The sequence below is a fragment of the Anolis sagrei genome, chromosome 5 (assembly GCF_037176765.1).
Source record: "Anolis sagrei isolate rAnoSag1 chromosome 5, rAnoSag1.mat, whole genome shotgun sequence".
In the NCBI taxonomy this organism is placed as follows: domain Eukaryota; kingdom Metazoa; phylum Chordata; class Lepidosauria; order Squamata; family Dactyloidae; genus Anolis; species Anolis sagrei.
The window spans coordinates 47959782-48248139 of NC_090025.1; the positions used below are offsets into that span (position 1 = coordinate 47959782).

General features: G+C 38.5%; 1 protein-coding gene and 1 long non-coding RNA gene across 2 annotated transcripts in view; one reads left to right on the forward strand and one right to left on the reverse strand.

Annotated features, from left to right (window-relative positions):
- LOC132776815 (uncharacterized) overlaps window positions 1-8822 on the forward strand; it is a 19272-nt gene extending 10450 nt beyond the window's left edge. Inside the window, exon 3 of the long non-coding RNA XR_010909951.1 lies at window positions 7905-8822. This is a non-coding gene — a long non-coding RNA (uncharacterized lncRNA). The remainder of the gene's footprint in view (window positions 1-7904) is intronic.
- Window positions 8823-15358: 6536 nt separating this feature from the next.
- Window positions 15359-143593, reverse strand: TTC29 (tetratricopeptide repeat domain 29). Its single transcript, XM_060776201.2, has 13 exons — window positions 143330-143593; window positions 139392-139437; window positions 136458-136552; window positions 130732-130815; window positions 116529-116752; window positions 106947-107132; window positions 92059-92271; window positions 88282-88367; window positions 65327-65418; window positions 59390-59513; window positions 55594-55825; window positions 16309-16375; window positions 15359-16068 (listed from the first exon to the last, which is right to left on the reverse strand). Coding segments are annotated over exons 3-13 (1398 nt in total). The 5' UTR covers window positions 136547-136552; window positions 139392-139437; window positions 143330-143593; the 3' UTR covers window positions 15359-16067.
- Between the last annotated feature and the right edge of the window lie 144765 nt (window positions 143594-288358).

The window sequence follows — 288358 nt, forward strand, 5'->3', positions numbered from 1 at the left end:
CCTTGAAACCCCCTCATAACCTCCTCAGGGGTCCTGACCCTCAGGTTGAGAAATGCTGCTGAAGAATGAATGCAGTGCCATGGCTCAGTGCTATGGATTCTTGGAAACTGTAATTTTATAAGCTCTTTGGGTTTCTCTTGCCAAATAACCAATTCTCTTGCCAAATAACCAATTCTGGGACTCCACAGCATTGAGCCATGGTAGTTCAAAGGGGTATCAAACGGCATTAATTCTACCATCTAGATGCCCCCTTGATTGTCAGGAGTCAAATGCTACACAACAGCCCACAGAATCCAAGAAAGAGATGCCTATACAAGTAGATGGCTTTTATTGATTTAACTGGGGGAGGGGGAACCTGAGCTCTTTCAGCCCATGGTCTATATTCCAATGGCCTTCTCCAAGGGCAATATGCAATCTAAGCGCAGGAATTTCTGGAGCTGAAAATCTCCTTCCATTTACTTTCTTTCCTTTGTTGGTGCAGTAAATGGAAGGAGATTTTCAGCTCCAGAGATTTCTGCTGTTAGATTTCAAATTGCACCTGAAGGAGGCCATTGGAATATATACCATAGGCTGAAAGGTACTGTTCTTGCCCCCCCCCCTCCCAAAATAAAAGTCACCTACTGAACACTTGGAGATATATCTCCCAACATTTGTTCTTTTTTTGTGGTTGCTTCGCATGTTACAGGACAAAGCTGGGAAAGCTTTAACTCACAGAGGCCATGCCCTGACAAAGAAGCAGGTTTTCCAAGATCTGTGGCAAGCAGATCCTCTCTGTTAGTGATGCCTTTCACTGCTAATAAACTCCTCTAAAGTGAATCTAGTAATACTACTATAAATCCCCTGAAAGGCTAAGGGCAACCCTACCCAAGCTGATATTAGCATCAGATATCCCTCCAATCTTGTTACCACCCTTACTCCATGCTACTCCCAAAGCAATTAATACTTTGGCAAAGGTTTAAATAACCTAGAAGCAAAGCTTTCCAAGCATTTCTTGGTGGTGACACATTTTTTTTAGACATGAATCATTTCACAACACAGTAATTCAGATTTACTAGCAAATGAGAGATTAAACCAACATGGGCAAACTTTGACCCTCCAGGTGTTTTGGACTTCAACTCCCACAATTCCTAACAGCCTACCGGAATTGTGGGAGTTGAAGTCCAAAACACCTGGAGGGCTGAAGTTGGTCCATGCCTGGGTTCAACCAAGCTCTTATAAGAAATACAACACACAGTGTAGAAAACTCTGACTTAGAGATCCCAAAATCCAGTCTGACCTTGGAAGTTATAGGATCAGGCCTGGTTAGCACTTGGACAGAAGACCTCCAACAAATGTCGGGTGATCAAGGCTTTATTTCAGAGGCAAAACCATTTCTAAGTATTCCTCTCCTAAGAAAAACCTAGGAAATCCATGGGGTCTTCATAAGTGACTTGGAATCACCTACACAAGTGGCTATAGATCTCTGTCACAGGAGCTTCCAATCTAAGGATACATTCACACCTGGATTTAATGTGGCTTGACACTACTGGAACTGCAATGCTTCATTGCTATGGAATTCCGGGGGTGCTATGAACTCTTCAGCCACCTCTGCCAAAGAGGATTGGTGCCTCACCAAAGTACAACTCCCAGAATTCAATAACATTGTGCCATTTATTTATTTATTTATTTACAGTATTTATATTCCACCCTTCTCACCTGAAGGGGATTCAGGGTGGATTACAATGTATATATACATGGCAAACATTCAATGCCATAGACACACAACATATTTAGACAGACACACAGAGGCTATTCAACATTCCAGCTTTTTCATGAGGGTACTCTGGCCACCAGGGGAGCTGTCATTTTATTGTCCATTTGTGACACTGATGAAGTACTTCCTCATTCTTTGTATGCTTGCAGGATATTTTTATGGCATCATAAATTAGCCTTCCCGCATAAATAGTACCTAAATTTCGTAGTTCACAGACGCAACTGTCTTTCGGGCTGCAAAGGTTGACAGCAAGTTACACAAATTGGTCAGAAGCTCACTCTGACCCGATCTGGCTTCCAGATCATGACCTTTTGGTCAGTAGTGATCTTAATGCAGCTGACTCCCAGCCAGCGGTGCCACAGTCCCTACAATGTGGATCAACCCTGGAATGCTATAAAGGTAAACAGAGGAAGTACCAAGCCAAGAGAGCTATAGCACAGGTCTAAGAATTCTATTTTCTCCCATCCCAGTGAAAAGTCTAGTTGATAGAGGCCTTAAGACCCCCTCCCCCTTTTTTTTCTCTGGTTGCCAAATCTCTTTTTGGGAAACTTCACCCTTCCATTAGTGGAAGGGGAAGTAGGGATGTATTTTTGTGGAGGGGAGTCAAGCACTCTTAGCACAGTTTGACTAAGGTACAGTAATCCCACTTAATTATGTACATATCATTACATTACCTATCAACCATGCCATCAGAAGAGCATCAAGGGCAATAAATTATCCTTGTTATTTATCTTAAGAAAACATCGATCCTGCCATCTTTTCTCCCCGCCTTCTGCTGGAGGATATTATGTCAGTGAAAGGTAATAATAAAAGAAACCTCATTAGGCCGTGTATGAAGTTGGAGTGGAGGGCAACAAGGCTTTTCCAGTGGCTCAGAGAGAAATTGGGAGGAGGCGGGGGAGAGAAAGGAAGAGATAGTGGAACCTCTTCCTCTCGCTATTGTCAGGGAAAACTACCCCAAAATATAGCAGAGCATCCAAAATACATACAGGATACTTATTGTTGCACATTCAGCTCACAGCCAGCATAATGTGAAGTGCCTATGATGTGGCTGTAAATAATTTAGAGCTTAGGCAGGCAAAGATGCAAAGTCCAATTTTAAAAAGTCACAAAAGGTTTATTTACAATAATGATAACTATCTACATTAGTTCATTAAAAAAACTGGGTCTGAGCTACTCTAACACCCATCTCTTCTAAGGTTTCTATCATGATGCCAGGGCTCTGCCTTATTCAGGTAGAGATGAACCAAACTCCCAGTTTGTGTTAAACAATTTAATTAAAGCAGCACTTACTTTCTGGCTGTTTTAATAGTCCAAACATTTTATCTTGCAAGCCTCTCAAAACAAACACAAACAGAACTTCTGTGGGTGAGAAAAGTATTCAGGTAGAGATGAACCAAACAAACTCCCACTTCGAATGAAACAGTTAAATTAAAGCAGCACTTACTTTATGGCTGTTTTAATGGTCCAAAATATAAAACATAAAGATAGCACTTAGCCACAGAATATAAAACAAAAACTGAGTGCAAACACTGTTGCAGGTTCAAGATAACACCGTAGTCAAACGTTCCAGTCCAGTGGTCAAATGCTGAGAGTTTATTGAGCACGTCCAGGGATCAAGAATCTATACTGTAATCAGAAGCCAGTCCAGAGATTCTAGGGTTTCAAGAATACAGGAGACAGGTCAGGATACTGAAAATCCACAAACCTGGGGATAAACCAGCAGCATCTACCACCAAAAAAAGCTAAATTAAAGCCTCACAGTAGAAAAGTATCCATTCTACACAACCACTCAGAATGAGAGTAGAAACACTGAAGAGAGAAGAAATTAGATACATTCCAACTGTCATACAGGAGACATGAGGGAAGGGAAACCCCCAGCCTATTCTAAGCTAACTAAACTGTTCCTCATTGAGGTCTGGAGACTTGGGCAGTGTGGGGTTGAACCCCAACAGCAATAAGGAATCATGGGTGTATTGGAGGAAGGGATTACATCCTAGATCTCCCAAGAGGTAGCTTTAAGGGCAGACCAAAATAGGACAAGATCCCACCTCAAATTAGGTTTGGCCTTTGCCTGAGGTGTATCAGCTCTCTTAAGGAGGCAGCCATACTTTGTAAGGAAAACATCATGTTCTCCACTCAGTGGCTGAAGCTCTTTCTCAAATTAACTCAAATCAATGCAAAGCCACTTCCCCTTCCACCCAATGGGAAATTGCATGGGAATTGAGCAATAGGCGTGGATAAATAAGTTCATTGTGACCTACCTGACTGCAGGAAGGGAAAATGCCATTTCTTTTGCCCATGACAAGGGAATCAGTGACACTTTTCGACCTGCAATTGCACTCCCTTTTCCTGTGGAAACGCGACTAAAACTTGATTTTGTCATTTGGGAGTTGTAGTTGCTGGGATTTATAGTTCACCTACAATCAAAGAGCATTCGGAACTTCACCAATGATGGAATTGAACCAAACTTGGCACATAGAACTCCCATGACCAACAGAAAATACTGGAAGGGTTTGGTGGGCATTGACCTTGAGTTTTGGAGTTGTAGTTCACCTGCATGCAGAGAGCACTGTGGACTCAAACAATGATAGATCTGGACCAAACTTGGCATGAATCCTCAATATGCCCAAATGTGAACACTGGTAGAGTTTGGAGAAAATAGACCTTGACATTTGGGAGTTGTATGCAGGATGTATTTTCATTCACTAGACGGATTTGGGCACAGTATGCCCATATTTGAATACTGGTGGGGTTGGAGGAGGGGGGGGGGGTGGAGAGAGATGATTGATTTTGTCATTTGGGAGTTGTAGTTGCTGAGATTTATAGTTCACCTACAATCAAAGAACATTCTGAACCCTACCAATGATATAATTGGGCCAAACTTCCCCATGACACACAGAAAATACTGTTTTCTGGTGATCTTTGGCGACACCTCTGACACCCCCTCGTGAATCCCCCCAGGAGTTCTGACCCCCAGATTGAGAGAAACGCTGATACAGAGTGATGCAGTCAAAAGGTGTCCTGAGTATATAAAAAGTCAAGATCAAAGTTCGCTTTTGTCGGGGAGGGGGGAATATTTCCAAGCCGCGGATAGTTGAATCAGTGGATGGAGGACCCGTGGATACGGAGGTCCGACTCAACCAGAAGGCAGAGAAGCAGGTGGCGACCCTGAGACCTTGGGGAGACCCTGAGAAGTGGGAGAGACCCCGAGAAGTGGGAGACCCCCCCTCAAAAAATGTTTGGTTTTCCCCTGACATTAAGTCCAGAATTAGGCTTGTAGTCAGGATTTTGATTGGGGGGGGGGGGGGGTCAGGATTTACCCTAGCAAACCATTTGCATCATTATCCCAATACCCCCATGCATATGGGATATGCACCAGTATTCTCTGGGTTGTGTAAACATCACCCTGCCCTCCAAGGGGGTTCCAGGATTCTTTCATCTTCAATACCGCTTAGAGAAAGTGCATGAAATGGCCTGTGCCTGAAATGGTCTGTGGCCACCTGGCTTCCCAGGAGTCCTGGGGAGACCCTTTCCCTCCTCCTTGCTGCTGCCTCCTGCTCCCTGCCGCCTGAGGCTCTGTTTCCAACCCACCCCCTGTTTCTCCTCGCCAGCCCTTGGGCTCCTGCCTTTGCTTGACCCCGGCGCTCATCTGTCAGCCAGGCGCTGCTGGGCCGGAGATTGCCATCCTCTTTAGCATCCTAATCACCCGCGTGATTGCTTTCGCCCGGAGGAATCTCGCCAAAGGGAGCCACCGCTTGAGAGGAGACGGAGGAGGGAGGGAGGGAAGGGCCCTTCACATGATGGAGAGGATGGAAGCGAAGAGGGATTATTTCGCCCTCTTTTTCCTTTGCTGCATCCACGCGCTGCCTGAGCCCGCTTTGCAGGACTGAGAAAGAAAGTCGGGGAAAGAGGAAACAAAATAAGACCACGGGATTTTTTGGGGGGAGGAGTCCCCGGTGGCACAGTGGGTTAAAGCGCAGAGCTGCTGAACTTCTTGACTGAAAGGTCGCAGGTTCGAATCCGCTGTTCGGCCCAGCTTCTGCCAACCTAGCAGTTCGAAAACATGGAAATATGAGTAGATCACTAGGTAACACTTCTGTGGGAAGATATGGGCACTCCATGCAGTCATGCCGGCCACATGACCTTAGAAGTGTCAACAGACAGCGCCAGCTCTTCGGCTTAGAAATGGAGATGAGCACCAACCCCCAAATGTAAGTAGATCACTAGGTACCGCTCTGGTGGGAAGCTAAGGGCATTCCATGCAGTCATTTTGGCAACATGACCTTAGAGATGTCAACGGACAACACCGGCTCTTCAGCTTAGAAATTCAGATAAGCACCAACCCCCAAACATGAGTAGATCACTAGGTACAGCTCTGGCGGGAAGCTAAGGGCACTCCATGCAGTCATGCTGGCCACATGACCTTGGAGGTGTCTATGGACAACACTGGCTCTTCCACTTAAAAATGGAGATGAGCACCAACCCCCAGAGTTGGAGATGACTGGACTTAATGTCAGGGGACAACCTTTACCTTTAATGTCACAAACACATGGTTCATGTTGCTGTCATTTAATAATAGGGGACCCAACAGAAAATACTTAAGGCCATCCAGTCTAACTCTCTTCACCATGGAATGAAAATGTAATCTGAGCCCTCCTGACAAAGACCCATCCAGCCATAGATATAGATATGATTCACACACAGAGAGATATAGTATCATAGATTTGAAAGGGACCCCTAAAGAAGGACTATGATATGTTGCATATTCCAGAGTAAGCAAACCAGACAATCTCCACATCAGCACTGACAAAGAAACAGCAAGAAATACTGTTTACCCACAGGCATAAAGAAATTACATATATTAGAAACCAACATTTCTCATTACTTTATTTTCCAGATCACCAGACTGGGCCACAGCAACGCGTGGCAGGGGACACGTAGTATAATCTTAGAATCCTAGAGTTGGAAGAGTCCTCGTGGGCCATCCAGTCCAACTCCTGCCAAGAAGCACAAAAATTGCATTCAAAGCACACCTGACAGATGGCCATCCAGCCTCTGTTTAAAATCCTCCAAAGAAGGAGCCTCCATCACACTCCAGAGCAGAGGGTTCCACTGCTGAACAGCTCTCACAGTTAGGAAGTTCTTCCCAACATTCAGGTGGAATCTCATTTCCTGTAGTTTGAAACCATTGTTCTATATCCTAGTCTCCAGGGCAGTAGAAAACAAGCTTGCTCCCTTCTCCCTATGACTTTCCCTCACATATTTATACATGGCTATCATGTCTCCTCTCAGCCTTCTTTTCTTCAGGCTAAACATGCCCAGCTCTTTTAGTTGCTCCTCACAGGCCTTGTTCTCCAGGCCTTGATCATTTTTGTTGCCCTCCTCTGGATACATTCCAGCTTGTCTATTCGGGTACTACACAAATCCTGTTAGGCTATTGGACTTCTCCAGTGTGTAGGAGCCATATCAGGCCTTCTTGGATGGTTGAATTATGTATATTTCAGAACTATCTATTAGGATGAAAATGCTATCAAAAGATCAGAATATTGTTACAAATTTATTTATTCATTCAGTTTACAGTATCCTGAGTACTCAGCAGATTGCAATCAGGTTTTAATGAATTAGTAGTGCCTCTTTACTATAAATAAGTTTGTTCTACAGTATTCCAAGAGTTTTACCTCCAGGTTAGGTGCACAGACTTGCAACTTCAGCTCCTTAATGATATGACTGAGTTTTAACCTGGGGCCGTCTGCACTGAAGATATGTACTCAGTCACTGAACTTTTCCGCCCTCAATAATGTTACATCTCCAGACATTTCCCTTTCAAAGGGCTTGAAGTAAGAGCTAATGATCTCCACCAAAGGTCTAGGACAACCACGGTCAGTTGGCAGATAAATGTCACCAAGGCAGTTTGTTTTAAGATGGCATGTTTTATGACTGTTTTGTGGAAGTTCCATATTTCAACCGAATGAAGCATCGTTGGGAAGATCATAATGTTCTTTGCACTCCTTGCACTTAAGGTTTTCTTAAATATTATGTGTAACCCTTGCAGTCTAAAATTTTTAAAAAGAAGCTTCAGTTTTGTGTCTTGATGTTTCAGGTGCTAGTTCTACTACTGATTTTCTTTTGTTTTTATTTTTATATCTAGGTATTTCACTGAAGGAAAAAGAATATCACATGCGACCAGCCATGGCTTTTATATCTGGGTGTTCAATGGTGATACAACCGGGTTTAAGGTGCAGTGAACCATTCCAAGTGTCATTTTATACTACAGCCCAAATGGGAGTAATTGCTACTTGCTCTTCAGATTTTTTTTTTCAGTGTCAGGAGTGACTTGAGAAACTGCAAGTCACTTCTAGTGTTAGAGAATTGGCCATCGGCAAGGATGTTACCCAGGGGATGCCCAGATGTTTTGCCATTCTGTGGTAGGCTTTTCTCATGTCCCCGCATGAGAAGCTGGAGCTAACAGATAGGAGCTCACCCTGCTCCCTGGATTCGAACCACCGACCTTTTGATCAGCAGTCCTGCTGGCACAAGGGTTTAACCCGTTGCGCCACCGAGTGCTCCACTTTTCAGATGGCATATGTATAGATTAGGCAACTGATCTCTGAGTAGTGACAATACATAACCATTACTTGCTCAGAATGCGAAGGAACCAATAGGCTAAGCTGTCCCTCATAATTAATATAATTCACATGATGCCAGAATTTTGTATAATGCCAGGGAATATTCCAAATGGAGAGCTTGTGGTGCATCAAGGCAAACTTAGAGGAAGTTGCAGATATTTAATTTTTGTAACTGTGGGTTTCTTCTCCCATGAAGGCAGGAAGCGAAAGGATTGTACCAGTTTTCAGATTCTGTGGCATTTTCATTTGTCATTGTGCAGACAACCAATAGCACAATGTAAATCATTGGGGGCTGTTGATCATCTGTATTCAGCTGACGCTGCACCAACTATCAGTAAAGGTTGACTAGATGCTTGGTGATGCAAGAAGGACAAAGTGGTATCAAATTCTTACTTTATATAACCAAGTAATGTAACCAATAAATGTACATTGGTCATCTACTTCAGAGTATATTGATTGCTTACAACTATATATACCACATTTCACCTTTTCCTGTTTTAGGGGATCCAAAAATGGGGTGGACCTTAAAGTCTATGTCGTTTTTTGGTGTGTGTGTGTTTTAAAAAACTACCTTATTTTGAGAGAGGAAGAGGAAGAAGGGAAGAAGGAAGGACCTGAGCTCCAAATGGCTCTGACTTTTGGGGTTTTTTTTCTGGTACAAACCCTGCTTTGTGCTGAAATAATGTGATACTGGAAAGACCTGGGTCTTCCTAAAAGACCTGGGTCTAATCCAGTATGGCCGTTGTGTGGACTGTCCCCTCAGAAGTTCTGGAATTTCTCAGGAGGCTGTCCGTACAGCCCTCTTGTGTTTTCTGGGCTGAATCAGCCCAGAATACCGGAGAGGGCTCTAGCCCCTCCACCAAACCCCTTAAAATGGGGGGGGGGGGGGAGTAAAATAATTTACCCAGCCACCATTAAACTGGTGCTGAGCTCTCTTGGCATGTAGAAATGATGCACCAGGAAAAGGGGGGAGGAGGAAAATAGTTCCTGCCCCCCTTCTCCTGGCATGTCATTGCTATGCACCAGGAGAGCTCTGGCACCAGTTTAATGGTGGCTGGGTGTTATTCCCCCCCCCCCCCCATTTTAAGGGGTTTTGGGGAGGGGGGTATGAGTGTCTCCCTGTCCTCCCCGAGGGTTCCGGGAGGGCATGTGGACAACCCCTCCCCAGAAAAGAATGTACTTTCTGAGGTGTGGGTGGACTTGAGCCCGGGCACAATCGCATTTTTAAAAGGGCTGTGTGGAACTTCCCCTAGAGACGTGTTCCCTATAGGAATCTCAAGGTCTTCCAGTGTGATTCGGTGGTTAAATTTTGTCAGAAATTTATAATCAAATATGTGAATAATGAAATCTGCAAAAGTCAAACATACAATGTGGAGGGCCAACTGTACATATAATTATGACTATATTGCACATCTTAAGTTTATAAAACATAGAATTATAAAAACCAATGTTCTATAAAACAATGTGAAGGCAGACCTCTCCTATCTCAAAGAGATTAAGTCTTTTTCTGTTAATTTACGATAGAAATGCTATATGACATTAAATCATGCTTAACAACCCAAATCTTAGTTAGTCCTGACTCGGCCTGGAGAGACATGATTTTATGCTTTGTGAATGAAGTATACATGGTGTTGGCTTTGCTTTGATGGGCTAAGTTGAGATGGATGTTGAAGCTGCCCTTTACTTTTGGATTTTTGTTCCACGACTATTCTCTTTCAACTTCCTTTTGCACCAACATATTGTAAGAAGAAACAGAGTGAAGAAGACCTTTTGCTTTGATGCTCATCTTGTACATTCAGTTTGTAAAAATAATGCACTTTTTGAAGTTGTAAGTAGCAGCTGGCGTATGATAACATTTGGATGTTATGCTACCACTATGGAAAAATAATTGAAGACCATCATCCTGTGATGTCCAAGTGTTCAATAGTCTGTTGTATGCGCTGTTTGACATGTAACTACTTGTTCACTGAGGTATACACAACTATTTAGAGAAAGTCATGGCTGGATGGCCGAAGGAAGGAGGCACCAGAATTTGTTAAGTAATCGGATCAAATTTTGCCATAGTCACTGCTGAATGTTTTTATGTTGAATGTCTTTATATTGAATGTTTTATATTGTGTATAAACTATTTTAAATTGTAAGTCGCTTGGAGCACTTTGGTGGAGAGCGACTAATTAAGAAATAAAGTGATGATGATGATGATGAAGTCCAGAGACCTCCTTCAACTACAACTCCCCTGATTCCATAGTACTGAGCCATGGCAGTTAAAGTGGTGTCAAAATGCATTAATTCTAGAGTAGCTGCACATTTGAAAGCCCCTGGAAATTAGTATCTGGAAAAGTAAGCTTTCTGAGAATTGGAGAGCAGGAATGCTTCCTGAGCCTTGTGAGTTTGTGGTAACTACCATATTTAATTGCATAAGAGCTGCACTCCCCCATTTTAATTAAATAAAGGAGGTGTGACTATTATGTGGTGAATTTTTTTTTCACCGACGGTAATTTTGTAGCTGCAATGGGCACAGGCATGTGTACAAGTGAGGCCTCACCCATCCACATGCTTGCCTCTTGGAGCTATAGTGCTTTCCTTGGGTGTGACTAGTATGCAAGAAACACGAATTTTTGTGCTCAAAAATGGGGTGTGATATGTGCAGTGGTGTTTATTATGTCAGCAAATACAGTATATATAATGTCAGAAACATTACAATGCCAGAGTATAAAGAGGAGTTTGTGGACTTGTGTAAGATGGGGAATCCTGTCAGCCCTCATCTACATGGCCAGTTGTCAGGGAAGTTGGAGATCAGGGAAGCATCTGGAGGGCCATAACTTCTCTCCTGTATTTGGATCCTGTTTGGAGTTCACTTCTCTCGTTCTTCTGGAAGTCCTTGGATATGACTATGAGTAACACAATGTCTTCCTAACTTATATTTTTTACACGGTTTACACCTAGCTTTTCTCACTTTCATGCCTTCCAGATGTGCTGGATTACAGTTTCGTTCACCACAGCCAGTATGGCCATGGATAGGATGGGCGTTGCTCATCTGGAGGGCATCAAGTTGACAGAACAGACATCTGTATTGCTGTGAAATACACCTGGGTTACTGTGATCCAGAGTATTTTATTCTGAAGAAAGAAAGAGAACACAAAAAGAGAGACAGCTAACAGCTCACTGATCTTTTGTTCATAAAACAATTATAGATCTACTTGAACAGTGGAGAGTGCTCAGGCAAAGATATATGTTCCTCTAGAGATTCTTTCATACCGCTTTCCTGTAAAGCATCTTTGACTCACATCAGTTTTTGCTACAGCTGTTCTAATTCTGTCTGCTTAAATGCAACTAGTAGCTATTTGATGCCCTTTTTATGAAATGGAATCTCCGGGTGAAGACAGGCACTAAACACAAGTCGTCAGAGCCGTTGATGTCTCATTTTGGTAATAAAGATTGCCATGGTTCCCAGCATTGTTTTATATTCATAAGGAGCCGCCTTGTCAAAACAATAAATAAAAATAAATCTTTTGACTTGGTAATATTATCGTCGTGTGCTTGTTCATTTACATCATAACGTCAATAAAGTTCACATAAGTAAAAAGTTAGTCACATTATATGCTCAACAAGAAAAAGCTAATAAATGCTTGCAATAGACTTGCTTTTCACATGTCAGACTATCTTGAGGCAAAGCAGTTGTGATGATATGCAGTTTTTGGTAGCAGTTATTTAATCCTCATTTTACACCATAATGGTCAGTTGCCACAGAGGTTAAAAGGAAACCATGACACTTTGTTGGATGGGGTTGCACTCTCCCTTAAGACACAGGTTTGCAGCTTGGGAGTTCTCCTGGACTCAAAGCTGAGCCTGGAACCCCAGGTTTTGGCAGTGGTTAGAGGAGCTTTCACACAATTAATGCTTGTGCACCAGTTGCATCCATACCTTGGGAAGTCAGACTTGGCCACAATAGTCCATGCTCTGGTTACATCCCGAATAGACAACTGCAACACATTCTATGTGGGGTTGCCTTTGAAGACTGTTTGGAAGCAGCCAGATTGCTCACTGGACCAGCATACAGGGAGAATACAACCCCTCTGATATGTCAGCTCTACCAGCTGCCAGTCTGCTATTGAGCACAATTCGAAGTGCTGGCTTTAGCCTATAAAGCCTTATATGGTTCTGGTCCAGGTTACCTGTCTGAATGCATCTCCTGCTATGAACCTGCTCTCAGTCCCGCCTCCTTTGCAGGCATGATTGCTGGGGACAAGAGGCAGGGCCTTCTCAGTAGTGGCCCCCTGACTATGGAACTCGTAACCTGGTGATATTGGATCAACCCCCTCTCTCCTGGCCTTCAGAAAGAGAGTGAAAATGTGGCTTTGGGATCAAGCCTTCAGAGAAGTAAAATAGAAGGATATGGAATATGTACAATGACTACTGGAATGGCCCCAGATTATGATTGTGGATGGCATGGTTTTGATAATGGTTGTAAATTTTAAAACTGTTTTAATATGTATTAATTTTAATCTTAATTTAAATGTTTATTTTAATTGTATGTTTTTAAGGCATTATTGAATAGTTGCCTATGTCTAAAGCCACCTTGAGTCCCTTTCAGGATTGAGAAGGACAGGGTATAAATATGGCAAATAAATACATAACTTTAGAAGTAGAACATTGTGTGATAACATGATGGTTTTCCTTTTTAGAGGAGAGATAAGTCTCTTAAAAAAAACATCATTTTAGAAGAGTGGTGATTATTGTGCCAGAATGATTTCCCATACCAAGACATTCCTACCAGTTGTTAACTGGTACTCCAGGCTGGTATAGAATGTAGCTACCCATTTGTGGGGATGAAGTCCCTACATAAGTGGGCCCATTGCAAATTTCATGTTGCTATGGATCTATTCTCTTATGTATTTTATTTAAAACATGCAACTAGCTAATCTGAAGATCAGTATAGCCCTTGGCTAGATCTTCAACTCATGCTCCACTTTGTATTTTGCAAAGGGGACCTTTGCAGAACTTGTAGCTGTCCTCATGGCATACAGTTGCCTCTGACATTTTTTCCTAAAGATCCAGAGGGCATAATATTACTTTCAGGAACTTAGCTTATCCATAAAAGTTTAATTAGATCCTGCTTATCCAAAGGAGGCTGTAATTTATTGGTATGGATATGATTTACAATGAATACAAAGGGAAGGTGAATGAGATAATGAAGCTATCACCAATTCTCATTAGAAAAAATGAAATGTCAAGCATAAATATTAGGCATACGTCACTGTAGCAACTTGAAACAAGTTATTCAAAATGCAACCCTTATTCAAAGTATGTTTTGGTGCTCAATAATATGGGCTTAGCTTATGTACATTATATTGTAAAATACCTTGCACAAATAGAAACAAAACCTTACACATGGGTTGTTGTGAGTTTTCCGGGCTGTATGGCCATGTTCCAGAAGCATTGTTTCCTGATGTTTCACCTGAATTTATGGCAGGCATCCCTAGAGGTTCTGAGGTTTGTTGGAAACTGGGAAAATTGGATTTATATATCTGTGGAATTAAAATAGACAAGTTCTTTTACCCACCCTGGACATTCCACAGATATATAAACCCCATTTTCCTAGTTTCCAACAAACCTTACGGATGCCTGCCATAGATGCAGTGAAACGTTAGAAAATAATGGTTCTGGATCATGGCCATACAGCCTAGAAAACTCACAACAACTCAGTGATTCCAGCCATGAAAGCCTTCGATAATACACCTTACACATGGTTTGAAACATTAAATCAGTGGTGGGCAACATGACCAGTATTCTGCATCCTGGGCTGCTGACACAATACCTGACCATGTTAGACAATTGCGATGGTTTCCAGTGGGATATTATGCAAGTTGTTCTTTTGAGCAATGCTCCCAATGCACAATGGGGAACCATACAAGATGTCCCACTGCACAACAATACGGCACCATGAAAAGCATTGGCATTTTTTCAGCCAGGCACAGGACAACTGACTTTCCATGATCTTCCACCTACTATTAATAGTGCTCCATGACTTTGCTGTTGTCAATTTGAACCTCCCTGATACTGCTGTTATATTTGGGCAGCCTGTGCTTCACTGTTTCACTTAATGATTGTTGCACAACTGCCATGTTGCTTCTTCCACTTGTGCAATAGTCATGATAGCACAATTATGAAAATATTCTGGGAATATTATTGTTGCACAAAACTGCAGTTATAAGCTGCAAGCATAAATTGGCTTAGTAAAGTTAAAGGTTTCCCCCTGACATTAAGTCCAGTCATGTCTGACTCTGGAGGTTGGTGCTCATCTCCATTTCTAAGCCAAAGAGCTGGTGTTGTCCGTAGACACCTCCAAGGTCATGTGGGCAGCATGACTGCATGGAGCGCTGTTACCTTCCAGCCGGAGCAGTATTTACTCTTTTCGAACTGCTAGGTTGGCAGAAACTGGGGCTAACAGTGGGAGCTCACGCCATTCCCCGGATTCGAACCTGTGATCTTTTGGTTAGCTAGTTCAGCAGCTCAGTGGTTTGCTGATAGATACATAAGTATAAGACATTTGTTTGTTTCTAACCTTCTGAGCTGCCCTAGCACACTTTCCAACAAAGTGGGACACCATAATAATTTCTGTAAAGCATCTGTCTTGGTTAGAGTCCAATTTACTGTTATTATAGAAATCTGTGCAGTTCATGTATAAAAGCTTAACTTTTAAATGGAATCAGAAAGGTGCTTATTTTGCCTCTATAAGTGTGTGCTTTATATTAATATTACTGAAAAATATGCAAGAGCAAGTGTGCTTAATATTTACATCCCTCTCAAAGCATTTAGTATGTGTTGGCTCAGAGTTCCCCAAGAACTGCAACCTGCCATGAGATGTATTTGAAGCTGTAAATCTTGGCAGTATTCTGCTTAGATGTTACCACCTCAGGTGTTTTTTCAGCCATCTCTGCCAAATGTATTGTAAGATTTTAATAAATATCTTGGCAGTACCCCTTTTTTACAAAGAATCTTGGGAGAAGGTTAAACAAAAAGAACAATTCCATCAAAATTTGCAAATTTCACAAAATCTTTGAAAGAATATTCAACTCTTTATACATTTGTTGCTCCCCAGTAGTTCAATCATGCCACACTTGTGACGTTGAACCATTTGGATTATTTGGAGTGGAAGAACACCAATAAAGTAATTACAAGCATAACTCAGCAAATGAAGTAGATGTGTTCTTGGTCATCACTTCTTTAACAGAAAATCAGAGCAAGAGGCAAAAAAACAGGGAAATAGTGATTGGTTCCAACACCACAAGAAATAAAGAGCAATTTAGCATGTTTCAGCGCACTTTCTATTCAAAATTGACAATATCCGTGCATGAAATAAAACAGCAAACTCAGATAAGTCCTGTACAAGCAAGCAAAAAGATTCTGAACCTTCTAGAGACCACCTCAAGTTTTCTTCTAAAATGCAGCCACAAAGACATTTTATTTGAATTGTGTGAAAGGAATCTGATGCAGGGAATGGATCTGTCTGGAATCTGATTGATAATTTGGGCTGTGAAAAATACCACATGCTAAAGACATACTTAATCATCTCTGATATGCTTATTTTATTCCATTATTAATATTCCAAGGTTTTCAGTTCAAGGGTCATTCTAACAAGCATCTTCTCAGTTATTTATCAGCTGCAGAAGGCCTCCAAAAGCTCTGTAGAATGGGAAATGAATCAAAGTGAACTGGTTAACTGGGGGAAATCGAATTTTAAATGTAATGTCAGTATATATTTAGAAGTTTCATCACAAATAAAATCTGTCAGAAGTGAATAAAGCTGAAATGTACATTAAAAACATGCTGAGTTGAGCTGAAGGTTAAATTATTTTCATTATCAATACTTTGAACTGGAGCAAGTATGTCCAACATATAGTTTAAAAATACAACATTATTTACCAGGTAGTGTCTTTAGGAATGGGAGGAGATGCATGTGTATCTTCAGTGCTTCCATCATTCTTGGCATCTGGGAAAATACACAAAGAAATCTCTGAGATGCTTCACTGGCTACATAGATTATAGGCTATATGTCTACTTCTCCTGAACACAGATATCTGAGTGAACTTGCTAAAAGCTACCATAGCCTTTCCCACAGTTTCCAACCATAATTATTCTGCATGTGCCACATTAGAACCACAATATATCCACTTCAAAGCATGTCCTTTGGAATCTGATGCTGCAGCACCCAAGAATTTGCTCTTTCTTAGGACCCCAATTTGTATTCCTGATAGACATGTAACTGAAAAGAAAATTGATTCCACTGAATCAACAAAACACTAATCCACTATTACAATAGTAGAAAAATCCCAAGCATATACTTGTTTCCACAGCTTGTACAAGACACAATAAGCATTAATATACAATGAAACATAAGTATGTTGTATTCACAGTGCTAATTATTATTTCTTTTTATAGGAAAGAATCTTCCACAATATATAACAAACAGTAATATATAATGAAACATAAGTTTGTTACATCCACAGTACTAATTGTTATTTCTTCCTTATAGGAGGGAGTTTCCAACCAAAGATTATGTATCTGTGGAATGTCCAGGGTGGGAACCCCGCTTGCCCAGTTTCCAACAGACCTCACAACATCTGAGGATGCCTGCCATAAATGTGGGCAAAACGTCAGGAGAGAATACTTCTAGAACATGGCCATAGAGCCCAGAAAATGCACAGCAACCTGATAGGTTTATTGTTTAGATAGGATTTCCGGATCTGTAAAACAGATATGGACTATAACTGAGTTCCTTTGGGGAGAAAGGGCAGGTTATAAATAAAGGATTACTACTACTACTACTACTACTACTACTACTACTATTACTACTATCCAATGAGACACAAGGCTGCCACCAGTTTCCTGCCTTTATCTTTCAGTTCTTATATACTTACTTCCAAGATACAATGAAAATACAAAAATACCATCTATGGAATTTTATTTATTAGGCATTTGAGATGCTTCATAGTTTAGACCAGGAATGGGCAGACTTGGGCCCTCCAGGTGTTTTGGGCTTCAACTCTCACATCCCAGGATAATGTTCAATATAATGGGTATATATGCTCAATATAATTTGTACATATCTACTAACCAATATTAACAAAATGTTTTAAAACCTTACTAACTGCTGCTTAACTATTATCTGGAGTAACAAATGCAATTATATGAACATGTTCTATAGTAGTTTTATGAATATAAAGATGAATGAATTTGTAACATCTGACTACGCATACCATTCATATCCCTTGAGTTCTATTTTAAAAAAACTATACAGTAAACCTCATATAAGGGCTGTGTCAAAGTTTACAGAATAGGACCCTTGGTAGCTTGAATAACATTTCCTCGACAAATCAAGAGTATTGTTCCTGGCTTACATGAATATACAGAAGCCATTATCTTAAATTTAAACTTCAAAGGAACAGTAAATCCACTGTGGAGATATGAAGGCCATACTGTATCAGTGGAGTCTGCAGAATTTTTCCCCCACATAGCCTTACTGTGCTGAAATATATGTTGCACTTGAAAGCTAAAGGGATTACTTTTGAATAGTCATCACAAAGGTTGATTATATTTGTATATCACTTAGCTAAACCCTGCAGGCTATTATTCCATTAGCTGTGCTTGTCCATTCCTGCACTGTCAAAAAATTGATCATTGATACAAAGGCCAGATAGTGTGTTAAACAACGAAAAGGACTTAAAAAACCACAACAATATTACATTTACAATTCATTATAAACCCGTTTAGGTAGAAACCCTATGTATACTTATTTAGAATAACTAGACTGAAGAAAATCTTGCAAAGCTGAGGCTTATTCTTACTCAGGGAACATTATATCATTAAAAAGTTATAGTCAATCCAGATATTAGCTGAATAGGCCATAATCACAGAAGCATATCAAGTACAGAAGCACAGTCTTAAGGTACAGAAGCATGGGTGTCAAAAGTCTACAGGATTGTTGTAAATCTTATTTTTCTGGTTGCGTTCTAGAACAGAACGATTCAAAGCCAAACATTAACTTGCTAAGAATAATATCATATGAAAGCTGACTGGCACAATCTGGGGATTACAACCAGACACAGTGAAGACATCTGTCCTTCCCCTTTGCTACTCTGCCTCTGAATATACATTCCCGGTGTGGAATACATCTCACTACCTTAAAGCAGTAGATGTGGCTCTTAATGAGGCATGCTGCATTAACACAGGATGTCTACACCCAACACTGCTGGAGAAATTATACTGTTTAGCCAGTAATGTGCCACCTGATATCCGCCAGCAACAAAAAGACCAAGGCATTGACATCTCTGGCCCATCCTCTATTTGGATATCAGCAAGCATGTCAATGGCTAAAATCAATAAGCAGCTTCCAAAGATTTACAGAGATATTCACAGGAACACCTCAGGAAGCGAGAGTCCAAAAGTGGCAGGCTAAAACCCGGAACTTCAATCAGTGGCTAATACCGGATAAGAAACTTCCCCCTGGGCACACAGAAGACTGGGTGACTTGGAAGGTGCTGAACAGACTGCACTTTGGTATCAAGAGATGCAGAGCCAATCTTGGTGATCGAGCGTGGTCTACTCCAAGAGATGCAGAGCCAATCTTAAGAAATGGGGCTTCAAAGTGGAATCCACGACATGCAAGTGTGGAAAAGAGAAAACTTACTACAATGCAACCTAAGCCCTGCCACATGCACAGTGGAGGACCTTCTCACAGCGACACCAGAGGCACTCAAGTGGTCAGCTTCTGGTAAAAGGAAATTTAGTATAATGCAAAGTTTTTACATTTGTTTGTGATTTTTTAAATACATTTTAACTGTATTCTCAATTTGTTTTTGACATGATAAATAAAATACTTGCTAGGAGGTAGAGTGAGCAGCAGGACAGATGTATAGACTTCCAATGACTGTTGGCTTCGTGTGCACAGTCTAGCACTGTATAGTATGTTCTGTCATTGAACACTGTTGCTAAGGGTTCTTTTCCAAGTGCCTTCAAGAGACTGGGTGGTACATGGTTCTGCATGACTACTGCTGACTGGACTGGAACTTCTTGTGGGTACCTTTGCTATGATGGATCTAATTACAAAACATCCACCACTGCTATCCATATCCTGTCTTTAAATAGCGCCCCGTTCTTCCCTTTGTTATATACCCCAAAAGGCACCCGATTCTGTCTGATCTTGTCTAGTAAGCTGGTTCAGGATGGGCTAGCACTTGGACAGGAGATCACTAAAACTATCAGATACTATAGGCTATATTTTAGAGGAGCTAGCAAAATCACCTCTGAATATTCTTTGCCTAAGCAAAGCCTACAAAATTCATGGGGTTGCCTTAAGATGACAGAACATTTAAGAATTCTAAAGTTCTACAGTTAAGCAGCCCATTTGGTGACTCAAGAGGAAAGATGGATTTCTTTTTTCAGGATTGAATTTAATTTTACAGAAGCTCTTAGGATGTACAATTCAGTTGTGGATGGGACCAAAAGTGAGAGACTTGGAGCAATTCTTGGCTTAAAACTCTCACTACAGTAAATAAACTTTAGGAGAGACATTTCAGCTGGGGAATCATCAATAAATGGCATCAGGAGAAAGAGGGCATGGCTATCCGGAGAAGCCCAGTCACCTGGAATGAGACCTCAAAGCTGAAGTTTTCTGCTACTGGGATATGGAATAAGCAAGGAAACAAAAGAGATGAAATAGAACAACAACAACAACACCAACAACAACAATTTGCTACTATCTGCAATTCCAGAAGGAAAAGAGTTGAAGGAACTGATATAGCCTGGGATTCTGTTAGTGAATTATGACAAAAGTGAAGTTTATATCATCACCACTCATTTATTGGTTACTGTAGAGATTACAATCCACTACCAAACTACCAAAATTTCCTTCTTCCAAACCCACCTTTTCTCAGCTGCAATAATCTGGACCTGGTCATTTGCTGGTTGGTAAGCAGCAGCCTCTAGTTGTGCAATAGGTTAAACTCTTGTGCCAACAGAATGAGCTCCCACTGTCAGCTCCAGCTCCCCATGCACGGACATGAGAGAAGCCTCCCACAAGGATGGTAAAACATCAAAATATCCGGGCACCCCCTGGGCAACGTTCTTGCAGAGAGCCAATTCTCTTACACCAGAAGTGACTTCCAGTTTCTCAAGTTGCTTCTGACACGCAATTTTTTTTTATTCCTGTTAGCATCTTAGCCTATTTTCATTATCTTTCAGGGGCACCATGACCATTGTATTCATTTTAGAGTTAAATGATGGTAGTAAAGCACACAACCTAAAATACTGGTGTATAGTTGCTAAAGATATTTAGTATTTTAATTTGTGACAATATTACAACTCATTGTGCTTTTTGGGTTATCTGTTTTTAAATCATGTTGTAAGTCACTTTGGTTGCCAGGATTGGAGAAAGGCAGGATAAAAAAAAGGAAAGAGACATTTTAGCTACCTTTCAGAAAATAAATTAAAATAATTTTAAATAAAGTACTAAGTAGGAGACTAACTGTTTCAGAAGATTTAAAATGGAGAATACTCTGGTTTTACTATACAGTTGTTTAATGCAGGTTGTAAACAAGTTTTATTTGGGTTTCTTTTGAGACAATGTATTATACAGAGCCATGAATAGGTCTTTAGGAGCACATGAGGGAATCCTAAATGAACAACATGGAATATTTGACTGTGACTAGCTTTATATGAAGATTAGGGCTGACTATTGGTTTATTAAGATGTATTTTACACACCTTGAAATCTTTATGGATTTGAAAGGGATAATCTTTTAGTTGAGGTAAGAGATATAATGGAACTTCTTTTTTGCCATGCTTAATATTTGTTTTAGTTTGATTAATTATGCTCACATGATAGATTATTGCTGTTATTATATCTGTACTTATTGTGTTGTCAGAGGCTTTCATGGCCGGAATCACTGGGTTGTTGTGAGTTTTCCAGGCTGTATGGCCATGTTCCAGAATCATTCTCTCCTGACGTTTCACCCACATCTATGGCAGGCATCCTCACACCTCATGACCTCTGAGGATGCCTGCCATAGATGTCAGGGAAACGACAGGAGAGAATGCTTTTGGAACATGGCCATACAGCCCAGAAAACTCACAACAACCCAATGCCATCCTTGTATGGCCCTATAGATACCATGCAACAACCCTCTGTACTTCTTGTTTGTAAGCCACTTTGCACAAAATTCCTTTTTGTTTGGGGGAAAGGTTTTATACATTGTGGATTTTAGGACGAATTGGGATGGCCATATTATTGCTCTGAAGTCTAAAATTGCCTAAAGATGAAGTGGTCTCTATGAGTTATTCTGGAGTAGATGCAGCCCTAGATGGATCCCCTGCCCATTTAAACCAGTGGTTCCCAAACCTGTGGTCCGCAAGAACTAAAATATGGTCCATGGCCCCATGGCCTACACTGTTGCAATGATAGCAACTGGTCTCGCAAAACCCTCTTATTGTGCCGAGGCTTATTAAATATGGTTTTCTGTGGACGAGAAGATAGTGACTACTGGATGACATATGTTCTGTATCAGAAACTAGAGCTGATGTGGTCTATCCAATGCAATTTTCTGAATCAGCACCCCAAATAACCAAATAGAATCTAAAGTTGACCAAAAACCTATTCGTAATCCTTTTGGTAATAATGTTGGAGCATGGTTGATGACGAGCTGGACAAGACGGAATGGATTTACGGAACTCCGAACGTTGAGCTCAGGATTAGCCTACTACTGTGTTTATGGTGTTGTTGTGTATTGATGATTTAATTTTAAATTGTAATTGCTTAATTGTTTTTATATATGTATGTATATGTATCAAGGCATCGAATTGTGCCTTTCTCTGTAAGCCGCCCTGAGTCCCCCCTTGGGGGTGAGAAGGGCGGGGTAAAAGTGACGGAAATAAATAAATAAATAAATGGTCCCTGGTCAAGCGGTCCCTGGTCAAAAAAAGGTTGGGAACAACTGATTAAAACTTATAGCTGAACAATCTCAAGACCTGTTGTGGGTAAACTCAATGCATTCAGATTGTTTGTCCCTTTAATAGAGATCGCTAGGGCAAATCTTGCTTGAGCTGGAGTAGGGAAATACTACAGATAGGTTTGTGAGCAATAAACCTGAAGTAGGGAGGTGAATGCAACTTGTCTAAGAGTTGGCCTCTTTCACATGAGAAGAATGGAAATGATGTGTCAGATTTCTAGTTCATTACTAACCAAGGAGATCATCCAGAACAGCAATGGAAGCCAATGTACCTCCGAGAGGAACAAATACTTCCTAGGCTAGCTTCCTCCACGACTGTAATATTTCCTGGAGAAATCTAGTGCCGTGAACATAATTATTTCCAAAGGATTGGTGAAAGTATACATTGAGGACTGAATGGCCACTGCAAATCTGAGTGGCCACTCAGTGACCACATTAAAGCTATATACATCATACACATTGTGGTGTGATCGCCTGGATTTGAGGAAAGCCACTGAATAAATCAAGAAGACAGACTTCTCTGAAAGAGAGGGCACAGAACCTGTATTATTGCCTTTTAAGACACGTGTATGTGCTTGTAGACTGATCTAAATTCCACTCTGCAATCTAGCTGCCCCTTGAGCTCTAGGTGTTCCTATAGTTCATTAATATACATTATCAAAATAATAATGTTCAATGCTATTTTGATAGGGTTTTTTTGTTTGTTTTAGCAACCTCAGTAAGACTTTGTTTAGTGGCTTATGAAGTGTGCACCATTCCCAGTATTTAGAGATCACACTGCATTAACTCATGGCCTTTCAAGATGCTAGCTCAGTATCTTCTGGGCACAGAAACTGAAGCTAGCAAAATAACAGTACAGCATCTGCAATAAAACAGAATGCCAGGGAGATTTTCTGTAAAGCTAGAATTTTGCTTTAAAGCTTTTAAGCAGCATTAGCCTTGAGTGCCTCCCTTCAGGGCAAGGAAGTGTGGGAAAAGCAGGTTGAAGGCTCTGATGCTTTCAGAGCAGAGCCAAAGTTCCTGTCACTGAACCTTATAGAAGAGTCAGTTTTCTGCAGGCAAGCTCTTCAGAGAGGAAAAAGTCACCCTTCAAAGTCATCTGATCATTCCATTGGTATCAGTTCATTTTTGTGGAGGATGGGATAATTTCCCCATCAGTATCGATTAGCTCTTTCTTAATATGGGCCCAGAATATAAACAGATATGCAAGTCTCCATTTATAGAGGTAGAAAAAAAACACATTACTATCAAACCCATTTTTAAATGGATGGGGGTTTCCCCTAGGAAATAATGTTTGAGACTCAATGTAGCAGCTAGTATAGAATCTGAGGACACATAACTATGTAAGCGCTATATAGAATAAGTCAAGAAGTCATTATTTAACAGATGGTGTGTCACATCAAGAACTGAATGAAGCTAAAATTCTTCTGGTGTGTCCCAACTAGAGAAAACCACTCTATCAATTCTAGAATAATGAGTCAATAGATGGGTAAATCCAATTGATTCAATGCTTTTACTATAGTTCTGACTAACAACAGGCTGTATGTATCTATTTATAACATTAATTTAATTTTCCAAGTCTATCATCCTGATGAAATTTCTGTTCAGTAACCAAACACATATGAAATGTAGATAGTAGCTCAGGTATTATTTCCTGGCTATTGTCAGAAAGAGGGAGTTCTGCTATGTGTAAGATTTCCCAAAGAAGTTTGTAAGTGAAAGATTCTCAAAATTATTGTTAAACATGTTGGGATTCAATTCCACACTGCCCAAGTCTCAAGTCCTCAACAAGGAACAGATTAGTTATCTAAGTATACTTATTTATTTATTTACAATATTTATATCCTGCCTTTCTCTACCCCAAGGGGACTCCAGGCAGCTTACAGATAGGCAAAAATTCAATGCCTTAACCACAGTATATAATTAAAATACATTTAAATTAAAAATAAAAATCAACATTAAATACATTAAAACATTATAAACATTATACTAAGGGTTTCCTTTCCCCCATGTCTCCTGAATTACAGTTGGGAATGTATCTTTTCCTTCTCTCTTTCTGCTCTCGTTCTGAGTTGCTGTTTAAAATGAATATTTTTCTACTGCAAGCCTTTTTGAATTTGACTTCTGCTTTCTTACACTTTTTTTTAGTATGGAGAGTATGTGCTGTGTGCTTTAAGATCTCTCTCTGCTTGTGTGTCAGGAGAGATGTAGTGACTGAGTTTTTCCTTCTCTTGAAACCTTAGAAGAGATGGGTGTTAGAGTAGCTCAGACCCAGTTCTTGATTATTAAGAAATGCAGTTATTTCTTATTATTTTAAATAAACCTTTTGTTATTTTTAAAGATTGAACTCTGCATGCTTGCCTTCTAAGCTCTGAATTCTTCACAGTCACATCACTTGGCACTTCATGCTCTGCTCGCTAATGAGCTGATGCTCAACTTTTGTATCCTGATTGTTTTTGGATTCTCTGCTATATTTTAGGGTAGTTTTCTCTAACAAAACAAACCATCTTTTTCTTTTATTCTCATTCAGGGAACTGTTAATAGTGATACCAGCTAATAAACCATTCGACATTAACACATGTAAAAGTGTCTTTTCCTGCTCAGTGATGTACCTTTTTGCTCATTTTTGGTAACTGTTTTAGTTTACAATCAGACTAGCACACCCTCCATTCTGTATCCTCTTCTTCTACATAAGCCTATGTTCAGCAAGCATGAGGGAATGTGATAGATCTCATGCAAAATGGTAGTGGATTATAGCAACCTGACAGGCCAGGAAAGGATTGTGGGATCAAATCAAGTCCTCTCTTGTGAACTGCTTCCTGCAGTTCTGTTTAATTCTTAATCTTTGCTTCTCTATTTAATTTCTATCTGCTTTGGAGACCTGCTGTAATGCAGCAGTTAAAAATATATCCACATGTACTCATGGCTCTCCCCAAAGACCACTAACTTGACATGTAGGCCATGACAGCTAAGCTTCGACTACCAGGAAACCTAATCCAGGGTTTCCATCATGTCAGTTGTTGCCTTTATTTCATTACACTTTGACTTGGCCCCTAATGGATTCAGCTTCATAAAGTCTGTAAAAGAGGAAAAGAAAGCAATTTATTCATGTTTCACCAGAGCTCACTGAAGACCTGAATTTCTCTAAAAATGCAAATTATTTTGTGCCATGCAACAGAGACTGGGCAGCTAAAGCTCTTGGAGAAACACTCTTTCCCAGGGCTAATGTTTTTATACCCAGTGATGGAATAAATCGATTCCTTGATTATACCATCACTTTCTCCCTCTTTATTCTTAAAAGAATGTAATCCAAGACACCAAAAATGCTTCTCCACTTGTAAACTTTGCTATTAATTTCTACTATCTTAAAAATAAACATCATAGATACCAATACAAATTATTTCAAAATTACATCAGCAGAAGCAAATTTACAAAACATCCAGATTGTAAACTACTGATGAACAAAGACCCTTATTTGTGCTGGAATTTATGCAAGTGCAACGTACACCAGAAGGAAAATGTTATAGGTCAAAGAGACATACTTGCATTGCTTGAAAAGTGAGGACGTATTTACTGAAAAAGTTGGAAGTATTTAATGCTAACATATGCTTGCCAAAGACTACAGGCATTATGTCCAATGAGACTTGCTAATTCATGAAAAAATACATGAAAGTGTGTTTTTTTTAACATCTTGTTAAGTATAAATTGCACATATTAAAACGTTTTTGCACAAATATTTCTTTATGTGAGAAAGCCTAAATATATATATATATACAAAAAAGCATCCAAAGAGATAGAAGCTTGCCAAGTGAGGAGGAAATATTCTTACAAACAATTAATTCTTTTACTGCAATTGCAAGAGCACTCAAGTATCTCATATACATCCATTCAACTCCGATCAGTGGAAAGACCTAACTCCTCCCGCTCTAGTTCTCTACTTCCAAAGTCTAGTTAGACATGAAACACTCATCATCTTATTATTTAATAATGGATGTGTTTTCTACTAAATTTATTGTAAGGAGAATATATTTTGGAGTGGAATTTGGATGGGACATCTGTTGCATTCAAACCTTTTTGCGGGGGAGGGTTCTGGGGTGAATGCAACTGGATTTAATTTTTTGGGGAAAATAAATTGGCTTGTCTTTAATGAAAAATAAATAGTTTCAAAATTGGTTCTGATACACACAAATCACTGTATTTGCATCCTACTTTGCTCTCTTTTATGATGTGCCTACTGCCACATGTATTATTGTATTGTATTATGTATTATTGTAGCTGTATATATTATTCTGTGTGCATCACATTTTCTGGACCGTTCTGATCCAGAGCAAACAGAGCTCTGCCTTGAAACCTAATTATAGGGCAAGAGTTATAAGGCATGGCACATACAAAACACTAGATCCTTCCTCAAACAGGAAATATCATTTGCTATTTGGCAAAGAAATTGTTTGCTTCAACCAAAATTTTGGCAAATGCAAGTGAGTCAGCTCTTTTTTTCTATTATATTCTTTGTCTTAAGATATCACAAGGCCAAGTCTGGAGTGCCACACTCGGCAAAAGTATGATAGCTGGGACCCAATGCTGGTTGTGCAACGCGGTTCAGAATTAGAGAAGCGAAGACATGTGTGAGACAGCGTAGCGAAAGACGCAGGTGCGACAGAGTTGTGGCAAGATAGTTCACCAGAAAGGGGGAGGGGGGACAGCAAACAGCCAAGCATAATGCTTTAGGCTATCGGGATATCGCTTCTCTAATTCAGACCCGTGTTAGGCAACTAACATTGGGTCCCAGCTATCATATTTTCCCCCACACTTTTCAAATGCTTAGCAAGTTTCAAATATGTGGTATTCAAAATAGAGATGTTCAAATAAACAAGATTATGGGGACTGACTATGAAAAAAAAAGGTTCAGGAAAGAATAATTTGGGATTTGGATGAGATGACCTTTTGATATGATAGTATTGTACTATATTTAGTATCACCTATGCACATGGTGCTTAATAAAGAAGAAATCTGACAGGTCCCTGCCGAAAATGGACCTCAAAAGAGACAGAGGGAAACCACAGGCCAAATAAAGAAACAACCTGGAGTCATCTGGGGAGGAATAAGTTTTGTAAGAACTGCACTGGCTTCCAATTTGATTCTGATTTCAATTCAAGGTGCTGGTTGTAACCAGAATATCCTCCTACCTTATGAGTCTGCCATAAAATTCGAGATCTTCAGAGGAGGCCACGTTGTGTATCCCAACATCTCATGAGGTTGCTTTCATGCTTATACATATATCTATCCCTCAGTAATGGGCTCCCCCCGCCGCAAGCCACAGTTTTTTACTCGTATATATCATCTATCCAAAATTTCAATTCTTCTTGTGGAGATAACTTTCTTTTTTAATCCTTTTCCAATAAATTTTCTCCATACATCATCAAAATCACTTTGTTTCCATATACCTCTTTTACCTCTTATTATACATGTCAGCTTATCATTAATTGCCAATTTCCATACTTCCTTATACCACTCCTCTATTGGTATATTTATTTCTTTTCCAATTCCTTGCTATAAGCGGTCTTGCTATTGTTAATAAGTTTGTTATCACATCTTTTCCTCTTTTTTCAGTTGTTTTAAAATTGATTTTATTTGGGAGTGCTTGTGGGCTGAGAGGCAATACAGAAATGCTTTAAATAAAAATAAAAATTCTGGTGGCCCTACTTCCACCAGAATAAAGGGACTGGGGATGATCCAAGCACTTCCTGGAAAATATGAGTTTTGAGGAAGTACTTAAAGGATTTTTTTTTGTTGTGTCAGGAGCATCCTGTTGTGAGAGAATTGGCCGTCTGCAAGGACGTTGCCCAGGGGACGCCCGGATGATTTTGATGTTTTATCATCCTTGTGGGAGGTTTCTCTCATGTCCCCGCATGAGGAGCTGGAGCTGATAGAGGGACCTCATCCGCCTCTCCCCTTAAAGGAAATAAAGTGATGATTAAGCATCAAAGCAGAAATATCAAAGGAACATGGGAGCATGAGAAATCTAGGATGGAAAAATAGAGTTGGCTGTCATTCATGTACAAGTGGTGCTGAGGTCAATGTGAGATTGAATTTTTTTATTTCTCTCCCTCCTTTAGTTATTGACTATTTTATAGTGATCCAGAGTGTCCAATACTTTTCTTTAGTACTCAGGTAACATTTCATAATTTGACAGTTGAATTAGAGATTTTAATTTTATTTCAGTTTTCTACATTTGTTTCACCTTTCTTTAGCATGTGTGATTTATATTCCAGTATTACCATATTGCATTGGAATTAAGGTCAGAATAATGTTCTTGGGAATCTAAATGAAAAGAATTCCTCCAGTATACTCTATTGACCTTATATTTCAAAGACCCATGACATCATTTAAAAAACTAGTTACTACTATTAATAACCCTCTTCTTCTCCAGTACAAATATATACAAGTTAGCTTCCAATGCAGACTCTGTTCACTGTATGATGTTGAAATAAAAGCTGCACAGCGCTGTTAATGGATTATATTATTTGAGCATGGGGGTCAAAGCTGCCTTGTATTCCTTTGGGTTGGATCTGGGAATTTCAAGAGACTTTTACCCCTAAACAGATTTTTTTTACATATTCATGGCTGTTGTTCCCTTTCTCTTACTTTATCTTTGGTGTAGTGTAGTATACATAATTTAAATAACTAGGGAATGTCTCTGGGCTTTAAACCACCTGCTGGCTTATATTAGCTAATTAATGGTGATTTATCTGAGTTACTAATTTGAGTAGAGCTGATTGCCTTCAGGAATTTTGTGAACGTTCTAAGAATTTTGATTATAATTATGCTTATTTGATGGACGCTCTACTTTAAACACTTTAAAAATATTTGTCTGCCACAGTAGAAAAGGATTTCTCCTCTGCCATTAACAAATAAATCACCATGTATGGTTTTGAAGTGGAGATATTTTGTTTCTGGTGGTATTTAATGTTATTGCCTTGTGATTCCATCTCATCTTTTGTCGTATAATAAGATGATTCGTCTAGCCTCCAAACAATGAGTGCTAAAAAACAGTACTGATCAGAAACCTTAATCATTTTCACAAAAACTAATAAAGTAGATTCATTTTATCCAAAGTTCTCTGTCACGCTGGTCTGACTCCCATGAACTAAAAGTGTGAATTTAATGGGACAATATCTGAGGCAGAAATATAATAGAACCCTCCTTGTCTATCAGATCTATGTAATTTCGTCCCTCCCCTCCCCAGCCTTTGTGGACTCAGTATCTCTTAAAGCAATCTTCGCTGAGAATAGCAAAAAATGATAGCCAATTCTTTTACTCTGATCCCATTAGTACTTGTATTTATACTAAACAAAGAATCAGCTCCCCAGATACAGTAGCCACCAGTAGAAATCTGTTAAACACACAATCCTAGAGGGGAGTTTACTCCATTAATAGGATTATTCTTTTGATTTTGAAGTTAAGATAAACAATCACTATGTTGTTATTATCTTAACAAATTACACATTTTTGGTATTATTTTTTTACTGTTAATTTTATAATATACTGTTGGGTGCATAATATTATGGCATATTTAAAACCAATGCCTATTGTGTTACCCACCATAATAACAGCATCCCATATATATTCACAGTGCTGTGTGCAGGACAGTTTCTCAAACTTAACCTAATTCTCAAGAACAAAGATGAAGACCATCTTGAGCTATGTAAGTATAACTGCATGTGATGTAAGATTTTTTTTTTTTGCTTAACTACATCTGGTTACATCTTGAATAGACTACTTCTATGCACTCTACATGGGGTTGTCTTTGAAGACTGCTCAGAAGCTTCAAGTAGTCCAATGGGCGACAGCCGGGCTGCTCACTAGAGTGTTGTACAGAGAGAGGACATCCCTCATGTTGCGTCAGCTCCACTGGCTAACTAACTAACCAAAATAACCGGGTAGAAGAAATTACAATTATGAAGTTCATATAGTCAGCAGGTGATCCATTCAAAATAGGCACAGGAACTGAGCTGAAGCAAGATAGGAGTTCCTGACTGCTCTAGCCCCTGTTCACAGTTTCTTAAGTAAATGTGCCTTACTCTTTTAAAATGTTTTCATGTTTACTGCTTCCTGAAGGACTTGCTGGGAATAAATATTAAACTGTGAAACTGCCACTTTATCAGTATAGCAAATGAGAAAACTGAGAAATTGATAGGTGCAAAGTTCTAGCACAAGGCCAAGTGATAGAGATGAGAATACTGAAACCTATTCTAGCTATAAAGCAGAACTTGGTCTGTTATTGTTAAACAGTAATCTATTGTGTTGCTCATTACAAGCTCCCTGAAGCAACTCAACTGGGTTGCCAATATATGGAGGATAGAAATAAACTTTTTCTATTGCTTGTTACAATGGCATCCCAATGTGTGCGTATGCGTGCATGTGATATTCATAGTAAGAATATGACATAGCCAATGGGGGAACCTCTTCGGGGTATTTCATATTCTTAAAATGAACACCACATACACACAACTGAATGCCACTGCAACAAGCAATCGAACATTTTTTTCCTGCTTTCCACATATGGGGAATGCAGTCAAGTTGTTTCAGTGGGGTTTAATAAGCAACAGAATAGATTGATGTTTGAGATATATTATTACATTCCATTATTATATTATTAAGGTAAGTGCTCGCTATCTCCCATCCCAAATTAATAATGCTAAAATGGCTGCTCATTTGCACCAGGAAAGGAAAACTGTTGAATGATACTGCAAACACAAAGAATAGCATTTCTCCATTAATCCTGAAAAGTAACTTGTAGTAACTGTACTACTACCAAGCTCCGCCATAGAGGTCTCTGAATTATACTGTTTTGGATTGTATGTTTTCAATATACCCTGTGCCATATCTTCTCATTCTCGTTTGTAAACTCTCATGAGAATGTAGTTCTCCCTCAGGAATCTGGTTTTCTACACCTTCCAATATCCTTTGATGTGGTGCCCTCTGATCTGTTCATTACGCTACAGATCTCCATCTGACCTCTCATCTATCAAAGTTCTAAATTCACCCTCCTTTTCTAAAGGTTGAAGAAATTATGTCAGAAATGAGATTTATTCCTTCTAGATTGGTTCATTAGCAATCTCAGATTTTAAAAATCATAACTAAGTAACTTCAGTGCTCACTTCCTATATCCAGATCGTAGCTTTGTTCACCTCTACTGGCAAAATTCTCTAAGTGGAAAAACATTGTGCAGTTTTTTAAAGTCTGAAACAGTCGATATATCATCAATATATGAAACACCATTAATAAAAAATCTGGGCCAAAACCTTTTATAACTAACTCTACCCTGATTATCAAAAGTAAGCAAAACTGAAAGAGGTTACAGAAACCCATGCAAAAATGTAATATTTTGGGGACTATATTGAGAACAGCAAGTTCCCAATATTAGAGACAGAATATTCTAAGGGTTGCATGTATATGCTTAATTTACATCCCATTTTTTCCCTCTTAAATGAAACCCATGGCACAGTAGGAGTTTTGTGGAGATTCCTGGAGTTGGGTTGGATGTCTCTTGTGGACCCTTCAACTCTATGATTCTATTATCAGTGACTTGGAGATGGCCTGGTAATTATCTAGTAGGATAGGTTGTTGTTTTCACAAAAGATATAATCATGGCCTCTTTTTGGTAGGATGTCTTGTTGCTGTCTATTCTTATAGACACTATCCTTATCTATTCAGTCAGTCCTCCTCTGGCTGTTTCTATAGACTAGGAAAGACATGTGTCCAACACAGCGATATAGCTCTTACCTCTCCAAGGATCCTGTCAACATTATCAGTTTGCACAAACTGAAACATGTCAATTGATATGGGGACAGATAGGAGACAAAACCATGTTGATTGTATCAGTTACAGCATTCCGAGCAGATCTGAGCCATTTTATCTGCAAAGTGTCACACAAATTATTAACAGCAGGCTGTTGAGTAGTGCGCATTTTTTTCTTCTGGGTTGAAGAATAGAAGGCAATTGACTACGCAAAACAGCTTCTTTGGATGTCCAGATGAATGGTTGAAGAAAAGTAAAATTTCTTGACTGCCAACATTGACATGGCTTTAGAATGAGCTCTTACATGTGTTTAGTTTGACATATTTCATGTTTTCTACCATCAACATTTTATACCCAGATCACCATCATCCCACCCATCAAATAAAATAGCAACATGGGTGGTACCATACACTATTTTGAGGCAGACCAATGGACATGCAGTTTTGAGTAATTTGTGTCACAGCAGTCTCAGCATGGAAATCATCTAACAAAAGGACGCAAGAGAACTCTACCATCACCACAAGACCAGTTCAGGAAAGGAGACTGTTAAGCAGTGGGGAGGGTGGCACACCAAGAGAAACACTTTTCTGTTTCAGCCACCCATCTTCAAATACACATTCAGATCTAGCAAACTGTGGAGCACCTGATGAAAAAAAGGGTGTCATGATGGAGAGTGGTCCCTGGTCAAAGTGGTTCCACTGCAACTTTACCTTTCTATCCCCCACCCCAAGTAACAGATAGCCAGGTACCATATATAGTAAGATTCTGGATTGTTGTTGTTTGACCAACTGGCCAATGAGCACAAATATTTTCAGTCCAAGGTTGCCAATACTGTCCAGACTATTTGAAATGGGAGACAGTTTCGTGACAAGAAGCCCTCTGTGGCGCTCCCACCTCTTATTGTAATATAACTGTCTACCCACTCCTGATCTTTCTGCCTCTTACTGTACCAATGGTTGTTCGCAAGTTGACTTTCTCTTATCTCCTCTCTGTACAACTGTGGTTCCCAACCTTTTTTTTTTTTTTTTTACCAGGGACCACTTTGACCAGGGACTACTCTCCAACATTAGTACCAAAAGGGTTAGGAATCAGTTTTGGTCAACTTTAGATTCGGTTTGGGGTGCTGATTCAGAGAATAGCATTGGATAGACCACATCAGCTCTAGTTTCTGATACAGAACATTTGCCATGGTCAGCAACGGGAAAGAAGTGTCAGGCAGTGCGAAAGGAGTGGAAATTAAATAAATAAATAAATAAATAAAGAGGAAGGGTGCTTGCAAACCAGATTTTCATCCTTGCAACCCTGGTGGTCCGCAGCCCACAGGTTAAGAACCACTGCTGTACAACATACAGTTGTTGTAGGCCAAGTTGTTCAACTACCAAAAGCAATACAGATATAAAAAAATGCCTCAATTGTAATTGGGCCTGCAACCTCAAGCAACTACCTTATATTTCTTAACAAAAGGACATAGATGCCACTCTGAACAATTTTCATGCAAGTGGATCAGAATTTGAGGGTCAAAGGAAGAGGCAGGAAGACAGGCCAGTAGGCTCCCTCTCTTTCATGCATATATCCATCCCTTAATTTATACCCTGTCTTTTCCTCACACTGGGATTCAAGGCTGCCTACAAAAGACAAAAACATTAAGCAAAATAGGGGATATATTCCTCTGTAGCTGAAAGGCAGTTCAGAAGGAGAATGTTTCTGAGCATATGCAGTATATTTTCCTCTAACCATGGAGAAAACATTACTGATAATGTGGCTTCCTGCAGTTTGAGCACCATTGTGTTTAATTGTAGAAATGAATCATTGGCTCTAACCTCCAAGGCTGAAAACCTATGTGAACATATAGGTAAATTAAAGGGCAAGGCTGTGACATTTCCTAATATGTGTTTATGATTAAACACTTCAGCAAGAAAAGAAGAAATGTGAAAAGCAAATTTTGAACAAGCCACATAGCTATATGTTTGCATGTGTAGCTCTGGGAGACAGTGCATCAGGGGTCACTTGGGCCAGCTTTGGAGCAGCCTTTTTAGGTATTCTGAGCAAGATCATAACCTCTGTTGCAGCACCACGCTACCGATCAGAGAAATAGGGGTTTCGTGTTACATCCTCTACTCAAGAAACCCAGTGCTTCACAGAGTTGTCATCTGAAAGGAAAGCTCACTGAACTTAGCTGACTACTCCCTGAAGACCAGTTTGCATTTTATTTTACGTAAAGAGTGCTATAAAAATAAACTGCAGAGATGTTGTTGTTTCGGGTGGGGATGGGATCTAGCAAAGTTGGGTGTTTTTAACTGCAGCATTATTTCCTCCTAAACATCCCCACCAGACACACTAGCAAAATTCTGCAAGGAATTATAATAGTGAAATAGTGCTATTATAATAGTGCTAGTCTAGAAGGGCCCTATTACCCTTTCCCTGCATTTACTTTACCCTAACCCAAAAACTACCTGCCACCGGAAAAGACCTTTTGAAATAATAATTTTCACAGTTCATTTGAATTCAGGAAATAATTGTTAGCAGAAGAGTTATAGCTCATTACCAAACTAGAAGGTTGGCCTGTAAGAGGACTATATTTAGTTCCTGGTATCTTCAGAAAAGCTTGAGAAAGATACCTTTCTAAAAATGGCTTTGAATTATTGCAGACATTAGTGAGATAGATGAACCAAAGATCTATCTTGGTGGTATTATTATTATTATTATTATTATTATAAATATTTATTATTTGACTACATTTTAATATTTGCTTAATTGTTTTTGTGAGGCACTTTGGGTTTCAATCCTAATAATAATAATAATAATAATAATAATAATAATAATTCTAAAATAGATTTTGAATCAAGTTGAGTGTGAGGAATATGAGACAAAATATGCAAGCAAAACTAATCCGCTTATAATTTGAAACAACAATTGCAAGCAGAAGGTAATCATCGGATTCTACAAATATTTTTCACTGAATGCTGTATAAGCAAAAATCTGCCTGTTTTTAAAATACTGACTCAGTTTCATAAAATAACAGTAGCAAAACAAATGAAAGGATGACATTGGCGGCTTTTCCTCTACGATATCTGTGGAAACTAACCTATGAAACTGTGATGGAAATATTAGAGTTGTTATGCCTGGAAAAAATGCAATGATCATTTCATTCTTCCTGTCTCTTAATGCTCCAGGGTTTTGGAGACGAATAGGAGCAATAAGTTCACTTTGCAGAATTAATGCTGTAATTCTTTATCATAAGAGCAACGCATTACCTCAATCTGATTTTTCTACAAAATGGTTCCAAGTATTTTTAATGATGGCCCTAATTTGTTAACACCTCCTAAATTATTAATCCCCCTTTATATTCAAGTAGTTATTGCATGTCATAACAATGTATCTATGCAAGGAAATTTAATAGTATTTTCTGCATATCAAGAAAAGGCTTGTTTTGCAAAATGCTATTAAAATTGATAATGAGCTAAATATTTGCTGTAGCAAAGGCAGAAATTACTGTATCAATCAACCTGGGTACTCTTATTCAATAAACAAAAATTATCACATTAACCATCTCTAGTTTCAAGTTGTAAAGTATATGTTTTCTTGCACACCTAAGGCTTTGTATTGGTTTTTCCAGTTAACTATCTATTGCTTTATTCAATAGGAAATAACAATATAATCTTTGCTGCAATGATGTGGAAAATGTGAAACTGACATATCAATTAAGTCGTAATAAGTATCTGAACAAAACAAAAACAAAAAACACCCCACAACCAATACAAACTTTTCACCCTTTCCCAATTAAGCTGCACTAATTTGGCGAATTAAAACAGTAGGATATAATTTGCACACAGCAGCTTTTCCAGGCTTTAAAAAAAACTGCACTGAGTTATGACATTGTTATAAAGGAGCCCCTATGAAAAGGGAGACTCTTAAAGATAATCCCTTTGCTTGCACAAATAAAACAAAGCCAAAATGAAAAGCATATACTTGAAAGTGCCACACTATATGTCTTTTCTTCAACTCACCTCCCCCACTCCCATAAAATGCACTTTTAGGACCAGAACACAAGATACTGAACTATACACTACAGAACAGGCACTAAGGTGAATCAATATGTTACTTCAGCTTCTAAAAGCAAAACAACTTCTGGCTCTTAGAAAAATACAAAGAGGCTGAAAAGGATTGTTGCAGGAAAAAGTGTGTTTGGTATGGCAGAAATCTGATTTTGCATCCAACAACTGCTCCCAAGGTTGTTGCCACCCTTGCGACAAACTGGCCATGCCAGATTGAGATAAAAGTGAATAGGGGCTTATTCTACCAAGACATTGTTTATTGTGTTTTGCCTTAAAAAATAGTTTACATGAAACCTATCATGGACCTAACTTTACAATTCTAGAAAGCTTTACTTGAAAACTAGACTAGAGCTGCATTAATTCAAAACGATTAATGCTGTCGGGGCGAACTCTAGAAATAAAGGGCTGTAGAACTGCGTATCTGAGGGCTAGCAAAATTGCTCTGTTGTCAAAGCAAGAGAGGAGAGATCAAGTTCTATGTACAATGGGTCCGCCCAGGCATGTAGCCGGGGGCGGGGGGGGGGGGGGGGGGGCTTGAGGGGCTTCAGCCCCCCCCCCCGAAATTCTCATGGTGGTTCGCGAAAAGGCCTTACTGGTGCATTATTTAAACTGTTATGTTTATTCATATCATGATCTGATCACCATACTCAATATATCTCATATGCATGGGGGTATTGGGGTAATGATACAAAAGGTTTGCTAGGGTAGACCCTCTTTCACTCAGACTCAGCCCCCCCCCCCGAAACAAACTCGGCCCCCCCGAATTGAAATCCTGGCTACGGGCCTGGGTCCGCCACACCCAGAGGAGGAGCTTTGATTCCAGAACCCCATGTAGATATCAAAAAATACAGATTATCACATCCCATTTTAATAAATGGTGGTGACACACATGCTTCAGCATTTCCACAGTCACATGATCTCTATTTAATAAAGGTGCAACAATCCATAGTTGGTAGAAAGTGTGGATCCACAGCCTGCAGAACCAAAGGTCCCATTGTACTCATTGTACTGAATGGAGACTGTTTTTGTCACTTTGGAGGACATAATTGAGACTTCTTGACATCTTTCCAGATCATTAACCAGTATATTTTTGGTTGCTGGAATGCTGGAGAGATTGGGTCTCTATGGTACAGTATCACACCTTCTTGATAGATCATGTGTAGAAAGTGGCAATGAGGAGCAATTACATTTTGATATCAGTGACCTATGGGTTCCCAGAGAGTTCCGACTGATTGTTTGTGTTATTTAAAATCTACATGCACCTTCCCAGAGATATAAACAATAGAACAACACTGGCAATTATATGTTTTTAATGGTTTTATATGGTTTTTATAATATTAGGTTTAATTTTTAACAGTTTTTAACTGTATTTTTATGAAATGTATGGCATCAAATTCTGCCAATTCTGTAAGCCGCCTTGAGTCGCCGTAAGGCTATGAAAGGCGGGCTACAAATGCAGTAAATAAATAAATAAATAATCTAGTGCTTTGGAGAAAGATGCAATCATCTTGACTGGTTTTAATTACTTCATTTCAAGGACACATTAGAAATATGTGGAAAACTGTCTTAAACCAACAATGAGTTGGATGATTGTGAACAAGCTGAGATTAAATACTGATAAGAAGGTGCTCTTGATCAGAAGAAATGCTAGCACAGGGATCAGGATTCATCTCTTCTGAGAGTGCTTCCCCTGAAAGATCAGGTTTATATCTTGGGAGTAATCTTTTTCTCTACAGTGTCCCTGTGGAGAATCTGGTGAGTGCATCTGCATCAACTACATTTAATATGAACAGCTATTAAACATCTGGGCATCCCCAGGGCAGCGTCCTTGCAGATGACCAATTCTCTCACACCAGAAGCAACTTGCAGTTTCTCAAGTCACTCCTGATACGGAAAAAGCTATTATAATTTAATCTGATCTGACAGCCATTAGCCATATCTTTGTTACATCATGTTTAGACTACTGCAATTCATTGCATATGGTATTCCCCTTTAAAATATTCAGAAACACCATGATAACGGTGATCTAATCTGGAAAGGTCTGCACAGGTTGCTAGTTGTTTCCAGGGACCAATTTGAGGTATCAGTTTAACATACAAATCTGTCAGTGTTCTAGGGCCTGGCTATCTGATACTTTTTATGAACCTGTATAGTCATTAAGGTCAACAGAAGAGATACTTTTCGCAGACCCTAGTTCGTGACTTTTTCTCATGGCACACAGATGGATTCAGAAATGCAGTCCCTCAGGAGTGAGTACTGGACATTTCTTTTTAATATTGCTTACTGAATCTTAAAAAAAAACAATTTTAAATTGTTCTCAAAATGTTTCATGGATTGTTCAGGTCCAGAATGACAAAGACAAGGACAAACAGACTGAGAGATATTTTTTATCCTAGAACTGTAACTATATTGAATTGTATGGTTTCGCATTGACATGGCATTAGCAGATGTGTGGTGGTGGTTGGAGTGTTGAGAGATGGGTGTGTTGTTTCTCTGATGTGTGCTGGGGAAAGCATTTAATTTCGTTGTTCAATGTACAATGACAATAACGTTATTCTATTATATTAATTTTTGATTTGATTTATTTTACACATCATCTTGTTTGCTTTCGGAAATAACTGTACAACACAAGAAAACAAGAAGTTATGATTACCAAGCAAAATAAATAAAATGCATTATGTGCAGTTCTATTAATTTGGTGGGAGTTATGTTTGTGGCTAGAATCAGATGACATTGGCTTGGGTGCTGACTTTCCATAAATGGAAGTCTGCTTGGGGGAAACTCTTATTGGCAGAAGAAAGAGGCACAATTTTCGCAGATTCCAGTTCACCCATTTAGCTATGTGATGTTCTCCTAAGTAGACTCTAGCTGGATTCTTATTGTTGCTTTTAAAAAGCCCAGCATTATTTTATATCAGCATAGCTAAGGGGCAGAAGGAGGTCTGGAGGAGTTATCCTCCGAGTATTAGAGCAAAGGAAGAGGTAGATCATTAGGTTTGGAAGGTATATGAGATATACGAGGGTTGAATGAAAAGTAATGCCTCCACCTTCGTAACTCCTCAACAGAAGGCAGTGCTGGTATGCAGCAGGTACTGGCTTGTTCAGTAGACTCTCCTCTACAGTTCCATTTTGGCGGGAAGCCTTAGCATTGAATAGTTGTGTTGTTAAAGTTTTTTTTGTTGTGTCAGGAGCAACTGCTCCTGTTGTGAGAGAATTGGCCGTCTGCAAGGACGTTGCCCAGGGGACGCCCGGATGATTTTTGATGTTTTATCATCCTTGTGGGAGGCTTCTCTCATGTCCCCGCATGAGGAGCTGGAGCTGATAGAGGGAGCTCATCCGCCTCTCCCTGGATTTGAACCTGCGACCTGTCGGTCTTCAGTCCTGCCGGCACAGTGCTTTAACCCACTGCGCCACCAGGTGTAAAGTATGGAACCCTGCGCAGATGGTTGTTCAATGCGACTTAAGCAACATGCAGCCATTGAATTCTTGACAGCAGAAGGTCAAAGGAGATTCATCAGAGAATGCAAGCTGTTTATGGTGATTGTGTTGATGTGAGTACTGTGTGTCATTAGGTGAGTAAGTTTAAAGATGTTGAGGTGGGAACATCTGACTTGCGTGACAAACAAAGTGTTGGACGTCCTGTGACAGCAATCACTGAGTTTCACAAGCAAAAGGTTGACAAATTGATTCAGGAAGATCGTTGTATCTTTCAGAGATAAATTTCAAGCATAATTGGCATTTCACAAGAATGTGTGGGTCACATTATTGCTTTGCTTGGCTATCGGAAGATCTGTGCACGATGGGTTGCGGAAACAGAGTGTCGACTTCTTCTGTGACGGCTTCAGAAAACTTGTTAATCATTGAAAGAAATGTATCCAATTGTCTGGTGATTATGTGGAAAAGTGAATAGTGGTAGTTAAAAACCACATTCTAAGGATTATTTTTGCGTTCGATTTATTAAAATATTCCCATCCAAACCCAAGTAACAAAGGTGGAGGCATTACTTTTTATTCAACCCTTATACTGTACTTCCTATGAAAGCTACACCCTATAAGAAGGCTTCCTTTCAAAGCTGGGCAAATTGACATGACAGTGATACTTTGCATTCCCTTTCCCACTTTCACCATTTGTAACCTCTGACCGATTCCCCCCCCCCCCCATAATCCAGAATCTAAATTAATATTGTTTTTACTATGATTGTCGTTGTTCATTCGTTCAGTTGTTTCCGACTCTTCGTGACTTCATGGACCAGTCCACGCCAGAGCTCCCTGTCGGCTGTCACCACCCCCAGCTCCTTCAAGGTCAATCCAGTCACTTCAAGGATACCATCCATCCATCTTGCCCTTGGTCGGCCCCTCTTCCTTTTTTCCTTCCATTTTCCCCAGCATCATTGTCTTCTCTAAGCTTTCCTTTCTTCTCATGATGTGGCCAAAGTACTTCATCTTGGCCTCTACTATTCTTCCCTCCAATGAGCAGTCAGGCTTTATTTCTTGAAGTATGGACTGGTTGGATCTTCCCATTGTCCAAAGCATTCTCAGAACTTTCCTCCAACACCACAGTTCAAAAACATCTATCTTCCTTCGCTCAGCCTTCCCTATGGTCCAGCTCTCACATCCGTAGGTGACTACGGGGAATACCACTGCTTTAACTATGCAGATCTTTTTTGCCAGGGTGATGTCTCTACTCTTCACTATTTTAACAAGATTGGTTACTATGATTACATTCGTGTATTTCCTTGGGGCTTTTCTCACATTGGCTTCACAATATTCACTGATGAGAAAAAAAGTTCTCAACATGAGTTTTTCACTGCATGAATAACAGGTAACGTTTTTCAACTTTGAATCACTCACACATAAGAGATTAAACTAAACATTCAATAAATGATTGTTTGAAATAGGATGCCTACTTATGTAAACCAATATTAAAATATTTCTGTCAAACAGAAACAAGCAGGAAACATTGGAATTACTGTACTCTACTATTGTTTTAAATTGAAAACACATATTACTCATTGCTCCTTTTTTTGCCAGTGTTGACAGCTGCCAATAGGAAGGCCTGATTTCTTTATCCAACTTTCAGAAATGGAAGATTAGTCTCTTCAGAGAAAGATCTGGTCTGCAAGAGCTGCATTGCCCCCAACTGTATTACTGCATTCTTGAGCTGCAGAGTATTCATTTGCGGGCACAGAGGCAGCCAGTGGGAGGGTATTGATTGGAGTATAATGTCATGTGAAGCAGCGAGAGTAAGATGAAAAAGTGTTTTCTGCTTAATGGGTTGGTATTAAGTAGGTGGGAATGGCTTCTAATTAGCCAACAATTGCTGTGTTTCCCAGTTTCCCTCCTTTCTCTCCTCCTGTCGGCCACCAGCTGCCAATCTCCCTCTCCCCTTTTTTTGTATGTGGAGTTCATTGCTCACTGCAGTGAAAGCCTTTGTTTAAAAAAGAGGGCTCCCAGGGTCTCAGCTGCCGGGGTACAGCTTGCTGCCTGCGATGAGTAGCAACTGTCAGTTTATTTTATCTCAGCCTTTTCATCATTCTGCTGAAACTGGTCGAGTGAAACCACCTGAGAGACCTGAGGATTCAGTACCTACAAGTCATTAGCCAGGACTGCTCAGACTCTCCCCACACAGCAAGTCAACTGAATGCAGCCTGAAATACAGTCCACTTTAACCCCATGTTTTCCTATGGGCGTTTGAGATTACTACTTGCATCATTTTGTGAAGGAAAACATTTCGTTAACTCACTTTTAATAAAACGAGCATGAAAAATATTTTCGAATACATCATAGTATCAGTGCTAGTGTAAGCGCTTGAGGGCTTAAAATATATAGAAACTCTATGTGCATACACGCACAATCCCTTATCCAAATCTCTTTCATCTGAAATGCTTTCTTGCATGTAGATTATATACCAGAACACAAATCTTTCAGTCAATAATACTTCCATTATTCCCTTTTCCATTTCTCTAATTATATTTTGATTCTATAATTTTTAGGAAATGTGTGATGAAATATGTGTAGGCTATAATGTAATTATAAGGTGTTTTGATGTATTATAGAACACATTTTATTTTGTGAGGATACCATATTTAGCCTCATTTATGTCAGATGTGCATTTTATAATTTCTTGATAGCTGCCTTGGATTTTTCATCAAATTAGGCATCTCATTTTTACAGAATGAGTATCACAAGAGCAATAAAATCACAATTTATTATAAATCATTTCTGTTTTCCTTTAAACATGAATGATTGTGTAAAACATACCTGTTTCAAGGAAAGTACATATGATTCACAACCAACTGTGGTTTTACTACTCTTGTGGTATGTTTAAAATTATCATCAGGAAAAATCTTTTACAGTACATAATGAATAACCTGTTGCTTTCCATATAAATATTAGAAAACAAATCCCTATTACTTGGTAAAGAATCTGGGTGAATCCCATAAGATGACAACATGACAATAACTTTCTAACTTCTGTGATTTAACTTAATACATGGAAATAAAAGTGCCCTATCTATTGCTTATCAATCGTTTTGAGAGAAATTGCATCATATCTGCTTGAGTGCCATCCAATACATACAGATAATTTACTATAACAATGAAGAAATTAGGAGACTAGGCAATTTCAAAGAATAATAGAAATAATAATAATAATAATTATTATTGTTGTTGTTGTTGTTGTTGTTATTGTTATTATTTACATATACTTAGTAAGACCTTTTGGGGATCATATTTTAGACGACTGGCTCAGTTGGTCTGGTTCATCCAACATAATTTATATATAGTAAAATGTCATTAATAAAATATATGTGTACACTATGCATTCATTCCATCACACAGTTGTTAAATATTAAATAGCACCCAATATGCTCTGGGGTTGAAATGCCAGGATGAAACTGACAGAGGGTTAGAAGTCCCTACTGGGAAACTGTACAATCTTTATTATTTTAAACTTGTAAGGTGGTAAGTCTGCTTCTGGGAAAGTACTATCAAAATGTTGTGCTTTTCTTAGAACTGAGTCAGAATACTGCTGGTCCAGCATCTTCACCTCATAGTTATGGCTCATCTATGTATCTAAGACATTCAAATCTTGAATGTTCTCTTGGTTAAAGGGATAGAAATGGGAGAGCTAAGAAACTGGCAATGGCTGGTGTCACTGAAATACAAGTTGCTGAATACAATAAATCAATGTAAAATTAAGGGCAAAGGCAGACAATCATTTGCAAAGCTTGCAAAGTCTATAATCAGCAAGACAATGGGATTTTACCTGTTCTGCCCACTGTACCATTTCTAGGTACTGCCAGACATTCATTGCTACATCTAATATTTGCAAATGATCAACAAGAATACAGAATAGTCTGTAGAGACCTGAAATATGGATGTTAATTCACACTTGACAGGAAATTAATATTTCTACAATCATAGATAAAGAAAAGTTATATCCAACATATGAAAATGCAACATGCCCAGGTGAGGGACAGACTGCCAGACTTCTAGTTTTACACTGCAATATAATCCAGTTCTATGCCATAAAATTGCATTCCAAATCTGCATTATTGTTGGGTTTCATCCCTGGACTGCACAAGTCTCTTGTGTCATCAAGTTTCCAGACCTAAATGAGTAGCTAAACTAGAGATAGGATTGGGGTGAGGGATTCCTCTCCCACATTCCTATGCAGGTTTACCAAAAGGGCTTTGTCTTTCCTCCTCCTGCTACCCATTGCCTCCTCCCCCCTTTAATGATACAGGAATGGAATTCTGTGAGGGAGCTTCCTCTTTAAGTTTTATTGCCCTGGTTGAACATGTGATCTCTGCCATTGTTCTCTTCTGCCTTTTCTTCCCTTCAGCCTCTGTCTTTGGGCAAAATGTACCTGCATGGATTTTTTTTTTTACTTTTTACTCCTTTACTTCTTTAGAAGGTGAGATTTAGTAAGCTACTTAGCTCCAATATCTTTTCTATCTAGAATATATAGATGTTCAATTCTGTTATCATTTTTTTGTGTTTATTTAATTGCATTATTTTGTTATTGTTGCACTTTATTTGATGTTACTGGATGTTATCATTTGCTTGTATGTATTTTATTTTGGTTTATTGTAATTCCTGGGCTTGGCCTCATGTTAGCTGCCCGAGTCCCCTTGGGGAGATGGTGGTGGGGTATAAATAAAGATTATTATTATTGACACAAAAGCACAGTATGTCACAGCAAACAAGATCTATATGCTGGATTTCGTATCACAAAATCACAAGTTGAACACTTCCCAAGCATCTAGGACTGTGTGATGTATTTTCGAATGATGCTTGCAGATCCAAGTAAGGTGGCCTTTTGCAGTTGACAGATAGTGATTTTCAATTGAAAGATTATTATTATTATTATTATTATTATACGTCAATATTTTTGAACCTATACTTTAATCATGTTCAGCACAACCATAATACTCAACAGGAAAGGTCAGAAAAACAGAGATGCTATAATGACAAGAGATACACAGAATCTTGAAAGGTATATAAGTACAAAGGAGGATCTCTGAATCTCCCACAGTGCTGGATGAGGTGTTCAAAGAAGAGAGAAAAGATGCTAAATAGCAGAAGGTTCTTCTCTTCAAATGAGTTGGTGGTGGGAAAAAGAATGCTGACAGTGAATCATGAGATAAATGTTCTCCTTCTGATTTCATATTCCTAATATGCTTTCATTTAAATAGCCATTAAATCAATTATAAAGGTTTTGGGTTTCTATAACTTATAAAAGCCCAGACCAGTAGTGGGAGACTTGGGATTACAGAACCTCTTGTCCCAAAAAAGAAAGAATGCTCACTGTATGGATGAGGTGGAAACATAGGTTCAAAGCTAATTCTTGTGAGATCCAAAGATAGCAAGGAGATAATTCTCTCCTCTCTCACAAAGAGCATGGATGCAATTCTATGTGGATGTGTTCTCTCAAAGAACATCCCTTTCCACATCAGGAACAAGCTACATGGACAACAAAGGTACTCCTGCTTTGACAGGTTGAAGGAGAGGTGGGAAATAAGTTTTTTTTCTTCACTGGTTCATATTGAGAGGTGGCTAAACCCAATGCATATTTTGGGCTCTAGCTGCACTCACAGCCAGGGGCAGCCCACAACTAACTTTTCTCAAGTGTTACTGGATTTTCAAAAAAGAGTCACCATTCCTGGCACAGATTATAAATGAAACAATCAGTATCAGGGAGATACTTCAACAAAATTAATGGATTTTTTAATTTTAAAAATCCCTCCTTTAAGTATGCAGTTCATGGTGCACCCTACTATTAAAAAATGCACTAATGAACCACCGTGTAAAGACAAAGTTATAAATGAAGTATTAAAAAGATGAAAGGAGCTTTAAAAATGTATGCAGAACCAAAGGGATAAAGCATTTAATTGAAAAGTATAAAATAGGTATAGGTGATGTTTTAATGTTAATATGGAAAATAGCAAAGGTGGCATAATTTGCGATTAACACAAAAACGAGAATAACTGTTTGTACCTTTTACTATAAAGGGATAATAAAAATGCCAGAACTGATAGGCACACTTAACTATATAACTACTTATTAATTAAACACATGCTGGAGTGACAGAATGAAAGAAACGCCTTTGAATTAAAATCATTCTTTATCTCCATAACACTATGAGATACCAGGAATTTCTCCCCCATAAAAGTATATCTATTCCATATCCTTTTCTGAGTAAGTGGGAGAAATTTGAGCATAAAGGTGGAGATATTCTTAATTTTTTTCTTTCCAGTGTCTCTCAATTTCCATAGAGATATGACACTTAATGTAGATTAAGAAAAATAGAACAAATACACCAGTATATAAATGGATAAAAGAATAACATAGATTACTGCAACACACTCTATGTAGGGTTGCCTTTGAAGACTGCTTGGAAGCTCCAACTAGTCCAATGGACGACAGCCAGATTGCTCACCAGAGCGGCATCCTGAGAGCAAACAACTCCTCTACTACACCAGCTCCACTGGTTGCCAATCTGCTACCAAGCACAATTCAAAGTGCTGGCTTTAGCCTATAAAGCCCTGAATGGTTCTGGCTCAACTTATTTGTCTGAATGTATCTCCTGCTATGAACCATTGCAAAGTCTAAGATCAACGGGAGAGGCCCTGCTCTCAGTCCCACCTTCCTCGCAAACGAAACTGGAGAAGACGAGAGTCAGGGCCTTCTCAGTGGTGGCCCCTCGCCTATGGAACTCCCTACTCAGTGACATTAGATTGGTCCCCTCCCTCTTGTCCATTAGAATGAAACTCAAAACCTGGTTATAGGACCAAGCATTCGAACAGTAGAGGCAGCAATTTAGAATGAGACCCAATTTGTGTGAATGACAATGGACTGACCTGGACTATGATTTCAAATCTGTGTGATTTAATCAATGTTTTAGTAATTTTAAATCATTTTAACAAATTGTTTTAATTACTTTTATCATTTATTACTGTTGTTACCACTGAATGAATGCCTCTTGTGAAGCCACCCTGCGTCCCCCTCCGGGGGTGAGAAGGACGGGATATAAATATATGAAATAAATAAATAAATAAATGACAATTTAATTTAAAAACAGGACAATAAGTGAAAATCTAACACTCATCCAGTTAAAAGCTTGTTCTGTAATATGAGAGATCTGTCCCTAAAGTCCTGCTTGAACGAAAAGCTGCTTGCCTGCTCTCACTGAGACTCCATCTATACGGACCATATAATTCTGTTTCAAACTGGTTTATTTGGCAGTGTAGATGGGGCCAAAGACAACAGAGCAATAGGAAAAGGCTACTACTTAGGAAGAAACAGTGGGTTGCAATGTTCACTACTTTTTCCTGTTAAAGTTTCTGACTCATGTTTTACTTGACAGTCTATCAAAGTCAGGTTTATCTAGACGGATGCATCTATAAGATCGTTCTCCTGAAAGATTGTTATGTATTTATCTAGGAGTAATGTTTATTTTCAGCCACATTAGCCTCAATTCAAGATTAACCGCATTTAAAAAACCATTAAGTGGTGTCATGCAAGCTATCTGACATTAGAAATAATAGAAGTTTTAAAGAGCTTTCTACATTGTTTTCTTATGTGGATATTGTAGAGAAGACAAGCATTCTGTTACACAAAACTATAGTGAGAATACTCTATCCTGTCGGCAATATGAGAACAGTAATGTTAGTGAACTTTAAAGGCCTACGCTACAGATATATCTGATTAATCTTTCTCTCTCTCCAAAATAAAGACAACAGGAAGTGTTTATTTTGCCTAGAACTTTACTTTTCACTGATCATCCAATGGTATTTATCAAGCACTTAAGGAAAGCTGAATCTGTCCTAACTGACCTAAAAGTAACACTTCTGTTTAATGAAATGTCTACGGTATACATTAACTAGCATGGGTTAGTGGTTGAGCACTGGGCTATGACTATTTCTTAGGCCTGGGTAACAATGGAAAAATTTGTTTCTAAAATCAATTCGTTTTTTGGGGGTTTTTGCGTTTCGATATTTAAAAGAATTCCGAAATTTTTCTTTTAAAAAGTTCGATATTTACGAAATTTCGTAAATGTTAAAAAAATTACAAAACATTAACGAAACAAATACGAAACAATAACGAATCGATTAGTTAATGGTGGACGCGACCGCGCAATACGCTAAAAAACCTCCAAATGGGACAGGGGGAACTTCTGAAGCTTCCCTCTCCCTCTGTTGTTGACTGTTGGTGTGATATTATAATTTTTTTCACTAATTAAACAAAAAACAACTATAAAACTTGCCCCAGACATGCGGAAATAATAATGAAAGGACCTCAAACCGATAACGAAACGAATACATAACGAATCCGAAGCATTTACGAAACGAATTTAAAAATTTGTTTCGTTTTTAAGTTGCTCCAGAATGGTTCGTTATCGCTTCGTTATTAAAAAAAACAAAACGAATTTTTAACGAATTACGAATTAACGAAACGAAACCGCCCAGCCCTACTATTTCTACTCCGTGTGGAAACCTACAGCACAACCTTTGGCAAGTCACACTCTCCCAGTGTCTGAAAAAGGCAAAGGCAAACGTATTCTGAACAAATCTTGTCTGAACAAAACCCTTCCTTGATAGGTTTTTTTAGGGCTGCAATAAACTGTAAACGACTTGAAGGCACACAACAGCAGCAATATACATGGAGAAAACCCCAATTATTAAAAAAATTAATGGGCCTACATTGCCAGTGAAGGAAGGAGTCATGGATTATCTGTATCATCATAAAGCAGGCCTCTCTAGGCAGTATCTTGAATCTTCCAGACTGTCTGGACAACCCCTTTTTCTGGCAAAGCAACAACAACAGTGGATTGCCTTTACTGGAAGATTCCAGGAGTAGAGGTTTCCATAAGTGTTAATTTGTATTTTAAATATGTTGCAGCCTAGCCTCATGCACTCTTTAAGTTTTTAAAATAGAAATAAATCAACTTATCGTCACTTCTAATAATCTGTTTATTTAGGGCAGTGTTTCTCAACCTTCCTAATGCCGCGACCCCTTAATACAGTTCCTCATGTTGTGGTGACCCCCCAACCATAACATTATTTTAATTACTACTTCATAACTTTAATTTTGCTACTGTTATGAATCGTAACATAAATCTCTGATATGCAGGATTTATTTTCATTCACTGAACCAAATTTAGCACAAATACCCAATATGCACAAACTTGAGTACTGGTGGGGTTTGTGGCGGAGCATTGACTTTTTCATTTGGGAATTGTAGTTGCTGGGATTTATAGTCCACCTACAATCAATGAGCATTCTGGACTCCACCAACAATGGAACCGAACCAAATTTAGCACACAGAACTCCCATGATCAACAGAAATACTGGAAGGGGTTGGTGGGCATTGACCTTGAGTTTTGGAGTTGTAGTTCACCTAAATCCAGAGAGCATTGTGGATTCAAACAATGATGGATCCGAACCAAACTTGGCACAAATACTCAATATGTCCAGATGTGAACACTGGTGGAGTTTGTTTTGGCGACCCTTCTGACACCCCCTTGTGACCCCCCCCCCCCGGGGTCCTTACCCCCAGGTTGAGAAATGCTGGTTTAGGTGTATTTTGCCGCTTGCTGTCTTTCTCTCCTAAAGGCAGAAAACTTGGCTTCAGTCCTGCTCCATTTCCCCACCCCTAATATGTTTTATTTTTGGTTAATTTGAAGTTGTACCTGAAGTATTATATTATGCATGACAGCATAATCTTCACTGATTCAGCTAAATGCATAAAATGAACTGGGAGTACTAAATTGCAATTGATCTTTCTAAATTAACATCCGAGTCAAATTTATGACTATTTACACAAGAGAAAATACAAAACAGGAAAAGATATCATACGATTCATTGCTCTCCTTCATACTCCCACTGTCTAAAACAGATCTTTGCTCATTTATTCTATTGTACTTCTACTAAATAATCAAATTTCATACATGGCTTGTGCTGAGTATGTATAACCCTCCTCTATACACTATTATACTAGTCTGCTCATTCCCAACCATGTAATTAAGATCTTTCCTTTTCTCCCAACAGATTACATGTTTAACATCTTCTGAATTATTTTAAGAACATTCACCAGTCAGAGCTGATATTTTTTATGGTTGTTTATGAAAAGTCCCTTATTTGTTTGTTTATTTATTTACCATATTTACATACCGTCTTTCTCAGCCCGAAGGTGACTCATGGCGATTTACAGTCGGCAATCAATGCCCCAACACCAAAAAATATAATTAAGAACATTAACATATAATATAAGCCATATAAAAACTGTAGAAACAATTAAAAACAATAAAAACACAGCCCTCAGCGTCTCATTACTAAAATCATTTTTCAGTCGTATCATCCAATCGTTCCATGGGTCTAAATTATCTTGTTACACTGCATTTCACAATTCAAAGAGCTGGTTTTGACCTACAAAACCCTATACGGTTCTGGCCCAGTGTATCTGTCCAAACGCATCTCCTTCTACGTCCCGCCTCGGAGTTTAAGATCTTCTGGGGAGGCCCTGCTCTCAGCCCCACCTCTATCACAAGTGAGATTGGTGGGGACGAGGAGCAGGGCCTTCTCAGTGGTGGCCCTCGCCTGTGGAATTCACTTCCCGGGGAAATTAGGTCATCGACATCCCTCCTCTCTTTTAGAAGGAAACTGAAAACATGGATATGGGACCAGGCCTTTGGGTAATCTGGCAGATAGACAAAGGACAAGACTTGAATTGATAGGATTAGACAATGTGGAATGAATTTACAGACTCTGAGCTGGTAAACGTTGAGTATTAGACTGGTTTTATGGATTGTGATGTATAATTGATTGTTTTAATTGTTTTATAATTGCTGTTGATATATGTTTTTATCTTACTGTTTGTGTTGGCATCGAATTGTGCCTTTTGTAAGCCGCCCTGAGTCCCCCCTCGAGGGTTGAGAAGAGCAGGGTAGAAATACGTGAGATAAATAAATAAATAAATTTGCAAGTGCTCACTCAAAAAGCCAGGCTTTAACTCTTGTTCAAAATGTTAGGGGGGAGGGGGCCGATCTGATATCCCTAGGGAGAGCGTTCCATAGCTGAGGGACCATTACTGAGAAGGCCCTGTCTATCGTTCCTGACAATCGCATCCGCGAAGGAGGCGAGACCGAGAGCAGGGTCTCCCCAGATAATCTTAAGCTCCTAGCTGGTTCATATGTTCGGACAGGTAAGCTGGGCCGGAACCATTTAGGGCTTATTGGTACTTTTTTTACCAGGATTACAAAACATTTCATGCTTATCGTGGTGATGTGTTTTTGAAAGTCTTTCTTCATAAACCTATTCCTGAATTAGTAACTAATTAATATCTATCTATAAATAAAAAGAGAAGCCCCTGTATCTTTTGTATCTAAATTTACAACTATAACAATATTTTAATTGTATTTGATAATTTATACCTTGAAATATGAAAATGGCTAGCCACTGAACTGCATTGGTTTTAAAAGTCTTAAATAATTTGGGTCCAGGTTACTTGACATTTCTCCTGCATTAGGATGGTTAACCACCTGAAGTCTGACATCTGCCTAGGGTCCCAATGAATCTCACAGGGCTGCATCTCCTCCACCTTCCTCCAATTTTTAATGTTTATCCTATTACTTTATTTAAACTTGAAATATCCCGTGTACCCTTTAATGGGCATGGGGACAAACTCCTAATGGGTTCTTTTAGGCCAAGGAGAAGCCTTTTTCTGAAGCAGGAAGTGAATCTGATTTAACTTTCAGTTCTAGCAGAAAAAAGAAAACTCTACCAGGAACTAACACAGCCCCACCACATTCCCTTAAGGGCATGGTCAGCATGTTGAGTACTTTTTTGCCTTCCAGAAATGAGGGGGGGGGGGGTGTGCTTTAGGAGTTGCATGTAGATGGAAAATAAAAAGCAGGGGTGAGCAAGATACAAAAGAAGGAAAACCGATGAAGAAGAAGAAGAAGAGGAAGAGGAAGAGGAAGAAGAAGAGAAGGAAGAGGAAAGAACCTCCTAGAGGATACCAGGAAGTCAACTCCACATCCACAATAAATCAACCCCCCCCCCTCACTGTGTACTCTTATTTCTATTTCTTCACTATACACTCAATATGAACCCAATAGCCCAACAAGGTGGATATGGGTACTTGGTAAAAAGGAACACCTTGATGGAAAGAAACCAGACACTTTTTTTTTACTTTAACTATTTTGCTACCCCCCATTTTTCTTTCTACTCTTTATCCTGATACTTTACCCGCTCAGTAAATTCTTTTTTTTTTTTGGTCTTTTTTTCTTTTACATTATATGTATTTTATGGAAAACCAATAAAGATTATCTTTTAAAAAAAAGTTGCATGTATGCGCGGACAGCATTTTCCCCACAGCTAATCTTTATCAACCTGCCTGTGTTCTTCAGTTCAGCACTAGAAGCCCTGTTTATGTAACCTTCTGTAACAACAAATAGGTTGGCTTTCTTGATTTTGTTCTTCCCCCACTTATAGAACTCTATTCCAGGTAATACCAGAGATCTTCAGTAGGTATAAGAAAGAATCCTACCCAGAGCATAAGGCAGTTGTTGTTAAATGGTTTTTTACAGTACGGAGGTAGAAGAACCAAAAATCTGATTTAGGCCCCTTCTACACTGCCATATAAAATCCAGATTATCTGCTTTGAACTGTTTACTTGGCAGCATAGACTCATATAATCCAATACAAAGCACATAATGTTGATGACCTACTTTGATAATATAGATTATATGGCAGGACAAGAAGCCTTTGTTTAAGGCACTTTCCTATGTTACTAGGGGTGCTTCAAAAGCACCAAAAAGCGGGATTTAAAACTGGGGGTGGTAAATCCCAGGACCTGACAGCAGATCCACACACAATCCCAGGAAATGCTCTCCCACTGTAATCACATCTTCTTTTGAAGTGGATCAAGATGGAGGGTGGACAGGGACATCCAGAGAATTGTTTTTTAATTCTCTCTGAGATACACTCAAGCTCATATGCACACATGCAAATATCTTAATGTACATGCAAGCAGATTTTTTTATTCTTTTTCCTCACCCACCTCTAAATTCAATCCTTCTTTAACATTATAAAGATCAAAATAAAGGAATGGTTTCAGAGAGTTCTAATTGCTTTCCACTTGTGCTTCCCTTGAGTCATTTGTGTGTCCGTGGCTCCATTTTTTGACAGTTCGATCAGCTGGTTCAGGCTTTTAAAATGTTCACATGCACTGGAGCAGTCCACACAGGGGGAAGGGAAGGAAAGCAGGTGTTTGGCATGACTGCTAGCATATGCAGTCATGCGAAGGGACACATTTTTGAGTGGAATTGAGTTTTAAGCGCACCTTTTTATCATGTACTTTTCAGTTGTTAACCTGATTCCACCTTCATTTTGGCTAAACCTTTTAAGCCCCCCCCCCCCTTTTATCCCGTTTACTCTGGGTTTTTAGCCATGTCTAAAAGGGCTTTAAGATTGCAGATTGTGCCAAGTGGGATAGAGGAAAGAAGTAAGCTCATATTGGCTGGCATCCTGTGAGTGATGTACACAAGCATGATTTCACATTATACTTGCATAAGTCTTTCTTTTGTCATTCCAGAGATTTGTATTTTCTTCCATCCTCCACAATGACCAATGCTGTGAAAGACCATCTGAATGGCCATTTTGTGGCCAGTGGAAAGTGTAGGGTATTGGAAAAGCATTTGGCTATGCCCTATAGTTTAATGCAAATCAATGCTATCATATGCCAAGACACTTGCCATAACCAGATACTTCTACAAGCCTTTCCCTGCTACCCTCCAGCCATGGAAGGCCCATTTGGGGGGTTATCACAACAAAATCACAAGTCTTAACGGTGGAGAGTGGGAAGTTATAAAGGTGTTCCTGTGGATCTTTCAAACTATTTTGAGATTTTCAGGATTTGGGCCATAATATATAACAGTTATAACTTTGTTGTTAACAGGCACTTAGCTCAATTGTTAACAAGCTGTGCTTTTTGCATTTCATTATTATTCGGTGCCACTGTTTACACTGCATATTACTCTAACTCATAAAATTAAAGCTTCATGCATCTGAGTAAGTGGACTCCAGTTTGAAAATGTTTATGATAACATTTATCATGGCACTATCCTAGGTCTATTCAGAAGTCCTATCAACTAATTAAACATTTTCCTAGGTTTGTAGTTACAAGCCTTCTACAAGGTTGTTTTACCTGGGTTGTTTCAGAACCCTGATAAAGTATTGAATACTGATTCCCCAAATAGGATTACTTTGTTCAATTTCGTCTTTATCATCTGTTTGTTTACTAAATACTGACTGCTATAAAATAGTTGTTTTAAATGCAAAATCAGATTGTTTCCTTTTTGTCACCTTTTCATTCTACAGCACAATGAGGGAAAGGTCTGAGGAAAGCATGAAGAAAAAAACCTAACCAATTGTCATTTCCCCCTTTTCTCCTTCCTAAACCATGTCCTTTTCACACAGAGCAGATGCCCCAGAGAAGATGTCACTGCATTAGTTATTATCATATGTGATAAATGAAATTTTTTCCAATGTATTGATCTCACAGCTATGCATATCTAAGTTTAAGCATAATTCAATAGTTACCTTTTATTAAGAAATCCCACCTACCATGACATGGATATTTACATTGATTCAATATATATTCCAATTCTTATTTCTTATTTAAAAACATATGAGGCTGAAACTTTCTGATTATGGTCATAAGAAACATTTTCTCTAAACACAATGTGTTGAGAACTTCTTCTTTAGTGTATTTTAAAAAGAAGACAAAAATAGATTTTGAAATAGCAGAACACGGGATTTATTAGTGTACTGATAAGAACAGATTTTTGTTAGATATTAGTTCCTATGGTGTGGTGTTGGAAGTCATGGGTGGTGGTGATTCACAGGTGGGAATGAGGAAGTGGCGGGACAGGGGAAATAATACGTGTACTTTGATTGCTAAATTTCAAAGATTGTATGTTGTTGCCAGCCACAGATGCAGGCGAAACGTCAGGAGAGAATGCTACTGGAACATGGCCATACAGCCTGAAAGACTCACAACAACCCAGTGATTCTGGCCATGAAAGCCTTTGACAACACATTGTATGTTGTTTCCCTCCTCATATATCACAATAACAATTTATACAAAAAAGAACTGTCAGATAATTACTTTGTTAATAGAAATGCCTCAGTTTAGCTGAGATGCAAAGGTAAAATAATACAATGCTGTTGCACATCTGTGAGCATGTGGTCTTCTATAGATATCAAGAAAAAGATCACAGCTCACAATGCAAAATCTGTTGCATTAACTTCTAGCATACTGATGAACAACCTGGACCCTCTGGCTTTCCACAGAATTAATGAGATAAAGCTCTTTTCAATTTTCTCTTCTGATGTGATGCTATATAAGCATGGATACAAAATACTCTCGATTAATAGGATTACATCTACCAAGCTAAGGATGCAAAGGAAAGCATTACAGAATCAAAACAAATGAAATATTACATTTATGTTTTCTTGCAACAATAGTGTTATAATCATTTTTCATTTTTAACTGATGAGTGCTCCATTTAACCAGATATTTTCCAAGCTTGACATTGCAATGATTTTTTGAAGTGAAAGGGAGTAAGCTTCCAGTCAGATATATATTATATATTCATCTCTATTTTTACATAGCCCATTTAATACATTAACAAACATTCACAAAGTATCAAATCTGACTTCCATACTGGACAAGGTTAATCCAATAGGATTAAACTCAGCAAATAATTTAATAAAAGTATACAAGAAAAATGACTTAACCATAAGGACAATGCAACACTAATGTGTTTCATAACTAGTGTCTTACCAACTGTAAAAGGGTCACTGCACATGTCACTCCTGTTTTCCTTCCAAGCTAGCAGGTACTCGATGTTGACGTGATCTGCAGCTTCTGTGCGACTGTTAACTTTCAGCATCAGGTTATGAGCTCTTCCAATGCCACAATATACCTTTGTTTCATTCAGCAGAGCGAAATTGTTAAGAGCATTTGCTCCTGCAAATGCCTGATCAAAATATTCACAAGCCTTGGAGTAGTTCCCCTAATAAAATAAATTTACAGATATACTCTAGTATTTAAATATTTCAGATTTTTAGATTGCACTCTACATTTACAGATTTTAAGATGTTGCAAATAAATTGTTGATCACATTTAAAGGAGTGACAAAGTATAACATTTACTGTGACACCCAACTTTACCTCACTAGGTCCATTTTCTAATATGTAAAATGGAAAGAACCTTAAAAAGAAGAAAAGGGGTTACACAATATCCCAGCTTATTACCTTTAAGGTGACCTATAAGAGATACTATTGATGTGGAATTACCTCTTTTTCACAAGAAAGATGGGAGACTTTGTCAGACTAGAGGCTCTCTCAACCTCTTGCAAAAACAGGACTGTGCTCCCAAAACAGCTACGCACCTCAAGGAAGAGATGAATTTATGGAATGAGTAATCCTTACTGAACTGCCATATCCCTATTCTTTACAGTAAAATATTCTACCATGATCTTTATGTTGAAAGGAGTAAATTTCAAGGAAACACTTTCTTAAATATACAAAATATATATGAAACATACATCAAATTAGGATTGGTAGTCTGATTTATCTTGAGACTTGCTGAAGTTTAAGCCTGATTGTGTTTTGAAAGAAAAATTCAGTAGAATGAGTATACTGTTGCCATTTTCAAAACTGTAGAAAGGTATTTACATGAAACTATTAGCCACATGCAGTGTGTACAAGGGCTTTCCCGAAAATAAGGAACTGCCTTATATTTATTTTTCCTCAAGGAGACACACTATGGTTTATTTTCAGGGGATGTCTTATTTTTTATTAAGTATGGTATAACAATCTACACTTGTTCAAATGTAGTTAAGACGTCTTCTTTCCCCTGAGGAGACACAATATCTAAAGCAGAGCATCCTGCTCCTCACTTCACTGAGGAGACTTTTACTTCCACTTTCTATGTCTCCCTCTATGCCTCAGCTTGCAGCACACACAAAATGACCAGGACCTGACGGGGGAGCTGACCTTGTTGATGTGACTGCCCACACCTCTTTGAGATAGCAGCTGTCACAATGGGCTGCTTGTTTTCTTTACCACTCCATGCGGGTATGCTGCATAGCCACACCTATCATTATATCTTATTTTCGGGGTATGGCTTATATTGCACAAATGCTTAGAAATCCTGCTACGGTGTATTTTATGTGCATGTCTTATTTTTGGGGAAACACAGTAATAACAATAGCAATAACTGTTTGTTACCCGCCTCTCCTCACAGCTCAAAATGGACTCTGCAGCAAATGCTTCAGTTGTACTTCATAAAAGCCCACATTACTTAGCAAGCCTTGCAAAATGCTGGTTTTTCTTGATGGCTATCCTTTCAATTTCTGAAATGCCCTTCAAATTTTGATTCTAAAAAACTATACTGGCTGCAAAACCCACTGTTTTAAAATATATTAATTATTTCAGCTATGGCTACCATATTTGACTGCATAATAGTCAGCACTACATAATCAGTGCACCCCCCTCTTTTTCAGGTACCAAAATTGTTTTTCCCCTCTTTCCTACAGTACTCACTGCAGGTAGTTTTAAACAAAGCAACCACCAAGCTCTCCATACTTCCTTCCCCTCTCAAAGTTTAAGCAAGTTCTAAGCTCTTCTTCCTTCCTCCTCTTAGTCTCATAGTAAGACAGTTTTATCCACACAAAAAAGGGAGGGGGATAAACAGTGTGACTATTATGTGATGGATTCTGATTTATGACATGCTTATAATAGGGATTTCTTGGTGAGATTCATTCACAAGAAATTTGCCATTGCTCTTAGGCTTAAGAGAGTATAACTTGATCTAGGGCACCCAGTTGGTCTTCATGTCTGAATGAGAATCTGAACTCTAATTTCCTAGAGTCATTGTCCAACACTCAGGCTATTATACTGTACTGCCTTGATAAATGCAAGTACAATAAGCATTCCCAATCTAGGTAGAAGAAGTGAAGATCATTCTTAAAATGTGTCTACAAAAGAGTTGCTTCTTACATTGTGTTGAATTCAGAGGGATGCTTCCTCAATTGATTATATCTTCCCTCAACTGCTCCAACCCACAAATTAGTAAGTTGCTTCTGATGACAGAGGGAACTTCTTGAATTATATGGGCAACAGTACAGAAAGAACAAAATGGGTGAAAATTAAGAAAGGGGAACAGATTTTATATATATATATATATATATATATATATATATATATATATATATATAATTCATACAAGGGGCCTTCTACATATAGGCAGTAGATTCACAAAGGATGTAGATATGGAACATATGGCTACTAATATTCTTGAAAAAATGCTATGGAGGCTTCGAGGGCCACCCAGAAAGTCACAAGAAGTAGTTCTGGGGGCTATCAGACAAAGGAGGAATTTTTAAAAAAGTAACATTCCTTTCAATAAGAGGGAGGGGCCCCTTCCAAATCCTACAAATGCAAGCTAAACTTATTGTGCATTTAAGTATATCATCCTATTATGCCTAGCACTGGAGTTAGGTTAGATTTGCAAATACATTAAAAGAATCTAAAAGTCTACTCAGAGCATTTAATTGACCCAAAGTTGAAGAAAAACCTAGACCAAATTGAAACATAACATGAGGTGTTATTTGAAAGTCTCTGTTGAACAGGTATTGGAAAAAATGTTTAAAATATTTTAACTATTATATCATAATAAAACAATTGACTAATTGACTAAAACAAAGGAAGAAACTCATAAACTCACACTGTCTAGGCGTCTATATTTCAGTCTCTTCAAAGAATAAGCACAATAGAAAACTGCATTTCTAAGGTTACCTACTTTAACTTCACTACACTGCAGTATGAACTCACACTGGACAAGCTTTCAGTCATATCTGAAACTGTATCATAATATTTAATAGTTCCAAATAGATCAAATAAATTGGCACTAGGGAATAAGTCCTTGATGGTCACAGATTTCTGCCATTATACTAAGATAATGCCATCCTGTGGATACATTAGGCCAATGTAATTGCCAGTATCCCATTCCTATCCATTAATTTGCTGGCACAAATGCAGCTACTTAAGTGAAACTCAGCTGCTCACGTTAATAAAAAATGTATATTTAACCAAATATGTTTAGCTATGCTGGAATCAACATCACATCCTCAAGAATGCTAAAATCACTACTTTTACCACTGTACTCCTAAGGTTGCTACCACCATAACAAGGAATAAAAAAATAGGAGGTATAATCTCCAACAGTTGTAGTAGAACAGCAGATAATGGGATGGAAAATAATGACATAGTATCATGCATGGAATTGTTTCCATTAGCAGAATCAAGGAGAAGTGGTTTTATTTTTTTGCCCCTGCTCTGTGCAAGTCCCCAAGCACTCTGAAGGTTTAGGAATCTCCTGGGACAGATTTTAGGGCAGCATAGGTGTTGGAGAGGGAGAAAATAGAAAGTCTCTTTAATGCCTGTGGACATTTTCTCGTGCAATGCTATAATTTAGCTATATTTACTTACAAACAACTAGGTTTTGCATATGTGAATACAGATTACGAAAAACTTAATTCTAGCCCAGATATAACTTCTCAAACTAATACTTACTCGTGCGTTGTAAATACTTCCAAGGAATGTACACGCATCCACTAAACTTTGGCTCAATGGTAGTCTTTTGGCAATAGCCATGAACTTTTCCAAGTATGTAATAGCTGTTGACACTTCTCCCAGACTAAAAATAAATGGGAAAAAAAACACCATTACATTTAATAAGAAAATTCATTATAACATAACTTAGTTGATAGTCTATTGATCAGTCTGTGCATCAAAGTTTGTAGAATAAAGTTCTGTAACTGTATTATTGTGAATTAGAGAATAATTGCAGGCCACAGCAACTACCAAAAATAATGACACTCATAAACATGATGGCCTTCTTCAAGACATAATTATGCTCTTTATCTGGGTATGGCAAGGGTTGGTAGAGTCACACTACCTACCATATCTGCACTGGATTGCAGGTGTCACCTCCAATTCCCAATTCAATATACACAACCTGAGGTCATTCCCAAAACTAAGCTGAATATTGGCCATTGCACATTGATAAGACATTTGCACATTTTTTTAATAAAGCAAGCGATATTAACAACAAAGCATCTCTGTACACAGTATCTGAACCATTACAGCACATGGCCAGATGCTCAAGTTTCTTTGTGAGCGAAACATCATACACTTTCTCTTTCTGAGTTTGTGTCATGGCAGGTGACCTTAATATTAGCTGTGAGCTTGAGTGTCTAATGTGGTAGTGCAGAAAACTAAATGTCAAGCCACAAGTGAGACACAACCTGCAAGCCTAATATAGTAATGTATAGGAGCAAAAGTTTATTCAGAATAACACAAGGAACGGTTTTCTTTTTGTGTTAAATAATAAGCTTTGTGTTAATTTTATGCAGAAAAGGACTGACTTATATATGCAAAAAGACAAAAATTATATACAGTATATGAAATATGTCTCCCAAAACAAGGCATGCAGGTGTTGTTTAATTACATATGTGATCAACAACAAAAAAATGAGGCAATTGGTGGACACTACAATATTATTATGATCTATTTCCTTGATTAAGTCTATTTAACTAATGCAACAAGTTGATAAACCATCTTAAGAGCACAATATCATGTCTACTCAGAAGAAAACCCTTCTGATTGAAGTGTTAATTCTGTAGCTTGTAATTATCCTAAGAATAAAAAATTGACTATAACATACGAAAACAAAATGTATAAGCACAACAGATTATTTACTTACAATTTGGAAAAGGCAGAAATCCAACATTATTAGAATGCAAGGTACATTGCAAACATTTACCACATGTCAAAGGGTTTCTAAGGTTTAAAATAAGAGTCACATTTTGAGGCCTATTTTTCTTTGAAAAAGGAGAAAATCAAACATTTCCACAAAGAAGAGCTGAAATGATTTATATAAGTTAAAGGACAAGGTTAAAATGTTAGACAAATATTAATTCCAGTTTTTCTAGTTTTCTATATGCAGTGCACAGGTGCAACTTGAACAGCATATTATATGGTATAATCATTAAATTCATTCAACCAGACCTTAGAGAGTTAAAAACATATATTCTGAGGAAAAGTACTCTTCGGTCCAAAGAATGAGAATGAAACTGTGCAGAATATTTGTGTATCAAGGTGATTCCAGTTTCCAACTGGGAAAACAGGACTGTTAACACCCATATCCCTTGACAACTGTCCAATTATGTATATCACACTTGGCCTACTGTTTGCAGTAGAAGTAATCAATAAAGGATGTGGTTGAGTGAACATAGATTTTGGTTGAACCAATGCATGAAATCTTAATCATTTACTCAGAGTGGAGAAATCAAATAGAGGAGAGATGAAACAGCCACTGAGGGGTTTGTTGATTGTGCCACCAAGTTTGTGGGCTAGAGGCTGAAAGTAATAAGTCAAATGGAATCAGTGACAAGAGAAAATGTAAAAAGGTTTTCTTAATGTAATGAATTAATAGAAATGTTTTTGATGTATTTTTCCTCATTTTTTAAATATTGCAGAGCAAGATCCTATATTTCACTCATGAAAAATAGGAAAGTTACTAGGTCATAGCAATTCTCTAAAGAAAAGAAGGGAAAAAAGGAATTAATTTGATCTATAATCAAAAGGCAAAATATGGATGCAGAGCATTATTTCTACCATGAGAATAAAACTTTGCTACCGAGATTTAAAGAGGACTACAAAATGATTACACAAAGAACAAACCCTAAACAAACAGTACAATCAAACTATCATCTGCTTTGTATAACCAAACTTTCTTCCTTTTAAAGTAGCAATTTGTTTCACTTTATATTTCATTTATACAGCTAAACAGACCCTGCATCCTGGCTAACAGCAGAATATAAATCATCATCTTCAAAACACAGATTTTGTCATTTACAATTCTCATTTTACAAAGTTTAATTGAATTTAATCAGATTGGTGCCTTGTACACTATCAGACTTTTATTTAAAAAGTTCAACCTGGATCCCATATTTACTGGACAGTTTCAAATATTCATTTTGGGTCCTTATACATTATTATCCTTTACAATTAGTTTTTTATATTGGTACAATTTAGTTCTCACATTTAAAAGGAAATTGGTGAAAGGCAAGACTAAGCTCTTGCCTTTCCTTACTCAGAGATGGAGATGGTTTCCCCCTCCCCACTTTTTTAAAATAAGAATTAAAATACAGTACTCATATAGACCCATACATAAACCCATTTCTAGACTGACACAGTAATATTTTAATATGTTTTTCAATATCTACATGAAATTGCTGGGTAAAGTCATCCAGAGTTTTGGGTTGGGTGCCATCTCTATGCAGATGACACGCAACTCTCCTAGTCTTTTCCACCTAAATCCAAGGAAGCTTCCCGAAACCTGGACCAGTGTCCGACAGCTGTGATGGACTGGATGAGGATTAATATGTTGAGGCTTAATCCTGACAAGACAGAGGCCCTCCTGGTCAGTCACAGGGCCAATCAGGGTATAGGGTGGGAACCTGTGTTCGACAAGGTTACACTCCCCCTGAGAGCACAGGTCCGCAATCTGGGGGTCCTCCTGGATTCAGCATTGACGCTTGATGCTCAGGTGTCAGTGGTAGCTGAGAGGGCCTTCGCACAGTTAAAACTTGTGTGCCAGCTGCGACCATACCACAATAAGCCTGACTTTGCCACAATGGTTCATGCCTTAGTTGCATCTAGAATGGATTACTGCAATGCACTCAATGTGGGGCTGCCTTCGAAGACGCCTCGGAAATTGCAATTGGTGCCAAGATCAACAGCCAGGTTAATAACTGGGGTTAACTATAAGGAGCACACCACCCCTATTGAAGCAGTTCCACTGGCTGTTGATAAGTTTATGAGCCCAATTCAAAGTGCAGCTTATCACCTATAAAGCCCTACATGGTTCGGGTCCAGCCTATCTTCATGATCACATCTCCCCCTATGAACCAGAGTGGGCTCTAAAATCTGGCAGGGAGGCTCTTCTCTCAGTCCTGCCTCTATCTTAAGTGTGGTTGGTGGGGATGAGGGACAGGGACTATAGAACTTTCGGAAAGAGCTAAAAACCTGATTCTTTCTGCAGATCTTTGATAATGTTTAAGATAGCAGCCAGACTACTATCTTTAGTCAGGGAAGGCTAAATTGATTGTATGGATCTTTTAATCAACAGCTATAACAAAGATCAAGGACACACCAGGCAGGGGGGACAAGCAATCCCACTGCTGCCACCAATATAACAAAGATCAAGGACAATCTTGGGCAGGGGGGACAAGCAATCCCACCCTCTGGTCACCAGTGTGAAGGAGGTCAACGAACACTTGGGCAGGGGGTACAACAAAATCCACCTCTACCACCAGTGTACAGGTGTTAAACGTTCAGCTGGACACTACTTTAACCAAGATAAACGTTGTTAATGACCGATGTAATAGGTAGATACGCCGCCACCACCTCAATTAATGTCTGAGGAAAACATAAGTGTGAATGTGAAATTAGGTAAAGTTTGACCAAGCCCTAGGTGCTTCTTTAAAGGATGCTTCTTTCGCTGACTGGACTGAAATCACTTGTCTTTAGGCTAGCTGAAATCTAATGTGTAGGACAGACCGAGGCAGACACCAGTTTAAAGATGAAAATGTAAACAGGTTTATTTAAACTTAGTGAACAAAACAACTCTTCATAAGAGTGGTACAAAAGCGTAATGCGTTTCAGAGGCTTAGCTGGTTTAGACAGTCTTCTCTCAAGACTTTAACTTTTGTTCCCTATGAGTTCCTTGCTTCACACTGCTCACTACTTTGACACAGTGTGTCCCTGAGAACAGCCCACTGTCTGTCTCACAGAGCAAAATAGGCTTTCCTACACTGACCCTACTATGTACAGTGTTTCAGGAACCTTTGCCTAACCTATGCTCTAACTACAAGGCTCACTTCAAAAGCTTTCTCTCCCTGTCTAAATTCTTCACAGCTCCCTCTTCCTAAAATACTTCTTCACTCTACGATGTTTAAAGCTCTTCTCTCCTGCTTGTCAAAAGACACAGCCTTTTTTCCCTCTAAAAGCTAGCTCCTCCCCTGATTGCTCTAGCCAATCAGGAGTCGGCTGACTCCTCCCTCTTGCCTCTTAGCTCCCTGCCTATCTCTGAACATGTCAGCTACTGACTTCAGGCTTCGGCCTTCCTGGCAAAAGGTTAGATTCATCACAACAGCTATTACCATATTTTATTGATTTCATTGCTCTTGTTAACTTTATATGTCTGGTTTTATTGGCTTTATTAATGATATATTGTATTTTATGTTGTATGGCACCATTGTGTACTTTGTGAGCTGCCTCGAGTCCCTATGGGAGATGGTGGCAAGATATAAATAAAGATTTATTATTATTATTATTATTATATTGAAGTGATATTAAAGTCACATTTGACTTCTGCAATTATAACAGGTGCTCAAAAGGGTTACCATCAGTGTCCAGACACTTCTGATTATGTTGAACTACTGCTTGAGAAACGCTGACCAAAGTGTCCATTTGCATCGCTGAGCATACATTTCCGCCATTTTCTTCAACTGTTCTACCTGTCATATGGTGATGCTATCATTCATTTGATTAACGCTACCTTTTGAGGAAACATCATACTGCACATTGCTACTGTAATTCAATTGAACTTTGAAAAGTAATACATAGATAACATGCCTTAAAATGTCTATACAGTTTGGCAATCCCTGTATATAACCTCTGCATACTATCCAGAATATGATGAACTCTGGGATCAATGACCGCACATGATTTAACACGGAAAGCCAGTATAAATTAATCACATTTCTATCCCGACAGAACATTTGACTATATGAATGATATTCCACCAAGCTTGAATAGACTTTATCCAGATTTTGTACTATTTGAGCAAAATCCTTGCCAACTAGAGGTTTTGGTTATTCTGACAAATAAGCCCCAGTGCTATTTAGTGGCTTCTCTGAAATCCAGCAAACTCTGCATTCAATCAAAAGTGCATTCAGATTTTTGTTCTCAAATTCCTATTTTCAGGTTATCATTTTGATGACAATATATCTATACTAAATGTGTCTTGCTGGAGAAGTGGGTAGAATAATAAAATAAAGGAAAATAAAACATTCTTCTACAGAAGAATTCTAGAAAGGTTACACTGTGGCACGCTTATTGAAGCATGTTGTAATTTTCTGTGCTTTCTGTTTTTAACTTGAAAGATGCAGCAGGCTGGTAGTTTTTCAGCCATGACTCAAGCTTTCTGAAAGGCAGAAAAACACAATGCACCTTTCAATACCGTTTTATACCCCAAGGGGAGATGATCATTTACACAGAAATGTTCTGACAGCAGAACTGAGAAGATATCCTAATGTATATAGTTTACAATTAAAAGGTCAAATAAAGGCATTATTTGAACTTTAAGCAGTAAGTAATAGGAAGCAACAAGCACTTACAAATTTAAATCTTTCACAGCAAGACAAGGATACAATAACTTACCTTACCAGAACTTCAGCTAAAGCTTGATATGCTCTCCCTATACCAATATAATCTCCCAATACTCTGGATATTTCCAGATAATTATTTAGATGCTGTAAAAGAAGAAGAAGATATAATTGTACTAACACTTCTCCACATTGTGAGATAAACAAAGACTTTGTTGATACCAAAATTAGTTCAAAATCATTTAATGTGTTTTTGTATAATTGCTTCACATAACAGTGAAGACTACACTTATACTGCCCAATTTAATATAATGCATCATGATTTTAACATGGCAGAAAGCAAAATAAATGAATTCCGTTTAACAAAGCTGTATATAATTTAGCTATCTATACCTGCACAGCAATTATAACCTAATATCTTAAAGCTACCTTAATTATACTCATAGATGTCATTAAACATTCAAATTCCTATCCACAGTTATAGTATAAATATTTTGGTTTAAGAATAGTCAAAAGGAACAAGTTTAAAATTATGACAGTCTTGAGAAAGAGAGAGCTTGTTGTATACAGATTTATTGCATGTACTTCTAATTATCTTTGCACAAAAGCAATTTGTTAGTATTCATTTAGAATAAACTCTATTAATGTGAACTCTTCAGTAATCAAAGGATTACAGCTGCCACAGTGAAACATACGATTTTAATTTAAACACTGATATAATCTGTATTACATAATTTTTCCCCTATCTATTCTTTTTTAAAGAGCAGGCGAAAACATGTATATATAATGAAATCTCATTCCATCTCCTACAGCCAGGTCTTAGTTCCTTGACTGGACCTATTACACACATGGAGACACAAGAAGTCTCCAAAGACTACTCATGGAAATCCTTTGTGCGCATTTTCAAAAAAGGATTAGTGAATGTCATTTACTAGGTTTGATGGGCAATGGGAAGTGAAATAAATGATGCCAGAAGATTCAAACTTAAGAAGCTGCCTTGGTGTTCAGGTGTATCTAGTCACTAGTGAAAGACATACAACCCACAGATCAAACAATTGTTGCCAACAGATGGTAATTTATCACCAATCCGAGATAGTGAGAAAGGCTAAGGTTAAGTGGCTGAAATGGATCTTAGAATACTGTGTTATTGTAGCAACTTGGAATTCACTTGGAAAGATGGCAATAATATGAAGATATGACAAAATCGCTTTTATATTTTATATTTTGTACACTATGTATTATTATGTATAGGCATCGAATTCTGCCTTTTTTGTAAGCCGCACTGAGTCCCCCTCCGGGGGTTGAGAAGGGCGGGGTAAAAGCACCAGTAATAATAAATAAATAAATAAATAAATAAAATAAATCTGAACCATTCAACTGAAAGGCATTGAAATGCATAAAGGTAGTGAAATACCAGGATGCTCAAAAGATTTCTTGGTCTGCATTTGGAAGTGAATCAATGTGATTCATTCCTCCTAAATTAACAAGGAGATAGAAAAGCTTTTGTCTTTAAAATTCTGTCCTTTTAGAGGTGTGTTTTGTGATAAAGTACATATAATATGTTTATTCTAACAAAAAAGAGTATAAATGCACACTATTTTAGGAAAAATGCACATGAAATGCAAATGTATATTGAATTTTATGTGAGTGACCTGCCCAAGAGCACATAGTAGGCTTGCATGGCCAAGTGGTCTAGTCCCACACTAAAGCGACCACTCTGGACATAATTTCAAAATGTGCATTCCTGTACTGGGATAAAATGAAGATGAAGAATGTACTAAAAAGATTAAAAATATGGATTAGTGTAAAAATGGAGTAGGATAGTCACATGAATGAACACACATGAAACTTCAGGTATCCAGAAATTGTGAAATATATCACCAATAAAGACAGCATGATACTCTCCAGCCAGTGTGATGTAGTGGTTTGAGCATTAGGTTACAATTCTGGTTTGGAGACTTGCACTACAAACTAGGAGACCAAGGTTCAAATTCCCTCTTAGCTATAGAAACCCATTGGATGACCTTGGGCAAGTCACATTCTTTCAGTACCAAAAGAAGACAAATCTTGCCCAGAAAACCCAGTGATAAGGTAGAAGTAAGTTACGAGCAATTTGATGGAGTACAACAGTTAAGTCTTCAAACACTTTTTTTGTGTCTGCAGCTAGTGATATCTCTTTTCTGCTACTTTCATATTCTCCACATCATAATCACCTTTTTTGTTCTCTATAATTTTGTAAGGGTGTAGCCCAATTAGGCTCATATTCCCATTTAAGGCAATAGCCAGATTAGACGCATATTCCCATTTTTGTAACATTTCTATCATAAACTTTGAAAACTTTTTTCAGTATAAACAATTCTGTATGCACATCTTCTGGATTGCCTTCCTTGTTATTTACATATACTAGATATAAACCCATTGTCCTAATTCCAACAGACCTCTACCTCTGAGGATGCTTGCCATAGATGCAGGCGAAATATTTAAGGTCTAAAATAACTTTTTTCTGCTTCACTAGTCATTAAAAACATTAGTTAGGTTTCAGAACATTTGTTAACATCATATATGATCTAACAGTCTATCTAATCCTAACTTGGACATTCCATCTTCTTGTGTCATATATACTTGTATAAACATATCCTATTTTAATATGACCTTTGCAAGACAATAACAGTACAGTCATTTTCCAAAATATTTGCACAAAGGGATAGGTTCCTATATATGTGTGTGTGAATGGTAAATATGTGTACATTCTGTTGGTAAAAAAGTTTTAAAGGTGGTCTGGAAAAGTGTAAAATGAGTGAGTGAGTCAAATATGCCAAGGCTATTATCTGTGTATTAAAATGGATCTAACTACTTACTTAATTCTCCAAACATATACATAAGACAAATATCACCAATCTCTATTTTGAGTATAGAGCAATGGTTCCCAACCATTTTTGAGCAGGGACCACTTGAGTAGGGACTACTTGACAAGGGATCACTTTGTCTTGGGACCACTCTCCAACATTAGCACGAAAAGGGTTACAAATCAGTTTTTGTCAACTTAAGATTCAGTTTGGGATGCTGATTTAGAAAATTGCATTAGACAGACCACATATCAACTCTACTTTTTGATTCAGAACATATGCCATAGTCAGCGACAGGGAAGGTGAGGCAGGTGGTGCGAAAGGAGCAGAAATAAAATAAAATATATAAAATAAAATAAATAAAGGGGAAGGAGACTCATAGACCAGATTTTCGTATTCGCAGCCCACTGGTGGTCCACGGCCCATAGGTTAAGAACCACTGGTATAGAGCATATCTCTGGATAAGCAAAAAGCATCTATTTGATAATAAAGAAATGTGCTCATATTCAGTTTTCAATTATCCACATATGCCACCATGATTTTCTTTCTGTTGTGGAAAAGGGAAGCTGTGATTTTTTTTTTACACAACTTAATAAGCATGTTGTCCACTAAAAATATACATTCTAGTACATATACATAATTGTAGATCACTCTGTTTGATTCCTATAGTAGAAGCAATTTTGCTAAGGAAAAATATTAGGAGTGGAAAGAAATCATAGCAAATGTTGAAAGAGACCATTTTAGTGGAATGAAATGGGCAAACACAGAAACAGCTGAAAAAATAAGGACTGAAAAAAATTCTGTCTTAGAAGAAATGTTTGAAATACTGCCATGCATTTGACGTAGACCTAAGTCTACGAAAGTTTCTGCTGCCAATTCTCTCTCAGTCTCAAAGGTGCTACAACATCTCTTTGCATTTAAAGTCAACAGAGTTGTAAATTGTATTTATGTTATCTTAGCATTAAATATGTATTTCCAAAGGTCAGACCTCAAGATGGAGGTCAGTTTAAACCCTACATTGGAGCTAAGGGTATTGTTTTACAGCTGATAGCGCTCTCTTTCTTACTGTTGTACATAAATCAGTCTTCATCATTCATAATCCTGAATCTTTTTTCTGCTATATTTGATGTGCACCGATGTACCAAGTTATACTACATTTTTTTCTAGTATTATATTAATCATTCTTACTACACCATATCCTTCTGCTTTAAACTTTCTTCTTGGTCATCACAAATATCTATTGCTGGTCTTCCTTGAAACATATTTTTCATCTTGTATCATTTATGGAAAACTAATTCATGCTCTCATTCCTCAACACAGCATTACTAGAAATTCATCATACCCAGCTGACTTTTGTTATTAACTGCATAAGGACACGCCTCTTATGAATGTTACCTGCCAAGTGTCTATGAATATATAAAATGATATGACTCTTAAAACCTAGCACGTTCATGCCTCCTTTAGCAAAGATATCTCTTGCAATAGGGATATAGCCATACATAATAATAATTCAGTTCAATTTTCTAATCTTACTAATACATTTCACATAAAACGTTGGCTTGCTTTTTATACCCATTTCTCCTTAAATCAACTGAATTCATCTTCAACTATGAGTCTAGCATTGTTATAATCAAACTGTATTGTTTGAGTACACATTTCTTTGGGTTGTCCCAAAGCCCTAAATTGCATAGAAAATAGATAGTAAGACACACATTACATTTTCAGATGTGAGATATGCCATGCATACAAGACCAAGCAACCAGCAAGACACCATAAATTGGAAAACCTCTTTATTTGGTTACAGCTGTAGATAAGGGTTGGCTCACATACGGGTCTAGATCCAAGCATCAACTAACCGACTTATTGATCCATGAGCTGCAGATCTGGCCCAGTGCTGGATTCCCTAGGGATGGCATATCTATTGGGCTGCTACAGCCATGGTCTCTAAGCCACCAGGGGTGAGTCTTCTGCAGAGACTGAAATGATGATACAATATTGAAACAAGAGATATTAACAGCCCCATTTGCTTATTTTTGAGATAGACCTTGGGAGAACTTGTAGACACTGGTGATGTTTGGACATCACTCATGACCTCTTTGATGAATAAGAGGAGTGGTAATGAAGTTGTTTGAAGGAGCAACAATGTTCATTTGAAGACTCTGTACTGACTGGTTAGATGTTTATTATGGAGATTTACAGTGTAGGTATGTTGTGCTCTCTTGTCACAACTGATGACCAAGCTTTAACATTATTCAGGCCATCCTCCTCAAAATGAAAGTCTTCCACTCTTTTAATCATGTCCTCTGCTATACCTGCTAAGCAGAGCCAAATGTGACATGCTAAAGTTATAGTTCCTATCATAACCTTACAGGTACAATCTGTGAAGAGTGCTACCTTAATTTTTTCTTCAGCCAGATAATGGGGACACTGATGAAATAAAAGAGGCACGTTCTTCTGGTCTTCTGATAAATAGGGGACTGCTGTTAACTGCAGTCAAGTCGACTTCTATTTATGACCGAATATCCATCTGTAATGTGGTCTGTTCCAGTGAGTCATGTCTTCTCGTGATTACATCATGATTCTGTTAGGTTTAATTAATTTCATCTGTGAGCTGCCTTGAGTCTCACTTTGGGGGAAAGGTGTCATATAAACAAACAAACAAACAAACAAATAAATAACTCAAATGTTTGGTCATCTCAGCTTTTATGGAGAATTCAGGATTGGCTTGCTTTAATTCTAATTAATCTGTCTCTTTAGCTGTCCATGGCTTATAGGAAGAAACTCAATGAGTTGAGTTTCTTCCTATAAGCTTTCTTCACTGTTCGCAGCCTTGTATAGAAATTTGAAATTCAATAGCATGGACAATCCTAATTTTAATATTCTATATATGGACACTCTGGGATCTTGTCTAGTTTCTTCACAGCTATCCTTCTGAGTCTTAGCTGCCTTTTGATATGTTGACTATGTTCTCCATTCTGATTAATGACTGAAGCAAGATATGGAAAATCTTTACATATTCTCCACCTGTATGCCATATTACAACAGAAGAATTACAATAACAGCCAAAGGTATCCAACCTAAGCCCTCCATATCAAATGGATGAAAATGGATTTTAAGACTCTGCTTAGACTGAGTGGTTTCCACTACAATGGAGTTGAATATGACAACTTTCTATGATAGTCTAAATCTTTCATTTAGACTATCATAGAAAAAAAGAAAGGAAAATATAAAGTAGTCTTTCTGATATCAAGAACTTCTCAATTAAAAATGAAAAAAAAACACAAGAAAGTTCCTATCAATATCAAGCTTAATCTTGAAGCAAAAAAATGGGTATTTGTGTGAAATTGTGATGTGCTGGCATCAAATATCTCCAAAGAATTGATAACCACCTCAGTTTTGTACCAAGCAGAAGGTTGAGGCATTGATAGAGAGATCACAGGTTGTAAGTCATACTAAGCAAGTGCTTATCCAACTCAGTTCAAAATCCTGTATTTATTTATTTATTCATTCATTAATTTCAGTCAATTATCATTAGAACTTGGTTCAAAATCAAGAGTTTGAATTCAAATTGAAAGTGGGACCAATTTTAACCCTTCTCTAGTATAGAAATAAATAGAACTAATCTTGGTATCGATAGTTTATGCAGATGGTATTGTGGAAGCTTAATAAATTATTGGTAATAATGAGCACCAAAGCTACAGTACTGATGCCAAAGATGTTAAGAAGGTTTTTTTTTAACCAACACTGATATTGAAGTCCCAAGGAACTTCTTAATAGATTTGAATGAACTCCATCTCCCCCTGTTCACATTCTCTCTGTGTTCAAATGTGAGTCTAAAATATCAAAGGCCAGCTCATTTGGTAGGAAAATTCTATGTTGGGAATCCCCTTCTTGTTGGTAACTTGAATCCCTCACTTTCCCATCAGGAGTTTTGCGGACAGTTTCCAAGCTGCCCATATTTTCCTTATAATCTTGAAAACCCACTCCTTTGTATATCAATCCTTCAGCTCCCCCTCGATCAAATCATTTGTCTCCTCCTCCTTTCCTTGTGCTGTGCAATGTGGAAGTCTGGCGGGAAGGAATGGTGCCCTGCTGCTTCTCCTAGAAAAGTTACATAGCAGGGCCAATGGAGATACCTTTTTGGGATTTTTTTAAAGGAGATTTTATTTCTAGAAAGAAAAGACATTCCTAAAAATCAGGGGATGACCCAAAGGTTATGAAACTTGGTCGGCTAGCAGTGGTAGATGTGTCCTCCAGCTGTGGTTATTTTATCCTGGTAGCCATAAAAAGGACGGGAAGGGGAGCACGGGGAGCCCTCTAATGGGTTGGATCTTACTGCATTTTTCAGCTGCGGTCCAAAAACAGTTTTTTGTATGGCGACCGTTATCGAGAGGTTCACGAAAAATTGATCTGTGGGTCCGCCGAAATTTGGATAACAGAAATGGACTACGGTTCAGCCATATTTCACAAGCCTATTATACAGTATTATATGGTATTATATGATGTGCAATAATGTAAAATCCTGACTCCTAAGATGTGAATCACCATCAGTGCTAAATTTGTAAGCAGAAAAAAATAAGTAAAACCAAAGAAGCAAATGATTGTATAAGTTTTAAAAAAGTCATTCAAGATAACTGAATAATATTACATCCACTTTATGAAAAACGTCCTTTAAAAAAAGAATAATGGCATCAAATGCATATATGTTCTATGTATCACCCTTTCTTGTTAAACTCTTCTCTTGTAAATCATTCTCAAACACATTAAGGAATGTATTTATTTTGATTTCTAACAATTTAATACTGCTTAGACCTTTCATAAAGAGCAGTAAATCCTTTTGCTTCATTTAGAGTTCTTTAAACATGGCTCAGACAATCAACTGTAACATTATTTCAAAACCATTACACATAAATACAAGGTGACAAGCACTGTTGTAACAGAATCAAGATCATACTAGGCAGCAGCGTCCAAAGATATTTTTCTGGAATCAGAGGAGGTGTTGGTGGACACAATGATGGGAGGGGGAGGAAACAAAATGGCTAGCTTTGCAAAACCCCACAGACTTCTAAGTTGAAATGAAAAAAAAAAACGACTTCTTTTTCCTATACACTTAGCATAGATGTATAAACTATACAGGTTGAGTATCACTTATCTGAAATGCCTAGGACTAGAAGTGTTCCATAGTTTGGATTTTTTTTTCAGATTTGAGAATACTAGCATACACAGTAAATATCTTGGAGATGGAACTTAAGTCTAAGCACAAAATTAACTTATGTTTTGTGTCTATCTTATACAAATATCCTGAATATACTTTTATATAGAATTATTAATATCTCTCTATATATAGTTAAAAAGAGCGGTGTTATGAATATCTGTATTTCAAAGGCTCCTATATCCACCCCTTTCAGGGCCAGAGCCCCAATCACAAAAACTGAGCCAGGCAGAAAGCAAAGCTGAGTTAATAGAAATCACAGAGGATATTAAAAAGGACCTGATTTTGAGTCATTAAGACTATCATAGTTTATATTGGTTTGAGTGTTGGTTTATGATTCTGGAAAGAGTTTGAACCCTCACTTGGCAATGAAACCCTTTGAGTGATATTTGGCAAGTCATACTCTCACCGCCTCAGAGGAAGACAAATACTATTGGAATTCCCTGGCACACCACTGAAAAAGGTGAAAAAACGTGACATAGTGGATTTCTACCTGATGCTTCCATCCCCTACCCACTGTGACAATTTTGCCTTGAATTCACACAATTTGCCCATGGATTTCCAGTGGATCTACTTTCCCTACATTCTATAATGCTAGACAATTAAACACAAGAAAATCTATATGTAGGAAGATTGACAGATAAATATTTTGCACAATGGTATGACTGAGGGAAGAGAACAAGGATGAGCGAGATGAAAGGAAGATATAGATTATAACTTATTGTATATACACATACATACCAGTCCCTCTCCCCTCTCTATATATACATTAAAGTCATAAAATACTGTTATATTGTATACACACTTATACATACACATATAAACCAAGAAATTCCAAATGGATGCCCCCCCCCACGAAGGTCTGCTGCCAGGGGCAAAACAAGAATGGGCAACTTGGATGTCCCTGAACAGATTCAGAAGTAGAGTGGGCAGATCAAGGGATAACATGACAAAATGGCATTATCTAAAATAATCCTCCACCTTGTGCACAGTGGAAGAATTGTTTAAAGCTACAGACAATGTGGTCACTGTTGCCCTTTTGAGGACAAAAATTATTTACCTGTTTGTGCTCCCTCTATTTTATCACTTTTATGCTTATTTATGCAATGCTTTTGACACGAAATATAAAAATTGTATACACATAAAATGTAGGTCAAAATAAAAAATAAACAAGTTCATTTCTACAATAGCTGTGTATACATTTTTGTGCATAAGACTTGTAAAAATAACTATCAAACTGCTAAAATGGCAGTCAACCCAAAATGGGATTAATTTATGTAAAATAATAATAAAAGCATTTACAGAAACTTTCTAAGTGAAAAATTGAAAAATATATTTTTCAACAAGCACAACTGGAGGATATTTCTTTGAAATATAAATGTGCAACTGTCAGAAGAAGCTATGTCTGTTCTCCAAAAGAGGTGATATAAGAGGCAAAAAACAATTTATGTATCCCTTCTATCCTGACAGCTGTGACAATGACTCAAAACGCTATGCCTGCCAAGAGCTTTTATCAAGTATGTTATAACAACCAGTAATAAGTGTAAATAATAAATGCCTAAAATCTTATGGGAAGCAGCAGCAATAGTAAACAATTTTTGGTGCTTGCTGATGGGGTCTGCTGGTCTTGGAATTCCCTGGCTTCCTTGTAGAGGTTTGGCCTGACAATAAACAACAGTTTAATACTTTATCTAATCCAAGCCAGGAGGTGAATTCAACAGCAAGCTTTTGCAGATGTTCACATCCAATAATCTATCCATAATTGATGAAACAGGGAGGTCAGATGTAATGGTTGCTACTATTCCAGCAACAAATAAATGGTTATTGACAAAACAAGTCAGTGTGGTGCTGAGTGCTGAGCAGCGACAAGTCTGAAAACTGTGCAGAGACAGAAGCGGGGACAAGGATACAGTCCTTCATCTCAAGGATTTTTCACTACGATGTGTATCATAAAGACCACTAGGAAGCACACAAACAGAGGAAAGGGAGATTCTTCAGAGACGGTAAAGAAACAATGAACTAAAAGTGAATAAGATGACTGAAGATTGGGTAAGTAGAAATGCAAGTTCTCGTACAGTCACACTGTGACTCACATGTTTGAACTGGTTTTGATCATATCAATATGATACCCTGATATAACTGACTGGCAGCATGACGTTACTTTTTATTGTCTTGATATCACTGTGTGTCTATGTATGCATGTATATGTGTAAGTCTTCCAGTCACTGATTTCAGTATATCTACCTTTTATTTTTACCAATTAATATTTACAGGACACTAATGATAGACATGCTACTATCTTCTCCGAGAAGCTAAAAACAAGTTTATTTTATATACATAAACTTACTATCTAAACAAATAGTTCATGTAATCACAGTTTCTTTTTGAAAAACATTAGTAAAAGTACTATTCAAAATATATTTCTGAATCTATGCAATTTATAGAAATCTTGTTCACGTGGATTTGAAAAAAATAGAAATAAACATTGGAATCATGAGCACATTTAAACACTAACTGATATAATAATATGTAACATGGTGGTGTGAAATAGTAGCATCATTACCATGTAAAACAGTGTAACAACATTTCAGACTGTAATAGTTTAAATACTGATATAGCTATATTCATAGCAGGGAACATTCAGTTGATTTATTTCATAGTTTACTACAGAGCTTTTTGATCAGAACCGAAAAAAGGAAATATACATAGGATAAAATTTAAGTGGTAGAATGAATTGGAGCAGTCAATATTTGAGATCTTATTATGCAAAGAATATTAATCTGGGTACTAAAGTAAAAATTCTCCAGAGAAGACATCAGATATTTACCTTTCTGAATTTTTCCTATGAAACTTCAGCATCATGGAGAAATACATCAATTTCTGGATGCAAAATAATATTTTAAAGGCATGGCTTAAACACAAAGTTCTGAAATAAAACTTTTAAGAACTGTGCTAGATTTAGGTCTTAATAAACTTTTCCTTTTTATTAAATGTCTTGTATTTATTTATCCAACTATAAAAGGCATGAGTTAAAATAACTGGATGTAATATGTGCACTGTCAGAAAATGAACATACTAATATTTTATTTTGTATGTTTTACAAAGTATGTGTTAATTTCTTTCTAATTGGAGGATTACTATGCTTCTAAAAAGTGTATACAATGAAGTAGAACACTGAGGAAAATGACCATGGGCCACTGTTAAGAACTAAAAATATTGATCACTTCGACACATGTCTACTCAGCCAAGGGATTTGGCTATAAAATGCAAATACAGGATTTTCATTTTACATTCATAATTTACATTTTTTTTCAATTAAACACTATCAAACTGAACAGAATAATGTCTTAGTAGCTAAGTATTGCTGTTGTGTGCCTTCAAGCCATCTCTGATTTATGGTGATCCTTAAGAGAACTTTTCATGTGATTTCTTGAAAAGTTTAGTCAGAGAAGTTTGCCATTGCCCTCCTCTGAGGCAGAGAGAGTGTGTGACATCCCAAAGTCACCCACAAGTGTATCTCTACAGCTGAGCAGGAATTTCAACCCTGGACTCCTGCAGTCCTCATCCAGCATTTAGACCACTACACACCACACTGTCTCTTTTGGCATTGTGCTTAGTTTTCATGCTTTCAATTTTAGTTCAGGAGTGCATTTGTAATATGAAATTTGCTTTGTTTTCTTTAGCTAACCGATTTACTGTATATACTGGAGTATAAGCCAACCCGAATATAAGCCGAGGCAGTTAATTTTACCACAAAACCCCCCCTGGGAAAACGTATTGACTCAAGTATAAGCCGAGAGTGAGAAATGCAGCAGCTACTGGTAAATTTCAAAATAAAATTAGATACCAATAAAATTACATTAATTGAGGCATCAGTAGGTTAAATGTTTTCGAATATTTACATAAAATTGTAATTTAAGATAAGACTGCCCAACTCTGATTAAACCATCATTCTAACCTTCTTCAGTGTAAATGTGCTTAAGTATCCTTCCAATAATAATAGAGTAAAATAATAATAATAATAATAATAGAGTAAAATAATATAAATATAATAACAATAATAGAGTAAAATAATAAATGCAATAAAAATAATAATAACCCATTAAAATAATAAATACCATTGACTCGAGTATAAGTCGAGGAGTGTTTATCCAGTCTTAAAAGGGGCCTTAAAACCTCGGCTTATACTTGAATATATATGGTACTATATATATATATATATATGAACTACATTAATCCTAGGTTGTGGGAAGGATGGTATAATCTAATATGAAATTTGCTTTGCAATGTAGAACACTACACATATAGTGTTAATTCAGTATCTATGTGTCTACTCTGTCAAGAATGCAATTATTACTTCAGTCATCTGTATAGCCTGCCTAATGGTAAAAATGTGCTGGATATACAAGTTTCCAGGGCAGTCCATTAGTATAATGTTCATATTGCTCTCTCTCTTTATATCTCTGCTATTGCCTCTCTCTATGTAGCTCATGGAAAAAATCCACAGTATACTTCTATGACATTATCCCCAGGGCAAAAATTGAGGCAGTGTAAGTTGGTATTATTGCAGTCCAAGAACTTGCATGCAAATACTTGTCATCTTATTATTCAAAAACAGTGATTGATAAACCATTCCAAACTTTATCCAGAATTAGAAGTTGATGGATACTTCAAAAAACAATGCTCTTTCTCCATCTCAATAGGCTGGCTTGATTTCAAGACAGATGTTTGAGACAGGCATAACTCAAGACAGGGTCACATCTATGGGTACAGTAGTGAATCTGGGTGTGCAAGTAAATATAGGTTGCTTACCTGTTACCATGTTTCTTCAAGTGGTCATCAGTGAAATCCACACATATGGTAGCAATTCTCGTGCATGCTTAGCAGCTCGGACCCTATAACAAGCTCTCGATACCTTTAAGGCTATAGCCTCACCCGTCCCCCCCATAGTACATATAGGACACAGGTGGGGCTGTAGCACCAGTTCCTCTGTCGTGCAGCGGCAGATTCACTGGGGCATGACACTCAGTGGGAAGGCAGGGTGGGAATGTGCGGATTTCACAGATGACCACATGGTTACAGGTAAGCAACCTATATTTCTACCTTGTGGTCTCTGTGAAATCGCACATATGGTAGACTGACAAGCTACATAGGGCAGTCCATTAGTATAATGAACCAGGCCAAAAGGTGCTGGGACGAAACAGGAAGGTCTGCAGTGTCTGCCCGGTACTGAAGAAAAAGTCTCAGAGACTTCTGAATGGATTCTGTCCTATGCAAATAGAAAGCAAGAGCCCTCCTGACATCAAGGAGGTGAAGGGATCGTTCCAGATCCGTAGAAGGGTTAGGAAAAAAAGCAGGCAAAATGATGTCTTGAGACGTATGAAAAAGCGTAGGCACTATTGGCAGAAAAAGAATGTCCATATGCAGAACGACTTTGTGTGGAACCTAATATAAGGCTTGTCTGCACAGAGCACACACAGTTCATCAACTGCGAGCTGACGTGATAGCGACAAGAAAAGCAGTCTTCCACGAAAGGTAAACTAAATCAGTTGAGGACATAGGCTCAAAAGGTGGTCTTTGCAGAACCAAGAGGACCAGGTTGAGCTGCCAAGCCGGAGGCGGAGGTCTGACCTATGGGCGAATGCACTTATAGCCTTGCAAAAAAAGTTGAATGAGTGGATCTCGAAAACAAGATGGAAGGTTCACCCTCTTCCGATATGCCGAAATGGCTGCTAGGTAACACTTGATAGAAGAGTAAGCTAGCCCAGCCACTGCCAGGAATGCCAGGAATTCCAGCAGCAGTGGGGTAGAGGTGGACAAGGGATCCACATTATGCTGTTTGAGAAAATCTGAAAAACGCTTCCACTTGGCGGCATAGGAAGTCTTGGTGGAATCCCGATGGGCTGCATTAAAAATTGTCACCACTACAGAGAGTTGGGGGCCCTGATGTGTCATGCAGTCAGGCGGAGGTGATGGAGATCCGGGTGGAGCATCTGTCCGAAGTGGGAGGACAAAAGGTCCGGCCTGTTGCTCAGCTGTATGAACTCCCTTGCAGACATGGCAGGGAGAGAGGCAAACTATGGTTGGCAAGGCCACCATGGCATGACCAGAATGCAGTTCGCGTTGTCCTTGTCTATCTTCGCCAGGACCCTCATTAGGAGGGGAAGCAGAGGATACATGTAAAGGAGAGGACTGTGCCAACTGTACTGGAAGGCGTCCCCGAGACAGCCTTGGCAAGAGTCTCGGGGCAGTCTGGATGTCCTACAAGCCTCCTACAAGACAGCAAGTAGGTCCAAAAAGCTTATATGGTTCGTGGCTTCTTGCCGGGACCATCGGCCTTGAGCCAGAAGGTCTCCCAAATGGGCACCCCAGCCCTGCATAGAGGCATCTGTTGTAAGCTGCACAGTTGGCTGCCAGGGACGGAATGGCACACCACCGCAGACATTGGCATGGCTCAGCCACCATCGGAGGGAGCTCCGGACGCTTGCAGGGACTGTGAGGATTCTGTGAGGGCTGTGACAAAGAGGATGAAAGATGTGAAGAAACCAAAACTGCAGTGGTCGCAGTCAAAGAAGTGCCAGTGGGGTCACTGCTGTTGTGGAGGCCATGTGGCCGAGGAGCGACTGGATATGGCTGGCTAGTACCTTGCGTTTGTGCAAGGTGTGAAGAATCAGTGACTGAAGAACTTGGTAACGACCTTCTGGCAGGAATGTTCGTGAGACCGTGGAGACCAAAATGGTGCCCAAGTAACAGATGCGCTGAGTCGGCTCCAGATGCAACTTGGCTTGATTGACGACAAGGCCCAGGTCCTGCAACGTAGTATCTATGTCCTGGAGAAGATTTTCTCAGGTTTGGGCAACCAAAAGCCAGTCGTCAATATAGAGGAACACCATGATGCTCTGGAGGCGTCATACACTTAGTAAACACCGCGGTGCAGTTGATATGCCGAAGGGAAGAACCCAGAAGCAAAAAGCATCCTGGCCTATCATGAAGGCCAGGTAACGATGTTGTCTGGATGCAATGGCGATGTGAAAATAGTCATCTTTGAGGTCTATTGTAGCGAACCAGGCTTCTCGAGAGAGAAGAGGGAGAAGTGTGAAAAGTGTGACCATGCAAAAGCGGCGTGTACAGATGTGTCTGTTGAGGCTTCTCAGGTCCAAAATAGGGTGCTGGCCACCATCCTTCTTGGAGACAAGAAAGTACCTTGAAAAATATGCCTGAGGAAAAAAAGATGGATGGAGGGGCAGTATGCCCCCCCTTTCCAACAAGGTATGTACTTCCTTCAACAAGGACTCAGATATAGGAGTGGCGTGGACATGGCCCACCTTTGGTGCGGACTTAAACTCAATGGCGTAGCCCCTGTGGACTACATCCAGGACCCATGCGTCCGTCATGATGGAGCGCCACTTTGGAAGGAACGGTGCCAGTCGTTCCCCAAAATAAACCACAGGGGGTGGTTGTGTGGGAGGAGTGCAAACCAGACAATCTCCACATCAACACTGACAAAGAAACAGCAAGAAATACTGTTTCCCCATAAGCATAAAGACATTACATATATTAGAAACCAACACTTTCTAATTACTTTATTTTCCAGATCAGCAGAATGGGCCACAGCAACGCGTGGCAGGGGATGGCTAGTCTTTTAATAAATAAAAAAAATGAAGTAATAGTACACCATCTCCATAACAGTATGTGTACTAACCATCCATTTAGAAAGTAAACTGATATAATTTTCTATATGTCTTCCTACCTACAAACACAAAAAAGTGTTAATTTTAGTCACTACATGTGCTTGCACATGCCTCATTGCAAGCAGACCTGTCTTTGTGATGTCAAGCAACCACAAATCAGCTTAACACAATTGCAACTGTGTGAAAAGTACAAGATTAAGTGCATGCAAAACAAATGATTCAGACAAAACTAGGTTAGGACTACACATCAAACAGTAAGGGTGTTGAATTCTATACTTATGTCATAAGTTGACGACCCATCCTTCTAATTTCTTTCTTTCTGGGTGCATCAGAACTGATGCAGTTTGACATCACTTTAACTGCCATAGCTCAGTGTGATGGCATCCTAGAATTTGTAGTTCTGTCAAGCACCAGCACTCTTTGACAGAGAAGGCTAAAGACTGTAAAACTACAAGCTGCATTTATTCTACAGTGTAGATGCAGGCTCTGTCTCTTTCTCTCTCCTCTCATATTCACACAGATCCTCCTAACTGGCTGCTCTTGCTGACACTCTGCTCCCAGTACAAGACTGCTTGTCTTCTTCACTATCTATCTCATACTCATCAGGAAACACCATAAAGCAATTTTAATGCTCGACAGAAGCAAGGCAATTGTCTTTTGTGTTTCTCTAGATGCATATAACACAACTCTTGCTATTATGTAAAACATTAATGTAAAATTACCAAATTTAAAAACTACTTTTCAGCACACATAAGAAATGGCAGAACACTTGATGAGGGACATTTCAAGCTCTGGGACACTATATCTTTTTTTCTAGAAGAGACTGAATAGGAAGACAGGTATTTATTGTATTTTTCTATTTAAGTATGCTTAAATATGCTTACTTTCTTGCCTTTCTTCCATCAAGGAACTGAAGGTGACATACAAAGATTTCAAAGATAACCACCAACCAAACCATGACCAGTTTAACTTCAGTGAGATAGCTGTATCATCTGATCTCAAAACATATTCTGGACTCATGTGGATTTGCATAACATCAGATGAAAACTGAGCTCTTAGGGAACAAGGGAGCAAGACTACAGCTCAATCACCTGTAGTTAGGGCACCAAGATGGATGATATCAAAACAATGTTTATTTTCCCCCCGAAGATGACCACAAGACCATTAGAAACCAGGACCAGGATTGCTTTATAGGGAGATATAAGCTCTTTCTTGTGACTCCACCCGTACCCATTTTCCATCACAGTTATTCTCAGAGTTTGTGTTGAATAATAGTTACTAATTCTGTTTTTAAAGATAATTTTGACCCCAAACCCATCTACAAATATTAAAAGCAGACTGCACTTCCATCTCAATTGGTAGATACAAACAGTGGTTATTTTAAATACTTTTATTTGCTTATTTATTATCCATGGGGAATTTAACAGCTCTAACCACATTTCCCCTAAGTCAACCAGAATCAGAAGTTTTTCAGATCTTTGGTTCTGTTAAAAACAATGCCAGCTAATGTTTGAAGCTAAGAAATGGCAGCACCTGACACTTCAGAGGCAGATGAAGACAACAGAAAAGAGAAAGTAATAATAATGGCCTTTTTGTAAGTAATTTTTCTCCCATTAAATTATAAAATGTAATTTTTAGTTGCAGGTTCTAGCTACTGTAATCTTTTGTTCTGTTCACAAATAAGTTGCAATTTAATGGATTGTCTACTTCTAAGGTGGTATAATTATGTTATATTTGTGTCAATTGTACAAAATTTTGAAAACTATAGAGTTAAAAAAATCCAAATTCATAATTTTTGTTGCTGCAGGCACTTCTCATTACTGTTTCAGAAGATGTTGTTCCAGTGAAAAAGAAAGTTTGCAAGGTTCCCAGAAATGTTTTACTTGCAGGTAGGGTCATGTTTAAGACTACCTCTCTCCTCTAGTCTTCTTTATTAATTTTATTTTTGAGGCCTTTTTGGAATACACTTCATTCTTCCTAACAGATTGATACACTGCATTCTTCTACCAACTCAGAGTTAAACTTAGTTTTGCTGAAATGGTTGTACATATAATTCAAATTTACTGGTAACGATGAAACACTTCCCATAAGAATCCCATCAGGAATTGTTTAGTCTTTAGACAAGGCAGCTACATCTTTATTCAGAAGTCTGTAGCATAATGAAGCCAAGTTTCAAAATCATGTATTATGAGATTATCCTGAACAAGTGCTCTCTATACTGTTTGCATTAAGAGATGAGAGAAATAAACAAAATAAACAAGAGGAGACAGTCATAAGCAATGGTATCTTAAAGAAAAAAACTGTTCCCTTTAGAGTCCCCCAGAAGGAGGCTGCCTGAGGTGGGCTTAGAGAACAAAGGGATAAAGAAAACTCCAAATGAACAGAAGAAAATAACTGCCAAGACCCCCAAGTGTATATTCATATAGTCTCATACTGTGTGGCAAGACCCTTTTAGCATGCTACAGAAGCTGGAGATGAACTACACATTACCATGTGGCAAACTGGCTCCTAGCTGTATTCCTTGCATGTTACAAGTAATGATAACCAGCAGTCCTCTGGGAAGAGACTGCAATGATTTCATCTCTGTAAGCATCTGAGCTCCCCTTGAATAAAGAGACAATTAAACTGAGAACAGAGCGGTAAATTTTAGCCAATATTTCTAATTGGACAGTAAAGCTCACTTGTGCTCAGTTCAACTGAAGACTGCTGATACTTTACCACTGTATATATTGATCACTGCTAAGGATTAAAGGAATCTATAAAGTATTTTAAAACTAATGTTCAGGCTGCACTGTGTGCTTGTGCTTAATACAAAAAAGTCAACCTGCTTTTTTTAATGATTCTGAAAGTTTTATAGTTATTTTGTCCAAAAGATGCACTATCTATATTATTGAATTTGTTTTGAAATATATTATATCTATTAATGACTGCAGTTGAGCAAAACTATTTTAATATCAATATCCTGTCAATCTGATTTTATTTATATTTACAGTAAAAAAATATCACCAAAAGCTGTTTTAATAAGATTTGAATGCAATTTTCCTGCTTTCTGGCAGGGAGTTGGATTGGATGGCCCATGAGGTCTCTTCCAACTCTATGATTCTATGATTCTCTGTATAATCTTCCCTTACTTTCCTGAGATGAGGGTAACACTACTTTTCTGATCTTATAAAATAAAAAACGACTATTTAATAAATCATATTTAGTAACATTTAAGGTGTAGGAATAGCCTTCACAGAGACTTTTCTCAGTATCCCACATAATTCCTTGAAAAAAGGTTTTCTAGAACTTAAATATCCACAGAGATGTATATATTTCCGTAAATTGAGAATGGGACTAATTCAAAACTCTTCACATTCTTAATAATGTGGGTAAAGCAGACAGGACTTAAAATTCACCAACATTTGGAGGGACACATGAAAGATTCCCATGCCTGCTGTAGTACCTGTTGCTTATTTACAAATTTACCTTTATAATTTCAGGAAAACTGTATTAAAACTACTATGAAGCAAAAGATGGAAGCCACAGATAGGAGCTAGTTTACAAATAGTCATAATGCAATCCTGAGAAACCAAGATCTGCTTTAGTGAATGCCTTACAAAACTATTCTGACACAAAGAAAAACTGACAACTTAGCCTTGTTTTAACAAGCAATTCCTTATCTTTAATTATTTAATTACTTGTTTGTCTCTTACTACCTTGTGTGTCTGCATATAGAATAAGATGCCTGAAATCAAGGGTTAAATGGCTCGACTGTTGCTAACTGCTGTAGACTCCTTTTTTCTTTATAGTTTTTCCAAAAGGCAAGCAATTAAAAGAACAATTTATAACAAGAAATCCACCATATTTTAAACAGTAGAAATAGAATTGGACCAAGTCTTGGGGACTTTTGACATTACACCAATAGTTACTCCATTGTGATTCCACTTTAACTGTCTTAGGACACTTTCTGACAGTGCCAAAACACAGGCTTTAGAAGAGGGACAAAAAAACCTGACGTTGTCTAGACACCCCCTATTTTGAAATGGGAATTCCCATTTCTTAGACACTGTGTGAATGTGGTCTCAGGCCTCTTCTACACTGCCATATAAAATCCAGATTATCTGTTTTGAACTAGATTCATATAATCCAGTTCAAAGCAGATAATGTAGATTATCTGCTTTGATAATCTAGATCATATGGTAGTACAGAAGAGGCCTCAGTGACATTCTACAGTATCCTGGAGTTGGTACTTTGGTAAGGCATTAGAACATTCCAGCAGGGAATTCTTTATGTCCCTCCTTAAATTACAAATCCCTGGGTTCTATAGAATGAAAACATTATAATTAAGTACAATTAAAACACTATTAGGTGAGAAAGGGCCTCAAATTTGGGGTTAAACTGAATGTGATTTTTTATGTGAATGTCATATTCATGTATGATCCTTTTCTTTTTCCCAAACAGTTTCATAGAGGAAGCAAATTCATGATCACAACAACTTTAAAAACAAGTAAAGGAAGTGACCATTTAACAGCACGTAGAGCTTTGTTTCCTGAATTGCTTGGCCTTTTCATATGTGCTCCTCTTCTTTGGCTTCTGAGGCCCCTTCTACACTGCCATGTAATTCAGATTATCAAAGCAGATAATCCACATTATCTGCTTTGAACTAAGTTGTATGAATTTGCACTGCCATATAATCCAGTTTAAATTAGATAATCTGGATTTTTATGGCAGTGTAGAAGGGGCCTGAGAAAACATCAACTATGAGAAGGAATTTGAATGGGGCAAAAGCAAAACTATAGAGAGAACAAAATATTAAGTCCTCTTTTTTCACATGCTGCAATCTATATAGAGATGCCATTATCACCAACCACAACTTCTAGGTAGTACACCTCCCACTCTTGATTTGGGTGCGAGCCAATAACCGGTATAACATAATATCTACATCCCCATTGGAATAAATGATAGGACCCTCAAATAAAACAATGAGGGTTAGCTATACCTAACCAAAAGGTTCAGATTCAACAACCAGTTATGAACTTGCTAGCTCAAAAAACAAATAAACATCTAGAATTAATTATTATATTCTAATATTATACAATATCCAAAATATAGTATATAATATAGCTATAATATTAGAATATTTAGCAAACAGAATGCAAAATGTAAGATGATCAAGGATATGACAACTTTTAGGAAACCATACATGCCAGCAATGCAAAGCAGTGTAACCAGTGCCTCCTTTTTTAAACAGGCAAGGATGCAATACAAATGTCTATATGATTAAAAAGCAAATATGCAGGCTTATGAAGACATGTTTATCATTCAGGTTCATTATATTAGCACTTTATCTATATATATAAATTTGTTAGGGGCATCCAACGAGGAAACAAAACTCAAAAAAACCCCAACGAAACTTAACCAAAATTCCCATGCCCATAACACAACCCACAAGGTACAAACATATCTACTCAAAATGAAAAACAACACAACAACACACTCACAAAACGGCAAAACAACAAAACTCAAAAAAACCCCAACGAAACTTAACCAAAATCCCCGTGCCCATAACACAACCCACAAGGTACAAACATATCTACTCAAAATGAAAAACAACACAACAACACACTCACAAAACGGCAAAACAACAAAACTCAAAAAAACCCCAACGAAACTTAACCAAAATCCCCGTGCCCATAACACAACCCACAAGGTACAAACATATCTACTCAAAATGAAAAACAACACAACAACACACTCACAAAACGGCAAAACAACAAAACTCAAAAATCCCCCAACGAAACTTAACTAAAATCCCCGTGCCCATAACACAACCCACAAGGTACAAACATATCTACTCAAAATGAAAAACAACACAACAACACACTCACAAAACGGCAAAACAACTGAGCATGCGCATTGGCGCCCAGCCGCAAGTTCCCTGGCGCGCGCACATGGCCTTCCGGCCAACGTTCCCTCTGCGGAAACCATGCCCACTCCAAGCCCCGCCGCGCCGCTTCCCGCACACACACCCCCCCCGCCGCACACACACGCAACCCCACGCTCCATCACTCCCCCCACCGCCGCACACACACGCAACCCCACTCCCCCCGCCGCCGCACACACACACGCAACCCCACGCTCCATCACTCCCCCCGCTGCCGCACACACATACGCAACCCCACGCTCCATCACTCCCCTGCCCCAATCTTACCTCCTTTTACTTCATGCCACCTCCAAACCCCGCCCCGCCCCTTCCCGCCCTGTCAAAATCTAGGAAAGACAGGAAGGAAGGAAAGAAGGAAGAAAGAGAAAGGGAGGTAAAGAAAAAGGGGGAAGGAAGGAAAGTTAGAGGAAGAAGAAAAGGAAAGAAAAGGAAAGATGGAAGGAAAGAAAAGAGAGACAGCAGAAGAGAAAGAAAAAGGGGGAAGGAAGGAAAGAGAGAAAGAAGAGAAGAAAAGATGGGAAGGAAGGAAGGAAGGAGGGAGGGAGGGAAAGAAGGAGAGAAAGAGGGAAGATTGGCCACAGCAACACGTGGCGGGTAAAGGTTGTTATTTCTATTATTATTATTATGCTATTGTTCCTATGAGACCCTTTTAGGGGGAATGGGAGAGGTGTCAGGTCCCGGAGGCAATGCATTGCATTATTGTTATTGTTATGATGGTGGTGAAATAAAAGGAAATAAAAAGTGAAAGAAGGAAGCAAACAGGGAGGGAAGAAAGGCAAAGGAAGAAAGGGGGAGGGGAGGAAGGAAAGAGAGAAGGATGAAACCAAGTAGTGAAAGAAGGAAAGAAAGAAAGAGGTAGAGAAGGAAGAAAGGAGAGAAAGGGGGAGGAAAAGGGGGAAGGAATAGGTAGGGACCTCTCTTTCATAATAGTCCAGATATCTACCTCAACTTTGATAAGTTTTACTATAGGCCACAGCAACGCGTGGCAGGGCACAGCTAGTTTATTTATAAAACCATTTTTCAACCAATTTGTGGAGAACAAAAATTAACTTTTTACTTTATTTTAAGGGGGGGGGGGGAATCCTAAAATAGAGAAATTTGTCCCGAAACAGTCAAATACATAGTGACTATGCTCCAGAGATATGGAATATTAACTGACATTTAGGACCGAAATCTAATGAAGAAGTTGGAAAAGTGCCCTGGAAAATCATGGCTGGTTTGCTGGAACTCAGCAGGAACATTTGACACTGCTCAAAGCTCCCATTCATCATTTCTACAGGTAAGTTAATGTTACAGTCAGAAAAATGCGATAAAACATTAATCACTTAAACTTACAAGTATCGCCATACTTTCTTCTCCAGCTGAATGATATACTAAAGCTAAACAGTAGGCAGCTTCTCCTTCCATCTTCTTACTCCCCACTAAATAAATAAATAAAGACTACAGTTATAACTTACCCTGTTGATGAATTAAGACTACAGTTCTTTTTTCATTATCTTGATTTCAGGGCCTTAAATTTTGCAAATGCACAAATACAGTCAACAAAGAATGAATGTGTTAACAGTAAGTTCAGATCTCTTGCTTTCACCTTCCACACAATGCTACAAGTACCTCTGATCCAAGACATGCAAGTGTAATAGAACTGAAGTGTCAATTCAGAAGTAGTAATCAGGAAAGGATCTTAACTTTGTTTCTATATTTACTGCAGCAAAATCATAATTATTTTATAACTACTAAGTCTTTACCTCTAAAGGATAGCCAATTTTATTAGCATAGCCTCTAAAATGTAAAGTTACACATTATCACACAATTGCAAAGGTATGCCCCCCTCCAGTTGCGTGTGCACGGGCGATACACCTCCTTCCGCAGGCTCAATAAAACCACTCACACAAGGGTGTTGGGATAAACAATGGCCACAACTCATTTATTGACAACAGGAACAAGGGTTGGCAGCCATGCATGGGCCCTGGATCAGGATCGGCCAGACCACTGCTGTCCGATACCACAAGACACGCCAGGGTGCCGTCGGCACAATACCGGGCCCAATGTAAACTCGGTACCCCTGAGACCACCAGGCGTTCCCCCCTACCGCTAGGGGGGGATACCAAGCCAAATCCAGGGCCCATGCCCTATGCCAACCAGGAGTTGTGACGAGTAGCACCAAAAACAAGCAATAGAGAATAGGTAACTGGGATAACTTAACAAAACAAGCTAACTGTAGACAATTACTTGAACCGCATGCAGGGTGGGTGGGGTGGATCAGCTGTTGCAGGCACAGCGCCTGCTGGGGAGCATGGGGCAGCCTTAAGTAGGCTGCCCATGAGGGAGGAGAGGCCAGCTCCAGCCTCCCCCAGCTGGAGGCATGGCTGGCTAGCCGATTGGGCCACCCGGCTGGATGACGGGAAACCTTCCCGCTGAGCGAGGGGGCTTCTGGGAGGAAGAAGCCCCCCCTCTGGCAAAATGTCAACGGAGGACGCCCTGCACCGCAACTTCCCTGGCCCGGTAAGCCAGGCCATGCCTTTTATTGGGTTAAAGGATATTTGGCATTTAAAGTGCAAAGAAACACATTCTTCTTGTGTTTGACTGAACATACAGACATTTTGAGGGGATTCTGACAGAACAAACTTTAGGAACAAAGCCATCTTTATTTTCTAAGGAATAATCCCTCCAGAAAAAAAATGTCTGTCTCACATTCACATCAATGATCTCCAGAAAAAATCTTCAAAAACAGAATCATGAAGATTAATTTTCAACTACACATAGAAATAAAGGAATATACAGTGCTTGCATTCAAATTATCTGGTAATTGCAAACACCAAGGTAATTATCTGGTAATCGCAAACACATAGCATAAACATTACCATATATACTGGAGTATAAGCTGAGTTTTCAGCTCTTTTTTAGGCTAAAAAAGCTCCCTTCAACTTATACTCAAGTCAAGGTTATTTATTATTATTTTACTCTGTTGCTATTATTAATATTATTATTACATTTATTATTTTACTCTATTATTACTTTTACATTTATTATTTTTCTCTATTTATTATTATTATTACATTTATTATTTCACTCTATCATTACTGTTATTATCACATTTCCATTATTATGCTCTGTTATTATTATTATTATTATTATTATTATTATTATTATTATTGGAAGGATATGTAAGCACATTTACATTGAAGAAGGTTAGAATAATCATTTAATCAGAGTTGGAAGTCTTATCTTAAATTACAGTTTTATGTAAATATTCAAAAACATTTAACTTATTGATGCCTCAATTAATTAAATTTTATTGGTATCTATTTTTATATTCAAATTTACCAGTAGATGCTGCATTTCCCACCCTCGGCTTATACTCGAGTCAAAACGTTTTCCCAGTTTTTGGTGGTAAAATTAGGTACCTTGGCTTATATTCGGGTCAGCTTATACTCGAGTATATACGGTAAGTTGCCTCCCTGCAAAGACTACATAGTTTAGGTGCCAAGTGTTGCTAGATGTGAAATACAGTCAATCATTGTTAAGTCAGGATCTTACTGGCTGTTCTGTCGCCACTGGGTCCGAACAAAATGTCTTTATTCTATAGAACGCACACTTTAAACCCAGTGGGAAGCCGGGGTGCCCGAAGAGAGATTGTTAGAGACTTCCAGAAGTAATGGGCTTTAGAGTCTTTAAAAGTACAACAAAGTCTTTATTAAGGAACAAATCTTCAAACAAAACTTCACGGCTTTACTATTCAAGTCTTTAAGAGACTGGCACTAACTTGGTTTGACTGTACTATCTCATAAGGAAGACCTCTTTATAATCCCTCCCAAGCCATCCATCACCTAGGCCTCGCTGGTCTGGGTAATACTGCCGATCCCCAAATGCGTCTGGAAACCGAGTAACCTACCAGACGAAGCTAGAAGATGTTTAGCTGGAATTCTGTGGTTCTGCAGTGATGTCCTGTGGAAACTTCAGGGCTGTTTTCCCCTCTGCTGCTGTGAGGCTGAGAGGCTGTGAGCTCTCAGCCAGAGCCTTTGGGACCTTTTCCTTCTGTTTCCCAGGAACTGGATGGTCACTGGATGACCCCTGGATGGTCGCTGGATGGACCCCGGATCACCTTTGGATGATCCCCGGATGGCTATTTCTATTTCCCCAGAAGGTTTTGAGGAATGAAGCCTTTCCTACAGGACTAGCTGATCTGTGTCCTATAGACTGGCTTCCTTGTGTGACTGAAAATAGGCCCCTTCCCTCCAAAAGGCAAAAAGGGGGCGGGACCAGGGATCCTAACTATAACTGACATGTGGCTTACCCTATAAATGCAAATTATAACAGGAAACCCCCTGCTGCAAAATCCCAAGCATGGGTTTGTACACAAACATATAAGCACAGCAAATAAATCTGGAGCTCCTGGAACAGCTGTTCCAGAACACTGGCTGTATTCACCCAAAAGTTATTTTGCATTGCACTGTTGTTCCTTATTTTTAAGTCTTTTGCATTTAAAAATATTTATATTTGCCATTTAACTATTTTAGACCAATGTGTGACTTTCTCCATACTGTACTTTTTATTTCACTTACTTGCTTTGCATATTAATGGCCTCTGTAATTTAATACATATAAGTATTTTAATCTTTCCATGTATTTGAAACTGTCAGCACTGAGACCATTTCAAAAACCTTTTCCTAATAATTAACCTTTTAAATTAATAATGGTTAAGAAATTTAATTGAATGATAAAGCTAATCAGCTCTAAGTTAAAAACGTATGATCTTATCTTCATAATTATTCAAGTCTATCAAACAAGCTACATCAATAAAGCAATGGTGAATAATCATTTAGAACTTTGGCAGTGACCTTACTTGCGATTATGCTTGCATTGTTTTACAGCAGCACTCCCAGAAGGGTGCATTTTTGGAGTTAAAAGCTTTCAAGAAATAAATGGACTCCTACTTGTCAGCAAGTAGGTACTTTTGTTTCACAACAAGATTTAGAAATATATTGATAGCATTTGTCTTGAATTTCATCGAAAATAATCACCAAACACTTGACGATGTTTTTTACTTTCCTCCTGGGAAAGCCCAGGCCTGCACATTAAAGAAAGAAATGCAGGCGTGTTATTTTCTACCCACCTTCTTTTGCCATTTCCAAAGCTTTTATTAGAATTTTGATGGCCTGTTGGTGTTCTTTATTTCCTAGCATTTTGTCTGCTAGTAATGTGTAAATCCTCCAGAGATGCTCACAAGCTAGTGAATTGAAAGTCCGGCCCGTATCATCTTTCCACATACGGCCCACTGTCAATTGATGGAATGCTTCATAATGTTCTATAGCTTTCAGGAATTGACCTGAGGAAGACAAGTCAGTCATAATGATAAGAAAATGTATTTTATAACGTATTGTGAAGTCATCATCAGATAGCCCATATTACAAAATGATACTTGTTGATCAAAGAAATCCTATGTGATAATAAACTTATGGAAAACCTTTTGACAATGCAATGCCATGGATGAAAGAAGAAAGGTGACTATAGCTACATTGGAGGAGGACTGTAATACATGTTTTACTTCATAGATAATTCTTCATTAATGAATAGGGTTAGCACGCTAAATTTAAAGAAATTAGATGTGCATTCCGGTTCACAGCATAATAAAATTTATTTCTAAAAAGTTCAGTTTCAGAAGTTTCCACTGATAAACTTCAATATGCATACTTCAGTTAATTTGCCACTTCATCACACTAAAGAATGAATATACTTTAAATCTGGTTGCTGCCTCCTGCAATATTCTAGGGTTTGTAGTTTATGGAGGAGCCTTTAACAGCATCACTAAACTACAAACCCCAGAATTCTGTAGGAGGCAAAAACCGGATTTAAAGTGGATTCATTCTCTAGTGTGATGAACACTCATGTCAACTCTGCAAAGAGCAGAATCAAATGTGGATCCTCATTTATCATGACTGAGTTAAAAATTTTGATTAAAGGTGCACTACTGTTTTATATAAGCAACTAACTGGGCTGCTATGCACAGTCTTTTCACTTATCACTGGAGCTCCTCTCCTTATTACCCTGTCCAGAACGCTATTGTGGAAAAACTTGATCTAGGCTGTTAACAGCTCTTACTCCTTGCTAAAACATCCTCTCTTGATGAAGATACCACATCCAAGTACGTTGCGCTGCCACATGAATCCATATACATTGCAGTGTGTTGAAACACATAGCTTAACCCCTCCCTGTAGAATTGCAATTAGAAATCAGGAAGAAAACCCACTATTATTAAGGAAAAATAAGAATACTGTAAGTTTCTCCTCATCAAACAGAAACAGTTTGTTGAAATTCATCTTTATAATCTGATGTGCTTGATAGTTATTTGGCTATTGATTCCTTTGCTAACTTTTAAAAGATAATATTTTGCAGCCAATATTGTAAAGGGAGCTGAAAGTCTTCAAAGAGACAGAGAAAATAATTTCCACAAATAATACTGCTCTGAAAAAGATGCACTTCCAATGTATGCATCAACAGAAGACAAAAGAAGCTGATTTGGACAATGATATCATACAGAAGTTGTAAGCAAGTAGCACCTTATAAAGAAAATAAAAATGGAAATTTATTTTTCTGACAGGAAATTACAGTATACTCATGTTTCCCTGAAAATAAGACACTTATACTTATTTTTCCTCAAGAAGACACCCTATGGCTTATTTTCAGGGGATGTCTTATTTTTATTAAGTATGGCACAACAATCTACAGCAGTTTTATTGGTGTTTGTGAATGGTGAGAGAGACTCACAGACTGTTGCTGGTTGGTGCTGAGTGAGAGAGACCCATAGTGCTGGGTAAAACGCCAGCCACAGCTTTACTTCTTCCCCCCGAGGACACACAATACCTAAAGCAGAGTGTCCTGCTCCTCACTTCACTGAGGAGACTTTTACTTTTACTTTCTATGTCTCCTCTATGCCTCAGCTTGCACCAAATACAGAACGACTGGGACCTGACAAGGGGGAGCTAGTCTTGTTGATGAGATTGCCCACACTTCTCTGGTCACATTTACTGCTCCGTGCCAGTATGCTGCAAAGCCATGCCTATCACTATGTCTTATTTTCAGGGGATGGCTTATATTGTGCAAGTGTTTAGAAATCCTGCTATGGCTTATTTTATGGGTATGTCTTATTTTATGGGAAACACAGTAGCTTCAGGATGATATAAGAATGTATTATGTGGTGTCAAACAATTTGGGGACACATTGATATTCTTACAGAAAAAAGGATGGCTAGAGGATAGAGTGGGTAGATGATAAGTTATTATTTCATGTTAAGTTTTAGTTACTTTCTTATTGTTTTTATAAAAATGATCCCTCAAACCAATATTTTAAAGTAACTCCCTAAAAACTAATATTACCAGTCAGACTACATTACAAGCAAGCACACACACATTTTTATGAACCCATTACCCATAAAAGTATTATATGGTATACTATATTGTGACTTGTAAGATGCTAGTTTCAAGCTTTGGAGATGGACAACACCAAATGTTGTTGGATTGCAACTACCAGTCCTAAGCAGCATAGCCAATAGTAGTGAAGCTGCTGGTTTTAGTCTAATAACATCGGGAGGGTGACATCTTTCACCAATATACTACAGAATGAAGTTATGTTGAAAAACCTAGCAACTCAGTTGGACTCGATGGTCATGGCAAAGAACTGCATTACATAAAAACATACAGATATATACCATCTGCATTTACTTTTTCTCATAATTTATTAGGGTAAGCAATACACTTGGTCAGAGGCATCCAAAAATTGGCAGTGCTTTGCATGTCTATTATGTACAAAAATGAAGATGCTAAATATGTTGATTTCATACCCTCGCAAGCTGCTATTCCATTTTAAGAACTGAAAGAAATGGTCAAATATAAAGATTTAATATTAAAAAGATCACAAAGAATGTGGAAATTAGCTCCTGTGGGGAATGTTGGGGAACTGGTTGTGTGTAGTTTGGAGCAGAGAAAATTGGAGGACAACATGATATATTTCAATATCTGAAGGGATGACATGCAATAGATTGAGCAAGATTTTATTGTGCTGCTCCAGGGATTAGAATACAAACTAGGGAGTTCCAATTATACAAAAAATGGAATAAACCTAAACAAGAAAGCAAGAACATTCTGATCACAAGGGCTGTTTGACAATGGTATTGATTGCTTTGGAGAGCACTGTCCCCCATTTTTTCAAGCAAAAGGATAAATAAAAAGACTAAAATCATATTAAAGAACAAGTCAAAATAGAATAAATAGGTTAAAATGGCATGCTTGGATGTTTGGGAATAAATCAGTTAGGTTCCACACCCTTGAATAATATTTTTACTTGGAGCAAAATGAAGCCACTGCCAACCAGCTCCCAAGAGAAGGACATTCCACGTTTGGCATGCTGTAGCTGAAAATTCCCTCTTCCACAGAGGATTGACCCCACCAGTGGGACAGAGGAGGGAAATTTCTGTCACCAAGCATAAGCAGATGTGCTACTTTAGATCAAGGTCACAAAATGTTTAATGTCATCTTAAGAACCTTGAAATTTAGAGTAGATTTGCAACTGTCATCTGGTTCACATATTACACATGCTTATTTTGGAAGAGTTGTCACAAAAGTATAAGAAAATATGCCCATAAAGACAGAAGTTACTTCTGGTCAGTAAACCTAGTTCAACCATGACATATTATACTCATCCAAATAAGCATTCAGGGATGCATGCAATAGTCCATGAAAACAAGAGACAGAAATAAGATGGACCAAGGAAATAATATCTTATTAATTTGAATGTCATTAATTTGCTTATGAAAGACTGGAAAAATTACAAGAGTTTATTCACAAATCTAATGGCAACATAATTTTACTGTTTTTAGATCATGTATTTAGACCAAGGATGGCCAAGTCTGTATTTGTGGTGACAGCCCCCTATGAAAACATTGTTAATCTTCAATGGAAATGTGTTAAAAGTAATTAAAGCACAAACTTTCTACAAAGGGATGTTTTGTGGTTTGCTGTTAAAACTCCAAAACAAATTTGAAAGCTCTTTGAAGCATGCGTTTTTGTTTTGATTTTTTTCTAGTTAGTTACCAAATTTTGGTGGTACAGTGGCCAAGAGGATGGTTGTAATCCATAGAAGGGGCGACGGTTGCCAGAATTGTCAAAGTTGCCCACCTTTAACATAAGGAGTTGAGGGAAATCACAACATTCATACTTAAGGGAATAAACCACCACCACCGGTTAACAGTTAAACATTCAGAATTATTTAAGCTTTTTTAACTGCTTCTCTAGATGACATTTTTAACGCTTGCAATTGTAGTGCAAATATCTATTGCTATTGAAGGCATGTTTAAACAATAACACAATGAAACAAGTATTACAAAAATAATAAACAATATGGGGAATGCATATACAAAACATGCTTAAATCACGAGTGTATAAATCTGTGATCCTGTGGCTACACGTGGTCCCAGGCTTTTCTGAAGTTGGAGGAACCATACAACACTCAAAGCTATCTGCAGGCTTTTGAAATCCGTGTCTTCCCACTGCTAATAGCTGTAGATGGCCAGTAATCCCCGTGGAAACAACTGAGGGATGAAGGAGATGTTCATTTCCCCTCCACTTCAGCAATCCCTAGATCTCAGCAAGTATGCTAGGCTAGAAAATTAAAAATCTGACTTGTATGTGTTGGGAAGCACATATAAGTCTGTATATGTATGCACGTGGATGAGTGTGAGCTGGACAATTTAATGTAGACAATTTGCAGTTGTAATTAGGTATTGACAGTCTTTCCCAGGTATGGCGGTGTCGAGTTTAATTTTCCAAGGGGTCTGTGTACTTCAGCACAGTCTTTAAGGGAAGTTGGAACTGTCAGCCAATGAATTTAAAGCTAAAGTTGAGTTTGTTTACTGGTAGGCCTGGCTGGAATGACCCAGATAGGTTTCACTCTAATTAGGGAAAGGGGCATGTTGGTGCTCATCTGATCTTCTGAGTGCTATCCTACCCACCCACTTTCTATCACATTGGTTTTATTTTGTGTTTATATAACACATGACGTTTTTCAAATAACATTTATGTGAATTCTATTTGTTACAACCTTGGGGAAGGATTGGCATGAATCCTGCATCCAGGACATGTATGACCAGTGTCACTCGGTAATGCATAGGTGCTCCCTAATGGGGCTCGGGGGTGCATGGGGAAGAATCAGTCTTGCCTGACCCCTGATGGTAGGAAGACTATGCTTAGGGCATCTGTCCATGGGGATCCTTTGCTGTCATTCCAAGGGTTCTCGTACTAGGGCAGAGAATTCAGATCATTGATCAACAGGTGGGTTGGTTCATGTGTGAACCAACTCTACCTGCAGCTATAACCAATAAAGTTGTGACCTTCCTTTCCCCACTTATATTGTGTATTGGTGTGTTGTTTCACATATAGCAGAGCTTGCCCCTGAACACACAATTACAATTTCTGTTCTCTAACATAAGAAGATGCTTTTGGGGTTGAAATTGTTTTTTGCTTTGGCCCTGGATTGCTAACTGGAATGTTTTCATATCTACTGAATTATTAGAAAGGTAACATTTAAAATATTAGTTTATCTTCTATGAAGAAAAAAATGATGGGAGAAATTGATAGATGGAATATTGCCTCAGCAGATGTAGGATTTGTCCAACAATTCTGGCCATGGAAAAACACAGCTTGATATGATGAAGCATAACACTTTACTGGGCCCAAGCCTTTCCTATATGTCGCCTTCCCCTTAAATAAGAATTATGTATATTTTAAATATCATGGAATGCTTCCAGGCAGTGCTTAAACATATGACGATGGAAACCTGCTTCGTTGTGGGTTTAAATCCTCACAGGAGCCCAAAAGACCTGGGCTTCCCTGGGGTGTTGTCCCCATTCCAGCGCGGTAACTTCCATTCTGGAATGGGGCCACCCAACCCTCCCCCCCAAAAAAGCCTTAAAAGAAAATAAAAACTTACTGGGGGTTTGGATTGGGGGTGAGTGCCCTCCTCAGTTCTCTGGGCTTTTGGAAGCCCAAAAAACTGAGGCAAGCTATGGTTCCCAGGACTGTGGAACCAGTCCCATGGGTCAGTCCTCACTGGCCCTATACTCCATTAGACCCGGGCTTTTCAAGAAGGCTTAGACCTTATGGCATATCACAGTAATTTAGGACAAAGCAGAGTTAACCTACATTGTCTCAAATTACTTCGCTTTTACTTAAGGCATCGTTTGGCCACCTCAGGTAAAAGTCCGTCAGGGCATGCATTTTGAGCCCTCTCTGGAAGGACCCTTAAACAATCCTCCACCATTTTTGAAGGAAGAAGAGTTGTGTAATGTCCTTGAGTAACACTATGCAAAACTGCATTAGTTCATGATTAATTTGAAATTCCAAAAGCAGCACTTCTCATAGAATCATAAGTCAGTAACAAAAAAGCATTGCTATGGGGTTTTTTTTTAAAAAAAAAATTAAATGGAACCCCAGGATATAACATCAAATAGATGATACCTATTTTTTTCCAAACAACTGAAATGCTTTTGTGTATCTGCAGGCTTTTTTTTCAATGGGGACAGGATCCCATTTTAAGCAATTATATTAATCCAAAATATAACTCATGTATTCAAATGAATTAAATTAAATTAAATCATTCATTTTTCATAGAAATGAGGGATATGAATACAAAGGATTTATGTTATTTTTTAAACAAAGTTTATATTTCAACAACATTTTAATACAGGCTTTATGATACCTAGAGATACCCTTCTTCATTTTCAAAAGAGAGAATGTAATTAGAATTATAAAATAACCTCTATAATATAGCAGAAAATGGATAGCCCAAATATCTTCCTTGTTTTCTAAATACTATTCTTCTTTATACTTATTCCTCTTTAAACCACCTACAAAGGTGTGTCTTTTTATTAAGGAAAAACTATCTTAAGCAAATATGAATGAAAAGGGGATTTGAAAGGCTTGTATCATTCTACACTATTTCTGAGTGGAAAGACTGACTAGATATTAACACAAATGGGTTTAAATGTGAAGCTGCCATAAAAGCAGGCACATAAATGTAATTCTCCTAGACGCTATTTTGATGCACATTTTTGATTCCATGAATATTTTATGAAATGGCCCAAACTAAAGCCATATAACATTCCTGCATTACTGATGCTTGCGCCCGTAAGCTACAAACATTAGAGGCATGATTGAATGCATTAAAATGAACTCATTCAGCAGCACATTGATTACTTGAAGGCGGGGGAAGGCAAAAGAAGAGTGACTCCACTTAAGAAAACAGTACACAAATTTGAAGTTTACAAGACTGAAAAATAAAAAGGAGAATGTTATATTACGTAAGTAAATAAATATACATGTCTTTCAGATCTTTGTGTAACAAACTGGCATTAATTAGGTAGGCTGTTGATTAGACTGCTTCAAATATTTCAATAAAATGATGTGATCTGCAAAACTGAGTGACCCCTTCTAGCTTTATGCCTCAGCAATATTTGAAGCAACTAATTATTTTATTTTCTGTTGGACTTGGCATTTATAATAACAAATATGCCAGCACAAAAACAAGGTATACAAAAACCCTGTCAATCAATAAGGGACATTTCTTCAGCAGCACATTTAAGTATATATTGTTCACCTTGCATTGAAAACTGTAAAGAAGCTAAACCAAGAGTATCTATATCTATTTTAATAACTGAGAACCCCTGGCTATCATGCACAAACTGCTATTATATTGTATAAATACTGGTGCCAAGTCTATTCAGATGATATATTTAGAATAACCAAAAAAGAACACAACCATCCTGATATGAATTCACTTTAAGGGCATGAACTTATTTTAAGTACTTAAGATATTTATATTTGAGACAAGTGCTTACATTTATTTATTTATTTAAAACATTTATATTCCACCCTTCTCACCCCAAAGGGAATTCAGGGCGGAGCGTAACATACAAATGGCAAACATTCAATGCCGGGACATGAATAAATTATATGCATACATAAACATTAAAAACATTTGCCTCAACATTAAAATACACTGTTTAAAAACATCTCAATCATACATATCTAGTTGGCATGGTAAGGTTTCCTATCGCTGCTTTATTGCACTGTCCCGAAAGATTGGTCTCACAGACAAGTTTGTACCATCATGAATACAAGTTCCTTAACTGTACATAGACCCACAGTCATGTCTATCATTAACTAATATCCATATGAAGTCAAAAGGCTATATGCTCACAAAACAGAAGCACACTACAATATTTTTAGAGAGAAGGTTTACCATTATGTACTCAAGATCACTAATTTTGCACAGTTTATTTAAAAAGGTAAGATCGTTTGGTACCTATTTCATTATTTTTAAGCAAAGACATTTTTATTTTTTTCAAGTCTTTCAATAAATGAGATTTAATCTATCTTGGTTTGTTTTCCTGGATTTAAACTTCTACTGAGTTCACAATGTTAATGCATATTTTTAAATCTTCTACACTGAATTTTGAAACTTTTAAAGTTCATCTGGAAATTTTATTGATCAGCAGTGTAAAAATCCTGATAATATTTGCAAACACCAAGCAAATTCCTCCAAGTTATGCAAGACTGTGAGAATAGGGAGAGCAGGCAATAAAGACGTAGTTAGGATTGTGTAGATCAATGAGATTTATGGTGATATCCTAGCCCTTTTTGTCAGGATGTTGCTCAGACTGTATTGGACCAGAGAATCAGACATTTTATAGGACCAGATGAAATGCTATTGGCCCTTTGCATCACCTGACAACTGTGGCTCAGCAGGAAGCAGCTGTCAGTTACATTGGAGATATTCAAATAGAGCAGACAGTAGGACAGAGTCTCCATCTTCTGGTGATCTGTCATAATTTCAAAGACAGTAAGGCATTTAGTTCTGGTCACCAGAGGAACTTTTAAAGGCACTATATTAATTACTATTTTAATTCGGAAATGTTGTCTAATTCAGCCATGGTAATATCTAATAATTTGGGGACAAAATACAGACAAAGCAAGCAATTTTAAACATATTTGTGTAACTCAGAAGAGATTTATGGCTTAACTCGCCCACAGAAATTGGGATTTCAAAAACCTTTGGTTGTATGTTTACTTTAGAATTTTTTATAATATTAAAATTATATTTCTAGCAGCACAGACAATTCACAATAAAATATTGTTATTGTATGGACAACCATTTCATCTATATTGTTATTAGTATCAGGAAAGAGAGCAGGTCTTAAACCAGGATCTCTTTCTGCTAAGTAATGGGTGTTACTTTACTTCTCCAAAGATTCATTCAGCAGCTAATTCAGTGTTTCAAGACCATTTAAATCTCTGAAGGAAAAAAGAAAACTTTTCTGGTGAAGGCAGCTTTGGATAAAACTTCAACTCAGTACTACTCATTAAGCAGTAAATAATTAAAGTACCATGGAAATAGACAGGTGAAATACAAGCAGCAGTGTCAGTAACAGACTTAAAAGAGAAGAGTGAGAAAATGAATTTTAAAACTGCAATGAAATAATTCATTTGAAGTTTTAATAAATTTCATGTGCAGCCTTGTTTAAAGATATATTAGACTTAAGGGATGGGCCCTAATTATGATCCAAATGGGCACATGAATTTTTTTAAAAAACAGTATTCTTTTTAGGTGGTGTTCTCATGGACTCCCAAACGGCTTTTTAAAATTTGCTTAAGTTCAATAAAGATGTTTTGGGATTTAGGATGAGAGCAATTCAAAGGGAAACAAGGAATTTTCCCCCACTCCACCAGTTCTTCCTTTAAATTGTTTTTGTGCTAAACAAAAATACTGGTTCTTGAATTAACCACAATTATAAAAGATAGTGAAGGTTCAACAGAGGCATCTTCAGGAGAGAAAACTTGGCATACAAACACAGAAATAAGACACACTCAGGCAACTGATCTCAGACAAATTTTTGTATGGAATGTGACTATAACTACATTGTGTTGTCGAAGGCTTTCATGGCCAGAATCACTAGGTTGCTGTGAGTTTTCCGGGCTGTATGGTCATGTTCCAGAAGATTCTCTCCTAACGTTTCACCCACATCTATGTCAGGCATGCTCAGACCTCACAGCAACCCTATAACGACATTAATATCAATCATAAATTTGAGTTCCATTTTTGAAACCCAATCAATCTATTTTTGCAGGTTGAGCATCCCCTGCCCTAAAATCTAGTATCTGAAAAGTATTTCAGACAAAGGATACTCAATCTATGCTTACAAATTATGGAATATTTTAATTTGTCATACATTGCACATAATGATATGTAAACACAGTACATCTAATGTCATTTTAACCAATAATGAATCAATCATGATAACAAGCAATAAGTATTGAGTTATAACTGAGATGGTGAAAAATCTCTCTAACAAAATATGTCAGGAAGGAAGAGACATGTGTAGGAACAGTTAAGAGGGTGTGACTATTTAGAGTAGTAAATGAATATTTCGTAAGAAATCCTTTCAATGTATTCAATTGTCATTAAAATTCAGTACCTATGCACACATATGAATTTTTATGTTGGTAAGAATCCTATGATGATCGTTGCTTATAGCATTTTGCCATGCCATATTCATAAAACTGTTTCTACATATCAAAATATGATTAATTTAAATTAAAGTTATAAATATAATCAATGTTGAATCAATTCCAAGTCAATAACAGCCAGTTCAATATCTATAGCAATATATTATTTTACTTTAATAAAATTACATCTTTTGTATAAGAAGCAAAATCCTGTGGTCATACTTTGGTGGACTGCATTATCTAATAAGTCTTTCAATTTGATTCTTTAGACTTGTCATTCTGGATTTATGGGAACTTCCCTCTGGCCACAGAATGGGATGGAAATGCACCAAAGTCAATGACATTCTACATTAACATATGGGAGGAACTCTCATATTAATTTCAAATCAAACTTCAGTACTTAAAATGGTTTCACATTTTAAGGCAATGGGAATAATGAAACAATCACTGCACAATAAAGTAGTAATATGCTTGGTAGCAACTCTCAATAGGCAAATATTTTAGATTCCTAAATGTTACATGAAACAGATAATAAGCACAATGAAAAAAAACCCCTGATGTTGATTCTATACAGGAAACAGTTTATTCCATACTCACAGAATGGATGGCCTACAAACAGGAATTAGATCTGTATGGCCGTGTTCTAGCAGCCTTTTCTCTTGACATTTCACCTGCCTCTGTGGCTGGCATCTTCAGAGGATCCTCTGAAGATGCCAGTCACAGATGCAGGTGAAACATCAGGAGAAAATGCTGCTAAAACACAGCCTGGAAACCACACAACACCACAGTGATTCCGGCTCTGCTATCAGCTGTGACTAGCTTTTAAGTGCATCCATTCATAGAGATGTCAGATATTACCACATGTTTCCCCAACAAATAATGAGTTACTTCTTGTTAATTATTTTCCCTAATAATAAAATTGATGACTTTTCACTGTTGTGTGAAAATCTTCCAGTTCAGATGTGGACTTTGACCCTCACAATAATGCATGCTATGCTATGCTCTCACTGCTATTTATATTGTAAGAATTTTATCTGCTCTCATCGTGACTTAATCCTACTTGAGTTTTACATTCATTTTTTAATATACCAATATTTACAATAAATATTCAAATATTTATAATAAATAAATGGAAGGCATTTCTCTTTTGTTATATTGAGTTTGGGGTTCTTCTAAAAACTTCTAAAATGTACAAGACACATTGGAACTTTTTTTCGGATGGAGGGTGCATGGGTCAAGTCTATATACCCAATATTTACAACTTGTAAAATTCAGTTGTTTTATAAAAGGACACTACTTACTCAAGAATGTACTCCTTGCCAAAATACATGGATTTCATTGTTTTATATATCATATTGGCCAGACAATAAAAACAGTAACCTGTACAGAATACAATAATCCACATTTCATTAATCCTTTCCAACAGTTAAGCCTTAGTTGTTAAGCCCTTTATAATGAAGGAATCCTGTGGATTCTCTAGCCACAAATTACTCCCTTGGAGTAAATCAGTATTTTTCTATCCTCGTTAACTATGCTTCACTCTCCTGTGAAAATAAAATGCTAATTACAATCCCCACCCTTACATTTACTTTAGACAGATCAGACTGAAGAGCAATGCTCGCTTTCAGTTTTTGGCAAGTGCCTAGTGACCTATGCAGTCTTACGTCAAGCTTGGTTGAAATTTTATGAGTTTATTATGCAATGTTTTTGTCCCAGTGTCATAGATTTTAATCCACTGAAATGCTGGAAATTTTTTTGGTCTTCTGCTGCATTAAATAGGCAGTGAGTTGCTATGGATAATGATTCATATTCAGCACGAGCCTTTGAACATATTAATGTGTATATTATTTTCTAAAAGCAGCTTCACTTTTAATGTCTGAAAGGCAAGTTGAAACCCAAAAATGCAGCAAAGTCTGTTAAGCATTAGATCTTCCACTAACATTCTCTAGCCATAACAGAGAAAAACATAAAATTTTCAAAAGCTAATCAACACAGTACAGCAGTGGCCCTGACTTCATCTAAGGTACATATGGGGAACTAGAGGTTGTTATGTAGACAAGTCACCTGCCGTCCCAATCATTGTGTTACATGAGTGAAGTGATAATGAAATAAGTGCAAGGTTCAGAGAACCTTCGGGTTTTTCTACAGTGTGTCTCTATGCTCCAATAGAATCATGAAACTATAGTGCTGGAAGGAGCTCCACATATCTTTGGGTCCAAGCCCCTCACCCCCATTCAAGGTAACAGTATCGCCAGCAGGAAGTTGTCCAGGCTCTTTTTGAGAACATCCAGAAAAAGTGACCTCCCCTCTTCCACTAGTGCAATTATATATATATATATATACAACATATATTCCTGTAGTCATATGTTTTCCTGATTTTAGGATGCTAAATCCCATTACAACAGGGGAATCCCAAATAAGAGGGAACCAAGAGACTGGGAATGAACTATTTGAGGTTTCTACCTAAACAAATCTAAAATGTTTTTATTGATACTACGTATGTTTGGCACATTTCACCTATACAGTACCTAAAAATCTTTCAAGATAGAATAGTACAAAGGCTTCTTGAAGAATTCCATGTTCTCTGTCTAAGAAGGAAGTGGGTAGTTTCACACAGAACAGAAACAGCCTAGACGTCAAGAGAAGTTACTTTTCCTGTTGCTAATGGAGTTGAAATTTTATTGCCTGAATGTCATGGCTTTGTTCCCCAGTTCCCGTAAGGCCAATGAGAGGACTCTCCTCTGCCTGCATTGATATCTCTCCAAAATCTTAACTGACAACAGAAGCAACATCTTATAGACTATATAGTATGTAGGCCCATACTTCTAATGTTGTCATAACACTGAAGTCCCAGCCTATCACTTCCACGCTACAGAGGCTTGGTAGCTTGGATGGGAGAGGTGGGAAGGGGGGTAAACTTTGAGAGCGCAGCTATGGGCTCTCAAAGGGGACCTTTTTTCACAACATAATAGTCGCCACTGCGTAATAGTCAAACCCCAAAAGCGGGGAGAGTGTGTGTGTGCCACTATTATGCGATGAAATACAGTATACACCTTTGTCATGGATTCTCACCTAAGTTCTAATAGGAATTAACTGAGACATATTAATCTTCTATAATATCTTGCATTGAGCTTCCAAAACATAACTGGACTATAATTGTAGGAATTACTGTAGGCAAGCTATTCAATTTCTACATCAGACAAATTCCTAATCTTAAAGGCACAAAATATATTTTTATGACAACAGCATGCAAATTAACAGAAGTAATGTTAATCTGTATTACTGCACAGATGAATTTGGAAAACAGATTTTAAAACATTTGAATACGATTTACCCATTACCTCCAGTACAATGACAAACTGAAATAACAAACAAAAGGGTCTTGTGCTGGAATTGTCCAGTTCTTTTTGTTAGGCTGCCTCATCTTCAGTTTTAGAGTAGTCCCTTTTATGTTAGTTTTATGAGGGTGGAGTTTAAGAAAACCTATCCTGGTTTCATAGAATCATAGAATCATAGAATCAAAGAGTTGGAAGAGACCTCATGGGCCATCCAGTCCAACCCCCTGCCAAGAAGCAGGAATATTGCATTCAAATCACCCCTGACAAATGGCCATCCAGCTGTTTGTATCAGTAAGTTGTCCTGCCCCTTTGTCTGAAGAAAGGGAGCCATTTTAGGTCAGACTTATTACCACAAGGGGATCTTGGATGCAAGACATGTCTGCAGTTGGTCCCAACGAGATCCAGGCTTGGACAAGCCACGTCAATTCACCTAATAATAAGTTATCCAATAACTAATTAACATGTTGGGCACCCTAGAGGCCCCTATACCAGAGACAGTGTGCAAGAAAAACTATTCTTCTCAGAAATCATCCATGACTGGCAGCTTCAGGGACAATCAGATATCCTTCCAATTTTAAGTACGGACTTGGTTGTGAGGAAATCAAGTTAGTGGCTGGGTGGAGATAGACCCAAGACCAGTTAATAAATCGTTATCATTTCATGAAAGCAATAGCTTCGACTTTGATTCTGTGAGGTTTCTTACTCAAACAGGAAGGCAAGACAGCATCCCTCAAGCTTACAGAAAGTTAGAACACATTAATGCTAAAGAGACATTTAAATCACTTTGGGTGAGATTGCACAGGTCTCCTGAAAGAATGCTGAGTGTGGGAAGGAATGAATTACGAACTGTTAAAAACTGTCCAAACTCCTGCTCAATGCCATTCCATATCTTAGCACATGCAAAAATATTTGTTCCTTGTAAAACTGTTAAAGTTCTTAAGTTCATTTATCATGTGAAAACCAAGATTCTCCTAAACTGCACAATGTTACTAGATTCTGCAGGGTAAAACATTCATTGCTGTCTTACAGATTTCTCAGCCTTGTTTTTTTTTTTAAGTAATGTAAGTGATTTAAGTTACCTGCAAATAAGCCACCTGAAAGCAACCTACCTTGCTCCTCATAAAGAAGACCCATATTTGAATGTGCTTCTGCTTCTTTCTTCCCACCATCAATCTTAATCAGCTGAGCAGTTTTGTAGCACTGTTCATAGAAGTAATTCCTTAACCATCTGTCTTCAGGCTTATTGAAGCAATGGGCCAAACTGAGTTGGTTAGAATACATCTCTTCATAATATTCTTTAATGAAAAGGAAAGAATTATATGTTAGGAGTAATAAAATATACTTTATTTTTAATTGAAGCTATATAAAATGAGTTGTTATGCAATCTTTATATTGTAGGTTAACTACATAAGCATTCATACACACATATATACATAAGCACAGACACTTATGCAACTTTATATACAACATGGAAATGCAGAAACATCGGCATTATCACAGTTGGCCATTTCCTTTCTCCACTGACTATTACACACAACTTCATTCCATGTGGAAGCAAGACCCTACTCCCTTGAAGCATTTGCATACGCAGTTGTAACAGTTAGTCACCATCATGAAGGTGAGAACTTTTTTTTCTGCATATTGGCAACAGAAACATCAGATCTTCTTATTTAGCAAGAACTAATAAGTACCATTTATTGTACAGCAATAAATGCTTTTGAACTGTGGTGCTGAAGGAAAATTCTGAGAGTGCTTTGGACTGCGAGAAGATCCAACAAGTTCATACTTCAGGAAATAAAGCCTGACTGCTCATTGGAGGGAAGGATAGTAGAGGCAAAGATGAAGTACTTTGGCCACATCATGAGAAGAAAGGAAAGCTTAGAAAAGACAATTATGCTGGGGAAAATGGAAGGAAAAAGGAAGAGGGGCCGACCAAGGGCAAGATGGATGGATGGCATCCTTGAAGTGACTGGATTGATCTTGAAGGAGCTGGGGGTGATGATGGCCGACAGGGAGCTCTGGCATGGGCTGGTCCAAGAGTCAGAAATGACTGAATGAATGAACAACAATTGTACAGCACTCAGAATACATCTAACACTGCCATAGCCATACATATGGCATATGATACAGCCATAACCATATGTTACGGCCGGATCAGATGAATCATATTCTGCCACTTAAATAAGAAATGAAAACTGCTCAGCAGTATGACCTGAAACTTGACAGATTAGGAGAGGTTGTTTTTTGTAGGTTCCATGACAATTTTGAGGTTAAAAGGTTAAGAAAGAGTTTCTATCTTCCTGGCCACATGATGAAATTGAATGTCTGTTGAATGAAAACTACAAACATGCTGTAATATGTACACAAAGTATGTATTATGCATTATCTCAGATCATGGATACAATCAATTGTTTCTTGAAAGACGCTGACCAAATGTAGAAATTGGGCAATAAATCAAGCAAAGTCTATGAAGATGAAAACTCCCAGGTAGTACCAGTTGTCAGTAATCTATTGGATGAGGACAAACAAATTGAAGCTTAATCTAGACAAGACAGAGGTACTTCTGGTCAGTTGGAAAGCAAATCAGGGATCAGAGATCCAGTTTGTGGAGGACAGGATTGCACTCTCCCTGAAATTTCAGGTTCATGCTCTTGGACAAATATATGAATCTGATTGCCCAGGTTTCAGTGGTAGCCAGAAGTTGTATTTGCATTATTATAACTAGTGCACAATCCATGTATGTTTCTTGATATGGATATGGTAACACTTGCCTTCATTGTATCCAGGTTGGATTACTATAATGGACTCTAGATAGGACTGTCTTTGGAATCTTCAATATCTTCAGAATGCTGTGGCTAGATTGCTGTAAGGGGCTAGTTATAAAGAACATATAACTCTCTTGCAAAGATAGCTTCAGTGACTGCTGGTCCACTTCCAGGCACAAGTCATAATACTGATTTTGAGATACACAGCTTACATACAGACTTTGGTTGGAAGAGAGTTCTGTGACTTTGGAAAGCTCTTCCAAGGAAGATTTGATCTACTCCTTCTCTGGTGTCATTTTGCCAGTAGGTAAAAACCTTGTTTAAAGAGTCCTTCATTCTTGGCTGACCAGGGTGAGGAGGAGATGGCTTCCATTTCAAGAAATGAAAGGGAAGAGAACTTGAATTCCCCGTTCCACCCAGGCACCACTCTTGATGACACAAAATGGCTCCCCTACTCCTTTAGTGCAGGATACATTATATTGAACATAATGTGAAGGACTGCTCAAGAAGACACATTTTTGTGCAGAGTGTCTTTGTCCCATTACTACAATCATTAAAACATTCACTGTTACTGGTTATTAAAATAAATTCAGATTTGCATTGTTTCTGCAACTTCTACTTCCCCAAACCCTATCTAAATACATGGGATCAATCTTCTGGATCAGGAAACAATTCTAAATAAGTTTTGAGCAATATATCTCCTATATTTGAAATTAAGCTCCAGAACTACACGTTCTATTTATTTTTATATTGACTTTTTATGTTCACAGGCCAGTCAATTAACTGCAAAAGAAGGAAGAAGGCTAGCTGATTTCTATAAGAATAAAAGGGAGCCAATTCTTTCGTTAAATTTACAGGCCACAGAAGATACGATACAGCGCATAAATTAATTTACATTTGTATCAGAGATCATACCTGTGGAATTTTGTGATCAACATTCTTTCAGAATTCAAGATCTTTTAAGGGTTACATGATGTTACATTAAAATGAGCTACAGCCCAAAATAGGTAAGAAGTGGTTTGGGAACACTTAAATGAATTCAAGTCTCTAGGGCCAAATATACTGCTTCCATAGTAATAAAGAATATTGAAAATGTATCTCAGAGGCTCTGTGTATTAATTTTGAGACTCCTCGGTGAAAAAAGTGAGGTCCTTGCACACATGGGTGGGCACATATTAACACCTTGTTCAAAAAGAGGAAAAATAGAGAAGCAGACAACTATTGACTGATCAGATTGATATATATACCAAGACTCTCACCCTCCCCTTTTAATAAAAGTTACAAATGTGGTATATGAAGGGACTGCTAGAAATGTAGTGTATCTTAACTATATTGCAGCTTTTGACATGTTTCCCCAAATACTGCTGCAAACAAGCTGGTAAAATGTGAGCCTGCTTGTTATTATTATGTTGATTTGTGGGTGGTTGATGAAAATAATCTAAGATTGGGTTGTTGTGAGTTTTCCAGACTGTATGGCCATGTTCCAGAAGCATGCTCTCCTGATGATTCGACCACATCTATGCCTGCCATAGATGTGGGCAAAATGTCAGGAGATAATGCTTCTGGAACATGGCCATGCAGCCCAAAAAACTCACAGCAACCCAGTGATTCTGGTCATGAAAGTCTTCGACAATACAAATCTAAGATTACTTACTAATTGTTTCCCAACAGTCTGGAGAGAATGATTCCATCCTAGACTCAGTGTTATTCTACATGAGAATAGGTAACTACATAAAATAATATGTATAAATATAGGATGCCTAACACGTGTCTCGATAGCAACATGTATTGAAAGCATCTAGGCTCCTTGGTATACTATAAGTCAATTGTGAGTCAACCGTGTGAGACAGCAATGTAAAAGCTAATGCAATTGGAAGGTGCATCAACAGAACTATAGGGTTCAAATCAAGGGAAGTAACAGTGTCACTCTACTCTGCTTTTGCAAGGTCTTCCTAGTGTCCTGTGCCCTATTAACTGGGCATCACAATTTAAGGTTATTGAGAAGCTGGAGCATGTTCAGAAGAGTGCAACCAAGATGGTAAAGGGTTTGGAAATGAAAGTTTGAGGTACAGTTACTATGTTGATCATGCCTTCTAACCCTTCATTAATGACTTAGATGAATAGTTAGAAGGCATGATCATCAAGTTTGCAGTTCCCACCAAACTGGGAGGGATAGCTAATACTCCAGAAGAAAGGAGCAGAATTCAAAACGATCTTAACAGATTAGAGAGATGCACCAAAACTAACAAATGAAGTTCAACACGGACAGATGAAAGATATCCGACTTAGGCAGAAAAAATGAAATGCAAAGATACAGAATGGGGGACGCCTGGCTCGACAGCAGTACGTGTGAAAAAGATCTTGGGAATCCTCATGGACAAGTTAAGCATGAGCCAACAATGTGATGTGGCAGCAAAAAAAAAAAAAAAAAAAAAAGGGCAATGGGATTTTGGCCTGCATAAATAGGAGTATAGTGCCTAATCAGGCATAAGAAAACTTTCAGATATAAGCAAACTTTCTAACTAGAGCTGGAAGAGAATTCTCTACCCCTGAGTGTGGTAGAGATTCTTACTTTGGAGACTTTTAAACAGAGGCTGGATGGCCATCTGTCAGGGATGCTTTGAATGCAATTTCCCTGCTTCTTGACAGGGGGTTGTACTGGATGACCCACGAGGTCTCTTCCAACTCTATGATTCTATACCATTTTAAAAAGTTCTGAACAAGGTGACTTTATTTTGGGGCAGAGAACTGAACAACTTGTTTTTCAAAGAAATTATTGTAATATATTCTAATTGTTCAATACAGTAGACAAAAACATTTAACTAAGATTAAACAAAACATACACCAATTTCAGTATGTAGAAAAAAAACCCTTGGTTTTCTGAGAGCGATTTTCAAGGCTTTTGTATTCTAAAAATGCTAAAAGAGTCTGCCTTATTTCTACTTTCTCCGTATGACTCCAGCCTATTTGGCTAGTTTGTGTTCAAGACAATTATGCTGAAATGGTTGTCTTTGCGCACTACTTATTCTTATTCACTGGAAGGATAGACACTTGAGGGTCACATTAAAGTTCATTCAATCAAGACTGAGACAGTAACAGTAGTCAGCCTCAGGTCACTTCCATCTCTTGAGAATTGTAGGGTACTTACCTAAGTTATTTGCATAATTTTACAGAACACTATGGCTTTGATATTCAGTGGCAAAGAGAGGTTAAAGCTACCCTCTCTGTAGGTACTGCTTTCTCCCAATTAGGAATGCTTTGCTTTTTTCACCCCCCCCCTTTCTTATCTGTATTTGTGTTATGTATATTACAGTATCATTTAATAAGTGTATTACTATTTATTGGCACATTCCTAGTTGTAGTTGATGACTACAGTATTTGATGACTCTGAGATTGCGTCTACACAGATAAAGTGTTCAGCTGGATATGCAGAACAGCTGTATCCAGCTGTTGATCCATGTCAACAGAACACAGGAATTACTTGCCAGGAAGCTCTGAGGTGATGCCATTAGTCATGGGCAATCCATGGTTCTAAATAGTTCTAAAGCACTTACAAAACAAGGCGGTGCTGGTGCTTTGCTTCTACAGTGTTGCTAAATTGGCGAAAATTCCAGAACTCTAACAAAACTTACAAAATTTCATTATTATTTCGTTATTGGCAATTTTTATGACAGACCCAATTAGGAACTGCCATTTATAATGAAATTTTGAAAGTTTTAGAGTTCTAAAATTTTTACCACCAGAATTTTAGCAACACTGTAGAAGCAAAGAACCAGTGCCTCCTAATTTTGTAAGTACTTTAGAACCATTTAGAACCATGAATTGCCCATGCCTAGCCCACATTTTCAGAGTTGTGGGTGGTTGGATCGGTTTGGATCTGGTCTAATCTACTGTCTCCATCATCAATGAAATTGAATTGTCACCAGTAAAAACCTCCCTCTCAGAGGTTTGCTGGTGATGTTATACCAGGGTGCCAAGCTATATGACCAGAAATGTTATATTACCAGCAAGTCTTTGGGTGAAGCTGCTTGCTGGCAATGACTCGGGATGATGACATTTGGGAAGGATAAAATATCCACTCCATTCATAAAACTAAAGAAGATTTTAGTATGTACATCTGGTGTATTGGTATGTTTTATTTTTATTTCCTATGTTCATTAGTAAATTTTTGTCATATTAGTTAGAAAGTAGAAAAGTAAGTTTCTCTTGCTTTTTAAAAATGTGTAATTTTATAATGTGTTTCCCAATTTTAGTATAGTTTAGTATAAATGTCTTTTCTGTCAATAATTTTTTTAAAAAAAAGAATACTAAAATTGCTTGTCAGGAAATAGAAGTAAGAACTAGGAACTGTGATGAAAATGATGTATCTGCATGGATAATGGGTGCTCCCAGAAAATATTGTATACAATAATCTTCTACCACAGCCACTGTTCTTTTGTGATACTGCAGAATTTTCCAGCACAAAATATAAATTTGTCAATATAATTAACAAAAATATTTTCCAGTTGAACATGCATTATTTTCTATATCCATTCAAGCACCAAAATTCTGGAAAGCTGCAGCTGCTATGAGCTATACCAGTAAGTTTTCTAGTTTGGACAGATAAGGAACAAGTATGTTTTCTAGTTTGGATAGATAATAGTATTTTCGATTATATTTATTGAATGTTTTTAAATAGCATGTCTACTCTTTCAAACATTAAATACCCTATTTACTCAAATCTAATGATTACATTTTTTTGGCTAAAGGACCTCATCAAAAATAGGGTGAACATTAGATTTGTGTCAAATGGTAATCTTAATACTGAGCCAACACCAAAGGGGAAGCTACACCTGGAGCTTCTATTTGAGGGATCTCAAGTCTAATTTAATTGTCATGGCTCAATGCTATGCGATCTTAGGATTCATAGTTTGATGAGGCATCAGCACTCTTTGGCAGAGAAGGCTCAAAGCCCTGGAAAACTACAGCCCATGATTCCATATCACTGAACCAAGGAAATTAAAGTGGATTCATTCCACATCAGGAATGGACAGCCACATGTCATACCCTCCTCTCAGCAGGAGGATGCGGCGACCCGCAGCGTCCTCCTGCCAAGAGGAGGGCCCTCCAAGTCATATGCGGCCTTTCAGAGTAGAGCCAAAAACCCTTTAGAATAGAATCTTCTCTTGTGGTATACAAACAGGTATAATTATGCAAGGCAATGTTTTCAGTTGTGACTGAATAACCTCTTATCTCTGATCTGTTAGGAAAACAGAGATTTTGCCAGTGCATAAAAAACAGCAGTACTTCAGAAGTGTTTTTCAGTGCTCAAAAATATAAACTCTCCCATAAAACAACTTGTTTTATCTCATTCACTAAAGAGACAAAATGAAGTATACTTTGATTTAAAAAAATAATGTATTTGGTTTACTAACAACCTTCATGTGTTCCGCATACACAGGTACAAAACTTATCAGTCCAGTTTCAGATATGTTTAAGATAATTATTTGTGCCATCCAACTAGGACATCTCTTACAGCAAAACAACAAGCAAGTATGTGATCTGAGGTCTGAAATAGTCTGTAGTCAGCTATCTGCAGTCTGTCTATAGTGATCATGTGGCCTGCAGCCTCATTTATAACTTCTCAGGAACCATAGAATAAAGGAAGCTGCATACCAGAACATACATACAGCAAACAGTAAACAACAGGATAATAGATAAGCATATTGAAGGAGTTTTGAAAAAGATTGTATACCACAAGAGAAGATTCTACTCTAAACGGTTTTTGGCTCTTCTCTGAAACGTCATGCTTTTCTAACAGTTATGATTTCCAAAAGGTGTTCTCCAAAAGGTTATGAATGCCATTTTTCCAAAATGAAGTGCACATTAGATTCGATGGTGAATTAGACTTGAATAAATACGGTATGTCGGAACTCAAGATAGCAAAAATCCTACTGAACTAAAATAACTACACCACTAAACTTATCTCCAATGTGGAGTATAGCCTAATTTCAGTTGTACAGACTTTTTGATGCAAACCCCATTATTAATCCTCACTAAAATACATTAATGAAAGGTAAAAGTTTCTCCTTGGCATTACGTTTAGTCAAATCCGACTCTGGGAGAGGGGGGGTGCTCATCTCCATTTCTAAGCCAAAGAGCCACCTTTGTCCATACACACCTCCTAGGTCATGTGGCCAGAATGATTGCATGGAGCACCATTACCTTCCCACCAAAGCAGTACGTATTGATTTACTTACATTTGCATGTTTTTAAACTGCTAGTTTGGCAGAAGCTGAGGCTAATAATGGGAGCTCACCCCGTCCACAGATTTGAATCAATGACCTTCCAGTGAGCAATTTCTTTAACTTAGTGGTTTAACTTGCTGTGCCAACTGCCCTTACATAATTGTTGACTTACCAAGTTTCCATTGATACTGTGTCTAAAGCTAGGGATAACAATCTGGCCTTCTATAAAGTTGACCCAGGACAGGATTTAGAAACTTGGGAGAGGAGAGTGGCCAAGATAAGAGATCCTGGAAGTTGAAATCCATCAACATCTGAAAATCTTTTTGGAAACATTGACCAAGAACCTTAAACCACTAGTTTATGGGGCTTCAACAGCGCTCATTTTGAGTATCCTGGACTTCATTACACCAGTTCAGAAAGAATTACACTATGTATTTCCCTTCAAATAATTTCTATTTATTTTCAAAGAGCAAATCATGTACTGGCAGTCCCCAAGTTATGACCAAGATAGATTCTGTAGGTTTGTTCTTAAGCTGAATTTGTATGCAAGTCGGAATAGGTTCATTTTTAAGTGTATAGATTAGCTTTGGATAGTAAAAGGAAGGAATAACAACACCCTGTGGTGTTTGTTTTGCTATGCCCCTGTTCAAAAGATTTCACCTCACTTTCTGTTCTTGTGATCACTGGATTTTGAAAAAAATGGCTTGTTGTAGAAACAAGGGTTGGTGAGAAAACTTCAGTGGAGACACCTTTTTCCCTATGGTAACTCTTCCAGGAGTGAATTTCCCTTCCTAGGATAGATTTGTCAGGAGTGACATTTGTCAGGGGTGATTTGAATGCAATATTCCTGCTTCTTTGCAGGGGGTTGGACTGGATGGCCCATGAGGTCTCTTCCAACTCTTTGATTCTATGATTCTATGATTTCTCTCACTTCCTCTTATCTCACCCCATTCTCAACTGTGAGTCATTTGTAAGTCAGGTGTTTGTAACTTTGGGATTGCTTGTATCAGCTTTTTCCCAAACTAACCAGGTACAATTGTTACCATTGGTGTATTTCCTCCCAGAAATATAAGATGTCTATTAATCAACCTGTCTTACGTATGTAACTTCTCATCATTTACAAATGAATTTAACATGTTTTAACATGTGTGAATGGACACAGAACCACAAACAACAGTAAATCTTTTGCAATTAGAGGAGAATTACACTGGTCCATTATTTAATGCACAATAAGAGAGTCACACCTTTAAGTACCTTCAGAAACAAGTATTGTATTAACCATCTGCATGGCCCTGGATTTATAGGGATTTGTATGGAGATATAACCTTATTTTCAACAAATAATGAGAAAAAAACAAAAAGTTTCTTTACAAATTAAGCAAAGTTAATATCTCAAAGGAAATAAACACCAGAAAAACTTGCAAAGGTGGTAACTGAAACATTAGATATCATAAATGTAAATATTTCAAGTGGGTTCCAGTGCCATAATAAATATACGGCAAATTCTCATTTTGTTACCTTAATGTCTGTTTTTTAAGTCTCATAATTTAAAACTATCCACTACCTCTGTGAGTACAGTTCAGTTGAATAAAGGTGAAATATCCTAAGTTCCGGTAATGTTTCAGATTCATATATGAAACAATTCAGAATCTTCCCTGAGGCACGCATTGCTGCTCCATTACCCAGAATTCCCCATTTACCTGATCGTTGGGCTGCCTCTGCCCTGGTCAGGAAGAAGTGAAGCTGATCCAACTTATCAGGCTGCTCCCCGAGAGACTTCTCCAGCCATATGGCTGACCCAGGCCCTGAAGCCTCCCTCAAGGCATTCCAGTTCTCTATCAGAGTAAAGAGCTCCGCGAAAGACTTGTGATAGCCCTGTCGCAGCATGTCTATGCAGGTGTTCTTCATGTAGGAATTCCGGTAACTAGAAATTTTAAAAGGACAGTTTTACTCCTTTAAATATTCTTTCACTAAAGAGATCAAGGAACGCAACAGAAATAGCAATATACAGCATTAATTAAGAGGTTACAAGCATTCTGTTTGCCACTGCCTTTTTTCTTTTTAAAATGCCAGCGTATCTTCATGAAAGAACAGAAGAAATGAACAGAAGCACTTTAGTATGTACAATTTCTATCAGAGCTGCTTTATAAATATAACAGTGTTCTACAATTGAAATCAGTCAGGAAGGTCAATTCAGTTAACCTAGACAGAAAAAGAAAAAGGGAGAAAATCCAAATGTTGTTGGCATTTATTCACTGGAATACAACTCATAGCTTGTTAAAAGCAGTGAGCAGCGGGAAAAGTGAGGCATGTACAGCATGTCAAAACAATGTATATGTTAAATAATTTTGCTGGAGGTTACGATGGCTTGGTTTAAAATGTCTGTCATAGTATTTATTAAACCTATTCTCCTCTTCCATCTTATTTTTCTGTGTTTGTAATACAAGTCATAATTCTTTTTTTAGCCATTTGTAGTAATACATTTTAGCTTAAAAATTAAAATATGTTGTTAAGATACCTTGGGTCTCTTAGCAGGAGAAAGGTGAGGCATCATTTGAACAACGAATGAATGAATGCCTTCAGCTATGTCCAGGTTAGTAACACATACAATTCACAATTACTACCAAGCAATACACTCAATAAGAGATAATGCAGAAATGTATTGCACTAACAACAACAACAACAACTTTATTTTTGTATCCTACCACCATCTCCGAAGGGACTCAGGGTGGCTTACATGGGGACCAAGCCACTAAGGGCCCTTCCACACAGCCCTATATCCCAGAATATTAAGGCAGAAAATCCCACATTATCTGAGTATGGACAGAAAACCCAGTTCAAAGCAGATATTGTAGGATTTTCTGCCTCAATATTCTGGGATATAGGCCTGTGTGGAAGGACCCTAAGAAGAATGTATCAGATATACACATTAAAGACCAGATTATTGTGAGTTTTGGGGGCTGTATGGCCATGTTCCAGTAGCATTATCTCCTGATGTTTTACCTGCATCTGTAGCTGGTATCTTCAGAGGTTCTGAAGACCATTCACAAGCAATACACCTTTGAAAGCATGGAAATAATCACAATGTGGTTTCAAATGACACATAGCATTTCTAGAGCTCCACAGAGATAGTCCATAAACCCAGTAGATGCTGCATAGTATAAAGAATAAGATATGGCCCATTTCTCTTGGTCTATCCCCAACAAGAAAGTAAATGTACATGACCAAGTTTTAACCATCAAATTAAATATATTCTCAAAGATGTATAAGAATATACCTTATAAGAAATGATAAAACAAATGCACCCCAAGCAATTCATTTTAGAATGCCATAATATTGCAATAGATCTCACATTCTGGGCTATAGAAAAAGTAAACAATAATAAGAAAATTATACTTTAAAAAGCAGAGTAGATTTTTAAAATAAATGTTTCTTTCCTGGAAGTCTAAGTGAAGACTTTCTTTTCACATTTGTAAACTCATTCTAGCATGTTGTATGACATGTCCTTCAAGGCTATCTCATTCCTCTTTCTCTCATCCCATTTTTCCATCACCATCTATGAAGTTAAAAAAAACCTGTTGGAATATATTGTAAGTCTCTTCAAGAATATGAATTAGCAGAAAGGGCATAAATAAGTTTTAAAATGTAAGCTATATGCAAAAGCAATGTTTTAACTGAATTATGCATAGTTCAAGCATTTCCTTTCTGTCAAGCAAATGGATTGGGATTCTCAAGTTCAGAGATTTCTGCAGTGTGATTGTAAAAGCTGATATGTATCATCCTTCTATAACCATGGCTTCTGCATTATGAATTCAAGCAACCATGGCTCAAAACCATTCAGAGGTGTGGAGGGGGATTCCAAAAGCAAACTTTTATTTTGCTGTTCATCAAGCACTATGCTGATGTGTAGGAATATCTCCTGTCCTCTCCAGTACTCATCTGAGCCGTTCACCACTTTATATAGGGGAAACCACTTTATTATGCCAGTCCAATATAATAGGACTTGAGCATATTTTGGTATTCACAGGGGGTCCTCGAATCAAACCTTAGATGCTGAGGGCCAACTGTATTCTTCGCCTAAGAAACTAAGATCAGAATTAGATGTATTATAATGTATCACAAATGTATAATTATATCACATATATTTTATTTGTGCCGGCTATCAGTGATGTGTGTGTGAGGGGGGGATGTGTCAGTCTCTTTCTAAAATAAAAACAGTAATTTCTTGAGCAATTGGTCCCATGTCTCCCTCTTTGGGCAATTTCAGTTTCTATTTTTATCCATTTATAAATCAGCAACAACAAAAACAAGTTTAAATTGAATTTTACAGGGAAATGGTAGCCAAATAAGAGTAGAAACAAAGCCACAACAAATTCATATATCTGGGTTTATTTCATGTTATCAGATTTCCTGTTTGATATGGATACATGCAAAATACATAAAGTCTAATGGTTTATAGGGAAAAATTATGGAGTACCTGCAGTCTCAACCAGATGAGGGTTGTATAACTTGCATGAATGGTAGGCAATAGTGTGGATTAGACAGTTTTAACACTTCAGGATTGAAGACACCATGTTCTGGAGAAAATGGGGCTACCACAGAGCACTGCTAACCAGACGTTTTGGTGCAAGACTGATCTGCAGCCTCCCGAGGACTGAAGTATTTTTCATGAAGTATATGCTAGATGAGTACTCAAATGCTAGAAGTCTATCCTCTTTTCCCCAGAATTGGCCAGCAATTAAGGTGATGCCTTCAATAACCCTTGGGGAAGTTCCAGGGGAAAAGTAATCTGTAATGTGTGAATATGGCAATAATGAAATGTTACTGGAAAAAGAAGAACGAGAAGGCATGGAAGTATCTCTCTTTTTCACCAATGAAAATTTTGTGGTGCAACATGATCTAGGCAGAGAACATGCACATACTTGTAGTCTTTGATGTCCCACAATTACTCTTTGGATGCAGGAAAATCTAGGTCTGAATTTTGCAGTGTATAATAAATTACAAGAAACAAGTAAGCTAAACACAAGGACTTTTTCAAGCCAGTAGAGAAAGCAGCAAAACAAAGCAAAAAATGTGAAAACTATTTTATATAACATTTATGATTCTGCAAACCAACAAAATTCAAAGGTATCAATTTTCAAAATACACAGCTACTCTATAGGTAGAATGGCCTCTGGGGGCATCTACTGGAAACACAGCAATATTACAGTTAAATCTTGTTATTCCATTAGTGCTACCTATATCTATATAAGATTTGTGATTAAAAATATACACAATTACAATTGAAAGCACTCTGTATGATCCTTAATGACAGCATCAATGGTTTTTTTCTTGCTGATCTCAAATCAGATGCAGACAATGAACATAGAAAACAAGTAACCTCATTATTTTATTGCTGCTGGAATTAAGGAATAGTGAATTGACTTAGGATATCCCAAATAACACAGTAATTGTTGAAAGAATTTAAGTTCAAGTAATCCTTTATGGTAAATAAAACTTACACAATTTTAAGAGGTCATGTCCAATTTAAGTTGAAAACTCAAATGCACCCAACCAAGAGGAACTGGATAGCAAATGTAACATCTATACACACAAACAGATCTTTTATTGTGCTGTCCAGTATGTATTCTGGACATGTATGTATTCTTTTTAGTAAACTTCAAAGTCTGTGGTTTGAAACAATTCTTTGCTCTGTCCTCCTCACATTTACCTGACTGCACGTTTTGCACAAATGTTATGATGCAGAAAGGATGGTTTGCAAATAAAGAGGTCAGGAAAATACATTTTTCAAAACAGAAACTATTTTGTTTTGAAACAGGATTTATTAAGACTGAAGACTTATGAAATGTCACTTAACTGTGACTGGCCATTGTTTCCAACTCAGGGCCATTCCACACAGCCATATAACCCAGAATATCAATGCAGAAAAACCTACAATATCTGCTTTGATCTGGGTTACCTAAGTCCACACTGCCATATATTCCAGTTCAAAGCATGTGGGATTTTATTCAGCTGTGTGGAGGGGGCCTCAATGTGAGAAAGAGGAGTCCAGACCCAACAAGCTCATATAGTCCTTGGAACTCTATAGCAGAGAATCACACCAAGGCAAAGGGTTAGCAAGTTTCAAAAGAATCTGTCTCTGCCTCAACTATCTACTTTGGGATCAAGAGGCAGAGTTTTTTTACCATAAAAATGGTAAAATCCTAGCAAGAATAAGGTTAGGGCTGACAGAGGAGCTGAACTATGCAACTTGTCTCACTAAAGATAACTGCCCTACAAACCATTTCATGATGCTCTACCTTGCACAGCAGTCTTTCAATACAGCATTAACTGTTAACAGTCCCTGTCTGAGCAAGATACCAAAGATTCCCTTTTGTGTTGATTATTTTGAGCGACAAGTAAAAATTTACCAAGACAGTTGCTGACAGTAGTGGTTTAAATTTAAATAAACATCTACCTTTTTAAAGGAGCAAACTTTCTTCTTTCTAAATGCAAGGCATTGTTGTTACTGAAATCAAGATGACTTTGACTTATAGCAATCTTATGCAAGAGTGACCTATAAGTCACCCTGCTACCAACAGCCTTTCTCAGGTCTTATAAATTCAAGGCTGTGACACATTGTCCATCCATAATGAAGTCTTCCTCATTTCCTGTTGCCTTCTACTTTACTTTATTGTATTTTCTAATGAGTTATGTTTTATGACATGTCCAAAAATAGAAAAGATTCGTTTTAGTCTAAGGAGAGTAAAATAAGGAGAGGAGATCCAGTTTCTGAATCTGGACTGGATTATATGGCAGTGTAGATTTATATAATCCAGTCCACATCAGATAATCTGGATTCAGAAACTGGATTATATGGCAGTGTAGATCCAGATAGTCTCTAAGGAGAGCATAGGCTTCAGTTACTTTTGACCCCACTTATTTGTCTTTTTTTGGCAGTCCATGGTATCTCCAGAACTCTCCCCTTGTACCGCATTTCAAATGAATTGTTTTTCTTTCTCTGAGTGTTATTCATTATCCCCTTTTCATAACAACACACACTTTTCCTGTATATTTAACGGTGCCTCATTTGTACTTCATCAAAGGGATGGACCATAAAAATGTGGATTATGTTGTACCAAATTGCATTTCCGCATTATTAAGCACAATGGGTTGAACCATTGTGCCAGCAGGACTGCTGACCAACAGGTCAGCAGTTCAAATCTAGGAAGAGCAGGTTGAACTCCTTCTGTCAGCTACAGCTCCCCATGCAGGGACATGAGAGAAGCCTCCCACAAGGATGGTTTGTGTGTGTGTGTGTGTGTCAGGAGCAACTTGAGAAACTGCAATTCGCTTCTGGTGTGAGAGAATTGGCCGTCTGCAAGGATGTTGCCCAGGGGACGCCCAGATAATTTTGATGTTTTTATCATCCTTGTAGGAGGCTTCTCTCATGTCTCTGCATGAGGAGCTGGAGCTGATAGAGGGAGCTCATCCACCTCTCCCCGGATTCGAACCTGCGACCTGTCGGTCTTCAGTTCTGCCGGCACAGGGGTTTAACCCACTGTGCCACCGGGGACTCCATGGTAAAACATGGATGGTAAAACAAGGATGCTAAAACATCAAAACATCTGAGCGTCCCGTGGGTAATGTCCTTGCAGAGGGCCAATTCTGTTACACCAGAAGTGACTTGCAGTTTCTCAAGTTGCTCCTGACATGAAGGGGAAAAAATTAAGCCTCTAGACCAATATATGGGAAGTGTTACTTGATGATTTTGAGCTTTAAAAAGGGACTTTTGAAAGAGGTCTCAGGGACTTAGTATACTTTATATACAGTCTTATAATTGTGAAAATTAAGATTCCCTTATGCTTTTGTCTTACATTATTCTTCTCAATGTTCATTGCTTACTTTTATGTTTTAATTGTGTTTCATACTAGTTTAACTATGTGGTTTTAAAATGGTTTCTTGGGTGCTATATATATATATAAGCTTTGAGCTAGGCTGTATTTGAATTTTTGTAAGACACCTCATTAACCAAGATGAACTTGGAGAGGGACTTTAAAAATAAATAATAAAATAAGTAATATCACATAAAAGAGAAACAGTGAGAAGATATAGGACAAAATAATATATTTGCAATTTGTCTAACTTCTAAAAACTCACCACAATACAACTGTTGCTTGTTTTCATTTACACAGTGTACTTTCCCCTCTTTTCTCATTACTCCCAATGTGGCCATAATTAACTGGCTGTATCTGCTAACTCAAATGATCCTCTTACTGAAATACTAAAAAGCATAATGCTTCTAGTTAAAGAAGGAAAATCAAAATGCCAGAAAGCATAATCCTCGTGGCCACCATAACACAGCAGCAATGTACAACAGCCAGGACAGCACCACATGCAACTATCATAAAGGCATGTGGCATGTTTGAGTAACATACTCCAGCCTTAACTAACATACAATGAATGGCCTAGGAGCTGCAAATTTACAGGTATAAGGAAAAGATTCTGCTTGTAAAAACTATTATTAGTTTTTTCCCCCCTGCTGTTTACTGAAATGCTTTCTTGGACTCATAAGACCTTTATAGAAAATCTGCCATTTTGGAAAGCTGCTTTTGTAATAAAAATTGAATAGCTAACAAGACATTATAAACATCATGTAAAATTCCATGAGTTGTAGAATGCTTAAATATGATTTTACATATTTACATTTTAATTTTGCATATCCGCTGACTTATCTTTAAACTGTGTGTTTTTTTGCCTATTTTACCACACGTTTTATTAAAGGAGAATAAAGACACTTGCCTTAGAATAACTGTACATAAACCGAATCAGGAATATGGTTCAATTTTTAATGTTCCAGTTTTTTAGGTTTTGCTATTAGTAATAATTAAAAAATCCTATCCTACAATTTGAATGGTTGGGTGAAATTTAAATCTTCCTTAAGAGTCCTGTTAACTATTTATTCGATGTACTTATTTGCAACAAGTTACATGTAAACAAGCAGCACTACCACCACCAGGTCAAAATGAAGATGGAAGCCTAATAATCTGGAGAAGCAATGAATGAAACCTATGCACTGTGAAGGTTGAGAAATATATGTTTATACGTTATACCTATAAATATACGTTATATATTTATTGTTTGCCAATGTTAGTGCCACTGCAGTAGCTTTTTAAATTTTTATTATAAAAACCGTATAGAGCTGACTTACAATACTGAGTTGACTTTCAGATTAACAGCAAACATTTTAGTATATGTGTTGTCGAAGGCTTTCAGTATATATTTTAGTGTATATTTTTGTAATAGCTAATAATGTTAACTTTAAGCAAGAACAGTTGATTTATCACTTCACATAATAATAAACAAAGAAGTAGATGTACAAACATTTTCCAATGTGACCTTGCTCAGCAAAGTTTCCTTCCTGAAAGGACACATTCAGTAGAACTGTTCAATCAAATGTAGATTCACAGCATATCAGTTAAAAATCTTTAATCAGTTGAAACATACATACATCTCTTTTTGTTTAAGATCATGCAACAAATTCAATAATGCAAAAGGTAGAAGGCCAATCAATTGTAACCATCTTAAGGAAAACATTGATGAAATGACTGCAAAATAATGGAATTACTTACTCACCAACCAAGAAAAAAATGTTTTGGAATATACTTGTCATATATTCATGATGAAAGAAAGCCTTAGTAACTGATATACTATGCATCTTTACATTGGGATAAATGTGTGATATATGCTTTTATTAAAACATGTTCTGCCAATTCTAAAAAGGGTTTTTTTGTGAGAAGGAAAATGTTATTTCTCTGTCAATACCGGGAAAAATACTGTTTTCCAAAAGCAACTTCTTTTATGTCTATTTACTTAAGTGACAAATTTAGTTAACCGTAATGAAAATCTGTCCATTTAAAGGAACTCATCTTATTTTATCACTTGACACCATCCATATCAAGTAACTGAACAGATTTTTTAAATAGTCAAGTGATACTTTAAATATTAGCAACTGTGGCACAAAATTCTGCAAGCAACGTTTTACTTCAAATGTTATATGTATATTAATTAAATATACTCTCAACTGCCATCTAACTCATACATCTATATAGAGGGAGGGAGATCAATAAAAATCAAGACCAAAATGCTGCGAATGCTGTAACCAAGATCTGTGTTCAGTGCTGGTGAAACTGAGATTTTCTCTCCATCCCTTGCTCTCTCTGCAGCCCTACATAGGGTTAAAAACTTTCCAGCAGGTTTTAAGGATGTGAAAAAGGGGTAAGTGAGGTTTCTCATAGAAGCACTGGGATCAGAAGTATTCCACTAGGTGAATATTGGACAATAAGTGTAACAGTGCATTAAATCCTACTGAGTATAAAACTGCAGTCTTAAGTCTGTAACTCTCCTATGCACAACTGGCACGCATACAGTGTCTTATTTTTTTAAAAAAAATAGCCAGTGCTAATATTAACTTCTTTCTTGTACTGTGATAATTTAACATCTGTAGTGAGAAAGAGACCTAGAGTTCCAATTAAGCCAGCAAAAAATAGAATTTTCTCCTAAGCTCTGCAATTTTTTGCTGCTGCCTGTCTTTCAACAAAGGCAAATGTACTAACAAACAGTACTACATTCCTATGTATAAACCCCAATTTACCCTCGGATTACTAAAGTTTAAAAGACATGGTAAAAGATACTTTAAATACTCTGTTACCCTATTTTATTGGTCTAGTTCAAACAATGGCAAACCTTTTGTCATAAAAAATGAGCCCGCAGCAGCATTGAGCTCTATATTCTCCCTTACCAGAATAAAAAAAAGCTTTCACTTCTAATAAATGACAATCTGCTATTTAAGCTTGAACTTGGGGAATGGTGGTTTGTTCCAATTCCTCTTCGAGTGGAATTAGAAGTAAAGGTAAAGCACAAAAGCATACACTTCATTATGTCCAAACCAGACCTGAATGAAAAACAAGATCCAGGATTGGGTCCTTTTAAGTAGTACCATCAGAAGGACGTTAGATTTGCATCATCCAGACTAAACTGATTTTTAAATTGGAAAAAAACAGCCTGAAACATTTCAGCATAAGATTAAAAAGCAGAATAATTTATTCAAAATCCAGAATATCTATTCTCTAAATTCTAGGTCAAAGTTCCATTTGTATTTTGTATCATTTTGCACACTGAATATTTCCATAATAATTCTAGGCACATTTCAAATAAGGCACAATTGTTTACTTGTATCCTATATTCCATACCAAATGCTATTGAACTATTGAGAAATCAAAGCTTAAGGAAACCATAGGACTAAACTTAGCAAAAACAACAAGTGACATTAAAAAGTAAAACTTCAGCTCAGTGTTCTCCTTTATTAAAGTGTGTCTTTGTATTTTATCTTCGCCAGAGTATGATGAGTTTTTGCAAGTAAAATTCTGTTTCCCCTACACTTGCTAATAGTCATGAGAATCTGTAGTTTGCACCTTCCCATTAAAAATGTATTGTATTTTTTGAAATTATTCACCCCGCCTTTTATCCAGATCATGTCTTTGAAAGGAGGAAGTAGATAATAAATGGAATTATTCATGATTTCCCATTAAATATGAAACTTTCTTTTGCAGAGTTTAGAAAATGGAACTTCTACATAATGTACAGAAGTTGATTAGAACTTTTTAACCTTTTCAAGAAAAGTCTTCCATATTATACAAATGTGTAGAGTAGCTTTTCACATAAGGTAAACTATTCATTTACCATACATTTCTTTTCTTTTGTCTTTCTCTAATCACGCTGATATGCATATCAGACTAAAAGAAAGTGTGGAAGCATGTTAATCTGAATAAAAAGACACTCTCTTCCTTATTTCTTTCAAACAGAATGTATCTCTGGGAGACCATGGTGCTGAATGAAAACACCGAATCCTGGTCACAACAAGGAAGATTATTAAGAATTATTTAGGCTGGAAAACAATACATATTTAAACAATATTGAAACTGTGAAAGCATTACCCAAAAAAACAAACCGTGTCTTATAATGCTGTTTATAACTTAGACAACTTTTCTCACAGTAGGAGGATTAGAAAAAAAATTGATTGTGGATGCTTTTATTATAAAAAAACAACATATACATCAATAGCAAGGTCATTATCTTGTGTGAATCCTTATGTAGTAAAAAAAGTAACATACATACAAACAAAGGATGATCTGTAAAATTACAAAAACCCTCAACAATTTGCAGAAGTACCAGAATTTTTAAAAAAATCAAAAACCTAGGAGTAATGACCAAATTCTCTCTTCTCCCCCCCCCCCCCCCCCCCGTAATGAAGATAATCTGTTTAGTGGCAATACAATGTTAATTGTTATTACAGATGCAAGATCAGAAAACCAAAGTCAAAGGATAGTTCGGGGTCTTATCCCAGAATGACTAGTTTATTTGCATATGAACAAGACAACTCCATAATACAACATATTGAAAATCACACTTGCTTTTTCACAATTTATATATCTAAACTTGGATGGGGCATCACTGTAATTAGACAGGTATATGTATAGAGATCAAATAAAATTCTACAACTAATTGCCAATTCACAAATAATTCACTATCATTAAAATTACTTTTAGATCTTCAATACATTGCTTTACGGATTAATATTTCTTAATTTATAAGGCATCATTTACAGGAACAAGATTGCCAACAAAGATGATCTAATAGGACTTCTATTTGTTGAAGTTGGTTTTCTGTGGTTTTAGAAATATTTTTCAAATGTCAAATTTGTTTGATGCCTGTCATAAGTGTGAACGAAGGCAAATTATAATACAATCCTGTATTGTATGGCTACTCAGATATTACTATGTCCAGCAGGGTTTACTCCCTTGGTAAGTCTATTTAGAACTGCAGCCACAACGTTCTGCAATGCCACCACGGAGAAAGAATGGCCAGCTGGGGAAAAAAAGATGAATCGGACAGAATGAGGCAGTGGGGAAGCCAAACAGAATTTGGGTTACATAAATTAAGTCTGTGGTCCTTTGAATACATATTTGGAAGTACCACGAGGCTTCCTTAATTCTAGCAGAGTTAACAGACATGCACAAAATTATTTTATAAATATTACACACTCAGCATGTGAATCCTGTTTGAGTGGGTATTAAATGCATAAACCTCAGCTCACGTTAACAGTGCAGCCCTTCACAGATCTGCAATTCACTGACATCAAATGAAACTTACACTTAGGTAAATGAGTACAGGATGGCAGCATGGAATCCGACATTCAAGGTATGAGAATTTATGTACTTTAAATCTGCTGTCTTGCCTCACATAATTTATAATCCACACATTTATGGCATATGTGAACTTGCCCTTTGTTTTACAAATCTATATGCAAACTATTTATGGTTTCTTGATAAGGGTTTGCTTGATGAGAAATACAAAGAATTCTTAAAATAGACTGAAGTTGTGAGCATATAAAACATTAAATCTGTCTTGATTAAGATATCTGAATCTTTCCCCTCTTATCCGATATGTGGGCTTTTTTCTTAAGGAGGAAAACTAACAGACTGGCATCCCACTGTATCCAGGAATTAAAATAGTTATACATCCTTGACTTTAGTAATTAATTTTAAATTACTTTTTAGGAAGTAAGGCTGCAATCCTATGCTACCTTCCTCGGAGTCCCACTGAATGTAATTGAAACCACTTCTAAAAAGACAGTGCTTAGCAGTATACTGGAATAAAAAGCATCACATCACAAACCTTTCACTAGAAGGTTATGACAATTTTTGCCCATGCTGAATAGCAACTGTTTGAGTATTAGTAGTCACCCAATATACTAAAAACAAACAAACTTCATATATTCTTCTACTGCAATATGTCCGAATTACACATCTCATGGACACAGTTTAGTAGCCCTGAAATTACATTTCACATTATAAGGATTTCTTCAGCTAGAAACGGCATTGATATCTTATATATTGTATACCAGATAGACAGACATTCTATATCAATATTGCATAATGTTAATTATGGAATACTTCATAAATGATCTCAAGTCTGAACTAAACTCTTCCAGCAAGTACTGTTACCTTTCTTTGTTCTAATTAAAAAACAAAATCTTGGTTTACATTCTATAATAAAATAACAGTATTTTTGACCGAATGCAAAAGAACAGCATAATTTTGCACAGGAAGACTGTATTTATGTTTTCCAACCAATAAATGTGACAGTTTAAACTACTGTACTGTCCTTTTTGTAATAGTATTGGTAGTAGAACAGTGTCCTACTGATTTCTGCCTCTTGTTTCTGAATTTGCTAGTCTCATAATAATAAAATGAAATAGAAGGAATGGTACTATGTGCTCCAGCATTTGCTCCTGCATCATAATACAATGTACACTGCAATTCCTATACATCTCTATTTAAAAGCAAATCTCCTGCATTGGGAATTATTTTCAAGTAAGCACATGTATAACTGCATCCTTAATTCCTTTGTTTTTTTCATAAATTATAAAGATTGTTTGCATTATGTTCTTTTACTACCCAACTTAAAGCATGAAGAAAGGGGGAAAGGGGGTAGTTATGCAAGGGTTTGTTTTCCAGAAAAGACAAAGCAGAGAAAGAAAAGCCCAAATTCTATATAGACAAAAAGATTCAGGCTTTGGCACTGGACTTCACAGAGATCCTAAACAGTTGGTAAACATCAAGGAAGTCAGGAAATAAATGAATGCAGTCATATGATGTATTACCTCAAAACAATACTTTTGGAAAGTTCATTTTATTTTAATAGAAGTCTTTTAAAAATCTGTTTTATCTGAAAAGAAAATGACTAAGGGTACATCTAGAGCAGGCATCAGCAAACTTTGGCCCTCCAGGTGTTTTGGACTTCAGCTCCCACAGTCCCTAAAATCGTCTAGGGAGGCCCTGCTCTCGACTCCGTCTGCGTCGCAAATACGTTTGTCGGGGACGAGAGACAGGGCTTTCTCAGTGGTGGCCCCTTGGCTGTGGAACGCCCTTCCTAGGGAGATTAGATCAGCCCCCTCTCTTTTGACTTTCCGAAAAAAGTCAAAACCTGGCTATTTGAGCAGTTGTTTGAAAAGGCAGTGTAATACATAGGATTATGGAACAATTGAACTATGAGATTGGATTACGTTTTTATCCAGGAGACGAAATGATATGTTTTAACTACTGTTATGGTTTGAATTGATGTGTTAATGCTTTTAAATGTTTTTATGATGTTGGCATTGAATTGTTGCCTTGTGAACCGCCTCGAGTTGCCTGCGGGCTGAGAGGGGCGGTATACAAATGTAGCAAATAAATAAATACAGTTGGGACTGATAGGGTCTTTTGTATGGAATAAGGCAATGAAAGATGCTGGATGAAATTAAGATGCTATTCCCTACAGTGACAAATCCTGAACAGAAGTTGTGAATTATTACACTAATTTCAATGACACAAGAAAGACACCAAAATGCTGTTATACAGACTTTTTGAAATATTGTATAGAAACTGTATAACTTTTATAAGAAATGGCATTTCCCCTAGGCTGTTTTTGGACAGAAGCTTTCAAAGAGAGAGCACACGATAAAGAATCAGCACAATAAAACACAACAGGATTTTGAAAAATAATATTTTAGCCTTAAGTGAGTGGTTTTCACCAAACAGGGAAGAAAAATGGAAAGTTTTAATTACTGGTAAACAATTAAATGCTGCAAATATGAAAATACTTTGGTGAATCATGAATTAACACAGGCATTGAACCAAACGCTTTGATATATGCAAGATAAGTAGCACTGAAACATAATTATTTAATATCAGTTTTAATTTTTAAATGCCATGTTCCTCAGAAAATTGCCTGAGGAACTTTAGATTTCAATGAATAACACCAGAAACAAAGAAAACAATAAACTTGTTCTATAAAAAAAGGCTTCAGAAAGACCTTACTTACGCGGCAGCCTCTTGTTTTGACAATCCTTTGATATGCATGGCCAAATAACGATCTATGGCATCTTTGCCTTTGATCAAATGCATCCTAAATTTAAATTTAAAAAAAAATAAAGAACACTGTGAGGTGACTCAGTGTCAAAATCTGCTACATATATTATGAATTAATCTCTGCCGAGCAAAGACAGATATATATTAAAATATTGACAAAGTATTTTATCAAACACATACTATAAACATGTATGAATATAATTTTAGCTCTTTGGTCTGTTGCTTCTTGCAGAAAGGTACACATAGCTTTGGCAGAAGGTTCCTGTTATTTCCAACTTTCATTTTCCCTGTCAGTGTTACAAACCTTGCAAGATTCTCCATGATTTGCAGTAGTTGGACAATAAATGCCCCCTTAATAATCAGAATGGTGCACTATCGGAACTGATTGAGACATAGGTATTATGGTAAACACACAAGGAAAGCAATTGTACAGGTTAGAGTAGAACTACTTCTCCTTATCACGTTCTGATAGCCTATGCCAACAAGGGAAGGCAGGCAGGCACTTTGCAAGCCCTTCCCTCTTCAGCCTTTTCTTTCCACTGGTACCAATGGGAAGAAAAATAAGCATGTTAGCTCCAGAATTAACATTTCCCCCCAGCCATTCTAGAAGCATCGCATGAAACAAAGGGATTCTGACCCAACAGATCCAAGGCATTGTCTGACTATTATCCAACACGCATTCAACATGTCAGAGAGTATAATGGGCTGGGGGTCTGTTACTTTCAGTTGTGAAACCAGGTTAACTGCTATACAGTGTGTAAAAAGAACTTTGATCTTTATTAATAGTTCTCCAGCCCATCTCATTAGCTGTTATTTTATTATTTTCCTTTTCTTTTATAGAGATTCACTTCCTCAGTGTTTTAATATACATACCATCAATTAAGTGTGATCACCTGTAGTATACTGTATTTCTTCAGTTGGAAGATGTACTTTTTTCCTATATAAACATCTCTAAAAATGGGGTGCATCTTAAAATCACAGGTGTATAATTTATTTATTTACCTGTCCTTCTCACCCCGAAGGGGACTCAGGGCAGCCTTAGAACAGGCAAGAATTTGATGCCATAACATATATATTTGATGCCATAACATATATGGCAGCAGTGGTACTGAAATTAGGGTGTGTTTTACAATTGATGGCATCTTACAATTAAAGTAATAAACGGCATTATATAATTAGAATCACAGACTCATAGAATCATTGAGTTGGAAAAAACTTCGTGGGCCATCTAGTACAACCCCCTGCCAAGAAGTAGGAAAATTGCATTCAAAGCACCCCCGACAGATGGCCATCCAGCCTCTGTTTAAAAGTCCCCAAAGAAGGAGCCTCAGCCACACTCCAGGGCAGAGAGTTCCATTGCTGAACAGCTCTCACATTTAGGAAGTTCTTCCTAATGTTCAAGTGGAATCTCCTTTCCTGTAGTTTGAAGCCATTATTCCATGTCCTAGTCTCCATGGGAGCAGAAAACAAGCTTGTTTCCTCCTCCCTATGACATCCTTTCACATACTTGTATGTCAGGATCCAGTTTCCAGGCCCCCAGTTTTGGCACTGAAAACTAGGGTCCTGACTTAAGACTTTGGTAAGAAGTCTGCAGCTGTCGACCTTGGAAGACAACGGTTTATAGTACGGCGGGAACATTGTGCGGGGTTTTCCACTCGGCGGAAATTGTACCTTCAAATGAGGGGGAGTGTATATAAGGAGTGACCAGCGGCTGCTGGTCAATCTCGGCTTTTCATATGTTCATGTATCCAGTAGTAAAGATTCTCTTTGATAACGGATCGAGGTCCTGTGTCTTCATTGGGAACGGCTGCTGTGAGCTGACACTTATACATGGTCATCATGTCTCCTCTCAGCCTTCTTGATATATATTTGCAGACATGTAATGTATCAGGACACACTCTGATGTTTAAGAAATGATAGTAGCCCATGGCTTCTATGTCACTGAAACAATCAATCTACTCCAGGCTTGAGTCCAAACTTTAAAAGAGCTATCCAAGGTGCCAAAGCCTATTCCCAAAAGGGGTTCAGCAACTTGTACTAAAGCCTGGAGAGGATTGACTGCTTCACAGACATGACAACAACCAGCCACCACTGCTCAGAAAAGTATTTGCATGCAATTTCTTGATATACAGTCATGCATAAGTCAGCAAAGCCTCTAAGAAAGACATTTTTGCCCACCCAGACTCCCCTTTGTCCTCAGTTTAGCTTGAGGATTTTCAGTGGCATTTGAACTGGGGTGGGAGGTGATGGAGGGCTGGAAAAACGCAGTTTTGGTGCCAGATTCAAACCGTATGTCTCCAGTAAACTCTCTACTAAAGCCTGAACTGGGAAAGAATGTGATCCTACTCTAACTCAATAGTTCTCAATATGTGGGTCCCCAGGTGTTTTTGGCCTACAACTCCCAGAATTTCCAGCCAGTTTACCAGCTGTTCTGGGAGTTGAAGACCAAAACATCTGGGGACCCACAGGTTAAGAACCACTACTCTAACTGATCCTATTGAAGTTATGTGTACTTGTCTACATCAGGTAAGCTAAACAGTAGCTGCTTCCATAATCCCTTAGAACAGCAAAGGGGTGAGTAGTAAGGCTTGTGAGCTACCTCCAGCATGTTAAAAAAGCGTAGATCTATACATTTTGGCCACCAAATGAACATCATAAGAAAAGTGGAGACTGGTGAAAGAAAAAGTTGTCTCTGGATTCATTTTGGATGAAGCTTTCATGTAGGTTCAAAAGATTTTGTTTCCTTATGCAAGGCGCACTTGACCTGTTTTATTGCATATGTGCATCTTGTCAGCTTCAGGATAAATAGGCTGCTGAAACATGTTGAATTACTCTTCTTTGTTGTACATGAACTCATTTCTGGTTTTTTTCAAGATATTTCTATCTATGGTACCCTTTTTTCTGTTAAAAAAATAATGCCCAGAAATACATCTACCCCAAATTGGGGGTTCTTTTATGGTCTGAATTCAAGGTGTTAATTAATCACATTGAAAGTCTTAAATAGCTTGGGACCTCAATACCTGAAAAAGCTCATTCTCCTAATTATGCTTTCCTGAGGTCTGCGACACAGATTTCCCTTTTTGTATAGTCACATTAGGGGGCCCTTGTGGTGCAGCAGGTTAAACCGCTGAGCTACTGAACTTGCTGAAAGGTCGGCAGTTCGCATTTGGGGAGCGGGGTGAGTTCCAACTTCTGCCAATCTAGCAGTTTGAAAACATGCAAATGTGAGTAGATCAACAGGCACCACTTCTGCTGTAACGGCACTCCATGCAGTCATGCTGGCCACATGATCTTGAAGGTGTCTATGGACAACAATCGCTCCTTGTCTAAGAAAAGGAAATGTGCACCACCCCCCAGAGTCAGACACGACTAGACTTAATATCAGGGGAAACTTTTACCTTTACTTATAGTATCATTGGCACTCGCCCTGATTTCATTTTGAGCACCAAATAAAAACACTGACTTAATAAAAGTCTAATTATATTATCTGCAACTGTACATATACATGCTTTTAATTTTTGTTAACTTTTTGCAGCTATTAGCATTGCTTAATATGCTTTTGGAATGTTTAAATTATTTCTGTTTTAAATTTTAAATGGCTTAAATTGATTTTCTTGTAAGCCACAAAGGTATCTTAAATTTTCATATAAACAATGCAATCCCATAAATACTGACTCAAAACTACAAAGGTATGCCATAGTTTTCCAGTGTAAGTATATTCATATTTATGAAAACACTCCTCATTTTAAAGCTAATGCCATTTTCTCACAAAAGCATTTTGCATTCCTTCCTGCTTTTTATCCATTATGCACAGTTATCTTTGCTAAATGAATTCTTGACTTAAATATTTATTATTTTAAATAATCTGACAAAGCTAAACAGATAACACATCATCTAGGCCAGTGTTTCTCAACCTTCCTAATGCCACGACCCCTTAATACAGTTCCTTATGTTGTGGTGACCCCACAAAAATGAAATCATTTTTGTTGCTACTTCATAACTGTAATTTTGCTACTGTTGTCAATTGTAAAGTAAATAGTGTATGGTGTATTTTCATTGACTGGACCAAATTTGACACAAATATATGATACACCCGAGTTTGAATATTAGTGGGGTTGGGGGGCGGATTGATTTTGCCATTTGGGAGTTGTAGTTGCTGGGATTTATAGTTCACCTACAATCAAAGAGCATTTTGAACTCCACCAACAATGGAATTGAACCTAACTTGGCACACAGAATTCCCATGACCAATAGAAAAAACTGGAAGGGTTTGGTGAGCATTGACCTTGAGTTTTGGAGTTGAAGTTGACCTACGTCCAGAGAGCACTGTGACTCAAACAATGATGGACCAGGACCAAACTTGGCACAAATCCTCAATATGCCCAAATGTGAATAGTGGTGGAGTTTGGGAGGAAATAAACCTTGACATTTGGGAGTTGTAGTTGCTGGGATTTATAGTTCACCTACAATCAAAGAGCATTCTGAACCCCACTAACAATAGAACTGGGCCAAACTTCCCACATAGAAACCCCACGATCAACAGAAAATACTGTGTTTTCTGATGGTCTTTGGCGACCCCTCTGACACCCCGTTGCGACCCCTCAAGGGGTCCCGACCCCCAGGTTGAGAAACACTGATCTAGGCCAAAAATGCATACATTTGGTAATAAAGAAGTGGAACTTGGGCCTAAATCCAATTGCTGGTTCCAAGTGCATTAGACCCACTGAGATTTACTATAATTGCAAATAATATGATTTCCTGAGCTATATGGGCATAATTTTATATTATTGATATCAATGTCATAGAATCATGGAGTTGGAAGAAACTACAAGGGTTATCCAGTCCAACCCTCTGCTCTGCACTCCTGACAGATAGCTATCCAGCTTCTTTTTTAAAACATTTAGAAAAGGAGACTACCACATTCCAAGGCTGTGTATTTCACTGTTGAACAGCTCTTGCCATCAGAAAATTGTCCCTAATGTTGAGGTGAAATTTCTTTTCCTGTGGTTTGAATCCATTGCTTCTACTCTCTGGAACAGCAGAAAAAAATTGTCCCCTCATCACAATATGACATCTATTCAAATATTTAAACATGGCTATCGGGTCATCTCTTAAGCTTCTCTTCTCCAGGCTAAACATACCCAATTCCCTAAGCTGTTCCTCCTAGGGCTTGGCTTCCAGACCATTTACTATCCTGGTCACACTTCTCTGGGCACATTCCATTTGTCAATGTCCTTCTCCAGTCATAGTGCCCAGAACTGGACACAGTAATGCAGGTGAAGTCTGATGAATGCCTCCTTGGATCACATGCCAGGAAAAAGGTGAGGTATAAATCAAACAAATAAGCATTTCAACAAACAGTGATCTTGAATTCAACTTCTAGATTATTTTCTATTTGAAAAGGACAATTCCTGTGCCTAAAACAATAACAAAACTGACCCTTCATATCATGGGGGGGGGGGGGGGGGGGGAGACGGAAACATTTAAAAAAAACACCCATGGGAAGTGCTGAGGGTCACAATATGGCCCATAGACCTTTATTTCTCAACTCATGCTACATGGTTTTAAGGGCCACAATCAAATACTACTACACTGGTGGACCATTATGCACGTGTGGACCATAATGACGGATCAAATACAGCAATCAAGCGAAAGAAAATAAGAACAAAAGACACACACCTTGCAAGGTTTGGTGAAGGGCACTTCATATCTTCCATACTTGGGTGGGCTTTGGGACTTCTAATTGGCACCGGAGGAAATATACTCATTTTGAACTAAGGAAAATACAAAATACTTTAAGTAACTCATTAAAATAGTTTTCAGTTCTCTTAAGCATTCACCACAAAAATGTATCTAGTTATTAAACTAATTCATTAGGTATAAATTGTAGAAAAGTATGGAAAATAGTACTTGCACAAATAGAAGGAGGCATGATAAAATGTTATTACTTGTAAACTTCGAAGAAAAATGAAAACACAGGGGAAATCTTTTAAATTAGAATTCTCAGGAACTTTTGGAAGACAAGCATATTCCTTACTCTCAAAAAATAATGCTTGGAATAAGAGCTCTGTTGACATTGTCACATAGATATGAAAAGCACTGATGTTTAAAAATGAACAGTTGGGAAATTAAAACATTTGTAGGCCCAATGGACAAAATAAGCATAAATATAGCAATAGCATGTGTTAACATAGCTGTTTTTTATTGGCTAGGAAAAGTAAGGAAAACTGTTTCCTTCATTGAATTATCAATAGTATTTGTCAGATCAGTATTTCATTTTTGCCTCAAATATTCACTGTACTTGTAGAAGAACACTTCTACAAATAGTGTGGTCTGAAAAGCCAATTCTTTTATACGTTAAAAAGAAACAGGACAATAATGCGTATAGAACTTATTATTGTCAACCACACAAAGAAATATAACGAACTTGGCTTGCATATAATTAATAACGCCATATATCAATAGTATATCGTTAACTAGTGTGTTGCAATGACAATATGATAGCTACCTAATACCATAATTAGTCTTATATGAATAGAAGTGTTATATCTTTTAAGCAGAACAAAAAAAAGCCCTAAGACAGAGCAGTCTAGCTTGTCATTTTGAAGTTCATAAATGCTAATGGGACTTTTTTGTCATATAGAGCACTGTGTTCTTTTCCCCACATACTCAGCTTACACTTCCCACCATTAAAGGTACAGCTGCCAGTTCCTTCGTTTTGCACGCCTGTGATCTAAGAATGTTAGCAGCAGGAGCACCCTTACTCTTAAATTTGGTTTAATGTAGGTATTGTAAGCCCTGCTGGCAGGCCTCGAGGCACAAACTTTTAATGGAAGTAGAAACAAGGCGCTCGAAAAATAGAAAGAAAGTTCTCTAATTGTTAGAGCTATTGCGAGGAAATTTACTTTGCTTTAAAAGTAAGAACAGCTGACATGGTGGGGGAGGGGTAATAGCAATAGCTGAAAGGTAGCCTATGCCACTATGCAAGATCAGATCAAGGCTAATATAAACTTCATCTGTTTGGAACTTCTAAATGAATTACTAACACACACAAATTTGAGTTCAGCCAATTAATTGAACCTTTTCCTGTAACCATAATTGCTTCCTGCACGCTTTCATTAAACTTGCCTGCTGCAAGAGACTTGGGGGCCATCCAGACAGGCCCTAAAATGCTCACCCACCTGTTTCTTCAAGTGGGGTGTCCAGATGACACCCCATGAAAACACGAATGCTTTCAAAAAAAGCAGGAAACTTCTGCTTTGTGCCAAGATAATTTGACTGCTGGAAAGGCATAGCTGTGGAAGCTGTGTAGATGTGACCGAGGATTACGCTGCCCAACTTCTGGGTCCCATTTATACAATCTGTCTTGGGTTTCTTGGGCTCCTGGAACCCAAGTAACCCAAAACAGGCCCCCTTCCCAAACCCCCTTAAAATAGCCTTAAAAGGGGAAAATAACTCACCTGACAGCCATTTTCCCTTCTCCAGAGTTCTCCCAGGTCATAACTTACTCCTCCCCCCCCCCCCCCTTGGCGCATCATTGGTATTACCCAGGAGAACTCCGGAGAAGGGAAAATGACTACCAAGTGAATTATTTTCCTTTTTAAAAGGCTGTTCTAAAGCATTTTCTTTTCTGTCCCGGTGCCCTGCTGGAAAGCCCAGCACATGCTTTCTGGGAGGGGGATGGACTTTTTAAAATCTCGATTGCACACACATTAAAGTGCTGCCTGGGACCGTCCTAGGGCTGAATCTCCACTGCCCTATATCCCAGGATCTGACCCCAGATTATCTGATTATCTCAGATTATTTGGTAGTCTAGAAACATATAAACCAGCTCAAAGCAGATAATCTGGGATCAGATCCTGGGATATAGGGCAATGTAGATCCAGCCGACAAAAAGCAGAATGCTTTCACAACAATTATCACAAACCTAATTTGGAGTGTGATCACTGTAGTATTCTAAGGACTAATCAAGGCGGCAACAGTTATTTACTGCTCTCATAATCAGCGAAAAACATTTAGTGAGAATGGCAAAGGAGTCAGAGCAGGGATGATGGTCATGACCAGATCTCATAATATAGCATAATGCTCATAATAGAGATTTTATAATGTTCCAATTACAAAACTGAGGTCAGATGAAAACATTATAATGATCCAAGATTAATATGAGCTAATATGGATCTGATCTCTTTCTAAACTAAGTCTATGGAAGCTTGGACCTGAAATATAAACTAGGCCTTTCTGAAAGGGCATTTGGCAGCATAATTGCCATGGGTGAATTCATCTCAGTACAAAAAGCTTGTAGAACACATATTTGGGGTCAATTTAAAATGCACATATTTGGGGTCAATTTAAAATTGTTCTATCCAGGAAACCACTCTAAGCACACAGTATTCACCATCATAATGAGGAGGTGCTGCTTTATTTTAAGATATAACAACTCATTATGATGGTGGCGAATATTATATACAGAAGGCAATCCTTGACAATACAATTCAACAGAAAGCAGTATGTGTACTACTGGCATCAAAAGGTGGATCAGAAGGACAACTACGTTTGTCATATCCATATTCTTCAATGCTTGGATTGTAATAATTCAAGATAGCAAACACTTACAGTTTATTGAGATGTAATTCTATGCTTGTTCTTTTAAGTCAGATATCTGGAAAGGAAAAGTGTATAACATAAAGACAAGAAATATATCTTTTTGAAATATGAATGATTAAACAAAAAAGGCCCATCCTGACATGAAGATCCTGTGGAAAGCAGTTATATTATATAGCACAAAAACTCCAAGATGTACGTATATGCATGATCAATACACAGAAATATATTTTCTGGGCAATCTTTGTCACTGATGTTTCAACCCAATTGTCCCTATCGTGGTGCAGCACTTTAATTGTGTACACATGACTTAATGACTATCATTGATGATACAGAAAAAAGTGCATCATCAGACAGAAGAACCAAGAATTTCAGTGTAACAAATCTTTCCTCTTGAGATGATTTTTATATCCCTTCTTATCCATTCTCTTAGCCATACTTGGAAAGATTCAGGCCGTTTCCTGACCAGGACAAGGTTGAAGCTTCCTAAGATGTCATTCTGTACAGAAGAGTGTAGTACTTTTTCTTACACATGCTAGAAAATAACCAATATTTGAAACAAAGACCGATACAAAAAAAGCAAAGGCAAACTTTTCTTGAAACACAAGCCTTTTATTAATATATTCCTCACAAAAAGTTTTGTATCTAAGAATCGTGATTGCCCTCCATATTTACTGTTTACTGTGTCTATGTGAGTTCTTTTCAGGGATAATTTAGCACATTGCATTTCCTCCCGATTAATCCCTGTTTCTAATGTATCAGTGGAACTATTCGAGAGGAGGAAGCACAGAATATCATGCATATCCAGTCACCATTGACCGGAAATGTCTGGTCACTCTGCAAAAATAAAAAAACCTGCAAAAATTCCAGTATTTTTACCTTATTTTGTTTTGTTTATTTTCTGGCTGTTTCTTCCCAATGTAGACTGCGGGATCATATATTCATCATGTTACTAATTAATTCTTATTAACCTATTGTTACTTTTGATGTAGATGTTGTTTGTTTTGGGTTAGGATGGGGTGGGTTGTTTTGTCTTGATCTAGTTTTTATGGCATTGAATGTTTGCCAATATTTGTGTGGAGAAGAACAAACCACAGACCACCTGTTACAATGCAACCTGAGCCCTGTCACATGCACAATGGAGGACCTTCTGACAGCCACACCAGCGGCACTCCAAGTGGCCAACTACTAGTCAAAGGACATTTGGTATAACGCCAAGTTTTTAACTTTTGTGTTTTTTAAAAATACATTACAACTATACCCTCGGCTCGCTTCTGATATGATAAATAAATAAATAAATAAAAATCAACTTGCAAAAAGACCCTCCAATATGAACTGAACTTGCATCATTTCCACCTAATGAATTAAATTTGATTTAATTATCCGCATACTGTCCTGTTTGCAAATGGCTGGTGTGCCTCCACAAGCTTGAAAATGCACATATCATAGAGGACATTCTATATTTGATTTGCTTGTGTGTGTGTGTATATATATATGTATTTATCTATATAATCTTAGCAAGAAAAGAGGATTCGGGTCTGGTGGATCAGTTAATGGGAGAAACTACAGGTGCATCTACACCAGGCATGGGCAAACTTGGGCCCTCCAGGTGTTTTAGACATAGAATCATAGAATCATAGAGTTGGACGTGACCTCATGGGCCATCATGGGCCTGCAATTCTTCTTTGCTAATAATAATATCTAGGATTTATACAGCACATTCCAAGTATTAAGAGAACTTTGCACACATTAGGTTATGGTTCTCAGTGGGGTTGCAACAATTTGCTGAGATAATTTATTAGCTGTCCAATTAAAATAAAATATTTTGCTACGTTAAAAAGATGTATTGTTTTAAATCATAGAATCATAGAGTTGGAAGAGACCTCGTGGGCCATCCAGTCCAACCTCCTGCCAAGAAGCAGGAAAATTGCATTCAAAGCACCCCGACAGATGGCAATCCAGCCTCTGTTTAAAAGCTTCCAGAGAAGGAGCCTCCACCACACTCCGGGGCAGAGAGTTCCACTGCTGAACAGCTCTCACAGTCAGGAAGTTCTTCCTAATGTTCAGATGGAATCTCCTTTCTTGTAGTTTGAAGCCATTGTTCTGCATCCTAGTCTCCAGGACAGCAGAAAACATGCTTGCTACCAGTAGGCTGTTAGGAATTGTGGGAGTTGATGTCCAAAATACCTGGAGGGCCCAAGTTTGCCCATGCCTCATCTACACTGTAGAATGGATGCGGTTTGTAACCTCTTTAACTGCTATGGCTCAATGCCATGGAATAATGGGAGGTGTAGCTTGGTGAGGTACCAGGATCCTTTGGCAGAAAAGGTCTTTGTAAAAGGACAGCTCCCATGACCACAAAGTATCGAGCCATGGCAGTTAAAGTGGTGTGAAACTGCATTCATGGAGAAGAAGTACTAGACAGGTTCCTGGACTATCTTAACAGCATCCACCCAAACATCCAATTCACCATGGAAAAAGAAAATGAAGGAAGATTGCTTTTTCTAGATGTCCTAGTCATCTGTAAACCAGATCAACAATTGGGTCACACTGTTTACAGAAAACCCACACACAGAGATAGATATCTACATAAAAACTCCAACCATCACCCAAGTCAAAAAAGAAGCACCATTAAAGCCTTGGCAGACCGTGCAAAAAGAATCTGCAAACCCCACCTCCTCCAAGATGAACTGAACCACCTAAACGGGACTCTACAGGCCAATGGATACTCCACTTCAGACATCAGAAGTGCAGCAATACCGAGAACAAGCCACGAGAGTCAAGACAAAGACCCACCCAGAGGAAAAGTGTTCTTGCCATACATCAAAGGAACTACTGACCGCATAGGGAAGCTGATGAGGAGACACAACAAACTATCTACAGACTCACCAAGAAAATCCAACAAATGCTACGTTCAGCAAAGGATAAGAAGGATCCTCTCACTTCTGCAGGAGTCTACCATATACCATGCAGCTGTGGACAAATCTACATAGGGACCACCAAACGCAGCACCCAAACACGAATCAAGGAACATGAAAGTGTCAGGATCCAGTTTCCAGGCCCTCAGTTTTGGCGCTGAAAACTAGGGGCCTGAAGTAAGACTTTGATAAGAACTCTGCAGCTGTCGACCTTGGAAGACAACGGTTTATAGTACGGCAGGAACATTGCGTGGGGTTTTCCACTTGGCGGGAATTATACCTTCAAATGAGGGGGAGTGTATATAAGGAGAGAGACCAGCGGCTGCTGGTCAATCTTGGCTTTTCATATGTTCATGTATCCAGTAGTAAAGATTCTCTTTGATAACGGGTCGAGGTCCTGCGTCTTCATTGGGAACGGCTGCTGTGAGCTGACACTGCAGACTACTTCAACCAGAGAAGTCAGCCATAGCAGAGCACCTGATGAACCAACCTGGACACAACGTATTATTTGAGAACACAGAAATGCTGAACCACTCTCACAACCACCATGTCAGACTACACAGAGAAGCCGTTGCAATCCACAAGCATGTGGACAATTTCAACAGAAAGGAGAAAACCATGAAAATGAACAAAATCTGGCTACCAGTATTAAAAAACTCTAAAATTACAACAGCAAAACAACAGAGGGGAAACAATCAGGGACATCTAATCACCTCTCAACAAAATATTGCCCCAGGCACTGCCAGGCCATCAAATGCTAATCAAGGTGGTCAGTTGAAACATTCACACCTAGCTCCAGCAGACAAGAGTCCTTTGTCCCACCCTGGTCATTCCACAGGTATGTAAACCCTTTCTCCTAGTTCCAACAGACCTCACCACCTCTGAGGATGCTTGCCATAGATGCAGGCGAAACGTCAGGAGAGAATGCCTCTAGAACATGGCCATATAGCCCGAAAAAACCTACAACAACCCTGCATTCATTCTACAAATGTTGATGCACCCTAGGTCTATGTCTGAGTCAGAACCACCTACCTGTCTGCTACCTTTCTCCTTGAAACTAATTCTGAAGATGGACCGAGACACACGTCTTGAGGGACTTAGCTTAAATCACATCAGCCACACAGAGAACAGTCTTTAAATCTCTCCCTGCCCCGAAAGGAAGCCCCTCAAACCAGCCACAGAGAAAGAAGAAGGTGCAAGGTGGCTCTGATTCTTCTCTCTCACAAACACACACTGAGTAGGCCTCAGACTCGGAGAAAGACGCCCGAGGGTCACCATGGCAACTCCCTAGCAAAACACGGCCCAAGCCACGCCCTCCCCGGCCTCGCGGAGAAGAGTGCAGTTTCCCGCCAGTAAGTTTCACCGCGTGACGTCATGCGGTGACGTATCAGGGTCTAGGCGAGGTGCTTGATTATTCTCACCCTTCAATGACTGCAGCTATGCCGCTTGAGAATACTTTTAAGTGCAATGGCTCAGTGCTATGGAATCATGGAAGTTATACTTTTAAAAAAAGTCTTTAGGCCCCACAATTCAAGAGAGATATTGACAAGCTGGAATGTGTCCAGAGGAGGGCGACTAAAATGATCAAGGGTCTGGAGAACAAGCCCTATGAGGAGCGGCTTAAGGAGCTGGGCATGTTTAGCCTGAAGAAGAGAAGGCTGAGAGGAGATATGATAGCCATGTATAAATACGTGAGAGGAAGCCACAGGGAGGAGGGAGCAAGCTTGTTTTCTGCTGCCCTGGAGACTAAAATGATCAAGGGTCTGGAGAACAAGCCCTATGAGGAGCGGCTTAAAGAGCTGGGCTTGTTTAGCCTGAAGAAGAGAAGGCTGAGAGGAGATATAATAGCCATGTATAAATATGTGAGAGGAAGCCACAGGGAGGAGGGAGCAAGCTTGTTTTCTGCTGCCCTGGAGACTAGGACGCGGAACAATGGCTTCAAACTACAAGAGAGGAGATTCCATCTGAACACGAGGAAGAACTTCCTGACTGTGAGAGCCGTTCAGCAGTGGAACTCTCTGCCCGGAGTGTGGTGGAGGCTCCTTCTTTGGAGGTTTTTTAAACAGAGGCTAGATGGCCATCTGTCAGTGGTGCTTTGAATGCAATATTCCTGCTTCTTGGCAGGGGGTTGGACTGGATAGCCCATGAGGTCTCTTCCAACTCAATGATTCTTCCACACAGCTGAATAAAATCCCACATTTTCTGCTTTGAACTGGAATATATGGCAGTATGGACTCAGATAACCCAGTTCAAAGCAGATACTGTAGGGTTTTCTGCCTTAATAATCTGGATTATATGCAGGGGCGGTTCTTCCATTACGCTAAGTAAGCGGTTGCGGAATAGTTTGTTTTTCCAGGGGCGCCGAGGCGCCTCTGTAAATGCCCCTCCACAGTTGCGAGTTGCAATCTTTCTCTGTCTCCAGAGGCGGCTCAAGGCAAATTACACTTTTGCTTAGAGCGTGCGTCTTGGGGGGGGGGGGCGCTCTTGAGCTCCCACACATGGCCTCCGGGGGAAACGAGAACTGACGGGGGACTCGGTGGAGAGCATGAGGAAGATCAATATGGCGCTTCTGGCCTGGGGAGGGCTGGCGAGAGAAGGGAGCAAAGTGGGCAAAAATAGAGCCGTGGGAGGGGCAAAGGGACAGACCCCTCTTCTGCCTGTCTTTCCCCTCCATTGGGTTCGGGAGTTGGAGTCTCAGTTTGGCCACAATCCGTGACTTGGTGTGGGAAACTCATTCCCATTTGGTTACTTTTCTGCAATGTTTTGGGGAGGAAAGGCTTGGAATATGGCTTCTCCTCTTCGTTCTCTTCCTCCTCCCACTACTTTGGGACGAGCAGAGATTTCTCCCTGGTGTCGCGTGGAGTCCTGAGGTGTGGGTGTGTTGCCTTCAGGGACTGAACTCTTTGTTGTTGCTCCCGCCTGCTTCTCTTTGGCTTGCAGCAAATGGTTTGCCCGAAGAGCAGGCTTCCCTTCTCTAACCTTCCCTTCTCTCTCTCTTCCCCCCGGCCTTTCCAAGAGCAGGATTCCCTTCCCTTCCCTTCCCTTCCCTTCCCTTCCCTTCCTTTCCCTTCCTTTCCTTTCCCCTTCTCTCTCTCTCTCTCTCTCTCTCTCTCTCTCCCCCCCCCCCCCATCCTTTTCAAGAGCAGGCTCCCCTTCTTTTCTCTTCCTTTCCCTTCTCCCTCCCGCGTCCTTTTCTCCCGTGGAAGGAGAGACTTTCCGTAGAGATCTTCCCCCGAAGCTCTCGAGGTTTGTAAAGCATCAGATCTGGGGAATATGGAGCGTTTCCTAGTTTCCCAAGTTTCTCCTCCTCTCCCTTTCCCTCTCCACAAGCTGTGGTTTCTGCAAAAGGCTTGAAGTCCAACCCCAGGCTTTCCAGCCAGTCCAGGATATTTAATATTGTGTGTTTATATAATATTTATAATATTATAATGTAATATAATATAATACTACTAATAATAATACAAAATAATAATTATATATTTTATAGTAAAGGTAAAGGTTTTCCCCTGACATTAAGTCCAGCGTGTCCAACTCTGGGGGTTGATGCTCATCTCCATTTCTAAGCCAAAGAGCTGGCATTGTCCATAGACACCTCCAAGGTCATGTGGGCAGCATGACTGCATGGAGCACCATTACCTTCCCACCGGAGCAGTACTATTGATCTACACACATTTGCATGTTTTCAAACTGCTAGGTTGGCAGAAGCTGGGGCTAACAGCAGAAGCTCATGCCACTCTCTGGATTCAAACCTGCGACCTTTTGGTCAACAAGCTTAGCAGCTTAGTGCTTTAACCCACTGCACCACCGGGGGCTCCCAGTAATATAAAATATAATATATTTTATATTACATTTAATATTACTAATAATATTATAATATATTGTATGCATATATATCTTGTAAGCCACTCTGAGTCCCCCTCGGGGTGAGAAGGGCGGCATATAAATGCCGTAAATAAATAAATTATATAATATAATGCCAAGTTTTCAAACTTTGATTGTGTGCATGTTTTCTTTTAAATCCAGTACAAAGGTACCCTTGGTTTGGTCTGATACCATAAATAAATAAATACCAGGGAATCCTGGAGGCACCAGGACGCTTTGGTAAAGAAGGCTAAAGATCTTAGGTGCATCAACAGTTTAGAATTAATGAAGTTAGCCCTGACATTGGCAAACTTTGGCCCTCTAGGCATTTTGGACTTCAACTCCCATCATTCCTAACAGCCTCAGGCCCCTTCCTTTCCTCCCTTTTCCTGCTTAAGCGGCTGAAGGGGAAAAGGCTGTTCAAGGACCTGAGGCTGTTAGGAATGGTGGGAGTTGAAGTCCAAAACATCCAGAGGGCCAAAACTTGTCCATGTCTGAGTTGGCACCACTTTTAAGTGCCATGGCTCAATGCTAGGGAATTCTGAGAGATGTTGGGTGCTTCCACACTGTAGAATTAATGCAGTTGAGACTCGCTTTTAATTGCCATGGCTCAATGCTAGGACTTGTGTTTTGGTGAGGCACCAGCACTTTGTTACAAGTATTGCAATCATTATGGCCATCCAAATGAGGTCCTAAGGAAGAGTCTTACCCTCTCTGTATAGGTAAGACTGTATTTTCATTGCAATTCAGAGTGCATCTCCACTGTCCAATGAATGTAGTCTGGCTGACTTTTAACAGCCATGGCTCAATACTAGGAATTTCAGTTTCTCAAGTCACTCCTGACACGTAATTTTTTTTTTTTTGGTGAGGCAAGAAGAAAGGCTAAAAACCTTGGGTGCATCTAACACTGTAAAGTTAATGCATTATGACCCCACTTTTAGGTGCCAGGAGTCAATCCTGGAGAAGTGTAGTTTAGTGGAGCACCAGCACTTACAAAGAAGGCTAAAGTATTGTAGTTTGGTGAGGGACCAAGGCATTCAGCAAGTGGCGCAGTGGGTTAAAGCACTGTGCTGGCAGGACTGAAGACCGACAGGTCGCAGGTTCAAATCTGGGGAGAGGCAGATGAGCTCCCTCTATTAGCTCCAGCTCCTCATGCGGGGACATGAGAGAAGCCTCTCACTAGGATGATAAAACATCAAAATCATCCGGGCATCCCCTGGGCAACGTCCTTGCAGACGGCCAATTCTCTCACAACAGGAGCGGTTGCTCCTGACACAACAAATTTTTTTTAAAAAAGCAAGTATGGCAGAGACGTAGCAAGTATCTTTATGGCCATCCAATTGAGGTCCTTAAGTGAGTGCCTCTGTGCATGGATGAGACTATTTTCATCATAGGGGGTTGGACTGGATGGCCTATGAGGTCTTTTCCAACTCTAGGAGTCTATGAAACTGCATTAAGGTTACAGTGTATATGCACCCAGTAGGCTGGTGAGGCACTAGTCTTTGGAAAAGATGGCTCAAGACCTTACAAATCTTAAACTCCCAGGATTCCAGAGCATTGAGGCACGGCAGTTAAAGTGGTGTCAAACTGCTTTGCTTCTACAGTGTAGATGCACCCTTTGACTTTTACAAAGTGTCTGGCCTCTGTCCTCAGCCTTTTCTTGGGCAGTTTGTGAGTGCTCTTGCGTGCCTTTACCCTGCTTTCTTCCCCACCCCACCCTTTCTCAAGCCTTCCTTCGCCTTGTAAAACGAGGCTTTCAGGAGATGCTGCAGGTCATGCGGCTGTGTTAGTGCAAAACTGGACTTTCCAAGAAGAGAGAACCTCAGGACAAAGTCTTGGCTTTCCATTGCTCTTTGGCCTCTCCTTCACTCACAGTGGAGAGTGCATCACCAGATTTTTGGAATTGTAGTGTTACTCGCAAGAACATGACACACTCAAAACACCCCATTTCCATGAGTCATGCTAATGTTTGTATGCAAAGATATAGGGTGGCTCTACACCAGGTGTGGGTAAATTCTGGCCCTCCAGGGGTTTTGGACTTCAATTCCCACCATTCCTAACAGCCTCAGGCCCTTTCCTTTCCCCCCTCAGCCGCTTAAGCAGGAAAAGGGTGAAAGGAAGGGGCCAGAGGCTGTTAGGAATGGTGGGAGTTGAAATCCAAAACCCCTGGAGGACCAAAATTTGTCCATGCCCATATATTTGTGTGTGTGTGTGCAATTGTTGTTGTTGTTGTTTTTTTGGGGGGGGCGCCAAAATACTCTTTGCTTACCATTGAAAATTACCTAGGGCCGCCTCTGATTATATGGCTGTCTGGTAGGGCCTCCAGTTGCCTTTTATGAAAATGAGTTATTTCTGTATTATCAAAGGCTTTTATGGCCGGAATCACTGGATTGTTGTGTGTTTTCCAGGCTGTATGGCCATGCTCCAGAAGCATTCTCTCCTAACGTTTTGCCTGCATCTATGGCAGGCATCCTCAGAGGTTGAGAGGTCCTCCAACCTCTGAGGATGCCTGCCATAGATGCAGGCGAAACGTCAGGAGAGAATGCTTCTGGAGCATGGCCATACAGCCTGGAAAACACACAACAACCCTGAGTTATTTCTGTTTGATTGATGTTGGAGAAGAATGAAAGAGATAAAACAGTTTTGCCTGCATCTATGGCAGGCATCCTCAGAGGTTGTGAGGTCTCCCCTGAACATTCCATAGATATATAAACCCCACTTGCCTAGTTTCCAACAGACCTCACATAGGTGCAGGTGAAACGTCAGGAGAGAATGCTTCTAGAACATGGCCATACAGCCTGAAAAACCTACAACAACCCAATGTTACTTGTGATAAATTATAATTAATAATGAAGGACAAATAACAACAACCCAGTGATTCCAGCCATGAAAGCCTTTCACAATGCATTGAACACCTCTACAGGGAGAAACTGGTCCAACAGACCTCACAACCTCTGAGGATGCCTGCCATAGATGCCATAGAAGCAGGCGAAATGTCAGGAGAGAATGCTTCTGGAGCATGGCCATACAGCCTGGAAAACACACAACCCTGAGTTATTTCTGTTTGCTTTATGTTGGAGAAGAATGGAAGAGATAAAACAGTTGTTTTTCAATTTGGTGATGATGATGGCGTCTTTCATTTCCTCTGCTTTTCACAAACTGGCAAAACAAAAGAGTACAAGCATTGTCGAAGGCTTTCATGGCTGGAATCACTGGGTTGTTGTAGGTTTTTCGGGCTATACAGCCATGTTCTAGAAGCATTCCCTCCTGACGTTTCGCCTGCATCTATGGCAAGCATCCTCAGAGGTGAGGCGAAACGTCAGGAGAGAATGCTTCTAGAACATGGCCGTATAGCGCGAAAAACCTACAACAACCCAGTGCAAGCATTGTTTACAGTTCAGAGCCAATTTAGCCCTGCTTATAACAAAAAGTAATGTTTAAATTCCATTTTTAATTGTGGTTTGAATAAACTGCTTTTTATAGTCCAAACAGACTGATGTGTTTTATATTCCAAAGTAAGGAAATAACTTTCTCACTCTTTTCTGTTAGTGTCAGATTTTATATTAATTTCAGATGGTACATCTACACTGTAGAATTAATGCAATGTGACCCCACTTTAACTGGCTCAGTGCTTTGTAGTATTATTTGCCAGTGAAGGCTAAATGGCTTGCAAAATTACCATTCCCAGGTTTACATCGCATTGAGCCCTGTTATTTCTCCTGTTTCTTTCCTCAAAACAGGATATTCTCTGATATTTCAATTTCACCTTCTTCAGTTACATACATACGGAGCCTCTGATAGAGCAATGGGTTAAACCGTTGTGCCGGCAGGACTGAAGACTGATAGTTCGGAGGTTCGAATCCAGGGAGAGTGTGGATGAGCTCCCTCTGTCAGCTCCAGCTCCCCATGCGGGGACATGAGAGAAGCCTCCTACAAGGATGGTAAAACATCAAAACATCCGGGTGTCCCTTGGGCAACATCCTTGCAGACAACCAATTCTGTCACACCAGAAGCAACTTGTAGCTTCTCAAGTTGCTCCTGACACAAAGAAAAAGGGTTACATACCAAGGAAAAATGTCTAAAGCAGCCTAGTAACTATACTAATTGCTATAGAGATATGTTCCTGTCCATTTTTGGTTTTCCCCTGACATGAAGTCCAGTCGTGCCCGACTCTGGGGTGTGGTGCTCATCTCCATTTCTAAGCCGAAGAGCCGGCGTTGTCCGTAGACACCTCATGTGGCTGGCATGTAGTACCTTTACCTTCCCGCCTGAGCGGTACCTATTGATCTCACATTTGCATGTTTTCGAACTGCTAGGTTAGCAGAAGTTGGGGCTTGTCAGCGGAAGCTCATTCCACTTCCCGGAATCGAACCTGCGACCTTTTGATCAACAAGCTCAGCATCTCAGTGCTTTGACCCACTGCGCCACCTGTCCATATGTTACCATTAAAAGGTATCAGGCTCATTAAAACTACATTCAGTCATTTCTTTTTCAAATAAACATGCACCTTTTTTGGTTTCCCTCTGACTGATTAGCAAGACATCCTGTTCGCATCTGTGTAAACAACAGCACACTTACTAAAGTAATCTGTCTTTTCTTTCCAATGATAGACATACTTTGTATTGAACTGTATGCAAAAGTGTCTGTGCATCATGTGTTCCTTTGTTTAACTTTCTGTTTGAGGAATGTGATGGCAACCGAAGTGCCACTGAAGATCAAACAGACTTTCAAGGAAGAAATCACTGAAGGTATCTCTAGCCTTGCTTTTCATTAATATATCCCAGTATACTGGGATAGTGTCATGTTCCTTGTCATGAGAGTTTAGAAAGCCAGAACTTTTACTCCATACATTGTTCTCAGTTTCAAGGTGATTGTAATCCTAAAATGTATGGATATAGTGACGAACCGAGAAGGTTATCATGTTCATTGTGGAACAAAGGCAGGAGGGAGGCTGTTGTCTAAAGTGAGAGTAAGGCTGGATCTACACTGCCATATAATGCAGTTCAAAGCAGATAATCTGGATTCAGAAACTGGATTACATGGCAGTGTAGAGTAGACCTATGTTGAAACCATATGAATACTGGAGAAAGAATTACTGGAATATAGTGTGCTATGTGCGTAGGGAACCAGAAAGGAGATATGATAAACTGGTCAAGGTTGCCCTCGTGAGGCTGGTGTGTTAACTTCTGTAATAACATGCATACCAGTGTGCCAGGAAACCATTATCTCTGTTCGACCCACTGTTGATGGGCTGGAGTTAGTAGATGTATTCCAATTCTACTATTTGGCTTCAAGGATTGGATTTATGCAGAAAATTATCTAGTTAGAATAAAATTCCAATACTCTGTTGGAAATGTTAATATTAGTCTCTGGATAATGTTGGACATCTATTTTTGTTTGAAGCTGCACTATGCCAATAGATTTATGATTACAAAACTTATAGAAATTGTTTATGCATTCGAAGTAAGTAGGGTAAATCAATGGAGAGAATTCCATATTATATGTAATCTTGTTACTTTTTTTACATCAGCATTTTCTTCCTGGCTTTCTGCAAACCTAGGTTACAACTCTGTCAACACTTCTCTGAACTTAGTGGAGCTTATGACTGAATATGGAAGAAATGTACCTTTAAAGTCCAGGTACAAATCCATGTTTAGCTACAAGCCCTTCCAGACAGACCCTATATCCCAGGATCTGATCCCAGGTTTCCTGTATTAAACTGGATTATATGAGTCCGCACTGCCAGATAATCTGGGATAAACAGAAAACCTGGGATCAGATCCTGGGATATAGCGCCTGTCTGGAAGGGCCCTTCATCATTTATTGTTGACTTCAAGTCAGTTATTTTTAGCTCAGCATATATCACAGAATAGTTGTTAAATGACTGTATAGGCCCTTCCAGGCAGGCCTTATATCCCAGGATCTGATCCCAGGTTTTCTGCTTTAAATTGGATTATATGAGTCTGCGCTGCCAGATAATCTGGGATAAACAGAAAAGCTAGCATCAGATCCCTGGATATAGTGCCTGTGTTTAAAAAGTGAAACCACCTCTCCAGCTGTGGATTGTGATTTATAATGATCCAAAACTATGTATGATATTTGCCATTTTGTAAATGGCTGTATGAAAGATAGCATGCCACAGCACCAGAAAACAGGTGTTCTCCTGTTTGTAACTGAGCAAACATGGAACTCTATTATTGTATTTTTTTCTTTGTTGCCATTTAGCAGAGAAACATAAATAATAAATACTGTAGATTATTTACCTCGATTGCAAGTAATCACAAAAATCCTCATTTTAAACACTGGTAATAGAAGCTCATAGATACATTGACCGTGACAAGGCTGGATTATGAAGGAATCCTATGTGAACTAATAAGAAATCCAACAACTAACAAAAGTGCAAAATGTTGAACTTGTATAGTCAGATATGTCTCTCTGGAAAGCAGGCTGTTATCTTCCCTTCCTGAGCATGAAAGACCTCAACTTCTTCATTGCCTCAGGCAAGTAAATGTGAAGGTCTCCTTCATGAGCGAATGAAAGATGATCAGAACATAGGCCAAGATACTATTTATTCTGTGTAGTTTATGGTGGCTTTGTGGGTTTTTTATTTTGTATTTCTGGGGAGTGAGGGAATCAGAATGCATAACAACAGATTCAAAGAATGGTGGTGAGGTTTGCTTGGCATTTTTTTAATCTATGTCTTCCACACAATTGGAATACATGTGCACTTTCAGAAGTAAATAACAAAGCATTTAAAAAGAAAACAAGAAGATATAAACATGTATATTTGTATAAAGCTGTCTTGGAACATTGTTCTCTGGAAGGTTTATTGCATGAACTGCATGAAAACATAAAACGAACCAACCATTTGTGGTATAACCATTTCTAATATAATATTTTGCTACAGAGATTCTGAAGAAACAGATTTCAAATATGTAACAGCACACCAGAGGAACAAACCTTTATAAAAGGTGAACACTGAAAGTAGTGGTAGCGTAGGTAGCCACCTTTCCACCCTGGCAGCCACCTCTCCAAAAAGTCAACATTGATACTGAAATTCAACACCGCCTGAGCTCTGCAAGTGCAGCATTTTTCCAAATGAAACAGAGAGTGTTTAAGGACCGGGACATAGGTAGGGATACCAAGGTGCTTGTTTATAAAGCTATTGTCCTCCAAACCCGGCTATACGCCTGCGAGACATGGACTGTCTACAGACGTCACATGCAACTCCTAGAATGATTCCATCAGTGCTGCCTCCGAAAATTCCTGCAAATCTCTTGGGAAGACAAGTGGACAAATGTCAGCATGCTGGAAGAAGCAAAGACTGCCAGCACTGAAGCGATGGTCCTCCACCATCAACTCCACTGGACTGGCCATGCTGTCCAAATGCCTGACTACTGTCTCCCAAAGCAGTTGCTCTATTCCGAACTCAAAAACAGAAAACGGAATGTTGGAGGACAGGAAAATAGATTTAAAGATGGGATCAAAGAGAACCTTGAAAACTGTGGCATCAGGCCCGTAGCCAGGATTTCGATTGGGGGGGGGGGGCTGAGTTTTTTTCAGGGGAGGTTTCGGGGGGGCTGAGTTTCGGGGGGAGGGGCTGAATCTGAGTGAAAGAGGGTCTACCCTAGCAAACCTTTTGTATCATTACCCCAATACCACCATGCATATGGGATATATTGAGTATGGTGATCAGATCATGATATGAATAAACATAACGGTTTAAATAATGCACCAGTAAGGCCTTTTCGCGAACCACCATGAGAATTTCGGGGGGGGGGGGTGATGCCCCTCAAGCCCCCCCCCCCCCAGCTACATGTCTGTGTGGCATAGACACTGAGAACTGGGAAGCCCTGGCCTTGAGCACTCAAGTTGGAGGTCAGCTGTGACCAGCAATGTTGTAGAATCTGAAGAGGCACAAATGGAGGGCGAAAGAGAGAAACGTGCCAAGAGGAAGGTGTGTCAAGCCAAGCCTGACCGGGACCGCCTTCCACCTGGAAACCAATGTCCTCACTGCGGGAGAAGATGCAGATCAAGAATAGGGCTCCACAGTCACCTACGGACCCACCACCAGGACTCCGATCTTGGAGAACCATCATCCTCGGACAACGAGGGATCGCCTAAGTAAGTAAAGTACTGAAAGTAGCACCTGGTTTCAAAAAGACCACAAAAAGTTCCTAAGTGAATTAGTCTGGGAAGATACTCCACAGCCATAATGCTGCCACTAAGATATATACCTCCTTAGTGGTATCCAGAACATGATTTGCAATGTAGATCTCAAGGTCTGAAATTATTTTTTTATACACACACACACACACATACAGTAGAGTCTCGCTTATCCAACATAAATGGGCCGGCGGAACGTTGGATAAGTGAAAATGTTGGATAATAAGGAGGGATTAAGAAAAAGCCTATTAAATATCAAATTACATTATGATTTTACAAATTAAGCACCAAAACATCATGTTTTACAACAAATAGACAAAAAAGCAGTTCATTACACAGTAACATTATGTCGTAATTACTGTATTTACAAATTCAGTACCAAAACATCGCTATCTATTGAAACAGCTGTGGATCTAGGCAGGATGCAGACTGTGTTGGATAATACAGAACACTGGATGAGTGAGGGTTGGATAAGCGAGACTCTACTGTATATACACATACACACATACACACACATGCAGACACAGTTTTTTCTCTTATCTCAAGGAACTGGGGCCTTTAAATATTAAACATTTTTAGTTGGATCCATCAACAGACTAGGGATCCATCTACACTGTAGAATTAATGCAGTTCGACACCATTTAACTTCCATGACAGCATGTGGTCAAAAGAGCACACCCTGGGTCAAAAGTATGTTACATGTCTATAATTTTGATCTGTCAAAAGAGCAAGTCATCATAAAGTAAGTTGTTGAAAGGCAAGGGTAGCCTTTAAGCCTACATGAACTTTAGATATGTGACTGTATTCATTTTGTTCCCGTACTAGAAATGTCAATACATAGCAACAGTATTGGGGCAACACTATAGCACTTTATTATCAAACAGGAATTTGTAATACAGGGGCAAATGTGTTAAGTTGACATTTGTATGAAGGAGGTCAGTTAAGTCAGGTCTGTCCAAGCAGAAACTCCCCTGCAATTCTTCTACACCTAATTCTTGTGAAGGAAGAACAGGGACCCTGATGACGATGACAACGATGATATCTATTTATACCTTGTTTTTTCTCTCCGCAAGGAAACTCAAATGGTGTTGTTGTCTTGAGACAAGGACCAAGCTTGGGCCAAAAACTGCTTCCCTTTCCTGCTTAAGGCAGATCTTTCCAAGCTTTTCTTTTTGCTGCCTCCATGAGAATTGCATAGAGAGAAACTGTCTATACAAAGTGTCTGCACCCCACAACCAATGCCAGATTTTCCATTATGTTTAGGCGGGCTTAAGCTTATGTCCCATTGGCCAAGGGGACCCATCTTCTTGCCAAAATAATTGTTTTACGATGGATTTTGCTTATGTGGTGCAATTCTAAATTTGAAGGCGTTCATTTTCAGCACAATTCCAGACATAATAATAAAGTTAATAATCTATGGCAGTGTATGCTTACTGGGACTACCTTCTTCAGGGCCCAGGTAAGGAGTCTCATAACCTAACTATCACAGGGCCTCATTTCTCCTAAATTTAACACTGCCCACAGCCCCACAACTAGAGTAATCTGGCTAGAAAGCACAAATTGCACTGCAGATTCCTTAGGAAAATCCCAGAACCTTCTGCAGAAAGATGAAAACCATTGTTATGGAACAGCCATGGCATGTCACGAGAAATTCCCCACTGAGGAATGAAAGCCGAAATTACTTGAAGAATCTATTTCTGTACATCTCTGTTAATCCTGTACTTTGTTGATCCTGTCCAGGTGCGCTGCTCTTTCCCACAACTAATGCTTCAACCTTTTAATCCATGCTATAATGGATCTAGAAGGAACCAAAGTCTTTCTAGATGGCCTGCTCTGTGAAATGAATGAAGTCATTCTCACCCAAATGGAGATGCAACAGATGTGGATGCTGGAATTTATTTATTTATTTATTTATTTATTTATTTATGTATTCCAGATATTTGTGCCCCACCCTTCTCAACCCCCCACCCCTGGGGGGGGGGGACTCAGGGCGGCTTTCAGCAGGCAACAATTTGATGCCTCCAATGTACACATAATAAAATTCAATAATTACATACATTTAAAACATTAAATCACATTAATTAATTGTGTTTTGTCTGTTTGTTTGTTTGTTAAAAATGTAATGCAAATGTCTGGTTGCTCCTGACACAAATAAATAAATAAATAAAATTCTGTAGTTAGAGACTCCATCAAGCATGTCCATAGTCCATTTCCATAGCGATTGTCATCATTGCCACTGTCATTTTCAGCAAGATTACCCAAATGCCTGGTGCCACATCCACATTTTTAACTTCTTTCTAAAGGAAAGGAGGGACGTCGATAATCTAATTTCACCGGGGAGTGAATTCCACAGCAGGGGCCCACCACCGAGAAGGGCCTGTCCCTCGTCCCCACCAAGTGCGTTTGTGACAGAGGCGGGGCTGAGAGCAGGGCTTCTCCAACAGATCTTAAACTCCGAGGTGGGACATAGAAAGAGATAAGTTCGGACAGGGTTTTATAGGTCAAGACAATGCCATGTCTACAATACCAAACCATGAAATGGAGAACCTTAGGCCCAAAGAAACATGAGACCTGAAACTGGAACAGTAGTTGAGTCCAGCATGGTGATTGAAACCTGGCAGACTTTGATCTTCAAATTAATACAAAGAAAACCAGAATTAAACAAAGTCCAAGTTCAGTGCACGCAATGTTTGTACACTGCAGCCCGCCATCGAACTATTACCTTTTGTCAGAAACACCACTCGATCTGGGTTGCAGCCAAAGCCACCCCGATTAGAAAAGAATGCAAAGCATATGGAAGTCACCCAGATGCTTCATTTTATATTCATTATTACTTGTATGATTTTTAAAGCTTTTTAAGTAGAATTCATTGAGTTGAGTATTCCTAAAGCGTATTAATTTCCATAATTGCTATGGGTTACAACTAGTGGGAAATAGCCTGTATTGTTCCGAGCAATGAGAAATTAACTACTGAGACACGAACAAGAGCTGCTTCAATATTTTCTAAAAGTGACGTCAGCTGATACACTTCTTTTTATTAATTGTAACTGATTAGCCACAAGGCAAACAGTTAATTAAACCTTGGGAGACAATAAAGTGGCATATAAATTATCCATTCAGGAGTACAAAGGTCTTTACATTTCATTAAACATAGTTTAACCAATAATTACACATCTTAAGCTCAATTTGTATTTTAGCAGGATAGAAGACAGAAAAAAACCCAATGGATTTTCTGTTGTTGTTGCCAGTCATTTTTAATGCTTTTTGACTTGTATTTATTTAGTTAGCTATTTATGTTGTTTCCCCAATTATAATATCTGCCATTCAAAATATGGATTAACATTTGACTTGGAAAGGCTTTCCCAATTCTTCAAAGTTATAGTCAGACTTCAGCTCATGGACATGTGGAATATATTTTGAACATGACTTTAGTTGCCATTTTAAACTGTTACCTCTTGCACAGCAACAGGAACTGAATGAATACAAAGAAAGAAAGATTAATAGGATTTACATCAAAATATTAAATGCATATTCCAGCCCACCAGCAATACAGCATACTCAATTCCACAATGTACACCATGGCATAGCGCAATTTTCCATTTCTACATGCATGACAGCATTCTGTAGCCACAGAGCATGCTCAGTCTTCATAAGGATGCATAATGTTGCTTTTGCCTTGTTTGACAATTTCCCCCCAAAAGTTTGTTTTAATCCGCTTCTTCTGCAAACTTTGAGGTTCTTCACAAGCAGCTACAGGTTTGCTACTTAACCATAATAATAATAACAACATTCTTGAGCCTGTCGTTAGTATACATGAAATAAAGGCATCACATGCAAGCCACTATCCCATGGTGTTCCTGTGATGTAGGATGGAAGCTGCTTTATGCCAACTCCTATAGCACAGACACTGGTATCACAGGACACAGCTGCTTGCATCCCGCTGTGCCACGACAGAAGAGCCTGAAACCACACAGGATAAATCTTGGGATTGTGGCATGATCCGGAGATGGCGTCAATGTGGGAAGGTGGAGTACTGGCAATGGGTATTGCATGATGTTGTGAAATATTTATTTAGTTATTTACGATATTTCTACCATTTCCTTTCTCACCTCGGAGGGGACTCAAGGCAGCTTTACATACAGGCAACAATTTGATGCCCTAAAACACAATGTACACTTACATAAATATTAAAATAGAATTTAAAAGTACATTAAAACGATTAATCCATGAGTGTAATCCACGAGTGTACTCCGAGCCATTCCAATGGTCATTGCACATTGCTCCAAGTCTATCTATTGCACAAGTTCTCTAAAGGCTTAATCACAAAGCCACGTTTTCACTCTCTTGTGGAAGGTCAGAAAGGAGGGGGCTGAACTAACATCACTGGGGAGGGAGTTCCACAGCCGAGGGGCCACCACTGAGAAAGCCCTGTCTCTCAATAGAGTCCATAATGGCGACAGTCCTGTTAGTGTGTCAGTTTCCATCTTCATGCAACAAGTATGCTTCCTCCACTCTTTTCTCTTTATGGAGGCATGGAAATTCCTTTGCAGTTGGTCTGCCAACCTTCACCTAGACCATGCATGGACAAACTTAGTCCCTCTAGGTGTCTTGAACTCCAACTCTCATAATACCTAACAGCCGGTAGGGCCAAAGTTTGTCCATGCCTGATCTAGACAGATTTCCTTCCTGTTCACCTTTTCATTCACCTGAGCTCAAAAACTTGAAAACAGCAGTTTTATAGGAAGGTGGACATTAACTCTCTTAAATTCTGGAATTTCAGGATATTTGACAACTGAAGAATAAGCAGTTTACTTTATAATTTTTTTCTAGCTAGAAACGTTATTAGACATTTATACACCCCAAGAGGAGGATCATGATGTCACATCAGCATCTCATTGTGGAGTTTTGCAGTGTCCCTAACCACATTCTTACATTACATTGTCATTGTTTCATCTGATTCTCAAAGGACCTCACATTCCTATCAAAACGTTCTTATTTCACAACATTGTCTCTGCTGTCTTTACAAACCCTTTATACGATCCGCACACTCAGTTTATCACATATTTGAGCAATGCAAGTTAAATCAGCTGCCAAAGAGACAACTCTGTATGAATGGGGAAAAATGGGATATTCTCCAAGGATTCTCCAAAGTGAATTTCATATATTCCATGTATCCTTATGTTCAGTCAGACCATTCCAAACTTCCCGTCAAGATATGGTGAAAATTAGTTTATTGTTTTACACATTATATGGTAAAAAAACAGGCAAACAATAATTTATTCTTGTTATAAACTTATAACTTTAAAAAAATGTTAGCTCATCAAAATCATTCAAATGATGTCACACATTTCTCTATATGATTGACACAATAAGTCCCACTCTATAATGATTTTAGTGCAGAACACATATTCTATATTTTAAATCAGAACTTTCCAAAAGTATCCTCAAAGAATGAAAAAAAAAATGATATGCCCTCAAGCCCTCCTGAGTGAACTTTGTATATACTTTCCACAAATGTGATGGAAATCCTTCCTGCTATTTTTGCTTGGCATGGTAACAAAAATAGAAACAAATGAAAACATAAGTTTATTTATACAGATAAGTTTGGGAGCCTTGGTGGGTAGAAAAGTGACTTACAAATACAAGGAGGGGAAGGCAATCTGGTCATCAGATTGTTTATTTTTGGAGCTGTAGTAGTGCAATGGGTTAAACCCTTGTGCTGCTGAACTGCTGACCTGAAGGTTGGCATTTCAAACCCATGGAACCAAGTGAGCTCCCCCTGTTATGCCTAGCTACTATCAACCTAGCAGTTAGAAAACATGCAAATATGAGTAGATAAATAGCTACTGCTTTGGCAGGAAAGGGCAAAAAGGCTCTCCAAGCAGTCTTGCTGGCCACACAACCTGGAGGTGACAATGCAGGCTCCTCAACTTGGAAATGGAGAAAAGTAGCTCCCCCAGAACCAGAGATGAGCACTGCCTCCAAAAGCCGGAAATGAAAGGAGAATTCTTTGCCTTGTCCGTGTTTGTGTGTCTCATTGTATATGATTGTAAGGCATTGAATGTCTGCCTATGTCTGATGTATACAATATGCACTGTAATCCACTCCGAGTCCCCTAGGGGAGAATTGCGGAATATAAATAAAGTGTATTATTATTATTATTATTATTATTATTAATTGCATTTGTGTTTTGCTTTTGTCCCACAGTGGGACCCAAGGTAGCTTACAGTTTGTAAGCTCCGAAGAACTTCGTTATCTTTTTGTGTCCGTTATTTTATCTTCAGCACCTTCTCTAAAGTGTTCTTCTATAGCAGATTTTCAAATGGATGTTGGAAGGATCCTATCCAAGGATCAGAAATGAGGTGCTGGGTTTTGTAGAGGTATATATTCCCACAATGTCTTCTCCGCTCATTTTTACAACTCCATGCAACATCAGGGAATTAAAGCATTGTTTTCTCAAGCCATCCCATACATGTCAAAATCCATAAAGTATTTGCTTTTCTAAATAGGTTAACACTGGGACTAGCAACTACCTTATTTACTGAGAATCACTCAAAAATTCAGACTGACCATTGCTGCTAAACATGGTGAGGGAGGTGGTGGTGTGTGATTGAGTCGTCTATATAAAAGTATTTAAATTTTGTTTTTGAAGAACACAAAGAACCAATGAAGCAACAGTTATCAAATACAGGCAAGCAAACCAGAGGCATAGACTTTATGAACACTCTGAATACTAAAGATTTAACACTTGCTCTTCTGAAGTTAAATGTAGGTTGCTCCATTCATGTACAAAGATATCTAGATCGTAAATGAAACCTCGCTGCTGTAAAGCTCTTGCATTCATATATAATTGAAATACCCAAGAGTGAAATACTCAAGCACAATAGATGACAACTGATAAAAACAAGGGGCAGACTTTAAAATAAGATTTAAAACTCTAAGGATTATTTCAGAATTCCTAACATAAACTGAACAACTATAGCTAAATTATCATATAATGAAAATCTGAAACAAAATAAAAACAATGTAAAAGTTGAAGCTGACAAAACTGGGTATATTCCATGGAATGCTTTAAAAGATGAGCGTGACAATCCAGGGACACACAGATAACAGCTCTGTTGACTTTTATCTTCTGTGACTGAGCTCAGAAGGGACAGTATACTTGAGTCAGAGCATATATCCTTTATCCCATAATCCCTAGAATCCTTTCGAAGCAAGATTTTCAAATTCAGAACTGAGGTGGGGGGGGGGGTATTCTCTATTGTGTTGTCTTCTTTTAATTTCAGAAGGTATTGGGAGATATAAAGCGGATGACAACCACAATATAGATTGCTCAGGTTTTTTCATTGTTTTTTGGATAAATTGACAAATAAAATTCACCTACAATAATCATATTAGATAGAACACATTCAATTTTGTTTTATTACAAGAAAGTTGATTGATCCCACTCTATACAGTTGACTTTGGTGCATTAAACTGTACAATTTTGTTGAGGAAGGAGCAGAAGTGTTAGACTATCAGTGTCCCATAGAATTCATACTTTTCAAACCAGTCTCAAGTAAATGGTTTGTGAAACTTCTGCTATTTTGTGAAGTCTTTCTTTTTTCACTCTAAAAAAAAAGTCTTATTAAGCAGTCCCTTCAGAAAGATTTAACACAAACAGATTGCATGCAGTGACTATTCCATATTATTGGATGAATAAAACAGATTGCGTGCAGTGACTATTCCATATTATTGGATGAGTAAAGCATGTTCCTCTCTATATTATTGGGCTGAAATGTCCATTAGCCTTACTCCTCATAGCTACTGATGAGGTTTTCTGTCAGTCAGTGGGGGAAAACCTACACAGCTACAATCATATTGTAGATTCGTCTAGAAGTGCTACTGTATTGGTTTTGATTTTGTAGCCAGTTTGGGTATTCTTGCTATGTCTGATATTGGGAATTGTATATATTGCTAAGTATATGTTATCGGGTTAAATTGTTTCAGTATAAATAAATATAAACAAGTCATGTAGCACCTTTGCAATTAATTGGGACAAATTTATTTTTTAATAAGCTTTTGTGGACTCCAGTCCATGTCATCAGATGCACCATGAAAGTCTATATTTTAAAAAAATGAGATCCAGTCTATCTTTGAGACCGCATCTCTTTCTATGAATGGGTGAGGGCTTCGAGATCTGCTGGGGAGGCCCTTCTCTCAGTCCCACCTCCGTCTCAAGCATGGTTGGTAGGGACAAGAGAGAGGGCCTTCTTGGTGGTGGCCCCCAGCTTTGGAATGCCCTCCACAGGGAGATTACGTTATTCCCCACTCTCCAAGAATTTCAAACTAATTTGAAGACTTGGCCCTTCAAACAGGTTTTTGATCTTGTTTAGGAATCCTTACTGCTGATATTGGAGGACTAGTGTTTATCTCACCTTGCACTTTATGGACTGATACTGATTGAAATTTATTTATATCTGCAGCTACTGTTGCATTTTATTGATTTTTTTAACTATTGGGATTTTATGATTTGATGTGGTTTGTTATTGTTATTGTGATATTGATCATGCACTTATTGTATTTTATGTGTTTGCACCTTGAGTGCTTTTGTGAGCTGCCCCGAGTCCCTCCGGGGATATGGTGGTGGGGCAGAAATAAATTATTATTATTATTATTATTATTATTATTATTATTATTATTGATCTTAGTCCCAAAGAAAATAAAGGATTCCCTCACATCTTTCTTTATACCCATAGGTACCATAAGTTATTTTGCTTTCCTACTTATTTATAAATATACGTAGTACTAATCACATTATGTATTTTTTGAAGAGATTAATGTACTACCTCTTAGGGTGCTTGCCATAGATGCAAGCAAAACGTCAGGAGAGAATGCCTCTAGACCATGGCCATATAGCCTGAAAAAACCTACAACAACCCAGATTAATGTATTGTTGTGTGCCATAAGTTGGTTCTGATCTATCATATGTTGGGTTTTTTTTGTTTTTTTTTTGGAAGATTTGTTCAAAGGAGATCACCTTTGCCTTCTTCAGAGGCTGAGAGAATGTGACTTGTCAGGGAGAGAGGATGGAATATAAATAACATTTTTATCATTATATTACTATTTGAAACACAACAAGATGACTCCACAGCAAACAAGATCACTCTGCTGGCTGTTGTATTGTATCACACATCGGACACTTCCCAAGTCTCTAGGACTGTGTGATGTATCGGCAAATAATGTGTGCAGATCCACGTAGGGTGGCCTTTTGCAGCTGACAGGTGGTGATTTTGTCAGCACTGATTGTGTTTAAGTGCAGGCCAAGGTTTTGAGGCACTGCACCCAGTGTGCCGATCACCACTGGGACCACCTTGACTGGCTTGTGCCGGAGTCTTTATATTTTACATTTATTGTTGTTGTTGTTGTTATTGTCTAGACTCATTGAGGTTTGATCCTTAACCTCCAGAGTTGTAGCCCAATGCTCAAACCACATGCCTAGCTGGCTCTTTTATTAAAGTTGCATGCCTGACCCCAATTTCTTGAACAGGAAGAAGTTCTAAATTAATGATGCGGTCATATACCCATTTACTTGGGAGTACGTCCCATTAAACCCCGTGGTCTTTGTTCACAGTAGGCATTATAGGACTGTGCTTATGGCTTCTTGCAAATGAAAGAAGACTGGAGTCTTTGTAATATTTGCTTGAATTATACAAGCCGAGCAAAGCCAAGTCAAAGAAACTCCTATAAGCAAACAGCATAGTCTGCATTAGATTTCACAAAGCAGTCTGTGCCATCCTCCTTCCCCTTAGGTTGTTCCCCCTCCCAACAATTTCACATTAATATCCACCAGAAATTCTCAACTCTCTCTATCTTGTTACATTAACATTCCAAAACTTGTACTTCTGTCTCTGTTCTCTCCAATTTTTTCTCAGACAGAATACCTATTGCCTTCTCAAAGCTCTGGTGGACGTCCCATTTCAAATGCTCAAGAGATCCCTCGCTATCAGGAGACTGATAGTTTGCTCCCGTTTCAATTTTAGCTATTAACCTAATAAAGAAATAGTCTGTCTCTGGCTGTAATTATGCATCCACTCAGTCTGCAGAATTAGCATGACTATGGATCTCCTCACACTAGAGAATGAATCCACTTTAAATTCTGCAGAATTCTGGGGTTTGTAGTTGAGTGAGGCTGTTAAAGGCTCCTTCCTAAACTACAAACCCCAGAATTTTGCAGGAGGCAGAAACCGGATTTAAAGTGGATTCATTCCCTAGTGTGATGAGGTCCTAAAAGCATAAAGCCAGCAAAGTTGGGCAGTATAGCATAACTTTCAAACTAAAAAAAACTGACTTCTTAAACAATGCAACTCACTTCAGTTGTAAGTTAATACAAACATTTCAATTTCATAATTATGCATAAATCATCATGCTGTGTTCATGAATGCTATGTTTATTTCTATAATTGCAACAATTGTTGAAATTAATTACGCTATAACCTCTTGAATCTACAGGCCAACTGTTGAGTCTTCCCTTAATTTCCTCCCCTCTTTCCATTCTTCCGCCCCCATCCTCACCCCACCTCCTGCCTTTGATGTGTTTTATCTTCCTTGTTTGGTTTCTCAGTGGAATCATCTCAGAATAATCCCGCAGTTTTCTTTTATGAGTGAAACTTTGCATTTTTACAGTTGTCTGGAGAAAGATCCTTCCTTGTGAAATATCACTTTTAATAACCTGAAAAGAAAAATGCCATAAATCTGCACTAACCATATAATGCTGAAGTCTCTGAGAGACTGATTAACATTGAGACTCTACACAGGTTTTTCAATAATTAGAGGATGTGCTTGCATGGAACCGTGACTGCTCTGGCCTTGAAGCCTTTTCCCAGGGCAGCCAGCAATTATTACAGCCTACAGTACATTTCCTACCTTCCCAGCCTTCAGCCACTGATCTCTTGTGTGTGTGTGTGTGTAATTGTAAGTGTAAAAAGGTCTCTTAATTCTGTACAATCTTGTCATCAAGGCTGCAGTAGCAACGTGTTCTAATTATGACTGCTTTTTAAAGAAATACCTCCATTTGGTCAAGAGCTTCCCTGCCCCTTTTGCGGGAGCATTTCTTCCCTTGGATGCTGCTGGGAAAATGGCAACCACATCCTCATCAACTGCATTAACATGGCAGATGACAGCTTTACATTATAAGCTGAGATGGCCCATAGCAACCTTGTTCCCCTTTCACAGAGCTCTGGCGTGCAGTGCTGACTCAAAGCTGCCCTGTAAGCATTCTTCTGTATTAGCATTACGTTTATTTATTGCTCCTGGATTCGTCATGCCCCCATGTTTCATAAATAACAAATTAGATGGAGAGGTAGATCTTAACGTTGCCTATGCTATGTGGACACATTTAGAAGTGATTTCCCTGTGTCATGTAAGTACAAAGTACAGCTATGAGGCAGAATGTCAAATTGCATGCTTGGTACTTACTATTTTACTTTTCTCCAGTTTGTTGGATGGATTGAACCAACTTCTCTGGACTGGCCACGTTGTCCGAATGCCTGATCATCATCTCCCAAAGAAGTTACTATACTCCCAACTCAAGAAAAGAAATATAATGTTGGTGGACAGGAAACGAGATTTAAAGATGGGCTTAAAGCCAATCTTTAAAACTGTGGAATAGACACTGAGAACTGGGAAGCCCTGACCTTCAAGCGCTCTAACTGGAGGTCAGCTGTGACCAGCAGTACTGTAGAATTCAAAGAGGCACAAATAGAGGGTGAAAGGGAGAAACATGCCAAGAGGAAGGCACATCAACCCTGGCCGGGACTGCCTTCCACCTGGAAACCGATCTTCTCATTGCGGGAGAATATAGGGATCAAGAATAGGGCTCCATGGCCATCTATGGACCCACTGCCAAACATTACACTTGGAGGAACATCATCCTCGGGCTACGAGGGATCACCTAAGTAAGATCTTAATGTTGCCTACGCTATGGACACATTTTGAAGTGATTTCCCTGTGTCATGTAAGTACAAAGTACAGCTATGAGGCAGAGTGTCAAATTGCATGCTTGGAACTTACTACAAAGTATTTAACCTTTTCTCCAGTTTGTTGAATGTATTGAACCAACTTAGGCCTCAGGCTACCTCAAATGGAGGTGTTACTGTGTTTCCCCAACCCCTCCTTCTGACACTAACAAACAGTGGATTTCTTTGGGTATAGATTTATTAATTAATTAATTTAGAGTATTTATATTCTGCCCTTCTTACCCCGCAGGGGACTCAGGGCGGATTACAATGCACATATACATGACAAACATTCAATGCCAGTTAGACATACAACATACATTGACAGATGCAGAGGCAATTCAACATTCCAGCTGTGCCCCAAGCTTTTCTGGCTTCATGAGGGTATGCTGGATTCCGGCTCGATTCTGGCCACAAGGGGAATTGCCAGTTCATCATCCATTGTGACACTGAGTTCTTTGATGGAGTACTTCCTCATTCTTCTGCATGCCTCATGCTGGTTTTATGGCTTTGTAGATTTGGGATACTATACTTTGCCCTGGAGAGCCTCAATACTGCATTAAAATAAATGTGATCAGATACTGAATTGAGGTTTAATAGCCCTGTGTACTAGTGCATTCCAAATGCATTGGCAGTTGTTAGTGAATCCATTCTGGTTTCTAAAATCTTTGTATACAACTTTGATATGCTTTGCTGTTATTTGGTGTTCAGTCAGCTTTAACTTATTAGCAACCCTATGATGAAACATCTATACTACTGGAAATTTGTCCAAGTCTTACTCCCGCTCTCCAGTTTTGCACATTACACCAGAAGTTGTTTGTTATTTGTTTGGAAGATCTCCAAGACCCTTGGTCAGCAACAGTCCTGATCAGATTTTGTAAATTTGGGACTGTGGCTTCCTTGATTGAATCAATCTACCTGTTTCCCTATTCTCTTACTGCCTCTACTTACCAAGCATAATCATATTTTCCATTAAGTCATGTTATTTCATTATAAGTCTAAAATATGACAGTCTCAGTTTAATCATCTTGGCTTTCAATGAAGGTTCAGGGATGATTTCTTTTAGAACCCATTCATTTTTCCTTATAGAAATGCATATCTTTAGAACTCTCTTCCAGCATGAAGTTTCCAATGAGTTGATTTTCTTCCTATCAGCTTTCTTCAGTCCCAGACTTTTATATATGGAACTCAGAAATCATATGGTATGGATAATTCCAATGGGCAGCAGCCAGATTGCTCACCAGAGTGGCGTACAGGGAGCATACAACTCCCCTGCTACATCAGCTCCACTGGCTGCCGGTCTGATACCAAGCACAATTCAAAGTGCTGGCTTTAGCCTATAAAGCCCTAAGCAGTTCCAGCCCAGTTTACCTGTCCGAACATATCTCCCTCTATGATCCACCTCAGAGGTTAAGATCATCCGGGGAGGCCCTGCTCTTGGACCCACCTCCTTTTCAGGCATGACTGCTGGAGATGAGAGACAGGCCCTTCTCAGTGATGGCCCCTAGTATGTGAAGCTCCCTCCCCAATGAAATTGTAATTGCTTATTTTGCAATTGTAATTGCTTATTTTATGGACATATATGTGAATGGCATCAAATTGCTGCCTGTTGTGAAGCCACCTTGAGTCCCCTTTGGGGTGAGAAGGGTGGGGTACAAATGTGGTAAATAAATAAAATAAATAAATAACTATCTCTAAATTTAAAATCTTGTTTAATTCCTTCATAGCTGCATTTCCAAGTCTTATTTTTACTCTAATTTCACGATGACATTCTCCATTTTAATGCATCTTTGAGTCAAGGTATAGAGAATATTTGACGATTCTGAAATATGAGGCTAAAAGTGTATTACTTTTTCAAGGTCTCACATACAGTGGCTTTCCATGGCCAAGCAGGAAACTGAATTCTGGTCTTCAAAACCATAGTTCAGTGCTCAAACCACTACATTACACTGGCTCTTCACTAGTGTAGAGATGGTGGATCACAATCAAGAGAGAAATCTAATCCCTTTTTCTTGGAGATGAAAGTATTTTTTACAAACAGGGCAATGCCAAATATATATTTAAATTGTTTCTTTTCTAGATAATGATTCCTATAATTAACCATATAGATTCCCAGATTATAAAAATCTCCCACTAACTTGGAAATTCTAGGAATCATAGTCTCCAAAAATACATTTTCCAAGGTCTTTTTGTGCATTGCCACCTAAGGCACTTCAGAAGATAATGCACACGCAGCACAGTAACATCGGCCGATCCTAAAATATGGCCATATTCACTTAGGAAGCGATCTTTTTCAAGTAGCTTTCTCCTGGCATCTGTAAGATTAATAAATAACACTTGAATTGCACTTGGAAGCTCATAACCAGACAGACCCCTAGTGAATAGCCATAATAGCTAGGGCTGATGGGAACTGGAGTCTTGCCATATTTGGAGGAATCCTGATTTACAGCCAAATGTCTTGTATCCCATCCAGGTGTCCAGAAGTGAGAAGCATGGGTCACAGATTATTTATTTAAATAAACACATGAATAAGTGGGAAACTTTCCAAAGCAATTCCCATTGAAAGTATTACTTCATAGAAATAATTCCAAGGCATTCCTTTTGGGGGCAAACATACTGTCAGATCTGGTCAACTGCATTACTTTTGGTGACCTGAACTATGTTTTACCATTCTATGAAAAAAAAGTTCTTGCAAGGCTCTAAATGAATGAAAATGATGAACAGATGTTCTTTCACAAATTGTTCTTTACCAAACTTTCTGTCTTTCACTCTCTCACACACATATATATTGTAAAAGTGAGATCCTGGTGTCGCTGAAGTGTATGCCTTGTAACTTCCTTTTGACGCTTGCTCAGTTTACCAGTCAAAACACGTTTTTGATCATTTCACCACTGTCTAACAAATGTGAAGCTGTGTTCTTTGGGCTCTATACATCATTCCAAAACAATAGAAAACACATCAGGAAGGCTTCCCCCCTCCCCTCCCCATTAGTGAAGCTGTCAGAAGCACAAAGTATACCGTTTTCTTGAAAAAGAAGAAACTCCTCTAGTTCTCATTGCAGTCCACACTTTTCTAAACTTCTTGTTATGTGGATTCTCCAATGACTGGTTGCAGATCACTCACAGACCTGTTCCGAATTTTTTTAAAAGCAAGTGCAGGCGCGTATCAAAGCCTTCAGCACGAAACGGAAAGCTGCAACACTGCACAGAGATCACCAGAGCTCCCTGTTTCAATTGTCAGAGTATCTTTCCCTTTGATTTACCAGTTTAGTTTCATGTCCCTGAGAACAAAGCTGCCATCCCAATTACAATTAATCTTACCTTTCTCTTGTCTTTGCAGAGGAATCAGTGTTCCTGCATCTGTACAAGCAATTGCTACACTACAAGATTATGTGTGCCTCACTTCTCTACCCTACCCTCATCCCAATAGTAAGAAGTACAGGGCAGTGCCATAGGGTATAGTTTCCTTTAGATGAGAAAAAGAGCACTGGAGAGTTAAGGTGCCTTTGTAACATCTAATTTATTTACAAAGGTATCAGCATAGAACAGGAAACAAAAAGATCCTTTGGAACAAGCATCTCAGCTACTGATCCCACTTCACGTACGCAGAAAACATACTCTTTCAGCCAGTTCCAAGGCAGCCTAGTTTAAGTGAACTCCTGGTAAAAGTTTGTCCTGCTTATCTCTATAATTTCAGAGTTGATTGCCTACAGAGGAAACAACACCTGGATTTTGCCATGGGCAACTTGCTGGGCTTTTATGCTTCATTCCAACAAGGAGGTTTCCAGTTCTCAGTGATCTCTTTCTCCAGTGGTAGCTTGCTAGAAGGATTTGTTAGTCACTTCCTGTATTCTTCACATCTCAGGAAGCTTCCACAGGTAAGATGTGCAATAAGGCTGATAGGAGACAAGTTCCCCCACTCCCATGCCCCCTCTCGCATAGTCAATTCGGAAACAGAATAGTAAGGAAAGAGAAGTCAACCAGGGCCACAGGATTCCCATTCCTGCTCTAGATCTAAATGATGAAACTTATTTCAACTTCCTTATCCCTGTTTATTCCTTGTTAACTGCAGAGTATTACCTTCCCAAACTCTACAGGGAGATATCTAGCTGTCAAGAATGTACAGTTCCTTCATTAACAGAGGCAGCCCTAGGTAATTTTCAACGGTAAGCAAACAGTATTTTGCCCCCCTCCCCCAATCAATCACTGACATATATTTTCTGTTCATCGTAGGACTTCTGGGTGCCATATTTGGTTCAATTCCATCATTGGTGGAGTTCAGAATGCTCTTTGATTGTATGTGAACTATACATCCCAGTAACTACAGGTTTATTTTCCCCCAAGAGCGCCTCAAGAGCGCCCCTGGGAAAAATCAACTATACTGCAAATGCTTACTTTGCATAATGGGCTGAGCTGCCCCTGTTCATTAAAATATCCTTTCCGGGCACTAGTTTTGATGTTTAATTTTGGAAAATGGAAATCTCCATAACCTTTTGAAAAATGGCATATTTATAACCATTTGGGAAAACCAGGAATCTCCACAGGCTTTTGGAAGCTTTATCCTTTTGGAAATTAATTGGCATTCACACTATTCAGAATAATCATAACCTTTGGAAAGGCATGACCCCATTAGAGATCTTAGCCTTTTGTAAAGTATGATCTTCCTGAGAAGAGTTCAAAATTTACTTTAGTCAACCTTCTTCTTGGTGGTAAATATCCACTAGTAGTCATACAAGGCCATTAAATTTCTCTCCTGTTAGACTGATATACCTAGATATCTCTTTGGACTGTTAGGAACAAATATATGCCAATGCACAAAAACCATACATACCAGAGTTTCAGAAGTGTTATTTCAGTTGCCCAAAAAACATCTACTCTCCCTTAAAACTTAGTTTAAATCAAGAAACCAAAACTAAAGTAGTCTTCATCAAAATAACATAGTTGGTTTACTCACAAACTTCATGTATTCAGCAATATTTTCTATTTTGCAAAACTGAATGATGTGAAATAAGACAGTGGTTTTCTGCTGATTTCTGTCATGTGCAAATTCAAACGCACACAATGTGCACTTTGTTTCATAAATGAAGCTGAAAGGGTAGAATTGCCACTTAAAAAATAAAATAAAACAATTCTGTAATTTTCCATTTACCATGACTAAATGAAAATCAGAGGTTATATTTCTGAATACCACCTTCTCTACAGCAGAAACCATAGTACATGTTAAGAAGAACAGCTATAATACACACTGCTTTTGGCAGTCTACAGTCTAAGCTTTGACTGGAAAAATCAGTGCAAAAGGTCATCTGATACTAAGTTATTCTGTTTGAGCCTGGAGCTTTGAAAAGAGGGCTAGTCATGAAACATAAGGTCCCTTCGAGTGCTCAGTGATACAATGTAAATAAAACATTGGGGAGAAGAAATACACGTGGGAAGATCTTTGGAGACGGGAAAGAAAAAACTGGATAACAAAAAGAAAGCAACATATAACTCAGATCAAGGGGGGAGGGAGAGGGAAGGAAATAGAAATTGCATTAGGTGTCAATGGCCCAAATAGGGACACACGCCAATAAGTTAAGATACGTTCAATGAGAAATAAAATCAAGAAATATCCTTGACTGTACATAATGTTTGTCTAGCATTTGCATGCTGACTTAGCAAGGACGTGAGAACGATCATTTCATAGAACACAGCCTCCATGATGACTATCCAGAACAAGAAGAAAGTAAACAACCGATCCTAATAAGGAGAGGGTTTCAACACTTGTGATACTAGCCGAACTTTCTTGCTCTGGCACGCTTTGCACATTACAATTTAATGACACGGGACTGCACTTGAGAGTCATTCCTGCATCCGTAAACATCATGTGGGGATGATTAATATGTTATCTCTCTGAGAGAAAGACTCATGTGTGGTGAAGCCATTTCTTGAATCACAAAGCACACATTTGTCTATCACAGAACTAATCGTGTACTAAGCATTCTCATACTAAACACTGGTTATAACTGGGCGGTCATTTTCATTTGTATCATTTTTTTAAAAATCATTCTCATACGTTGTCTGACATGGCAGTGATTGGCAGGGAGGCTCATGTGTATTACTTTGAAGTGTGATGTGGATAGCAAGTTTCAATTGATTGTAGATCAATGGGTGAAAGCTAATATTGCTAGGTATGATAGAAACCTGACAGAGCAAGGAAAGAGGTGAGAAGTGGTAGCATGCTGGAGTGGAAGATTTTTAGGGTTGTAGTCCAAAAAGTAATGCCTCCAAGATCTGAGCATAGCTTCCAAAAACAATTGTAATATTGGATTGTTGTGAGTTTTCCAGTATGTATGGCCATGTTCCAGAAGCATGATCTCCTGATGTTTCACCTGCATCTATGGCAGGCATCCACAAAGGTTGTGAAGTCTGTTGTAAACTAGAAAAATGGGATTTATATATCGGTGGAATGTGCAGGGTGGGAAAAAGAACTCTTGTCTGTTTGAGCTAGGTGTGAATGTAGCAATTGGCCACCTTGATTTAGCATTTTTTTTCCTTTCTGTTGAAATTGTCCATATGCTTGTGGATTTCAGTGGCTTCTCTTTGCAGTCTGACATGGTAGTTGTTACAGTGGTCCAGCATTTCTGCAGAGCACTTGATGAACCAACCTGGGCACAGCATATTATTTGAGAACAAAGAAGCCATTGAAATCCACAAGCATGTGGACAATTTCAGCACAAAGAAAGAAACCATGAAAATGAATAAAATCTGGCTACCAGCTTTAAGAAACTCTAAAATCATAACACTAAATAAAGAATAACTCTCAAAAACAGGGGAATAACAGACAAGAACAATCAAGGCTAGCTAATCACCTCCCAACAAAGGATTCCCCCAGGCATTACGAAGTCACACCTTGAAACTGTTAGGCATTAAATGCTAATCATGGTGACCAATTGCTACATTCTTACCTACCTCAAACAGACAAGAGCTCTTTCTCCCACCCTGGACATTCCACAGATATATAAACCCAATTTTCCTAGTTTCCAACAAACCTCACAACCTCTGACGATGCCTGTCATAGATGCAAGTGGAACATCAGGAGAGAATGTTTCTGGAACATGGCCACACAGCCTGGTAAACTCATAACAACCCAGTGATTCTGCCCATGAAAACCTTTAACAATAAAATGGAATATTCTTTCTAGGGTCATTGTTGAATGCTTTCTAACATATAATGATCCCATCATAGAGTTTTCTTAGAAAGAGTTGTTCCAAGGAAGTTTGCCATTGGTTTCTTCTGAATATAACCACATATTTCCTGGCAATCTCACTACTAAGTACTAACCAGGCCTGATCCTGCTTGGGTTCCAAGATCAGAGGGCATCTGGATCCTTCTGTGTTTTTAAGCTCTTTTGAAGGCCCTTCCAGACAGGCCCTATATCCCAGGATGGGATCTGATCCCAGGTTTTCTTCTTTAAACTGGATTATATGAGTCTGCACTGCCAGATAATCTGGGATAAACAGAAAACCTGGGATTGAATCCTGGGATATAGGGCTTATCTGGAAGGGCCATGAGATGTTGTTCAATTACATTTGGTTGGTGGTCCTAGAGGACTAAATCTGATGTTTGGAGTAGTATATAGGTAGCATTTTTATACTGCTCACTTAGCACAAATAGATATTTCCTCTTGCTTTTAATGGCAATGGTGGTTACCACCTGGAAAGAGAATTCTCAATAGTTTTTATCACAACTGGCCAGAATGGCTGTCAACATCAATAGTTCAATTCATTGGATTAGCTGAAAAAATCCTTGGATGAAGCAGGATATGTGGCTTACTGCATTCTGAATAAGGCACATATTTTTATTTGTATATGGATATCTTATGTTTAAAAACTTAATGTGAAAGGGGAGATTACACATCAGAGACATATAGTTGCTTTCCCAATGAGTTTATTTATTTAACTCAGTTCATCCTGACCATTTTAACAGGTGGCCAAAAGTACACATGCAGAGATAGTCCCACTTGCAAAAAAAAACTATATCAGGCAACACCAAAGAAAAACTATTCCCTTCTTTCTCACCCTTGATCTCTCCATCTCTTTGCCTCAAGCATACTTTCTGATTCTTTCTCTCACCTGTATTTGGTATTTTCATCTGGGATACATCTGTGCCCAAAGTCCCTTGCTTTCAGACACATAATGCTTGTGCTCCTATTGCTTAGCATAAACTAATTCAGTTGGGTCTTCCTGTTTATTCTCTTTTGTACAACTGGTCTGTTACATAGAAGGATCTTACAGAGAATTGATAATGCCAACTGCTTCACTCTTTGTTAGGTAACCAACTCTAAAGAGGGACTGCCTACATACAGTACAGGCATAAGACTCATCCCCGAATTTACAGTTCCTTTAAGTGTCAAATTCTTCCCAAAATACTTGATCTAGAAAAAGAAGGTTAATAGAAGCTTAAAACATACATGTGTGATGTCGTAATGTTCACAATAATACAGATTTGTGATACAGAATACAGAAAAGGGGGACACACAACAAAACAAAACAAAGACCTAAACAGGTGTGAATGCTATGACTCTCCCCCCAATGAAACAACAGTAAAATAGAATATCACAACGTCCCATCATTCAGTTGGGATGCATAAACATTGTGATACCAACTGATATTGTTTTGAAGGGAATTTTGAACTCCCTTTGTCAGATGATGCCTTACTCCAGGTGCTATTGATATGTTGTGATGAAAGAGAGGCCCTTTCACTATCTATTCTACTTACATTTTAGAAAAGGAAAAAACAAAGAATTACTTTTTAGAAGTAGCAGTGGTGTCAACATGGTCTCCAAGAACTAGCTCAACTCTCAAAATTAGTAGGAGTGGAAATGAACTTGAAGAAAATGGATGAAAAATGAGCAGTGTGTCCAGGACCACATTGTTATAAATGGATATGAAATTGAGGAAGTGACTGAATATGTATATCTTGGACAACAAGTACAGTCGAATAATTTGGCAAATGGCAAATCGACAAGAAAATGCAAAGCTGCCTGGATGGTTTTAACTGAAACCGGACAGTGCTAACTGATTATGAGCTACCAATGAAGAGCAGATATCTTCAGCACTACAGTTTTACTGGCAATGTTATACACATCCGAAACATGGGCAACAACAAAGTTAGAGGAGGAAACACTGGCAATGGAGAGAAGGATGAGTGGTGTGTCAATAAGAGATAAAGTCAGCAATAAAGAGCTGTGTTGAAGAACTGGGGCACGTGACATGGTCAATGAAATCTACGAGGCAAAAAGATGGGCTGGACATATAACACAAACAAAAGACAGCTGATGGACATGTTGACTAATGAACTGGATACCAAGAGACCACAAGCGGCCCTTGGGCATGCCTCATGTTCGATGGGACAAACCAATGGTTCTAATATTTGGCCAGAAATGGAAAAGAAAAGCACAGGATAATATATTTTGACAAATGGTAGATTTGTGTGAAGCCCAAAGGAGCAGATCGATGACAAATAGGATAGAATAGGATAGTAATGTCAAGGAACTACTTTCAAACTGTAATAATAAAATAATAAAAACAGAAGTAGCAAAAGGTTTTTGTGGCCACTTTCAGTTGTAACAAAATTATTTTTGTATTTTTATGGCACATGGCATATCAGACTAATTTGGCTACTTCCTAGGAAATAAAAACAAATGTTTTCAATGCAGTTACCTTTACAATGTGTGTTTCTGTGCATTCAAGTTGATTTTCAATTTATGGAGAGCCTATGAAATTATTAGGGAAGAAATGCTTAAAGGTTGTTTTGCCAGCTGGTATTCATTGGTGATCTTTCATCCAAGTACTAACCAGGGCCAACCCTGCTTAGCATACAAGATCTTTAGTATTTAGGCCTCAGAGTTACAATATACTTGCATAATTCATTGTTATAGTCAGAATGAGTTCCACCCAGGGGCGGCTCAACCCATTACGCAAAGTAAGCATTTGCAGTATTTTGCCCAGGGGTGCTCTTGAGGCACTCTTGGGGGAAAATAGACCTTGACATATGTGAGTTGTAGTTACTGGGGTGTATAGTTCACCTACAAGCAAAGAGCATTACTGTTTGCTTACCGTTGAAAATTACCCAGGCCTGCCTCTGGTTCCACCTGAAGTGTGAGTGAGTGTCACAATTGGGGGGCAGTCACAAAGGATGTCGCTGTTTGTCTTCCTTGTGTCTTAATTTGACAAAGCTATTCTTGGTACCAGGGCAAAAAAAAAAAGCCAGTCTCTGAGATACAGGGGAAAAACAAGCACCCTGATTTGTACTGTACATATATCTGATGCTTTGAGAATCATTTCAGGGTGAAGTTCAAATCTTGAAGTTTGGATATGGAATAAGAATGTGCAGAGTTGCTTCAGTTATGGTTACAGTTCCAAGTACCCAAAGTAGTTACTAATATAACCAATGTTTTAAAAGTTGTTCTTTATTTCCCAGTTTTTCAAAGTAACTAAGTTGTTACTTTTAGTTACTTTTGAAAAATCTGATTATTTTTCATTGAGTACCAGAATATGAGCAAATCATGAGCCAGTACCTGGTTTCTCTTCAGATCGTATAAGGTTCTGAGTAAGTTTTTCCTCTTAGCTAGAATTGTTCATTATTATACTATATATGATAATATATAATATTAATAACACATTTTTCAGTGAGTAGTTACTATGCAGTATTGCTCTTCAATATGTTAGCTACAGCAATACAGGTTTCATAGCTTGTGAATATTTACCATTCCAGGTTTTCTTACTGGTTTAAACTCAAGAGTATGCAGTATATCTAAATTAAAGGAATCTGGAACTGGAAAAGTGATGATAATCTTTTGAGAAATACCTAGGATGGTCCAGCTAAACTGAATATCAGCTTTCACTTCTCACCTAAAAATTGAGCAGCTTCTCAGAGCTGACAGTATGGAGTCTGTGGTGTTTCATAGTATCCCTAATTTGGTGTTCATTGTAGGAATTACCTCCAGTTGCCCACTACCTTCTCCCCAATTCATGAACATTTGCATTGATTTAGAGGACAACCATAAATGTATCTAAATAAGGGTATAGATGTTGCCTTCCAAATCAGTATTCTATCCCCCCAAATAAAATGTTTCTTCAGTCCACAAATTTCTGTATTGCAGTAATGCAAAACTACAGAATTGAGACATGCCATTCAGGCATTCAAAGAAAAAGAGCAGGCGAAGTTCCCTAGGGAATGCAGCTACAGCAAATATCTGTTTTAGCTATGTACAGTTTTCAGTATCCCTAACAATGCTAGAAATTTGGGGAATGAAGAGAACTTTATTTGGAGGAGCAGGATTCTAATTTGGAAGGGAATAGCTTTATTTCTCCCAACCCTGTCCAGTAGCTACATCCATGAATCTAGAGATTTTCAATAACAGGTTACATTTTATTGAATAACATATATTATGAAAGATGTACATTAGTGTCAATGTGATGTAGTGGCTGCCATGTTGGACTATGGACCTCATCCCATTTGGGGCAGAAAGTGGAAAGAATCGCCTTCTTACAATAGCATTTCATTCCTTTAAAAAAAATTGCTAACATATTCATCCTCCTCATATGTGAGGTACTTTGTTTCTACAAAAATCTTCTGCAAGTGTATTCCCTGTCCATTCTGCAATCTTTTTATGTATATATATAAAGGGAAACATTGAAAATGTGGAAATTATTATATTATCATTATGATTATAAGTACATTCATCATATATTTGATATGTGCACTTAGATAGAAATATCAAAATTGCACGATTTCTGAAGAATATTTTTTAAATTACCATAAAGGATTAATGGTGAGAAAAGGAGCATTGAGGAATATTTTAAGACCACCCACAGTATTGTAAACACTTTAATATCACTACATGATCTAAAACAGGGGAATCTGGCCATTTCCATCCCACGTTAAAAGAAGTGCTTTTAGCCTTTTCAATGCAAATTGGGAGCTCTAAAGACAATTGCCCCCCAACTCCAAAAACCTCAGTTTCTACACACTTCAAAAATATTTTAAAGATGGGATCCCATGGGGAACCACCAGAAGTAGTCTTGTGCTATATGATGGACTATGTGGGACTTTGTCTTTAAAACAATTTAAGTGTGTAGAAAGGGAAAGCCTGCGTCTCATGAGGTCCTAGGATTCTTGAGACCAGGGATTGAATCTCCACTCAGCTATGGAGACCCAACAGGTCACCTTTGGCAAGTCCTCCTCCTCCTCCACCACCACCACCTACTACTACTATCACATCCCATTTTTATCTTTCAATTGAGACAGAAAGTTATGCTCTCTCAGCCTCAGAGGAAGGCAATGCCAAACCCCTCTGAAGACTCTCTTCATGATAAGCTGAAAATGATGAGATGGAAATGACCTGAAGGCACAGAAGAACAAGCAATAAACATTCACACTTTTTCTGTGTTTGCCTCTATTTCATTTTCTTAACTTTTCCATAGATACAGATAAAGATATCTAAAGATTTTTTTATATATTTCATTTTTTCCTTTTAAAGAAGTACCTATTTATTTCATTGAAGATAAAGACTAAAGCTAATTTGAAATAGTATAGGAAAATGTGATTTCCCCTTTTTGCTTTCTGCTTTTACATAGGTACTGCTATAGCAACACATTGAAGCCTAGTGTTCAATTATAGGCAGAATTTTAGTGTGTTGTTATAAAATTATGTTTGCATTTTCTTTCTTTTAAAAATATTATAGTCAGTTGAGCTTTTAAAAAAATGTCTAAAATTGAGCTGATTTGCTCTATTAGAAAAGTGAGATATTTCTCATTGTTCATCAGCAATTAAGAGTATTTGACACAACCTGAACAAATATTTTTTAATGGGAAGAACAGGGGGAAAAAATCAACATTTGGGGCTTTCAGTTGTTCATATGTGCTTCCTCCCCCCCCCCCCCCCACTAGCTAAATATATTAATTATAAATAAGCATAAATTATGACTGATTTATGTTCAGAATAGAATTTTGTAATGTTAAAGATATTTGAAAATCCGAAGAGAAGCAGCTTAATGCACCCATTTAAATTGCCTGAGAGGAAACACTGACACAGCTTTTTAAAGCCTTTCCCCTTAGGCTATTAAATAAGAAACCGGTCACTAAGTGCCGATAACAACCTATTTTGGAGGGATTATGCCTATTACTCATGTGCAGCGCTTTATGGCTACATTTTGTTAAAGGCATTAGGAAATGAAATACAGATTACCCAACTGAGTTGTGGGGAAAATAATTCTTTTCGCAGGGGGTTAATAGTCATCCTCTTCACTCACTCTTAAGTCTATTGGTGTGCATGAAGAAACGTATGAACACCACCAAACTTAATGGCTCTCTATGAGACATGCATGGTTTTACAATTTGGATCCACATTTCTGAAATATATGCCTTTTATTACATATAGTTAATTGTAAAAATGGTTAGTACTTTATAATATTTCAAATGCAATTCTACAGAAATTTACTCAGTTTTTTTTTATTTATGACATTATATCCTGCCCTTCTCATCCCGAAGGGGACTCAGACTGGCTTACCAGTTATATGTACACACCCTATATTATATTTTTAACATAGCACAATATTAGTACTATATATGTCTATATTTTACTATACCACTACACTGCAGTATTATTAGGAATATTACAAGTAATATAAAATGTATAATTATTATATTATATTGTATTATTAGTAGTATTGTATTGTATTTCAATATTATGATCAATATTATATGTACATACAATATATTATAATTATTAGCATAGCACAATATTAGTATTATATATTACTATATTGTACTATACCACTATACTGCAGTATTATTAGTAATATTACATGTAATATAAATATAATTATTATATTATAATGTATTATTGGTACTGTTATATTATGTTACAATATTATAACCAATATTATATGTACTACAATATATTATAATTATTAGCATAGCACAATATTAGTATTATATATTACTATAGTGTACTATATCACTAGACTGCAATATTATTAGTAATATTACATGTAATATAAAATATATAATTATTATATTATATTGTACTAGCTGTACCCTGCCACATGTTGCTGTGGCCCAGTCTGTGTGTATGTGCTTTGTGTGTATATATATTTGTGTATATGTGTATTTGCATATATATATGTAGTTATGTGCATGTGTTGTTATGTATTTTTATTTTTTGGCTTTTTAAGTCTCTTCCACTGTGTTTTTCAGTGTTTTTATGAGTGATGGTCACTCGTTGGCCTGATAGGTGTATTGTGTCTAAATTTGGTGTCAATTCACCCAGTGGTTTTTGAGTTATGTTAATCCCACAAATGAACATTACATTTTTATTTATATAGATTGCATGTAATATATAATATAGAATTATTATATTGTATTATTATTAGTATTATATTGTATTACATTATAATATTATTATCAATATTATATGTAGATACAATTGCAGTTTCTCAAGCTCCTGACACGAAAAAAAGAGTATTAGCATAGCACAATATTAGTATTATATATTACTATATTGTTGGTACAGATAGATGGACGTTCTATGAAGTTTAGCATGTCTTTATACCAAGTAAGTATGCAGTCTTAAGTATCTGTTACAGGTCTTAAGGATCCACATCCTCTCTCCTCACTTTTCAGGGGTTGGGGACTGAACAAGGTATTAGAGAAGTAAAAACGAGCTGAAGGTTGTATTTCACTTAACTAGAGATGCAATCCTATACACATTTACTTGGGAGTATATGTCCCACTGAAGGCAGACTTTTGAATGCATAATGGGTAAGTTTGGACTGCATATAATGTAATGCAAATGTGAAGCTGAGGTTTAATCAGTGTATTTTTCCAAAAAAAACCTTCATAAAGCGTCTCCTTCTAATTATAGGAATTAAGAAAGGTACAGCAGATCTATGCAGGAGGAAATGTTAGGAATGCTAAGAGGTTCCAAACTTCCGTTAAAGAAAAGTTAGAGGAAAATGTCAGAAATCTGTTTGCTCTCCCTTTCTTTCGTTCGGACTTTCCCCCTCTCCTCTTCGTACCTGCATATTTTGACAGCTTAGTCTTATAAATGATGTTATTGAGGTGGAATACAAAGTACAAATAAGTTATTTGCATGGGAAACATGTTTTCCACTTCTCCTCTGTCTTTCCCTCTACCCCTCCTCTTCTTTTAATTTTTTTAAAAAACTAGATCAGAACATATCATTAGCTATGCTTCTTAGTGAACCTGACTTTTCTCCAGAAATTTACATCTTTCTCTCATTTTCTGTTAAGGTTTCTTACTCTGTTTTTTCACCTAAAGAATTATAATGAGGCAGAGTGAATGAGATCTATGGGGAAAGCAGTGGACCTAGAGACTAAAGGTAAAAGGATGATTGATGGTATGAAATTACCATAAAAGTACAATCTGGATCAGATTTTAAAATGAATTTTTAAGCAGCCTAAGAGATACTCTTTGATTTGTAGTCTGGTGGAATGAATAATGTCTCATTCAGTGAATAAAGTTTCTCACTGTGTGACTTGAGCTTTTTCTGATCTTTCTGACTGGGAGTAAAGTGGAACCAAAGCCTAAAGTGTTTTTTAATGCTGAAAATATCAAACACAATGTTCCTAATGCCAAAACCTGGGCATAGCAGGTGAGGCGAGAAAAATAAATAGAAGGCAACGGTATGGTTCGAATCAAACAACGGTGCTGCTCTCCATTCTGCGTCCTTCGCGATTGCCATTAAGTATTTCAAAACATACCCGAGAAAAGGGGTCAGACAGTTACACTGACATGAGAGGATAAAAACAAATCTTTGAGTAGATTGTGAGTTAAGCATTCATGAGTTGACAGAGGGACACCTTTAAGCCCACTCAAGCGCATTAATGTGACTGTAGTGATTTATTAGCACCAGATTTCAAAGCAAATGATTAAATCAAATGCAAAATCATGTGCCTTTGTATAATACACTCGTCCTAGTAATATACTCCATCTACAGCAGTTTATTACAGACCTTACATTTATTAAGAGCTTGTAAGAATAGCTCATGACATTTTTAAAAATATGCAAACATTAGCACGGACAAATATTAATACTTTGAATATTACTTTGAATATAGAAAATCATATTAATTGAAGTCTTTTCAAAATTGTTATAGCCATATTTACTATTTAGTTTTTAACCTTTTATTATTAATGTAATACTTGGAAATAATTATAGACGTCACTGCGTACCACATATAATGATAGCCTGCTGATTTAAACAAAGGAGCATTACATTTTGAATGCTGTTATTTTTTCCATAGGTTCTCTGAATTAGAGACATATTTCAGGTTATTCTTAAATATAGCTGTGATCATTTTCAGAAGTAAGTAACCGTTCCCAAATAGACGTTTCAAAACAACGAACAGTCCTGTAATTAGTTTAACTGCAATTTGCATGTTTTAGCCCAATTAAGGTATAATCCTAACTGCATCTGAAAGCCATATTGAACACAATGGATTGATGTGGCAAAATGCTTGAGATTCCAGATACTTCAGCTTAACTCAACTATAGAGAAAATTCTTATTTAATATCAAACGTTAATGAAGATCCTGGCTGTAATCACAGACATTATCTGTGCAATTATGTTGTCGACTGAGAGTAAACACTATTTAATTTTGCCATGTTAATTTACATACAAATCTGGTTCTAGGAAAAATAAAATAAGATGCTTTAATTTTCAGTCTTAATTCTTTTGAAACAAATATATTATATATATATATTCTGCCAGTATCTTTTTTTAATGACATTTTCCATTTTTTTCTCCCCTGCTGACAGTTTCCATAATGAATTTAATCATACAGTCTGGAGAGTGAACATGTTATTGAACAGCCGCCATCTCAATGGTCAATGTCAGTGTCATTTTCCAGGGAGCAGGGCTCTCTGAGCATCAAGGAACAACCCTGATTCTAACAGCCTCCTAGAAAAGTGTTAAGTGCATTAAATCTCTGTCAATCACTTTTCCCTCCCATTCGCTGGCCAAATTATTGTTATTTAGCTGAATATATTCCCTGGCAACTTATTTGTGGTATGTCCTTATCTGTGTACCTTATATGACTAATGATGATTGTTTATGGAGAGCTGCCTGTCCAATTATTTTTGAAGGAACACAAGAATGCAGAATGACTGGAAGCATCAGGTTTTTGCCAGAGAATGCCTCAGGTAAGAGGAGAATGGCTAGAGGCTATAAGGAATCACAAGAGACAAGTCAGAGTCGTAAATTGGGAAACTGACATATCTCATCTAATATACTTGCTAACTAGGCCTTTAAAAACCTTGACGTTTAACTAAGTTTGTGGAAAAGTTATGGATTTTTGTCCTTTCCCATTGACTATAACTCATTAATATGATGAACTGAGATGTTTATAATCATTTCCGACATTAGCAGACTAACCTATGGAATGATTTAGTGTTGCAGTTCAAAACCTTGCACCTGCAGAACTACTTAACGCAGATTGCATCTGTTTCAAAGACCAGTCATTCAAATATGATACTTGCAAGTTATTTACCGTTTTGGTTTCTCACTGCATGACATGGCATGAAAGGCTTTACTTTTCTCTCTCTCTCTCCAGTTCAAGACATTTAAATAATACTTCGGAACCTTTTTTGGAGCAAATCCAAACCTTTACTGAAATAAAGAGAGGTTTTGAATTGTTTTATTTTAAAATGGGCTAGAGTGACATGAGTGCCACTTCCAAGTAATCTAATTATAATATGGATTATCAACCTAGGCTGCAAGCAAATAATATATTTGCATGTTTTTGTTGGCATGTGCTATGTGATCAGAAATATGAAAGCATGTATCAGGTCTTTAGTAAGCAAAGACATTCAATTTAACATATGTTATTAGATAGCTTTTCTAAATATCGTTAGATAGCTTTTTGAAATAAAAGAAGAGACAGGGTTTAAAATTTCTTTTTGTAGTTGCAATAGTGATATTTGTAGTTGTAGTACAGAGCATTGTGACATGTGGAATTTTCTAAATTCTAAAAAAAAGACAGAATATAAAATAACAAATGCAGATTGATGTTTTGGGATGATGAATATAGATGTAGTAGTAATGGCTTGAGGAACACTGGGTTACACACTGCTGGACAAGGTTAGAAGGATGGCTGCTAAATCAGAGCATGGTCTGAGATTATTATGGCTGAATAAAGAACGAAATCCTCCTATATTGTTGTTTATTTGTTCAGTCACTTCTGACTCTTCGTGACCTCATAGACCAGCCCATGCTAGAGCTCCCTGTCGGCTGTCACTACCCCCCAGCTCCTTCAGAGTCAAGCCAGATACCAGATACCATCCATCCATCTTGCCCTTGATTGGCTCCTCTTCCTTTTTCCTTCCATTTTTCCAAGCATAATTGTCTTCTCTAAGCTTTCCTGTCTTCTCATGATGTGGCCAAAGAACGTCATCTTTGCCTCTAATATCCTTCCCTCCATTGAGCAGTCAGGCTTTATTTCCTGAAGTATGGACTGGTTGGATCTTCTTGTGGTCCAAGGCACTCTCGGAATTTTCCTCCAACACCACAGTTCAAAAGCATCTATCTTCCTTCGCTCAGTCTTCCCTGTGGTCCAGCTCTCACATCCGTAGGTTACGATGGGGGATACCATTGCTTTAACTATGCAGATCTTTGTTGCTAGTGTGATGTCTCTACTCTTCACTATTTTATCGAGATTGGTAATTGCTCTCCTCCCAAGAATAAACGTCTTCAATCTCTGTAAATATAATGATTTTCAAGCACAACTCATTGCTCCTTATTCATTCATTTATTTACTTAATATATTTAAACCCTGCCCTCTCTCATCCCGAGGGGACCTCAAAGCAGCTTACAAATTGGCAACAATTCAATGCCGTATGAACAAACATATAAAAACAATAAACATATACATTAAAAACTATAGAAGTTAAGAAAAAAACATCTATGCATTAAAAACCAATTATTATAACCACACAAATCCAAAGCCATAGTCCAGGAATCATCCCAGTCATGTTCCACTTATTTCATATCCACTTATTGGACTGAATTACTCTCTGAAGGCTTGGACCCACAGCCACATTTTAAATTTCTTTCTAAAGGTCAGGAGGGAGGTAGCTAATATGATTTTGCTGGGGCGTTCCATAGCTGAGAGGCCACTACTAAAAAGGCCCTGTTCCTTGTCCCCACCAACTGCACCTGTGAAGGAGGTGGGACCAAGAGCAGGCCTCCCCAGAAGATCTTAACCTCCAAGGTGGTTCATAGGGAGAGATACATTCAGACAGGTAAGCTGGGCCAGAACTGTTTAGGATTTTATAGGCTAATGCCAGTACTTTGAATTGTGCTTGGTAGCAGACTGGCAGCCAGTGGAACTGACATAACAGAGGGGTTGTGTGCTCCCTGCACGCCACTCCGGGGAGGAATCTGGTTGCCACCCATTGAAGCTTCCAAATTGTCTTCAAAGGCAACCCCACATAGAGCCCATTGCAGTAGTCTATTCTAGATGTAACAAGAGTGTGAACCTGCCTGCAGAGTAGAGATACAAATACTTAAGACAAAAGTCTTCTTTGTGATTGCGCTGAAATTTTAGATCTCCCTTTTCAACACCACCATCTTGGCTTTTATTTAGGTGACATATGAAAACTTTGTTCTTGATAAACCTTTTAAAGGCATTTGACTGGGTTTATTAAAAACTTATTTGTGTTTTTATGTGCTGGCTCTTGGGTTTGAATTATTTGTTGGTTGTTTGATTTCATTTTGTGAAATAAGCACAATTCACTTTGGGGACTGATTCAGTAAAAGGGAAAAGTATGCGTTTATTCCTGCTGCGAGAACTGTCAGCACCACAATTAACAATAACAAAAATTGTAGCACTAATTCCATAGCAGTGACTCAGTGAATCTGCTCTGAGTTTTAGCTCAGACTGCAAGAGAGCTATCCAAGACTATGTCAGCACCTTAGACAGCTCTTTCAACGTCCAAATTAAAACTCAGGCTGGCTTTTCTGCTCCATTGACAGAAGCCACTTGCTTCCATTGAGCATAAGTTTAACAGTAGGTTTAAAAAAAATTAAAGCAATGATAAAATATAACTAATACATTCTTTGTTTACAAACAGTTGTTATAACTCAATAGTAAAATGTAATTGTCAATCCATATTTAGGATGGGGTGAGTTCCTGTTGTTAGCCCCAGCTTCTGCCAACCTAGCAGTTTGAAAACATGTAGATAAATAGGTACTGCTTTGGTGGGACGGTAATGGTGCTGCATGCAGTCATGCCAGCCACATGACCTAGGAGGCATCTAAGGACAATACCGGCTCTTTGGCTTAGAAATGGAGATGAGCGCCACATTCCAGAGTCAGACTCAACCTGACTTAATGTCAAGGGAAAACCTTTACCTTTATTATTTAGAAGAAGTTTCTCTAAAAATTTCAGCTTGTGGATCCTTAAGCTGTTTTAAGTTTAATGGCAAAATTAATAACAAATTGCTCATGAATCTGCTAAATGGAAATAAAAAACTCAAAAGATATATATTGTTATTTTTTATTTTTATACCTTTAAAAATACTTTTTAATTTACATACATTAACAACTTACATTGTAAACAAAAAACGAAACAAAACAAAACAGTGAACATTTTACAAATACATAGCCCCACCACCAAGGCCTGAACAAGTATCCTTTCCTTCACCATATATTTATAAATCAATCATTAATCAAATGTCATATCCATACTTGCTGACCAACAGGGTTATATTGTTTTCCATTTTCACTCTCTAAAGCATATTTAATAAAGACCGACCAGTATGCATCAAAATCTGATCTGTTCGTTTCCCCCTTGAATAACCTTGTTTCCATGGATAGTTTATCATTTAAGGCTACGTTCCATACCTTCCTATACCATGCTTCCGATGTACGATTAATTACTATTTTCCAATTCCTTGCAATTATAATTTTTGCCACTGTGAGTAAAATAATCACCAATTCTTTCTTTTCCATTTCTAAATTCAACTTTGTGAGAAGATATACTGTATATTGTTACAGCGATCATGTTGCACTGATACAGTATTAGTACGAAGGAAGGGGGGGAAATGAAGTGTTCTTTGAGCATTGTGCAGGGAAAGTGGATCTTAATTAAAAAGTACTTGCATTTTTGCTTAGAAACTCTCTTCCCCCCCCCCCATTTCAGCATAACGTTTTACCTAGAGAAGGGACAGAATAAATGAATAAATAATCTTACTGAAGTTATTAGAGAGCCAGATTAACGGTTCTCACCTCCTCCTCCCTTATTTTCCTGACAGAAGATTTTATAATATATATATGTTTCATTTGTGCAAAATAAAATGTTTCAACATCAAATCTTGTATTTTGCATACACCAGATCTCTCTCTCCCCTCTCCCACACAAACCATCTATTTGTAAAAAATATTTTGAAATGCAAAACCTAAACAAAACAAAAAAGCTCTTGCATAGCCAGGAGACAACACATTCAACATTTTTTTAAATTCTCATGCATGAAAATGAAATAAGTAAAGATTTGGATGCCTTCCCAAAAACAAGTGGGTGAATCCTGTGACTTTAAATGGGAATGTTATGTTTGTAGTTTCACCTGCCTTTTTATTCTTTCTTCTCTTGTCATAATCTTCATTAGAAGAAGTACCAGTGTTTGCTGACTAGTTTTGTAATATGGTTGTAGTCTTTTCTAGTTATTGCATTGCCTGATCTTATCTTTTAAAAAGTTTCAGCAGGTTTACACGGTATACGTTTGCTTCTTTTAGTTCTTCTTCATTTAACCTCCCTATCTTTCTGCCTGCCTGATTTGTATTTATAGCCAGATATGGCAGCATAGTGAATAGATTTGATATTTACTCATGTATACTTTGAGCATGTAACAGTTGATTCTCTGTCCTCAAATCAATTCCCCCAATTATTACAGTGCTTTGTCTTTTTGGTGCATTTTAACTATGCACAGCCTTGAGCTATGAGGAGAGGAGGGTAACAAACAACAACAACAATAACAACATACTGTTGCTCAGATGATCTACTGCAACTTATGTCACAATTATCATCTGCCTGTGACAAAAAACTGGTGGGATCACAAGCCTGAAAAAGTTACAGAAAATGAACACGTAAAACTACTCTGAGGCTTCCAAGTTTAGACTGACAGAGTTTGGGAACACAGTACTCCTGACCTCACCATCATGGGAAAAAACAAAGTATGGATCTTCGATGCTGCAATTTCAGATGACAGCAGATTGACAAGAAGCAACTGGAAAAGCTTACATGATACAAGGATTTAAAGACTGAACTGCAAAGACTTTGGCACAAGCAAGTAAAGGTGGTCACAGTGGTAATCGGCACACTGGGTACAATGCCTAAAGACTTTGGCAGCACTTGAAAACAATAGGCACAGATAAAATTGCCGTCTGACAGCTGCAAAAGGCCATCCTACTCGGATCTGCACACATTATTTGCCGATACATCACACAATCCTAGACACTTGGGAAGTGTCCAACGTGTGATCCAAAACAAAAGCCAGCATAGTGATCTTGTTTGCTGTATACTAATCTTGATATGTATCAAATAATAATAATGCCCTTCTCTACAATGACCTTTAGACTGGTAGATCCACAGAAGGTCCAGGGGCTTTGGACTTCAACTCCCACAATTCCTAACAGCCAGTTAGGAACTGTGGGAGTTGAAGTCCAAAACACCTGGATGACCAAAGTTTGTACATGGTTGGTCTAGCTCAGGGGTCAGGAACCTTCGGCCCTCCAGGTGTGGTGGACTTCAACTCCCACAATTCCTTGAGGCTCGGCATTCGCCCCAAAGGCTTACCTTGGCCTCAAGGAATTGTGGGAGTTGAAGTCCACCACACCTGGAGGGCCGAAGGTTCCCCATGCCTGGTCTAGCTGCTCCACAGAAGCAATGTTTATTCTGCAAAGGAATGTGCAAATAGGCCCTAGGACTCAGATCCAGCAGTTTGTAACTGATGCTAACTACTATTTGAATAAACTATATTACTTAAATACAGTAGACTCTGAATTAACTGACACCCGTGCAAACTGGTAAGATGCTGGATTTAATTTAATTTCTGGATATAAAGTTATCATTAAAACTAGTCCTAACTAATACTATACTCCATATCATACTATAAACTCTGTATTGGCTTGATATTAATATTGAAATGCATTAATTAAAAGCAAGTAAAGACAAACTTAATGTAACATGTTTTCATATGTGAATTTTATTTTTTATTTAAAGTATCATTTATTTTATTTTTTGCCAGTTGCTTGAGAGTTCTGTTTGCTTGAGTTCTGGTTAATCGAAAGTCTACTGTAATATACTTGTCGTTTCAGTATAGAATATAACTCCTCTTTATTTCAGTGACAAACGAATTGTCATTTACTTTGCTCTTGGACAGTTGATTTTTGTTTGAACTATAGATGCCATTGAGGAGATGGAATTAGATCCGGTACATAGTGGACTTTTAATTCTTTTGCTGCCTAAAAATCCCAATCAAATTCACCCTTACCTTTGGCAACAATGAGAACTTTCTTCCCATTGTGAACAGCATTTGTGTAGGAAGGAGGATTCCAATTTGGACCACAGTGATTGAAAAAGGCCAAAGTCTCCCCTCCCAGTAATGTGATTTCAATCCAATTTTTTCCAGCTAAAGAAAAGGCAGCACTGCAAATGTCTTGGCTAATTTGTCTCTTGGTGGGATGTAAAACAGAGATTAATAAATACCCATTATAAATTGTTAGTTTGCAACATTTGACCCAGGTTCATAACTATTTTGACTATCTGGCTAGATTTGTTGAATGGTTTGTTCATTTAATTGCCACTATATTTCCCTCTTTGGTATCAAGATTTTAAAAAAAAAAAAAGCTCCAAAGACGGAACCTTTTTATCTATTTCTTCAGTTATGTCTTTTGTTATTTCAAGAGTGCAATTTAGATCAAAGTCAGTCTTAATGGCATTTGTTGTTTTATTTTTAACTACAGCTAATTGGTTTCTTTACAAGGCAGCTGAGAAGTCAATTTCTTCTACTTGTAGCGAATCCTCTGGGTTGAATATTTTACTGCTAGATATGGCTTCTTCTCAAAAATAGAATTTTAATAGTGAAAACAGTTATTTTATAGCATGCAACAGTACACATGCACACATTTTTATTTCTGTGGTACACTCTTTATGAGATGTGTGATTTTCTGAAAAATCATATTTGGCACTTTGTTTTATTACACTGTAATAATGTGTCATGTAGTTTAGTCAGAGGCTAGAATTAAGGTTTCAGTGAATTTGTTAAATTATAAACAAGCTTGATTTTTCCAGCTGTTTCACCCAAATGCTAGATTCTCCACTTAAATCCGAAATTAAAAATATAATTCAGGTTGTCATGGTCATGGTGCCTCTCCCATTCTAGAATTTAGTTCAACAGGAACTGTTGCACAAAAAGAAGGATTAAGATTTGAAGAAATGAATCACATGGCTCTATTATGAGGAGCCCCCAGTGGCGCAATGGGTTGAACCCTTGTGCTGGCACGACTGAAGACCGACAGGTCAGAGCTTCGAATCCGGGGAGAACGCAGATGAGCTCCCACTGTCAGCTTCAGCTCCCCATGCGGGGACATGAGAGAAGCCTCTCAAAACATTTGGGCATCCCCTGGGCAACATCATCCAATTCTCTCACACCAAAAGCGACCTGCAGTTTCTCAAGTCTCTCCTGACATGAAAAAAAAAGCACAAAGTTGTGGCAAGGAAGCATAAGCATAATTTTCTTCATACTGTACTAACTCCTCTCCCCCCCCCCTTGCTCTCTTGCTCCCTCTCCCTCTCTGTCTTAATGAAGCCAAATGTATCAGGAACAAAACCACACAAAATCAACTAAGCCAAAGTTCCTCAAACCAGACAAGAGCAAAGTAGACAACAATCTCCCAAAGTGAATAAGAACACAAGGCACAATGGCATGAGGCACAGAGGTCGCTCCCTTGAAACCCAAAAGCCCTGTCCTCTCACACTAGCACTCCCTTTGGTGTTAGCGCACCCCCTGGTGCTAGCGCTCCCTCTGGCACTAGCTTGTAACACTGCTTGTATGTCAAAGTGAAACTCATGCTCATAACTCAAAACATTTGTAGATTGGGATGCTCGTAAGTCAAGGTTTCACAGTACTTCAGATGAGCCCAACCCTTTTAAAATTTTATTTTTCTTCAAACAGTAATACACACACACACACTTGGCAAACAGAATGAAAACATTTTTCTCCTGGCTTCTCCCTCTTTCTCCTCTCCTCACACTGCCACTCTGTCTTTTTATCCTTGTTTCCTTATTTTTACTCACCCACCTTTACTGTATTTTACTGAATGACTTGTACCCACAGTTTCATTTATTAATGCCTTACACAACATTCCCTATCTAGACCTTTTCTAGGTCCTCCAGCATGTCTCCATGGTATTCTTGGGCCAGAAGTCCTACATTTCAATAGGACTTGGTACTATTTATGGTGTTGTATATCCATGTGAAATCCAGGAACGTATCTCTCTTGGAAATGAGGATCTGTATAACAAAGGTGGGATGACTACAGAGATTAATGGGCTTGTTGAGCACCTGAAAAGTGCAACAGACTGCTGTATGCAAAACATGTGCTTGTGCATCCTGATTGGGAGTACGGAGACAAAAAAGAGGCTATAATTCATACCAATTCTGTTGAAGACATTTCCATCCTTGTTTCACTCACTGATCTTTGTAACTATTTTTGTTGCTGCAAATGTAGTGGATTGGTGCCTTCTAATTGAAATACATCATTCCTCATTAACCTTTAAAGAACAAAGCACCTGAAGACTCAAACAAGTGTTCAGGTTGGACAGATGGAAAAAAATTAGACATGTAGATAAGTGACCAACTTAATAGAAGGGGCAATAGGATAAGATGCCATGCTTTAGAACAGCCTTTTCTAGCCTGCCATTTCCCAGATATACTGGATTCCCATCATTCCCAGACAACAATCATATTATGGACTTTCTAGTTTATGGATTAAAAACTAAGATAATTTTAAAAGGACAGAAAGAGTGTAGGATCCAAGAATAAAACATAATCAACAATAGTAGTTGGATGCATGCTCTTGTAAATCCTAGAGTGTCCCTAATGGTAGTTTGATGCATGCTAGTGTCCCCAATCAAATGTTTTAAATAGTGAGTTAAATAATGGTAACATGACTAATTAAGCAATTTCAAACATTAGTGTTGATAATTGTTAATTAATCTTCCAGTATCTAATCCTATCACATTAATGTCTGGATCTATTAATGTCTGGACCTATCAAAATTAGTCTCGTACGGTGGCTATTTATTAGGGCACACATTGAGTTTAAAGCTCTGTAACATTCTTAATAGATTGTCACTATGTTCCATTATCACAGCTTGCCAGTGCTCCTTGTTTGCTATACATCATTGCGATGACCTATTTTTTTTCTCATCTCAAGTATGCTACATAAATAACGCAAACTGCAACAACATCCAATTTGGGGCTATCAAATTAACATGCTGTGAAGTGTGCCCTGGATTTCTCTGTACCCATCTTCCTTTTTACTGTGCAGGTAGCAGAGGCATTTGGCTTCAAAATGGGAACTGATTTACAGCACCTGGGCTTTGTAATGGGAAAGGAGGAAAATGGGATATAAGTTTCATATGGACTCCACCACTCAGGTGTGACTATAGCCCCATACAATCTATACATGGACAAGAACATGTTCATATGCTTAGACTTAAATTCAGCAACTAGCACTAGAATAGTTTCCTGGCTGAAGATTATTTTCTCATAGAAAATCCTCCTTTCTGGGTAACCTCTAGTTGCCTTGGCCATCAAGTGTTAGCAGCCCAGAACCTCCCTTGAACATAGAAGATTCCAATGTCCTCAGAATTGGAAATGGTGGTAGTAAGACTACTTTCTTTGGTGAAATAGATGTTGATCTTCTAAATTTGAATCAGGCTTTCCTGGCACTTTCTCTATGTGTGCCTCTTGCTCCCAGTCGTTGTCTGAGTCTCAGTCTGAGTTCATTGTCATGGCAGAGCAATCCAATGGGAACTTTGAGGACTTTTTCTCACCTTTGCTTCTTTTTGTGAACCATTTCCTTATCTACCACACACTTTCTTGGTACAGTTGGAAATCAATAGTTGGAATGTCTATGCAGGCGCTCTGTCTTCAAGTGTGATGCTACCCAGGGGAATAAATCAAGCGGTATCATAGCAGTTGATTACATCTGCCCAGTGGCTACTTCCTCATTGTATCATTATACTAGCCACAATGTCTTATTTCTTTGTCAGACTTACAGGGCAAAACCACAATACCAAAATGAGGTCAATATTGATACCAATTGGTATCAAATGGATTCAAGAAGATGAAATTTTAGAACCATGTTGCCACAACAACAAAAAAGGCCACTTTCCATATCTCCACATAATGTATTCTTTCCAATTGTTGAACACAGAAGGGGGCCTCTTTGGCAGATTTCAATACTCATGAAGGTGCACACAGGAGGAGGCATTCCTCAAACTGGTGAAAGCTTGGTTCTAAATGCATGGCCTCTTTTTAGGTTTTGTTTTCACACCGCAGTGTGATATACTCTTGGGAGAATTGAGAGTATGCTTCACATGCTCTGCATGAAAACAATTCTTAAATCTACTGTTAATCCCTATCTTAATCAATCCAACTCTTTTTCATTGCAGGGTAAGTTGATGAGAGCAACTAATTGCTAGCCTTTTCAGTTTTCTATCTGATTATTATTATTTTTTCATGTAGCACAACAAAGATTTAGGTTTATCCCATCTATTTACCAATGAAGAAGGAAAGCACAAACAAAAATAAATAAAAGATTTAGCTCAAAAAAAGATAGAAAACGTTTTTTGCAGATGCATTGCACATGGCTCCCCTACACCCACTTTAATGACTTATTTACCACTGCCTGACTATTCCAGCTGCAATAAATTCAAGATGGCTGTTGAAATAGCAATACTTTCCTACTTTGGAATGTGGAGATGAAAATGTACCCATTTATTATTGCTCAGTCCACACATTTCTCAAAGTATCTCTTGAATTGCTGTTATTTTTGGTTTACCTGTCTGTGGGGAAGTAGCATGTGACACATCTTGCTGGCTTTTATTTTTATAGCAATATGGGAGGGAAAGGTTTCCGAATGTTCAGAGGATTGATAGAAATTGGATTTCACCTCATTAGCAATAGGGGTACACTGCATGTCTACTATGCTTAGCTGTTGGTGGCTGTCACCGACAGTCTAATGTGTTTTTAACTAAACAATTTGTAGCAATGGCAAGAGGGAAGGAACTGGGAGAGCAAAATTGAGGGATGGCACCTCAACTCCTCTTGCTTCTTCTGTACACATAGAAATGTTTAGGAAGGCCTCCTCCTTGGTTATCTATATGTATCATAGATGGATCAATCAAAATAAAAACAATAACTCAACATATACGACTCAGCCAGCTTGATGGTCCCTCTACCTAATGACTTATGAAAGTGACCATAGAAGGAAGAGAAGCTTAGAGTTGACTGGGAGGGCCAACTAGTCTGCTTCCCATCATTGACTTATGTTTAATTTATGATCTACTAAAAATCCTACATCCTTTTCACATATACTGCTTTCAAGCCAGGTGTTATCCAATCCATCTTAGTCTCAAGATGTGTACATAACTGCAATATCTATATGTTCTTATTAAGACCTAGTATTCAGACTCTGAAAATAATCCTGGGTTGCTGTGAGTTTTTTGGGCTGTGTGGCCATGTTCCAGAAGCATTCTCTCCTGACGTTTTGCCCACATCTATGGTAGGCATCCTCAGAGGTTGTGAGGTCTGTTGGAAACTAAGCAGTTGAGGTTTATATATCTGTGGAATGTCCAAGGTGGGAGAAAGAACTCTTGTCTGTTTGAGGAAAGTGTTGTAGTTCAGCCTGTGATTGTTCATGATGGGAAAGGGGATGAAAGGTTTTCTGGGCCTAAGTCTGTTGCCAATGGTGTATTACAGTTTGCCTGGGTCTGAGTTAAGCCCAGACAAGAGGCCTGGGGTGTCTCATGAAGATTCGCAAGGTCACATACCTGAGAGGGGCTCTCAACAGGCTTTCTCTGAGAAACAACCTACTGAAGATGAATTGTCAGGTGCAGAATTTAATGAAAGTGAAGACAGAAAGCAAGTCTTTTGTAAACAGAGGCAAAGTTCTCAGGTACATCCAAGGTCAATTCATCTACAGGAAAAGAGATAGCAAACCCTCATCTGGTTGTAAGGGAAAGCAAACTGCTTTCCTTTCTGTTCTTGGCTCAGGAAAAGCTTTTTATTGATTCAAGGGAATGAATTGCTTCAGTCTCATCAACACTGGAATTTCATGACAGACTTGTTTCAAATGTTCCTAGTTTCATATACCAAGTTTTGCCAGTCTCCTGATCTGTGTATTGGATTTTCATGGTGCCTTGTTTTTTGGATTTTGTACAATTGAATCTTGTAATGTACCTTGTGCCTTGAAGCTCATGAACTATTCTTTATCTTGGGTCTATACTGTTTTTACAATTTTAACTGCTTTGACTGCATTTGTTCATCAATAAACTGCTTGCTGATTCTATCAAGCTAGGGTGGTGTTTAAGGTCAGAGGTGTTCCTGCTCTATAGTACAACAACAAGTGTGAATGTTGCAATTGGCCGCCTTGATTAGCATTGAATGGCCTTGCAGCTTCTTCTGTCTATCCTTCTGATTAGTTTTGCAATTGATCTCTCACCTCTTTTATTTACAATATTTTAATTTATTATGTCAACTAAACATATTTTCATGTAGTCATCAAAACACTGTTGTTGTTTGCCTTCAAGTGTCTGTATATGGAGCAAACAGAATCCAAGAGTTTAGTAAAGTTATGGACTTTTTTATAGATTATAATTTTTAGAATCTCACAGTTTGCACAGCTCCGGAAATCTCCAAGCAATTGCTCTTAAAGTAATTTTCTAAACCATGAATAATCCATACAACTATGCCACCTCTTCCCAGAGATACGGACTTCTAAACCACAGAGAATGAAGTAGGACAATAGATATATGCAAGATATAACATATGCTCTAGGTTTATGTACACATATCTCCAGAGCCCTCCCTGCTGAATGTATATATGTTGGATTATTTTTACAGTCATGTTGGAGGTGGGAATTGGGAAAGAATAGACAGAGTGACTTCTGCTTTTACTGTTCCAACCTTGGGGTGTCTGTTTTGTTCAATAGAAGGGTCAGCTCTCCTGGGAAGGGTTTTGGGGGTTTTTTTTAATGTTTCTGATTGTCAAGGGTTTCCAGAAAACTGGGTAGCTTGACTGATAAACATCTTCTTTCCTGCTATTTAACCCAGTGGCATATAAGAATTGTGCTTTGTGAGCACTAGATCAGAGATGCTGTGACAAAGAAATATTGATTGCAGGCAAATATGGGTCAAATTAATTCCTCGTGGCACTTCATTGGCAGCACCACCAAGAATAAATTTAGCCCATTATTTTTACCTTGAAATTTTGCTGCAGTAAACACTTTTTCAGGGACAAGGGGGGAAAGTGCTGGACTTTTAAATGTGTCTGGTTTAGCATTACCCCTTTCATTTCATATTTCCTGTGGTAAGCTGTGGGATTTTGGTCTTTGAATTAGATACCGTTAAGTGTATGCTTTCATAACACATTCTCTTTGACTGCACTATACACAATTGTATGTCTCACTTTTTGATTTATAAAATATGCTTATCAGACTCCACGAGCACATACAAAATAAAAATTCATTACACAAACTGAGATGCTGTCTTTTTTTTTCTCCCTCAGGAAAAAAAAAGAACTCAAGTTCTCAGGGAAAAAAAGTCATTTCGAAGTCACTGTATAGGCTAAGCGCACAATATTAGAAATGCAGCCTCGAGCTCAACAAGGTCTAACCTCAGTTTTACATGAGCACTGCTGGGACTCAGGGCCAAAGTAGATGAGTCTCCATTCACACAATTAGCAATTGTATGAAATATTATTTTAAAAGTAAATTATATACAAGATGATTGATCAAGGCACTTGTATGGGTGTAGAGGTGCTTTGATCCTTTGCCCTCGTGCTACAGTCTTGATTCAGATCACTCTTCTTTCATGCCTGCAGCTTACGCTCTAAAATGCAACAGCTAATTGTATATATGGTATCTTGCCTACTTTGGCCCTAAGGCGCTCCCACAGACACTTTGGAAAAGCATCAATACTCTGACCTACTAAACACAGCACTCCACAAGTGTGTGACATGAACTTCCATTTTGGCCAATCCTCACAATCCTCTGTACTGGGAATATAAATATTTAGTTATGAGTGTCATAGTACTCTTCCTAGTCTGTTACCAATTGTGCTTCTCTGACATAAAAGTGTTTCTAGATGACCTGGAAATCTTGTAGTGGGCAGAATGGACTTGTAGGAAATCTTGTAGTGTGCAGGGTCCATTAGACTATGCAGAGTTGCACCAACAAAGTTTTAGTATACTAGCTGTACCCGCTACGCGTTGCTGTGGCCAAACTTCCCTCTCTCTTTCTCTTCTTTCTTTCTTTCTTTCTTTCTTTCTTTCTTTCTTTCTCTCTTTCCTTCCTTCCTTCCTTCTTTCCTTCCCTTCTTCTTCCCTAGTTCCACCCTCCCCCCATCTTCTCTTTCCCTTCCTCTTTCTCCCCATTCTTCCTTCTCCATCTATTCTTGGACTGCAACTCCCAGCAGTCCTCCTGATCTATCTATCTATCTATCTATCTATCTATCTATCTATCTATCTATCTCTATCTAATCTATCTATCTATCTGAAGGATTGTGGGAATTGCAGTCCAGGAAGAGAACATTGCAAATATGCAGGGACTGCGATGCTCTCAAAGAAATCCAAGAGAAGAAATCTTGCAGCTTGGAAGCAGTGCATTTGAATCATCCTCCTCTCCTAAAAGGCCTGGTCTAGGGGATGCGGAGAGCTGTAGTCTAGAAGAGAGTGTGGATATGCTATTGTGTGTTTTGTTTGCCGGGTGTGGTCGTTTTTGCACATGCGCTGTAGTGTCTTTTTGCTTTTTTGGCTTTTTAAGTCCCTTCTGCTGTGTTTTCAGTGTTTTTATGAGTGATGGTCACTCATTGGACTGATAGGTGTATTGTGTTCAAATTTGTTTTCAATTCGTTCAATGGTTTTTGAGTTATGTTAATCCCACAAACAAATATTACATTTTTATTTATATAGATAACAAAAATAAGAAGAGATAGGATCGGCTGCAACTTCTTTATTCTTATACCCCACCACTGTCTCCCCAAACAGACTCAGGGTGGCATATAAATGGGACAAGATGTCCACAAAACACAAAAGTAAAAACAATTCACAAAACAAAACATATTAAAATAGGAGCATCATAAAATACAACAGTCAAGATAAAACAGACTAGACATAACAGAATATAACAGATTACATTGGAGCTCCATTAGACCAGGTTCAACAAAATAATGACCAAGATTTCGAAAATGCTCATGATCAAGCTATAAAAGAGCTGGACAAAGAATACTGCAAATGGTGTACCATAGGGCCGGGGAAGTGATTGAAGTGCAAAATGAAGTACTATCTGGTGACTTAGGAACTGGGCATATATAACTAGGGACTAATCAATCTCAAATACTTGCTGGAACATCAAGGTTTTCAAATCCCTATGAAAGAAGGACACTGTGGGGAGGGTGTTCCAAAGTCAAGGGGCCACCACCGAGAAGACCCTCTCCATCATCCACACTAGCCATGCTTGTGATGGTGGTGGAAGCAAGAGGAGAACCTCCCCAGCAGATCTTAGAGCCTGTGCCGGATCATAGAAGATGCAATCACAAAGAGAGGTGGGGCCCGAACTGTTTAGGGCTTAAGGCTAACCTACACCTTGAATTGGGACCAGGAACTAATCAGCAGCCAGTGGAGCTGCTTTAATAGGGGTCACTCCACTAGTTTGTTAAAGTCGGAGTAGAAATGTTGCAAAAGTTAGAAACAACCAACAAAATTTACTCCTTTTTTAGATGTGTGTACCACATATGATATTGTAATAATATTGTCCACATAGTCTTACTTAGTTTTTAAAAGTATTCTCAAGGTTTCCCAGTTTGCCAATAAAAAACACAGTCGTAACTTCTGAACTTTCTCATATAATGGGCAACTCAGTTAATCATGAAGGAGGTCTTCTTATTTTGCCCCTGACATATATATACCTACAAAGTTCAGAGCTGAAATGTGTATTGGGTCCCTCAAGGACTTCAAGAACTTGAGGTCATGGATGGAAATCTCAATGAGATAAAGCACCTTTCTCAAGAATGGATGTGACAGAGCAGATAAAATACCAGGTATTGCCGCACAATATTTTAGCCATGGGGAAACACAAACTCTTATTGCTGCCAAGTCAAATTGAATTGTCTGGTAAATCAGTGCAAAACTGGGAATAAAAGAAATCTACTTTTGTTTCTGAGAAGGCCACACAATGAAAATTATTGTTAGGTGTATGGTGCCTACATGACAGAGCTTGGAGAAATTACAGTTTTGAATGACAGACCCCTGAATTCCTTAATACGCATAGGCAGTGGGGCCACATTGACTAGATGGTTCAAGGCACTTCATTCTGCTACAAGTTTTCTAGTAGACATTAGTAACCTTGCATTGTACACATGTGGAGAGGCATAAGTGAAGGCTGAGATTTGTGTCGAAGTGGTGCAACTAGTGTTGTGTTGTTGAAGGCTTTCATGGCTGGAATCACTGGGCTGCTGCAAGTTTTCCAGGCTATATGACCATGTTCCAAAAGCAATCTCTCCTGATGTTTTGCCCACATCTATGGCAGGCATCCTCAGTTTTGTACAGAGGATACCTGCCTTAGATGTGGGCAAAACATCAGGAGAGAATGCATCTGAAACATGGCCATACAGCCTGGAAAGCTCACAGCAACCCAACTAGTGTTGTCTCACTTGAAGATGCAACCATTTGATTTCTCCTTCTAACAACAAAATAACAGGGCTAACATTAACTATAGGTGTGTATTTGGAAAACAGTGTTTAAAACTACAAATTGTTTCATAGCCAATAGTACAACTGTTTAAGTATTACACTCTGTCATTTCCTAAGGAGGTAAAGATGGCCCCCTCCCTCCCCGCTTTCAAAAAACAGCTGAAGACATACCTGTGCTCACTGGCTATGAGGAGGAGGAATAATAGTTGGTAATACTACCATTTTACCTCTGATTAATAGTTGCCACCCGTATCCGTGCCCTACTCACCCCACCAGCTCAATAGATATCTTGAGCAATGATTAATCGATTTGCCCCAAGGAAATTGGAAATTATTGTTTCCATTTGATGTCTGATGTTTTGTCCTATGTCTGTTATAACAGGCTGTGCTTTTTATTTAATTTTAGTTTTTTAAGTTATAATTCATATTTCTATGTTGGGTTGTATACATTTTGTTAGTATGGATGTATTGTTATTGTATTCGGGCATTGAATGTTTGCCTTTTATGTTTGGAATTCGCCCTGAGTCCCTTAGGGGAGATAGAGCAGAATATAAATAAAGTTTTATTATTATTTGATTATAGCTCGCAAGGTAGACCCCACAGGCAGTACATGGCATTCTAAGGGCTATTGTGAAAGATAGGTAAAGTCCAGGACACTTGAAGGTGGGCAGGATGAAATAAGACTACAATAAGGGAGAGACACTAACTCAGCCAGAGCCCCTTTCTTCGTGGTCAAAAGCACAGGTTGCTGGACAGCAAGTGAAGCCAACCAGTGTCTTCCAAGCCAGTTGAGTGGTGAATGTGGTCTGGGTTTCAGTCTGAACTTCAAGGTGTTATCCATGGTGCTGGATCCTATCTCCCAAAAAGATCCAGCAAATTGTGCAGCTAATTAATCTCCAAAGCAGATTTACTCTCATGCTAACATGCAATCCAGTAGCCACCAGCCGTTCCTGATGTCAAAGCAATGAATATCAATGTAGTGAGTGAATGGCATTTATATTTGCAGAAAAACATTTCTGCATTTCATTCTAAATATTGAAAAACCAGACTCAACGTTTGACTTTAAATACCACGGCAAAGACCAAAAAATTATGGGAAATTGCTTAAAACAAGTGACTTAATTCCAGGTACCGACATATTGTTATGTCACAGGCTCCATGAAATACACATCCATCACATTCCACATCCTTTTTCTATCTGAGCTGGATTTAAATTCAACATCTCTCTCACTCTCAAAAAGCCAAGACAGTAATTATTGGAAGCAACTGATATCCTGTGCATTTCTCTGGCCAACATTGCTACAAGTTGTTACACTGACAAGCATGGAAGGAAGAATTCACAGTGCTGGCTAATGCCCAGACTTGATAGAATATTTACATGGGTAGTGCTACCGAAGCTAACCTCAAAATTTCCTAGTTATCCAGCATTTCAAATTTTATCTTGTTAGTTGTGACTGAGAACAAACTGCATGGAAGAAGTGCTAATTAGTTGCTAACATGAGATGCTGGGGCCATCCATCTTCAGCTAAACCCTCCCAAAAAGGAGCAGAGAAAGAACAAAATAGAGCACTATCCTTCTTTCATACTATAAAGACAAAATAAAATAAATAGCAAACTAAATGCAATTGACTCTTTGGATAACTCAGGGGGTGGAACACCTACTGCTGATGGTTTGTCCTTGAGACTGCTAAGCATTAGCCTTTATGAAACTTGAATGTAAAACTCTTCTTTTCTTATTGTAGCTAAGGTATTTTACTTTTTTGGTAGAGGGCTGACCCATGAAACTTTCAAAAAACGGAAATCTCCATAATCTTTTGGATATTTTTATGATTTTTTAGGAGTAATAACCTTTTGAAAAATAATGCTGTGATCGTTTTGGGGAAAATGGACACACACACACACACATATCTCAGAGTTTCAGTAGTGTTCTTTTTTGTTGCCCCAAAACATCTACTCTCCCTCAAAATACATTTTCTCTTTAAATTATGCTCCCAAGAGACAAAAATAAGCACACTTGTTTAAAAGTAACATAGTTGGTTTACTCACAAACCAGCATACAGCATACAGATACTTTTCATATAACTCCAGTTACAGATAAGGATTTGTAGTAGTTTCTCTGTGTAGGTAACACAGGGCATCATTCCCAGAATCACCAGTCCATAATCTAAAGCATCTCTCTGCTCTTAGAGTCTAATACAGTCTCTGTCTAGTCTGAAAGTCCAATGGAGTCTATAAGTATACTGTTCCCAGGGGCAGCTCAACCCATTACGCAAAGTAAGCATTTGCAGTATAGTTGATTTTGCCCAGGGGCGCTCTTGAGGCGCTCTTGGGGGAAAGTAGACCTTGACGTATGTGAGTTGTAGTTGCTGGGATGTATAGTTCACCTACAATCAAAGAGCATTCTGAACTCCACCAATGATGGAATTGAACCAAATATGGCACACAGAACTCCCATGACGAACGGAAAATATATATCAGTGATTGGTTGGGGGGGAGGGGGCGCCAAAATACTGTGCTTACCGTTGAAAATTACCTAGGGCCACCTCTGACTGTTCCAGCTGACGTCTGAAAACATACATCTGTTCCTACTGAAGTCTGAAGCATAACATTCCTGCATTGAAATCTGAAGCATACAGTTTTAAAATGGAGTCTGAGCCCTCAACAAGCCCAGACCTGATCACATGGTCTGCAGCCTCTCCCACAACAAAGAGTTACAGAAAAACTGCAAACCAATATACACACATACAATACAGTAAGCAATTATATGCATAACAAATCACTAGCGGAGGCTTGAGAAGGTTACTACTGTATTTCCAACAGAAACTAGCCTTTTTAGTAACACATGAGTTTTCTTATAATAAGGTAGCGATTGGTCCATCTAATTCTATATTCTCTGCCTCAGAGCACATGCACTACGATTTGTGTAACCATTGGGACTTAACTCAGGCCCAGGGAAAGCTAGTAGAGCCCATCTCAGAACTGTTTAATCTCATTGTGGAGATATAGTTCAAAATCTTGGACAACTCTTTTGAAGGCTGGACTAAAGCCAGGATTTACCATCCCACTAGCATGGGAGCCACTCATAATCTTCCCCCAGCTTTCTAGCTGGAACAAAAGATCTGATAAAAAGAGGAGAATTAATTCTCTTGAGAGCCTTTACAACAATCCCTCGATTTATTTGCCCAACTTTCTCACCCCAAAGGGTTTTGAACAATAAAACCTTAAAGTCTTTTGAACAAAGCACCACACCCCAATGCAAATTTTCACGAACCTTTCTTAGGATGAAAGAATCATAGAATCATAGAGTTGGAAGAGACCTTGTAGGCCATCCAGTCCAACCCCCTGCCAAGAAGCAGGAAAATCGCATTCAAACAAAATTAATCTACATTTTGCTTTCCTCCATAAAATACTTTTTAGAAAATCTTAAATTCATTTTCATGAATTTATGATGAAATCTGTGAATTTTAAATTCTCATGAAAAATCAATGGATCTAAATTTTCAGTCGTCTGCTCTGATCACATAGTACAAAAAGCGGTTCCTAGCACAAGGAGAATCATGAGGTATCTACCTGCAACGTAGGTATCAAAGTTGAGGCACTTGTCAGAGGGAGAGAAAAAAACGTGGTAACACCAATTCAGCCTTATAGACATGTTTCATTATTTATTTATTTACTATATTTATATACCACCTTTCTCACCCCGGGGTGGGGGGGGGGACTCAAAGCAGTTTGAAGCATTAATAGGTACACATAGAAGATCTGTCTCATGCTGCCAAAACTAAGCCTGCCTGATGAGGTCTCAGGAGAAGACAAGTGTTACTTTATGTAAGGCACCAGCATGTGTATCTCACACTAAGGCTCAACTGGCACTGAAAACCAATGCTGTAATTCATGGTTACTTTCTGGACTCAAAGAATTTTGGCTCTCTGCTTTCTTGGAATTTGACCCTTTTATTTTCTAGAATATTGCACCCCATTTATCTCCCCCTTACACAAACAACCAGTTTCCTCACATTGTTGACCCCAATTATGAATGCTCTTTGGCAGAGGTGAATCAATGCCAAAAACTATATTGAAATGCACCACAATTATGGATTTAGTCTTACTGAACTAAAGGTAAAGCTTTCCCCTTGACATTAAATCGTCGTGTCCGACTCTGAGGGGTGGTGCTCATCTCCATCTCTCAGCCGAAGAGCTGGCGTTGTCCATAGACGCCTCCAAGGTCATGTTGCCAGCATGACTGCATGGAGCACTGTTACCTTCCCACTGGAGTGGTACCTATTGATCTACTCACATTTGCATGTTTTTGAACTGCTAGGTTGGCAGAAGCTGGGGCTAACAGTGGGAGCTCACCCCACTCCCCGGATTCAAACCAGTGACCTTTTGGTCAGCAAATTCAGCAGCTCAGTGATTTAACCCACTGCGCCACCGGGGGCTCCCTTGCAGAACTACAGAACACAAAATGCTTTATGATGCAGGGTAGCCATCTTGCAACTGTCTGTGGCTAGGGGCTCTTTGTGGGCTGGGTGAGGCACCTAGCAGTCATCATTCAAACTGTATGCCCCCTTTCAAGCAATAAGAATTTTAGTCATGGTCGCAGAAATACAGCGATTTCAAATCAGGTTCATCATTTTGAAACACCCTGTAATAGTCATCTTCATGCTAATTTAAAATGACAGCCAGTTTCTGGAACTTCATTACATGAAGCCTGATGCTTATGAAGGCCTGCTAGCACATACATGACTTTCTGTTCCAGAGATCTGACATGCATGGTGGAAATTGCTGCAAGAAAAAATGTGCTTGGCAGGATTATTGGAGAAATAACCAAAATGTTATAGGGAGCATAGTCTGCTCTTCAATCTAGTCTATAATTTGCTTAGTGGAGAAAGCCCCCATTTATCTGACAGGTTGAGTGCTGGACCACTGTTAGAAAGGGGAATCCGCTGAAACAAAGAACCCTGGCATTTTTTGAGCTTGAAAATGCAAGGCTAAAAATGATGCCAAGTTAAGAAGGGGAAACATTTCCAGTGTGCGGAAAAAGCAACAACAGTGTTTAAAAGAGCGGACCAGGGGTCAAAAAGTGCAGAATTAATGGAATGGAAACAATTAGAAATTGGAAACAATTGGAAAGATCTGGGGGCGGAATAAATTGGTTAACACTAAGAGGAATTTGGGAACAAATCTAAAAGGAAGAAAGTAGCAAGAGAGAAAATATAATAGACAAGATATTAAAAGAGATATTTGGTGGCAAAAATTAATAAAATATATGAAAGAATGACAGAAGATAAAATATCTCTGCATAGAATAATGGAAAACAAGCGGGAAAAGGAAGGGGGATAAGAAAAGAAAAAAATAGAAAAGATAATCAATGGTTTAAATAAAAAAAGAAAAATATAAGGAATTAGTACTGAAAATAATAACAAGATGATATAGAACACCAATTCAGTTGGCACATATGATTCAGGGATTAAATCCCAAATGTTGGCGTTGTGGGAGTCGGGAAGCATGGTATTCACATCTATGGTGGGAGTGTGATGAGATACAGAAAATCTGGAATCAAATCCTAAACCAGGTTGAATTACATACAAAATTAAAAATTGATATAAATATGAAAATTTTGTTAATAGGGATATATGTGCCAGCTGCGATCATACCTCATGAAGTCTGACTTGGCCAGTGTGGTCCATGCCTTGGTTACATCCAGTCTGGACTATTGCAATGCACTCTACATGGGGCTGCCCTTGAAGACAGCCTGGAAGTTTCAATTGGTGCAATGGGCAGAAGCCAGGCTCCTTACTGGAGCAAACTATAGGGAGCATACAACGCCCCTATTAAAACAGCTTCATTGGCTAGCTATAAGTTGCCAAATTTAATGTGCAAGCATGACATATAAAGCCCAAAACGGTTTGGGCTGTTTGGGAATGAGAAAGGGAAAAAAGTATGGGAATTATGGTTATGTATAATTTTTTAAATTTTAAAATAAAAAGTGCAGAAAACGGCTATAATTTAGATCAGTTGAAACAGTGGAACATCCAAAAATGAGTAATAAAAAAGTAAGAGATACTGGTATTTGGTGGATCTTGGGAGCTGAATTAATTGTTATTTATGTACATTATTATCAAGGCATTCTATTGCTCTCTCTCACACACAATCCTTTTTCACACACAAACCATTTAGAGTAGCTTATGAAATACAATACATTTAGCACACATACCTACCCCCTCATGCAATTAAAATCATGAACTTCCAAGCTTGCTGAATGGGACGTCCCTCTCCTTCAAACCACAAAAGCCAAGAAGGAAAATGAACATTTCCTTCAGAGCCTTCTTCCTCCCCATCCATAGAAGGACAAGGGAAAGCTGTCATTTAAAAGCCAGTTAGTGAGAATTATGGAAAGGCTTTACGAAAAGAAGGTTCAAGATGCATGCATTTTCCTGCTTTGCTTTCTGCTGCAGGGACTCAAGTAGAAGAATACATCCTGACAGATTTCCCCATCTACACCCCGCTGTATTTGAGAGGATGCTCCATGAAGGATGTGCTCCAAATCAGACTACCTTCTGAGTAGCCAAGTACAGGGTTGTGCTGGAAGTCATTATCTGCCTGAGCATATAGGCCTAGTGAAGGAGGGAGGGAGAGCTTTCAGAACCTTTACATTCCTGAGGTTGGAGCTACTTTTCCACCTGCACTACTCGCCCTTCATATAGCTCATTAGATCCGAGGGGCAGGCAAACTCCTCTAGTTCCTTAGAGTCAGCTAGACCACATTATTCCCTTCATGAAGTGAAAGGCTGTTTTGGCTGAGCTTTCCAAGGCAGCTGCCACGGCTGCCTCATTAACTAAGGAGACAGCATTACATGTGGTGTGGAATAACTCCCCCAGGATCAGATGACAGGAAAATTGAACGGTACTTCTTCTAAGGAACTCCTTCTGTGCTTCAGGTACTTCCTTAAAACTATCATGGTGGCATCATAGTTTGCACAAATTATGTTAATTTGGGTCAATCATTGTCATCAGCAACAAAACAGAAGCTCAGAATAAAAAGTGAACACGTATCACCGGCAATTGGCTAATGCTCACTCACGTGCTGCTAAGTAAATCAATGATATCAGTCTGGTTCTCAGGATTGCAGGCGCTGGATAGGGAATCACTATTCCAAAAAAGTTAATAGTGGGGAAATCTCCCTTGTCTGATAGCAATGACCAGATTCTCCTGAATTTGACTCTGAAGTAGTATGGGATCCATGAGTTTTGTCAATGGACATTCAAAGGGGAGCCCCAGGTGGCTCAATGAGTTAAACCCTTGTGACTTCATGACTGAAGACTAATAGGTTGGAGGTTCAAATCTGGGGAGAGAGTGCGAATGAACTCACTCTGTTAGCCACAGTTCCCCATGTGGGGACATGAGGGAAGCCTCCCGCAACAATGGTAAAACATCAAAATGTCTCCTGGGCAACGTCCTTGCAGGTAGCCAATTCTCTCACACCAGAAGCGACTTGCAGTTTCTCAAGTCGCTCCTGAAACACACACATACAAAATTCAAAGGGGAAAACACATCTGTTTCTGGCTATTCTGCTGTCTTGTCAATTTCAGCTTTTATTACTCCTTCTCCACAACGAATGAATGAATAAATCAGTAACTATATTTTAATCAGCTAATAGGTTTGATGGAGAAAGTAGAGAGGGGTTAGTACTTCTTTTAGGTCCTCTGCCATTATATGGCAGTGTAGACAAATATAATCCAGTTCAAAGCAGATAATGTGGATTGTCTGATTTGATAATCTGGATTATATGGCAGTGTAGAAAGGGCCTTCGGGTGGGCTAAACTTGTACTTTTCTTCATTCAGAGAAAAGAATGGTTCCTTTTTTGATAAGAGTTAAGGTGCTTTGAATGTGAGTTTCCTGCTTCTTGGCAGGGGGTTGGACAGGATGGCCCATGAGGAGCCCTTCTACACAGCCCTATAACCCAGAATATCAAGGCAGAAAATTCCACAATATCTGCTTTGAACTGGGTTATCTGAGTTCACACTCAAATAATGTGGGATTTTCTGCCTTGATATTCTGGGATATAAGGCTTTGTGGAAGGGCCCCAAGTATCTTCCAGCTCTATAATTCTATTCACACTGACATGTAGATAAGATGACTCAGTTTTTGTGGCTCTGTGACTGAGCCTTTGGAGAATTTGTACAATAGATAGATATGGAATGATGTGCAATGAGTATTGGAACAGCCTGGATTACACTTGAGGATTACGTGATTAATTGTGAAGCTATTGCCTTAAATGTTTTTAATTGTATTAATGTATTGTATAATTCTATTTACATGTTTATTTTAAATGTTTTATGACATTGAATAGTTGCCTATGTGTAAGCAGCTTTGAGCCCCCCACCCCTCGGATGGAGAAAGGCGGGGTAGTAATGTCAAAATAAATAAATAAATAAATTTTGGGGACTGATTTTTTTGTCCAAACTTTCTAGACGTATATGTGATTACAGTATATAGAACTAGTCATTTATAGCCTTATCTATTTTTTTTCAAGTCATTGTAGTTGATGGCCATCACCAGAATTTGTGTTGCCTATTTGTATAGTTTAACTGTATGTGCTGTGAGTGGGGGTTTTGGGACAGGAAAAGATGGGAAACTCCACCTATTCAGGTTCATTAAATATTCCCAGATTCTAGCATTATAAGAGAAGGGAGCACTTTCTCTACCCCATCCTTCATTTTTACTGACTGGAATGAGAAAACAATTTCAGAATTTATTTTGAAAGGAGCCTCAGTCCATTTTTCAAGACACAGAAGAGTAGCAAGGTGTTTCTATATTTCATTACTATTTTGAGAAAACCGTTTCTATTTGTTATTACATAAAATGGTGTATAAAAATCCCCAATATCTTTTTAATTTGTATTTCCCTAACTTCATACTCTTGTGGTTCCTTGAGAACACACCTAATAAGTGGAAATATAGTTTCAAAGGTCTTGATGTGATGATTCATTAGTAGGCTAGGGTGTGTGTTTATTTATTTATTTGGATTCGTATCCAGCTTGACCTCAAAGACTAAGGGTTGATAATACATTTAATTCCAACAAAGTGCCACAGGAGTCTCTGTAATATGGATTTTGAATGTTAATGTAGATTGTAATGGAAATGGAAACTCATACAGAATACTCTATGTCCATGTTGAATTCACTCAAAGTGTGGGGAAAAGGGTATCTAGTCTAGTCCAAACAATCCAAGATCTCCATTAGTGTAATGAGAAGAAAGTACAAAAATATCACTAAAATATGAAAGAAAAAAACAAAGTAGAAAATCCACTGGATAATAAATGTCCACGCAGAGAGGTCACAACTACAGAGTGATCTTGTATGTGAAAATTTACAATTCCCACAAGCTAATATGAGACATTAACATATTAATGCCCTCATCAGGAATACTGTGTTAAGTTCTGTGGACATAGTTCAAGAAGTATATTGACAAGCTAGAATATGTCCAGAGAAGGCCAATTAGGATAGTAAAAGGTCTGGAAATCATGCAATACGAGGAAAGGCTTAGGGAGTTGGGAAAAGGTAAAACTGGGATAAGGTGACTATCTTTAATTATTTGAAGTGATGACATGTAGAAAATGGAGCAAGCTTAAGTTTTGCTTTTCCAGAGACTATGAGAATAGATTCCGTTGCAAGAAAACATTTCCATATAAATATTAGGAAAAATGTGATGGAGAAAGGTATTTAATAGTGGAGCAACCTTGAAGGTGGGCCAGGAGGGGATATTCTTCTTCTTCTGGGGTTTTAAAACAGAAATTGAATAGATGATAGTTCATGGGTACTTTAGGTATGTATTCTTGCATGGAAAGAGCCTAGACTAGATGGCTCTTGTATTTCTAATTTCTGTGATTTTATGTTCCAGAGAAGCCTCCCAGTACTGATGTTGTCATGCCTAATGCAAGACATATATTCCAACAAGAAGGAAAGGAGGCAAAATCAGTGATGCTCTATTAATACACCTGAAGAAGCAGATGATAATTAATGAAAAACTCGGTTCATTCCCCCTTTCCCTCCCCATTTATTTCTGCTACAGAAGGGTGGGTAGAAGGAGTGAAATCCTCACAAAATCCAACTCAATGTATGTATCATTGGGGGTCAGGAGCAATACCCAAAAGCTGGCTTCTCCTAGCCTCCAAATACTAGACTTAAATATATATATATCCAAAATGCTCTAAATACCCTAAAAACAAAAGATCCCATTTGATCTTGTAAGCTAAGCAGGACCTGGACAGTAGACCACAAACAAACAAAAATTATTGTAGATGAGTGGTTCTTAACATGTGAGCCGCAGACCACCAGTGGGCCGTGAGGACAAAAAGCTGGTCCGCGAGTTTCTTTTCTCTTTATTTTATTTTATTTCCGCTCCTTTCATGCTGCCTGCCACTCCTTCCCTACCGCTGACTATAGCATATGCTCTGTATCAGGAACATTTTCTGAATCAGCACCCCAAACCAAATCTAAAGTTGACCAAAAACTGATTTGTAACCCTTTTGGTACTAATGTTGGAGAGTGGTCCCTCGTCAAAGTGCTCCTTGGTCAAAAAAAAAAGGTTGGGAACCATTGCTGTAGATTACATTTCAAAGGAAAGAACCCTATCCAAGTATTCCTTACATAAGGAAATCCTATGAAATTTGTGAGGTTGCCATATGTTGACAAGTGACTTGAAGGAGCGTACATACTAACATATCCAAAATATTTTTAATATGGTCATTAATTAATTTTCTGGCACAGCGCTTCTATCAGGGCACCAAGAATTCCTCTCTACATTACCTACCTGCCCAAGATGAGGAAGAAACAAGAGCAACAGTAAGGGAAACTACAAATATCTAGAGTGGAACCGAGCACAAACTTGGGCGAATCTTCTCCTTTACACTGTCACATTTTCACACATTCCCACTTTGTTTTATATCATTGTACGGTCATATGCAAGATAAACAGGGCACAGCTCTTCCAGAATTAGACTGGGACAGTGGAGGTCTATGATGTCGTCAGTCAGAAGATTATCTCTTCCCTTTTTTGGTGGAGGTTTCATGTTCTTTAGAGAGCCTGTGGTGAGGCTGTCACTCTCTGCCACACTCAGAGGCTTTTTTTTATTGTCCCTGTCAGTTAGCAGCCCAAGGTTACTGCCAGCTCTCTGTCAGCGCTTTGATTTTTGTCAGCTATGGCCAGGTCCTTTTAGTTATCTGCTATCTTTTCAGCTTTGTTCAGTCTGAGCTCTACTTGTCTACTAATTAGCTCTTTGGAGATTTCCCTTTTAAAACTCACTATCACAGAGGACAGGAACCGTTCAAAAGTTTTGTGCTTCATAGAAATTCCATATTCATCCACATCCCATGCAGCCATCATTTTAAAATTAAAAGTGGCAGCTCAGGCCAATTTAAGGTATATAAGCCACAAAACCATGTGAGTGCGTGCATGTGTTAAAGATACCTTGAAGGTTCTTGATCAGGAATGGAGACGAATGTCAGACGACCCCTCCCTTCCCCAAAAACACTCTCATCCTAATGACCAAGTTGTGCAAATTAAAAAGAAAACATTGTTCTTTATAACTTATTCACATTTTTTATCTTCTAGTGTGCAAATATTGTGCTAGCTGAATGTAAAAGTAGCACAAGTTTAGGGTACAAAAAACACACTGTAACAACATCAAGAGTGGTCTTACATCTAAGGAGGGCCCTGAGGATGTCTTTGTTGTCAACTTCAGAAGAAAAGAGAGGAACAGAAGAGGAAACTGGCAGAAGGAATAGATGCCAAAGAGAACTCAAAGGATTAGGTCCGGGTGAGGTGATCGGTATTCGAAAACAGTCTGCCTTCTGGCTCTGATCTAAGGGAATAGGCTGGCAGCCAAGCCAGAGGGCATAACAGCGCAAACACACCTTCAGCACACTGCTGGAGGCTTGCCTCAGTGCCTTGGAAATTGTGCTAGCAATTAGAAATCAAGGTGCACAGCAGCAATAGGCAAAAAAGGCTCGATTTATCAATAAAAGCCAGCTTTTTACATAACACTCTTGACTATTTTTATCTTCCCCATGGCCAACAGCACAATGATCACCTTTTTCTTCTTTTCCTGTCTACTTTTTTTGCCACTAAGTACCTGCCATCCTCCCCACCACACCTTTGTGGTTAATTCACTGATGCTGCAAAGTTGTGGCTACATTGCACTTACATAGTGTTAATGCCTGCAAGATGAAAGTAAAAAAACCTTTGAATATATTAATGTTGCAACGCAGATGTCTTACTTTTCAGGCTCCTTTTTAAGAAATATAGTGTGGTTAATAATGATGCAGATTGTGCCGGATGGATGAGCAGATGAAACAGGGGAATACAGATTAAATTAAAAAAAAAGAAAAAGAAATGCCTTCAAAGCTCAAGTTGGCTTCATAATTTAACTTCCATACGCATCAGGAGAGCAAGTTGTTAGGTGTAGCCATAGATCATCACACATTGTTCTAAAGCATCTGTGCGTAAATGAACAACTTTTATCTAAACAACACTGCCACAGCGGTTCAGAGAACATGAGTAGAAGATAATTAAAGAAAGAGAAAGAAATTGCTGGCAGCTCAACTCCACAATCATTAATAATTAGATATAAGGTTATAACAAGGAAAGATTTTATAGAATCAGTCATCTTCCATTTGGAGCTTCTTTGGGCCACATGGTTCCAAGCAGCCATGTCCTCAGGTGCAAACATTTTTTCTGGAATGACCTGGTTATGAGGAACCCTGCATGTAGTACATAAATAGCGTATCTTATAAACTATATTGCCAAAGGAATCTTAAAACTGAAAATAGCTGTGGTACCTCAGACATCTATATGTGAAAGAATTATGTGCACAACTTCTAGTCCAAATTTACGTGCAAATTCAATAGTGAATAACCTTTTAAGAAGCGGATTATGGTCACATAGGCTCCTTTTCTTATCCCACATGTTGTAGAAACTATTAATCTTAGGGAAGATGGGAACTCTAATTTGAGATGGATGTCAGAGTTGCATTCCTGAAGGAGGCAGAGCCCAGAATGAAGTCAAAGCAAAGTGGGCAAGCCCTAATGTAATTTTTACCTCATTTAATGTTTTCCATGCTACAAAATATTTTTTTTCATGATTAATAAGGGGAGGAAATCCTTGCAAGTGTGTTGAAATGATCTGATAAATGCTTTGTAACATGAAAACTATTGTATAGGATTTCTAAAAATCTTAATACATCATACCTGTTTCTCCATTTCCATATCACCCAGAATGTGTGTGCTTCTTTTTGCCAAAAATATTGATAGTTCCACCTCTTTAAAGAATAAGCAATAGTCATAAAAAATAAACCAGTAATAGAAGATTAAAAAGGATGCAGAGGGAATATCCAAAGTGTTATCGAGCCATGGTAATCCCCCCCAAAAGATTTATAGTTCACTAAGAAACCACAAATAAATGGGTTTTTTCCCCTTTTATTAAAAAGACCTTTTCCTGGAGATGTGCAAGCGTGAGGCTTTAGAATATCTAATAATAAACCTGTACCCCATGAACTATAACATCCCCAATCCTTTAATAAATTGTATTGATTTGATTATTTTTGTGTAACTTGTATCTTTTAAACTGTGTACTGTATCTATTTCTTATATGAAGTGAATATAAACTGCCTCTTAAAATGTATCAGAATGTAACCTAAAGACAGCCACTCCTTTGTGATCCTGCTCTGATAATCTCCTGGGGATGGAAAAGTGAGCAAATCCCCCTGGCTATTTCCCATGCCAGATAATCATCAGAATCATTCTGTGTATGTAAAGATAGGTGATCTCCTTTGCCAACCAGATGAGATAAGCTCAGGATGTTTGTGCAATTCACCTGAGGCTGAGAGTCTGCCAATCCCTTGTGGAAACAGGGGTCTAGAGTATGTGCATTCATTAACTCTTAGGTAGTCCTTGATTACCTAACATCGGCAGCTTTGTCCCTTCAGTCTTCCACCTTCATTTCCTGGGCTCCATATCTTTGTTTGGCATGGAACTGGACATTTGAGCTAATCATATCTGTGCCATTGTTTCCTCCCAGGCTGCACTCTTCCAGGGGGTGTCTCTGTAGCTGATTGACCTTTCGATCCCCAGCCACCATTCACTCTGCTAAAGGGAATCTGGAGGTGGCAACATTAACAGAGCTCTTAGCCAATCCTGGTGCAGATTCTGACCAGCCTCCTTTTCAGCCAATTGTGGGAAGAAGTGGGGAATTTGAATGGTTGTCAGAATTATGTAAGATGTCTTGGATTTCTCTGTATGTTTATGCTTGTACCTTTTGAAGCATGTGGCTTGTACTTGCATCCCTTTTTTACTTAATCATAATCAACCTCTGTGGCTTGTCTTCAACCTGGTATTTATTTTATTTATTTATTTCTTGTACAAATTTCAATTTGTTAGCTCTCATCCAGTCCGACACAGCAACCAAGCACTGGTTCAAGGTTTGGACAGCCTCCTTGGTGACAGGTGAGAATGAGTGACAGATTTGGTCATCATCTGAATAGAGATAACATCTCATTCCGAAACTCCGAATCATCTCCCCGAATGATCTTGAAACTCCGAATGATCTCCAAATGATCTTGGTAAGTTTGTTCTCTGACTTGGCCTATCTGTTTTAGCTTACGCTCACTGGGCACGGATCTCTTAACCTCAGTCCTAGCTAAAATCACTACAAAATGACTGAAATTATAAGAAAGAAGATTTCAGCTAAACATTAAGAATTGTTCAACAGTGGAATGGGATGCCTGGGCAAATGATGGGCTCACTTTTTATAATAAACAAAGCCCTAGTAGCGATCCACCAGGGATGCTTTCACTGTGGGTTTTACACACTCTCAGGAGACTGAACTTGATGACCCTTGGCACCTCTTCCAGCTCTTCATTTCTATGACTTTATGATCTTTATAACAATTGTTTTTTTATGTGTGGAGACAAATTTTAAAATATTGGCTTTAATTTAAATAGAAATACCATATATCTGAATCTTGTACTCAGAGGATGTTAGCAGTCTTTGTTATTTTCTTAGACATTGTCCAGAAATAGGTTTCACTAAAAATCAAAATCCTGCTACCAAATCCCATTTTAATTTTTTTTAAAAAAAAACTAAAAACACCAGATATTATTCTGGCATAAGGCTTTTGTTAGAGTACTTGTCAGACTGCTACCACTTGTAGAATTCTTGTAGCAACTTTAGTACTGAAATGTTTTCCTAACACAACAAACTGTTTTTAAAGTCACTGTACACTAGAGAAATTAGCCAGCAAAACTAACTCCAAAGAAAAGTCTATCGGGGAAAAAATAACTAGTACTTTTCAAACTGCTAGAGGTCACTTGTCAAACGCTGAAGTCCAATACATAAACAATTTCTTAGTCTTTCCACATGAAAATCAGCACATACCCTCCTCCAATCCATCTCTCCACTATTGCCAAGTTTCAGGTCGATCTGTTTGGCTACTTTGCAGTGATAAATTGTAGATTTCACTACCTCCACCAAGTTTAAGGCTTCAATGAAGGAATGCAACTCATTTGACCACAGTCTTAAATTGGAACTCATCCAGTGACTTTAATAAAGCATTCATTCATTATTTGTACATAGAAAAAACCCAAAATATCAACAAATTAAACAATAACTTGCTTTTAAACATGTTCTATGAGTTACTTTGCAACTCAGTGGAAAGATAAATACTTTTAAGAATTAAAATAACAACACAACCTGACATTTATATACATCTAACTGTATAACCAGAAGCTCCAGTTAAATTTAGCTTAAGGTTTAACTTTTGTAAATGAACAGATTTATCTACAAACATTTTAAGGAAAAATTCTTACCAAGATCAAGCTACCGGAGTTGCCATGGCTCAGGTACCATCCCGTACATGCCTACTTGAGAGTAAGTCCCCTGAATAAAATGCATAAACCTTTACAAGACTGAACTTCATGTATCTCAAAAGAGATGAAAATGGCCCAGAACACGAGCCATATCAACAATATCTCCATTTTTTAAAGAAACTAATGAGTTGTGGCCTGCTGGTGTTTAGTTCCAGATAACTTTTCAAACATAGTTTTATTCCAAAGAATAGACTAAAGTATGAGTGAGGTGAAAAATATAATTAATAGCCAAGCAGGAAATGTAAAAATGCAACTTCTCTGTGCCTTAAAAGCAATGAGCAGCCTACCTGGTCCCTTTTGGGCTAAGCTGTTTGATCAGCTTCCTTCAGTCTCTGTGGATGTCCTTATACTAGTCTAATTGAAGGACCCCTGTTCTCTTTTTATTTTTGCTCTATGAAAAATGCATTGGAGATGTCTTATAATGAACTTTGATATGGTGAAATGATAATAATGTCCTAATTATATATAAAAATGTAATTACACTTGCTACTATTATAGAAAAACTCCCTTTATAATGAAGTGTTATGTTGGAAAAAAGATTTCATTATAGGTGGATTCCTTTACTTGTTAATTTGGCCTGTGATTCATCACTTTAATATTAAAAAAAATCCTTTCCAAGTTACTTTTGATGTTTCTCATTTATGGTTCATTTCATGGCGCTCGCACCTTAAGATGCCAAAATGGCAAACTTTTAAAAGATATACTTAAAATGTATCTACTATTTCTTTAAAAGGAGAAGGTGGGGAAGGTTCACATTGAGTCAAAACATTTGCAGGTGGAATAAGGACCTGGACAGAGTCAACGCAATGGTCTTATTGACCAGTCACCTTCACCCTTAAAACATCTCCTGAACAGCCTCACTGGATAATTGGATTGATTGAATTGCAAAATACATGGAAGTAAAATACTATATATGGGGAGAAAAGTAGGAAAACCATTTTGTGGGCATGAGAGCTAATGAATGTTTACTGCTTGAGAATTACCCAGAGCACAATCTACTATTTTAGTTTTAAGGAATCCTGGGTTACTTTTCACTGCAGTACTTCTAGAGCTGCAGAAGGCTCATCTCAGCTTATTAGATTAGTCAGAACATGTAATTCTGTTTGGATCTCTGATATGCCTAAAATTATCCAAATACAATAATACCGACATCTAGCTGTCAAAGATTTCCAGAGATAAGAAGGCAGGAATAAAGAGACCCTGGCCAAAAGCACACCATTGCTCTCCACAATAAGATAATCTCTAGGGTGAACACATATTGCTGAAGCAATTGCACTACAGCTGCTTTTCACGATGTGATTTCTCCATATGTTTGGAGTTACAATCACATCACCCTAGCTAACATGGACAACATTCTAGTATCATGAGAATTATAGTCCAAAGCATCTGGAAAGGATCTGACTGGAAAAAATGCGTTTAGGAGAGCACCAAAAATTAAAATTGGATGACATTTTATGTATACATTTTTTTACTACATAATGTTTTACTTTCCATTATGTTTTACTTTCCATTATGAAGAGCTTTAAGACATTTGAAGCCAAAGGAAAAGTATCCTTAGGTATCCTGTGAGCAGCAAGAAAAGGGTTTGCATTTCATTTATTAAGCCAGTTAGGTTACCATCCAGATAATGATCAGACATGTATGAATATTTTTGATGCATAGTCTACTTTAAATTGCAGTGGCGATCTGCATGATTGAAAACTTAGTCCTAAAATTGAGTTGCAGTCAAGAGTTAACTGTATATTACCTTAATCTGTGACTTACTGATTTATAATGTAGTGCTCATATAGCCATATTTTCTATCTGATTTTTCAGCTCCAGATGTTTTATCTCACTATACCACAAAAACATTCTCACCAGCTGTATAACACTTGAGAATTTAGGTGTCTAGCTATTCGTTGCATGTTTTCATAAGTAGTGAACACCGACAGCTAAGTTTAGCTACTTGCCTAATCACTGGCTTAAACTTTTGTGTGTACTTTGGGCTCCTTCATTTCTTTGATTTTAACATATTTCCAAAACAGCAAGCCAAAGGCTCTTCCTTTTTGCAGCAGATAAGCACACATTTCTTTTGCCAAAATTTCTAAGATACTTGACAAGATATAGTGTTTGATTTTCCATAACTGATAAGTCCACTAAATTGGTGATAGCATGCTCATGAGTTGACAATGAAGAATATACTATAAACTCATGAGTAGTTAATGGATGTTTCTCAGTACCTCTAGTCAGTTGTGAACAGTGTATAGCACACCATCCCCTAATGGGATTGCTTTCAGGAACTAGATCAGGTCACTATCAATGAATTGGTAGCCAGTGCAAGTCCTTTAAGAGCAGGCCTGCACAACCTGTCAGTAGAAAAGAACTGAAATTAGATAGGCTAAGCCACAGATATGTTTTTAGCACCTCACTTCCTAAGTAAGATACAATTAATGATTAAGAAGTTTTGTTATTGTTGTGTGCCTTCAAGTTGTTTCAGACCCCATCACAGAGTTTTTCCCCAAGACTTATTCAAAGGGGATTTGCCTTTGTCTTCCTCTGAGGCTGAGAGAGTGCAGTGTGTCTAAAGTCAACCAGTGGGTTCAGAGCTGAAGCCAAAGGAGCAGTCTGAGACTCCGGTGCATGGTGCACCCTGCTACTTTGCTAGCCAGATAGAAACATACAAAACTGGGCTGAAGGCAACAGGAACAGAGGTTTATTACTTTCGGGCCAGAAAGGATGTCTTATACAGAGTCTCCACTCTAAAAAAAATAAATCAAAAATAGACATTTAGTATAGTGCAAGACATTTTATCCCCTTTGACAACCATTCCAAGTCCCCACACCCTGTCCTGATTGGTCAGAAATGGAACTGGTTTCAATCTGGGGCCCTTTTGACTGGAATTTTCATGACATCAGGAATCTTCTTGACAGCAGAAGTGCATAGAGCAGACATGGGCAAACTTGGGATGTATAATTTTGGAGCATAGAGCACAACTCCTTTTGTTAGGGAACTTGGGGACAGGCTCTTTGTTCTGGGTTTTGTGGGCACACATTTCCTCTTCGCTTCTCCCCGGGTGGGGAAAGGTTAACAAATTCTCTCTGGAATGTGTACTTTTTTGGACAGAATGCTGGAAACCAAGTCTATTGTGGTTTGGGGAAATATTAATATTGTGAAATTTATATAATGTGAATATATATATAATAATAAAATTCATATTTGGCTTTAGCACTTGTATTGAGTTTATTATTTGGGAGGTGGGTTGTTATTTTGACAAAAGAGCCATAGTCTCCAAGCTTTCTGAATTCCTTCCCTCTCTTTTTCCTACTTACCTTTCTTTCTTCCTCTCTCCCTTTCTACTTCCCTCTCTTTTTCCTCCCTCCCTCCCTCCCTCCCTCCCTCCCTCCTTTCCTTCCTTCCTTTCTCCTTTCTCCCTCTTGCTTTTTCTTCCTTTTCATTCTTTCTCTCTCCTTCCCTTTCATTTCCCTCCTCCCTCCCTTCCTGCCCTCCCCTCCCCTTCCCTTTCCCCTTTCTATTTATATTTTAAATATTCATTTTCCTTCATTCCTTTCCTTCTTTCTCTCTTTCTTCTACAAGTCTCCTACAAGCCATCCAGATTCCCAAGATGAACAGGAAGGGCAACCCTTGCAGACCCGCAAGATGTATAGGAAGAGCAATCCATCCAGACCTCCTTCCTCCTTCCTTCCCTCTTTTCCCTCCCTCTCTTTAGTCTTCATTTTCCTTTTCCTTTTTCTCCCCCCCCCCAAAAGGGGAAAGCAGCAAAAGTAGTGGGAGAGGAAGGAAGCAGTGAGCAAGCAGTATGCAAAAGCAGCATCCACATGAAAGGGGTGGCAGGGGCAGGGGTGAGGGAAGAAACACTAGGCAGGCGTGTGAACTAGTAGATGCATGGGAAAGTTAAAGTAGCAGGGGTAGGGGGTGGGTTGTCTAAATGGGATGCACCAGGGGCTTCTGCAGATCATACCTGGCCTGCAGGATCTATGTTGTGAAGACCTGTTTAAGAGCATTGTAATGTTGTCTATATGGTACTCCGCTCAGCAGTCTTGTTGCAGAATTTTGAACTAATATCCAGCTTCCCACAGAGTGCATTGCAGTGGTCTACTTGGAAAGTTATCAGTGCACAGACTACTGCAACTGGCACATCTGGTCATTCCCTACTGGTTACCTTGCTCAGATGTTGTGCCAGTTCCAATCAGCAGCATTATGTTTCCTTCTTTCAAGGGTGGCTGCAAAGAGGCTTCATGCTGCAAATGAGGGGGGAAATGGAGAAAAGCAGTGCTCTGTTGCTGTATCAGTGGAGAGTGTTGGCTAGGCTCTGAGTACAGATAAAAGATAATGGAGACTGACGCTAACAAAGATTGTATTGATTTTGTTTTAAATGTCAGAAGTCTCCCCTTTTCAGTTCTAGCTAGAGAGTTTCTGGTAAAAGGTATTACTGGGCAAGGTTGAATGCTCATATTTGCACCTATATTCTGAATTTGCATGTAATAATATGCAACAAAGGTAGATAATTGTGGTAAGGGAAAAATCCAGTTATATTCCATTCTCCTGTGATGGAACAGTAACTTAAGCTTTGCTTTTGTAGATTATTTTCAGTTTGTTTACAGAGATATTTGGCATTTCTAGTTAATTCTTGATCTTCATATGGGGCTTGAGGACCTTTTTGTCCCACACCACCATCCTAGGCAACATTTGGAGCCTTTTTATGGACCACCTTGGGTCTCATACTGGGAGAAAGCAGGAATACAAATAAATGAAATAAATGAAAATTAACATTTTTCTACCCATTATCATGGAGCCCCCGGTAGCACAGTGGGTTAAACCACTGAGCTGCTGAACTTGCTGACCAAAAGGTTGGCGGTTTGAATCTGGGGAGCGGGGTGCGCTCCTGCTGTTAGTCCCAGTTCCTGCCAACCTAACAATTCAAAAACATGCCAATGTGAGTAGATCAATAGGTAACCCTCTGGTGGGAAGGTAACAGTGCTCAATTCAGTCATGCTGGCCACATGACCTTGGAGGCATCTACGGATAATGCTGGCTCTTTGGCTTAGAAATGGAGATGAGCACCACTCCCCAGAGTCGGACATGACTAGACTTAATGTCAAGGGGAAAACTTTACTGTTGCCCATTATTTGGGATTTGGGGATACCTCACAAATCAAATAGACTTTGGGGCCATACAATCAGTTGGCACTCATAAGGTATATTTTCCCCACCCATGAAATAACATTTAAAGGTTTTTGGGCTGAAAGGAATTAAAGACTTGATCTATGATTAAGTTACAACTCTGGTAGTTAAGATGAAAAGATGAAAAGTCTAAAAGAGAGATTCCTTAAAAACCAAATAAGAACATTTTCTAAAAGAGGATTTATTCTTGTTACAGAATGAGGTAGAAAAGTTTTTTGTTTTTTTTAAAAAAAACTTTTGTTGCAGAAACAGGAAACAACATTGTGGCAGAGAACATTCTGATAAAATGTCAGTGCGAGATACATATGTGCATAAGAGGAAAAGCTGCCTGTTTGAAAACCATGTTCTAGATTAGTCAGTATACTCTGTCAAAATGCTTTAAACTCATATGTGTCTGCTGGTTTCTTTCTTTCAGAAGCCAGTGACATTTCTTCCCGAATGTGTTACCGACTTTATGCTCGCTAGTATGCCAGCCTGAATTCCAGGTCTGTAGGGTATGCTGGGAGTTATTTTAACATCTAATACTTCAAGTCGCTCATTAGGGTGATGAAAAGCCCATGATGAAGGGGCAGGGTGATGTTCGAAGAGCTAGGGGTTCCTGTTGTCCTGAATTATTAACAAGTCAATATTCCAGTGGCCTGCCTGCCCGCCTGCCTACTACAGCAGGTGGTACCCCGCCGCCTTTCACTTGGAAAGCATCTGCTTGCTCACAGCCTCCCAAGAGCTTGCTACAGTCATTTGTTCGATTTAAGACAGGCACTGTCATTATTCCGTGCAACACTTCACAGGAAATAGTTCCTACTAAATGCTTGAACCATCTGAGCAGCACCAGGCAAAGCTGCAAGCTTCATTAATAATGCAACCATGCTTATCAATAGATTTAGACAACTGGTATTTAGAAGCTCCTTCAGAAGGAGTGGTTTTTTCACACCAGTTAGCTTCATTCTGTCAGTTCCTTGATGTAGACATTACATCCAACTGAGTTCTGAAAGCCAGAGGTGCAAAAATTGTTTTTGAGCTTCTCCCTTGCTTTGGAGCACTGTTTGAGTGATGTAACTCGTAAGATCATTCCTTCTGTTACACTTCTTTTCTTCTTTTTTGGCGAGGTGCTGGAGGAGTTCTCTTTTTTGTTGTTTACACATTAAAAAAGGGAACTAGTTCTTTTTTATCTCTGAAGTTGATACAAAATTTCCTTTTATACGAAGTTAAGGCTCCTGGAGACGTTTAGAAACATATGCTTGTTACTTTCATTAGTTTAGTGATTACTTTACCAGTGATGATATTCAAATACAGTATTTGGCTAACACATGGTTTGAATAAAAACAAGACACTGCAGTTTTGCAGCAATTGCTATACATGAATGGGTAGTTTTTGAAAGAGTGGGTATTTTGATAAGATAGCCATGTGAAAAATGAGATAGGGAGCCTACACTTTTTACTGTTGGACATAGCAAATTTCAATCCATGTAGCTTGTCACATAAGCTCTGCCTATTGTATTTTCTCCTTTCCTAGCCATTCAATGTACACCAGACATTTCCTCTTTTTCATGTGATTATCCTAGTAGTTCCCAATCTTTTTTTTTATCAGGACACTTGACCAGGGACCACTCTCCAACATTAGTACCAAAAGAGTTACAAATCAGTTTTTGTTCAACTTTAGATTACGTTTTTTTATTAGGGGTGCTGATTCCGAGAACTGGGAAGCCCTGGCCCTTGAGCGCTTTAGCTGGAGGTCAGCTGTGACCAGCAGTGCTATAGAATTTGAAGAGGCACAAATGGAGGGCGAAAGGGAGCAACGTGCCAAAAGGAAGGTGCATCAAGCCAACCCCAACCAGGACAGCCTTCAACCTGGAAACAGATGCCCTCACTGTGGGAGAACATGTAGGTCAAGAATAGGGCTCCACAGTCACCTACGTACCCACCGCCAAGGGCACCGTGTTTGGAGGACAATCTTACTCGGACAATGAGGGATTGCCTAAGTAAAGTGATTCAGAAGATTGCATTGGATAGACCACATCAGCTTTCGTTTCTGATACAGAACATATGCCATCCAGTAGTTGCCATCTGCTTGCCCACAGAAAACCATATTTAATAATCTAGTGCTGATGTGGCCTATTCAATGCAATTTTCTTATTCAGTAATCCAAATAACCCCAGGAACAGGCCTAAAAATGAAGACACCAAGGCACGCCTGCTTCCAAATGCTACATGGAATGGCTCCGCTCAGGAGGAGGGAGGAGGAGAAGCACCAGCAGTCAGGAGGTTTGTTGTCACACCTTTCATGGATAGTCAGCCTCTCCCCTCCCAACATCCCTTTTGCCTCAGCACTATAAGAGGGTTTTGTGGGACCAGTTGCTCTTATTGCAAGGGTGTAGTAAAGCTGAGGCCACAGACCATGTTTTAGTTCTTGGGGACCACTGGTGGTCCACAGCCCACAGGTTGGGAACCACTAGATTATCCAAATACTTGACTTAGAGAATAATGTTTTACATTGAGTGAAATACATCTATGTTCATGTGGTTAGCCCTTCAACAACCAGTTGTTGTGTTATTCAAGGAAAGCAGAGCTAGATGCCTGTGACAGCAGAACAATTCCCACCCACAAAAAAGCAATGGTGTCCCTTGTTGAGGAAAGGACAGTGATCACCAGCCATTGTACATAACAGCTGAAACCAAACATTTACCACAATGTTGGATGGCAATCTAAGAGCAAGTCACGGCTGTGAGACTTTCTGGAGGAAAGCTTCAATGCAAGGAAGGATATAGTTTGGGAAGAGACTGTAATTCAGTGCCAGATCTACCCCAAAGAACATTGGTACCTGAGTAAGAGCAACACATTATTGTTATCCCCATCTTGAAAAATCAAGAATGGATTGATAAATTAAATTCAGGTCTAGCCAAGAAATGTTGGGAACTAGAGTAGAACATTCCACAGTACATTTCCCCTTCCCTGAAAAAATACAACAACAACAAAGAGGTATTTTTTTAAATTTGAATCTATGGAACAGTTAATATTTGTCCAAATATATGGAGGGATAAAAAGAGGGGATAACAATTGCATTATTTTGTGTGCAATGGACCCCAGGAAATGCTGACAGTTTTCTATCTTCCTATGGAAATCTGCACTGTCAATACATTCCCAAATACAGATAAAACAAAATGGTGACTCTTCCACTGACTCGTTACCAATGGATTGTGCAGAACTTGGCCTCAATGAATAACTCACTCTACAAACCTCTTCTGATAAATACCTGGAGGAGGAGACTGGTGCTGCTGTGCACACACAGTAGAGTCTTTTCTTTTCAAGTATCTGCCAGAAGCACTACACTCAGAATAACTGCAATGCCCCAAGGACAGAATCCTAACATGGAGAATACATCTATTATTTCGGATATTGTAAGAAGAATAAAATATTCTCCCTCAATTGTTTTATGCAAATGTACGATGTGCCAAGAAATAGTTTTAAATATGGCAATTTTTGTAGAAAAAAAGGGAAACAAATGTTCTTGCAATCAAAGTTGCAATATAAACATAGCACTCCACAAAGGTATGGACTGATCGCACTGACCTTCTTTGAATTCTTATCAAACAGACATGAAAACAAATGTAACATGCACCCCAGAACTCAAAGCATTTTTTATGCAGGAGCCAGGTGTGTGAGAACAGGGTGGATTAGAACTGTAGTCTTCACAAGAACATCCATCTACACAAACAGCCAATTGGGCTTTTAAAAAACCCACATACGCACGCACACAATGATCTTCTTACTCTTTCTCCATCTCTTAACAGATGGAGATTCAAATGTTATTTCTTCTCTCTCTAAAAGCTGGTCATGGTAGTTTATGGAAAACAAAATAAAATTGTAGTGGAGGATTCTTGACACCTGCATATAATTCTGTATAAGTTAGACCTACTGAGATCTCCTGACAAGGATTTTGGAAGGGGAAACGATGAACTTAAGCAAGCATGGAATTGTTTTGAAAGTGTAATGTATGTGCGCTTGGCTGCTTGCCTGCCTTCCTTCTAGTTTTTCTCTCTTCCCCGTTCTACTCTCTTAACTTTTTTGAAGCAGAGTTATAGTGCCATAGGGTGTAATTAAAATTGAGAGCATCAACAGATAATTATTATTATTAATAATTATTAATTATCTGTTGTTGTTATTAGATACACAACAAGATTAGAACACAGCAAACAAGATCATTATGTTGGCTTTTGTATTCGATCACATGTCAGACACTTCCCAAGTACCTAGGGCTGTGTGATGTATTGGCAAATAATGTGTGCAGATCCGAGCAGGGTGGCCTTTTGCAGCCGACAGATGGTAATTTTGTTAGCACTGATTGTGTTTAAGTGCAGGCCAAGGTCTTTCACCACTGGGACCACTTTTACTAGTTTGTGCCAGACTTTTTTGTAGCTCTATCTTTAAATCCTCATATCGTGTAAGCTTTTCCAGTTGCTTCTTGTCAATTCTGCTGTCACCTGGGATTGCAACATCGATGATCCACACTTTGTTTTTTCCCATAATCATGAGGTCAGGAGCATTGTGCTCCAAAACTCTGTTAGTCTGAATTCGGAAGTCCCAGAATATTTTGTTTTTTCCCATAATCGTGAGGTCAGGAGTATTGTGCTCCAAAACACTGTTAGTCTGAATTCAGAAGTCCCAGAATATTTTAACGTGTTCATTTTCTGTAACTTTTTCAGGTTTGTGATTCCACCAGTTTTTATCACAGGCAGATGATGTTTGTGGGACAAGTTCCAATGAGCAACAGTATTATGCCTCTGATTATAGTTCATCTACGCAACTGCTAAGTATGCGATCCATCGTTTCGTCTGCTTCCTTGCAGAGCCTACACTTGGAATCTGTCACTGACTTTTCAATTCTGACTTTGATGGCATTGGTTCTAATTGCTTGTTCTTGGGCTACAAAAATCAAGCCCTCCCTCTCCTTTTTTCAAAGTTCCATTTGTGAGCCACAACCATGTTTTTTCCTTGTCAATTTTGTTCTCAGTTTTTCCCAGGAACTGTTCATTGAGAGCCTTCTTTTGCTAGTTTTATCTTCTGCTCTAGATTGTATTTTATGGTATCCACTCTTTTGCTCTTGCACTTTAAGCAGTTTTCTACTATTGACTTCCATCAATGTTGGTTCTTGATGATGATGATGATAATGATGATGATGATGATGATTATTATTATTATTATTATTATATCCCTCTTTTTTTCTCAAAGCAGGTTACATTAAAAACATTTCCAGTCTACAAACATTAAAACAGAATTAAATATCAATGGTATTTTAAAAAATCACAGTTAAAATTCATAAAAACATTATGTAACAAGCCAAAGAAACAATCCTACATCTTTAAATTCTTTTTAAAAAATAGAAAATATTTTTTCAAAGACAGTTTCATTATTTTCTTCCTTGGCAGTGGAAAAGATGTAAAATCCATTAGGCATTTCCTTATTCATGCTGTAAGCCAAATAGAAAGTAGCTATTATTTTAGCTTTGATGTTTTTGGGGATTTTTTGCAAATCCAAATGTTTGCTAAGGTGAAACTGGCTTCCCCTTAATATGTGAAAACACTACTTCCACATTCATCCCATAGGAAGGCTCACATAAATTACACATTCAAAACAGATCTATGCTTAAGTTACTAATTTCTACCGCGGAGATGGTTTCATTAGTTTGTGAGCTTCTCAATGAACCAGTTTGAGAAGGATTATTTGTATTATTATTCCCAGTCAGAGTTCCTTTCTATTTTATGTTATTATCCCAGGAGGCTAAGCAATAGTAAAATACCACTGTGGCAGATGCTTTGTAGATGTACAAGTTGATCTAGACATCTTCAATTAAAACAGTAGCCAAATATCACTGTAATGAAAGAAATGAGATCTTCCCGCATTCCACACTGCAGCAAAACTGTTCAATAAACAAAATGTAGGAATAAATTGAGTCTCTAGCTCCAATACATCAAGGACAAAGTTTTAATTATGACCATTTTAAATATGGACCAAGTTTCCTATCTAGAACTAAGATTTCCATCTAATGCTATAATATTAATTTGTGCTGGCCTATGACTGAAATAAATTATTTGAGTGTATTAATAAATCGAGACCTTTTCCAGAAACACTTAGCTTTATTCTTATATGGCCTGATTTGTTTGTCATAGCAGTTGAATTTTTAGTTTTATGTCCTTTTGCACACGAGGGGTTCTCTGAGCACACAAGGAATTGGAAGAGGATCTGACTTCACATTCATCTGCGTAGGCTTGTACAATCCAGGTAAAACATGATCTGTTTCATGTCTCAGCTTTCGGTGGGGCCCTGATCCCATTTTTGGGAGCCTCCTGAAATCAAGAGGGCAGATATCTATTTTTTTTTTTTTGCTCTGGAGTGCCAAAAGATCTGTTTGCTATTGGCTCATTATGGGGGTGGGGAGCTTCCCAGGCTCCCCTTCCAGTCATTTTAGGCATTTCAGGTCTTTCTACTGTAGAGGAGAAGCGCTCAGTTGTAGGCAGGCACTCCCTTTAAGGAGGCTTCCTGCCAGTTTCTATTCTAGTAGAAGTGTCCGATGTGTGATCCAATACAAAAGCCAGTGCAGTGATCTTGTTTGCTGTATATTAATCTCATTGTGTATATAATAATAATAGTAATAATAACAATAATAATTTTATTTTTTACCACCCTCTCCTCGTGGCTTGAGGTGGGTTACAACATAGCTAAAAACACATAATCATTGTAAACATTCTATAAAATGCAAATATTAGAACATATTTATACAAAACACATATTAAAATACACAGAACAATGATTGAAACACAAGATGTGAGTTTAAAATTCACGATTAAAACCGACTGGGAAGAAGTAAGCCCTATAATTGTCTTAAAGTCTGATAGCTCACAACACAACCATTTATTCTTGCGCAGTGGGTGGCTGCAGAAACACTTCCAACAAACTAAAATTATAATGGAATATATTGAGCCTCCCTAATCCAAAAATCCAAAAACCAAAATATTCTAAAAATCAGAACCGTCCACATGGGTGGCAATGAAAATGACACCTTTGCTCTCTAATAGTTCATTGTACACAAACTGTCTTCATGCACGAAATTATTTAAAATATTGTATGAAATTACCTTCAGGTGATATACTGTATAAAAAAGGTGTATATGAAATATAGAACCCACACCGAAATGCAAAATTAATCTATCTCCAAGATATTTCATTATGTACATAGATGCAATTACAGGCAATCCAAAACCTAAAAGTATCCAAACACTTCTGGGTCTCAAGCATTTTGGAAAAGGGATACTCAACTTGTAATTTCAAACAAATGTATAATCAGTTTTGATTAAAATGTAGTGTTGTCAGAATAATACATTTAATAATCGATACAATGGTTTAGTAAAGTATTATTCTTAGCTGAAATGGGAAGCACATTCTAGAAGAAATAATATCACTGCAATTTATTTCTGAAAACTATAGAGACCTTCTGGATGAGGAATGTAGTTATTAAAGGTAAACGTGCACAATATGTTGTAATGAAATGTTTGTACTATACACTTCATTAAATGGTTTGTAGGCCACCCGGGAAATTCAATTTCTCTCACACAAAGCAGCAATGTTTATACATAGTTATCGCTAGAGGGAGTGTGTATAGCGAGCCAGAAAAGGGATAAGATATTTCCTCGTAAGTTATGCCTAGAGAGAGGAAAATAGCAGCAAACAAATCTGTTTTAAGACTATCTTTATGGGAAAGAAGAATATGTATTTATTCTACTGCAAGAGGTGTGGCTCTTTATTCATGCTTGAGTACTTGATGCAGATAGAAATGATCAATTAAAAGCCTATTTTGAAATGATGGCATTGTTTCAAAAGCTGACTGCCTGCATGCAAGTTGATGTCCAGGTTTTTTTTTTCCAAAAAAGAAAACATATCTGTCGTATGAGACGCTAAACAGGTTAAAAATTCAGAGAACACAGTAGGGGGTCTTCCCAATGAATACGAAGATCTGATAGGTTTTGGATCTGATGACTATTTTGATTTACAATATTTAGAGGTAGAAAACATAGGGAATAAAACAAAACAGAATTTCACATGAACTCTAGAGGGGGTCCCGGACTACGGGCATGTTACCTAGAATAAATACTCATGACATTTTCATGAACATTTCATGAGTTCATCATTTGGGTAAGAAAACCTGCTTTAATATTTGAGGTGATATCTTGAAATGTTACTGGTTGCAGTACATGTTTTACAGTTTTAATTTGCTCTCAGCTATTCTTGATGTCAGAATTTCAGCCCACTGCACAAACTACTTTGAAGTCAAAAGGACTCGTGAAAAAGACATTGTCTCGCATCATGAGAAGACTTTCTCACACTTTCACCGTGACACTTCTTAAGAAGACAATACTACTATGCCTCAGGTTTACATATGCAGCAATGTAAGGGAAAGGGAGCATAGTTCTGTAAAAAAAATGCATAAGGTATATGGATTGTAGAAAATTTATTCTGCAGAAAAATATGTTTAACATACAATGCAACTGATTAAATTTAATGTTTTTTCCACCCTTGGAAGAAGAATTTCAGTGAGCTTATTTGAGTTATATAGCACAAGATAAAACGATGGAATAGAAGTTATTTTATTATCTCTCCCAAATAAGTGTTCTCCTTCTTAAGAAGTCCATTAAAACACAGGAATGGGGTTACACTCCCACTGAAGATGCAGATTCGCAGCTTGGGAGTTCGGGATTAATCACTAAGCCTGGAACCCCAAGTCTCAGTGGTGGCCAGGGGAGCTTTTGCACAAACTTGTGTGCCAGTTGCGCCCATATCTTGGGTAGTTATATTTGGCCACGGTAGTCCCTGCTCTTGTTACATCTCAAATAGACTATTGCAACAGGCTCTACATGGGGTGCCTTTGAAGACTGTTCAGAAGCTTCAAGTAGTCCAATGGGTGTCAGCCAGGTTTCTAACTGGAGTGAGGTAGAGGGAACATACAACTCCCTTGTTGTGCCAGCTCCACTGGCTGCCAGGCTGCTACCAAGCACAATTCAAAGTGCTGGCTTTTGCCTATAAAGCTCTAAATGATTCTGGCCCAGCTTACCTGTCTGAATGTATCTCCCCCTATGAATCATCTTGGAGGTTAAGATCGTCCAGGGAGGCCCTGTTCTTGACCCCACCTCCCTCACAAGCACAACTGGTGGGGATGAGAGAAAGGGCCTTCTCAGTGGTGCCCCCACTGCTATGAAACTCCCTCCCCAGGGAAATTAGATCAGCTCCCTCCCTCCTGAACGTCAGGAAGAAAGTTAAATCCTGGTTGTGGGACCAAGCATTTGCACAATGATTCCCAGTGCACCAATGATTTCTCAGTGCAGTAATGAACAATGACCATTGCAATTGCTCCTGGAAAATGCTTTTGGACTGTATGATTTTAAGTAATGGTTTTAACTGATACATTTTAGTTTCAAATTATATGTTGTTTTATTTTTATATGTACTCAAGGCATCTAATTATGCCTTTGTTGTGAGTCACCTTGAGTCCTCACTGGGGTGAGAAGGGTAGGATATAAATGTGGGAAATAAAAAAATAATGGGAATATCTTTAAGATAAAGGTGTTTTATATGTGGTTTGGAAGCTTCATGGAGCTTCAGCCAGTCTGTTGGTGGCCCCTGGTCCTTCCAGAGGACTCAGGATGCATACAAAGAACTTTTTGTTTATTTTGGAATGCCTATATTTGCATATGTGTACATAATGAAATATCTTGAAGATGATAGTCTAAACGTGTTTTTTTATTTCAAATGCACCTTATACACTGAGCCTAAATGTACTTTTATGCAATATATTTAAATAATCTTCTGCATTATGCAAAATGTGTGTACATTGAAGCAATGGAAAATAAAGGTGCCACTATCTCAGTCACCCATGTGGACATTTTTGGATTTCAGAGTATTTTGGATTTTGGTATTCTAGATAAGGGATGCTCAGCTTGTAGTATCAGAACACCTGTACTACTAGTATTTCATTGGTTGAGATCCTATGTGCATGTATCACTTCACATGGGAAGTTCTGAATCTTTCAGTGTCTAGCCGCTGTGAAGCTGGGAGAAGCCTGGTGAAGGGGGCATGGAAAGCAGTTCAGACCATTGTGAACCAGTTGGTGTCAGCTCAGTTGAGGGTGGGATAGTTGGGGTGAGTTCTCAATGGAGTGCACCCATTTTTTCTTTCCCCCTGGAAGTTCAGATGAAGCAGTTCTTCAGGATCTGAACTACATCTATCTTTCTCTTGTTTCTGCAAGACGCAGCAGTACCCTTCCCAGGATTTGACAGCTGCTAACGTGGGAGCTTTTTGATGGAACACAACGACAAGTGTTTAGCCCTCGGCACTTCATCCAAAAGTGGATATACTGAACCTATGCACTGGTAACTCATTAACAGGAAGCCACCCAAGAAGCCAGCCAATATTTATGAAGAGTGTATTTCAACCTCTGGATAGTTCTGTTAGAATAGCAAAGTATGTAGCTTATGACACCCTAGTTATAAAGATTTCCATTCAGACTAGAAGCAAGTCAGGACACTAGAAGACCAAGCAGAAGAGTTTGAGGAAGACATGAAAGCAGTACCTGGAGAAGTTCTTTTTTCAGACCACGGCCCACTTAATACACAATGGTAAAATCCAAAGGCATAGCCATGTTAATCTGGAATATCAGTATCCAAAGGGATCTTGTAGCACTTTAGAGAACAAAGCTGGTAGCATAAACTTTCATAAACTAAGAGTCTTATCACACTACTCTGGTTAGTTTCACTTTAACCAGCATGGTGACATTATATGGATTCTTGGGATTTCCAGTTTAGGGAGGGAGCATTTCAAATTATCAGCCAGAGAGTTCTTGAGCCTCACTAAACTACAAACCCCATAATTCCACAAAATGTCATGGAAGTGAAAGTGGAATCATAACGCTACAACCATGTGCTGTGGTAGGGCTGGGAGATTACTTCCTCGCATGCATCTTCAGAGTCTACTGATTACACTACCTTGACTGATTTTGTCTTGTTCCAAAATACTGAAGTTCAAAAGGGTTCAAAAACTCTATTTGGCCCCAGAATAATATCATACATTCATGTCACATTGTGACCACCCCCCAATGCATTAAAGACAACCTAGAGAGAGTTAATTTACTGTACAACATTAAAGATAAATTTTTAACATTGCAGAGAATTGTCCATAGAATTGTAGAAAAATATTTTATATGATGGATGCATTTTTCCAATGATTAATTCTATTGTCCAAAAGCATGGCACCCTTCCTCTCATTTTGGAGATTCATCTTATCTCATATCAAAATGAATAAATAGTGGATTTAAACAGAGAACAATATCGGTTGGTATGATGTCTACATGCAGTGGCTGAAAATGCACAGAATTAAGGGTTCACAAAAGTGCCTTCCATCTTACATGACTATATAATGCAATGATTTATCCTATTTATTGCTGCTCAGCAACCTTCTGATATTATGGAAATAAACCACTCCAAGATAAATAAAGAAATGTGGCATGTATCTTGCAGTCTGGCAGATAAAAGTCTCCAACACAGATGTCTACTACTACAGCCCATATGTATAATCAACAGACCTCTTCACTAAGGGGCAGTCACGGGAAATGCTGAAAGCTATTGAAAACTGAAAGCTTTCAGATTGTATTAGAACTTTCATTCACCAAGAGCCTTGCTACATATACCAGACATAATAGAAAATTCATTTTAATAGTCCTAAGGCTCCCATTTCCACCTGTCAGATTAGACAATGGAATGCTGTTGGAAGAGACTGTAAAGCAATTCTGTAGTAATATACAAAATTATTATAGAAATGGCAAGCCTTTGCAAGCTTATAATACCCTCCTATCCTATATATAATCACAGTCCATTGAATGCAGTGCTGGTGGCAAAGCCATTGTCCCAGTTTAAGCATCTTTTAAAAGAGTAAGATTGAGAATACTGTTGTCAAAGCACATGTAGCTAGCTTTGTATTATCTTTAGGCATGGAGGCTGTTTTGTAGCTGTCATCACTTTATGTAGGACAAGGGCAATGTCTGGCTCTCTAGATGTTGGACTGATCCCACTGTCAACCATAGACAGTATACTCAATAGTGTGGGATGATGTGAATACTCAATGGTGAGAGATATTCAATGGTGAGAGATGATGGGAAATGCAGTATACCAGATCTGGAGGGCATTACACTCCCCAGTCACTAATACACGGGATGGAATTGTAAAGATTCCTCAGTTGAAATAGATCTGGGTGAGAATTTGTTCTATTTTGATACGAACTTTGAAGAAATTCACAAATGTGTTCATAAATCCCATGGAAAGCACTTGGAAATAAACTAATGAGAAAATGAAAGAGATTCCTGGTGGAAAAGCTTCCCTTGCTTAGTTCTTAAAAACTGATTTTTGAGCAAATGTAAAAAATAGGCCCCTTACCAAGTCTGGAGATTTCTCCTTCCTCCATGGAGCCACCAAAGAATGACTAGAGCTTTCGAGGGGGAGTTCACCTCTCCAGTCTTGAAACTCCCTTGCATCATTTTCAGGCACAACAAAGGAAGGAGAAGCCTCCAAGTTCAGTAAGGAGACCATTTATACTTTTAAAGGCTAAAAAGTGGGCAAGGGAAGGGAGGCTGGCACTGCCATTCCTCCTTTGTAGGCTGCTTGAGTCCGCAGAGGTGGGATTGCTGTGGAGACAGCTCCTGAGATAATCTCAGGAGCAGTCTCCACAGATCCCATAGTTCCAAAAATCTGGACCTTACTGATAGGTCTGAATCTTTGGAGGTGTTTTTGTAACCTGGATTAACCCTGGTATTCCAGGTTTTTTTCAGGTTAATCTTGATTATCTTGAGGTATCATTTAGACCAGTGGTTCTCAACCTGGGGTCCCCAGATGTTTTTGGCCTACAACTCCCAGAAAACCCAGCCAGTTGACCAACTTCTAGGATTTCTGGGACTTGAAGGCCAAAACATCTGGGAACCCACAGGCTGAGAACCACTGATTTAGACCCTTGATGATAATGAACCACATTAAATGACATTCAGTCTCTCAAGCCACAACTAGGGTGAGGGCCTTCTCAGTGGCTGACCATATCTCTTCCCATTCCTTTATTTGAATTGGTCTACCAATGTTTCTCACCCATTTTATCATTGAATTTTTATCTCTTCTGTTTCTATTGCCCAGCCAAGCAGTTTGTTATAAATTTTAGTTATTGATTTCTTTTCTGTTTGTATCAATTTGTTCCAAGATTCGTCTTTGTCACTGAAACCTATAAAGGTTGAACATGATCCTCACTTATATCTGGAAAGTATCTGGTAATAAATCCTTCAAGTCCCACACTCACATATGAAAGTGAACCCAACAGATGCATGAAAAAGTCGTAGTCTTGAATCTTTTAAAGGCATGTGAATACTCACTCTTAATGATGGCTACATATGGTCCTTGTCTAGTGAGAACACGATCTTTAAAAACAGAGAATGTAACATTGCCTCCAGGCAATAATGTGCAATTGGTGCAACTGTGCAATATTGCTTGGGTAATCTTGACAAATCAAAATTCTGCTTATTGCTTGCTTCTGCTCATCTTTTCTAATCTCATACTTCATCTGCAATCCTATCTGTAAGACAGAGAAACCTATTGGGATTTGTGGAAACTAAAAATCGCACAGGGAATCAGAATCTATATCTTCGGCAATGTGACATCCCTGAATTATTGTTCATTGAACAGGCCATGGTGGACAGAAGAAAGCTCTCCTGGCAAAGCATTAAAAGCCAAGAGAGTAAATTGATTTAATTACAGGAGCATGAGATGAAACTGAATCACTTGTGAGAGCCCCAGGACAGAGGAAAAAAATACAGCTGGTGAATCACAATGTAGATTTCAAGGAACATGAACTGTCAGGTTCTATATTTATATACTGCCTAGTACATAAAGGCTATTAGAGAAACAGAGCTTACTGTATGGTTCTTTAAAAATATATATCAGATTTACCTGAAAAACTATAATAGCAATTGCGGTCCATGAAGCTATTGCAATGGTTCTGGGAGGGAACATAACTTGCAGTATTTGAAAACATTCATGATAACTTTTGGAACTGAAAGCTTTATGGATGGATGGATGGAAGGAAGGAAGGGACAATATTCTACACATTGCTTTAAGAATAATTATGTAAACTTTTCTCTCTATAATCCTATCTTATCTCATGAAATCTATTATTCAAATAGTTTAGTGTTAATTGATTTGAATCGTGGTTAACGGTATAATGTAAATTCTCTCCAGCTGTGTGGATTGCATAAATCAGTTATATTCATTCCCACTGTAGAGACATTATCACATGTTATATTAGGCCATGCATTTATATATTTTGCAACCCTCTCAAAATGTAAAAGCATGTCTGAATATGGTAAATTTCACTCAGGTTATTTATTCTTCTAGTTTTTTAATATGAATTTGCAGCAGAAGCATGGGGGCTGTGAATTCAGCAGCATGTGGATACATAGCTACTGAATAGATAGCAATACCTCATGATATTTGTACCAATGATACTATTGCCCCCCCCCCCCCCCCTACAGTAGTGGTTCTCAACCTGTGCATCCTCAGAGTTTTGGCCTTCAACTCCCAGAAATCCTAAACTGGCTGGGATTTCTTGGAGTTGTAGACCAAACCACCTGGGAACCTACAAGTTGAGAACCACTGCCCTACAGTGATGTTGTGATATGCTCAGCAAATGTTTGCACACATCTGCGATGGGCAACAATTGCACCTCCAAATGGTCTTGGGCTGCAATTTCCACCAACATTTACCATTGGTTTCCATGTAGATTTCCAGTTTACCATTTGGACAGCCACACAGTGATTGAACACAAAATGATGGAACATAGCCCAAGTTCCATAATACTGAATTTACAGCCTCGCCAAGCCATCAGTTTGTCACAGCTTTCTAAGTTTTAACATTCATTTAGATGTAATAAGCAACCAACATAGCTAACATTGCCATTCAAAATGGTATTTATTTATTTATTTATTTTTTATTTATTTACAATATTTCTACCCCGCCTTTCTCGAACTCAAAGGTAACTCAAGGCAGCTTTTCAACGATGCCAATAAAACAATGTAAAAATTACAATAAAGCCACTACCTTCACTATTAGCCTCGTTGTGCAAAAAAGGATTTGCCTTTGCATTACCAGGTAACTCTATTAGATAATAACACTTACATTTTCTTGATTTGTTCTTCTACTGATGGGCCACTCTGTCAAAACATGGAAGTATAATATGTGCCACGTTTTTGACACTTTTATGACGACAAAGGCAAATTCTTTGTGAGTTCAATTTTAGTGGCCTTCCCAATGGACAAGGAGTAATATATTCAAATGAGCCTTTATGAAGGCCTTTCTATAATTAATGCTTGTACAATAGGATGGAAGAGCATTTTTGGTATATGCCTTCAAACCATTTCCCTTGCCTGATGACTCAAAGGCAAACCTACCATAGTATGTCCAAAATGTGATCAAGGCATAATGTCATGTGCAGATTATACCTTGATCAAATTTTGGTCATACTATGATTCAAAGTCCTATGATGTACCAGGGTGCAAAAACAATAGTCTTAAGCACACTTGAGCATACAAAGTTCTTACCCCATTTTGGAAAGTTGCTTAGGGAGAATATTCTCCCAGCAGATGGCAATCCCATTCTGTTCACTAATACCATAATTGGGAGGGAAACAAAGTAATATTGTACTAAGCATTTTGACATCGCAGTTTATGTTGTCCTTTCCTTGACAGCAAAACAAAAGAAGAAGAAAACTGACATTGCTGTTCGGGTAATGTCAAAAGTTGGCATTCTTTAGTGCTGTTTATCATGAAAGCAATCCTTGTCAGAATAATGATAAAGGCATGGTGGGAAAGATGCTTTTTAATCTGCCTGACATTTAAATCAATGATCCACACAGCAGACACACACACGCACAAATCATATAGGTCTTATCAAATGTGCCGTACCAACTAGGCCAGCCTATAATTTATATTTGCTCTTGATTGTGCAGTACAGCCTTCTACATGCACTCATTCATAGCTGAAACTTCTCTCCCAGCTGCTAGAACACTGACCCCACTAAAAGGGCAGAGCTGAAGATGTTGTACAAATAGAACCACAAAATTGGTAGCTTTTCTCAGGAGTGTGAGCTGACATAATGGGCCAATTTCCTTTCCCTTGGGAGCAAGCACTCTGTTTGCTGGCAGGACGAGTGACCTGTAGGAGAGGGATCCAAGGCTAGATGTTCAGCTTTGCTATAAATGCCAGCTGAGGTCATCACTTCCTAATGCAAGTTATCTGGTTAATGACTGCCTATTAAAAAATGCACAGTACTAAATGAAGTGGGTATAGCATGTTATGACAAGTGCAATCTTGTCTGAATCCAATTATAGTCCCAACTGGAATATACCCATCAAATAAATTACTGAATGTTAAATCAGCAACTCTATACCGTACTTCTTATTCCTTCAATGGGTCTACTCTAATTGTTTTTAGCAATGGGATTTAAGGCTTTGAGGTCATTTGGTTTTACCATGACATGTGTTTTAGGTTTGGTGCATTTAGACCAGCGGTTACCAACCTTTATTGAGTTGTGACCCCATTTTATAGAGGCAAAATAACCCATGACCCTGAAAGGCTTTTAAATAGGGTAATGAAAACACATCAAAAATAGATTTTTCAGTATAATACAAGATATTTAATGTGATGATTGAAACACTAATTCATTAACAAGCTTAAACATTCACATTTGAGTTTTCATTAATGCCAAGCTCATAGCATTCTCAACATTTAATCTGTTTTGGGTTTCAATTGAAGAAGAGTTGAAAATCTGCTCTCACTAAAATGTGTAGAAACAAAGGGGAGTGAAACTCAAACTGCAAGCATGGTGACGTTTGGATATGACCAATACATAGCACATAGAACTGAGTCAGCAGTTTTTCATCAAATAGGTTGTGTGCCGAGGAATAATTTCATAGATCCTGTGCAGGACGTGATGATTTTTGGTTTTCCTTTTTAGCTCACCACTGTTCATGACCCCACAAAAAAAACCCGTCATGACCCATGGGTTGGGAAACACTGATTTACACTGCCCAGCAATCCCACAAAAAACCCTTCATGACTCCATTTGGGGTTGTGACCCATAGTTGGGAACCACTGGTTTAGACTGTGGAGGGCTTTTTAAAAATGTATTAAAAATGCACCTTGGCTCCATACCCTACAACATTTCACAGACTAAAACCAGGGTGCAGTATGTGGTCAAGATGTCAAAGGTTATTGATGAGCCAGAACACACAAGCTAGGAGAGGCTGCATCAGTTCACTTTTGCCTGAGTGTACAGGGAAGGGCAAGATTCTGGCATGTCCTCCTCTCTCCCCCTGCTGCACATTGTGCATTGAGTGTAAACTTTCACACTTTTAACTCAGAGTGCACCAGTGAAAGTAAGCCAAGGACAAAGAGGCAAAGTAGGAGGAAGAGAGAGAAAATAGGACATTTCAGAAGCAGTTGCAAAAGTCAGACAACGGGGGATTGATAATGATTATCCCTCCCAAATTGAGACAGTTGGAGGATATGTGGTCCCAAATCTGACATTTCCTTCCTTCAATTTCTCATTACTCTTGGGGAAAGCAGAAATGCAACCATACAGTTAACATACATAGAATTTGGCATTAAATTATCAGGGATTCTGGGAGTTGTACTCCAAATAATATCTTTTGCAAACCCTGGATTCAAGAGTCTTTAGATGGCAGATAATGTCAGCTTCAAGCAGGTCTCCCAATGGGTTATTTAATTGTCACTTCTTGGAATTATCATTTAATAGTATAAGTGGAGATTATTCATAGTCTTTCATAGAAGTAGATTAAGTTTTTCTCCCAGATGAACTTTTGCAAAGAGAACTCTCACAAAGATCTATGACACACTTGTGCAGTAGACATTTAGAAGTCTTTTCCAGATGTCTAGACTCTAGATCAGTGGTTCTCAACCTGTGGGTCCCCAGATACTTTGGCCTTCAACTCCCAGAAATCCTAACAGCAGGTAAACTGGCTGGGCTTTCTGGGAGTTGTAGGCCAAAACACCTGGGGACCCACTGGTTGAGAACCACTGTTCTAGAACATAGATTTTGAGACAAAACACAATATAAAACAAATGCTATCAGCTACTTTGAATTTATGCTCTGAGACAAAGCTGACACTGTCCAAACTGTATTACTACTGTGACAGTGTGAATTACGACCTTCACCCCTTGGAGCTGGTGCATCGTTGTCTGATGGGAACCAGCTGTCTCCATGGGTGACAGTGACTAAATCATTTTAGTCCCATGTGATGAGGTCCCTAGACATTTACCCACGAATCTCAAATTCTACCATCAGCACACATACCCACCATCTTGTGATACTTTGTTTTGCCCTTCCCACCAGGCCTTCCTCCTTCTTTCCTAGGCACAAGGAACTTTAGGACTCATGGTTTTTTATATGATAAATCAGACAGAGGAAAACAAATCTTTCTGTCTTAGGCCCGTCGCAAACTAGGTTCCTGCTGGAGAAAACCTTGCTAGCAAGTCCCTGACGTCATGAGCCTGCGCCTCTCTCCCCGCCCCTTTCTCCGCCCCTTTCTCTTTGCGAGTGTGGTTTTTCCTTTGCTAGGGCAGCATTGCCCGCATTTTCTCTCAGTTGAATTCTGCCAACTGAGAGAAAATGCGGGCAATGCTGCCCTAGCAAAGGAAAAACCACGCTCGCAAAGAGAAAGGGGCGGAGAAAGGGGCGGGGCGAGAGGCGGAGTCTCGTGACGTCAGGGACATGCTAGCAATTTTCCTCCAGCAGGAACCTAGTTTGCGACGGGCCTTAGTTTCATACAGTCCTGATTCAGCTCTTAAGATTACTTTCTTTGTTCCAGAGAAAGGCCTTAGGCTGGGAAAAGATCAGGAGGTTCAGCAATAGGGTTGAAAAGAATACTTATTATTATTTTTCCTCAGGTCAAAAAAGGTTTTGGGAAACTTTGTCAGAAAGAATATTAGAAGAGGAAAAATCACGCACATTTTTCTTCCAATATTGGAAGATACAGAGCATTGCAAAGAAATTACTCTGCATAGGAAAATCTGGGTTCTTTTTGTAAACAGAATAACTGTTTTCTGTACAGAAAACAGGATTGTACTCCCATACTAGGTTAGTGATTATATAGCCAAGAAGGTTGAGGAGTTCTGGAATCAGTATATGGATATTTCTAATGTCTAATTTGTGTCCCTTTTCCATACGAATGGTTGTCTTTGTTCAATGCTGAGTTTGGAGGGGCAATTGCTGACAGAAGATAATAAAATCATATTGGAGGACGAACAAGTGAACACAATTCTGCCAGGGTAGATATGGGGGCAGGATTTGCATGCAGATTTCTAGGAGGCTCTTTCCCATCTATTTCCATCCATTTTATGTGTCCTATTGTAGATGTTTAGTTTTTAACATTGGGGAGCTGTGTGTATGAAACTAAAGATGTTCCATCCAGAGTCTTTGAGATTAGAGTTTTATTTTCCAAAACTGATTGTATCTCATTGATGATATATTTGAGTAGTCTCTGCTAGGAACTGTGGGTGACAACTAATGATGTACTGTCATGTTTTGGTTTTGATCTGTCTTGCAGTGAATTGTTCCTGGGGACTTGTTGTCCCTTGTTGATTTGCTACTTCACCACACTGGGTGGCCCTGAGTCACCAAGCCTTAACCCAGGGGATGAATCTACTTTCCTGTCCACTATATCATCCTCAGAACCAAAGTAGTCTGCGAGGCAATGAGATTAAACATTTTGCTTAAGGGTCATACTTTGAAACTGGGCCTTCTGTGCAACACATACAGACTCCAAAGGGAAAGACAAACTGTTTCATCTCTGACACATGTGTTCCAATATTTGTAATACATAGGTAAACCCCCAAAAGATCAGGGGCACTTTTGCGAATGTGTAGGAAGGCATGAATCAGGCTGAAATAATTCACATAAGGAGGGGAAATAGCTCACAGCAAAAGAACATCCTTTGCCTTCAAAAAGTATTGTTGTCCACAAGCAACTTTGGGAAAGTTCTTACGCCAATGCACTTTTGCCAGTTAAGAAACACACAGAGGAGGAAGACTGCCATCATTTATTTCTGGAATCTTATCTTAAAAGCAGGCCCCTGAACCAAAACAAGTCTTCAGAAGGTATACACTTTCATACAACAACAAATAAGCTGACTATCACACCTATCATGTCCCTGATTCGGTGAGTCATGTAAAACATCCCATAATCAAGCTATTTAATTATTTCTACTTCATTGACATAGCACCTCTACATCTGGATGTGTGTGTTTTAGTATGGAAATATCATACGAAAGCTGACTGGTACAACCTGGGGATCACAACCAGACACAGTGAAGACATCTGACCTTGCACTTTGCTGCCCTGCTGCTGAGTATGCATGCCCAGTGTGGAACACATCTCACAACGCTAAAACAGTGGATGTGGCTCTTAATGAGACATGCTGCAATGTCACAGGATATTTATGCCCTACACTACTGGAGAAATTATACTGTTTAGCCGGAATTGCACCACCTGATATCCGCCGGGAAGTAGCAGCCAATAATGAAAGGACCAAGGCAATGACATCTCTGACCCATCCTCTGTTCGAATATCAGCCAGCACGCCAATCAAGAAATAGTTTTCTAAGATCTACAGAGATACTCACAGGAACACTTCAGCAAGTGAGAGTCCAAAAGTGGTAGGCTAAAACCCAAAACCTCAAACCACATCTCATATCAAATAAGAGACTCCCCCTGGGCACATAGAAGACCAGGTGCCTTGGAAGGTGCTAAACAGACTGCGCTCTGGCACCACAAGATGCAGAGCCAACCTTAAGAAATGGGGCCACAAAGTGGCCCCATTTCTTTGAGTCCCCCTAGGGGTGAGAAAAATGGTATATAAATGCTGTAAATAAATAAATAAATAAATAAATAAATAAATAAATAAAGCAATACCAGAGGCACTCCAAGTGGCCAGCTACTGGTCAAAGGACATTTAATATAATGCCAAGTTTCTTAAGACTTTGTGTTTTTTAAATACATCACAACTGTACTCTCGGTTCGCTTCTAATACGATAAATAAAAGTATGGAAATTAACCAAAATGGACAAAAGTTCAGAAACGTTCTATACCCTTGGTGGGCCAGTTTTATATTCCATCCTTGTCAGAATAGCACTACAATAAATTTATGATTAGTGAACCAGTGATAACCCTTCGATGTAAAATCATAATCTCCTATCAACCTTACCGAGTCCTTGATATGTGATGATATTCCTTTAAAAATAGGTGTCTTCTTCCTTGCCTTTTTCTTCTTCCAATGCTCTAAAATATATTGCATGTACTCATGACCTGAGTTTTTCTTTTGTTTTTTAAACCCAGCCGAACTAAAGAGCTGCAACGGCAGAGGGCCAAGAAAATTGTCTGTCTCCTTCATTTGCCAAAGATATTAGTCTCCTGTTTACTGTGCTTTTATCTGTTTGTCTCGCAAACCAAATGGCTTTAAATGATATCTTTACTTCTTAGCATTTAGACTTCCTTAATTCTGTTTCCATCGTATACGACTCACTAGAGTAGCCCATTTTCTTTTCAGCAAGAGTGTCATCAATAATTGCAAATGGGCAAAAATGCAACACTTCGAATAATGTGGGTGATGCCTAATATGCCAGAGATGGGAAAGGCATAGATTTCCCAGCATTAGCAGTTAAGAATTAAAATGAATCTTTGTTTTCAGAAATCACTGACAATATTGCCTCATCCTTTTGGACTCTTACAGCACTCTAGACTGTCACAGGCAATACACCAAGATGGTCAGTTTAAAACAGATTGATACGTCATAAACAAGAGCCTTAGAAGATAGGTCAACAAAACTGAAATAAATCATTCCCTGAATATGAATGATTGCAACAGCGAATATGACTATGACATTAAACTGCTTGGCTAAAAGACTCCTCTCCCTCATTTTGCCAGTATCTTTCAAAGGAAATTGTTTCCTTTCATGCAGTGCTCTGGGTCAATGGGTTGATCTTTCATATGGCTTTTAAAAAAGCAGCCATGGCTGTAGTGAGTTGGCATCAAAATTTTGAAATGCTAATGAATCAAAACTTCCACGAAATCTTTATTCAGAACTATTTAATGTCATTCATTTAAGCAGAAATTAGGGTGGGCAACTTTGGTCCAGAGGTCAAATTTCTGCTCCAGGAGTTTCACAGACTGCCCAAAATGCCTAGCAATTAAAAAAAGGAAAACAAAATTGGAAGTGACCAGAAGTCCACTTCTGGCCTTGAAAAAGAGTATCCTTTCATCATTTCTAATAAAGCAGAAGGAATCTGTAGACTATAGAAAAGTTGAATTGTTGCCGATGGAAGTTTGCAGGAGAGTCAATTCACCATTTGTGAGCCCAAAGGAATTGGGGTGGGTGTTGGGGTGAGCAAAACCAGCTTTAGATCACATGCATCTTTCCCATCCTTGATATTGTATGACAATTCCAGCATTCTTACTTGCGTTTCACAGCCTGCTTATGGCATATATCACCATGAAGTAGATCAAAAGGTGGTCTTCAGACAAATGTGATCCCTAAAACCCACCTTTTCAGCCCTGCCTATGCCCTACACCACTGGAAAAATTATACTGTTTAGTAAGCATTGCACCACCTGATATCCACCAGGAAGTAGCAGCCAATAAAGAAAGGACCAAGACAGCGACATCTCTGGCCCATTCCCTGTTCAGATATCAGTTATCATACCAATGCCTTAAATCAAGAAATATAGTTTTCTAAGATCTACATTGCTGGAAGAAACATTAACAATCTTAGGTATGCAGATGATACCACTTTGATGGCCGAAAGCAAGGTGGAACTGAGGAGCCTTCTAATCAAGGTGAGAAAAGAAAGTGCAAAAGCTGGGTTGCAGTTAAACATTAAAAAACCAAGATTATGGCAACCAGCTGATTGATAATTGGCAAATAGAGGGAGAAAACGTCGAGCAGTGACAGATTTTGTATTTCTAGGTGCAAAGATTACTGCAGATGCAGACTGCAACCAGGAAATCAGGAGACGCTTACTTCTTGGGAGGAGAGCAATGATCAATCTCAATAAAATAGTGAAGAGTAGAGATATCATACTGGTAACAAAGCAATGGTATTCCCCGTAGTATAGACTTACAACAAAAGAGACAAAAGAGACAGAACTTCACCTAATACAATGCAGTCTGAACCCTGCCACATGCACAATGGAGGGCCTTCTCACAGCGACACCAGTGGCACTCCAAGTGACCAGCTACTGGTCAAAGGATGTGCCAAGTTTTTAAACTCTGTGTTTTTTATAATACATTACAACTGGACCCTCGGTTTGCTTCTGATACAATAAATAAATAGCCCTGATAGCATTCCAAGCAATGAGTTTCCAAAACAACACAGATGAGATCAGGGCACAAGGTAATGACATTTTCAGTGCTCTCCTTGGTCAAGGGGATCACTGAGATAAGCAGTTGTGGCAGAACCCCAAGTACTGTCTCCAGTTGGCTTTTCTCAGTCCACCATACAACAGGGAGAATACTACAAACATAATTTACCAGACTACAAAGGTAGACCTTTGGAGGTGGCATTGTAAAGTGAAACAATAGAATTCAAAGACATAACTGCGTTAGTCTGGAATATCAGTAAAGGGTTCTTATAGCAAGTTAGAAACTGAATGATGGAACAAAGTTGGGTAATATTAGCGTTCATATACTACTACTTCCTCAAATACATGGAGTAAAATGCCTAGGAATAGACTTTCATAGGTAAACTTTATGTGACAAGCTATAGAGAGTGAAATGAAGTGGCACATAGGGCCATCTCCTCTTACTCTTTCCTCTGGGAACAGAATGGGTAACCTCCCCTCATACATCACAGTGGTCATGCACCATTTCCCCTTTTCATACTCATATTTTTTTCTAGGGACAACTGTAAATGGCTAGCTAACATTTATATCCTATGGCTCCTTTCTTCCCCCTTTCAACTTAACCTACCTTACAGGGTTGCTCTGAAGGTAAAATAAGGATGTGGGGGAACCATTTCTGTTGCATTGAGCTCCATGAAAGAAACATCGGATGTAAATTTAATAGATGAATGAATGAATATAGATAAAGCCCTCCTCAGACATAGCACTTTCCCTCTCTTCCCACCTATGAGATTCCCAATTAAAATGAGACGTGTTCTGTGTATGTGTGCACTGAATACAGTTTTGTTCATGTAAGAATGGAGACAAGTGTCTGTTTCTACTTTGTGAGTAGCTTTTTTTCTTTTTTCATTAGCCATTCATTAGCAATTGATTAATGAATTTAGTTATGTCAAGCAGCTTACCTAATTTTTTTTACTGAATATCTATGAAAGTTCTCCAACAAGATCTAGTTCTTTAGAGTCGTGGGCAGAAATTAATGGCAAGCAAAGAAGTAATGTGTACCAGAAAATGCTTCATCCTTTCCTCCTTAATAATAAAATAAAAAGCAGAGTAGTCAGTGCTTCAGAGTTGCTCTAGAAACTGGGTCTCTAGGAACCAGGCTTCCCTAAAGATTTCCCTTGATCTTAAAGCTTAACGTGAAACATTTATATGCACGTAGCACCTGACCAAAAGATGGGGAAAGATACTTTTATCATATTGGCTGTATTGCTTTCTTAAATAATAGATCCTTGCTTTCTTCCCATTGCAGAAAACAGATCCTGGTTTCAATCTTCTTTTTTTCAGTTATTGTTATTTTATAAAAGTTTTGGAACAATAAGGTAGTTTTGACTATTTTCTTTTTTGACACTGTCTGGTTTTAGTCTTATGGTTGGAAAGAACATTAATTACAATGAAATTGCCACAAACAGGTCAAAGCCCTTTCCCAAAGTCTTTTCAGTTAAGGAAGTGAGGGACACTGTGGTGTAGTGGTTTGAGTGTTGGACTTTGAATCTGGAGATCAGGGTTCAATTCTCCACTTGGCCATGGAAAACAGCTGGATGGTCTTAGACAAGTCACACACTCTCACCCCCCCCCCCCCCCCAAATAAAAACCCAATGGAAGGTTTGCTCTGGGTCACCATAAGTCAGAAATGACTTGAGGGCACACAACAACAGCAACAGCAACAACAACAGCAACAGCAACAACAACAACAACAAAGTAGTGATTTGTCCTGATTAACTTGTTATATAAACAAAGCAATTCATATTATAGAAAATCCACATTCTGGATCAAGGGGATCCAGTGATATGCCAGGAAAATCAATGTACTTTGACTAAATGACACAAGGAGAAATGAAAAGCCCTGAGCCTACCTGTGAAGGAGAAACTGTGAGATGACCAAAATATATTTTGGGGAAGAATAACTCTTCACCATACTTCCTACTAAATTTCATCTGTTCTCTGACAATGACAGGGCAGGTGGGTTGGGGGGGGGGGAGATGTCAAGTAAAATTGCAACTCCCAGTAGTGAGACCTGTGTTGTGGACCTCGTTGACATGTGCTGGTTTTGAAGGGATTTATGGTGAAAAGTGTGCTGAAGTGGAGAACGAGTATCTGGAACAGTGACCAAGTTTAATAGCTATCAGACAACCACATCACAACAGGCTCAGGACTTCCCATCTACCCCTCATATATCTTAAACATGTTTCTTTATATATCATTCTTCTGGATTTTCTCTCTTATTCAGATGGTCATTTGCATTCATCCAGTATTTTGGAGGATTTTTGCCCTTGTTCTCATCCTTTTAGAGTGGAACATTTAGGATTTCCAATCAGTGGAATAAACTGCTTGTTGCACTAGAGCCCGGAAACACCTTTTTATCACAAACCACACTCTATCCAGATAATCCAGAAAGTAAAGGTTTATTTAAAGAAGAGTATATAAAAATAAGCAAATTCAAAAGAGAGAATCAAAGTTCAAAAGATAGCAGAGAGTCTAAAATCCTTTCAAGTACAGACTCCAGAATCAATCCACAGAGATATTCATAAACAAGATAGAATGAATTCAAGACAGGCAACCTATGCCACACATGAAGTAGAAGCAGGAATAAGCTTACAAACTTGAATACATGAATTCCAAGAACACAGGACCAAAAACCAAGAGCCGTTCACCTGAATGCAATGTTGCTCTCACAAAGTATTGTACCAGCAGGAAACACTTTAAAAGGCCCCAATCCCTCCCATAACTTCCTTTCTCACACACCTGCTTTTCCTTTCCTAAACGGTTCTGGCCCCGCTTACCTCTCCGAACCCATCTCCACCTATGAACCGACTAGAACATTAAGATCGTCTGGGGAGGCCCTGCTCTCGATCCCGCCTGCGTCACAGGCGCGCTTGGCGGGGACAAGAGACAGGGCCTTCTCAGTGGTGGCCCCTCGGCTATGGAATGCCTTGCCGGCAGACATCAGACAGGCACCCTCGTTGCTGACGTTTCGGAGAATGGTCAAGACCTGGCTTTACAAACATGCGTTTGGCTAAGCAATGCAACTAATTAAGGAAGACAGTAAATGGAACATAGGAACGGCACAACGACTATGAGAACGGATCTGATTTCAATTGAGGCGTTATATATGTTGTTTGTTGATTTGTCCTGTCTGATTGTTAATTGTTGTGGATCAACGTCGTCGATCCTGTTGTTGTATTGTTGTGTTTTAATTGCACTGTAAACCGCATTGAGTCGCCTGTTAAGGGCTGAAAAATGCGGTATAAAAATGAAGCAAATAAATAATTAATAATTATCTCTAATCCTTTGGAAAAATGAATATGACTTTGTTGAATGCTCTGTCTCGGTAGTTCCAAGCACCTTGACCTAGGCAAACATTTGTCTCCCACATTTCTATCAAACTGCACTTCTGGCAGGTTTTCATGAGAACTGATATCACTTTCTCTAGTTTCATGGGAACTGCCAGGAGATTCCAAAACAACTCTCTCTAAGCCACTTCAATTCTCCTCTGGGCCCTCTGAATCTATCCCAGCATCCCCTTCCTCATCTCCTAAGTACTCAGTATATGTCCAGGCTACAACACTGCTTAGGACATCAATATTTGAAGACCTCTCCCCATGGGCGATATCTTAACTTGCATGGTAGTAAAAAATCCATAGCACTTCAGTAGACTTGGGTTCTTGCTATCCTAAAGAAATAGCATGGAATCCATAATTACAGTTTGGATCTACATTATATAGTCAGTGTAGATCCATATAATGCAATCTGACTCTATTATATGTGTCCACATTGACCATATAATGCAGATTCAAACTGCATTATATGGTAGTGTAGATCCAGCTTTAGACCTGCAAACATGGTAGACCAGAATTATTTTGGGGATGTATGTCTGCAGGAATAAGAACTGGGCAGTTCCAGTGTGTCTACATTCAGTAAAGCTACGAATCTTCACAGTTCACTAATAAAGTTCATTAGTGCTTCCTGTATGTGGCTAACTATATATAACGCTAAATAACATATGAAGTGATGTTGAGTTTCAGCCACCAGCCTTTACCTTGTTGAGTTCTTATTAAATAATTGTGATTCACCTTGAAAAAGCACCAGCCCACTCAGAACAGGATATTTATTTTTTATTTGATTTATAAAGCAATATTTCAAACATTAAGTATCATTTCCTCAGACTTTTCATATGGATTCTATTAGTTTTCCCTGAGTTTGAGTATGCACACATGCTGTTGATATTTCTGATCCCATTTTCCCTCTTGGCTTTTTATTGTTGCAGAGCAAAACACAAAGTAAGAAAAAATGACATGAATGGTATTCTCTGATAAAGGACAGAGGAAAGTGTAATGTTTGTTTGGTAAAAACTGATTTTATTAAAAGCCCATTTGGGGAATACATGGCCTAAATGTCTGTTTGATGAGGCAAGGAAGCCAAAATGTTCCAGCATTATTTCACTATGAAATATTAATACTGAGTTAATAGTTCTGGGTATCCCTTTCCAGAAAGGATCTATTAGAATTGTTAAAAGGTACAGTGATAGGTAACAAAAATTATCTATGTGGAATACTTTAAAAAAAATTAACAACTCAATCTAAAAAGTAATTATCCAATAAAGTATTTATATCTAAGCTGACTGGCACTCCACCCCATCAATTACAATTTATATGCATTAATGATTCAGCAGCGTGTTGTTTAAAAATGTTCTGTTTCAACATGATTATGAGACAACAGCACAAATGGACCCCTTTAAATCCCTGACACCCTTATTTGAAACTGATTGATGCATAATGATTTTATTATATTAGAAACATTCAAACTTTGAGCTAATTCAAATGTTGATCCCCATTACAGCAGCCCATTGAAATGAATGGGGATTCTTAATTACTGCAGATGGAAGTCCTATTGAGTTCACTGACAACTCCTGTTATAACTAGTGCTGGATTTGGCCCATTCAATGTAAATGAAAGAAAAACCTGTGAATATATATATATATATATATATGAATGAGAGAAATACTTGGTTGCTTTTTATTTGCACTGCGAATTTGCTCGAGCCAATCCCATCTGTGTCTACCTGCTTACAACAGGCGAGTCGAACAGCAGTTGGTTCAAAAATTGCTTACTTGTGATGCATAAACAGGAAAATAGAAAAGAATGAGGTAAGCAGACAAGCCTGCCCCATCAAGTCTTCTCCAGGATGTTAAAGAAGTATCCAGAAAAATAGGAACTATAGAAAAGTGAAAGAAAGAAAAAGTATCACTGGATGTATTTTGGAAGAAGCCTTGAAATGGACTGTAGAAGGTTCAATATGATTTTGTTTACTTATGTACAGCATGCCTGACCTGGTTGTTTCAGCTCACATTCACATAAAGTTAGTTTTATTGTAGATAAAAGTCTTACTGAAATGTTGAACACTTCTCTTTCTTCACTCTTCCCTCCCTTTCTTTCTCTCCCCCCCCCCCCCCAATTTATCCATCTATGTTTTTTTGGTGATTTAGGAGCTAATCCTGTTCTTTCCACATTATTTCTATCTGTAGTACCAAACGTTTTGTTAAACAAGTAATGCCCAAGACCATATCTACTGCCGTAACTGAGGCATACTTGCATCTATTTTGGACACCAGCAAAAAGTATCCCTCTCGGCAGCTAAACCTGGAAATCCTAAATGGATGCCCCCCCCCCCCCCCACGAGGGTCTTCCTCTTGGGCAAACCAAGACTGGGCAACTTGGAAGTCACTGAACAGACTCAGAAGTGGAATGGGCAGATTAAAAGACAACCTGGATAAATGGCACTACCTAGAAGAATCCTCCACCTTGTGTGACTGTGGAGCACAACAAACAACTCTGCATCTTGTCCACAATGCCCTGCCTCATGTACAGAGTAAGAATTGTTTAAAGGTACAAACAATATGGTTGCTGTTGCCCCTTTTTGGTCTAAAATTATTTAGCCACTTGTGTTCCCTATATTTTATCAGTTTTATACTTATTTATGCAATGCTTTTGATATGAAATAATCCAGGTGCTATTTTATCAGTAGCTGATATATAAAGAAGTTAATATTTTACATTCCTTGGAAGCTGGAATACAATTATATTTTTATATATATTAGTTTATTTTCAACTTGTTGATAATATTTTCCACACTGAATGTTATCAAGATATGCCAATCAGTTTTAAAACACCAGAATTTCAAATCTTGTTTGAAAGTCTTCATTATAATATTGTAATAACAAAATTAAGGAAAACGGATATGCTTGCAAGCTGTACTTGAAATTTTTGGTAGAATTACTGCAGGATCATTGTGCTTTCTAATGTATAGAATGTATTTTTTACTAAAGTCAGATTTAATGCTTTCCCCTCTGAAATGCTTCAAGTTATCTCTCATATACCAAAAAGTTATGAACTTGCAAGCAGTTTCAGGTTATGAACCTGGAAGTAGAATCCATGAAATACATTATTTTGTCTTAAGGATTATACAAGCAGGCTCCAACATATTACTCAATTAATTGAAATCTACCAGAAAAACCAGCCCCCTTTCTGCCAAATTCTTATTCGAAGATAAGAATCCCAGCATGACTTTTGCTGTTGCCAAGTTTTTGTCTGAGGCAGTCAGTATTAAAGAAGAGTGAATTTCTGTATTAGGGGAAAATATTTGAAATCAATTCTGCCTGTATAATTTTATCCACTATTTTTTCTGGCCTTAGTTTTTTTCTTATATGTGTTTTATGTTCTGAATGTGATGTTGCTGGCTCTGTGGACCATAATAAAGAATTGCTTAACCGAATTCTTCTGATCTGTTTCTAGCACTGATGCCCAACAGAACAGTATAGATATAAAGAATAATAGATAGATAGGTAGATAGGTAGATAGGTAGATAGGTAGATGATATATAGATAGAATAATACTCCTATCATCTCTTATCATTTTCCCACTGCTGCCAAATACTGTCACCAATTGACATATCCTCAAAAAGGGGGCAAATGTACTCTCCAATTATGAATTTAGACATTCCACAGATATATAAACCTCACTTGCCTGGTTTCCAACAGACCTCAAAACCTCTGAGGATTTTTTTTTCGTGTCAAGAGTGACTTGAGAAACTGCAAGTTGCTTTTGGTGTGAGAGAATTGGCCGTCTGCTAGGACATTGCCCAGGGGACACCTGGATATTTTGATGTATCTGTTTTATCATCCTTGTGGGAGGCTTCTCTCATGTACCCACATGGGGAGCTGGAGCTGACAGAGGGTCTTCAGTCCTGCTGACATAAGGGTTTAACCCATTGCGCCACCGGGAGCTCACCTCTGAAGATGCCTGACATAGATGTGGGTGAAACGTCAGGAGAGAATGCCTCTGGAACATGGCTATACAGCCCACAAAACTCACAGCAATCCAACTAAGAAAAGTTCCTTTGCGAGGATGTGAGATAAAACATTATTATTATTATTATTATTATTATTATTATTATTACGTTTGTAGTTTTTCTGCTCTATGCAGAATTGTCAGTGTATTTACAGATTTTGTTATGAGTCTTAGATATCATTATTGGCTATATAATTCCAAGAAAGAACCACCTGAAGACACGGTTTCAAGAAACCATATTAATTACACAGAGGCATTAAAATACAAGGAGTATTTTCTCAACTTTCTGATTATTACATTACATATAATTACATATGTTATTCTCCCTTTGCATTCTTATGTTTCATAACATGACAGTGATATTCCTTGTACAATGAAGAAATAAAGGTATTTCTTTCATCATACAAGACATTTATTTTAAAAGTATAAGGTATAACATAGTGAAGATCAATACTGACATCTACTGGTGTATATTAGTACATCTCTGCTTTGCAAGCAATTTCAGCATATTACTTAATTTCTCAGAGCCAAATTACAGAGTTTAAAAGTAGCAAGAAAAAGACAAAGCACTGTTAAAAAAACAGAGTGGCATTCATGCTTTCATTGCATTTTGCATAATATTCTAGATTTTAAATATGTCTGGGAATATCGGGATAATTCAGACCATACAGGGTTGGATGCATAAAGCTTATAGTGTAGCAAGACACATACAATGTGGACTGGCACAATTACTTGCGTAGTTAAGTGAAATCTTTAAAAAGCTAAAAAGTGAGGAAGTTCATATAGGTGAATAGTTATATATAAGACAACAGGTAGTCCACAAACACATGCTGCAAATGGAATGAGAGAAAGAAGACAGGCCTATAGATGTATGGAACAATTAATTAGAACTGTATGCTGAATTATAGAATAATTACATTGGAAGAGACCACGTGGGCCATCCAGCCCAACCCCCTGCCAAGAAGCAGGAAAATCTCATTCAAAGCACCCCCAACAGATGGCAATCCAACCTCTGCTTCAAAGCCTCCAAAGAAGGAGCCTCCACCATACCCCAGGGCAGAGAGTTCCACTGCTGAACAGCTCGTACATTTCGAAAGTTCTTCCTAAAGTTCAGGTGGAATCTCCTTTCCTGTAGTTTGAAGCTATTGCTTTGTGTCCTAGTCTCCAGGACAGCAGAAAACAAGCTTGCTCCCATCTCCCTATGACTTCCCCTCACATATTTATACATGGCCATCATATTTCCCCTCAGCCTTTTTTTTTTCTGCAGGCTAAACATGTCCGACTCTTTAAGCAGCTCCTCATAGGGTTTCTGGACATATTCCAGATTGTCAACATCTCCCTTAAACTGTGGTGCACAGAATTGGACACCATATTCTAGGTGTGGTCTGACCAAGGCAGAATAGAGGGGTAGCATGACTTCCCCAGATCTAGACAGTATACCGAAAGAAGACAAAACCTTTGAATTCCCCGTTACCATTTTTTCAGTCTGATTTTGTTTTTGTTTTTTTAAGAGCTTTTTTTTTCTTATTATCAGAGGTGCTATGGTAAACCTTTTTATATAGCCTGGTGGCTTCCACATCAGTGAGTGAATCAATTTGGGAAATAGGTTTTAGCATATCTTCATTAAATCTAAATTACAACCTGGAGAAGATTCACTGCTCCTTCTTAGCGTGTCACATTTTATTCATCTGGATATGATTGAAAGCCTTAAGAAGTTTTCAACACAAAACACCACAAAAGAATCCTCCACCTTATGGGACTGTGGAGCAGAACAGACAACTCTGCATCTGTATGCTTGTCCACAATGTCCTGCCTAATGTACAGAGGGAGAATTGTTTGAGGCTACAGACAGTGCGGTAACTGTTGCCCATTTTGGATCAAAAGATATTTAGCTGCTTGTGCTCCTTCTATTTTTTATCAGTTTTATACTAATTTATGCAATGCTTTTGATATGAAATAAAAAACCACAAAAGGCAATTAGATGTATGGCTTTATCCTACTATAGCTTATAATGGTACTGCCAGGACTGAAAGGGCACTTGGCAAAGCACCCTCCATCCTTCCTGTGTGTTGTATTTCACCAGTCTGTATTACAACTGGTGCTTTCCTTGCTTTCTCCCCAGTGCTCATTGCCCTCTAGTCAAGTGTAGTTTTAAATGTATTTTGATATTTTGGTTCCATGGCACAAATATTTTTTTATATATTTTAATGCATTTGATCTGTTTTAATTGTATTGTGTTGTGTTTGCAGTTGGGCCCCTTGGCCCAGAACCAGGCTCGGTGTAGTACAAGCATGGGCAAACTTGAGACCTCCAGGTGTTTTAGACTTCAGTTCCCACAATTCCTGGCCTCATGCCCTTTCCTTTAAGCGGCTGAGGGGGGGAAAGGAAGGAGCCTGAGGCCAGGAATTGTGGGAAATGAAGTCCAAAACACCAGGAGGGTTCAAGTTTGCCCATGTCTAGGATAGCAGGACAGTAGAGATTCCCTGACACCACCACGGCATTTCAGACATGGGATTGGGCCCACTTTAGTTATCACCCAAGGTATATTTGGGGATTTCTAGAGTAATCAGCCGGAGCAAGGTTTATGCTATGTTTGCTTGCTCACAATAGTTTTGCTTCTTGCTCTGTCTTCTTGCAAAGTTACGTCTCTGATCCACTTGCTTGATCATTTCTTTGGCCCAAGGGGACCCAAGCACAGAATAGCTGAAGGGGAAATTCATATTGCTTTAATCTCTCCTTAAAAGCCCCGAACCAGGCAAATGAAAAATTGTCAGTTAAGATCAGAGAGCTAAACCAGAAAGAATAAGATTCAATCTAAGCCAGTAACTGATTTGGTCGACCCGAGCACACACTTGGAGTGGAACATTCCAGATTCGACACTAAGGAAGGCGCTTGGGAAAGATACATGGGACACCAAGGATGTCATACAGAAATTTGATTTGTACTGCCTCCAGGGGTGAAAAGTCTTCATAAATGCAAAGCTGAGAACTGTACAGAAGTTGAGATATTACTCTATCTTGGAACAGTTGTTCTTCCCATATCTGGCAAGCATTTTTATTCAGTCATGTCTTTGTTTGGCAGTTCAACTGGGTTGCTATGGAAGGAGCTTTTAATCCAGGAGCATTTCCCTGTATTTAATTTTGTAAAAGTACCTTATATTTTAATCTGTTTTTTTTATTTCTAACTGTACTTGTTAAATTGCCTTGTGGCAGACAAAAGCAGAATACAAGTCAAAGAAAGAAAAAAGATAAAAGATGAGTGAAGATCTCTAACATGGTCATTTCAAAGGGTTTCTCTAGGCCCAGGTAGAGCTTAGAGGCAGATTGAAGAAGTTAAATCATTGTGCTTGACTGCAGCATTTGCTTTATAGCATGCCCCAACTCTTTCGCACAGGGGAATAAAGAAGACACTTTGGAAACTGTCTCCGAAGGGGTGGGGGGCATATGGATTACAGAGCTGTTCTTGTTGGACCTGATCAAAACTAAGAATAGTGGTTCTCAACCTTGGGTCCCCAAATACTTTGGCTTTCAACTCCCAGAAATCCTAACAGCTGATAAACTGGCTGGGATTTCTGGGAGTTGTAGGCCAAAACAAATGGGAACCCACAGTTTAAGAACCACTGACTTAGAAGGACATAGTCTTTAACATTTCACAGATGCAAACAGGGCCTCTCATTACTTTGTCCCCTACTGAGGCCCCATCTTCACTGAGCATTTAATGCAGTTCAAAGTTAGACAACAAACATTATATTATATTATATTATATTATATTATATTATATTATATATTTTATTATATTATATTTACGGCATTTGTAGCCTACCTTTCTCATCCTTGCGGCGACTCAAGGCAGCTCACTGAAATAGCAATTTTAGTGCCATACATTAATAAAAATACAGTTAAAAACATTCAACTGAACAAGAGTTAACATTTTAGAACTTATTCTTGACTTCACAAAGCAATTTCAAATTTGATGCTGCTCGTTATGGGTGGAATTCACTATCACAACTACAAATACATCATATAAAGTTATGCATCTGTCTTTATACCCATGAAGACTACACGCATCAATGATGATGATAATGATGATGATGATGATGATGTTTGAGGATTAAATCCTATGAGGATTTAAAGATCGAACTGCAAAAACTGTGGCACAAGCCAGTAAAGGAGCAGTGCTTAAAGACCTTGGCCTGCACTTAAAAACAATAAGTGCTAACAAAATTAGCATCTGTCAGCTGCAAAAGGCCACCCTACTCAGATTTGCATGCATTATTCATCAATACATCACACAGTCCTAGACACTTGGGAAGTGTCTGACATGTGATCAAATACAAAAGCTAGCATAGTGATCTTGTTTTCTGTGTACTAATCTTGTTGTGTATCAATAATAAACTTTATTTATAACCCACCCTATCTTCCTGAGAAGACTCAGGGCGGTTTCAAACAAATGTCATAAAGAAAACAAAAACCAAACCAAACCAATGAATGAAACAATATTAATATAAACATATAATAACTAATCAAAAGTAAGTAAATTAAAACAAAATAATTAAATAAAAACATAATAAAATCTTGTCAAACACATTTACATCATAATAAAATCTGGTCACTAAAGGGCATTAACAGTGTAAAATTGTTTACAACTACCAACAGAACCAGGGTGGGTTTTCAGCATCCAAACAAGGTTGTATATTAAAATAATTTAGTCCTCTTCCTCTCCATAGGCTGAAGTGCAAAGATGGAGTTTTACAATTTTAAAGGAGAGGAGAAGGGGCATTTTTATTTTTTTGAGGAGGGAGTTTCAGAGGTGAGGGGTAATCCCAGAGAAGGCCCCCCTCTCTCGTTCCCACAAACAACGCTTGAGGTGGGGTGAGATCGAGAGTAGGGCCTTCTCTGCAGATCGCAACATCTGTGCTGGTTTGTATGCAGATATGCAGTTTTTCAAATAGCCTGGACCCAAACTATTTAGGGCTTTATAGGTAATAACCAGTACTTTGCATTCAGCTCGGAAACAGACTGGCAACCAGTGGAGTTGCCATAGATCATGGCATTATTTCCAAGATAGCAAAAATTCTGCAGTCCTGCTTTATTGGACAGCAGCATGTGCAAGCAATAGAGGTCTATTCGCTTATTGTTTGGGATACAGCAGAATGAGTGATGTTTCCACCCACCCTTCCAGCAATGTCTTGTGTAAAGAGGAACTACAACAGGGATCCTGCTCCAGAAGGTCACACCAGAGATCACTGGAAGAAGGAGTTGGAAATGTCAGTCTGCTATGCCCTATCAACAGAACAGACCTTGAAACAGCAGAATGGATTGTATTAGTCAGGCTAAGAGATTCCTCTTCATTGAGTAAGAAGGTAATACTAACCAAAGCATTCCTAAGACAAGAGTCTTAATATTTAAAGTTGTGGTGCCAAGGGAGTTGATACAACTAGAAAGGAAGTGGTTATAAATTTAGTGTTTCATATATAATCCTTGCAGATTAATGTAAAGGACAATGCTAAATGTCAGGTTTTGAAGGGCCATTTAAAGTACATGTTGATGATTTATGATTGGCTTATAAATACAGATAATTGAGCTGGCAGACACACAAGTGGTCTAAGGCGGCTGGCAATAGACTCCTGAAATACAGAGTATAAAAAGGAGTTGGTGGGACCAATGCAGAGCCAAAGTCTTGGGAAAAGGAAGGTCACAACAGACCTTAGATGAGGGGTTGAAACAGAATTATTGTTGTTGTTGTTGTTGTTGTTGTTGTTAACACCTTTACTGTCATTGTATATTATACAACAACATTAATTAAATGCTTTCCCCATCACATTCATAAAACAACACACCCATCCCTCCATACTCCAGCCACCACTGCACAGCCCCCAAAGCCACATCAGTGCAAAACCATGGAGTTCAACATAGTTACTGCTCTAGGATAAAAGCTTTCAATTTCTTATATTTGTTATCTTTATTATCTTTGTGATCTTTGTTATCTTGTACCATCTGCCAGGTGGTAATAATTTTTTAAAAAAAGAATATGCTGGGTGAGATGGATCCTTAAGAATGTTCTGAGATTTCTTGAGGCTATGGGACTTTAAAGTAAATAAAGACATATTTAAAATTGGCATAAAATGATTTAAACTGTGCTACTCTCATTTCTGATTATTACAAAAAGTTTGATTTTGTTGGCTGGCACAAGATGGCAGATGCCTCAAGAAATAAGACAATTTTGGATGCAGAAATTGAATGACAGCTATCCGAGATGGTGAATCATGTCCACATAATAATAATGATAATAATAATAATAATAATCATCATCATCATCATCATCATCATCAAAGTATGGATCATTGATGTTGCAATCCCAGGCGACAGCAAGAGAAATAACTGGGAAAGCAGACACAATATCAGGATTTAAAGATCGAAATGCAAAGACTCTGGCACAAGCCAGTAAAGGTGGTCCCAGTGGCGATCGGCACACTGGGTGCGGTGCCTAAAGACCTTGGCCAGCACTTAAACACAATCGGCACTGACAAAATTACCATCTGTCAGCTGCAAAAGGCCACCTTACTAGGATCTGCACACATTATTCGCCGATACACCACACAGTCCTAGACATTTGGGAAGTGTCTGACGTGTGATCCAATACAACAGCTAGCAGAGTGATCTTGTTTGCTGTGGACTCATCTTGTTGTGTTTCAAATAATAGTAACAACAATTTTATTTATAACCTACCCTCTACCCCTGAAAGGACTCAGCAAAATAGGTTCAGCATAGCAGACAGCTCCCTTAAAGTTAATACTAAAACCTGAAGCATATTTTCCAGTCCATTGACACTGAAGCCACTAACTGCATATGATAGAAACCAGTCATTGTTCATTAAAAAAAATTCAATACGAAAGACAGCTAAATGACTTTGTTCTATGGCAGGGTTTGGAAGTTAGTCAGGAGGGCTTTGATATATTTATTCCCACATGGCAAGGTGTTGGACTGGATGGATCTTATGGTTTCTTCCAATTGTATAATTGTATAATTCTATGCAGGTAGGCAAGTTTGAAAGACTAGGAGGCTACATTAACCCTTCAGGACATTTCCTGGGTAGCACTCACATCAACAAGATCTGTTCCTGCAAAAAAAAAAAAGAAAGAAAAAAATAGTCTTTCCCTCACATGCCTGTCATAGTCTGACCCTAGAGCAGTGGTTCCTAACCTTTTCTTGACCAGGGACCACTTTGAGCAGGGATCACCCTCCAGCCTTTGTACCAAAAGGGTTTGTACCAATCAGTATTAGGTCAACTTTAGATTTGGTGTGGTTATTTGGGATGCTAATTCAGAAAATTGTATTGTATAGGCCATATCAGCTCTAGTTTTTGATACACAACATATGCCATCCAGTAGCCGCCATCTACTTATCACAGAAAACCATATTTAATAATCTAGAGCTGATGTGGTAGTAGTAATCTTTTGTGGGTAGTCAGTCTCTCCCCTTCTGACATTCCTGTTGCCTTGGCACTATAAGAGGGTTTCACGAGCCAGTTGCTCTCGTTGCCACATGGTTTTGAAGTAACCATGTAGTAATGGCGAGGTCATCTGTCAGGGTGCTTTGAATGAGATTTTCCTGCTTCTTGGCAGGGGGTTGGACTGGATGGCCCATGTGGTCTCTTCCAACTCAATGAGTCTGTGATTTTATCTTCAGTAAAGATAAGGCTAGAAGGAAAATGTCAGCTCCTCTTCCATGCATCCATTTGGAAACAGTAATTTAAGTGAAGTAAGGATAATGAAAATAGGTTTTAATTAAGGATGTGAACTTGGACAAGACTACAAAAGTACCCATTAAATTGTGGAACTAAATAACTAATTGAGAAGATTATAATACCGGTATTTAGTTTTATGTATTATTAGTCTGAATACCTGGCGTTGCCCAGGTTATTTTTTTTTAATTGTTCGAAATGCATAAGGTTGTGGATTAAGTACAACTACCATCATGCCAGGTTAACTCTGAGAATCTCCATCAGTACTTACAGTTTATTATGTTGGGCAAGTTTGCTGTATATGGATCATTGGTGGGATTCAGTGTACTCTCTGGCTGTAGGGTAAACTACATCTCCCACTATGTTGAGTCAGTCCCCTAACCCCCCCCCCCCCCCCCAAGTAGGTTCAGTTGGTCCTGGAGGTTCTGTGTGCCAACTCTGGTCTAGGTTCATCATCGATGGAGGTCAATGTTTCTCTGGTTGTGGGTGAACTACAACTTCCAGAAAGGAAGGTTCCTCCAGTAATCAAATTTCAACATATCAGATATGGGTGCCAAGTTTAGTCCAGATCCATCAGTGTTTGGGTTCACAGTACTCTCCGGATGTAGGTGAATGACAACTCCTCCAAATCAAGGTGAATTTTCCCCAAAGACCCCCAGTATTTTTTGCTGGTCATGGAGGCTCTGAGTGCCAAGTTCAGTCCAATTCCATCTTTGGTGGAGATCAGAGTGCTCATTGATTGCAGGTAAACTATACATTATGTGTATAGATTATTATATAATCTTCATGTCTATTTTCCTATGCCTTGCTACTGAATAACTGATGCTTTGCTAAAGAGATCGGGTTTTATTAGTCACTCTCCATCCCTTGCCACGCGTTGCTGTGGCCCAGTCTGTGTATATGTGTTTTGTGTGTGTATTTATATGTATATGTGTATATGTGTGTTTTTACGCATGCATTGTCATGTATTTTTTATTTTTTGGCTTTTAAAGTCTCTTCTGCTGTGTTTTTCTGTGTTTTTATGAGTGATCATCACTCGTTGGCCTGATAGGTGTATTATGTCCAAATTTGGTGTCAATTCATCCAGTGTTTTTTAAGTTATGTTAATCCCACAAACGAACATTACATTTTTATTTATATAGATTTTATGGTCACAACAGAAATATAAATGAGCAAAGCTATATTTATAAAGCACATAATGAAATACCTAATGAGATAGGATTGAAGAAACTGGCTATGGAGAAATCCAACTGTAGTCATAGAAATGAAGCATCCATCACAGCTAACTCAAATCCCATTGATTTCAATGTTCCTGTGCCAATTCTAAAACTCCAATTGTTGTCACTTTAAAAGTATAACATTGTTTAGATCTATAAAAGTATGTGCAAAAGCAACAGAAGAAAAATATGTACTACAGTACTACCACTCTCTTACACTCTTTAGTTTTTTTTAAAAAAAAAACCCTAAAACTCCTCCGAGATGCTTCAGGTGTTCAATACTAATTATAACATTTGCACTGAAAAATTGAGACACCTGGGAAGAAGTCTCTTTTTTCCCTACCTTTTCTTTTTCTTCTTCTTCTTGGAGATCTTGCCACAAGCTAAAGAGGTCACGAAAACATAGGGTCGGGCTCCAGCTATGCCAGCAGGATCTATAATAGCCTTTGATTTGATCTTAGACTGGGTTAAGGAGCTTCCCCAGAGCTTAGTTATAAGACAATTCTGGGGCTGTACAGCTTTTTTATTCCACGTATCAGGAATATCACAGACTTTGTTCACTGGCTTCTAGAGTCTTAAAAATCCCGTCACTTCTGCTCTCTTTAAGCTGCAAGTAGTGTCTGGGACCTTGAATGAAAAATAAATGATATTTCTGATCGTAATTATTTTCTGTGTCTTTCCCCAGCACCTGGAAAAGGATTTTGTGTGTGTACATTTATGTGTGTATTTTTCTATAAAGAGTTGGAAAAAAGAAAATATAAAACATCTGCAAAAGTAGATTTTTTTAATAAACAAACAAAACTTTGATGGATTGTTGTGAGTTTTCCAGACTTTATGGCCATTTCCAGAAGCATTCTCTCCTGACGTTTCACCTTCTAGAATGTGGCCATACAGCCCAGAAAACTCACAACAGCCCAGTGATTCCGGCCATGAAAGCCTTTGACAATGACCGATGTTGCATTTGGCCCTTAATAGGTAGGGTGTAAATTTGTCAGAATGCCCGATCACCGTCTCCCAAAGCAGTTATTCTACTCCAAACTCAAGAACAGAAAACGGAATGTTGGAGGACAGGAAAAGAAATTTAAAGATGGGCTCAAGGCCAACCTTAAAAACTGTGGCAAAGACATCAAGAACTGGGAAGCCCTGGCCCTTGAGTGTTCTAGCTGGAGGTCAGCTGTGACCAGCAGTGCTGTAGAATTTGAAGAGGCACGAATGGAGGGCAAAAGAGAGAAGTGTGCCAAGAGAAAGGTGTGTCAAGCCAACCCTGACTGGGACCATCTTCCACCTGGAAACCAATGCCCTCACTGTGGGAGAACATGCAGGTCAAGAGTAGGGCTCCACAGTCACCTACGTACCCACCACCAGGACCCCGAACTTGGAGGACAATCTTACTCAGTCAACGAGGGATCACCTAAGTAAGTAAGTAAATTTAGAGCGCTAATGGACTTATAATTGGAGATGTGTATATGACGGGTATGTTTCTGCAAGTCACATATTGACTTACGGCAACCCCATGATTTTTTTTCACAGGGTTTTCCGAAACAGGATATTCAGAGTGGTTTTGAAAGATCCTTCCCCTGCAATATAGCCTATAATGTCTGGCATTTACTGATAGTCTCCCATGCAAGTAACAACTAGGGCTAGTTCTACTTATCTTTCAAGATCAGACAAGATCTAGTACCTTTAGGGTATTTTGGCTTACTGAAAGGGATAAATGTTTCTTCAAATAACCTAAAGCATTGCTGTACAATCCTTTATAAGTCACCACTACCACTTTGAACTCTGCCCAGAAAAGGACTGGCAGTCAGTGGAGATGTTTCAACACAAAAGTTGCAATATTTATGATTTTTTTAAAAATCAGGAGCAACTTGAGAAACTGCTAGTCGCTTCTGGTGTGAGAGAATGGGCTGTCTACAAGGACGCCTGAATGTTTTACCATCCTGTCCCTGCATGAGAAGCTGGAGCTGACAGATGGGAATTCACCCCACTCCCCAGATTTGAACTGCCAGTCCTGCTGGAGCAAGCTAGTCAATCACCAGCAGCAATAGATCTTACCAATCGAAAGTTTGGCAGTTTGAAGCCCGGGTTAGGTTGAGCACCCAACCTTCAGCCCAGTTTTCTGTCCACCTAAGTAGTTCAAAAACAGCAGCGAACTGTGAGTAGAGAAATTAAACACTACTTAAGCAGGGAAATATTTTACGGCACCATAAAGGAAATACCAGAAAATGCCAGCAATCAGAGGAAGAAGTCTGGGATCAAGGGCTCTTCATCATAGAGGTTGGAGTGACAGCACCCCCTGTGGCCAGAATCGAGCACAATTTCCAGGACACCGAAGATGGGGAAAATGGCAACATAATACCTCTATCTGCTGTCTGTCCTTTCTTTTAATGACATTGAATGTTTGCCATGTATGTGTTCTGTGATCTCCCCTGAGTCCCCTTCAGTGTGAGAAGGGTGGAATACAAATGCTGAAAATAAATAATATAAATAACCCATTGCACCACCAGGGACTCCTATATATGTGTGTTGTGTGTGTGTGTGTGATAATTTCTAGATAACAATAGAAAAATCAAATTAAACTCACTGATGTCCATGCACAAGTAATATAGCAACTATGGCCATGCTGGCTGAGGAATGCTGGGATCTGTAGTGTAAAAAAAAGAGAGAAAAATAATCATTTCTAGGTTTCCTGAGCAACTGGAACCCTAATGTATAGTAAGTAAAGGACACTATTAATTTCACTTTAATTATATTTTCCAGCATGAATTTACCTCCTTGATGCTATCTCTTTTTAAAAACAGTTTATTTAGTTTGCACTGTACTAGTTTCCCACTCTTTCCCACTTTGTCTCCCTGCTATTTCAGCCTCTTTCCAGATATACTCTATAGGCTTTATGCAAACCAAACAGAAATAACTAAGTCATACAAAAAAGAACCCAAGGCACTTTGCCAGACAATTTAAACTCTGAACTATGTTAAAAGGGTAAATGGTTCACACAGTTTTGATTCTCCCGTCCCCATTTTTCCTTGAGCTGCACATTATTCTGCCAAATAATGAACTAACAAATGATCTGGATGGAACAATGTCAGTGATAAATAGGATTCCTGGAAATCTGGGATTAGAAAAACTCTTAATCTTTCCCTCCAAAAGAAAAAGAAATGTAAATATTGACTTTGTTCAGTTTTTCCTTCACATTTCATACTATGTCTTTCATTCACATAAACATAGACAGAGGTCTGACTGGCATCCTATTAGTGAATTATATATCACTGTAACTGTTTTTGGTGTTGTGGGTGGAAGCAGACTGCACAATGACCAAAACCCCCCCTAAACCCACCTTTAACCTATGCAGCAGCATCCAAAACAACCATTTTTGTGTCATAGGAGGCCACGAGTAGGAGCAGAGATGTGTGCAACTATTTTCTTTAGCTGGACATCATCTGTAGGAACCTCTTGAGGACCATCAAAGATCCCTGCAGATGCCTATGGCAGTGCACTGATCTACCAGAAATGCCTCAACTGATCTCACCCTGCATCTCTCCTTCTTTCCAGTGACATGGCTTCTATAGCATGAAGCCACAATAGTTAAAATTACATCAAACTTCTATGGCTGTATAGATAGACCACTCTATAACTAACAGTACTGAATATAGTTTCACCCATATAAAGCTGTCTCCATAAATAGATGAATTTGGCATCTCATTTTGTGGGCAGTTATATAGGACTTCTATCTAGACAAAGATAGCCTTCTTCTCATAAAAGTCAAGAAATCTTAGATATTGGGTTTTCAGACAGTGTGATTTTCCAGTTGTTATCCCTTGCTCTTACATTCCAAACTGTTAGCATCCCAAATGCTATTGCTTCTTGAAACTCAAGAGTCCCATGATACTACTTGTAGCCAATGTTTGTTTGTTTTTCCTTCTGAGGGCAATAAATCCCTAAGATTACTACTAGAAATTTAAAAGACATATTTTCACTTAAGAAAGTAATTACAGGGTATTGAATGTCCTTGAGCAGAGGGGAGGCTCATGGAAACAGCAACAACAGAATCTGATCCTATTGTGTGCCTTAATGAATATTTTATTAGAATTTTAGTTATCAAAATTTACATCCCATACTGTGAAAGTGCAAAATCTGGGTTGCAGTTAAACATCAAAAAAACCAAGATTATGGCAACAAGACTTATTGATAACTGGCAAATAGAGGGAGAAAATGTGGAGGCAGTGACAAACTTTGTATTTCTAGGAGTGAAAATTACTGCAGATGCAGAGTGCAGCCAGGAAATCAGAAGACATTTACTTCTTAGGAGGAGAGCAATGACCAGTCTCAGTAAAATAATTAAGAGTAGAGACATCACACTGGCAACAAAGATCCGCATAGTTAAAGCAATGGTATTCTCCGTAGCAACCTATGAATGTGAGAGCTGGACCATAAGAAAGGCTGAGCAAAGGAAGATAGGCACTTTTCAACTGTGATGTTGGAGGAAAATTCTGAGAGTGCCTCGGACCTCAAAAAGATCAAACCAGCCCATACTCCAGGAAATATTGCCCGACTGTTCACTGGAGGGAAGGATATTAGAGGCAAAGATGAAGTACTTTGGCCACATAATGAGATGACAGGAAAGCTTAGAGAAGACAATGATGCTGGGGAAAATGGAAGGAAAAAGGAAGAGGGGCTGACCAAGGGCAAGATGGATGGATGTTATCCTTGAAGTCACTAGCTTGAACTTGAAGGAGCTGGGGGTAGCGACGGCTGACAGGGAGCTCTATTGTTATGAATCAGCATGTAAATATCTGATATGCAGGATGTATTTTCATTCATTGGAGCAAATTTGCCACAAATTTGGGGAGGGGGGAGTTGATTTTGTCATTTGAGAGTTATAGTTGCAAGGATTTATAGTTCACTTTCAATCAAAGAGCATTCTGAACTTCACCAACGATGAAATTGAACCAAACTTGGAACAGAGAACACCCAAAATGCTGGAAGGGTTCGGTGGGCACTGACCCTGAGTTTTGGAGTTGTGGTTCACCTATATTCATAGAGCATTGCAGATTCAAACAATGATGGATCTGGACTAAAACTTAGCATGAATACTCAATGTGACCAAATAGGAATACTGGTGGAGTTTGGGGAAAATAGACCTGGACATTTGGCAGTTGTAGTCACTGGGATTTATAATTCACCTACAGTCAAAGAGCCCCACCAACAATAGAATTGAGCCAGAATTCCCACAGAGGACCCCCATGACCAACAAAAAATACTGTGTTTTCTGATGGTCCTTGGCAACCCCTCTGACACCCCTTTGCAACCCCCCCTCCCAGGGGCCCCAACCTCCAGGTTAAGAAATGGTTCAGATGATGTCTATATTGCCATGCATTGGCTATGAGATTATAGAAGAATATATCTTTATTTCTGTCTGCCTTCCTCAGACCAAGCTAAGGACAGCATGGATTGATGAGCACATCTGAATGAAAAATCAGGAATGGTTCAAGTCAGTGTTCTATCATCATGAAGTGTTCATCATTGTTAAAAAAAAAATTAGCTGCTGAAAGTGTGGAATTAACAAGCATGAATGTGTCAAATTAACAAGCGGCACACTGTGTAAATGTATTGTAAATTATACATCTGTATTTATGTTCATGCGTTTGCTTAATTTTTCTCCATTCTAAAAACCACTCATTTGTAAGAGGTTTATGCACATTGCTTGTGAATGTGCAAATGTAATTTGAATGGAAACCAGTGCATACTTTTCCATTTTTCCATAAATAACACCCCAATTAAAACAGGCAGACTAAGGGACAAAGTAGCATTTGCAATTATTAGCAACTACACGAGTTTTGTTTTAAAGTTCATAGAAATTAATGGGAACAGCATTTAAATTTTAGGCTTCAGTTCTCAGAATTCTGTAATAAGCTGTCTGTGGAATTCTGGAAGTTTTATGATGTTCAAATAACATTTACAAGTTTAATTTTGGGAGCTTTCTTTCGAATGGGAGTAGAAGCTGCAGAAGGCCTAATTCACACTGAGACTCCTATGAGCTTCTGGGGATATAAACCCACTTCTTCAGATACAGTATACTATTTGCAGCATCTCTAACTATAAGAGGATGGTAGTGGTTGTGCTGGATCGAAAATGTATAAAAGAGTGCAGTTGCACATATTTGGCTTATTTTCTGTTTTGTTTCTTTCCTTTTAAAAAGTGTGTCCTAGCAATCTTTATGTGATTGCCCTCATTTATAAGCAAGTTTCTCTGGATATCATTATACAATTAACAAAGTTAACAAGGAAGGCAACAGAATTCTTTTCAAACGTATCAAGAGAAGATGTGGAAATCGATTTTTCTCAATAATCTGCATGTTTTGCCAGATGTATAATGTGATGGCATTTGTTGCTCTCAGGTTTAGGGTTACCAAATTTGTGGGAGGATAAATAATGGGAGGAGCCAAAATACCCTAGTTAGGGCAATCTAGGCAATTACCTTTTGCTCACAGAGCTTTTACTTTGCTAGAACAATTTCTTTTTTTAAAATAGCCTTTCTGGATCCTTTCATTCCATTTCCTTTCTGTCTCTTCCTTCCATGATGTGTCTGCCAATCAGGGCTTTCCCTCCTTCACTCCCTCCCTCCCAGGTGAGGCAGCCAAGAGGAGGGAGGGAGAGAGAGAGAGAGAATTATTGTTGCTGTTATTATTATTATTATTGATGATGATGATGATGATGATGATGATGCCGCCATATCTCCATGCTGTGCAGTCCTGAGAGTTATAGTTTCCCAAGGTCCATACCCTTCTCTGTGGGGCAGGGGAGGGAGAGGGGGAGAGGAAGGAAGGAAGGAGAGAGAGAGCATTGCCACTTCCCCTCCCTCCCTCCCTCCTTGCTTCCAGAATTGAAGGTAACAGCTGACATTTCAAAGAGGGGAGGTTTTTTCCCCACAATGAAGACAAGGAGGAGGGATGGTGGACATTCTGCAATATGATGAGAACTGTACTGAAAGAATACTAAAAAATACTGAGTAACACAGTGTGATGAAGATTGGGAATGTCATCAGCAACCTATTGGAAACAGTCTGCAAAAGTTCTCAGAAATTGAGTAAATAAACACACATTTAAAATCATGTTTTTACCTTAAATTGATTTTGAGATGCAGCTTGGGAGCAGAGTCTGCTGACTCTGGGATCCTTCATGACAGAAGAAGCCACCATTTTTCTTAATGGTTGCTGAGAAAAGACCTTTGTTTATGAATTAAATATTTTCTTTTAAAAAAAATCTAAATACCGACTTAAGAGGCTATATAACTGCATAATGTTTGAAAGAAACAATTTAAACACCGGTCAGAAAGTGACATAGGAAGAAATTTGAACAGATTGGGAGAAGAAACAATTTTGGGATGTGTTGAGTCAAAGGGGATGAATTTCAAAATGTAAGAAACTGGATTTCTATGCATCTCATGTGTGTAGTGTATGCACCCAGCCATTATAAACAATGGGATGCATACAGATTTACCATTTGTTGATTTGAATGTGATGAGATCCAAAGAAGAACAGTTAAGCAGCAAGTAACAAATACACTATTGTAGTCTATTGTACAAAATGCATGCACCATCTGTAACTCCAATTGCACTTAGACTTAACATCTAGTCTGCTACTAGCACAATTCAAAGTGCTGGCTTTAGCCTATAAAGCCCAATAAGATTCTGGCCCAGCTTATCTGTTCCAACATATCTCCCTCTATGAACCATCTCAGAGGTTAATATCGTCCCGGGAGGCCCTGGTCTCAGTCCCACCTCCTTCGCAGGCGCGACTGGTGGGGACAAGAGACAGGGCCTTCTCAATTGTGGCTCCTCATCTATGGAACTCCTCCCCAGTGAGATTAGATCAGCCTCTTCTCTTCTGACCTTCCGGGGAAAAAACCTAACATGGGTTTGTGGGACCAAGCTTTTGGTGCAGTGAAATAAGTGACCAAGAGTCAATGTGATTGATAAATGGAATGGCCTTGGATTATGTTTTGGATGGCATGATTTTAATTGATGTTTTAAAAATTCATGTTTTAATTGTAATTGTTTATTTGATACTTGTATGTATGGCATCGAACTGTTGCCTGTTGTAAGGCAGCCTTGAGAAAGGTGGGATATAAATATGGTAAATAAATAAATAAATAGCATGTAACTTGACTCTATGCACACTATAAAAATGTTCATTACTCCTGTACCAGATGTGATGTGAAAGCTCCACAGATCTGACAAAAACACTTACCAGGATGCCCAAGTATTTATCATGTTCTTTAAAATTTCATATTGTAGCCTTAAGGAGCAATCCTGTGAAGAACCTTGGATATGCTACATCACACTTCCCAATTAATATGGATCAGGTATGTGAAAGGAAAGCCACCTGGGATGCCGTAGTCCCTTGTCTCCTAGCTAATACTGAAATAGCCCCAGGTAGTCTAGAATCTGCCAGAGGGGAAGATATATATATATATGGATGACCTAAGGAAACCTGTTGAGATGTCTTAGTAAGAAATAGGTATGTACACTTCTCTTTGATCATAGTTTCTTGCTGTGTAAATGAACTTAAATCTTATGAAAATGCTAGCTTTCCATATCTATCTATCTATCTGTCTATACGCATGCATCTTGGGAATATCATTGCATTAATCATTCAGAGTTACCTATTCCCTCTGGACAAAATCATCACCAATGTTTAAAACACAGGAGAAAATACCTACTTATTTTCTTGCCACAAAGTAGAATAGGCAACATATTACACAAGAGCAGCAAACTGGAGATAGGAAATAGGAAACTTAGATTTTTGATGAACTTTTTTTTAAAGTTCCCATTTGTAAAAGCATTTCTATGTTGTGATCAATTGAGTTTAACCTAAAGCAAAGATGATGGCTGGCAATCTGTACTGCAGATTGTCAAGGGATCTTGTAACACCTTAGAGACTAACTGAGAGAACCAAGCTGGTAGCATAGGCTTTTGTAAATTAGGTCTGCTTCCTCAGATTGGTAGCACAGAGTAATAGATCCATATCTCCTCCCTACTTAATACTACATAGTCACAATAATAGCACTATAGCCATAGTTATAAATCTCCTCTCAAACCTACCTTACCAGGGAGCAGTTTTGCTAAGAGATGGTCTGGTGAGCTGCCAATCATGGCATAGGGGATGATGTTCCTACCGCTCCTCCAATCAGTGAGGTAGATGGCGACAATTGGAAGTAGGATCCTGTCATAATTCCTCATTGCAGTCTCATGTATTTGCAAGAGAGCAATAGAAAAATCATCTTCCTGTGGCAGCTGAACAGACCTCCATCTTGATATAGATGTAGGATGGTGGGATGCATCAGGCGACAGTACTTAGTTATACATTGGTTATGATTCCACTATGAGACGAAGCGGATTTTTAGTGTAGTTTTGTAATTGTTATGTAGTTTATATGTTGTTGTAATTGCCTCTTTGTAAATTGTCTTTTATATGTGTGTACACCGCCATGAGTCGCCCTAAAGGGCTGAGAATGGCGGTTAATAAATGCATCAAATAAATAAATAAATAAATAAATAAATACATAGGAGTTGTAGAATATGGGCCTTTGATTTTATAGTGCAAAGATACTACAAGATCCCTTTGCAAATGTGTCATTGTGCAGTTTGTTACTTTTATTAGAGGATAATAGGATCAGTTGATTCTGGATCTAAAATAGACTGATCTGACAATCTTGGGCTTGAGCTAAATGGGCCCAAATCAAACTGATTTACTTTACTGTCCAAACATATCTCCTCCTATGAACCACTTCAGAGATTAAGATAATCTGAGGAGGCCCTGCTCTCGGTCCCGCCTTATTTGCAGGTGCGTCTGGTGGGAACGAAAGACAGGGCCTTCTCAGTGGTGGCCCCTCAGCTGTGGAACTCCCTCCCCAGTGATATTAGAGCAGCTCCCTCCCTCCTGGCCTTCAGAAGGAAAGTGAAAACCTGGCCCTGGGGTCAAGCCTTTGGATATTATTCTATAGTGCAATAATAGCTACGGAATTATGTGCAGTGACCTTTGGAATGGCCCCGGATTACGGCTGTGGATAGTGTAATTTTAAAAGTGATTGCAATGTTTATATGTTTTAACGTGTATCTAATTTTAATTTTAAATATTTAATCTTAATGTATTTTAACTTTGTTGTTGAAAGGCATTGAATAGTTGCCATATGTAAAGCTGCTTTGAGTCCCCTTTGGGGTAGAGAAAGGAAGAATACAAATAGAGTAAATGATAAATAAATAAATAAAATTCAAGAATTATTTGAAACTGTACTCCCTTTGTGTAGACGATGAAGGAGGGAAGGAGATGGACTAGAACTTGACATGTTCTTTTGCAATTTGTAGAAAAATGCTGGGATTTTTTAACATCAAAAGATATTTCTAACACTATCTCTAATATTAGTTAGAAAGAGCCAATTGCTTCAACCAGCACCAGTGTGTGAGAGTGATTAAAAGAGTCATTTACTAGTTATTACTTTATTGCATTTCTACTTTAAGAGAAGAAAAGGGGAGATATGCTTATGGGATTTCTAAATGAACTGCCAAACTTACCCAGTTAGCTTTAATTACGATGCATCTTGACTTGAGGGTACAGCACTATTTTTTGCCCCAGCATTAAACTGTCTTGGATCAGACCAGTATCTGGGTTGTTGTAGGTTTTTTCGGGCTATATGGCCATGGTCTAGAGGCATTCTCTCCTGACATTTGCCTGCATCTATGACAAGCATCCTCCCACCTGTAGTCTCAGGTGGTTATAGGTCTTTCTGCTACTCCTAGATTCTTTGTTGTTGTTGTTGTTGTTGTTCATTTGTTCAATCATTTCCGACTCTTCATGACCTCATGGACCAGCCCACACCAAAGCTCCCTGTCGGCCATCACCACCCCCATCTCCTTCAAGGTCAACCAGTCACTTCAAGGATGTCATCCATCCATCTCACCCTTGGTCGGCCCCTCTTCCTTTTTCCTTCCATTTTCCCCAGCATCATTGTCTTCTCTAAGCTTTCCTTTCTTCTCATGATGTGGCCAAAGTACTTCATCTTGTTCTCTACTATCCTTCCCTCCAATGGGCAGTTGGGCTTTATTTCCTGAAGTATGGACTGGTTGGACATTCTGATGGTCCAAGGCACTCTCAGAACTTTTCCCCAACACCACAGTTCAAAAGCATCTCTCTTCCTCCGCTCAGCCTTCCCTATGGTCCAGCTTTCACATCCGTAGGTGACTATGGGGAATACCATTGCTTTAACTATGCGGATCTTCCTTGCCAGTATGATGTCTCTACTCTTCACTATTTTATCAAGATTAGTCATTGCTCACCTCCCAAGAAGTAAGTGTCTCCTGATTTCCTGGCTGCAGTCTGCGTCTGCAGTGATATTTGCACCTAGAAATACAAAGTCTGTCACGGACTCCACATTTTCTCCATTTCCCAGTTATCAATCATTCTTGTTGCCATAATCTTGGGGTTTTCTTTTAATGTTTAGCTGCAACCCATCTTTTACACTTTCTTCTTTCACCTTGATTAGAAGATTCTTAAGAGAATATAAATTCCTAGCCGTTCCCTGCCATGCGTTGCTGTGACCCAGTCTGATGATCCAGAAAATAAAGTAATAAAAAAGTGTTGATTTCTAGTATATATAATTTCTTTATGCTTGTGGATAAACAGTATTTCTTGTTTCCTTGTCAGTGTTGATGTAGAGATTGTCTGGTTTGCCTTCTCTGGAATATGCAACATATAGTTGTCTTTCTTTAGGGGTCTCTTTGAAATTAATGATACTATACCTGTCATATACATATACATATACATACACACACACACACACACACACACACACATATATATATTGTGTGTGTGAATCATATGTATCTATCTATAGCTATAGCTGGATGGTTCTTTGTCAGGAGGGCTTTGATTATATTTTCCTGCTCTGGTGAAGGGAGTTGGACTGTATGGCCTTAAGGCAGCATTTCCCAACCTGGGGGTCAGGACCACTGGGCGGAGTTGCGAGGGGGTGTCAGAAGGGTCACCAAAGACCACCAGAAAACACAGTATTTTCTGTTGGTCATGGGGGTTCTGTGTGGGACGTTTGGCCCAATTCTATCGGTGGGGTTCAGAATGCTCTTTGATTATAGGTGTACTATAAATCCCTGAAACTACAACTCCCAAATGTCAAGGTCTATTTCCCCAAACTCCACCAGTGTTCATATTTGGGCATATAGAATATTTGTGCCAAATTTGGTCTAGTCTTTCATTGTTTGAGTCCACAATACTCTCTGGATGTAGATGAACTACAACTCAAGAACTCAAGGTCAATGCCCACCAAACCCCTTTAGTGTTTTCTGTTGGTCATGGGAGTCCTGTGTGCCAAGTTTGATTCTATTGTTGGTGGAGTTCAGAATGCTCTTTGATTGTAAGTTAACTATAAATCCCAGCAACTACAACTTCCAAATCAATTTTTTGAGCGATGGTCACTCCTTTGGTTAGTAGGTGTCTTGTGGTCAAATTTGGCGGCAATTTGTCCAGCGGATTTTGAGTTATTATGTTACTCAAAATGAACAGAGCATTTATATATATATAGATCAAGATAAAAGGGAGGCCTGCCAGTACACAGTTGTCCTCAGAATCATATGCATACATACAGAATCTCTCAAACTGGATCTACACTGATATATAACGCACTTTCAGAACTGCAGATTAACTGCATTGAACTGGGTTATATGTTAGTATAGGCTCATATAATCCATTTCAATGCAGTTAATCTGGATTCTGAAACTGCATTGTATGGCAGTGTATATCCAGCCTTAGAATACTGCCTGTAGATACTATTGATCTTCTCTTCCTTCAGCCCTCCACTCATGGATAACCAGGGAATGTGCAGTGTAAACTATGGCTGTGAAACATATCTGCATTTGTTGTTCCTGTTTTTCCTCTTTCTTTGCAATGTGTCATAACCGAGCAATTAGAACATGATGAAATTCAGCAGCCATCCAGCCAAATCATGCTGTGGGTTGTGGAGCCTTTGGGGAGAACTGATTTGGGTTGAAAAAAAAACTAAGAGCTCCAGCTCAGCCTCTGGATAAATGAGATTGATAAATGAAGTGTCTGTGGTGCTTGGCCCTCACTTTCTGTCAGAGAGACACCACACTCCCCATTGCTAGTATTGTGGTATGGCTGATTACGCTTAGCAGCTTTTGCCAGCAGGCTGCCTATCATAAAAACCAAATCTGCCATTTAACACGTTGGGTGTTCTGTCAGCACAAAATGCTGAAGTTGTTAATTGGCTTTGCTTACACTGCTAATGTTCAAAACAAACATAAATCTAAGTAACTTAAATGAATGCACAAACAGTACTGTGTGGAGAATATTGCGCCTGGTTTAGATGACTCAAGACTAAGTTACCAGGAACGTGACTCATTCTGGACCCTGATGCAGAGCCTTCTATTATATAACTATCAGCTTTACATAATGTAAAGTAAATAATCAAGTAAAGTAAAATCAAGATCAGCAAAGGCACTAATTAACTTAAAGATAACTTTCCATATTTTTTGAAAACAATGGCTGGCATCCTGTTGGTGATTTATGATAGGTTAAGTCAGACTTGTTCAATTTTGGATTGTTTCATCTTAGGGTTTTTAAGGTGAAAGGTTTCAGGGGTGGTTTATCATTACTTTCTTCTATGCAACATTAGTTCCTTTAGAGTAGTGGTTCCCAACCTTCTTTTGACCTGGAACCACTTGACAAGGGACCACCTTAACCAGGGACCACTCACCAACATTAGTACCAAAAGGGTTAAGAACCAGTTTTTGGTCAACTTTAGATTAGGTTTGGTTATTTGGGGTGCTGATTCAGAAAATTGCATTGGATAGACCACATCAGCTCTAGTTTCTGATAGAGAACATATGACATCCATCTGTACACCCACAGTAAACCATATTTAATAAGCACTATAAAAGGGTTTCGTGAGACCAATCACTCTCATTGCAAGCTTTCAGATGGTGACATCATCTTCAGGGACCTCATGAGGACCCCAAAAGTCTTTGCAGATGCCCGCTGCTGTGTTCCCAACTACGAAAAATGGTCTCCAAACTGAGCAAGAACACAAGTTAGCTGGTAATAATTTCCCATGCTACTGTGTAATGATGACAAAGTATTATTTGCATATTGACCAAAGCTGCAAATGTGCATACATATGCACATTGAATGCAAATCTTCTGCCCCCTTTGTCTCCCTTTTGATGCCCCATTTGCCTTGAGGAGATTACCATTATTTTTCTAAACAAATTTGAGATTTGCAACCTCGAGATTTCTTTTAAAAAACTCAATTTTTTATGCTGAAAAATCCTTGGGGAAGTAAAACATTGCATCACACAAAGACTTGTACATCACAAACTATAACTCAAAGAGCTGCAGTAGACCCCTTCCACACAGTTGCACAGTTGTATAGAATCCACATTGAACTGGATTATATGGCAGTGTGGATTCAGATAACCCAGTTCAAAGCAGTTATTGTGGATTATCTGCCTTGATATTCTGGGTTATATCGCTGTGTGGAAGGGTCCTTCGTTACCTACCACAATTTCAGTGTATTCTGGAGAAGACCTACTGTGTAAGAAACAAAATCATTGCAGTGGCAGATGCCCAGATCTAAGTTGGCACTAATAAGGGAGTCTAACAATAGTCAATAAACTATTTCATGATAGTCGATAAACTATTTCTGCCAACAGAATCCACCCTTTCGTATTTATAGAGCAATAACAAGCCGTAGACCGACATTCAGGCACCAATCTTGGAAGGAGCAGAGTTACTACTACATTTAATTTATAGCCATATTGGTAAAGTTCCCACCATCTCTGGCTGCTCTTTCCTTACTACAACAATGAGTATGTTGTTGGAAACCCATTGATTCTTAGCACTGACAAGCTAGCTGAGAAATATAGCCTTTAAACTATAGCTGGACAGTACTGCTCTGAGATAGAGAACTACATTTCTATTTACTTGTGTAAAACTGAAAATGAAGACTTGCTCTTAGTCTATAGAATATTATGATAGCAAATGATGTGGAGTCTTTATTTAGATTCAACTAACTTATTAGAGGGAATATGTAACAAAATGTTTTTTTTAAAGAATTCTTTGGGGAAATATTTTATAATACATAAAAATATCATAAATTTGTATCTCTGCTTTTTTTTTTTTGTCATGTCAGGAGTGACTTGAGAAACTATAAGTCGCTTCTGGTGTGAGAGAATTGGCCCGGATGTTTTGATGTTTTTACCATCCTTGTGGGAGACTTCTCTCATGTCCCCGCATGAGGAGCTGGAGCTGATAGAAGGAGCTGATAGAAGGAGCTCATCCACGCTCTCCCCGGATTAGAACCTGCGACCTATCGGTCTTCAGTCCTGACGGTCTTCAGTCCTGCCACTGCGCCACCGGGAGCTCCTAATCACTGCTCATTTCCCATCATACATTCCTGAGGGAAAGGTTCACATTAACTTGGGTGTCCCCCCAGTCTATGTAATGATATATTCCTAGCTAGTCATGGAAATCCATTCCATGACGCTAGGAAAGTCACAAACTCTCAGCTGCAGAAGAAGGCAAAAGGCATCTCTGGCTTGAACAAATCAGGTCAAGAAAATGATGTGATGGGTTCACCTTAGGGTCACCATAAGTTGGTAATGACATGAAGGCACATAACAACAAAAAACAGTAAAGCAGACTAGTAGTATTGTGATATCTGCTTGATATAGCTAGTCCAATATAATGAAATGCTCTTTGTTGTTTATTCATTCAGTCATTTCCAACTCTTTGTGACCTCATACACCAGCCCATGACAGAGCTCCCTGTCGGCCATCACCACCCCACGTCAAAGCCTGTCACCGTCTCCACGTTTTCGCCCTCTATTTGAAATGCTCTATGGAAAAACAATTAGGTGGCTCTAGTGTGCCAAACCAGTCCAGCAGTGTCTATACCAGGAATAGGCAAACTTCAGCCCTCCATGTGTTTTGGACTTCAATTCTCACAATTTCTAATAGTTGGCATATCTCACTTTTATCTCTTAATTATACCAAGAATAGACGCAAACTTTTTAAGTGACAAGATTACCACATGGTAACTTCCACCTCTACCAACTGTGGAGTGATAAATATACAAATTCTCTTGGGCTTGTGGTCCTTTTAGTGTCCAGAAATAACAGAATACAATGAATGACAAGCACACAGTTCTGCCTCTCTGATCTCTAGGTTCAGTAATCATTTGTAGCATTCATCCTCAAGCTATCATTGTCAGCAATTTTAAGCCTGCGTAATTCAATATTTAACATACCTGCATCACAACTAGATTTCAAATCCCACTGCTCTATGGTGTGAGTAATCTCCTTGCAGTTTTGGTTTTTCATCAATAATATATGAACAACAAGTGCTGACATTAGAAAGCTATTACAAGAGAAAACAGTTACAAAAATTGAACAAAAATGTGATTGTCTATATTTTTCAATACTTTCTATGTATGTTCATGTGGATGGTGGGTGAAATACCCCTTCTACTATGCCCAGTTTACCATTTCTATATTTTCTCTGCAATCCAGCCTTGCAGTTTGTAGTTTCTATTGCTCCTGCCATGCATCAACAATGATGTGCTTCTCATCAAATTCATATGCATATAATTTTCTGTTCACCTTGCTTTGAGTTTGCGTGCATACCGAACTTGGAAAAGTTACTTTTTGGGATGCAATTTCGCAGCCTAGAAGACCACGAGGAAACTAACTGTGCACTGAGTATGGGAGTTGTAATACAGAAAGTAACATTTCCAAACTTTGTTATCTATGTGATGCCCTATGGACAAGATTGCAGTGTATATGATATATGGAATAATGATGACAGAGGTGTCTCTGGCAAGCCAATGGCAATGTTACGTCTCTGCTAAAATGTCATTAAACATTTTCTCTGTTAATGTAAAGATGACTAAAGTGTAGGCCATCCTTTCCCAACCTGATGCCCACCAAATTAGTTGGACTTCTTTACCCACAGTTTGCATGGCTGGCAGGAAGATAGCTCTCTGCCTAGCAGTTTGAAAGCATGTGTGATGAATTGTCTACCTTTTAGGCCAGGGAAAAGCTCAGGAAGTAGGCCCGAGTATTTTGGCAGCCATTTTGTGAGATGGTACAGGGAGGCAGCCATCTTAGAGTAGTCATTTCCTAGAGGAGGGGGAGTTTAGGAGCAGCCTGGAGGGAAACGTGGAGAGCCTTTGTGATTGGCTGGGAGAAAGTGGGCGGAGCTTAGTGAGAGTGCAGAAAAAAATTGCCTGAAAGGTTGCATTTTAAAATTCTGGGTGTTGAAGAGTTTAGTCAGGTTCTGGGTTTTGAAGAAGACAGTTGGGAGAGTTAGGAGAAGAGAAGTTAGAGAAGCCTAAGTGGTTAGTTAGAGAAGATCGATAGCTATTATAAACAATAGCTGGTATAGAGTATACACAGATCCAAGTGAATGTTCTGTCTGGAGTTTTAGGAATTCTGGTCAGAGAGAAGTCTGCTAGTTTTCTGAGGGAATGAAGAGTTGTTTTTGGGACCAAGCATTGAACTGTTTTTAAGTAACCATAAGCTTCATCTCATTAATTCAACCATTACTCTTAAGTGCCTGTATTTTTGAAATCCACATGAATAAACAACTTTGTAATTTGTTAAACAACAACTGTCTCAGAGTGCCTCTGTGTGAAGAAGTTCCATAGAAGTTAGGGAAACAGAGCTCCCATATTGGTGGCAGAGTTTATTTAGAAGAATCTCACTGTTATTTACCTCAGAGTTCTGAGCCCTGAGTGCAAATCCAGCCCATTCCAGCTTATTTAAGATCTCTGGTCAAACAAGAACTGCAATTTCCTTTCAAGTGTGGTGGTAGTCATTTTAAACAGTACATTTCCTCAGAATAAAGTGTGTTGGTAGTAAAGGTTCTGTAGACTCCAAACATTTAAGTTGTTTTAAAATAATAATCTCTTCACAGCATGCAATGCAAGATAGTTTTAAACAGTATATTTTAATATTGAGACAAATGTTTTAATGTTTATCTATGCATATAATGAATTCATGTTTGCTGTATATATGCTGTGCTCCACCCTGAGTCCCCTTCGGGGTGAGAAGGGTGAAATATAAATGTTTTAAATAGATATATAAAAAAATAGGTCCTGGCTTCCGGCAGGAAGGTAAAAGAGCACCCTATGCAGACATGCCAGCAAAAGATGAGAGAAGGCTACAGCCAGCAGGATCCTTCAGCCTGGAAAAATTGAACGATAGCACCTCCCTATGGCTGGAAGTACAGCATCACCTCCAGATGCCAGAAATTGATAAAAAGGGAAGACCTTTACCTATCTGTGTATTGTATGTCGTTGTTCATATTAAAAGGCAATGAATGTTTGCCTTATATGTACTGTGATCTGTTCTGAGTCTCTCTGGGGAGATAAAATGAAAATAAACAGTTATTATTACTATTACTATTATTGTTGTTGTTGTTGTTATTATTATTATTATTATTTGAAACACAACAAGATTAGTACACAGCAAACAAGATCACTATGCTGTAGTCTAATATATTAAGAAAGCACCAGTTTAGAGATTTCAAGGAATGTAGCTTTTGTCTGAGGTGAGACAGAAGAAAGAAAGAGACAATAATTCTTTTCACATTTGACTTAAGATGCTAAATAATTAGAAAAGTACAGTAACAAACCAAAATTGCAAGAACATTTTAAAAGTCTGCTTAATTTTATAAAAGAGTGTGCTTTTTTTCAGAAATTTCATTCACTTGCATGAATATTCACTTATATTGAGATGGATTCATTCCTGCCCTTCTTTTTGAGAGAATGATTATTTTTAAAAGAAAGATAAAACATAGGCTGTTATCAGGCTTAAATGCTGACTTCAAATTGCAGAAATAATGGGCCAAATTATGCAGAACAGACATAGCCACTTCATATTTTATATAAAAAATCTGAGATTGTTCCCTGCTTGTATTTAAAGTTTCAAAAGCACTTGGGAGGCATTTCCCAAGACTGCAGCTTCCTTATTTGGAAATAAAATAACACAGAAGAAGCAGGCAGAAGGAAAATGTCTTATAAGATGACTTGGAGTCTGATAAGCAAAAGCATGTAATATCTTAGCTCAGGGGGAACATGGTGCTATGATAGTTAAAACTTCATTTGACAGTAACTGAATGTTTATTTCCTATGAAGTCAAGGACAGACAACTTTACAAATATTTTTTTTTAAATTCCCTTCCACCTGGCCATCAACTTGCAAAATCTCAGGCCCATATTCCAGATTTATGTATGGGCCAGAGACTAGCAATGGCTCTGTAGTAATGGAACAATATTTCATACAGTATATCTTACCCCTACCCACCAGCCAATGTCACAAAGTAAAACTGGGACACATCAGAATGTGGTCAGGCTTGACAATATTATTAATAAGGAAGATCATAGAAGCTAGAAAAAACTAAAGTGGTTTATTTCAGCTTGTTTTCTGCTGCCCTGGAGACTAGGACATGGAACAATGGCAATGAGGAAGAACTTCCTGACTGTGAGAGCCGTTCAGCAGTGGAACTCTCTGCCCCAGAGTGTGGTGGAGGCTCCTTCTTTGGAAGCTTTTAAACAGAGGCTGGATGGCCATTTGTCAGGGGTGATTTGAATGCAATATTCCTGTTTCTTGGCAGGGGGTTGGACTGGATGGCCCATGAAGTCTCTTCCAACTCTATGATTCTATGAGTGTACAAGGAGCCTACAAGGATAAGTTTATTTCACCATTGTCTACAATACTGATAAGTTAAATGATACTTTAATTTTGGATTGTCTCATCATAGGGTTTTTAAGGTGAAAGGCTTCAGGGGTGGTTTTGTCATTACTTTCTTCTATGCAGCATTAGATCCTTTAGAGTAGTGGTTCCCAACCTGTGGTCTGTGGACCACCAGTGGTCTGCAAGAACAAAAATATGGTCCGCTGCCTCACCATTACTACACTATTGCCTCAAAACCACACGGCAACAAGAGAAACTGGTCTTGTGAAATCCTCTTATAGTGCTGAGGCAACAGGGATGTCAGAAGGGGAGTGGCTGACTATCCATGAAGATTACTACTATCACATCAGCTATAGATTATTAAATATGGTTTTCTGTGGATGAGCGGATGGCGACTACTGGATGGCATTTGTTCTGTATCAGAAACTAGAGCTGATGTGGTCTATTCAATGCAATTTTTTGAATCAGCACCCCAAATAATCAAACCAAATCTAAAGTTGACCAAAAACTGATTCGTAACCCTTTTGGTACTAATGTTGGAGAGTGGTCCCTGGTCAAAGTGGTCACTGATCAAGTGGTCCTTGGTCAAAAAAAGGTTGGGAACCACTGGTCTGCAAGAAGGGACAACATTCTACTGTTTCACCTCCTATTTAGACAAGATTGACTCTGGATTCCATGGTTTGAATTTCTAACCAGTCATGGAAATCCATTGCTTGGCTCTAGGAAAGTCACATGCTCTCAGCCTCAGAGGAAGGCAAAAAGCACCCCTGGCTTGAACAAATCTGGTCCAGAAAATGGTGTGATAGGTTCACCTTAGGTCCACGATAAGTTGGTAATCATATGAAGGCACATGACACCAAGAACACAGTAAAGCAAACTATTAGTACTGTGATCAATTTGTTTTTTTGTTTTTCAGAATGATTTCTAAAAAGGACAGCCTCTCTCATATTTTGCCCAGGGCCATTCTGTGTTGTTACTATTAATCACTTCATAAGATAAAATACCAACTTAAAATAAAAAATAAATCATAAAAGACAAGTGCAAAGAGTCTGCACAAGAAGAGAGGAGGCTCCATTACTCTCAATCTGAAAAGCTATAATTAAATCCCCAGATACACTGAAAGTAGGAGTAAATGTGAGTTTTAATTGCAGAGGTTTTTAAAGTAGAGATTTACTTTTTAAAAGTCACAGCATGGTATGACTGAAGATCTTAATATAATGGAAAGATGAAAGGTAAAAATGGTTTCAGTCCTACAACTTCTTCTTTAGGAAATGTGGAGCATTTACAGTCAACCTCAACAATTCTGCCTTGCTTTGTTTTCTTTTTTAGTGCAGTGAGATTTTTAAATGGCTGGTCCTCATTCCCTCATTCTGGATGGGCAAAGTGTACCCTGCAAATATTATTGGACTACAATGTCTATTAGTCCTAGCATGTCCATCCAGTGGTGAAGAATACTAGGTTTTAGAGAACCAGTCCTTAGTTCTTTTCAAAATAAAATCCAACATTATCTGCTTTGAATTGGGATATATGTCAGTGTGGACTCTGATATTACAGTTCAAAACAGATATGGACTCTGATATTACAGTTCAAAACATTTTCCAACAGAATGAAAACTCCAAAGAACTCAGGTACAGCATTTGCATTGAAAAAGAGGCTCTCAGAATATAAGAGATCCATATAAGCACACATCACTAATTCCAGAACGCATGACATCAATTATTTTGATTTTTTTTTTGTGGGTTTCTTGCAAAAACAACAGACTCCTTTCCATATTGTTCATTGAAACAATATGTAAAGGGGCCTCTCCTTACCAAAGCTATTGCTTGGAGCAAAGTGCTAATTCAAAACAAGCATACTTTTCTTCCTCATTCTGCCCAGCATTGTTCTTGCATTAAATGTCTCATATTTACTTGATGTGCTTTGAGTGAAGTTTCTGTTTACATTATTCTGTGTGGTTGTCTGGTACTTTTTATTCTTTTTGTTCTCATTGCTTAAAGGTTAACAATATTCTAAGGAGGGATTTACAAAATGGTTAAGGCAGCAGACTGAGTGCAAAAAGAAAAAAATGTTCAAATTAGGAAGCTACATTTTTCATGTTTTAGAGACTGAAACAATCTGGCATTGTTAAAGAACAGCAAGGAACATTAGTACATTGAGAAAAACATATACTATTTCAAAAACAGAACATATTTCTTCTGATTGCATTTATATTCCCTCATCCATAGCTGATTGGGTTCAAATGTACATATGTACAGAATTCAATTTGAATCAAGTTGCTTCATTAACGTTAAAAGCAATAAAACCTACAGAGTACCTGGCCTCATTGAGTGAAATGAGCAGTCCACATCTACGATATGAATAGAAGAATTTCTATCCAGATGGTATTAGGATAAGCGTGAAGCTTGAAGGACCAAAGAGAGTCATGTTGTATTTCAAAGAAATATCCTTTTGCAAACACTGGATGACGGCTGCACATCTCTATGGATCCTGCCATGTTTCTCAGTATTTCCACCATACAAGAAGACTGATTTGTAACTTACTCTTGTAACTCACTTCCCTGCATGTCTTTCCCACTTTACCTTCTGGCTCCAAAGAATGCTACTGTCAAGATGACAGATCTCGCAACAAGATTAGTACACAGCAAACAAGATCACTGGTTTTTGTATTGGACCATACATCGGACACTTCCCAATTGTCTAGGACTATGCGATGCATTGGCGAATAATGCATGTAGATCCAAGTAGGGTAGCCTTTTGCAGCTGGCGGATGGTAATTTTGTCAGCCCAGATTGCTTTCAAGTGCTGGCCAAGGTCTTTAGGCACTGTACCCAGTGTGCTGATTACCACTGGGACCATCTTTACTGACTTGTGCCAGAGTCTTTGCAGTTCAGTCTTTAAATCCTTGTATCATGTAAGGTTTTCCAGTTGCTTCTCATCAATTCTGCTGTCACCTAGGATTGCAACATCTATGATTCATACTTTTTTTTTTCACAATTGTGAGGTCAGGAGTATTGTGTTCCAAGATTCTGTCAGTCTGAATTTGGAAGTCCCAAAGTAGTTTGACGTGTTCATTTCCTGTAACTTTTTCAAGTTTGTGATCTCACCAGTTCTTTGTCACAGGCAGATGTTATTTGTGGCACATGTTCCAAAGGATCATCTGAGTAACGGTATTATGCCTGTGCTTGTAGTCCGTATGCGGAATCTTCTTGCAGCAGCTGAGTATGTGATCCATCATTTCATCTGCTTCCTTGCAAAGTTTACTCTTGGAATCTGTAGTCGACTTTTCAGTTCTGGCTTTGATGGCATTTGTTCTAATTGCTTCTTGTTTTTGTTGTTGTTGTTGTTGTTTATACCCCACTTTTTCTCTCCACAAAGACTCAAAGTAGCTCAAAGACAGTATAATTGGGTTCTCTCTCTGCTTCCCTTTCCCTTGCATTATCTCATTCTCAGATGAAATAAACTTTATACAGCCAAGAGTGGGAATCTGAGTCACTCCACAGTAACATTTTTCCTTCTGCTACAATCACTGCACACCAAACTCCTGCGCTCTTTCTGAATTTCACATACAGATAAGTTCTGACTGATTAATTTCAAGGACCTTTATCCATTTAAAGGGAAAACTTGCACATATTCACACAGAAGGAAGAAAAATTAAATTGCTTACCTAACATTTTTATTAGATGTCAGAAATATTTAGTTACAAAATCCTTCAATTTGGATAAATCACTCAACCAAGAAAATTCGAGGTCATTAATGGCTCTGTGTCTTAATCCAAACAATTTACTTATAATGTTAAAAACAGACTTAAATCGTCTTTAGCCATGAGCTAGAGGCAAACTGGTGGGTATTAGTCCATGTTTTTTGAGTATTCACTAGAAATAGTGTGATTCCCAAGCTCTGTAAAATGGTTTGTATTATTGGAGTAATCTAAAAACAGTCCAAAAAGTGTGGTGTCAGAATCAGATAAGGAGAGAGCCATGTGTGTATCTTCAGCTTACGAGAGAAATGAAATGGATTGAAGTTTTCACCCCTTACAAAAGTTAAAGGGCATTCTGTGCTGATGTCTTGAATACCTTCTCCATTGATAAACAGCCAATGGATACTTTATTGGACCAATGGTCAGTTATCGAAAAAAGATCTTAAGCTCTGCTAACTAGTTATTTATCAGAAGCAGATGTTTTCAGGGAGCTGAAAAGGCCTCAGTCTACTGCTTTGTCTGTGTTTTGCTATCCTGGACTGAATTTGTACCAATAACTGAGTGTACTGTTATGTCTACAGCCTTGCACGAAAACTTCATACAATGGAAGTATTAGAGAACATCCAAAGATAGACGCTTTTTGAACTGTGGTGTTGGAGGGAAATTCTGAGATAGCCTTGGACCGCTACAAGATCAAATCAGTCCATACTACAGGAAATAATGCTTAACTGCTCACTAGAGGGAAGGATATTAGAGGCAAAAATGAAGTACTTTGGCCACATAATGAGAAGACAGGAAAGTTTGGAGAAGATAATAAAGCTGGGGGAAATGGAAAGAAAGATGGATTGACATTATCCTTGAAGTGACAGGATTTATCTTGAAGGAGCTGGGGGTGACCACTGTGGACAGGGAGCTCTGGCATGGGCTGGTCCATAAGACCACGAAGAGTTGAAAGTGACTGAATGAATAAACAACAACAAACCAGAAAGATGGATAGCTCCTGAACTGGAGCTTCACTATAACTATGCTGGGTGTTGTGAGGAAGCCAAACATTTTTTCCCCTAAATAACCATATCTATTGTAAGACAATCACAGTTTTTCCACCTGTCCCAGGGAGATATTGGGAAACTTTTCCTTCTGAATGTCCAATTCACATGCTTATGATCATGTCTGCAGTGTAGGTTTCTATTGCCCAAAGCTACCTTGGGAACTTCATGGATGAAGAGGACATTTGATTCTGGATCTCAGTCACTGACAAATTACAAGCACCTGGCTCCCACATATTGGATATACCTAAATTATTTGCCATTAAAGTCAATGGACATTATGGTCATTTGTTTAAATCAGAGTATTTTAAATAATTGGGACATAGTGATTAAATGGAGTGTAAATCAAATCCTTACCATTTAAGAAACGAAAAAGAAAAGAAAGTGGTTGCTTGGAGCCAAGCTATAAGGTCTAATGACTAGTCTCTTTAAAATTAAACTAAACCACATGGCACAATATTATCTTTTGTTATTGGGCAACTATATTAAAACTTTGTATATCCTCCTTGTATAGACTCATCTCTTCATTGCTACAGAAAAGGTCTGTGATGTTTTTAATCATCTAATGTGCACCTCTACAGGAAAATGGGAAAAGGCAAAATAAGAGGGCATTTGCATATATCACTCGAATTTAGGCTGTGTTGCTGCATGTGCTCTGCGCGTATGCATTGGGTGTCAGCTGAGTTACATTTCCCCCAAGGTGTCATGGGTGCTTGTCTTACCAAATTTGATGGAACTGACAAGTGTTTTCATGTAAGAGTGGGAAAGGGGAGGGCAATATATAACTCCCATCACCTTGTCAAGCTGAGTGAAGGCAAACTCCTGCCTATTCCTTCACAAGTGACGAGGTGTTCCGGAGTCATTAAAAGTCATAAAGTTAGACTGCAACTATGCGCCATGCATGCGAGATGAAGTCAGATGGGGCTCTCCTTCTTGAAACAGGTGAAGGCTCTTCTTCTGTACCCTTTCAACTCTCAGATGGAACCACACAATCTCGAAGAGCTGGAACACTTTCTTTTCAACGTACTTTGGAAATTTTATGAGAGCTGTAAGTATAACTTTGGCCAAGCTTCCTGCCACTTGTCTCATTAGGCAGGTATCTAAGGGCTTCTTCACTCCCCCAGTCATTTCCCAAATATCTTGACACTGCTCTGCAGCAATAGCCTACTGTCATTTATTTCAGCTGCTCCTCAGTTCATAATAACGCTGAGCTTCTAACTAAGAGTGGTAAACAACCATGGAGTAGAAGTTGGTTTCTTCTTGCCTGTACCTTTCCTCTAACAATATTTTTTTGAGGGAAAGGTGCATAAGTTTATTTCTTCATTAGGCCCTGCACTGGTCTGAATTTATTTCTGATGAAAGGGGTTACCAAGGACAAAGTAAAACTTTTGACACATTTAGGTATGAATGGCTCATCCTAATATAGATTTAAGATGATGAATGGAGCTGGACTGTAGTCTTTAAATTGCAAGCTTGCAGAACTGAAAATATTATTTTTAAATTTTGTGCATTTGCTAAGAGGTTTGGGCATTTAAATTAATAAATTAATATGCTGATGATGATTACAATGAAGATGGTGATGATATCAATGAATTCAAAAACACAAAAACTGTTGATGGACCAAGACTTTCTAATGGCGTTCTCAACAACTGTGAGAAAATGGTGGATTGCTACGTAAGATGCACTGTAGTCCCCGTGTTACAAACATCCAATTTAGAAATGACTCAGAGTTAAGAACGGGAGTGAGACAAAAGCAAGCAAGAGAAATCTACCTCTAGGAAGGGAAATTCACTCTTGAAAGAGTTATAACAGGGAAAAAGTGTTTCCACTGAGGCTTTCTCAGCAATTCTTAATTATTATAATTTTTCTAAATATCGTAAATAAATAAACTCTTATTTCCACAATGAGCCATTTTTTTTTCAAAATCCAACTATTGCAGAGACAGAAAGTGAAGTGAAATCTTCTGAACCAGGGCACAGACAGTAAAACAAACATCACGGGGATGTTAACCTATGCTATCCAAAGCTCTCTCTCTCTCTCTCTCTCTCTCTCTCTATATATATATATATGGCTTAAGTTACATTTTAAAAATGTACATGTTCCAACTTACATACAAATTCATCTTAAGAACAAACCTGTAGAAGCTATCTTGTTTGTAACCTGTGGACCACCTATATAAATACATACACAAACAATATATAGCAGTGTATTACTCTAAAAACTGATGTTGTTGAATGCATTTTAATTCCTAGCATTTAATTTGTACTAGCATTCATTTATGAATGTCATTCTACTTATTTTCATGAAATAGCAATTAACAGCCTCATCAGATGGGCCTATTTGCCCATTATACACTGTTTCACTCCCCTTTGTGGCATGGAGCCCCTCACAGAATATAAAGGGACTTTCAGCTGGGCTCCATGCCGAAAGGAAGGTGGAGCAGTGCCCCCCGCCACAACACGGGAACCTTTCCGTGTTGCCTTCCCTTCAATGGGGAGAAGCCTGGTGGTGACACTCCCCCCCCCCCCCCCCGGTGGGATAAGGTAAGGCGGGTGATGCC

Coding starts and splice junctions, on each gene's coding strand:
- TTC29 (XM_060776201.2), bottom strand. CDS start 136,546: ATGAGTATATTTCCTCCGGTGCCAATTAGAAGTCCCAAAGCCCACCCA. Junction 107,133..116,528: donor AGAGGCAGCCCAACGATCAG/GTAAATGGGGAA, acceptor TTTTCATTAAAG/AATATTATGAAGAGATGTAT. Junction 16,376..55,593: donor CAGTGACCCTTTTACAGTTG/GTAAGACACTAG, acceptor GTATTTTCCCAG/ATGCCAAGAATGATGGAAGC.